A 288,358-nucleotide genomic window follows, 5' to 3' on the forward strand; every position below is an offset into this window, starting at 1 on the left:
CAATATGTAATGCGGACTTCAACAATCCAACCAGCAATTAAAATTCCACAGCTGACCCCTCATCAGGGGAACACAAATAAAATTACACCACAGAACATACAGTCCTGCCTAGGTAAAGTACCAGCTAAAAGGGAACAAATACCATTCTGGTTAGCACAAAAAATCACCCAAATAGAGGCGGTGTTTCCAGACACCACCCCTGTGGATAAACACAGGATTCTGACTATCTGTCTTCCAATGGGAATCGCACCACACGTGGAGGACTGTGACACTTGGGGTACAGTCTTTGCTTCCATCTACACAAAAACGCATGGTGTTCGATCCATCTCGGTAATACCAGATGAGCTAAAACAAATTCAAGACGAATACGGTCCAGAACATGCTTTAACTCTTGGTATGAAATTACTAAACGACTTCAAGCAGGTCTCGGCAATACTATTAGCCAACATAAAGGGAGAAGCAGCAAACGTGGCGATCCGCCAAAGGTTAAAAGAAACAGATATAGCAGACCAACCAGCTGAAATTGCCAGAATTATAGAAAAATCCTATGAGGAACTAGGTAGAGATAGTTTAGGTGGAATACCAGTAAAACCCCAACTGATTGAAAGTCCTGAAAACATATTTATTAAAAATAATCTAAACAGTCAAAAAAAGAACTGGGATGGAAACAAACAATCCAATCCAAAAGAAAAGAGATTCCAGTCCAGAGGAAGGTCTCCTCGGCGGAGAGAAGGATCTCCGGACCAAGGACCCAAGTCTCCCCAAAGTGAGCCCTCTGGGAAAAAATACAACCTTAGAAATAGGGATAATATAAAGAAACCGGATAGATATCAAGATTTTGATACACGTCCCTCTCAATCTTTTCAGACTTCCTCGCAGAAATCGGAAAGAAGAGGACGATCGGAACCCAGGGAAGGGCACGTCAAGTCCAAAGACAAGGAACCTGTTCCTCCAAATAAGAAATTACAATTTCCAAAAAAGAAGGTAGCCCGTATTAAAGTAGTTAACAATGCCGAGAATACTGAGGACACAACTGAAAAACGGAGAATGGGCTCAGACAATGCTAGACAGCGCAGCAGAAGTGAGCATAGCTCGCAAAGTCCTTATGAATCATCTGGAGACAGTGGACACGAATGAATACCTTCAAGTGGAAACTGCAGACACCAGAGTTAGCAAACCTCACAAAATATATGAAATAACTTTACGTATAGAAGGGGATAAGACTAGAAAAATAAGAGGACTATTTTGGGATAATCTCTCCAAGGGCTATGACATCCTTCTAGCTGAAAAAGACTGGCCACCAGAGTTTGTCAGGGAATGCCATCATGGCGAAGAAATAATTATGCCTGCCTTCTCAAATCATATCCCAATTCATAAAAAATACACACTTGCTAGAAAGTGGGCAGTAGCTCAAGCTCCTGCTTTATATAAAAATCACGCAGGATGGGATGAGGACTCTCCTCCTCACAAAATCCAGTTAAAATCACAACCTACTGCACAAAGACAGTACCCAATTAAGCAAGAAGCTAAAAAACAGGTAAAAGAAATCCTAGATCAACTAGAATACCAGGGGGTGATTGAAACTTGCACCTCACAAATGAACAACCCTTTGTTTCCTGTCTCCAAACCAGACAATTCATATCGTCTAGTTTTGGATTACAGACACCTTAACTCATGTTGCATAACTTTTGCAGTGCAAAACTTGCATAGTGCAGCGCTAATGAATAACATAGTGCGCAAAAAATACAAAACAACATTAGACATCTCTAATGGATTTTTTTGTCAAAATATAGCACCAGAGAGCAGATATTTGTCTGCGTTCTCAATAAATGGCGCTCAAAAACAATTCTGTCGGTTACCCCAAGGGTTCAAAAACAGCCCAGGATTATTCTCAGCGAGAGTAACAGAGTTACTACAAACATATGATGACGAAGCATTATCTTATGTCGACGACATATACCTAACAGATGATGACTTGGATACTCACTTGAAGAGAGTGAACACCATAATACTTGGGTTCACAGCAGAGGGTTACAAATTCAACTTTAAAAAATCTCGAATTGCCCATCTAACAGTCCTGTTCTTAGGATATGAATTATAAAGTGAAGGCAAAAGCCTGGCTGACAATTTCCTAGAGAAATGTGCCGTACTCCAAGCACCTAGAACACTAAAAAACCTACAGTCAATTCTAGGCTTCCTAAATTTCGGAAGAACATACATTGCAAATTACGCAGAAAGGGTCAAGCCCCTTTATGATCTAATAAAACCAGATTTTAAAAGAACCAATTGGACTCAAACACACACAGACATTTTGAGATCCTTACAAACAGACATGTTAATAAAAACAAAATTAGAAACACGTGATAACACACGCAATCTTGTGATTCGAGTCATCCCAGGAAGATGCGGATTCACATACCTGACCTCTAATGAGGGAGAAAAGGTACCAATTGCATTCAAATCACACTTGTACACAGAAGCTGAAAAGAAATTCAGCATTAAAGAAAACATTATTCGTGCAGTTCAAACCGCAATAGCTAGAGAAAAAGATAAAGCTGACGGTAGACACATCGCAGTCAGAACAGCAGAATCAGCCTTTGAGGCATTAACAACACCGTGTAATTTACCAACAACAGCATTGAATCCGGAATGGATACAATGGGTGAACTCAATTACAACGGACAAAGTAAAATACTACTTTGATCCAGAATTAAAAGAATTGAAAAATCTAGAAAATGAAAGAACATTCCCTCTGCCAATCGACATTCTGCCCTTACGACAGTACGCATGTGTAATCTATACAGACGGACATACTCAACCCTCCGTTTGGGGAGAACAAGCATACAACCCCACATGTGAGATTACAAAGAAAGTGTGGCGCGGAGGTAAACTAAGACCTCTATTAACAAGAACACACTCAGTAGAAACTAATTCAGAACAACAGACTGAAATAATAGCATTGAAAATGGCGCTAGATAATGCAGATCGCGAATTCCCGACACTCATAGTGTCCGATTCATATTACTGCGTCAAATCATATAACAACGATTTGCAGACATGGATTCAAAACGGTTACAAAGATGACACAGATGCAACAATAAAGCAAAAATTGCTTTGGGAACAAATAGTTCTGTTACAAAAAGAACTACCAAAGACTCACGTGATACATACACTGAGTCATCAGCGTGATGGCGTTCACGTTGCAGGGAATTCATTGGCTAAGACAGCCACAGCGGTAGCAACTAAATCGGCTTCCGTAGCTAGAAAAAAGCGTACAATGAAATACATTGACGGTGAAACAGTGCTGGCGGTAAAAACGTCATCAAAAGGCGACTGCTCAGCGCTACCGATCAACTATCCACTCAATTATACATACATAATCGATGCAAACTCCGTCCCTTTTGCTCGAATCCCTGGAGTGGGGGATAGAGTAATTCCAAACATGGACAGGAGAACTTTGTTAATTACAGACGCACATATGGGCGAGGGTCTCAGACACCTCAAACTAAAAGATTCTCTGGAAGAACTACAATCAGTGTACTGGTGGCCAGGCATGAGCCTGCAGCATCACATTTTTGTAAAAAAATGCCCGGACTGCAACAGAGATCGCAGTGGCGAGAGAAACGGTATACTCCCGTGGCGTTTGACTCCAGAAAGGATCAGCAATAAAAAGCAAAGCGTCCGATTAACATATACAGGCTAGTTTCCACTTATAATGTAGATCCCCAGCGCTCGGCTGACGTCTGGACTGTTATACAAAGATTTGCGAGTCTAAATGGCATATACGCTAGGAGCATGCTACGTTTGACCAATGTTTTCACTTTAGCCCTCAAGCTTGTGGGGAAGCACGGCCAAATGAGCATAGCGATGCGGGATTCTTCTCACTTCCTTCCTGAGGGATACGGGATGGTGTAAAGAAAAAACCAAGGCATAAAGCTATCTATAACAGAAAGGATATTAGGTTCGGGAGCTGGGTGGGTCAAACATCTAATAAGTGTCCAACGTAGTCTAAATAACCTGCCAAGAAATTCTCTGAAGGGATTCAGTCCGTACGAATTATTGTTTGGAACTAGGATGTTAGTCTTAGATCTTGACAGTCAGACTTCAGTGGTAAAGGAAAAAAGCTTTGATATCAAAGATCGTTTGGCTATTTTGCAGGACTTAAACAAAACAAGAAAAGACCTGAGCAACATAAAGTTGAAACAACAGCCAACAACCACTGAAGAACCACCACCTGTCCCAGCAAGACCTGTCTGGATTCCAAAAGTCGGGATCTAGTCAGAGAAAAGATCGCGGTAAAGAAGGAATTTGGGCCTTCTTACAGAAAAGCAGTTCCTGTCTTGTCTATCAACGGGACAAGATCAGTTGTACTACCGCCGCTTGCTGGTAAAAAGGAGAACCGAGTTGTATCCATCGACCTGGTAAAACCACAATCATGTGGCCGATAACAAACAGTAGGCCAAGTGGACTCCCAATAAGTAGTAGAACACCAAGATTTGCTACCAATACAGAGGTCCAAACTAAAAGGCTAATCACATTCGAAACGCCTACAGAAGAACAACAAGGACTATGCAACAATGCATTGGAACTTAAACCTCTGAAAGCCCAAATAAAAACATTTAGTAGAGACACACCAACCTACAACGAAGTAACAAACGAATATGCAAGAAACAGTAATCCTGAAGCAATTGGAACAATTGACAGAACTGTATCCGGCTACTTCATAAACTTCGATGATTCCTCTGAAGACCTCAGTGAATCAAAAACACAGCCATCAACAAAAACCTTTAAAGATAAAGCTAAAGAACTTTTGAAACAACTGAAAGAAACCTATCTGATTTCTCCATGGATTGAATTTTGGGTGGGCTTTGGTGTATTTATCCTCATACTTTGGCTCATCATGGTACTAACTTTGGGACGCTTCATTGAGGGAAAATATGCTAAAATGGACACAGCAAGTCAGAAAATCAACTTGATCCTCAAACCACACACATCTTCACACGTCGAGAAAAGAGAACTTTCTTCAGTCAACTTCACAGCCAATCCTATACCGGGTGGGGTAGCATGGGACAATACTGACTACGAAATTTATGGTCCGGTTGAGATCCTGAAATATCCACACCAAATTAAGATCTCGTTGAGTGACTTTGTAAAAACAAGCTCATTTGCTGATGATTGGGACTTTGAAAGTATAAATAATATGATGTCTGACTTAGTGATGTCTGCTAAATTTACCAAACATGATTATTTGCAGGGTTCGACTAATTATGATAGTATGTACTGTTACAACCACTATGGTAACCATTTTCTACATAAATCTGCACAACCTAGAAATGTTTTAAATTATAATCAATGGGAACATGGTGCAACCCCTCCAAAAGGAAGCTCAAGAACATTTTACGACAAATATTCATACTTTTCAGGGTTCAACACAAGTAATGCTGAAACATTTTATTTTAAATTGTCAAATAAGACAGGGACTAAGACCATGCTAACAAACACGAAATTGATATATTCAGACTCATTTTTTGAACAAATGAATACTTTTGGTTTTGATTATTGGGACAAAAATGTTGAAGTTCAAAGTGTTTGGGGTACAAAAGAATGGCAAGTACAAGGTATAGAATCATTGTTTAGAGCCTGCATGATCCCAGAACAAATTATATTTTTAAATGACACTGTTCAACAAACTACCTGTCTTGGCCTAGCTAAAATCAAAGACTTAAATAAACCGTCTATTCCAAAGCCAACAATGAACAGCAATAGCTCTACAGATGAAGAGATAGACGTAAACTATATATTAAACCAAAACAGAACACATCCTGATTGGAAACAGTGGTTGATCTGGCCCACAGATACTAATAACTGTCAAGACAGATTCCTGAACAAAAAACAGGGGTTCAAATTGACCAGGCCAGACCCTAGATATTCCCAAAGACAACACCCAGGGATAATAACCACCTACAGTGTGGGCAAATTATGCCTTCAATGGCTACAAACTTCCACACTGACAGAAATTAAACAACACCTAACTTTACTTACTGATGGTGCTGACTTGCGTGATTTCATTATGGGACCGCGCAAACAGCGTCAAAAACGCTTCATAGCAGCCTCTGTATATGCAGCTTACAATGAGGCCTGGAAGGTTACTCAAATTGAGACAGCAGAAAGTATACGGGAAATTGACCGTATTAATTTGGAAAAATCACTTTCTGTAGTGGACAATGGGTTAATTACTCTGTCCTCCAGAATTTTTTCTTTGGACAGCATTGTGTCTTCAGCAATCGACATAATATCGCAAGACTTACTGCTGTTACAACACGGTCAGTCTCAATTGCGTTCTATTGTACAGCTTGGCTGGACGTTACAAAATCTGCGTTCAGGCTATGTGCCTTGGCGTTTAATCAACACAACGTCACTTTTCAATATCTTTAACCTTACTGATAAACAAATCAGTATGGCACAAAAGGGTGCTGATTATACAATCCTGAGCATTGAGAAACTCGAGAGATTACCAGTGACAATGTCAGAACGACCTGTCAGTGAATGGATAATACATGGGATAATTAATATTCCAATATCAACCTTCAGGTTTCAATACTGCCAAAAATATATACAGGCTGGCATGTACGAAAAATTGGGAAAAGGGTACATTAAGACAACATGGAACTTGCCCTATTCACATGCATGTGTCAGTAATAAAGGACAGAAAGTGTTTCTTAGTGGCAATAATTGTGCGATGTCACTAAGCGGTACACTTCTGTGTAATGGAATTAGTTTGCATGGAGCCTGTGAAGGGAACTCAAATAACCTTTCATGTCACCAGCTAGGCGCACCTGCAACAGAGATAGAACCATTCCTTAAAAGATTCTATAACGGGAGTTACATTCTAATTGTGGATCGCAGATGTTGTAGTCTTATGCCCGGGACTCCTTATCTCGTAACTACGACTGCGAAGGTCATGTGCTGTGGACACTCATTGTTCCCCAGCTCCTTTCCAGACAGGGAGGCAAGGGCATGGCCTAACTTGAAAATTACTTCTATTCGAATAGATACTTTAAGCAGAATGAAAACAGTGCTTCTTCAGACGCCGACCAGACTCACGTCATCAAAAGAAACGTATGATCTCCTAGTCGCAAGGACGACTGCAGAGATTCACTCATTGTTATCAACTAATTCCCCCATACATTTCGCAGAAATCCTGAATGAAATCTTAAATATTTCTGATACCAGTGGAGTCTCAAAGGTATTTAAGACAGCATTTTCGATGGCATTAACACCATTCAAAGCCATACTGGGTATTTTTCCAGATTTCGTCCATTCGATTTTTGGCGGACTTCCCCTCATTTTAGGACTAATTGCAGGAATCCTATTCTTGGTCCTTATATTTCGTTATGGCAAACCGTGTCACAGACAAAACACCTGCGACAAGTGAAGAAACAATCCGAGCCATTGGATACCGGGACCGGATATCAAAAATCCTGGGACTATCCCGGCTTAGAGACCTGAACATGACTTGGTTTCTTTCATTTCGACCAATGTGGCATCGATGTGTTTTACCTGTATTAAGGTGCCTGCTGTGCGGAGAAGAATGCGTGTTGGACACCTGTCTGACGCTACAATCAGATGCGCCAATGGATGCAGAAACATTGTTGAGTCCAATAAAGGCTCATGCTTTGTGCTGCCCTCAACGGCTGCCAATCCTGATGACGGCATTCGTGGAAACTTCACCACTACGATTAAGGGGTAGTGGAGTTCAAGATGAAAGCAGCATCGATCAGGTACGACCTTCTGTCAGCAATACTAATCAAAACGTCAATGGAGACAATCATGCGCACGAATGCATGGTTAGACCTTTTTCCGAGTTAGTGGAACTCTCCCAGGAAGCTGTTGACAGCTTTTTCGACAGTCGAAATGATATGATGTTCTCACCAGAGCAGAAATAGAGACTTTTAAGCAAGCTAGCACACGGCGTTCCCAACACCCTGAATTTGGCCTTCAACTTTAATAGCAAAATAACATGAACAATTTTCCCTCCAGTTCACGGACAGCAATTTTTTCAGCAGCCCCAAAATATTTTTACGATTTTTCGGGACACTTATCTTCTGCTTAAAGTAAGAACTATTCTTAGAGAACTAAAATTTCTATTTTTAGAAACTTTATAGACATTAGCTGCCCGCTGGTATGTTCATAATTATTTTTATTCTGTGATGAAATGGTCTCGAACCTTTTTCTTCTGTATTAAGAGCCATTTCATGTGTAAATTCTCATATACCAATTAGCAATAATGTATACATATGCGTGATCACTTTAGCATTATTCTACAGCTTGAGTGCATATAGTACATGTGAATGTTTTTTTCCATATATTACATTATTCGAAATGCATTATATGTATTTTGGGGTGGTAAGGTATACACGATACTCTACAGTATGTTTTACTATGCCTAGATTCGTAAACATGGCCATAGTTAGCGTGGAGTGGGTGTGATGTATTCTTATAGGTTCTGTATCGATCCCCCTATTCCTGACCCTGTTCTGGTTAACAAGTTAACTAGCAGCCATCCCATGATGCAGAAACCGTTATCTGATTAAGCCACACTATGGCACAGGAACGTGTTATCTGATTAGGTCATAACGCTTGCCATCTAATTAGACAAGCGATATTCCTCCAGCCCCCGATAAGGCATACGGAGTTCTCAAAACAAATCAAACCTATGACAACCTGGGAAAAACCCTGCGGCCATTGTTTTGATTTCATCGAGAACTTCAGCAAAAGAATGTGCTAATGACCAAGTCGTATGACATCCTTATTGACGTATCTATGTCCATCCTTACGTCAATCTCGGCACCTTACAGGTATAAATATTACCGGTATTGCCTTAAGCAAACACACGCGGTGGTGACGAGATCGGAGCAGCCAGACTTGCCGAAGCCCAGAGCAGAGCAGACCCTGCTGGCGCAGCCCCGCCTTCCTGACGCGCTGAGAACGAGACGCTGCTTTCTCCTGCCGAGAAATCCAGCTCCGGCGCTTCCGGGTAGCCCTCGCAGGCAGCCTGGAATATCGAGACCAGAGACGAGAGATACCATCCCTCATTCATCCTAGATTCAAGGTACAGAACTGAATAACTCCTTGCAGAGAATTCTTGAGTCAGTCACTTGGCAAAACAAACTTAACTTAAACTGCTACTTTCTATTCCCGCCCACGTATTAGGCTTAGGTCAGGTACACCGGGGTAGGCGTAGTTAGAAACACCAGTTGAGTACGATTAGTCAAATGTATATGTGTATGTAGCTATTTTATCCATTTTAAACCACCTTATGGCTTAGAAACCATATAAATGTTTTTACAGTATTATTTTATACTTCTGCTTTTATTGTATGCACTTTACTTAACCATAAGTATTGCGATAATATCGATCCATTTCTCTTGTATGAGAAAAGAGACTGATCAATAAATAACATCTTTTATTGAACACGCCCGTCTCTTCCTTTTCTCTACAATCTGGTGAGACTAAGAATGCACGTACTGACTGAGTAAAATAAGTTGTCTTTTGTTTTCACACGACTCTAGAGACACACTCTTGATTAGGGGAGAGCAAAGTTGTCATGTTCTATGGTTGTCAGTAACTAAATCCCTTCTTGTCTATCCAGGGAGGTTCAACTCCTCCTTGTCTATTCGAGAAAGTTTCTAGTGAACTCTGAGCTAGCTTGCAAACCCAAAACTTTAAGTCTAATATCGATAGTAGAAGACCTAGTTAACGTCTGGTCTAGGTCTATACTATTGGAGGTATTATTCCAATGCGCAGAGCCTATTGGGATAATAGGAACTACACTACAGGGTGCCTGGTTCGCCATACGTCGTGCATCCCCAGGCGGGTCATTTCGGCCTCTAGCACACGGGCAGAGGCCGAAGGCCGTCTGTCAGGTCCATCTGAGCGGTCTAGCGCCGGATGTCATGTCATGTTGAAGTCCCACCCCATAGGGCGTGACCCCCACCAAGCTCTCTGACATTGCCGGCCAGCGTTAAATAGAAGGAGGGACAGTCAAAGTTGGGTCCATATGTGTTAATCACGTGGAAGGTCATGCCTTTACCAGTGCATTTCGTGATAGTATATCTACCCTCCGTGTCTGTAACCAAAGGAGTCATGGAGATGGAGGACTTAGGATTAACCCAGGTAAAGACTCCCCTGGCATTAGAGGTGAAGCCGGCCACGTGTGTGTTGTTATGTATTCCCCTATAAGTCAGCATGGGGCTGTCCAGCCTCAAGTGTGTTTCCTGTATTAAGGCTATGTCAATCGCATGTCTTGAGAAGTATTGTAATACTCGTCTAACCTTTCGGTGGTGATTTAGTCCCCTTATATTCCATGTCATGAGCGTTATGGTGTCATCGTGTGTACTTTGTGTCATTGCGGAGGGAGTAGTGCGCATATGTAAGGAAACATGTGTCCATGTGCCATTCTCCAACGTGTCCGCCTATATATTTGCTCATCAGTGTATGTCCATTCAAAACATTCTGCAACAATATATGTCCTCTCCTTTTCAAACAACCAATAGAAGAGGTCAGAAAACTTTACCTCTGCCCCCTCCCACGCTTGCCCATCCCCAACATGGCCACGCCCTAACCCATCCCACTCCTCACCCCACCCCTCCCTACTCAATCGAACTCCAAACACTCTCGCCCCCCTCCCCCTCCCACCATCACACTCACCCAGTACAAAATACTCAACACATAGCCTAAACAGCTGCTACTTGAGGAAATGTGGTACACACACAGGGGCGCAGGTAGCTCGCACATGGTGAGTCTATATCAGTGTTTGTCCAACGTTCCTGCCACCCCGCCCCACTCCTCCACCTCCATATTGTAATAGGTGAGCAAAAGCCAGTTCTCATAAAGGAATTTCAAACAGGTTTCCCGTGGCAATCCGAAGTAGTACGGTCCAACTTTGGGTATGTACATCTCTCTACCCTCCCTGTCTTGTCGCACACCCTCTATGTCTCATCTGTAATAGGCTTTACAAAATGTGTGCATCAGCATGACTTCCCTGGAATAGATGTGATATTACTTTATGCCCAAAGGTTCTCAGGCGCCATGCACATACAACATTCAATAGCTTGAAACCTCAAAGGTTGCGCCACAGCTAAGTCACTCATGGGGCCCTGCTCCCTCCCCCAGTATCGCCAAATGACTCATTTTCCCTTTTTCTGCCCTTTAAGTTCCAGTTTTGCTCAGTCCATGCTTAGGGCACCATGTCTATCCTGTTCCGTTCTATTATTAAAATAGAGACAATCTCTTCCCCCGGCGCCTAATGTTGGATTACAAATACCTTATATTATCGTATAGGCCAGATTAGTCCTGTTCTTCCATGGATCCCCCAGCGGCTTCCTCAAGACCTCCGTCGTGGGTTGCATTTCGGGTTTCCTTGCGCCAGTCCTTCATGGCATTCTGTAGGGCTCTCGGGTGAGTAAAGATAGTGGATCTGCCCTGTCTGTTAACCCTCAATTTAGCAGGGTACAGCATTGCGTAACCGACTCCCAGGTCCCGTAGTTGTCGTTCCATGGGAACAAACTGGCGTCTCGCTTCCTGTACTTTGGTAGTGAAGTCCGGGAACAAGGACAGCGTGCTGCCCTCGTAGTGTAGCGGTTGCTTCTCTCGGGCCAGTCGTAGAGCAGTATCCTGATCCCTGTAGTTAAGTAACTTGACCACAATGGGCCGTGGTGGGGCGTCAGGTTTCGGTCTCGGGCCAAGTGTGCGGTGTGCACGTTCTATGACAAACATACCAGAGAAGGCGGTGTCTCCTAGCAGTTTTTTAAGCAGTGATTCCACAAACACTTCCATGTTGCCCGTTTGGGTATTTTCCGGAAGGCCTGTAATACGTATGTTGCATCTGCGCGACCGCGCCTCCAAATCTTCGGCTTTATCTTGCAATAATTGGATCACCTTACCCAACTGTTTATGGTCCGAGTCCAAAGTCGTCTGTGCTTCTTCTACCTCTCCAATTCTGCGTTCCGATATGTCCAGGCACTCGGCATGTTTGTCCAGCCGCTCCGCCATCCGATCCATGTGGTACGTGAGGGCATCCATTTTAGTTCCCAGGGACGCAATTCCGCCCTGCAAGTTCTTCTCCAAGGCCATTAAAATGCAGCGTATGTCCTGCCCAGTTGCATCTTCTTCACCAGTTTTCCCATCTCCTTCAGCCGTTTCACTTGGCGGGGGCTCCGCTGTTTTGGTTTTCTTGTTGTTGCTATCGAACGATAACTTAGGCTGCATGCGATCTGGGCGGCCCATGGCGACGTTAATTATTCCGGCGTAGTTCAGATCCACACACCTAAGTCTCTTATGTTCTTAGCGATTCCGGGTGTTCTTTTGGGTCATAAATATTAGGGCCGGCGACAGCTGCAAGTCCTCAGCGGAGGGGCCGCTCCAATCCGCCGGTTCTCTCCCCCTGACCCGCCTGGTCAATAGAAGAGCGGAGACTACTGTCTCTTGCTCGTTAGTGTTCACAGCCGCTCTCTTGCAGTGTATGCCCCCCAGGTTGACGCCGCACTAGGTGGTGGATAGAAGCTCCAACTAGGCCAACAGAAGCTCTCTCAGCCAAGCTGTTGCTCGCTTCTTCCAAGCGGTCGCGGGGGCTGCAGCACAGGGCCTTGCGGAGCGACTCTAATTTCGCTGCGTCACTTAGTAGGAACCCCCGTGCGGCAGCTAGTAGCCACAACTCTAGGGGCTATCTTAATTTGAACATCCAAACTGCTCTGCACCACTTGTTAGTGGTACCGTGACTCCTCTCAGGGCCTGTAGCGGCAACAGGGCAGTTCTGCTCCCACAGTGCAGAGAGGTGTCTTGTCAGAGGATCTCTGCACTTTCCTCGCCTCACTCTTTGTTGCCAGCATGCATCTGTGTCACGCACTGCCTCTCTCCGCCTCTCTGCAGCCCTGGGCGGATGAATGTATTCCGCCCCTCCTCACAGCTTGGGCGGTCGTCGAGGGTCTGCTAATGCCGGCGTGGTAATTGTCGAGCAGCTTCCCGGGAGCCCCTTCCCACCGGCGCCTCCGTGTTGCTGGCGGCCTGTAGGCCCAGATGAGGCCGGGGGCTAAATTAATAGCCGCGCCCGGGATGGGTCGCTGGGTCTTCGTGGTCTGTTTTGTCTGGCCCCCCGTCCCGAAATTGCTCACCGGGGGCGCCGCTTGCTCTCTTTCCAGCTCCACAGCAGCTATCTCGGCATTCGGGCACCCTCAGGCGATGACAGCCGTAGGATGTCGCACCGGTGTCCTATCTCCGGCTTTGAATACCGGGGAGCCGCACAGCAGTCAGCCCCAGTTCGGAGCGTGATCCGGCCCTCAGGAACACTTCTGGTCTTCGGCCTTGGTAGCGGAACGGTTCACATGTGCCCCCAGTGTTCCGACTCAATTTGCTGGTAGTTTGTCCTCGGTTTGGCACTGTTTGCTCAGGATAATTGAGAGGATGGTTAAAGCGGTGGTAAAGCGGGATAAGCAGCCATCTTTGCTGCATAACCTTCTCCCTTTTGCGTCGGGCTACTAACTGTCCCACCCTTTCAATATTTTCCTATAATTTACTATGCCAGACCATGTATTTCCCAGCTGCCTTTCTGGCCAAGAGAACAGTTATTGTAGATTTCCCCACTGCAACTCTGGCTTATGCTTTATTGAGGTCCCCTCCCTCTAAAATTGTCCCAATTAATTGGCTTTCGGCGGTTAATTCCTGATACTAATCCTGTTCTTACTCCTTGTTCTTCCTCTGCTCTGCCCAGTCATATCTAGATGTCTCCCCCCTTATCGCTGCATTAAGGGAATCCCACAAGATATCTTGTCGGGCACTCCCTTTATTTTCCATGAGAAATCTGGGAATCCAAATCTTCATGCGCTAGAGATATCCTTTAACAGAGAGCAAACCCCTATCAAAAGTCCAGCGTGTGACAGGTGAAGGATTAGCCTGTATGATTACTTCAAGAACAAGTGGGTTGTGGTCGGACATGACTCTGGGATACATGTAAATCTGACCATTCTGTGCACTGGCCGGGGAAACAAAAAAGTAATCAAGTATGACGTGAACTTGATATGGGGCAGAAAAAAAGTATAGCCGGGGTCTCCAAGTTTATGTGTAGCCCAAATATCCAATAGTCCATGTAGCGCACATAAATGAGCTACAGACTTACACACCTTAGGCTTACAACCTTGGTATGATCTTTCTCCAAGATTACCCCCTTGAGATTTAATAATTATTTTAAAATCTCCACAGATTATTAGGGGTAATGGCCATCCTACTAGCTCTGTATTCAACCATTCAAACAGAGCTGTCTGGTACTGAGCCATACACAGAGCATAGAGTAAATGAACATTCATTCATACAACATTGGGTAATAACCCATCTCCCTATTTTGTCCAAGCTTGAATGTCGAAACTTAGCTCTCCCTTTCCGGGCCATAATAGCCACCCCCGATATTCATGTCCCTTGGGAAGTGCTGGCAATTAGTTGATAACCAGCCAATTCTGCAACCTTCCGACAACTTGCTTCTCTTTGGGTCTCCTGGAGACACACAATATCTGCCTTTAAATATTGGATATCCTCAATAATTCTGAATTTTTTCTGGGGATTATTTAAACTGCAGATATTGACAGAAGCAATCCTTACTTTACCCATTTACCCTTGTATCCATTTCCATAGCACCCATTATTTCCATTCCCTGTGTCTAACAATACCATTGCTTCTAAGAAAAAATATATAATTTTGGATACAACCCTTCCCTTCCGCCACCCACTCACCTGAACTGGGCAAAATAGGTCAGGTGACCCTTGTGATGCCTCCTGCATCCTGCTGTCGCCCATTGTCGCCCCCACCCCCTTAGAGAGGAACAAAAAAGAAACAAACCTAGAAAACTACAGGAAATACTAACAATCGTGGATTGGTGCAGATATTATAAATTCTTCAGATCTCGTGCTCTATTTCCTTCCACCCTTTAATTCCTGCAGGTACTCTTGAGCCTGGATTTCTGAGGTGATCACCCTGATCATCCCCTTGTGTATAATCTTCAAGTAAGCAGGGCTCATTAAGTACAGCCTAGTTTCTGGAAGGGAGTAATTAACTGTCTTAAATGCCACCTTCTCTCCACTGTTGTGTGACAGAAATCTGGTCTGACAAAAAAGTATGCCCTTCAGCTCACTGTCTGGCTTCAGTCTGGCCTCATCAAAAACTGCCTGTCTCAAAAGAAATTTTCCAAAAAAGATCAATATGGGCCTAGGTTTTTCATTTTGATCACTCTGTCCCCTTTTTTCTTCAACGTAAGTGGGAATCGGTGCACTCTCTGCACTTTCGAGTATCAATCCCAATGTATCCGTTCCGGGTTGGCCCCGTTCAGCAGCCGCAGGAAGAACCCTCAAATGCCTTCTCCTTCTGCATTTTCTGCTATGCCTTGTAGCCTTAAGTTATTCGCTGCTGGCTGTTCTCGAAATCCTCGAGCTTCGACATGACGACTGTCATTCTGGCCTCATTCTCAGTTGCTTGTTGTCCGCTAGAATTAGCTCCCACCTCCAGCACCACTACCTGTTCTTCCAGTGCTGTGGTCCGTTCTGTAATCTCAGTACATGCTTTATTAACTTTCCTTGTGGCTCCTTGCAATTTCTTTGTCACCATGTGAGCTCTTTTATGCTCTTGTCGTGCTTCAATTTGTATCTGTTTGAGGGTGGAGTAGATTAATCCCATTGAGGGGGAGGATTCCGAGGAGGGATTTGATCCTGAGAATAATTTGACTGCTTTAAGCTTAGTTCCGTGTTCCCCTAGCTCTTTAGCCTCTAACTCCAGAAGGATCTCTGAATAGTCCCATTTCATCTGGCCTAATCTACCAAAATCTGTATCATACCCCCTCGCTTGAGGGGCTTCCCCACCATTACTCCTCCGTTTTTTCAGAGCAGAAGCCAGTTTCTGAGTAGCGGGTTCAGTCTTAGAGCTGTCTGTGTCCTCTCAAGAATTATCAAGATCCGTATCACCCAATTCACTGTCATTAGAAATTTCAGGGGATCCCACTGTTTTCAGATCTGTCATGAAAGTGTTAGAATCCAAAAGTGCAATTGGAACCCCTAAACCCAACTTCCCTTCTTGTCTCTCTGGAGTCACTTGTTGTAAACACATTTTATCTACCCCCGGCCCCACAGTCACCCATCAGCAAGCTATGAGCACTCATCCTATCGCCAGAATGTTTGGAAAATGTCTGAGGCTGTATCTCATTACACACACTTTGGAGCATATTGTCTTCACCAGCACGGATTTGTTCTTTCTGCATCTTGATGATAGCCCCTTCTTTGGCGGTTGCTTTTTTGCTGCAGGGTGGACCGCATCCAGAGAAGATCCTTGGAACCGTTAGCTGCTTATATTTCCCCTCTTCCTCCGCAGGACGCTGCTCGCGTGTTTGACGTCTGGCACTGGTCTCCTCCTCCTTCTCGCTGCTCGCGGGGGAAGTAGAGTCTTCGCCTTTGCGGCCAGCCAGCAGCTTCTGGGAAGGAAGCGAACCTCGTAGCTCCCCGGCCACAGTCAGCGCTCCGCTCTCCCTCTGGTCCTTGGGGAGCTTAGCTGGTTTCGGAGGCATCCTTTACCGATGCGTGCGACTACTCAGGCGGACACCAAAGAGTTTGCGGAGAATATGTGTCAACAGGAATGTGGTGTCTCTCCTAAATTGTCCATATACTGCTCCGAAATCTCATTTTGTTGTCTGGCGTTTAGAGCTCTGAGTCAATTTTCCCGATTCATGCCCTTATTTAGGTACAATTCACATTGCCCTTATACAGGCATAGAAATCAATCCCTTATTTAGGCATAGCCCGTGCACACCAAATACAGGCATGGCTACTTCCACCTGTACTAAACGTCACAACGATTTCTTGGAAAATTGGCTTAAGCAGTTAGGGAACTTCCCATTGTTTGAATATTGATTTGTCCAAGAACTCATGTACTTTGCAAAGAACAACTATTCCCTAGGGGTTCTTTCCTGACATTATTATGCCCAACTTACGTCAATCTATGGCAAGTGCTGATGGAAGCCGACCCTCCAGCTGACGCACTGATCAAGAGGCTGCCTCTCTCTCGCCGAGAATCCAGCTCCAGTGTTTCCAAGCTCCCCTTGCGAGGTGTTTCGAAATCGAGTCCTGATACCAGATCTCCTTCATTCAAAACCAATGTATGGAGCTGATTAGAACCTAGAGAAACCTTTGGTAGATTCTTGGCAAAAAAAACTAAAACCTATGGTACACAATACTTACTTCTTCCCATGTACTAGACTTAGGTTAGGTACATTGGGGTAGGCATATTTAGAATCACCAGTTGAGTATTTTAGTCAATGTTATTTATGTATGTATTTTTATATGGCTTTGAAACCATACAATGCTTTTACAGTATTATTTTATAATACTTTTCTCGCTGTACGCATTATACTTTACAGTCTGCTTAACGATTGTAGCAGTTCGCTTCTCTTGCATGAGAAAGAAGACTGTTCAATTAACTTTTTTATTGAAAACTCCCATCTCTCTATTTCTCTGCAAACTCTGTTGAAACAAAGCATGCACAATTGACTGAGCGAAATACTTATCTATTGTTTCCCCGACTCTAGAGATATATTTCGTATTCTTGGGAAACAAAGTTGTCATGTTTATGTGGTTGTCAAAAACTAATCCCTTCTTGTGAATTCGAGAAAGTTTCTAGTGACCTCTGAGCTAGCTGGCACTCACTATTAAGTTTAGTATATTCGATAGAGACCTTGTCGACCTCAGTCCTACATCTAATCTATAGCATATATTATTCCAATGCGCAGTAGCTATTGGGAATACAGGAACAACACTACATTGTGCCCAACGTTTGGTAAGGCACTAATTTAACGCTAGATACTAAAGTAACTCAGTCGTGCTTTTCTCAGAGACCCTTTTTTTCCCGTAAATACTCCAATAGACGTCTGGAGTGGGTAAAAGGATCAAATATCCGCCATAACTAAGTAGGACGAAAATCCTATATATTAGTTGCTGTGTTTTTCAACGTTGAAGATACAGTGTTCCAAAATATTGTGCTCCTTATCTTTTTTTTCCTTGAAATTTGCTCTGCAAAATTTCATTAAACAAAAATGTCACTCGATGACAACACCGAGAACGGTGGAGCTACAGGCAACAATGCCGTACAAGCTTTAAACTTTACAGGTTTCAAGAGACCGACGCGGATGCTATAAGCATTCCAGAAACTTTAACGAAAGCCATCACTATGAAACCTATAGGAAATGGCCTGTCATCTAGAGGTGGTAGGGTCGTTTTTGTGATAGAGGCACATAAATATCACCAGACAGAGCTATTCTATACATGGATAGTCTTCCCTGAAGAAAATCCAGGAACAAAAGTGTTTCACTTCTACAAAGAAGATGAAGCTCCAGAGGAATACATTCCGTTCGGGGATGTTGAAATTCCACTAACATACCAAGAGCATGCGCTCTGGTTTCAAGGCACCCTAAAACATACACATCACATTACCAGGCTCGGTCCACTAGGTAGACTAGGAGCAACATGGCCGGTATTAGCCAGCTATACACCACATCCTGCCGTTGAAAATATGACAGATACGGAACTATTAGTTCAAATAAAATAACTAATTAAAATTCACAGACAATTGGTTCAATATGTCATGCGGACCTTTACTGTCCAAACAGCAATAAGGATTCTGCAACACACCCCTTACCAGGGGAACACAAATAAAACTATACCACAGACTATACAATCGGTCATTGGCAAATTACCTGCAACACAGGAACAAATTCCATTCTGGATAGCTAAATAAATTACTCAAATCGAGGCAGTATTTCCTGATACTACCCCTCATGAGAAACATAGGATTCTAACAATCTGTTTACCAATGGGGATCGCACCCCACCTGCAGGACAGCGACACTTGGGGTACAGTCTTTGCTGCAATCTACACCAAAACACATGGTGTTCCGTCTATGGGGGTAATACCAGACGTCCTGAAACAGATTCAAAATGAATACGGGGCAGAACCTGCTTTAAATATGGGTTGAAACTACTGAAAGATTTCAAACAGGTCTCAACAATAATATTAGCTGATATTAAAGTTGAAGCAGCATCCGTGCCGATCCGCCAAAAGTTAAGAGAATTTGATGTAACTGAGCAACCATATGAATTGGCCAGAATAATTGAAAAATCATATGAAGAACTAGGTAGAGACAGTTTGGGTGGTAAACCAGTGAAACCCCAACTGACTGACAAGATACTGATACACGTTCCTCTCATACCTTTCAGGCTTCCTCACAGAAATCCGAAAGAAGAGGACGATCATAACAAAAGGAAGAACGCGTGAAGTCCAAAGACGACCAGCACGTTCCAAAAAATAAGAAAACTCAATTCACCAAAAAGAAGGTAGCAGGTCTAAAGATCAGACATGCCGAGGATCTTGAGGACACAACACAAGAACGGGGAATGGGCTCAAACGATGTTGGACAGCGCAGCAGAAGTCACCATAGCTCGCAAGAACTTGAAGGATCATCTGGAGACAGTGGACTTGAATGAGTACATCCAAGTTGAAACTGCAGATACCAGGGTTAGTGTCCCACATGAGTTATATGACGTAACACTCCGGATGGAGGGGGACATAACTAAAAAGATAAGAGCACTCTTTTGGGAGAAGCTCTCACGGGGTTATGACATTCATTTAACTGATTAAGTCTGTCCACCTGAATTTGTCAGGGAGTGCCCACATGGCGAAAACATCATTATGCCAGCTTTCTCCAATCATATTCCAATTCATAAAAAATATCCCTATGCCAGGAAGTGGGCAGTAGCCCAGGCTCCTGCATAATATAAAATCATGTAGGATGGGATGAGGATTCTCCTCAGCATAAAATCCAGTTAAAAAATCAACCTACTCCACAAAGGCAGGACCCAGTTAAGCAAGAAGCTACAAAACAGGTCAGGGAGAAATTAGATCAACTTGAATACCAAGGGGTGATTGAAAAATGCACCTCGTCCATGAACAATTGTTTGTTTCCTGTCTCCAAACCAGACAATACATATTGTCTAGTTTTAGATTACAGACATTTAAACTACTATTGCAAAACTTTTGCAGTACAAAATGCACATAGTGCAGCACTAATGAATAACATTGTGCGTAAAAAATACAAAACCACATTACATATTTTTAACGGTTTCTTCTGTCAAAACATTGCACATGAGAGTAGGTATTTGACCGCTTTCTCAATCATGGGGACACATATCAATTCTGTCTTCTCCCCCAGGGATTCAAGAATAGTCCAGAATTTTTTTCAGCCAGAGTACCAGAGTTACTACAAACCTATGATGATAAGGCATTATCAGATGTCGATAACATCCATCTAACAGACGATGACTTGGATAGTCACTTGAACAGGGTGAACACCATCATATTGGATTAGCCTCTGAAGGGTACAAATTCAATTTTAAGAAATCACAAATTTCCCATTTAAACGTCCTTTTTCTAGGATATGAACTTTCAAGTGAAGGCAAAAGCCTGGCAGCAAACTTTCTAGAGAAATGTGCTTTACTCCAACCTCCAAAAACGCAGAAAAACTTACAGTTGATTCTAGGTTTCCTAAATTTCAGAAGAACTTACATTCTAAATTACGCCGAAAGGGTTAAACCTTTCTACGAATTAATCAAACCAGATTTCAAACCACTTAATTGAGCTCAAAAACACGCAGAAATTTTGCATTCAGTCCAAACGGATATGTTAGCAACAAAACATTCGCAAACACGCGTAAACGTACGCAACTTAGTGAACCAAATCATCCTAGGAAGACGCGGATTCATGTACTTAACCTTTAATGAAGGAGAAAAAGTACCAATAGCTTACAAAGCTCACTTGTACACACAAGCTGAAATGAAATTTACTTCAACAGAAAAAATTCTGACAGCGGTTGAAACTGCGGTAGCAAAAGAGAGAGCCCTCGCATACGGTAAGCGCATAATGGTCGTTACTCCTGTACCTGCCTTAGAGGCAATGACAAAAGCGAGCATTCCAAATGCTAAGGCTTTACATCCGAGATGGATACAATGGGTTAGCTCTCTTGCTGCAACAGAGGTTGAATACGTTTTTGACCCTTATTTGAAAACACAAGAATTTCTACAATATGAACAAAAATGTCCTCTGCCTACTGAAATTCTGCCACTAGAACAGTATGAATGTATCATTTATACTGTCGGATCAGCACAGCTCACTATTGGGGGCAAGCTTATGTGCTGCGTGTCCGATCGTTGAAGGTCGCTGGTGAGATGGCAAATTCCGACCTATGGTCACTAAAACTCAAACTCTAGGAGACTGTACAGCTCAGCGAGCTGAACTACAAGCATTCAAGATGGCGCTTGAAAATATTGATCGCCAATTCCTCACACTTTTAAGTGTACGATTCGTATTATTGCGTTCAATCTTACAATGAATACTTGCAGAACTGTAGTTCAGTTACGACAAGAACTACAAAAAGCTCACGTGATCCATACACTGAGTCATCAACGTGGTGGCGTTCACATTACAGGGAATTCATTGGCTGATGAAGCCGCAAAGTCAGCTGTGAAAACGGCTTCCGTAGCTGCAATCACTTGTTCAAAAACGAAAATAGATGGCAAAATATTGCTACCTGTCAATACTTCAAGCAAAGGCAGCTGTGCAGCTTTACCTCAAAACTATCCACTCAAATCTTCATACTTAATTGAGGCAAACTCCGTTCCTTTTGCTCGAATCCCTGGAGTGGGGTATAGAGTAATTCCAAAAAGGAAGCGTAGAGTAGCTTTGATACACGAAGCACACTTGGGAGATGGTCTGATACATCAACGGATCTCTAAATCTATACTAGAATTAAAAGAGACGTACTGGTGGCCAGGGATGAATGGTCACATTCACACATTTACAAATAATTGCCAAGACTGCAACATAGATCGCAGCAGAGAACGCCGTCAGATACCTGACTACAGTGTAGCCAGCCCAGTACAGACACCATTGTTAGACAGCATTAGACTTTCTACACGCAGAGGTCCCCATGGACAAATGCGGTCCCACAAATATTAAGACAAGATTCATTTGGATGTGTCCAGAGCGCTCGCCTGACGCTCAAACTGTTATAAAAGATTTGCGAGTCTTTATCGGCACATACGCAGTTGGCACGCTACATTTTGACCAGGGTCCTGCGTTTAGCTCTCAAGCTTACAAGGAGGCCTTGGCCAACATGGGCGTTACATTGTAGTATTCTTGTCAATTCCATACTGAGGGAAATTCGGTAGTGGAGAGAAAAAAGGGACATAAAGCAATCTATAATGTAAATAACGTGGGACGCCAGCAGAGAAACATTCCGCGGCTCCTCAGGATTCTATACACGGACCGGAATATCTTCCCGGCGGTAAGAGGCTCATTTTCCGGCTGATTATTGAAATTAAAATCGACTCTCCCACGATCTAATGTGACGAAATATACCGATTATTTACAAACTAATCGGCTTTTTCATCTTTTTCATTTCCCATCTTCGACTTGAATAGTACTGACGTGGCGTGTGATATATCTTTTCATGCGTCCACGGTAACGACTAACTTCGATCACTCCCGTGTCATCATAAGAATGTTTCCTATCGACAGCTACACCACTTTCGGTAAGACTATACTGTTGATCTGCAGATGCCAGATTACCCGATTTTAGCTACTATTTGATCGTTATTTTCCTCATTTGGGGTTTTACTTTATTTACAGAACTATAACTGTGACGTGGGGACATATCTTATAGAGCTTGACTACGACGGCAAACTTCTAACTCGCCCTCTAATACAGCAACAGTTATCTTTTTCTGTTCCTGGTAAGACAATCTGTTCGTTCATTAAGTGCTTGAATATTTGTATTTCATGTGACAACTAAGTAGTTTCTGGTGTGAGCAACACAAAATGTTTTGACTCTGCTTGAGGCAGCTACGATCAACGATCTCCGGTGTTGCCTGCCATAAATTGTAGCCCTATTTAAGACACTCCGGAATATTGGTGTGAAAGTGAACTTTTCAGTGTTTTACATCCGTCTCGTGCCATTTACATCTGGCTAGTGTTTATTAGGACCGGGCCCCTTGAGTAAGATTTATCGACTGGTCTATTGTTAGTACAATAGATTCTCACATTAGACAGATGCTAGCAAGCATTGTGAATCTATGGCTGCACATTTAGATATTGCTCATGGAAACTGCCATCTCTGAATGCTCCTGTGACATTTTTTGACGATTGAAACTTTATAATAACTACAGGATGTCGTGTATTATATATCTTTTCTGAATATCACTTTTCTTCCAATTTACAGATCTGGTAGTTTGAAACACAACCTTTAAGAATGTCGAGCAACTTGGTTGAACGCATATACTAGCGTTATATTTTTATAGGTGCACTGTGAGGCGACTAGACAACCAATCATCTAGGTAAAAACTAGTTGCAACACAGGTTATATAGCATTTTAGTCCGTTATATTGATTTGGGACTTGCAACTGCATTATTGGACCTTGCCCATATCAGAGATATGTATTCCATCCTAAATACAATAGATAGAAAGTTTAAAGGTTAGATCCTACCTCTTTTCTTTCTTCATTAAAAATAATGTTTTTAATTATCCTTGAATATATTAGCAAGATAATACCATTACAGGTTTGATTCAATCATTATTGAAAATTATACAGAACACAGTCCTGAGGTTGAGCACACCATCCAGTATGGCTGCCAGAAATCCAATAGGAACCCCTATAAATAAACCCTTTGTCCTTCTCCACCCTCCCTTCCCCTCCCCCGTTTCTAATTCATTTCCCCAATTCCACCTTGGTCCTTACCTCTGGGTCTTGGATGGGTTTCTCATTAGTTTGCTTGTTTGCTGCTCAAATGTTCAATAATACTAGTCTGTAGCTTGTCTCAGCTGTATTCATCAGTTGCACAAGCAGGGAGTATTTGGCACTAAGACACTATGTATTTCTTTTGGAAATGAACTATTTACAGATTTGATTAGCATATCGGAATGTACCATTTTGAATGTGACCGTTGAGTAAAAATCATGGTCTATTGATCAAAATTATGATGCATGTTTGTGGATAGCTTTCTGATTATAATTTTAATATGTTTTTCAGATAATATTTGTGGCTCCTGAAGAAGGCGTTCCTCATAAATGCCGAAACGCGCGTCGAATTATACACATTGCCACTGTGATGATATATTTTTAACTTATCTGTTGTATGTTGCATATGAGTGTTTTTGATTTTTTTGAGTATTATTGACTTATACTTATGTTGTTTTTTAAGTGTTTTTAAAGTGATCACCATGATACCTATTAAATGATATGGGTTTTTATAATCATTGTGTCTTATTGTTTCCCTGCCACTTCTCCCTCCCATTGTGTTGATAATATGCCAAAAAGTTTTTTACACTGCATAAAGCAATCTATAACAGCTGGGGTACTAGGCTCGGGTGACTGGTGGGTCAAACACCTAATAAGTGTCAAACGTAGTCTTAACAATCTGCCAAGAAGTTCTCTGGGGGTATCACTCCAAATGAAATCCTTTTTGGAACTAGAATGATAGTGCAGGACCTCGATTGTTACACTTCAGTGGTGGAACAGAGGGGCATATTATCAAGAAATGGCTTTAAAATGATCGCCGCTTTAGCGGCAGGAAACAGACGCTAAAATGGCGAATAATGGGCTTGATAATATGCCCTGGAGAATTCCAATAGAAGTCCATGTTCTGGTGTTAACATGGTCTTCCATTGGAATTCTCTTAGGCATATTATCAAGCCCATTATCGCCGTTTTAGCGCCAGTTTCCTGCAGCTAAATCGGCGATAATTTTAAAGCCGTTCCTTGATAATATACCCCTCAATCCCTGTGATATCAAAGATCGTTAGGCTGTTTTGCAGGACTTAAATGAAATATGATCCAGACAAAGCAACGTACTCCTGAAGCCAACAACCACCGAAGAGAAACCATCCGTCCCAGCAAGACCGGTCTGGATTCCAAAGATTGGGGATCTAGTCAGAGAAAAGATCGCGGACAAGAAGAAATTTAGGGCTTCTTACAGACAACCAGTACCTGTCCTAGCCATCCACGGATCAAGAACAGTATTACTGCCACCCCTTGCTGGTAAAAAAAAGAACATCGACCTGGTCAAACCACATCATGTGGCTGATCATAAGTAGTAGGCCAAGTGGACTCCAAAGATGTAGCAGACGCCCGAATCTGGCTACTATCCAAGAGGTCCAAACTTAGAGACTCATCACCTTTGAAGAATCTGCAGTGCGAAAAGAAGGACTATGCAACAAAGCCATGGAACTTGTACTTCTTGAGATCCAAATAACATTTTGTCAAGAAACGCCTGTCTACAATGAAATACCAACTGACTATACAAATGTAACAAGTAATCAAGTGGTTCCAGCGATTTCACCAAATCCTGATGCAATCACTACAATTGACAGAACTGCCTCTCGGTATTTCATCAACTTTGATATGTTTTCCGAGGATCCCAGCAAACCCGAGATGATGCCAGTAAAAATAACTTTCAAAGAACAAGCGACAGAACTTTTTCATCAATTGGAAAAGACTTATCTGGTTCCACCATGGATTGAACTTTGTATTGTGTTGGGTGTACTTTTTCTTCTACTTTGGTTGACCCTTGTATTTACTTTGGGTATGCTGATAAATGGAAGATATGTTAAAAAGGACACAGCAAGTAAGAACATCAACTTACTCCTCAAGCCACACAAATCATCTCATCGTGAACAAAGAGACTTGTCATCAGTAAACATCACAGCCGTTTCTATACCAGGTGGTATAGCTTGGGACAGAACTGTATATGACACCAATTCTAAATTTCGCCGAGTGACTTTGTTTCATCTAGTTCCTTTTCTGATGATTGGCACTTCGAGACTGTTAATAATATGATGTCAGACTTAGAAATGTCTGCAAAGTTTACAGATCATGAATACTTAGAAGGTTCATCAGATTACGAACAAATGTATTGTTTTAATCCCTATGGTCAACATTTCTTGCATAAATAAGCAAATCCTAGACATGTACTTACATGGAACATTGTCCCACGCCACCAAAGGGTAGCTCAAAAACATTTTATGGCACATTTCCATACTTTTCAGGGTATAATGTTTCAAATCCAGAATAATTTTATTTTAAAAATGTTAATAGGACAGGAATGAAAAGTATGTTGACAAATACAAAGTACATTTATTCTGCAGCCTTTTTTATGCTCAGCTGTCCACATTAGGTTTTGTCTTTTGGAAAGACAGCATTGAGACAAAAACCTTCTGGGGCACAAAAGACTAGCAAGTGCAGGGATTAGAAGCTTTATTTAGAGCCTGCATCTTCCCAGAACAAATAATGTTTTTGAATGACACTGTTCAGCAGACATCTTGTCTTGGGTTAGCCAAGATAAAACCGTCCATACCTACACCTACACCTGATAATAATAACACTTCAGAGGGGGTGGTCGACGTAAATACTATTTTGCTTCACAACAGAACAGATCCTAATTGGAAAAAAATGGTTAATCTGGCCCACAGACACAAACACCTGTCAAGATAGGTTCCTGAACAAGACACAAGGGTTCACATTCACTAGGCCAGCTCTGAGATATGTTCAAAGACAGCATCCAGGTAGAGTAACATTATACAGTGTAGGGAAACTGTGCCTTGAGTGGATACATATGTCTACACTGAAGGAAGTAAAACAACACTTATCTTTACTTAAAGATGGCGCTGACCTGGGGGACTTCCTACAAGGACCTAAACAATCGCGTCATAAACGTTTTATATACGCCGGTATCTATGCCATGTATAATGAAGCATGGAAGATTACGCAAGCAGAGACTGCAGAACGAAGATGAGAAATTGATCGTATTAATTTAGAGAAATGTCTCTCTGTAGTTGACAACGGATTAACGACTCTGTCATCCAGGATGTATTCTTTAGACAGCATAGACATTATGCCATAGACATAATGGAACAGGACTTAGTCATGTTGCAACATGGTCATTCGCAATTACGTTATATCATGCTATTAGGCTGGACGTTACAAAACCTTAGATCAAGCTATGTGCCTTGGCGTTTTATCAACACAACGTCATTATTTTCTGAATTTAATCTCACGGATAAACAAATCAAATTGGCACAGAGGGGAGCAGACTATACGGTGCTGAGCATTGAAAAACTGGAAAGATTGCCATTTACAGTCGCTGAAAAACCAGCCATTGAATGGATAATACACGGTAAAATCACTCTGCCTGTTACAATTTTTCATTTTCAGTATTGCTTAAAACATATACCAGCAGGCCTATATGAAAGGTTGTTACAAAAAGAGGGGTCAAAAAGAGCACAATCCTAAAAACAAGTAAGATTAAGTGACTTGTTAATCGCTGTAATTAGAACAACAAATAATAGCGTGAGTCCAATTTTGAGTGTCATGGAGTCTTCATACTTGGACAGGATAACACGGTAAAAAGTTCATGTTGTAATTTCATTTATTTGAAGTTCCATCATGAAAATAATTATAGCATCAACAGAAACGGCCAACATGTGTTTCGTCGGTACCGCCAATCAGTACCATGACTTTCTCAAGGCTGTGAAAATGGAAACAAAAAATACTACATAAGTGACTGAACATATATAATCATAATACAGATTAGTTCAAACAACTATATGGGTCTAAAACAAAAAGTTAGCAAAGAGATCAGAAAGAAGAATTCAAGAAGAAGAAGTCAAAGCAGGAACAATAGATACGAATCCCAAGTGTGAGAATATATACAAAGAGCAAGGAGCAAAGAATAAGGTATCACCTCCATATGTGATCAAGAATCAAAAAAGAAGATCCGTGCAAAAGAGGTAATGAAGATAATGAAGATAAAATATACACATGCCCACCGTGGAAAGCGGTCCTTTGACCCAAGTTAAAAAGATTACAAGGGTTTGAAGGTGGAACGCTACTTGATTCAAGATAGCTAGAGCATTGAAAATACAAGAAGCAAACTGACCTACGCAAATGATAATGACTGTGATAAGTCGAGGCCTTCTGTATAAGATAAAATTATGGCTCTGGTGTCAAAAACCTAATGCCAAAGAGTAAAATATTATCAGTGTGATGAAAACACAAGAATATAGATTATACAAACACACAATGCAGGTGGGAGTCGGATTTAAATACATGCATGCGACCAGAGATATAGTGGTAAATATGAAAATATAAAAAGGGTAATACAACCAAATATATTATTGCGGTTACCCCTGATGACAACCTGAATCAGTCGAGGTGGGGGAATGTGTATACACAAAAAGATGCTCACCACAAATGTGTACAATGAAGGTGAGCACCGGAACACTGTCTTCCAAGAATAGTCGGACATCCGACACACTAGTCTTGAAAGAAGAGAAGTCCCACCCCGGCCGGTGTACCGGATTATAATGAAGATTAGAATTGGTGATCATCCACTATGAACAAAAGTGGATACAATTAGAACATCATACATGGTTGCCATTGGCCCTGATCAAGTAAATTCATTATTATCAGTTGCAAAACCACTAAATATATCGTAATGTTAACTGGAGCAAAAAAAACGATATATGCGGCCATATGTGAAAATAAGAGTCCCCTATCATCACACAACCGTGAACTGGAGAGACATAGTCACTTTGCAGTTGTATCAAATATAGTGGCAAAACCAAATAAAATTCCAAGATTTGTCTAGAATAGAACGCAACTGGTGTAACAGGCGATCTCAGTATATCAAACCATAATGGTCACTAATTGATCAGAATACACAGGTCGAAACTGTCAGCTAAAGAACATGTGTTAAGATTTATGCATACTAAATGTTACTCGACTCCATTTAAACAATATGAAAGGTTGGGTAAAGAATACAACAAGACATCCTGGGAATGACCTTATACACACTGATGTTGGAGTGGGGGGAAAGAACTGTTTCTTAGTGGCAATAATTGTGAAAACGCACTAAGAGGTTCTCTCCTATGTCAGGGTATAAACTTACACTGGGCCTGCGATGGTTCCTCTAAAATGTATCCTGCCACCTGCAAGGTTCACTAGCTGCAGTGATTGATCCAATTTTTAGGCAGCTTTCTAATGGAAGTTACATTATGTTGAATGATCACAGCTGCTGTGGCATGTTGCCAGGTTTAGCCTATCTCGTAACTGTGCCGGGAGTTGCAGTTATGGCCTTCACTGAACATCTCTTCTATACAAATTGATACTTTGAGCAGAATGAAAGCCATTCTTTTACAAAAAACTGTGCCATTGACCTCGGCCAAAGAAACCTATGATCTGCAAGTCGCAAGGACGTCTGCAGAGAAACACACCCTATTAACTACAAACTGCCCTGTACATTTCTCAGAAATGTTAGGTCGTATCTTAAACATGTCTGATACAAGTGGTATTGTACATGTATTTAAGACAATATTTTTGGGACTGTTGGCACCTTTTAAAGCAGTCTTAGGAATATTTCCAAACTTTGTGCACTCTGTGTTTGGCGGACTGCCTCTCGTTTTGAGACTCACAGCAGGGATACTATTTTTACTCCTTTTGCTTCGATATGGCAAGCCAAATCACCAGTGATACCTAGTTCACCATGGAGAACACTCTTCTGGCAATGAAGTGTCAAGAGCGCATAGTCCACATTTTGAGATTAACTTGTTTAAGAGAATTAAATACCACATGGTTTATGTCATTCAGTCCAATCTGGGAAGATTGCATCTTACCTGTTCTACAATGCCTGCTGTGTAGAGAAGAATGCGTGTTAGACATCTGTCTCACACTCCCATCAGTCATGCCAACGGATGTTGATGCTTTGCTGGACCCGGTAAAGGCCCATGAGCAGTGTTGTCCCCAGCGGCTACCAATTCTGATGACATCATTCATTGAGATCTTACAGACGCAAAATGCTGATGGTGAGGTACGAGAGGAAAGAGGCACACAGGTACCATCCAATTCGAACATTGCTAATGCAACCAACGGTGACGGTGATGTTTCGCATCTTTGTGCAATTAATCTTCTTAACGAGGTAATCCAATTTTCACCTACAATGGTATACACATTATTTTCAGACTTAGAGGACTTGATGTTTTCTTCAAACAATAACACTGACTTTTGAATTGGCACACAGTGTTCTGAGAGACTCTGAATTTGACCTTCATTTTTCAAAACTAGTTTCTAACTTTGGAACTCTTTTTTTCTATGATCAAGCTTTTGTTTTTCCGAATTTGGATTTTTATTTTTTGGCAAAAAGTAATCTGCACATAGTAGAACTATTCATAGAGAACTAGAATTCTTTGAAAACAATCCCAGAGACCTTCTCCACATCCAAACAGTTTATATAATCTGCCATGGAATGGTCTCAACTTTTTCTTCTGTACTTAAGAGCCATTTCATAAATCTATTTTCATGATTCATTCGGATAGCATTTTCAAAATGTCATCTATATGCTTTGAATGAAACATTGCTTTAAATGCGTACAGCACAAATGCTTTTTGTGTACAACCAGTACCAATGTATTTTTATGTATTTTGGGTGGGTTTTAACACATCATGTTTAGATATGTTTTAATGTGTTTAGAACTTAGTAATGTTGCAAAGAACAACTATTCTCTAGGTGTTCTTTCCTGACGTTATTATGCCCAACTTTACTTCAATATATGGCATTTCTAAACACCTTCAAGGTATAGATATACCTTTACTTGCAATGGCAAACTACGGTGGTTCGGAGCAGTTCAACTATCTACTTGCTCGACGCAGCTCGCTACAGCAAGTGCCGAAGGAAGCCGACCCTCCAGCTGATGCACTGATCAAGAGGCTGCCTCTCTCTCGCTGAGAATCCAGCTCCAGTGTTTCCAAGCTCCCCTTGCGGGGGGTTGGGAAATCGAGACCTGAGACAGAGATACCAGACCTCCTTCATTCTAAACCAAGGTATGGAGCTGATTACAACCTAGAGAAACCTTTGGTAGATTCTTGGCAAAAATAACTAAAACCTATGCTACACAATACTTACTTCTTCCTGCGAACTAGACATAGGTTAGGTACATTGGGGTAAGCATATTTAGAAGCACCAGTTGAGTATTTTAGTCAATGTTATTTATGTTTGTATTTTTATATGGCTTAGAAACCATACGATGCTTTTACAGTATTATTTTATAATACTATTCTCGCTGTACGCATTATACTTTGCAGTCTGCTTAACGATTGAAATACTAATCTATTGTTTCCGCGACTCTAGAGATATATTTCTTATTATTGGGAAACAAAGTTGTCATGTTTATGCGGTTGTCTGAAACTAATCCCTTCTTGTGAATTTGAGAAAGTTTCTAGTGACCTCTGAGCTAGCTGGCACTCACTATTAAGTTTAGCATATTCAATAGAGACCTAGTCGACTTCAGTCCTACGTCTAATCTATAGGATATATTATTCCAATGCGTAGAGGCTATTGGGAATATAGGAACTACACTACAATTTCATTATGTAGTTTTCCTTACATCTTTAAACTTCGAGGGGGAAGTGGCAAACACAGCAGTCACACAGCCGCCATTTTGCCTCCTGAGGAACAATGCAGTTAAGCGGACAGGGTTAGAAGTGGATAGAGATGAATCTGCCACAACCACACCAGAATGAATTAAGCCAATTAAGAGCTGTACCTTTTGTGCCTAGCAGTTCAAGCCTGGTGATAATTATTGAGTGGTTAATAGAGCTGCCAGGGTGGACTCTAGATGGGCGTGGATTGAGATGGGAGACTGTTAGAGTCTTTTGTGTCTAAGCAGGAATAGGTATTTCTCTCATTTCTATGTAGCTTACATCTGAGCAGGGGTAATTAATACTGTTTTATGTGTGGATGTGGATTCAATCGTGTTCCTGATAGTCAAGATTTTGTTTTTGAAAAAGGATGCTTGATCTTAACTAAATGTGACAGAAGGAGATACTGATATTTGCAAGAATGACTGTGCTTTTAATTATTTTTGTAGCCAAATTGGGAGTGTTAACTACGCGCTGAGATAAATATATATTTTCTGCCATCTTGATTTGATTCTTATAGTCTTTGGCTTTTCAGTGTTATGGTCTTGGTAATAGGGTTTTATACCATTATATTTCAAGATGGTGGATTTCAAGTTTACTACTAGCAAGCTCTGAAGTAACACATACCAAAGACAGAGAGGTAGAAGGGTACTAAATGCTACCATATGCCCTCCGCACACATATCAACACAGTAGTAATAGATGCACTTTTTCACTAGTAACGTGCCACTGTCCTAGGGAGACAAAATCAAAGGGATTGGGCAAAATAGCCTTCTGTACATCATTGTTGAATGTATCATCATTGACTTTATAATGTGAAGATCTCTGCCCCAACTGTGGATTTCCCCTATTATAAAGCATAACGAATATTTTAAAAAAGTTATTAAATTCAAAAATAAATAGGAACATATCGTTTATATTAAATATTAATATAAATTCAACTTGTATATCTATTTGGAATGTCAAAAAAATTGAAAAATGCTCCACCTTTATAAACCTAATTTTGAAATATTTCTTTAATCAATGAAAATATATTTCATCATGATCATATCAACCAGGTGATGCTTTACACTTTTCCGGGTACATGTATATTGCCTTCAAACAAGGAACATTTTCATAATAGTATGATGATGACAGATTGCAAACATGGAGGATGAGGTTTCAAACTGCAGGGAAGTGCTGCCTAAATCAAAAATATGTTGCAGGCTTTCTCCCTCCACCCAACAGAGACCACTGGTTATGGGGATCGGGATAAGCAAATAGGTATCTGCAGTTTCCGATGTCACAAGCACAAGAGCAACCACCTTCTGGTGCAGCACCCCATTTGGAATCTAATCAATTCCAGCTTGTACTCATTGAGCACACTTGTGAATAGCACACACACACATGAGCGTGCACACACACACAACTTCAACACATGTCCCAGACATCATGAAGGCAGAGGTCCCAGTTAATTGCAGATTATTCAGGAATATACACAGTGTGGGGAGGAATCCAGGAGGCACCTCCACCTCAGAGGTACGGATAAAAAGTCATGTGCCTCTGACTTTCTCCTAAAGCTACCACCACTGTCACACTGTCATGTACTGGCGGACAGCATGGCTCTGGGGTGACGGGGCGAGTGTGGGGGGGGTCGGAGTGGGCAAACCACTCCTCCCCTGCTCCATGAGCAGAGTATCCCTGCCCACCCACCCGCCCGCAAAGGAAGGAAGGAAACATAAAATGATAATAACTAAAAGTTATTATCATTTTATGTTTCCTCTTCTCGCACTGCTTGAAAGCAGTGGGGTGACGCTCCTCCAAAATTGTAGGGGAGCTGCCAATGTGTTCCTGGAGGGGACTTGTGAAAGTGGAGTGCTCTTTGAGTGACCTTTGAATGGAAAAGCCAGGCTCTGGAGTCTCTCAGTCTTAAAATGGGAAACTCTTTAGGGCCTGATTATGAGTCTGGCGGTCCTCGGACCATCATACTTGTGGTACGGCAGCAGTGGCGGTCACCGACTTCCACATTATGACCTTAGCAGTAATGCCACTTTGGGGACGCCAACTCTCCAGGGAACCTCCATTCCCTGGCGGTGCGCGGCGGTCTTGAGGCAGTAATATGCTTGGCAGGACCGCCAAGCATATTACGAATTTCCTGACCGCCATTGATTCCATGGAAGTCTTTCCTCCATGAAAACAGTGGCAGGGAGGAAAGAAAGGGGGCCCTATAGGGCCCTTTTGTGCCTCACTCCATGTAGACGCACCGGTGGGGCCACAACATGATGCTCCCTGTACGGATGCACCCCCAGTTCCAGCACAGCATGAACCTAACAGTCCATGTCGTGCTGGAACTTCCTTTGACGTTCTCATTGCGGTGCCTATTTTATAAGCCAGTGGCTAACAATTTCCTAGTTCGGTGGGCAGTTCATACATCTGAATAGTGAATGTTCTGCGAAACCATTTGGTTTTGTATTATTAATATTTTTCTAAAAACACTGGTACTGCAAAGCTGTTTCTAAAAGTAGTATTCCTAACACTTTTGTTTCAAGTTGCCAGACAAAACCAAAGGCTGTGTGAGGATTGAAATAAACCACAGGCCAATGGCAATGCTGCGAAAAAAATCAATATTACATGAAATTAGGGCGAATTGGACTGTTAGGAATATTTGGAGCGTGCATGTTTTTTTAACTTCGTACATTTGCCAAGTAGCCTCCATAGAGATGTCCTGGTGCAGGAGAGCCAAACAATTTTTATTAGAAGCTAATGTGTATTCCGGGTGCATCTGGATGATGTCTCAAAGAAAAGGGGTGTATTATCTTGCATAACAGTCTGTTTAAAGCTAACATTTCATAGAAAATACCATAAAAATGATGCATTGCAGAGGGCATAAGTTGACAGAGAACAGTAAAATGATTAAGCTTGCTTGATCAGGACTGTTTATAGGAAACATTCCTTAATTGTTTTTCAGCTATTTCATGCACATGAATAGGCCGCAGAAGCGATTTCACTTATCTTGGTTCAGAGGAATCACAAGTGGGCCTTGAGCGCCCATCAATTTTAATAATGTTCTCTCCTTCCTCTTGAATGCTGCCTCTGGAAGCACCAGGTGAAAGGTGTGAGGTCGGTACCATTTGTCAGTATCAGGTCAAGGGAAATGATTTAAAATATCTAGCACACAGTGCAATGTTAAACACAGCTGTTGAGATGATTGTGACAAGCAGCATGATATTTAAGTGTACTTCCCAGATGTAAATTAGTCCACCACAAATGCCAAAGGGAGCACTCCCTGAAGGGCAGAATGATGAACCAAATATACAGCAGCCAACCCGTCCATTCTTGGGGGTGCAACCAAAGCCCCCAAGGTATATTTTAAAAAAATGCTAGGAATAATATGTCACATAGACAGTTGCACTGGCAGGCTGGGCACTATTCACCTCCCTTAGAAAGCATACTATAAGAACTCAATTGTTTCTTGGAGCTGATACCAGGTATATTAAAACAATAATTTTGTCAAATTTATCGCAAAATGTTGACCTGTAGTGCTTCTGAATTTACATTTCCCAAAACATTGATCAATTGTGATATTAAAATTAGGAACACTTTTCATTTTATTGGCTAACTTCTTTTCTCACATCAAGAACCTTGACCGGCCTTAAACTGTACTTTAAATATCTGATAAGTGTCTGCTTAAACATACCTGGCCCTATTTGTAAAAATATTAGCTTATCTGCTTCCATATAAGGTATATCTACATATGTCTGTAAATTTACTACGTTTTGTTATTCACTAATCTTCCCAGTACTACTCCTGGAAAGAGTGTCAGGCGCAGGTTTCCAAGCACACTACTGGGGCTGTCATGCGTCGTGCCCAATGGGGTCCAATTCTTTCTACACAGCATATAATTCTGCAGAAGGAAAATGGAGCCTCCTCTATAAATGTATTTTTTCTCCTTGGGGTAAATAATATTGCCTGCTGAAGAAGCCATAAGTGGACGTATTTTCTGTTGTAAAGATGCACAGACAGCACAAAATAGCACTCCAAGTTCCAAGTCTAGAATAGATTCAGATATCAAATTGTATTACAATGTCAGCATTTGGAGTGAAATAGGCTGTTGGCCATTTCAAGGAACAATTAACGATCAAGGTGGATGTTAGGAGTAGTAGCCCAGACCCCCCTTTGCAAGAATATGTTCAGACTTTGAATCTCATTTAGGATCATGTGCTAATCCTGTTTTGGGCACAACCAATAGTTTACACATAAGGTGGAATTCGAAGTCATTCACAACTGACCACCTGCAGGAGTTTGCCTATAAGATTTTTGCTAGGTAAAACCGGGCATACATGTGCACAAAAGAGCAAGTGTTGTCTTTACGCTCCACAGACTGGGTAAGGCATGTGCATTTAGTGTGTTGTCTCATATTACAAGGACTGAACCTCAAAATGCTGCAGTGGCTTTTCATTCACTAATTATTGCCCCCCTCAGTTTCACAAAATCAATTCAGCAATTACTGTACTAAATTTGTGCCCCATCCAGGATGAGGGTCTTTGGCTCTGTTCTGGAACATGGCCACATTAGTATAAGGATGTGGATGAGGTATCAACTAGGTAAGAAACACTGATCAGATCAGCACGGTGACTACAAACAGACCTTGTAAAGGGGAAATCAAGCATTTAGCAGGCTATCCCCCTATCTGAGTTCTGAATTTTGGAATTGTGAAGTAACTATGCGCCTACTAATTACTGCGTCTACTGTCTTACAAATTATCAGTACACAGTCACAGCACCAAATTTAGCACCAACTTTTTTACTGACCTAAATTAATGGGAATTTTACTCTTTCATGACAAAAATATTGTGTCAGTGGAATTAATCTCACAACTATACTGATTTAGAGGTCTGCAAGCTTCACTGATCAGGTCACGACAGTGAAAGAAACCTTGAAGAAAGCAGCTGTGAAGGAAGGTGCCCCACAATTACTGACCACTGTTTTCAGATTGTTAGGCTTGGCCCACTCTGCAGGGTCACCCGTAGTTTCTTTTCCTTCACCCCTCCTGTTTCCCAAAATTATTTTTCTGCATTTTGACTCTTTACCTCTGCTAACCAGTGCTAGAATGTCTGTGCTGTCTCTCTAAAATATGGTAAAATTGGCCTACAGCTGATTGGCCCATTTAATTTACATCTAATTCCCTAATATATGGTACTGAATGTACCTAAATGCTACTAGTGGCCCTGCAACATTCAAGGTGCCATCCACTAAAGTAGTACCCTGACATGTCTCAGTCCTGCCATTGCAGATTAAGTGTGCAGTTTTAAACTGCCAATTGGATATGGCAAAATGAACCTTTTACCAGGCCTAAGCCTTCCTTTTCAATACATATGTCACCCCTACGGTAGGCCCTGAAGAGCCCAGAAGGCACAGTGCATTGTATTTAAAAAGTGGTATATGTGTTTTTACGTTTTATATGTCCTGATAGTGAAAGCCCTCCTAACTTCATTTTCCACTACTGTAAGGCCCACCTCTTCTATAGGATAACACTGTGTTACCTTATTACATTTAATAATTGCTAACTTCTGAAGAGGTCAAAATGTTATGAATGGGCTCAAATTAATTGTAATTTAAAATCTTCTTTAATAGAAATGTCTGACTCGCTGGGTTCTGCTGGTGAGGAATGAGCATGGCTAGGGTGCTGTGGGAGATGGTGTCAAATAGAGCCGAGAGGTCCAGGAGGATGAGGGCTGCCATTGAGCCTTGGTCGAGTAGGGAGCATTTGTCGTCCATGGCAGTGAGTAGGGCAGTATCGGTGCTGTGGTTGCTTCGGAACCCAAATTGGGAGATGTCCAGGACATTGTTGGCTTCAATGAAGTTCACTAGCTGGGTGTTGACGGCCTTTTTGATGATTTTGGTTGTGAAGGGAAGCAGGGAGATGGGCCTGAAGTTCTGGAGGTCTGCCGGGTCTGTGGAGGGTTTCTTCAGGACGGGGTTGACTTGAGCATGTTTCCAGACATTGGGGAAGGTGGCAGTCTTGAAGGAGCAGTTGATTGTCCAACTTGCGATAGTGGAAGATGTGGTGTGGGCAGGGGTCTGATGGTGCTCCAGAGCGGATGCTCTTCATGGTCTTCAAGGTGTTTTCTGTGGTGAGTGGGATCCATCTGGGCAGGGTCTGTTGGGTGATTTCACATGAGGCAGGAGCTTGAGAGGTAAGGTGGTCTTGGATGTTGAAGTTGTCATATATCATCTTAATCTTGTGGCGGAAGAAGGTGCAGAGGTCTTGGGAGGGTGGGATGTCTGTTTTTCTGCTGCATAGTTTGGCAAATTCCTTAATGATGGAGAAGAGCTCTTTGGTTTTGTGTGTGCTGGTGAGGATTCTGTCTTGGTGGGATTGCTTCCTTGTGGATTTGATGAGTTGGTGGTGTGCTGTGGTGGCTGCTTTGTAGGCGGCACGTGTTTTTGGGGTTTTGTTGTTCCTCCATGTCTTTTCGAGTCGTCTACAGGAGCGTCTGGACTCTTGGAGTGTAGAGGTGAGCCAGCTTGTTTTCTTGATATGACTTCCGGTGGCTTTCCTGAGGGGGGCGAGGGTGTCAGGGCAGCTTGTGAACCAGCAGTGGAGGTTGCGTGCTACGGGGTTTTCATCAGATAAAGTTGGTGGTGGGGTGCTGATGAGGGCGGCAGTGAGCTGGTCTTCAGTGACTATCATCCAGCTTCTACGGGGGAGGTGGTGGGCGTGCTTGTGTGCGATGGGCTTTTTGAAGGAGAAGTGGATGCAGTGGTGATCTGTCCAAAGGAGTTCCATGGTGTGGCTGTAGAAAACACTCTTTCCTCCGGCAAATGCAGGGCAGAGTGTGTGTCTCGCTGTGTGCGTGGGGGCGATGACTAGTTGATTCAGTCATATGTTGGTGATGTTCTCTAGGAGGGAGGCTATGTTTGAGTTATCGTGGTAATCCAGGTGGATATTTTGGTCTCCGTCTAGCATGTAGTCCGTGTTTGTGAGGACATGGGGTGCAATGAGGTTGGTGATGGCATCGGTAAAGGGAGCATGGGGGCTGGGCTGCCTGTAGATGTGGGTTCTGCAGGGGGTTGGCCTTGATCTGGAAGTGAAGGTGCTCCATGAGGGTCGTTGTGCCATCTGGGAGGATGGTCATGCGGAGGGTGCTTTTGTGAACGACTGCGATGCCTTCTTCTGGATGGATGGGGTGGTCCTTGCACAAGATCTTGTATCAATTGGGAATAGCTGTGATGATGTTGAGTGCAGAGTTGCCATTGGTCCAGGTTGCCACCAGTAAGGCGACATTGGGCAAATAGGTCCTAGATTTTTATTCCGTGCTTGTGTAGGGAACATATGTTGAGGAGGATGCAGTTGAGCAGTTTGTGAGTTGTGATGCCCGATAGGCTGGGATATGTTGCTGGTGTATGGAGGTGGTTAAAGGTGCGGCGGCAGTGTAGACAGGAGAGAGGGCCGTGTTGGTCAGCATTCAGAGCTGGCGTTTGTTGTTGCTTCCGGGGTTGAGATCGTGGAGGGTGCTTGAGTTGTAGCAGAGGCAGGTCGGGAGAACGTGGTCCCTGGCGCTGGTCACGGCCGGGTCACATTCGGGTGCAGACAGGCACAGGCAGGCACAGACAGGCTTACTTTGTTGTGCTTTTGGTGCACAAACAGCTTGCCACTATGTGCACCTGCACAGTGCCTGCCATTAGCTAGGGATTGGGGGAGGGTAGGCCAGCTGGGAGGCGGGAGTGGGAATGACACACTGGAGTGGGGAAGGGCCGCTGGGGCAGCAGGGACAAATGAGGTAAAGAGTGAAAACGAAGGAAAGAGTGAAAAAGAAAGAAAGAGTGAGAAAGTGAAGAGGAGCAGAGTAACAGAAGGGCAGAACAATGGAAAGAGTAAAAGGAGCAGAAAAGAAAGAGGCAAGAGCGGAAGAGCAGTGGAAGAGCAGAGTGCTCTCCCACGGGACCACCACGGATGAGGCACAGGCAGGTGCCTGTGGCTGGAGGAGGGCTCGAACACCCAGCAACAGAGCTCAGGGGCTCAAGGGGCAACACTTAGCGATGCAGCTGCATTGGGGTAAAACAATTATTTGTCAAGGGCACTACATAACCGCGAAGGTCTCAAGGCGCTGGGAGGGCGCTACTGATCGAACAGCCAGGTCTTGAGTATCCGCCTGAAAGTCAGCAGGTCTTGGGTCTGTCGTAGACTCAGTGGGAGGGTGTTCCATGTCTTGGCGGCGAGGTGGGAGAAGGATCTCCCACCGGTGGTTGTTCTTCAGATGCGCGGGACGGTGGGGAGTGAGAGGTCGGCAGAGCGTAGCTGGCGGTTGGGGATGTAGAAGGAGAGACGTCTGTTGAGGTAGGCTGGGCCAGTCTTGTGGAGTGCCTTGTGTGCGAGGGTGAGGAGCTTGAAGGATATCCTCTTGTTGACGGGGAGCGAGTCCATGTTTCTCAGGGGGGAGTGATATGGCCGTGGCCCGTCGAGAATCAGTCGAGAATCAGTCGTGCCGAGGCGTTTTGGATGCGATGTAGTCGTTTGATGAGCTTGGTCGGGGCTCCCGCGTAGAGGGCGTTTCCGTAGTCGAGTCTGCTCCTGACGAGGGCCTGGGTGACTGTCTTTCTTGTATCTGTCTGGATCCATCTGTAGATCTTGCGGAGCATGCGGAGGGTGTTGAAGCAGGAGGAGGAGATGGCGTTGACTTGATTGGTCATTGAGAGTGTTGAGTTGAGGATGATTCCCAGGTTGAGTGCGTGGTCGGCGGGTGTCGGGGCTGCCCCCAGTGCCGTCAGCCACCAGGAGTCGTCCCACGATGGATCGTCCCAGAGTGTTTCATTTGGATCACAGGATCCAAATGAAACACTCACATCACTCCTGAACTGAAATCTTTAAACTGGCTCACATATAACGAAAGGATTTACTTAAAAATCGCTTGAATGAATCACAAAGCCTTACACTTCAACACCCTAAGATACCTGGCACCTGGAGGCAATAGCAACCTACTGCTGAAAACACCAAAATTCAATAAAAAGAAAACATATACCAAGCATTCTCAGGTATTGCACCAAGAATCTGGAACGCTCTACCCCCTAAAATTAGACCGAACCCCACAACTGCTTTATTCTAGAAAGAAGTTAAAGTGATAATGATGAACACATTTCTGCCATAGAATCCACAATCTCCACTCCTGAACACTAGGAATCCACTTACTCTTGTATGCATGCTTATCCCTCAATTTTTTTAAAATTGTTTTTGGATTCTGGGTTTTTGGATGCTTTTTGCCCTGTGGTGGCCTCTCTTGGAAGCTTCTTTCATAACTTGTTCCACCCTTGATAATAATGTTCTTTATACTCCCTATCTCATTAAAAGCTGTAAAGTGCTTTGAGACCTGAAAGGGTCATGGTCACGCTAAATAAAACTTTGTAAAAACAATTATATAAATACCCTCTTTTTCTGAGGTGCAGCAATTCCTTATATTACTTATACAATTATTTATGTTTTGCTTCTGTTTGCTCGTATTGAAGTAATTAAACTCCTGTGCTCAATTCTATCCATGCACTGCGATAACATACACAACAGTCTCCCACATTCATCTAAGATACCTCTGTGTGTATATTGAGATGTCCATATAGTTTATGCCTACACAAAGATGAAAGAATTACATCAGCAGGCACATTTTTAAACTGAAAGAAAGAAATGAAGATCATGACTATTCTCTGGGAGAATTTGTATTTCAGAGAAGTATAGAAGCCTTAAAATGAGCTGTAGTAGCTGGTTGTTCAAAATTCATAAATATTTTACAATATACCTAGATGGAGATGAATCAACTAAAAAAACAAACTGTAAGGATTATAGCTAGTTGAATAGCTTTAGATCATACAATTCATAATATAGATTCCAACCTATTCTTTTCACCATTTAAATTCGAAGTACTTTTTCTCACACAGGCAGTAGAGTAGCTAGGCCTGCGTTTTCCACCCGAGGTGGCTGAACGTAAGAGGGGTGGGGGGTTGCTAACGATTCCTGTGGCCATCACCCTGTGACGGCCACTGGTAAAAGCGGGGAGGGAGACTCGTGCTGCCCTTGGTACTCCGCTGCACACACGTGAGTCTTTCTTTTTTGGTCCTGCTTTGGTCAACTTAGTTTCGGGGAGACCTCATGTTACTAAATGTAAATGTAAATGTAGTATACTTGTAAAGCGCACAGCTGCCCCAGCAACGGGGCGTCCCGGCGCTGTATAACTCTGGGGAACCCGTCCTGGCTTTCCCTGTGGGATGGTCCCTTGCTGGGAGTCCCCAAGGTGGAGCCAGGCATCCCCGGAATTGGTGGGGCCGTTGTGGAGATTAGGCAAGCTAATGCCCAGAGTTGCCGAGTGTGCTCCTTGATTAGAGTAAGCACCGAAGCGAGAATTATCGAGTCCGCTGACCCTGGTCCACGACCCTGCCGCGTCGGGAATTGAACCCTGGTCCCGGGCTGACTTCTGCTCTCAGGCCTGCCGCCTCTAACCAGTGAGCCACACTACTCCACTAATCCTTTAAAAGGGTACATGTAAGATGTAGAACAGAGTGGGTGTTGGCTCATCCCACTTCATCCTTTAGCTTTCATGGTATTTTCTTAGTTTGCCATTGCTAGAATTGGCTTTCTTTAAAGGCCATAGCAATTTAAGGATGATCACATGGTCTCATTTATATTCCCATTGGTAGTAGTGCTCAAGCAGTCTTTTTATTAGACTAGAGAATTCAAAGTCAATGTATGTCCTGTGACTTATTTACTTTATTGCCAGGTTGACATTTTAATGGCTGGGGTATGGCTTATTTTTTATAAAGTGCATCCTGCCAATGCACGTAAAAAAAAAAAGTAAAACCACTTTGCCAACGCTTATTTATATTGCATATGCATAGATACTCCGTTTTGAAATATTTATATGAAACAGAAACATTCGTATGTGTGTCTACAATAGAATAATGGCGAGGACATAGTTATCAATAGTACAGCACGAGCAGTGGCACTAGGGAGTCATGTAAGGGGATCATTCCACACCAATTAGTGGCTGCTTTTGCACTACAAAAATAGGGGAACTTGGCCCAGTTTCGTTGCTTTTTTAGGCAGAGACACACTTGCTACTCTACAAGGTGTCCTTATTATGGTACCATGGAAGAGTTGATTTTTATTTCAATCTCGTTACTAAAGGGAAATATGATTCAAATATGTATCAAATTGTAATACAATGAGGGCTGATAGAAGTGTGCTCTCATAATATATAGGTGACTTTCAGCATTCTTCATGGTGGGCACAGAACTATACATGTGTGGTGTTAGACCCGGCTTCCTGGGCACCAGGGCACTCAGTGGTTACTTCACTCCAAACGCATCAACTGGAGTGTTCCCCACTGGTGTCCTAGGGCCTCTGTACTAGTGGACCCAAAACTGGATTACCAAGTTCTCCTCTCCAGCACTTGACTCTCTCAGTGTAGGGAGACAGAGGAGTCTAAGGCTTACTCAAGGAGGTGAGGTGGAGTGGGGTTAGACATTCAGAATACAATGTGCACTGTACTGACATTGATAAATGTCAGTGGACATTTATCAATGTCCACTGACTGGAGTGCTTTACTTTTCATGAATGAAAAGTACTTTAATACACACAAGAGAATTATACTACACATTAAACTAGGATAAACAGTGAAAACCAGGTGATGTGAAGTTAAAGGTTCTTGATCAGCCCCATAACACTCACCCAAAGCAACAGAAGTGCCCTCCCGTCCTGAGTGAGAACACTGTTCTAGTGGTGTCAAGAATCTGATCATAGGTGCCTGATGTCTTGGCACAGTGTACTGAAGTCCCACTAGACCAGTAGCCACTGGCTAGCTGTTGGAGGGTAGTGGCTGGACAGAGAGTCAGTTCACACTGATACCCCAAGATATCACAAAAAGAAAGGTGGGGGCCTGTTTCACTGGCCTCTATTCCCAGCTATTGCTCGTACATGCTCCCACAGTGCAGGGGAGGAGTTTCGAGGGGATTTGACCTTACCTTCAAAGACTAGAATCAAACTTTCAGTTCTCTGGCTCCCTGGATGTTCTGCAAGCTTCCTTTCTACACCAGCTCCCTTGATGTACTGCAAGCTTCTTTTCTACACCAGCTCCCTTGATATGCTGTAAGCTTCCTTTTCACACCAGATCACTTAATGTGATGCACACCTGCTCCCCAAATTTCAGATGAAATGAGCAAGTGTCTTTATCTTGCCTTCACACCGCGGTTCTCACTTGGCTTCCTTTGGATGCACCTGGTGTGGCCGCCTCCTCAGTCAAAAACAGTCTTTAACAACAACTGACCTCTCAGGCCACACTGTTATCGCCCCTGATCGATAGGCTGATCTAATCAGAGGGTCTGCTACTTTTGCAACTTGCCAATCACAAACTATTCATAGCGTGTTCAATGCCTGACCAAAGCATTCACAGATGACCTACTGTCTTTCCTGGTGCCAGCCTGTGCTATTCCCTAAAGAGGAATTTTAATTAACTCCAGACCAGGAGACACTGACTAAGGGGGAGGAGGGTCCTCTAAGCAGAAGTAGTGCAGCTAAACTCAGATAAGAGGTAAGTCTCTAACCCAACCCACCAGGCCTCTCCAAGTAAAGGGGAGGGTCCTGTGGGAGATGGGATGTCCAGCAGAACAGCACACATTCCATACAATGGCTTGACTCACCATTCTTCTCCAGTACACCCATTGGCTCTCAAACGCACATCAGGTAGACAAAGGCAACAGGACCACAGGCAAGGAATAGACTGCACAGAATTCATCAGGAGGGTGGACTGTGGCTCACCCTCCTGACTATAGATGTATTGCAGCCACCACTGTCAGTCTACCACAGCCTGGGCAGAGAGGGCAGTAGACACAAACTGAAAAATAGGGTGCCCTAGGCATACCCCTCAACCTCAGAGCAAAGCTCTAGGATCTCAATCCAGGTAATCAGGGAGACCCTCATTAGAAATGTATGATTGTCATGCTCACTGAGGTAGGGATCTAGAAACCATACAGAAACGTTTGAGTGACTTGCCTGGAGATTAGCATAAGGCAGGGGAAACACTCTCTCCAGAGACATGCAGAAGACTTCCTATCCCAACAAATACCCTGCCCAGATCAAAATGGCCAGTACTTACTTCCCAGTGGAAGAAGACCGATCATCTGATTGGGTCAACCGGCGGGAAAGTCCATCTATATTAACGTGCTGTAAGCCTGCTTTATGTTCCACAGTGAAATCTAGTCCCTGCAGAGATATAGACCACCTGAGCAACTTTGGGTTCTCCCCATTCATTGCCATGAGCCACTTGAGGGGCTTGTGATCGGTCTGTACCACAAATCTTGTGCCAAACAAGTAAGGCCTGAATCTTCAAAGGGCCCACACTTTGCCATAGCATTATTTTCAACAGCAGACCAGTTCTTCTCCCTAGGGAGTAGTCGGCAGCTGATGAAGGCCACCCAATGCTCCCTTCCCTTCTCATTGAGCTGGGCAAGAACTGCCCCAACTCCCTTGTCTGAAGCATCTGTCTAAACAATAAAGGTCTGACTGTAGTAAGGTACCTTTAACACAGGTGCATTGCCTAGTGCTGTCTTCAATTTATCAATTCTTTCTGACACTCTTCAGTCCAGATAACATTCCTGGGCTGTTTTTAGAGGTCAGGGCTCTCAATGGAGCAACAATGGTCCCATAGTTTGCTACAAAGTTCCTGTGTCTGAGTAGTGGGAATCTCCTAGTCCAGCACCGCCAGGACTTTAGCCTTCAGTGGGCAACCTTCCCATTACCCATCTGATGCCCAAGATAAACAACAGAGGACTGCCCAATTTGACACTTGGTTGCCTTAATGGTCAGTATGGCCCCCTGCAGCCTCACCAACACCTGCTCGAGGTGCCTTATGTGGTCCTCCCAGGAGGAGCTGAATACAGCAATGTCATCCAGGTACCCCACACAGAACTCTTCCAGACCTGACAATACATGGTTGACTAGGCGCTAGAAAGTGGAGGAATCATTCTTCAATCCAAAAGCAATAACTTTAAACTGGTAGAGGCCCCCTGGGGATGAAAATGCTGTTTTCTTCTTTGCACCTGGTGTCAATGCAATCTGCCAGTAATCGCTGGTTACATTAAAAGTACTAATGACCATTGCGGCACCCAACCTATCCACCAGCTCATCATCTCGGGAAATAGGATGGACATCAGTTTTTGTCACAGCATTTAGACCGCGATAGTCCACACAAAAGCGCAGGTCAGCTGACCCTTACTTAGGCCCCAAACCCCCTAGACTGGTCCAGGGACAATGGGAGTGTTCAAAAACTCCCAGATCCAGCTTCTTGGCCACTTCAGTCTTGATGAACTCTTGAACCCAGTCTGACTTCCTGTATGTCTTTGCTCTTAACAGGCAGGGTGTACCCTGTGTCTATGTCATGCACACAGACAGGCCTCAGCCCAGGGGTAAGTGAAAAGAGATAGGGAAATCTCCCCCAGCTGCTCTTTACGCTCCACTTGCTGTTCAGGTGTCAGTTCAGAGGCAAGCTTTACTCGCTCAACTGAACCATCCTTCTCATCACCTTGCAATGAGTCAGGGAGGGTCTCACTCTCCTCTTCAAACTCTTCAGCCATTGCAAGTAAAGGAACAGTGTCATTCCTGCAAAGACACGCCACCCTCTCTAAGGGTACCTCCAGGACAGGTAGGGGAACCAAGCGTGCGTTCATCGGGCCTCCAGACATGCTGATGGCCTGACAGACCAGACAGGCATGGCAAAACTTCTCCACATGCTGAACAACACATGTCCAGTAAACAGAGGTGCTAACCTGTCCTTTATCTTTTTTTGGCCAAGTGACCAGCCAGGGGTACTTCATGAGCTATCTGCAACAGGAAAGTCATGTGCACCTGAGGAACCACCACCCTTTTGCTGGCTCCTAACTCTGGGTTAGCAGGCTTACTTAAAATGAGTCACTCTTCCCAAGCCACCTTGTGCTTTCTGACCATTCCAGTAGAGACCTGTTCCTGAGTAGTCGACCTCAGGCAAACAAGTGTAGGACACTCAGCCTGTGCCATACAAAACTCCTCACAAGATGGTCCTCCTGCCACTAGCAGCTCCTGCAACACTGGCAGGGACCCAGACTCCAATACCTTATCTGCCTTTGGATGCCCACCGCCCTCTCCAGCTGAAGCAGGAGGTGCAGACACCAGGACAGGTACCTTCTCAGAATATGCCCTAAGTTCTTGTTTTGGCCTTTTTCCCTCTAGTGTCTCTTCCGCTAGAGTGGTCCCCGCTTCACTAGGAAGCAATTTTTCAGTCTGTACGCTAGTGAGCACAGCTGATGAGATCCAGGTCATATAGGCCTAAGGGCCTGGTACTAACCCGGGTTCAACTAAATCATTCCCCAGAAAGCACCCAGCACCCTGGTTCTTTCGCACCCCCTCGTTAACCATGGCCTTCTTACCATTCACCTTTACCTCCACTCTAGCAAGAGGGAACTCCTGTCATCACCACTAGCTACAAGTCCATAACCCTTGGAACCAGGGATGATCTCTTCAGGTTTAATATATTTGCTTTCCACCATAGTCCTGTGGGCACCAGTATCCTTCATGGCAGGAACCTTCCTTCCATTGATACTTGTCACACTCATATACCCAGTTCAGTTAGGGTGACTGTGCTTAAGGGCTTCTGGGTCGAGGTCCCAGATGTTCCTGGTGACTAAGTTAAACTCACATGAGCCTCCCTTCTTTTCTGCCAACACTGAAAGCACACTTGCTATCACAGGTGCCACTGGCACCACGTCCTTAACTGGACAGTCTGGCTTTAAGTATCGTTCTCGGTGGCACTTACAGCATTTAATCACCTTGGGAGCGAAAGGACCCATACCTCCTTTCCCCTTCTGGTACTGACTGGAGGCCCTGTTTCCCTTAGACTCTGGTCCTGGTTGAGAGCCTAGGGAACTGTTCTGGCCCATCCCCTCTGGTTCAGGGCCTGCCTACTGGGTGTTCTCCTCCCCCTTGGGCTTGGAATTGGGTTGGGCTTGGAACTGGATTGCCCCAGCCACTGTTCACTCTGTTGGCAAGCCACTTATCTGCCAACACTGCACGTCTCTCAGGATCCCTCTCACGAAGTGAAATAGAGCACTCCTCCCGGAGAGAGAGCTTGGCCCTCTATCAGCTGCTAACTTGAGCTTCTCTTTCTCCAGGGCTATCTGGTTTTTCTCCAGTATCCTATCCTGCTCTTTCTCCTGCCTCTCCCTTTCCCTTTCCTTTTCCCTCTCCTACTCCTTCTCCTTCCAGGCCTACTCCTCCTGTCTAACCCTTCACTGCTCCTCTTCTGCCAGGAGGGCCATCCTTAGTTTCTCCCTCTGAAAATCCCTTGCTTTCTCTTCTGCTAAATCCTTAGCTTCTTGGAGCTACAGCTGAAGCTTAAGAGTCTCTGCTAGTTCAGTACCTACTAAGGAGGTGAATTCTTGAATAGGGGAAAAGATAGTCCTTGAGATAGGTGAAGGTGAAGGTCTATGGGGAAACCTATTGGAAAGCATAGGTGAAAGCCTAGGGGCTGGTATTGGGGAAGCCTCCTCTGACTGACTTGGCAGGCTTGTGATAACAGTGCTCTCCAACTCTTGCACAACAGTGACCTCTTGCTCAAAGCTTTTTTCTCATGTGGCTAATCAAGTGCTTCCTGTCCTTGGAACATGGGACTTTCCACCCCCTGTCAGCACACATTTGCTTTAATGTTTAGTCAGTTTCTGCAGTTCCAACTCCACTACAATGTTATCTGACATTTTACATGTTGCTTATGGGTATCTGCTGGACCTATCAACTGGCCTCAGTGTCCACTGAGCCTGAAATCTAGTGATTCAGCTACCTTGCCACCAATATTAGACCAGGCTTCCAGGGCACCAGTGCACTCAGGGTTTATTGCGCTGCAATCGCATCAACTGGAGTCACTGACCATTTGGGGGGGTCCTCTTAGCAGAGGTAGTGCAGCTAAATGCAGATACTAGCTGAGTGTCTACCCCAGCCCACCAGGCCCCTCCAAGGAAATGGGGAGGGGTCTGGTGGGGAGTTGGGATGTCCAGCAGAACAGCTCACATTCCACACAGTGGCTCAACTCACCATTCTTCCCCAGGAAGCTCTCAAACACACATCAGGAAGACAAAGGCAATAGGACCCCAGACAAGGGATAGACTTCACAGAATTCATCAGGAGGGTGGCTAGTGACTCACCCCTCCTGACTATAGATGTATTGATGCCACCATAAGCCTGGGTAAAGAGGGCAGTATCCACTCACTGAAAAATAGGGGTGCCCGAGGCATACCCCCTCGACCTCAGAGCCAAGCTCTAGGTTCTCAATCCAGGTAAACTGGGAGACCCTCAGTGGACATGTATGATTGTCATGCTCGCTGATGTAGGGATCTAGAAACCATACAGTAGCTTTTGAGTAACTTGCCTGCAGATTAGCATTGGGCAGGGGAAGCACTCTCTGCAGACACGTGCAGAAGACTTCCCGTTCAAATATGTGGGTTTGCATACAAGGTGGTGGTGGTGGTAAAACAAAGGTCATAAATACATTCATACCAGAAGGTATCACCATGGATATCAATTTACCAAAACGCAGGTGAAGGTGAAGTGGTTTTACCTCATCTTGTGTCAATACTTTCTACCATCAGATTACCAATATAAACCCTGAGTCAGACTTACCCAACTCCAGTTTCTTTTGATCTGTCATTGCCCGACTCAATGCTGTTCCATTATCGGAGAGCCAGCAGCTGTTATTTCCCTTTCTTTGTGTCTTGTGCTGGGCATGGGACTTCCTGTTCTGGATTAGGCTGCTCTGACGTAGCATGGGTGATGCACTGAGCTTTGCTTCTGCATAAATATAAGATTTGCCTTGTTGTATTGGTTAGCCTGCCTCTTTGCTTGCCTCCTCCTCCTACAGCCTCATGTTAGCAGAGCCCAAGCCTTTCGTGTTGTATGGGGTGAGTGCCAGTGAGTGTGTCTTCTACACTTGTGCGGGAGGGAGGATTCTAATTCAACTTAGTGTCTGCAGCCCTGATTTAATAGGGACAGGGTTGTGTCAGTATTATTCATCCTTTCTTAAATGGAAATTGGCGAGTGAACCTACAATGACCTGCTCAGGGCCTTGCAGATAGGGTATCTCAATTGGTCCCTTGTAGTCCCTCCCTCATTATTGATCATTAATTTTGTGGAATGGCTGTTTCTGGTTTCATAATTTTAAGGGAGTGAGCAAGTAAGATATTTATAATACACAATCATACGTCATGAGTTTTCATGGCACTCATTAATTGAAGTCACACCCACAGTACTCCAAATGGCTCAAAAATATTAACAAAAAAAAGTAACTCTTTTCTAAAGGAGAGCAAGCTACTTTGTGGACAAATAACATTACGTAGAATAATCTACATTGAATTAACCAAGACAGGGAAAGCTCTGCTGCCACCCATGCTGTTAGAAATGCGTCACTTTTACGCCTCCACTGCGTCACTTTTTATGACGCACCAGCAGCGTAAAAAATGTGCATTGTTGCACCATATTTACAAAATGACGCATCTAGGTAGATGCGTCACTTTGTAAACCCCTGCGCCATATTATTCCTGCGCCAGGTATAATGTATGCAGGGGGGCGTTTTGACGCTAGAAAAGGTCATAGAAGTGACGCAGTGAAATCTATACCAATTCACTGCGCCCTTCTAGGATGCAAATGCGTCAATATCTTACGCCTGCCTCATGGCAGGCCTAAGACGGATGCAGGCACATTTCACATGGGACTTGCCCATGTGTAATGACCCATTGCTAGAGTTGCGTCACTTTTGTGATGCACTGTAGCAATGCGTCATTTTTGCGCCTACAGATAAGTCAAAAATACTGACGTATCTGTAACTTCTCGCAACATGATGCGTCATACTGTAAATATGACGCATCATTGGTGTCGCAAGGTGGGCGCAATGAAAAGTGACGCATCGATGTTTTCTCGCAAGGATGCGTCACTTTTCATAAATGAGGTCCGGAGTCTCTAGTTGGCAGAGGTATACACCTTGTCCAAGTAGGCAGGCACCACCGCTCTGGTCAGGGTAAGCTAGATACACAATAAATGATGACCTGTGTTTACCCTGTGTTTACCCTTTGGCAGCTTGGCACAGAGCAGTCAAGCTTATCTAAAGAAGCAATGTGTAAAGTAAAGTACCACAACCAATAAAACAATGGAAACACCAAAGAAATACTCTACATAGGATTAGAAAAACAGATATTAGTTTAATGAGTAAAACAAGACCAAAATACCAAAATGAGAAACATCCAATGAGAAGATTCGTAGTTACACATTTTTAAAGACAAACTATAGTGCTTAGAGTCGTAAAGGGCCATCTGGGGACATCTGGTTGCGCTAGACCGGGGTAAATCCAAAGTTCAGACCGACCGCGATGTAGGGCAGGCTGGCTACAGGGCTCATACAGGTCCTGCTGGAAAAGTACCTTAAGATGGAGTGTCGACGTAAAGGACCTGATGCGTGGTGCATAGAATACGATCCGTCGCCGATCCTATGGATTCAGGCGGCTTGCCGGTTCCGATTTGCACAGTCAGTGAAGACCTTTTGCAATGAAGGCGATGTGTAGTCGTTGAGCTGCGCAGTCTGTCATTGTCAAGCCATGCAGTCTGTCGAAGCGATGTCATTGTGCAGTAGATGCTCCAGCATCAAAGGGTGATGAGTCGGTTCCGATCAGCGCAAAGTTGTTGATGCGTAGCTTGTGCTGGGTCAGCACAGAAGAAAGCACTACCAAGACCTCATTCCTGAACAGGCTTTACTTGCCAGGTGCTGTTGCAGGCTTGGTAGGGAGTCTTTAACGGCCTTGAGACTTCAGAACAGGGGGCGAGCCAGGAAGCCCTTGGAGTCACTCTAGGTTCAAGTGAGATGGGTCCAGTCCTTTTCCTCAGCAGGACAGATGGTAGCAAGCACCTGGCAACATGCAGCACATCAGAGCAGAAAAGTCGTTCTTTCAGAACAGTAGTCCAGCAGTGTGGTAGTCCTTGTAGCAGCACAGCAGTCCTTTTTCCTGACAGGGTTCTTCACATGTCCAGTAGTGCACTGTCTTGGTAGGGTCAGAGACCCAGTAATCATACCCAGTTGTGCTTTGAAGTGAGGGGGGACTCAAAGAAGGGTCTTTGAAGTGCACACAGGTATTTTCTTCCCAGCCCTCAGTCCAAACTATCAGTAGGGGGTAATCAGCCCTTTATGTGGGAACGGGACACTTCGTATTCAGGTGTAAGTATCATCTGCCACCTCCCTTCCTTCTCCAGAAGAGCCATCAGAATGCAGATGAGAATTCAGGCACACCTAACCATATTGTGTTTGTGGCTGTGTAGAGGGAATACACAAAGTGTTGCTGTCACCCACCCCAGACGTGTATTCGAGACAGGCTGCAGGCACACAGAGCAGTTAGAGCAGAGAAATGTCCACTTTCAAAAAATTGTATTTCTAAAATAGCAATGTCAAATCCAACTTTACCAGTAAAGATGATTTATCAATACCAAAGATATAAAACATGATGCAGCTATTCCTTTCTAACCAGGAGTTACAGCTTAAAAGTGTATTGGGGAATTCCCAATGTTAACCTACGATAGGAGTAGTCCTCACAGTACTGAAACATAATTTTGGGTGTTTCTCACTACCAGGACATGCAAAACTTTACATTATGCGTCCTACCTTTTACATACACAGTAACCTGTCCTATCGGCAACCTAGGGCCTACCATAGGGGTGATGTAGGTGTAATTAAAGGGGAGTTTGAGGCTTAGCAAATAGTTGTATATGCCAAGTTGAAGTGGCAGTAAACTGCACACACAGGCCCTGCCATGGCAAGCCTGAGACCAGTATGAAAGGCTACTTGTGTGTGTGGCACAATCAGTGCTGCAGTCTCATTAGTGGCATTTAGTTTACGGACCCTGAATATATGGTAAAACCACTTTGCAGGGACGTCAAGTAAACTAAATGTAAATTGTGTATACACCAATGTTACCATGTTTACGGGAGAAGCACATGCACTTTAACATTGGTTAGCAGTGGTAAAGTGCTCTGAGTCCTAAAGCTGGAAAAAAGAAGTTCAGAAAATGTGGAGGAGGGAGGCAAAAAGTTTGGAGTGACCCTTCACAGCGGACCATTTTCCATGCATGCCAAGCTAGAAAGGGACAAAGTGTGTTGCCATTTATGCAGCAAAGTCTTTAAGCATAATATTAGCTAGTGCCATCTATGCTGAACTGTAAAATGACAAAAGCCTTTTACCAGTCCAGGCACAGTATTACAGCTTTGGATTAGTAGAATACCATTGAAACTAAACTGGAAGGAATAAAAGCAACACCTGAGACATGTTTTGCTGTCATTACATCTCTTCAGAGGGTTTAGCTTTGTCCAGGCAGAAGGGAGCACCCAGTATAAGTCGAACCAATACCCTTTCAGGCATAGAGTGCCGCAAAAATTATGCAAAAAAGAAGATGGATGGCTGTATAAATCGCAAAATACTTTTCCCTTTTCTAGGTCAATGTGGATGGCATTGTGCTAATCGTATGCTCAAAAACTATGCACGAAAATCAGACATTTGAAATTAGCAGATTTAGAGTGTCGCTGGTGTTGTAGGAACTGCTCTCCACCTAAACTTGGGAACTACTCAGAGTTCTTGGCTCCTTTTCTTATCAATAATTTCACTGCATATGTTGCCAACTAACGCTAGTGAGCTTCCTCCATTTACTCTTACTCCCCAAGAGCTTAGCAGCAAAGGAAATAGACTCACAAAAGTTTCAAAAGGAAAGTTAGGGATTGTTTTACTGTAAATTATTATTTACTGAACAAATGGACTCTAACTGTGATGGCCGGGGGCAGCATGGTTGTGTTTAGGAGAGGGAAGGTGATTTAACTATGTGAGAGTCAATATTTGGAAGCTTTGGAAATCTATGTTTATATAATAAAAACTTTTGCATACCTGCCCGTATGGTTCAGAGTTCTAGGCACAGAAGATGTTTATGGATAAAAACTAAATTTGGCTTGAACTGCAGGTTGTTCCTATATGTGAGACTACCTCATAAAGATACATAAATGGGGCCTCATTTTATGACGTACATATAGTAAGACAATTTCTGGAAACCTTTCAGTACAACTTTGAAGGATAATTTGCTTGAATGTGCTCATATGCTACTTGGGGTCCGATTACTTGTTGCAGGTAAATGTGACAGCCGAGGGGTATTTCCTCACCTGTAATTACGATTTTTGTGCAGGGTTTCCACTTTATTACCATGTAATTATGAGTTATTGGCATGGAATTGATGCAATTTAGCGGATGTGAAATTACATCACCTGTTCAGTATATTTTTCTCCATTATTGCGCCATTTATCAGGCCAATACTTCACTTGCTTTTGGCAGGTAGATCTGTGCGTTGGCATTTCCGCACTACTAAGCCCGTGTTTGGTAAAACAGCACCACGTGTATTCTCTTGTTGAATGAAAAAGAGTGTTTCAGACAAAATATGATTGCAGTGTAACTTGAATTCAGGGCCGGCTCTAGGGCAGTACGACTGGTGCAGATGCACCTGTTGCTGACCTGGGGGGTTTTGTGGAATGGTGGTGCCGTGTTTAGAAATAACATGGATTTAAAACGCTCCTGCTGCAGAGTTCCTTGTGTGTCGACTGTGCAGCAGTTTTCAGGCCACAATAACAGTGTCGAGATAACTTTGATGAATAATATTCCTGCTGGAAAGAGATCAGAGTATTTTCTAGTGGCAGTTTCCTCTCATGATACAGTGGCACAGAAGGTTAATTTACCTGCTTCAAAGAACGTGGACCATACAGATGAGGGAACTGTATTTTATGCTGATCGTTCAGTTGGTCAATGCTTTTGTCACAGACATCCTTTTGTTACTTTGAGTTCATAAATTGCAACCCTAATGTAACACAGTGACCTATGAACTGCGAACAAAGAGCTACATGGAAACTCCATGGTATTGGTTAAGAAGTTTATATTTTTTAACGTAATGTTGCTAAAAAGGGTTAATTTGGGTAGAAATGCATTCTTCTTAGTAACCCTGGGCGTAGGACTATGCGGAGCGTGCGTAGTTTGCGCTACTACGCGTTATGCGAATTGCACGTAGCACTGTGCAAAAACACATGGCGGGCATTTTTTGCTTGCTCTTGGTTCTCAATGTCAAGTTGGCGACCGCGAGCGAGCAAAATCAACATCCGGGCGAGACTTTTTCCTCGTTCGCGATCAGCAACATCAAGTTGCCGATCGCGAGTGTGGAAAATATACCTCCCGGGGAGATTCTGAATGCGGGGAGGTCAGGTTTTTCATTGTGAGTGGTCGCGTATGCTTACGACCACTTGCAATGAGAAACTACCAGTCCGCGTTGAGAAAGCTGCTGCTCGAATACAAATCAACTTGAGCAGCAGAAAACGAATGCTTGCAATGTGCAAGAAGCCTTTTGCAATGATTGCCCAGTGCGGGCAAGCATCAGGCACTGTGCAATCTGTGTGAACAGCATTTTCCCTTCTGCACCACGCAGTTCAGTAGCTACGTGTAGTTTGCGTAGTGCGAAGTGCACTTCACGTAGCTATGCTTAGCGCTACTACGCGAACTACGCCCAGGGTTACTTATTAGTAATGCATGAAAAAAAGAAGAGGGACGCAATGTTGAACATTGTCAAACATTCACCCCCAGTCACAGATCTGGTTTAATCCATTGTGATTTTGCTCACCACGCCACTCCAGTTCAGACATAGCCATATGCAAATCAGTCTTGACCCTGTGCCTCATGGGAACAGTCCAGACCGAACTGCCAGGCATGTCTTCCCTGGACCTGAATCAAGCATCCGAGGACAGGTTTCCGGCTTTCAGCTTTCATCAGCCAGGATAGCTTGACTCCAGTGGCGTAGTGAGCACGGGACCCACATCTGGGCATAACCTTCCCACTCAGGGTGAAAATGCAACACAAAAAGATGATGGACGGAATGTTGAACATTGCCAAACATTCACCCCCAGTCACAGATCTGGGTTTAATCCAACGTTATTTTGCTCACCACTTTTTAAAATGTGTTGCATTTACTTATTAGTAACCCAATCACTGTTGTACTTTTTAATCCTGAGTTTTTGCTTCTCCAGACCAAGCACTCATAAAATATACTGCCTACTAGTAGATATGGCATGGGATTCCTACACTTTGTAATCCTCATTGTTCTATGTAACATTTCCTATAGATTGATTTGAATTTGAATTTGAATTTTAAAATATTTGTAAAGCGCTCTTATACCGAAATCGGTTCCATGGCGCTAGATAGCCGAGAGTCAGTGGGGAGACGAGCTAAGCTGCAACAGACCTGGAGAACAGAAGAGTCTTCAACTGCTTACGGAACTCCAGATAGGAGGGAGACATTCTGAGGGAAAGTGGGAGTGAGTTCCAAAACGATTTATACACGATTTATACACCTATGATTCATTGGCTCTGTATAACGCATGTGTGATGTAAAGTGCTCTGACATCCTACACTGGTATGAGTAGTACTGTGAAATAAATTGAATGCATGTGAGAGAGGGGCAATGGAGAGATGAGGGGCACTGGTAGAGCGTGGTAGTGAGGGAATTCGTAGAGAAGGAGTTTTTTTGTGGAGGGAGCACCAACATAATTTGTCGATCTGGGCACCTGCTTGCATACTAGCCCCAACACTACTGTTTGAAGCATTGACCTTATAATGTGACTCTCTTACAAGGCCATTGCAGTTTCAACCCTTTATTGCAACCCACAAAGAAGAAGTTATTTCCAAATACAATAGTTGGGAATGTGTTTTTAAAGAAAGCTGCTAATTTTTGGTGCTTTGGGGTTAAAGTTAATGTTATTGTCTTATGCTTACATGTTATTCCTTTACTAATATAAATCCATGAGTTTTATTAGGGGCAATATCCCAAAGTTTGCTTTAATTCCAATCTATCGTTTATACTGTGCATTTCAAGTGTATTTTGATTAAAGTGAGTGAAGTGAACAGTCACGGTAACTGATGACTTTCCTAAGGGTACACGGTGCGCGCCAATGCCAAGTGCTAGTCGCAACAATAAAAGAGGATGTGACTAATGAAATACACTTAAAAAAGAACCAGATAAGGCCGTGTCCTGTCTCCACCGTACTTATAAATGACATTCAAAACAATTCTGTGTAAATTAGCGGATGCACCAACATTTATCACAATTAAGTTTATGTCTTCCTTTAGTTTTATTGTTCAGCATGAACACAAAAAGAGGCCTGGAAACTAAGCTTGAAGTTTTAAATACATCTTTAGTAGCAACCAAAGAAGAGTACAAATATAAAACAGGCCCATGAGGGTTGAAAGGTCGCACATGAATGCAAGGCAAATCATGTCCGATCTCAGCAGCAAGTAAACAAGGAGCTAGAAAGCACTTTACAGGGATTAATATGAAGGCTGCCAAAGAGCGGTAAAGTGGCTAGTGCTTTGTTGCTGCAAGTGATCACAAGGGCAAGTAAGAAGTTGGTCAAACCAGATACCGCGAGATGGAAAAGCGACCAACGAATGCAGGGTATTTAATCTAAAACAAATGAGATCAAACCGGTACTGTGAGTTAGAAATTTCTGTACTGTAAATGTCTTCTTTATTTTTCTTAATAAAAACTTGTGATATAAAAAAAAAGAAATGAACATAAAACAGCCTGTGATACAGCGAGCGGAGTGAGCAGTAACAGTCTGCATTGATAACACCTTATGTTTTCGTAATATATAAATATATAAATATATATATATATATATATATATATATTACCTACTGGCGGTCGCCAGTAGGTATATATAGTTAGGATTTTTTCCCTATGGGTTTTTTGAAAATTCTATGTCTAATAACTTTGGCGTTTGTGGACGGAATTGGCTGAAATTTTCTGGAAAATGGAACATTTTGTTTCTGAGCAGCCCCTGGAAATTTGGGGGGGTTCGTCCAGGGGGGGCCGAGAAAAAAGGGGGGTCCCAAAACGTGTTTTTAACATTGAGTTTTCCATAGGGCGGTCTGTCGCACTTTTAGCCCGAACGGCTGAATGGATTTGCACGAAACTTGGCAAAATTGTAGAGACTGGTAGCCCGATGTGCCTTTTGTAGGTCTCAATATATGTGCTCCAGTGGATTTTGAGAAATTAACATTTAAAAAAAGATATATATCTGTAACAGCGGACTGGGCAGCTCCCGGTTCGCGGACCGGGGAGCGTACCAAAACTTCGCGTAGCGAAGCTGATTGGCTCTCCGGCGTCTGTAAACATTCCAAACAGTCCGGAGCGGCCGCCATCTTGTCTCTCGGTAGGATTGAGAGACAAGAGGAGGCCAAAACAAAAGGGGAAATAACCATAAGGGGGCATAGTAGATCCTCCCTGACCCCTTAGGTTTAATGTGGAGGCTTTAAAAGGGCCCCGCGGGGCAAAAAAAATAAAAAAAAATGTTTTGTTTTTTTGCGTGGGTAGCGCCCGGTACGCGAACCGGGAAGCGTTCTGGGCAGCGTACTGCAATGAAAAATGAATGATAGACTTTTCAAATGCTGTATGTTAATTGATTGTTGTTTTTGTTGATTATTTTTTATTTTTTTTTATTTTTTAAGCATTTTTTATTGTGTTTCATATTTTATTAAACTTTCTAACATTTCATTGTCAGAAATTTCAAAATTATCATGGAATATACATTGTAGTCTCTGAGGTTGTAAAATGTCCTCATTTGCAAGGAGGTTATCTACTGCTTGTACACATTGCAGTAGTTCTTGGTCCCAAGTTTCATCCATAAATTCAATCTCATTTGGATCAATGATTTCTGTGTTGGACTCTGGAAGGACAATTTCAAATGAAATTTTTTGTTCGCTTTCCATTTTCCCTGAAATTTGCATAAAAAAAATATATATTAGTAGAGGTAGGGCAATGTTGGGATTAATTTTAGATAGGCAGTTTTTAACAGTGAATTTATCTTTGGGCAGTGTATAGTATCAGAGTGATTGTATCTAAATGTATAAGTACTACAGAGGGATAGTATATAACTAACAGAAAAAGTTTGCCATATTAACTTAAAGTGCACAATATACTTCAGTTTTAAAAATAACAACTTACCTTTAAAAATAAGTTGAAGTTATTAATGAAAATCCTATTGAAATGTACACCAGGAAGTAGTAGTCAAAATGGCTGTGTTTCCTTCTCTTCCTTTATATATATTCGGGTACATAACCAATCAAATGTCAGGTAAAAAAAGTAGAAAATGAAAGTAACTTTTTAATTGGTTGTGAATTCCAACACTTCAGATGTGTTTTGTGAAGTAATTTACCTCATGGTATTTAGAGAGGTCTACAGGCTAAATGGCTAAATGGAATTCCAATCAAATTTGTGAAAATGGTAGGGATTGGTATGTAGTATGAGCTAATCTATATTTGGTGAAATTATCTCAAGTGGCTTTTGTGTGAACTACTTTCCCACCTTTTTTGATGGTGCGCTTCCCAGGGAGCGACCCGGTACGCGAACCGTTGAGCGCCCCGGTTCGCGGACCTTAAGCGTTCCAGGAGTCCACCATTTTGTGTTTCGGTCGAATTAAGATACAAGATGGAGGGCAAATAATGTTCAGAATGGGTAGAAGGGGGCACGGTAGAGTTATCTTGACCCCCTAGGTTTTCTGAGGGTGGCTGAGGAGGCTTATATGTGCGAAAAAAAAAAAATTTCAAAAAAAATTTCGCGAGGTTAGCTCCCGGTTCGCGTACCGGGTAGCGGCCCCGGTAGCGTATTTTGTTGAAAATTAGTGAAAAATGTTAGAGTTAAATAATAATTGTGAGTGATCAGATGTAGGGTAGCTCTGAGAAGAGCTTTTGGGTTTATGGTACATTTAGGTACTTATAAGTAGGTACCAATGCACATTCTTAAATTCAGAGTGAAAATTCTGTTGCCCTCATCTGAGAAGTGTACTCCATCTCCTCTGTAGATATCTTGCATGTAGTAACGCAAGTTATTGTTGTACAGGGAGCCCATTCCATGGTCTCTCATGTAAGCTGAAACAGATTTGTTTACATGCTTCCTCGATTTCTCAATTTGTGGACAAAATTGGTTGGACCACCTCCATTTCTGTCTTTGGCATATATTTGAATATACCAAGGCAGTCTGAGGAAAAAGTGCCATCAATTGCTCAAAGGTGTCCTTTAAAAGCATTTCCAGACCTACCCCAGTCAAAGTGCCCAAGTCATTACCTCCACAGTGCACAATTAACAGGTCAGGTTTGGGCAAATGCATAAAGGTTTTCACCAATGGTATCAATTGGTGACATTTTAATCCTCTGTGGCCAAACCACTTAATTTCCACATCTTGTAAATTGAGGTTAGGTAAATTCCTGCTTTCAACGTACCTTTGAGCCCAGTGAATATAACTATGACCAACAATCCAGACAGAAAACATGGTGAGAGAAGGTTCTCCTGCAGTCAGATGAAGTGTGGCAATGAAATGGCAGTTGAAAAAATGAGAGTTTGAAATGAAAAAAACTATGGAGTTTCTGTGTTCATGAAGCAGTAACAGTGATTGGTGGATTTTGATTGATGAAAACAGAAAGTTAGGGTGTACAGATGTGTTGTTTGAGAGATGTATTTTGAGTGGTCAATAAAAAATCATTAAATGAAAGAAAGCACTGGATATGCAGGTGCACTGAGAGTTCAGAGTTCAATTGCAACATTGTTGTGTGAACTTGCAAACACCAGAGTTTCTCCAAGAGGTGGTTGCTATGGAAAATAGCCAGAAATGGCAGAGGGGGGAAGGGTTTTCATTTGAAAAAAAGTGAGGGAAGAGTTTTGATTGGGTGACATGAGAAATATGTGTGAAGAATTACAGCATTTCTGTGCTTTTGATAGCTGCAGACTCTGGAGTGCATACCTTTTGCTCTGCTGAAGACAAATTGGTGTGTTTCTTAGACTGTTTTCAAACTCAAAGTATTTGCTAAGGTGAGAAAATATTTCTTTATTTTAGATAGAGAATAGTGTGCTTTAAGGAGAAAATTATGATTTATGTGGCGCAAATTGCTTGTAAATATGCTCTCACATGTGCATGGAAAAATTTGATTTTGAATGTTAGTGTTATATAGCCATGTTAAAAGTGACTCAACCATGCTGGAAAGTCAATCAAAAAATGATTTCATGTGTTTTAATGACATTTTAAGTCATTTTCTCATGTGCAGTGTTTAGAAATTATGATTTGAAAATCGTTTTTGGGGAAAAGGAATTGTTTATAAATTCATGACAAGGATATAATGGTGTATGGTTCTTTATAAGGCAATTGACTGTCCCTGATGTTATTTTTTTCATTTTAGTGTAAGACCTTTTCTCTGTGGCGCAAATTGCTTGTAAATATGCTCTCACATGTGCATGGAAAATTTAGATTTTGAATGTTTGTGTTAAATAGCCATGTTAAAAGTGACCCAACCATGCTGGGAAGGCAATCAAAAAACGCTTTCATGTGTTTTAATGACATTTTAAGTCATTTTCCCATGTGCAGTGTTTAGAAATTATGATTTGAAAATCGTTTTTGGGGAAAAGGAATTGTTTATAAAATCATGACAAGGACATAATGGTGTATGGTTCTTTATAAGGCAATTGACTGTCCCTGATGTTATTTTTCTCATTTTAGTGTAAGACCTTTCTCTGTGGCGCAAATTGTGTGTAAATATGCTCTCACATGTGCATGGAAAGTTTTAATTTTGAATGTTTGTGTTACATAGCCATGTTAAAAGTGACCCAACCATGCAGGAAAGCCAATCAAAAAACGCTTTCATGTGTTTCAATGACATTTCAAGTCATTTTCTCATGTGCAGTGTTTAGAAATTATGATTTGAAAATCGTTTTTGGGAAAAAGGAATTGTTTTTAAATTCATGAGAAGGACATAATGGTGTATGGTTCTTTATAAGGCAATTAACTGTCCCTGATGTTATTTTTCCCATTTTAATGTAAGACCTTTCTCTGTGGCGCAAATTGCTTGTAAATATGCTCCCACCTGTGCATGGAAAGTTTTAATTTTGAATGTTTGTGTTACATAGCCATGTTAAAAGTGACCCTACCATGCAGGAAAGCCAATCAAAAAACGCTTTTATGTGTCTTAAGGACAATTTAAGTAATTTTCCCATGTGTAGTGTTTTGAAGTTATGATTTGAAAATCGTTGTTGAGGTAAAGGAATGTTGTTAAAATTTATGTGCGCCATATGCCCCCAAATTTCTTTTTTAGGGTTGCAGCAGGGTGTTCTTGAGACACCCCTGCACCTTTGGAATAAATTCCTAATTTGTGATGAGCAAATTGTTAATCGCAAATTGCACCTTCATTTATATGAGCCTCCTAGCTCATGGAAATGAAGGGGTAATTTGCAATTAGCAATTTTCTCATCGCAAATTTGGAATGGTAAAGAATCGCTATTTATTCCTTAAAATTCGCTTTTTTGGAAATGCAAAATAGTTATATGATACATATGGCGGTTGATGTCTAACAAGATAAGAAGCTTAGGGATACATTTATGATGACTGGCGCAATGAAGTAGAAATCACTTACTTCATTGGTAGGCCTTTACATGAATTATCTCCTCTGTATTCTTCATCAAGCGTAACTTTAATCTGCAATCCTGAGTAGGCCTCACCTTAAACAAACCTCTGGATAGGCCACATCCTATTGTCATCCTGAATTAATCATTTAAAATGCTAGGGACAGATTTATGATAGGTGTATACCTCTTTTGTGCCACTTAGAAAACATTGTCCATGGGGAAATGACTTAAAATGTCCTTAAGACACATGAATGTGTTATTTTAAAACGTTTGCAATTTTTTTGGGTCACTTTCAACATGGCTATGTGACTGAAACAGTCAAAATCTAAATTTGCAATGCACAGGTGGGAGCATATTTACAAGGAATGTGCTTCATGGGGAAAGGTCTTATAATGTAATATGGGAAAAATGACATTAGAGACACTGAAATGCCTTATAGAGAAGCATACACCATTATGTCCTTGTCATAAATTTGCAAACCATTACTTTTCCCCAAAAACGATTTTCAAATTATATTTTGAAAACACTGCACATGTGGAAATTACTTAAAATGTCAATAATTCAAAATTTGCGATTCCTTAAATGCAATGTATCAAAAAAAAAATATGTAAAAAATGATATTAAGGATTTGGAAACTACCACCAACTTCTAGTTTGTGGTAATTTGCGAATTCTTTTCAAAAAGCATTTTTTTCAACAAAAAAAAAAGGTCCCATATGACGCCCATACATGCCATTAGGGCATGTAGGTGTGCCATGTGCTCTCAAATTTCTTTTTCAGGGGTGCAGCAGGGTGTTCTTGAGATACCCCTGCACGCTTGAAAAAAATCCTATTTTGTGATGAGCTAATTGCTAATCACAAATTGCAACCTTAATTCCTATGAGCCTCCTAGCCCATGGAAATGAATGGGTAATTTGCAATTAGCAATTTGCTCATTGCAAATTAGGAATAGTAAAGAATTGCTATTTATTCCTTAAAATTTGCTATTTAGGAAATGGAAAATAGTTTGATGGTACATATGGTGGTTCATCTGTAACAAGATAAGAAGCTTAAGGATACATTTATGATGACTGGTGCAATAAAGTGCACATTACTTACTTCATTGGTAGTCCTTTAGATGTATTATCTCCTCTGTATTCTTCATCAAGCGTAACTTTGATCTGCAATCCTGAGTAGGCCTCACCTTAAACAAACCTCTGGATAGGACACACTTTATTGTCATCCTGGATTAATCATTTAAAATGCTAGGGATAGATTTATGATAGGTGTATGCCTTTTTTCTGCCACTGTGCGTCACTTTTATGATGCAGCGGTGGTGCAAAATATTTGCTATGAGGTGACAACATTAAAAATTGATGCATTTAGGCAGATATGTCATGGTGTAAAAAAAAAACGTACCACATAAAACCCAATCAGCAGTAATGCAAAAGATGCACCATGTCGCAAGACAGGCCTCACTTGGGGCCATATGTATCAAGCTAATTAGCATTTGCAAAGATCAAAATTCTATGAATTTCGGCCTTTGCGAATGTTAATTAGACAAATGGTATGTATCAAACAACTTTGATGCAAAATAAGGAGTAGCAAAATTTGCTATTCCTTATTTTGCGATTGCACTGAAGCATTTGTAAATTTTGTGACTACTTAAATGCAATGTATCAAACAAAAACTATGTAAAAAATGACATTAAGGATTTGGAAACTATTGTGGTAAATTAGTGGTAATTTGTGAATTCTTTTCAAAAAGCTTTTTTTCAAAAAAACAAAAGGTGCCATATGACGCCAACACATGCCCTTAGGGCATGTATGTGTGCCATATGCCCCCAAATTTGTTTTTCAGGGGTGCAGCAGGTGTTCTTGAGACACCCCTGCACCCTTGGAAAAATTCCTACTTTGTGATGAGCAAATTGCTAATCGCAAATTAAACCTTCATTCATATTAGCCTCCTAGGCCATGGAAATGAATGGGTAACTTGCAATTAGCAATTTGCTCATCGCAAATTAGGAATGGTAAAGAATCGCTATTTATTCCTTAAAATTCGCTATTTAGAAAATGTAAAATATTTTGATGATACATATGGCAGTTCATCTGTAACAAGATAAGAAGCTTAGGGATAGATTTATGATGACTGGCGCATCACCAGGGATGTGACAGTCATCCTGCGCCACTGTTCCGCCACCCATGTTGTGCTGCATTTACAATGTGGCGCAGCATGGGGCAAAAACGGCACAGATGCGTGACGCATCTGTGCCGTAAAGGTGGTGCATTGCTGGAGTTGTATCGCAAGTGCGATGCAGCTCCAGCAAGGCTCAGGGGTGCCCCATCTCCACAATGCTGCGTCAAGACCTATGCCAGCTTCAATCAGGCGCAGGGTTTTGACGCAGCTTTCTCCTATCTGATTGTAAATGCGGCACACCATGGGTGGTAAAGCAGTGGTGCACATTAACTGGTGCATGCCTGGGGATGTGCCATTTAATATAAATCTGCACTTTAACATTTGAGTATGTGCAGGGGACACAGAGTCGTTGAGGCTTATCCAAGGTTAAGAAGAGATGAGTCCTGTTCAGTGAAAAATTAGACATAGGCTTCACCTGCTCAGCATTGCTGGACATGGCTAAATAATAGCTGCAAAATGTTAATCTTGTTAAACAATTTTACTATTATAATCTCTGAGATTTGTTTCTTACTCTGCAACATCTCATTGTTGTTATCTTTCTTTAAAGATAAAGACAACATCAACATGAGCGACAATCAGCAATCAGTTGATTTTGACCTCATCATTGAACTCGTAATTGAAACATCAGTGGATGTTGATCCCTTGGATGATTTAAATCCTGAGGATGAAGAAGAGCGTGATGAGGATGCAGATTTGTCCGAATTATATGATATAGGATGGGAAGCTGACCTGCTTGAGCCTTTGGAATTATAAACATTTATTTTTAAAATTTATAATCAATAAAAAGTAAAAAGGTAAACCGTTTAATTTAAAAATAAAGACACCTTCAAAAACAGGTTATGTGTAGTGTCTTCAATAAAATATTAAAATATGCTCATAAAATTAGATCAGATTCACATATAAAATAGCATAGGTAACATAAATATAAATGTCATTTCTTTTCTGGTATTTCTGTATTGTAAAAATGGCAATGACTAAAAAATCTTCAAATTAAAATGTCAAGTAGTGTGTTATGTTTTTGATCACTATTACTGATTTACTGTTTGATAATAATGTTTATTAACATTTTTTATTATATTTTTCCTCAGATTCAACTGCAGATCATTTCAAGATTTTAATATGCCTACAACACAAAGACAGATAAAGGCTGCAAAACGTCAAAGACAGCAGGAGAAAAAAAAAACGCAGCAGTCCTCTAACAAAAAGATTTCTCAAGCCACGAAGAAAGCACCGGGTAAGAGCTCTAAATATTTCATAAGAAATATTTGTAATAAAAAAAATATTACTACAGAAAATGTTTCAGTCCATAACATGAGGAGTAAATCAAATGGAAAGAAAAGGACAATGGAAAATGTTACTGCTAGAGCAAGAGATAAATCTGTGCATGATAGTAGAAGGAAACAACAGTTTAGGGAGATTCGTAAACGAATGTTCCGCAACAGGATAATTGGCAATTTGTTAAAAAATATTAAGAAAGGTCAACAGAAACTAGTTTTTTATAAGAGAAAAAAAAAAGTTGAGAAAGTTATTGATCAGGCATTTGAAATTAAACGTAAGTTATTTATTTTGATAATCAATAGAATTAGGAAACTAAACAAGGCAATTTTTGATTTCAAAAGAAATAGTAGATGGAAGAGAATAGTTAATCGTAGTAATTTTTGTGAAGTTTTTTCTGGAGAATGGATGCATAGTTCAAGCTGTGAGGCATTTTTTAATGAAGAGAGTTATTTCCAGGATAATGATTTGGTGCATGCAGTTGACATCAGTGGTCGTGCTTATGAAGTGAAAGAGGGTTGTCCAGTTGAAAAAGAAAAACTTGTGACAACAGAGGCAGAAGAGTTGTTAGGTAATGAGGTTTTAGGAAGACGTGCTAAGGGTCCTGTGTACACCTGGAAGTGTAGTAGTATTTGCAGTGTGCGACAGGATTCCATCAATTTGCTTTGTGATTTTGTACGGTCATTTAACAAAAAAAGTTTGAAGCAGAAAATGAGGTTGTTGCAAGAATTAGATCCTTGCAGAGTAAGAGAAGTGACAGGTTTGCATGGTCATTCACTGGCTTGTCTTTCCAGGAGAGTATGCCAGAGTGTTTTTCATCATTTCAGGATGCTAGCAGTGCATCATAACAAAGTGAGGAAATTAGTTAGAATGTTGTATTATGCTAAGAGTCCAGCAATTATGCTGAAACAATTATGCGCTGCTCTTTTGCATGGTTCTGAAATAGATGTGAAGAACATATGTGAAGAAATTGAGTTTTGTTACTTTGGAAGTAAAGAGGAGAATGTTGAAATTGAGCAAGAAGTAGAGGGTCATTTGGAAGATAGTGTACATGTTTCCAGTACAGATAATTTCCAGAGGGAAATTGCGACGTTTGACATGAAATCAAGTGAGAGGCCTAATTTCACTTGTGTGTGTTGTAGACGCACTTATTATAAGAATCAGACTAAGTTAGTGGATTTATATGCAAAAAGTGAAAGGGAAAATAATAGTGAATGGAAGGATTTTGCAACATACTTGATGGTAGAAAATTGTTTTGATTTGGGATTGGATCAACGTGTGTGTACTTATTGTTGTAACAAATTAAAACAAAACCAGATGCCTGCTAGAGCAGTTCATAATAATCTGGAATTGGTTGAGATTCCTTCTGAATTGAAGGACTTAAATACTTATGAATCTATTTTGATTCAAAGTATCCATCCCTTTCAGGCTATTGTAAGAATGGAGCCAAAGACAGGGAAATTGCCTCCATCAGATTTACAGAGAGGATTAAAGGGAAGAGTTGTTTATTTGCCTCTAGATTTGAAGAAAAACATTAACACAATTGGAGTAGAAAAAGTGGAAGAGGAACCTCTGGTTATCTTAGTTAATGGGGTTCCGACAAAGAATAAGAAAATATGGCAAGATTTAGTAGATGTTAGGAAAGTTAAAAAGGCAACATTGTATTTGAAAAAAAATAATAAATACTATAAGAATGTATATGTTGCAGAAGAGGAAGTAAGTGAGGAAGAGGATAGCGATTTGTGTGCTGGTCAAATTGAGAAAGTAGAACCCTCTACTAGTGAGGAAATATATGAACATTATAGTGTTCATCCTTTGCATTCCAAGGAAGTCATGGGGAATGCTATTGAGTTGTTTCAAATGAAACAAGCCAAAGGGAGTCCCATTAGTGTTTGGGAGGAAAGTTTGGAAGCTCGGTGTTTCCCACAGCTTTTTCCAACAGGTCAGGGAGGAAGATATGATGAGCGACCTCATCAAATTCCTGCTTCTGAATACCGGACTTTGCGATTGTATGCAGGAGATGCTAGGTTTCGACAATGCATTCCTTATTTGTTTCATCTCCTGTTTGAAAGCGATCTGTCTGGACTGTCATATGCAGTGAACCACATCTTGAAAAGTGGTATACACATGCAAAACATCTCGGCAAGTGATTTTATGGATAAAGTGAATGTCCAAGATAGTATTTTGGATTCTCACCTGATTAATCTCATGGCGTGTCAGCGTGGTACTAATGAGTACTGGTACCGTCGTCATGGTGATTTAAAATGTATGCTGAGGAACTTAGGTACTCCCACATGGTTCCTCACTCTGAGTTGTGCCGAGTATGGCTGGGAAGACTTACTTCAATTTCTACGAGAGGCAAATGCTAACGTAGATAACATTGAATTCAAGACACCCGGAGAACTGTGCTCTTTGGATCCAGTCAATGTATGTAGGTACTTCAATCATAGATTTGAAGCTATGATGTCTTTCATCATGAATAAGAAGAATCCACCTCTTGGAGAGGTGTTGGATTTCTTCTGGAGAAAGGAGTACCAAGCAAGAGGTGCTCCTCATATACATATGTTGTTGTGGATCAAGGATGCACCTAAATTTGGAACGGATCCAGAAGACTCAGTGATGAGTTTCATCCAACAGTATTCTACGTGTGCTGTTCCAAACGCAAAGGAGAAGAAAAGCCTAAGAGAAAAAGTTCTGCGTTTCCAAAGCCATCGATGTGGAAAGTACTGCCGTCGTAAATTCCGAAACAAGGACAAGTTCTACACCAAATGTCGTTTCGGCTTTCCACGACCGGTGATTTCTAAAGGAAGAGTAAACAGTTTGATGTCTTCGCTGCGACATAATGTGATGAAGAAATCACCTAAAAACACATACAATTTGAAGAGGAATGAAGAGTCCAAGTACATCAACGACTACAACCCGGTGATTTTGTCCATGTGGAATGCTAACATGGATATACAGTTTGTGGCTGATAACTGTATGGCTGTGGCTCGGTATATGACGTCTTACATCACCAAAAAAGAGAAGACAGAATTGAAGGATATGTGGGAGGACATTTCCCATGAAAAGAGCCTCAGCAAGAAGTTGTACAGTTTCAGTCTGAAGATGTTGTCGCATCGAGAAATCGGAGCGTACGAATGTTCTGACCGGTTGTCTTCAGCAAGTCTCTATGCCAAGTCCAGGAGTATCATTTGGGCGAGTCTTGGTCTTGCTGCAACGCGTAATCGAGTTCTCAAACCTGTGCGGGAAATTGAGTATTTGGCGGAAAAGGAGCCAAACAGTACCGACATTTTGAAGACAAACATGTTGGATACATATTATCCAAATCGAAGCAGTCACCTAGAGAATGTTTGTCTGTATGAGGTTCTGCAAAATTACATATTCAAGAGGAACATCAAAGAAGATACTGAGAAAGGAGTGTATGCTGTAATAGGAAGTGAGGGATGTCTGGTCAAGCATAGAAAATGCCACTTGATAAACCATCGAAAATTGAGTGGCGAATCTCCTGAAAAAAAGGAGTTTTTCTATTTAGCACTTTTGCAACTTTTCAAGCCTTGGCGTGCAGAAGAGGAACTGCTTGGAGATTTCCTCTGTTACGAAGACTCTCTCAATGCCGCCAAGGAGACCATAGAATGTCCTGCTTTTCCCAAATATGTAGAAATGTTGAATGCGGAAATTGAGCAGGAAGCAACGATTGCAGCCGAGATTGCCAGAGACAGTTCTCAGGACAGTCAGAGTTCTGCTTCATTGAGTCAGGATCCACTAGGAGGACCTCTTATTGAAAATGAAGCTGCCACTGCTATGAATGAAGTGGAAAGAGCCATGGCACATGCTCAGGAGGATGCGGTTAACTTAGAAGAGTTGGAAAGGCAACTCAACGTTGAGCAGAGGAAAATATATGACGAAGTTACCATGCAAATTGATCATGGATTAAGTCATGATAAGAAAGAGTGCTCATGTACGTCGTTGAAGCCTGTCCGACTGTACGTGAGTGGAGAAGCGGGAACTGGAAAAAGTTTCCTCATTAAAGCAATTTCATGCTATTTGCAGGAAAGGACAGAGTCATCGCTGTCTTGTGTTGTCACTGCTCCAACTGGACTGGCAGCACATAATATTAAAGGGATTACTTTACATCGTTTACTGATGCTGCCAGTGGAGCATGACAACAAATTAGAATATCACAAGCTATCTGGAGATGCTTGTTTTGAAGTTTCAAGAATCTTGAGGAAAATGAAACTTCTTATCATTGACGAAGTAAGCATGGTTTCCAATGTCATGCTTGCCTTTGTGCATTTGAGGATGCAAGAAGTTCTCAAAACAGAGTATGATGTGTTATTTGGTGGCAAACACATCATTGTTTTCGGAGATCTTCTGCAGCTGACACCAGTGAAAGGGCAACCTGTGTTCAAAATGCTCACGCATGAAGATACCAGGAAGTGCCTAGGCAGCATTGGCAACGTCAATATATGGTTAAACTTCAATTATGCTGAACTGCATGAAAATATGCGTCAGGCGAAGGATGAAGTTTACAAGACTATTCTACAAGATGTTAGAATTGGAAAAGTGACTGAGCATGGGAAAGAAGTTTTAAATGCACGATTACTGTCAAATTTATATCCAGAACAAGATGTTGTGCCTGAGAATATTTTTCAGAAAATTACTGAAAAGAAATCTGGAATATGTTTGATGCCAACTCTTGCAGAATGTGCCAAATTTAACAACAAAATGTTGCATTTAGAAAAGCAAGAGATTGTGAAACTGGAAGCTATTGATAGAGTAGAGCATATGGGATCAACAATTATTTTGTCTGAGAATCTGAAAACTAAATTGGATTCATTAGAGAAGAGTATATCTAAAACTGCAGGTTTTGAAAAGACTCTGAATGTGTGCTTGAACTGCCGTATAATTTTAAGAAGGAATTTACATGTTGAAAGAGGTCTGGTAAATGGATCAATGGGTAATGTTGTTGATTTTGTGAAATACAGAAATAGAGATGGAATTGAATTTTTAAAAATTAAATTTGATGGCATTGAGGAAGTACAGCTAATTGCTCGTTGTTCTGCTAGATTTTTGCTTGTAAAAGACTTATATGTTCGCCGTAAACAGTTCCCTGTTTGCTTGGCATATGCGGTGACAATCCATAAATCGCAAGGTTTAAGTGTAGACAGTGCATTGGTGAATATTGGCAGTTCTGTGTTCAAGGAGGGTATGGCATATGTGGCATTGTCACGAGTTAGAACTTTATCGGGATTGTACTTGATTGAGTGTGATGTCAGAAACATTTGTGCAGATCTAGATTGTGTTAAGGAATACAATAGATTAAGAAGAGAGTATGCGCCACATTTGCCTCAGTTTCCTTTGTTTGAGAAACGTCTGGTAGGCCGGAAACGAAGAAATGAGAACAATACTGGGGAGGTTGTAGCAAAAAGACAAAAAGTGAATGAACCTAAAATTACAAGCAGAAACAAAGAGGATTCTGTTGAAGATGATGTTGGTTTTCAGTTTGAAAACAGTTCTGGTGTCAACTGCTATGCTAATGTAGTAATTAATGTTTTGTTTTCTCTAAAAAATGTAAAAGAAGAGATTGTGGTCAATTCTGATCAAAGATTTTGCGGTTTGTTAAATTCTGTGTTAGAGAAATGTACCACTGATAGAAGAAACATAGAAAGTGTGTCTGAAATTCGAAATCTGTTAGACAGATGTTCAGGCCAAACACAATTCTCTCAAAATATTCAGCAAGATTGTCAGGAGTTTTTAATGTATATGCTTGATGTATTACATGCTGAAGGTGTAGATGTAGATCAGCTGTTTGGGCTTTCTTATCAATGGCAGCATGACTGCGAGAACTGTATGATATCAAGTACTACTAGTGTAGACTCAGAAAGATTTATATATTTAACTTTGCCAGACAGTAAATCAGTCTCCTTTAATAAGCTAGTAAAAGCTGCTAATCACAACATGGAGTGTAGCCAATGTAAATCTGAAATGATGTCCACATTATTTATACGAACATATGGCCAGTACGTCATTTTAATGTTCCAACGATGTAGGCCTGATGGAACAAAATTGACAACTTTAATAAAAAATTTTGTAGCTTCGCAGTTGTCAATATCAGGAAGGACTTTTGTAACTATAGCAATTATATATCATGACGGCCCTTCAATATCATCAGGACATTACACAGCTTATTTAAAGTCTAGAAATGGCTGGTCATTCTGCAATGATTCTGTTTTAATTTTCAAAAAAAAATTGCCGTATGACCTTAAAAACTCTTACCTGGTGTTTTTAAAACCAAAATTTTAGGGAAATAATCTCGGGTTGTGCTCTGTGGAATTTCAAGAAGTTCTAATGGCTCCTACACAATTTGGCCTTGAGGATAAGTGTAGTTCAGAGACATAACTTCTAATCATAGGACTCGACATCATGGAGATATATGTGCACTTTTAATGAGTTCAGAAAAACTGTTTCTTTTTATAAGCTAATTGAAGCAGCCAATCAAAACATGGAGTAGAGGGAATGTAAGTCTGCAATGCTGTCTACTGTTTTACATTGCTTTGTGATTAAAAGTGATGTAGAGAATTAAATAATTGTTGTAGTCATAGAGGTAGTGTAAGTCTGCTTCATATTAAGCAGTATCAGTGTCATAGGAAATGTAGAACATGACTGAGCAAGAAGGGGAAGATATTACTATTCCAGGATTGTGAAAATGATCTTCAACATTTTAATTCTGAAAGTTGCGGGAATGCCAAATGATGGGATTGGCTAACAAGAAATCCAAGAGTTATACATGGCTCTGACAAGATTTGGCCTTGTGGAATCTTGTGGTAGAGAGCAAGAAGTCATTTATTGTATGTAACATGTTTTTAAAAACGATGGAGATTTTCTTTCAGAAAGTGGTGGGCTGAAAGTAATAACAGCACAAAAGAGTGTAAGCTATTCATAGGACATCCTTGGACGTCATGGAAAGTAAGTTAACTTTAAGGAGTTCTGATTTTTGATTTCTGATGTTGTATGGGTTTTTTAAACACAATCATTTTGATTGTGTTTTTTTTTCCCCGCTGTTACATGATGAATACCTTCAAGTCACTGTTTTTAGTGAATTTTGATACATTCTGAGAACAGCAAAAAATAAACCATTTAACATGTATAATTAATTCTGTACTGTTTGCATTTATGATGTATATGTAGAACTGTGTAGAAGGCATGGAGAAGGTGAGGCTTCTGTAAGTGTCAAAGTTGTTGCATGCAGTGCTGCACTTCTGCGTATTCTTTGATATGCTAGACTACATCTGCACAATGAGATACCTAAGCAAAGGAAACACAAGTGATGTGATTGTGAAATGAGCAAAATAAATTGCATGTATTTCAATTACATCACCTGTGTTTCCTATCATTACGAATCACATTGTGCAGATCAAGTTTAGGTCTGTCCAGGGAAACATAGGAGGTTTGGACTTTGTTGAAGATTGCAGTGGACATGACTCACTTCATTGGTAGACCTTCACATGTATTATGTCTTCTATTCTCTTCAACAACTCGAAATTTCATCTGCAACCCTGAGTAGGCCTCACCTGAAACAAAACTCTGGATAGTAGACATCTTATTGGCATCCTGAAGCAATTATTTTAAATTTTAGTGTCTTGCGACACTTTTCTGAGACAACAGCAATGCAAAAGATGCACCATGTTTTAAGATAGGCCTCACTTCATCTGCATCAAGATAGTGTTAGTTTAAAATGTATATCTTTAGGACTGTGTAGCTTCTGTAAGTGTCAAAGTTATTGAAAAACTGTTTGTCCTTCAATCTTTGCCCTTGTCTTTTGTAATTTTTTAATACATGTTTTTATATTTTTCAAATGTTTGTTCTCTCTTTCACAGATTGAAAGTATAAAAATAAAAAGTGAGGAATTTAACGACAATTATAAGGTAAGTATTTTGTACTCTTTTCGTTATATTTCTATCACATTGAACTACTATTAGTTCCACTGCTTCATTTCTTTAATCCTCAGTTTCCTGCCTTTGCTACTTCCCTCATTCCTTTATCTATTAACTACTTACTCAACTCCTTCCACTCTTTTTCTCAGTCCCTCTCTTCTCATAGTTCCTCACTCTTGTTCACTCACTCCGTCTCTATTACTCTTAGTGTCTTTGACTGATCACTGTATCACTATTTGTTCATAATGCTTTCTCTGTGTAGTTGAAGCACACTAAGGGGCATATTATGAATGCAGCCAATAAAATTATTGCTCTTTTTATTGGCAGAAAACTGGTGCAAAAGCGGCTTTAGCGGCAGTTTTCTGCCGCAAAAGCAGCTTTAGCGACACATTTCTGCCGATAAAAGCTGCAAAACTTTTATTGCCTATGTTGATAATATGCCCCTATGTTATTTACATTAGGGCTATATTGTCCAGTATAACAATCAAAATTGCTCTCCAAAGACACCAGGCAAAGCAGACGCTCCCTCAAACAGATCACCAAGCGCAATTTACCCTACTTACAATCTAGCCTGTTCTCTGTCGAGACTTTAGCAATCTTTAGAGCACAAGATAAGATTTTTTTACATGGAAGAGCCATACGTATTGCAATTCTACTTAAGAAACAAGCATTGGCATAGACAATAGGTCTCGCCTTTGGGACTTTATACGTGTTTAGCCATGCAACAGTTGATGTTGCTGCACCAAGGATATTATGCTGCATAACTAAAGACTTAAAAGGTCCCAAAGTCGATACCTATTGGCTATGCCAATGCTTGTTTTTCTTTCACTTCGTTATCTATTTTGTTTTTCACAATTATACCCTCTTCTGTCTGTTCTTTGGTAAATAGATCTATTAAATAGTATCTCTTCTTTACTCCCTATAGCTGTCTTTCTTGAAACATCACTCTCAGTTTACTTTCCTTATACTTACTCTTTTTTTTAAAAAAAAAATTTTTTTTTGGTTAGCTCCCGGTACGCGTACCGGGAAGCTAAACCGGAAGCGAACCAAAAGAAATAGAGCTTGCCAGAGTGCTAAACATTCTAGCAATTTTTTTGGAAAGGGAAGGTAGTTCTGAAAAGAACTTTTTTTTAAATATTTTTGTTGTTTTATATTTTTTTTGTATTTTTTGAACATTTTTTGTTTTTTTTGTATTTTTTGAACGATTTTATATTTCTTTTGGTTTTTTTGGGGGGGGGGAAACAACAAAAAACAGGCGTTGAAAAGGGATCAACAGGAGCAAAAAAAAATTACTGGGGGCGGTTAGGGCAATCATGGTGTTCATACGCCAGGTTCAGTGCATTGATGCTCATGTTGCCACAAGCTAATAATCCACGACAGCGCATACATAAGTGTATCATGTTCCCAAAATTGGGCTGGATATTTGGCACAGTTTCCCGTGCCTCCTCTGGTGATAAAGAAACCGATGTTGCTGGTCTCGTCACAGGAGTTGGTCGAGGATTGTCCATCATATCCCTTAATTCCGCCCGGCTGTAATTTAAGGGATGTTTCCTTGTCATATGCCTATGCATGGTATGATTACCGTAGCTGTATTTTTTGTCCGTCCCTCTGGACAATTGTTCCTTGCATATGAGGCATGTTGCATACCTGGCATTGACCTTTTTTTGGCCACGAGGGATGGAAAAAAACTGCCAGATGAAACTGGGTTTCTTTCTTGAAACCCGGGGCAACTCTTCAAGAAATTGTGGTTGTTCTCCCTCCTCATCCATCTCTTCATCTTCCTCCTCAGTGTTGATAACCACCTGGGGAGGTGGTCCTCTCTTCCCATGAGGAGGTGGAGGTGGTGGTGGGGGTGCACCAGCTGAAGCAATCAGTGAAGCCATTTTCATAAAATCAAAATAGGTCTTCCAAGAAGCAAAATAGGTCTTCCTCTCACAATAATGAAAGTCAGAGTGAGGAAAGAAGGAGTGGTTTTCATCATTTGGAAAAAACAATACTTCTCAACCAATGAAAAGTGTTATTTTTAGGTCACCTGACCTAGCCTTCCATAATTATGAAACTAAAAGTGAAATGAACCAATGAAAAGCTTTATTAACAAGTCACATGACCTCTAACTTTCATGTTACGCGCTGCGGAACGCTCCCCGGTTAGCTTCCGGTTCGCTGCGCTTCGCGCCTCGGTCCGCGCCCCGGGACACTTCCGGGTGCGCTAACGCGATACGTCACAAGACGCATTTCGCGGCAACGCGATACGTCGCGCTTTCGCGCCGCGGATCGCTTCCGGGAAATTGCGTTTCGCGCCTCGGTCCGCGCCCCGGGGCACTTCCGGGTGCGCTAACGCAGTACGTCATAAGACGCATTACGCGGCAACGCAATACCGTCATTATGTTGATTTGTTACCGGTTCGCGGACGGGATCGCGGAATCGAATTGAGCTAACTGGAAGCTTCCCGGTTAGCGGACCGGGAGCGAAACAAAAAAAATATTTAAAAAAAAATTATTAATAAACATATAAAATATATTTTTGGATTTAAAGAATAATACATTTTACTTCTGTAGATATTAGCTTTTAAAAAACCAATGAAATTCACAGAAAAAACCATAGGTTATAGACCATATATAGTTAGGAATTAGCATTTACAAAACCTTGAAAATTCACTGAAAAAACCATAGGTTATAGACCATATATAGTTAGGAATTAGCATTTAGAAAACCTTATTTTACTCACACAAAACCATTGAAATTCCATATATAGTTAGTTGCACTAACTATATATCGCGCACCCGCAATCCACTGCTGATGATGTCACATATTACATCATTCATGACATGGTCAGTGACATCACTGATGACATCACTGATGACATCACTGATGACATCTCAAATGACATCACTGATGACAACATCCAGTGATTATGTGTTTCTGTAAAGTTTAAATATGGTTTTCATATTGAAGAATGAGTGGATGTATAAGTGTCTGAATGAAGGTTTTAGTAGGTGCGTGATTGACTGTATGAGTGAGTGATTAAATGCGTCTTACTAAATGCACGGGTTAGTGACTAAACTGTCTGAAAGTGTGCATCAGCATGTCTGTTGTTGTGCAAGCTGCTGCATGTGTTGATCAGTAGCTATATAAGTAGCTATATGGGTTATTGATTGGTTGCACAAGTATTTGTATGGGAGACTGAGTGTGTGTATGGCTGGCTGGGAGGTGTGTGACTCTGTGCAGATCAATGTGTACTTGTATCAGTGATTCTATAAGAGAGTAAGTATGTGTTAGTATATGTTTGAAAATGTAAGGTACTCTATGTTTAACTGTGTAGATTAGAAAATGGAACTGTGATTGATTCTTTACAGGACTGACTAGGTGTGTGAGTAACTCCATGGATGAGTGGCAGAGTGTGAGTGTCTGTATAGGTGTATGAGTGCATATGATAGTGTTGTAAAGATGAGTGATTGTATGTATGAATGATTGTATGGGTGAATGAGTGAATGTGTGTGTAGACGTAGGAATCAGTGAGTGCGTATGTAGTAACTAGTATTGGTGTGTCAATGGTTTCAAAAATTATACTCTGTATTTAACACTGGGTGTAACAGAGGTTATATTAAAGTGTGAGGAGATGCATTGTATTGTCACATTAATGATATCATCATTGATGTGACCATTGATGTCAAATGAGATATCATCAGTGATGTCATTTGAGATGTCATCAGTGATGTCATCAGTGATGTCACTGACCATGTCATGAATGATGTAATATGTGACATCATCAGCAGTGGATTGCGGGTGCGCGATATATAGTTAGTGCAACTAACTATATATGGAATTTCAATGGTTTTGTGTGAGTAAAATAAGGTTTTCTAAATGCTAATTCCTAACTATATATGGTCTATAACCTATGGTTTTTTCAGTGAATTTTCAAGGTTTTGTAAATGCTAATTCCTAACTATATATGGTCTATAACCTATGGTTTTTTCTGTGAATATATATATATATATATATATATATATATATATATTTTTTTTTTTTAAAGCACTAGAGAAGAGAAGGCAGAGCCTCAGATGTATTTTCTAACCACGTATAGTAGCCAGAACAAGGAATTTAGAGATCTGCTTAATAAAAACTGGCCTATCCTTCAGACCGACCTAGTGATTGGACAGTTTATCCCCAATTACCCGCCACTCACATATCGCAGGGCACCGTCACTGAGAGATGCCATGGTCAAGGCGGTATGCAGACAAAATATCGACATTTAAATATCGATATACAATAATATTGATGTTTAAATATCGAAGGGACATAATATAGAAGGTAAGTAATATCGATAGATATTAATATCGAAATTATTAATATTGAAGTTTTAAATATCAATGTTAGTAATATCGATGTTAATAATTTCGATGTTACTAATATCGATTTTTATATTATTTTTTGTATATTATTATGTGTTTATTATGTTTTTAATGTATTTTTATGTAATTTAATTAATTTATGTATTTTAGTACTATAGCGGGTTTCGGTTTATAGGGGAGTAGGGTGGGAAGTAATTTAATTATATTATAATAATTAATAATTAATATGAATTATACATTAATTCTAATTAATTTGTAATTAATTTAAATTAATTGGTAATTAATTTTTATTAATTGATTACATGATAATTATGTTCTGTAGCGGGTTGTGGGTTTATAGGGGAATAGGGTGGGAAGTAATTTAATTATACTAAATTAATTATTAATTAGTAGGACTTATAAATAGATTTTAATTAATTGGTAAATTATTTTAATTAATTGGTAATTAAATTGTATTAATTGATTAATTGATAAATATGTTCTGTAGCGGGTTGTGGGTTTATAGGGGAATAGGGTGGGAAGTATTTAAATTATACAAAATTAATTATTAATTATTAGGAAATATAAATTAATTTTAAATAATTGGTAATTAATTTTAATTAGTTGGTAATTAAATTTTATTAATTGATTAATTGATAATTATGTTCTGTAGTGGGTTGTGGCTTTATAGGAGAATAGGGCGGAAGTAATTTAAATGCAATTAAGTAATAATGTTTTTCAATTCATTATTTTGTTAATTATATAATTGTTTATTAATTATTAATTGGTAATTAAATATTATTAAATGGTATTATTTAATAATATTTTTTGTTAAATATTTATTGCTAATCATGTTTTTAATAAGTAGGTATTGGTATTTGTAAATTGTTTATATTTATTTAATAGTTACATTTTTTATTATTTAAAAATAGTTTTTTATTTATAAGTATGTTATTTTTACCTCTACGCTGTCCAACACTTTCCCTACTGTTGCACTCTTTGGAGTGGGAATAGTAATTTTTACCCCTTCGCTATCCAACACTTTCCCTACTATTGCACTCTCTGGAGTGGGAATAGTAATTTTTACCCCTACGCTATCCAACACTTTCCCTACTGTTGCACTCTCTGGAGTTGGAATAGTAATTGTTACCCCTACGCTATCCAACACTTTCCCTACTGTTGCACTCTCTGGAGTTGGAATAGTAATTGTTACCCCTACGCTATCCAACACTTTCCTTACTGTTGCCCTCTCTGGAGTGGGAATAGTAATTGTTACCTCTACGCTATCCAACACTTTCCCTACTGTTGCACTCTCTGGAGTTGGAATAGTAATTGTTATCCCTACTCTATCCAACACTTTCCCTACTGTTGCACCCTCTGGAGTTGGAATAGTAATTGTTACCCCTACGCTATCCAACACTTTCCTTACTGTTGCACTCTCTGGAGTTGGAATAGTAATTTTTACCCCTACGGTTTCCAACACTTTCCCTACTGTTGCTCTCTCTGGAGTTGGAATAGTAATTGTTCCCACTACGCTATCCAACACTTTCCCTACTGTTGCACTCTCTGGAGTCGGAATAGTAATTGTTACCCCTACGCTATCCAACACTTTCCCTACTGTTGCACTCTCTGGAGTTGGAATAGTTATTGTTACCCCTACGCTATCCAACGCTTTCCCTACTGTTGCACTCTCTGGAGTTGGAATAGTAATTGTGACCACTACGCTATCCAACACTTTCCCTACTGTTGCACTCTCTGGAGTTGGAATAGCAATTGTTACCCCTACACTATCCAACACTTTCCCTACTGTTGCACTCTCTGGAGTGGGAATAGTAATTGTTACCCCTACGCTATCCAACACTTTCCCTACTGTTGCACTCTTTGGAGTGGGAATAATAATTTTTACCCCTACGCCATCCAACATTTACTTACTTTTTTTAATTTGTTGTACATTTTTATTAATAGTTATTTATATTAATATTTTATGTTTATACATTTATTTGTAATTTCTTATATTTTCATTTATTTACAAGTTATTAAAATAATTTTTTAGAGTTATTATTGATGAAGTATATACTATGTATTACATCTTTATTATTATTTGTTTTTATTACATAATTTATTAATTTAAAATATTATAATATATTTTAACTATGTTTATTATATTTATAAGTATTATTTTATTAATATTACATTTTTATTTTAATTTTAAAAAACGATATTTTTCAAAAAACGCTATTTTTGACATCTATATTATTGTAATCGATATTTTTGTTGCGATATTTTTGCATGTAGATATTTTTGTGTTCGATATTTTGTCATAGATTCGGTCAAGGCAAGCCCAGAAAGTGATAAGGACCCGGGATGGCTAAGACCTTCCCCTGCATTCAAAAAGTGCAGAGCTTGTAGTGTAGGTAAAAACACAACAGCATATTCCACCCCCTTCAACAGCAGGGAGATAAAGATTAGAGGCACATACAATTGCAAGACAGAATTAGCAGTGTATGTTCTTACATGCACCTATAATCTTCAGTATGTAAGCAGTACTACGCTGCAAGTACATAAGATCTTACAGCACATGAGAGCTATAACAAATGCAAATAGTTCATATCCCGTAGCCCGCCACTGTGAAAATGTACATCAAAAAGACCCCACACAAGTCACCTATTTTGTATTAGATGCGATTGCACCAAACCGAAGATGGGGAGACGGAGTCAGGGCGCTTTATGAACTCGAGACAAGGTATATCCTTTTGCTCTTCAGTAAAACACCCCAAGGGCTTAACCAGGACAAAGAACTTCACTCATGACTGTGAATTTACGCTGGTTAGTGAGCAAAATTGAGAACTGGCTCGTAGCAGGAAGAAGAAACAGAAATATACTATGGGCCTGTAATGATTTTAAAAATCAACTTAAAATGAGAGAGAAATGACTCCTTGTATACTTGGCATATATCATGTAGCATTTGGGCAACTGTTATTATTTAGGTACTTGCCGATTCATGTGATGGGTGGAGGGTTTCTACAAAAAAAAAGTAGGGTGATTCAATAGGCACTTTATTATCGCACTGATTTGAAATAGAGATGCGCCATTACTCAGGAAAAGGTAATGCTTGGACACTTGTCTAAAAACAATTATGAGGTTTTAAGTTTGTACTGTACCCTTACTGCGCATGGGAAATGTATATCCCTGAAAAAGCAATGACACTAGTCTGAAGGATAACAGTATCAGCGCAATGTCAAACAATAGCATGCATTGCCTGCGGAAAAAGGGTAACAAGCGTGACTCCTTTACAGTTTAATCACAAAATTTCAAACCTCCCTTCACACTTACGAGTGATTATTTAACTCGTTAGGACACATTGTTACATTTAATGTAATGTAAGTAGTGTAACACTTACACAAGTCTGTCCTCGATGCCATTCAAGCACATGATGTAAAAGAGCCATTAACATTGATGCTGCAAAACTGTGTGAACAAGGCCGCTGTGTTGGCTGAAACGCATCATGACTGATGTACTCAGGGCATGGCTTAGCAAGCCACGATGGCGGCTGCGGTCAGCTGAGTCTCTGCAGATGGGCGGCCCAGAAGTCCGGTTATCCTCGTCACCTTGGGGGGACAAACACCCTCCCAGACAGCAGAGCCCCAGCGGCACCGGGGGAAGTTGGTAAACAGCGGGGGCAGCAAACAGCGACGACTTCAGCCCGCGGACCCGGGCTCAAAATGGCAGCGACCCGCGCCTGATCGGGACGGGCATCGGAAACGCAGACCACCCACACGGGGCATCAAGGCGCCTTGATGCCCCTGCGGCTTAGTAGCGCGTTATACAAATTTATATAATAATAATAACACATCCACACACTGCGGGTGCACCCGGCGGGTGCACAAGGCTGGAACCGGCCATTCAGCGGTCCCCCTCATCCTCTACCGCCGCGACCGGCGACATCGCCCTGTGCCAGCGAGGGGCCGGAGACGCTCTGGAGCCGGCGGAGGAGGCCGGGCAGCGGGGGGTGCCACCGCGAGGCTATGGATTATTGCTGGGGTCGGAGGTGGCCCCCTACCCAGTACGGACATTGGGCCCAGTGGAATCAGCGGTGCAACCTTTCCCCGGAGGCCTGGCGCTCGGCGGGGGTTCTGACTCCAGAACCAGCCTGACCCTGACATGGCGACCGCGGAGCGGTGACGCCGGAGCGGCCAGTTCTCCCAGCTGACCTGAAAGACAGACACCTGTGGGTGAGTGCCATGCGTCGCTGGCTGCCCCGCGGCCCCCCCAAAACTCCAGCTGACCTTGATGCAACAACTGAGGGCCGGCCATCACATCCCCACTGCCTAACGGCAAGATGGTGGCCGTGGCCCAGTGACCAGGACGGAGCTTGGGCCTGCCTTCTGTCGTGCCATAGTGAGTGAGCACCCCAGGTGGCCCCCTTCAGGTCGAAAACCAGCACGTCATGATTTTACCTGACTACGCCAAGGCGGTGCAAAAACTCAGGGCATCCTTCCTGGAGGTGAAACGTTGCCTACGGGTGAATGACATTCAGTACTCCCTGCTGTTTCCAGCCCGCCTGAAAGTCATCCATGCCGGTTCCACACACTTCTTTCTCACGGCGGCGGAGGCCTGCGACTGGGCGGATGGCCACAGCGCGCAGGGATCGGCTACGGCAACGCTACAAAAACGCACCCACAGGTCACCACATAACAGGAGACAGGCCTCACAGCAACCACAACCGCAAGGACAACAGAACTGGAGGGACCCCGCAAGGCGTCATGAGGTTGATTCCCAGACCTGGAACAGCTCATGCAGGAGCGCCGGAAGGCCCTTCAGGCCGTTGCAGATCTTGGGGCTCCCCAATCGGAGGAGGACATCGAGGGGATCCCTCATCTCTTTTCCTTGAGCAGTGAAGAGGACAGTAACATGGCCCATCCCACTGTTGACTCTAATACCATACCCCGGTGACACCACTGATCGCTGATGCCGCCCACTAGGGGTACTACCGGTTGTAGCCCGGCAACGCGCTTCGCTGAAGAGCTCCTGTAGGTGGGGACTCCCAGCTGGGAGCCACTCACCATTCGCGTCAGGACACACTGGACGCACTACACCCCGTATTGACGATCATTTCTCCTGCTAATGCCCCGAAAGGTACACGCCTCACAGACTCGGCCATCCACCCCTACGAATTGACTGTTCGCTCCCTGGTTCTAGGAGCGCTGGTTTGGCGTATCGGACCCGCCAATGAGTCCCAGGTATTGGGACAGTTCTCCCACCCAGTTGCATGTTCTGTTTACCCTGTTTTCTCACCCCTTATACCCCACAGGAGACATGAGTATCCGGGCAGCCGACACATATGGAGGGGCGCATACGAGGGCTCTTTCCACGCGCAGTGCAACCACATCATCGTCTGCACCTGTGTACCCCACAGCCGAGAACACGCACCAGGGCACAGGTGGTCTCTCACCCACTTCCCCATGCAGCACGCAGATGTTAGGATACTTACCCTGAATGCACGAGGCCTTCACACGCCGCGCAAGAGATATACAACGTATGCATACATAAAGCGCCAACATGCCCACATCGCGTTCCTGCAAGAAACACATCTAACAGCGCCTGAGACGGATAAATTGCGATCCCGCTGGCGAGGAATCTTATGCCCCACATCATACTTTGTGTTCACACGCCACGCACTTATTTGGGTTCGCCCCGGCACTCCCTTTCAGGAAACGCGCAGAGTAGTGGATAAGGAGGGGAGGTATGCCCTGATGGAAGAAATACTGGATGGACAGCCAGCCTGTTAGGCAGCATTTACGTGCCCAATGTCGAGCAGGATAGTTCTGGGACTCCCTCTCGGGCGTGCTAGCCCAGTTCGCTTCTCTCCCATGGATTCTAGGGGGCGACTATAACTGTGAACTCGATGCTACACTCAACAGGTCCCACCCACCACCACAACACTATCCTGCCCTTGCACGGTCAGACCGATTCTGCCGCTGGGTCAGTCACTGGACATTGGTGGACGCGTGGAGAGCTCACCATCCCCACACACGGTTATACTTATTCCACTCCATCCCACACAACCTGCGAACTCGGTTAGACAGATTTTTATGCACCCCATCACTAATACCTAAGATCCAACACACTGACTACCTAGGCCGGGTAGTCTCAGACCACGATGCACACATACTATGTATCCGATGGAAACCGCCCCACCCACCGGTGCCCACATGGCCCCTTCCGCGGGAGTGCCTCACGGACCAGGTATTCTGGCACGATCATGCGCAGACAGTCCAAGATTATTTCACTCACTACACAGTGCCCAACCCTGCTACAATACACTCGGCTTCTATACACCAATCTCACGTCTTGGGTCAGGCTGGGTCGATACATTTCGTCCCCGCTGCAGGTCAAGAGGGGTACCAGACAGGGCTGCCCCCTTTCGCCCCTGATCTTTGCCTTGGCAGTAGAGCCACTGGCGATCCGCTTGCACCAGGAGGAAACCGCCTGGGGCATTCCTATAGCGGATACTGTCCACTCCGTCTCCATGTACGCGAATGACCTCCTGTTGTACATCGGGAATATCACCAAAGACCTGACCCCCATATGCACAGTGCTGTCCGAATTTGCGGAGGCATCAGGCCTCCAGGTGAACTGGGAGAAATCCATAGTGTACCCCCTGCATCATTCTCTCGCTCCTCGGATACGGATTGGCACGCAGAGCCTACGTTGGAACACGGGCGTACCCCGTTATCTAGGTGTCCGCCTCTACCGTTCTCCCACCAACATCTACGAGGGCAATCACTGCAAGGTACTCGCCAGCATTCGTTCCTCGTGGGCTTCTGGAAAAACCTCCCACTAGCCCCAATCGTTTGGGTAGCCCTAGCAAAAGTGGTCATCGTCCCCCTACTATTGTATTACTTCACCAACTAACGGTCGTACCACCCGGAAGTTTCTGCCACGTATTGGACATGCTCCATCGCGCACTCATGTGGGAAGATGGCCGACATCGAATAGCCCATATCAAACTGCAGCTACCCACCACACAGGGGCGTCTGGGTGCCCCCGCCTTTGAGTCGTACTTTCTCGTGGCGCAACTTCAGTGGCTATCGTATTGGACGGCCGGCAGGCACACCGGGGAGACGAGCACAATGCACGGCCCAATCCCCATACCCGAGCTCTGTCGTCTACTACTCCCGGGCACCAAACCCCGCCGGACCTACCCCTTGCAAGTGTCGGTGGCTCGCCAATGCATGCAACAAATTCATCGCATTGCAGCAAAGACCCCATGCTATTCCCCACGGCTACCGCTGGTGAGGTGGCTACGAGGGGACACCTATTTTACAAGCACCATGTTGCGTGCGTGGATGGAATCTGAGGTCACGGAGGCGGAAGCTCTGTTTGCGAAGGGACAGCTTCGCCCGTATGAGCAACTTATGGAGGACCACGACCTGAAGAACCGGGTTTTAAGACCCAGCGGTGCCAGGGGCACGCCCAAAGTCTTCGGGTATCACCTGTCTTAGAACATAGAGACACGGGACTCATCTTGGTGGCGTCAAAGATCAAATTTATTGGCTGCAGCCAGTAACAGAAGTCCTAGAAGTCATCACGGTATGAGTTCTCAGGAGACTGCTCAATTTTACAAAGCAGGTCAACCCTTTTTATGCCAAAAATCACATTCCAGACAAATACCTAGCATTTACAAACTGTCCAATCACATGTATCCACACCCAAAGTATCGCATGACGGTAAAACCCACTTTTCAGTTACCCGGCCCATGATCAATCATTGGTCAAACCCAACATTCTTCTTAAGACAGGTCGAACAAACCCATAATAAAAAAGGGCACATCCCCATCGTAAATAGACCATAAAGGAAGGAGCAGAAACAGGTGCGAGTAGGATAAGGCATATTTGGGTGCAATAAAGTTTTACGATGTCCTGTGCTCTGATCCTTAATCTTGATCAGCTAAAGGGCAGGAACTGGTTTAACAAGGTCAGCTTCAGGCAACAGGGTCAGTTCACTCAGGTCAAACAGGAGTCAGCACGAACTGGAGGTACATGTACTTAAAGGACAGTCATCGGCCTAGGTGACGGCAACCACAAAATGGCAGCCATACACAAAATGGAACCCAAGGGTTCAGAACAAAATCCCTAAATACATAGTGAATCCATCAGTCTAACATCACGAAAACACTCATACTTGTTGTACTAACTAGTTACGGTTCGCTAATATCAAATTCGTAACAAAACCATGACCTTTATGGAACAGGTTCAGAATTCACGGAACCTCAGACCCTCCTTTTGCTCTTACATAGGCAATAACCTACACTCACTTCAATCTGAGTCCAGGTCTATATTCATCAGATCATCAAGATGTTGCTGGAGCATAATCCTATTACTTAGTACCTCTCTTGGGACAGGTCTCCTTTCACACGTAGTAGCACAGAGGCCACATATAGCAGGAGCGCACTGCACACAAAGACAGAACAGGAAAAGAATCGCTAAAGCCATCCCAATGATCATCGGAATCTTCCATCCCCAGGTCGATAACAGTTCCCAAAACCATCCAATCAATGACCAATCTCCTTTGTCCACATGTATAGACTCGGAGATCTTATGTAACCTGGAAATGGCCTCGTAAACTGTCGGAGCATTATCTGGGATAAAAACGCAGCAACTCCATTGGATCACTTTACATACTCCACCTCGATCTGTGAGTATGATGTCTAAAACCATACGATTTTGTAACGTCATAAGGCGATCCGCTTGAAGCTCAGCTGTCAGATTACTAAGGGCACCAGCAGTTTCGTTTATGGTGGATTCAACCACTCTCGTCAACTGTCGTAAACCTCTACTGTTAGCCATAGGTCCCCAAAACGGTAAGAAACCCTTAAAGAAGTCTCCCACTTCTTGTCCAGCAGTATCTTCCAGATCGAAGACACCTCTAACAACTCTCGTCTTGTGGTAATCTGAAGCAACAGTATACGAAGGAGGCAACAAGTATCCAACATAACACGTTCCCGAAAAATCAGGGGGCAACCATGTATATGCTCTGTTGTAACAAACAAAATATGTGCCCTTAGCTGCCAAAAACGGCGGGAAGATTGAGACGTAAAAACGTACGTCTGAGTACAAACACTCTTCCCCAGCTGAGCTTTCGGATTTTTGCCAATACCTTGCAGACAAAATTGACCTCGGTGGGGTACGACCCAAATCGGAGGTGACCTCTTTCGTTTCTGCATTTCACTCAGACTAACACTGTAACCAGTCGTGTTCCATCCAACATAAGCCGCTAACTCTTCCTTAGGAATAGTCCTATACGTGTTGATATCTCTGCTCATATTCATAACTCCCTTCACCAAAGCTTGATTACTTAAGTTATCTCTCATGGAATGTAGAGGATAAACTTCCAGGGCGTAAATGAACATAGTCTGAAAAGACCATATCGACCCATTCTGACTAAACGGTAAAATCAGATAAGGAACAACTCTACCTGTAGTATGTGGCATAAGACCACACACCCAGCAATTAGTAATGTTCACTACCAACTGATGCTGGTGTAGTAGCTGTATGAATGTGTTATGTACAAATTCTGACCTTCTAATCTGCTCGTGTTCAGGTAGGACATGAAAAGAATGCACAGAAGTAGCAGTAGAAAAAGACATAGGCTGGGAGGTGGGTGCAGAAGTCAATTGGGTAGCGAAAACAGTCCCACCCGCCAATGCTAACGTCATGCTTAAAAACATCAGGACACATGTTATCAGAAAACATTTGCTGTACATTAATTTACACAGTTTCATTTTAGAGTTCCCTCTCTCAGCAGCTCTCTCTGTCCCAGGAAACTCCATCCTCTAACCGTGCTGTTCGCGGCAGTTGGTTCTTCCGTGCTAAGGAATGCGTCTGCCAGTCCAGGGAACTCCCTTAGACCAACCAGAACCGTTGACCTTGTGTCTTCAGCTTGCACTCTCTAGTCTTTATACCGCGACACTACAGCTGCGCTCGGATTGGCAGCTCGAAAAACAAAAATCCGTCAAAACAGTTTCTCAGATGGGAGAGCTGAATTAAAAAAAATAGCAAAGAAAATCATTTTTACTTTATTAGTCCCACGATTCATGGTCGCAAATTATAACGGCCTTTAACAGGCACTGTCTGATCACGAAACAAAAGTTCAGGCTCAGTAGTGTCCAGTTGAACTGACGGTGGCACAGCTTCTTGCAGAAGATCGTCGCTTTCACGCTCAGAACTCGTCCCAATTAAACGTGCATCGCTAAAAGGCAGAAAACGAACCACAGTGTCAGTTTCTGAATCAGGAATACCCTTCTGGACCCACCGGTCGTACGGCAGAGGAAAAGGAGCCCTCTTACAATGTACGCCGTGAATCCAATTTTTCTTCCCGAAGACCTTCACCGAAGATCTTGTGGACAGGAGCACTTGGTGGGGGCCGGTCCAGCGGGGCTGCTCGTTTTTGGTCCGCTGAAAAATCCTCACTAGGACCCAGTCACCGGGATTGATGGTGTGACCTGGATCCACAGATGCTGGTGGCAAGTTATCATGAACCTGTTGATGCAAGACACGCAATTTAGCCGTCAAATCATACAAATAGTCCACCAACACAGGATATTTGATGTCACTAAACTTCACTGGCCTCGGCACTCCCCACACATTCGCCGGATGGCCAAAAACAATTTCATAGGGACTAAGGCCAATCCGGGAATGTACTGTAGTTCTAGTTGACAAAAGTGCCAACGGCAAAGCATCTGGCCATTGGAGACCAGAACTCGCCTGAATTTTGGCTAACTTTAGCTTCAAAGTGCCATTGCAACATTCCACTAGTCCAGCTGATTGGGGGTGATTTGCAGCATGGAACTTCTGTCGCATTCCCAAACCCTCCAACACTCTCTACATGATCTTCCCCACAAACTCACTTCCATTATCACTCTACATCATCCTTGGCAAACCAAACCTCGGGAAATATTCTTTGAGCAAGACTCTAGCTGTGGACAAGGCAGTATTGTCTTTTAGGGGGTATGCCTCTACCCATCTACAAAAGGCACAAACAACTACAAGGACGTATTTCAGGTTGTTACACCTTTCCATGTGGATAAAATCTAATTGCAGAACCTCGAACGGATACGTCGGAGGCGCAAAGTGACCAGCTGGAGTTGGAGTTCCCTTGCCAGGATTATACATCAAACACACCATGCAATTCTTGACCACATTCTCCGCACATTTGGGAATTCCAGCATTCTGCCATACTGGAGCCAACAACTTACAAATCCCTTTCACACTGATGTGAGACAAACCATGTGCCATAGTAACCACTGCAAGCACGTACGCATCTGGCAACATCCATCTTTGGTGTTCTGACAATTCAACCCAACAACCAGTCGAATCCAATCTACCCGTAGTTTCTCCCCAAACATTCTTCTCACTTTCAGTAGCTTCAGCCTGTATCGATTTCACACTCTCAATCGTATCTTCGCACATTCCAACATCACCAATCCATCTCGCAGGGCCTGCCACATACATTCGACTCATCAGATTTCTTGCTGTGTCTTTCGCAACTTCATTTGCAAACGCATTACCACGGCCAACATCATCCGTAACCTTCCGATGAGCACTACACTTCACAATCGCAACTTGCTTCGGCAAAGTAAGTGATTCGAGAAGCTCATTCACCAACTGTCCATGCTGGATTTTAGTTCCATGGGAAGTAAGGAACCCACGCTCTCTCCACAAATGCCCAAAACTGTGAGCAACACCAAACGCATACTGACTATCGGTATAAACATTCACTCGTTTTCCTTCCGACAACACACACGCTCTAGTCAGTGCAATCAACTCTGCTGCTTGCGCAGAATTCTGTGGTATACGTGCAGCTTCAACAATCGTATGCAAAGTCGTAACAGCATATGCCGCAGTCGTATCACCATTCGGAAGCTTGAAGCATGAACCATCCACCCATAAGGTACCATCACACTTCACAAGAGGAGTGTCCCTAAGGTCTATTCTTCCTTTCGTTTCCTCTTCTGTCCTAAGAAAACAATCATGCTGTTCAGAAACATCTGTGTCTACTGAAATCGGCAACAACGTAGCTGGATACAACGTATTGCATCTCTTTATGTGCACATGACTCGCTAAAAGTGTCAACTCATAACCTGACAATCTTGCACTAGTAAGGTGCTGTGTCTTTGTCCTGTTTAACAAGGTATCCACTGCATGTGGAACCATCACAATCAGCGTAATATCCATCACCAAGCCAGCAGACTGTCGAATGGAAACAGCTGCTGCCGGTGTGGCTCTCAAACAACTCGGCAACGCTCTAGCTACCGGATCCAAAGTCGACGAGAAATACGCACATGGACGTTGCCTATCGCCGAACTGCTGTGTCAATACTGACAATGCACATCCCTCTCTCTCGTGCACATGCAACGTAAAAGGCTTGCTATAGTCTGGAGTACCCAACACAGGAGCCGAACACAATGCATCATGTAATTCCGAAAAACTTTTCTGACAATCGTCAGACCACGGAAGAGGATTCGGTGTATCTTTACAAGTCAAAGCCAACAGAGGTTTCGCTAATAGAGAGAAATTTGGAATCCACTGTCTACAATACGACGTGATACCCAAGAGAGCACGCACTTCTCTCTGTGTACTTGGCACAGTCATTCGAGCAATCGCTTGAATTCGTTCTGGGGTCAACCTTCTTCCCTCCTTTGACAAGAGATGACCTAAGTAGGTCACTTCTTGGCAACAATACTGCAACTTAGAAGGTGACACTTTATGATGCAAGTCCGACAAATGTCGCAACAAAGAAAGAGTAGCTTCTTTACAAGTTTCCTTATCCTCAGCAGCTACTAACAGATCATCCACATACTGAATAAGAGCAGCACCAGCAGGCAACACAAGAGTATCAAGCTGAGTCTTCAAAGCTTGGCTATACTTAGAAGGACTTTCGCAATAGCCTTGGGGAGCTCTCTTAAACCGGAAGCTTCGGCCTCCTAAAGAGAAGCCAAAAATATCTCTACTTTCCTCGGCAATTGGAATGCTGAAGAAAGCATTCTTCAGATCTATAACCTTAAACCAAGCAGCTGAAGCAGGAATCAAAGTCAACAAAGCAGTAATATCCGGAACAACTGGAAACTGTGGCACAACAATTTTGTTAACCTCTCTAAGATCGATCACAAACCTGTAAACAGGTGGCTGAGAAGAGTCAGTGCGCTTTAGGACAGGCAAAACCGGACTGTTACACACATTACCTCTCGTTTCTTCAATCACATCTTTCTCAATCAAATCATAGATGATCGCTAAAAGCGCTCTTTCACCATCGCTAGAAATCCTATACTGGGGAATGCGTGGCAATTTAACATTCACTTTAAGCGTTACAACGTAAGGTGGAATCTCCAAAAGACCCACATCATTAGGACCAGTAGCCCAAAGAGTATCAGGGAGAGAACGCAATTCCGGTGGAAGCCGATCTTTAGACAAATACATCGGAGAGATCACTTTCTTAACCAATGTAAGCTGTACTCCCGCAGGAGAACAACGTAATGTTGCATGCAACCTTTTCAACAAATCCAAGCCTAACAAATTCTCACCACAACCTGTCGTTAAAATGAGAGGTGCTTCCAATTCACAAGGCCCTATAGAAAGAGACAAAGGACTAGAAACTGGGTTACGAACTGGGGCACCAGAGAATCCTACCGAAACATTCATTAAGCCAGACAAAGGTACGCCAGGGAGTTTAGAGTGCATGATAGAACTCTTCGCTGCACCAGTATCCAAAAGAAAAGGCTCTACCACACCCGATGTGGCTACTGCAACATAAGGCCCACTTGATCTACTGGAACCGACACTACTCCCTCTCTTTGTCCATGGCTGTCCTAGCAATCATTATAGTCAGCATTCTCACTCTCAACATAATAGTCATCAGCATAGTACTGAGTCGACCGACCAGATGTCATTTTCTGTTGATCAAAGCAATTCATAGAATTTTGTGGGGGAAAGGAACGTTCGTTCTGAGGAAATGCACCAGGTCCTCTACCCCTTGACACTTGTTGAAAACCACCACAACCTCTCGGGGCCGGGGCCGGCATACCACTCGCACGTTGCCAAAAAAAAACAAGGCACTCATTTTTATAATGACCTTCCTCCTTACAATACGCACACTGATTCAACCCCAAGGGGGGTCTTGGAGGAAAATACCCAGCGTTCTGTTGCGGTCTATGAAACTGTGGAGGTTGCTGAAACTGTGGGCGTTGCTGTGACTCTTGCTGATTCGAGCGAGGCGGATACGCCTACTGCAAAAGAACCTTTGTCTTTAAGTCTTTTGTCTTTTTCTCTGCTTTTTCTTTCTCGTCCTTATCCCTATTCTCATAGTACTGTGCAGTCGCCAATATCTGGGCTGACTATGAAACAGCCCAAGAACTTTCAGAATCTTTCAACTTATTAGAAAGTTCAGGGAGCAAATTAAAGACAAATTTGTCCACAAATAATCTGTGCCCACCTTCCGTACTCATGTCCTGACCACTATGATCTATAAATGTTTCTTCAAACCTAGTGAAGAAATCAGATACACTTTCGTCCTTCTTTTGCTTACATGCTGCTAACTTGTCCCAATTTACTCGTAACGCTGGCATCATTGTTTTCATTAAATTAATAATTCTACCTGGCAATTCCGTAACCAAAGGTTCAGGTTTAGCACCTCCCTGTTGTCTACCATCCGCAGCAATAATATTTGCCCAAGTATCTCCTAATTCTACTGCATGATTCTCATGACGAATCTTCGCCCACAAAGGTTGCGGAACTACATTACCCATCAACATGTCGATGTCGGCTAAATTCATAATACATGCATCTACTGTCTGGGACAACTCTTTGTAATAACCAGCAGGATTCTTACGAGGATCAGGTAAGGTCTGCTTAAGAGCCAAGACCTCTGCTCTCTTCCAAGGGACATGTACCCATACTCGCTGAAAATGAGCAGGTGCTGCAACAATACCCTGATTTACATTAGCCTGAACTGCTTCCTTCCATACAGGAGGAACTTCTCTCATGGGATACTGTCTCGCTTTTCTTCTAACAGAGGAATCAGGTTCAAACAGTCGCTGAGAAGGGAAATCGCTCCTTAACGCAAGTACCATCGCAACTGCATTCTAAATTCCGGGACCCACTATCGTCCCTTTCGCAAACTCAGACTGGACATTTAGCAATTCTACAGGGACTGAACCCAAATCATTATCTTCCAATTCCTCACGAAGAAAAGTACACATAACTTCAAAAACGTACTTTTGTTTCGGTGCCTCCCACTGTTGGAAGAAATCCATAACTGACTCTAAGTTATACCTCGAAACATTTGAAACCCATCTGCGAGACAAGAGATCTAACACTGCCCGTTCTTCGGGATCAGGTAGCTGACTACGCATTTGTTTACGTGCAGAAACAGGGGTCATACTCAATGAAAGGAGACAAAAGACCAGTAACAGTATCAGTCATTCGTTGTCGAGCAGAAGGAGAAGCTGTCATAAGGACAGGAGACAAAGTATTTTGAGGTGATAGAAGCGTAGGGTTAGTAGCAAGAGAAGTTGAAGGTACAGGAGAATAAGGCAAAGTAGTTCCAGACAAAACCGATAGGAAAGTCGGCAGCCCCAGAGGAGGCTGCGCCGTAGGAGGAAGAACCAGCTGAGGAGGAGCCGGTGGCGGAACGGCAACAAGAGGTTGTGCAACTGGAGGTTGCGGAGGTGCCGTAGCACTCTGTGCATAAGGGAGTGGCAATCTCAACAAATGTGACATCAAAGGATCCTTCTCAGGGTCCTTCGTTGCATTCTCAAGAAGAGATGGCAATGCTGGATAACATTTATCAATAGCCATATTATGTTGCCTATCTGACACCTCAATTGCTTTATCTTCTTCGTTTTCTTTAAACTGCCTAGCAGCTTGCATTATTGATACATCCTTTTCTCTTTTATCTCTTTTAGCTTGTTTAATTTCTCGTTGTCTGGCTTCTTTACGCCAAAGGCGAAAGGAGTCAAACATTGCCGGCCGGGCTTTCTTCCTAAATAATTTAGTTTCTAAATTGTCTAAAATCTCTGCATTAAAGCTACCATGTTGTGGCCATTTTAAAACACTGTCTTTCCTAGTCTATCGGACCCCTACTTCATTAAACATAATGGGGCCCATGCCGTGTTTAGAGTAGAGCTCATAAGTCGGAGTTCCAACCGGAGGTATCGGACATGAATCCTCCAATCGGGAATCCCTGTTACAACCACAACCAAACCAAGTACCAAATTTGCTACGATTAGGTATCTTCGCTCACTAATCGAGCTTCAAACTTCAAGGGATTATCTCTACCGATACACTCGTAAATATGCAAGACCCTTGGCTTTTGAAATTGCAATTTTCAAATCATAACTAAGGACCAAACAAACTAAGAACCAAAGGACCAAAAACTAAGGACTGGGAGCGACCCACTTATACTTAACTGAGGTATCAGTCACGCCACCAGAAGACCCGTCTATCGTCTCGCCCTACAAAGCATCACAAATGGGTCCAAGACAAGGCGACAGTCAGGGCAGCAGTCCTTCGTAGCCGTCAGGAAAGCGGGAAGCCTCGCAGAAAAGACCTTCAGTCCACGTTCGACATGCCGGGTTCGATGAAGTGGTGGCCGTCCTCCAGAATTTCCTCACGAAGCTCCTCACGATCTTCAGGCTTGGAACGGTACCGCTGAAGTCGCCCCACGCTGGGCGCCAACTGAAGAACCGGGTTTTAAGACCCAGCGGCGCCAGGGGCACGCCCAAAGTCTTCGGGTATCACCTGTCTTAGAACACAGAGACACGAGACTCTCCTTGGTGGCGTCAAAGATCAAATTTATTGGCTGCAGCCAGTAACAGAAGTCCTAGAAGTCATCACGGTATGAGTTCTCAGGAGACTGCTCAATTTTACAAAGCAGGTCATCCCTTTTTATGCCAAAAATCACATTCCAGACAAATACCTAACATTTACAAACTGTCCAATCACATGTATCCACACCCAAAGTATCTCATGACGGTAAAACCCACTTTTTAGTTACCCGGCCCATGATCAATCATTGGTCAAACCCAACATTCTTCTTAAGACAGGTCGAACGAACCCATAATACAAAAGGGCACATCCCCATCGTAAATAGACCATAAAGGAAGGAGCAGAAACAGGTGCGAGTAGGATAAGGCATATTTGGGTGCAATAAAGTTTTACGATGTCCTGTGCTCTGATCCTTAATCTTGATCAGCTAAAGGGCAGGAACTGGTTTAACAAGGTCAGCTTCAGGCAACAGGGTCAGTTCACTCAGGTCAAACAGGAGTCAGCACGAACTGGAGGTACATGTACTTAAAGGACTTGTTCAGCCACAGTCATCGGCCTATGTGAGGACAACCACAAAATGGCTGCCATACACAAAATGGAACCCAAGGGTTCAGAATGAAATCCCTAAATACATAGTGAATCCATCAGTCTAACATGACGAAAACACTCATACTTGTTGTACTAACTAGTTACGGTTCGCTAATATCAAATTCGTAACGAAACCTTGACCTTTATGAAACAGGTTCACGGAACCTCAGACCTCCCCCCGGGGCAGTTTCTGACACATTGCCAACTCATCGACTGCTTTCGCCCACACAGCGACCTTACAACTCGCGAGCCCGCAACACACTCTGTAGTACAAACTATCCTTTACATGGGCATTGGCCGATACCTTGTCACATGGCTGTATAAGTCAATTAGAGAACTCACACACAAGCCCCTGCTCACCCTGAGAGCCACATGGGAGGACGAGTTTGGAGGCAACTGCACGACTGGGAATGGGACAGAGCGCTGGAACTTCCGAAGAAAGAGTCTAGAAACGCAAGGTTCAAAAATATACAGTACTATGTCTTACACAGGGCATATCAGACTCCGGCGCATCTCCAACGGTTCTACCCCGACACACTGTTCTTATGTCCCAGATGTCGCTCCCCGATGCACACTTTCAACACATGTTTTGGAGCTGCCCAGCAGCCATACTCAACTCCATCTGCACATTGGGACATGACGGCAACCTGTAAGCACCAGTAAATACCCACAGTAATTATACACAGGTGTAACACCTGAAGCAATGCTTTCTGGGACTGGTCGTTTAGTAGAACTCAAGTGGGTTGCCGCCGCCATTCACATGCAAAAAAGTATTAAAAGGATTGCTAATGTCCCCGCAAGCACCCCGCAAGTAAAAGGCACCTCCCGTACCACAGTAAGCTGCCCAAATGAGGTAGCTGTGGACCCGCAGTTTTCCCACGGTAGTGCAAACCCGCGACCGGGCTGGCCGCTAACAAATGGAAGAAAGAGTTGCCCCTGGGTGGGATGCACTTACAGGTAGGAATTAATGCCAATGCAAGGGCACGAGCCGCGAACAAAGTCCTTTTCCTGCCAGACGCATTTCGGGCCAACGCCCTCTTCAGTGGCAGACCGTGTGACATGATGGCAAGCTGCAAGCACCAGTAAATACCCACAGTAATTATACATAGGTGTAACACCTGAAACAATGCTTTCTGGGACTGGTGGTTTAGTAGAACCCAAGTGGGTCGCCGCCGCCATTCACATGCAAAAAAGTATTAAAAGGATTGCCAATGTCCCCGCAAGCACCCCGCAAGTAAAAGGCACCTCCCGTACCACAGTAAGCTGCCCAAATGAGGTAGCTGTGGACCCGCAGTTTTTACGCGGAAGTGCAAACCCGCGACTGGGCTGGCCGCTAACAAATGGAAGAAAGAGTTGCCCCTGGGTGGGATGCACTTACAGGTAGGAATTAATGCCAACGCAAGGGCACGAGCCGCGAACAAAGTCCTTTTCCTGCCAGACGCGTTTCGGGCCAACGCCCTCTTCAGTGGCAGACCATGTGACATGAAGGCAAGCTGCAAGCACCAGTAAATACCCATATTAATTATACACAGGTGTAACACCGGAAGCAATGCTTTCTGGGACTGGTGGTTTAGTAGAACCCAAGTGGTTCGCCGCCGCCATTCACATGCAAAAAAGTATTAAACGGATTGCCAATGTCCCCGCAAGCACCACGCAGGTAAAAGAGACCTCCCGTACCACAGTAAGCTGCCCAAATGAGGTAGCTGTGGACCCGCAGTTTTTCCGCGGTAGCGCAAACCCGCGACCGGGCTGGCCGCTAACAAATGGAAGAAAGAGTTGCCCCTGGGTGGGATGCACTTACAGGTAGGAATTAATGCCAACGCAAGGACGCGAGCCGCGAACAAAGTCCTTTTCCTGCCAGACGCGTTTCGGGCCAACGCCCTCTTCAGTGGCAGACCATGTGACATGATGGCAATCTGCAAGCACCAGTAGATACCCACAGTAATTATACACAGGTGTAACACCTGAAGCAATGCTTTCTGGGACTGGTGGTTTAGTAGAACCCAAGTGGGTCGCCGCCGCCATTCACATGCAAAAAAGTATTAAAAGGATTGCCAATGTCCCCACAAGCACCCCGCAAGTAAAAAGGCACCTCCCATACCACAGTAAGCTGCCCAAATGAGGTAGCTGTGGACCCACAGTTTGTCCGCGGTAGTTCAATCCCACGACCGGGCTGGCCGCTGACAAATGGAAAAAAGAGTTGCCCCTGGGTGGGATGCACTTACAGGTAGGAATTAATGCCAACGCAAGGGCGCTAGCCGTGAACAAAGTCCTTTTCCTGCCAGACGCATTTCGGGCCAACGCCTTCTTCAGTGGCAGACCATGTGACATGACGGCAAGCTGCAAGCACCAGTACATACCCACAGTAATTATACACAGGTGTAACACCTGAAGCAATGCTTTCTGGGACTGGTGGTTTAGTAGAACACAAGTGGGTCGCCGCCACCATTCACATGCAAAAAAGTATTAAAAGAATTGCCAATGTCCCCGCAAGCACCCCGCAAGTAAAAGGCACCTCCCGTACCACAGTAAGCTGCCCACATGAGGTAGCTGTGCACCCGCAGGTTTTCCGCGGTAGTGCAAACCCGCGACTGGGCTGGCCACTAACAAATGTATATATGTATACGTATTGTTTCCTCACTCACCTCGCTTTTTGATGGATATTCGGTGCTTCTTTGTGGTGTAAACTCCACGGCAGAGCCACGCCGTCTCACATCTCCACAACCTCCCCAAGGGGGAAAAAACAGAGCGCACTCACGGGAAAAGTTGAAATGCTTTAATCTAGCTTTCAATTTTACACAGGCATTTACCACAAATGAACCAACACGTTTCGGTCTCCCTGAGACTTTGGCCACGGTTCAATTCAGCGGTTCACTGGATTCATTAAATTTCAAACTTGTGTCATGTGACTTCCTGTTTCACTACTGCTAAGCAATGTGGAACATATTTTTTTTTCAAAAACAAATTACACAAAGTGAATAAAAATAAACACGCTAAGCTAGTAACTATTCCACGATTTATTTTGGGTTACATAGTTTGCGCCTTGGGTTATATTTATTAACAATTTTTAGCCTAGTCATTCCTTCTGTAATTGGAACTTAATTACAATCACTCCCTCTAGTGGGAATATATAACAAACTTTTCTTGTATTAGTTACAATTTCAAAGTTTACAGTTCATTTCCAATATCTCTTTGGTAATATTTCGACCGGTCTTCTTTGCCTCTACCCCTCCAGTGGGGTCTATCGTCTTGATTACAACCCTACTCCATTCATAGATTTTGTACTGCTAAATATCACAACAAATTTTAGTGAAAAGTGAAAAAAATAAGTGAAACCGGAAGAAAAATTAATTTCTTTTTTTAACAATATCAGTTAAAAACAAATTGTTTTTTGGAAGCCTCCTGATGGAACTAGCTCATTATAAATGTAAACATAATTCCTCATCTTGATTTAAGCCGTACGGTGTAGATGCACGTAATGCCAATATTTGGCATGATTCTCTCTGTTGAAGCTTTTGTTCTCTGTTTCCGCCTCGTTTGTGTTGATCCACGGTTTTAATTCCATAAAATTTCAACAATTTCCAGTCGCTATTGTATTGTTATTCCATGTGTTTTTCGCTACTGCATTTGTGTGATCTTTATTAATGGTAGTCCGTACATGTTCTAGGATTAATGTTTTTAAATTGCAGATGGTACTTCCGACATATTTGAGAGTACACGGATGCTCTATGATGCACACCACATATTGGTTTTACATGTGATTAGTTTTTGAATTTTCCACACTTTATTGTTTGCCCATATCACTTCCTTTGTATTTTTTGCTATTTGGCAAACTTTGCAACTGGGCACTTCATGAATCCTGTTGTGCAAAGCCATTGTGTTGGTTTATTCATTCCTTTCCAAAAATGGTTTTGCACTAATGTGTCCTTCAGGTTTTTGGCCCTCCTAAATGTTACATTAGGATGATTTCCCATAATCGTTGCTACTGTTGGATCCAGTGGTAATATTTTCCAGTTCTTTTTCAAAATACCCTTGATTTTTTTAGATTCCTTTGAGTATGTTGTTATCAGCCGGATAGTCTCAGGTTGCTCCACTGGTGTCTACACTTTGATGATTTCCTCTGTTTCCATTTGTTTAGATCTTACCCTACCTTTCTTTATCATTCCCACTGAGTATCCTCTACGTTTGAATCTTTGAGTTGTCCACTTACTATGTGTGTTCCAATCTTCCTTCTCTGAGCAGATTTTTCTGCTTCTCAAGAATTTGCCATACAGGATATTTTTAATCAGGGTAATTTGATGAAAGCTCTTTGCATGCAGTACTGCATTTGTTGCTGTTTGTTTCTGATGTAATGTTGTTTGGATCTTGTTTTCATTCATGTATATTTCCATGTCTAGAAATGTCACTCTTGGCGAGTTCGGAAATTTTAAGTATTTCTTGAAATCCGCCTAAGATTATCAGAAGGTCGTCAATGAACCTCAGCAAGATAATCATCTTTTTAACAAATTCATTGTTATTTCTTTATTTTTTTAAATATTCACATGTTGTTAGCCCAATTCAGTACTCAATATTGGCATAAAGGGAAATCATGTCCATTGTAATAAATGTATATGATTCCTGCCACTGTGTTCCTTGCAGGTGTCTGAGTAGGTCACTCATGTCTTTGATGTAGGACGTTAAGTTTTCGATGAGAAAAAAATCCACATAATTTGCCACTGGTTCAAATCGACCTGGTGGTTTTGTTGGATGCTTAAGGATTTTCGGTAATAGTTGCCATTATTGTATACTCAGTAGTTAGATTTATATGTGTGTATATATATATATATTCACTGAAAAAACCATAGGTTATAGACCATATATAGTTAGGAATTAGCATTTAGAAAACCTTATTTTACTCACACAAAACCATTGAAATTCCATATATAGTTAGTTGCACTAACTATATATCGCGCACCCGCAATCCACTGCTGATGATGTCACATATTACATCATTCATGACATGGTCAGTGACATCACTGATGACATCACTGATGACATCTCAAATGACATCACTGATGACATCACTGATGACATCTCGAATGACATCACTGATGACATCACTGATGACATCATCCAGTGACTGTGTGTTTCTGTAAAGTTTAAATATGTTTGATATATTGAAGAATGAGTGGATGTATAAGTGTCTGGATGAAGGATTTAGTAGGTGCGTGACTGACTGTATGAGTGAGTGAATAAATGTGTCGTACTAAATGCATGGGTTAGTGACTAAACTGTCTGAATGTGTGCTTCAGTATGTCTGTTGTTCTGTAAACTGCTGTATGTGTGGATCATTAGCTATACGAGAGGCTACATATGTTATTGATTGGTTGCCCAAGTATTTGTATGGGAGATTGAGTTTGTGTGGGGGTGGCTGGGAGGTTTGTGACTCTGTGCATAGATGTGTGAGCAGTTGATTCACTAGGTGTATGAGTTCAAGAGTGCATGTGGAAACAGCTACATGGGCGGTTGACTGTGTGCATGAGTGTATTGATGAGTGAATGGATATCTCAATGCTACATGTCATAGTAAGTACATATGTAAAACACAGTACATGTGAGAGTTGGCATATATAAATAACTGTGCATGAGAGCCACTGAATGTGTGAGTGGCTGTATGGATCATTGTGAACTTGTATCAGGGATTGTATAAGAGAGTAAATATGTGTTAGTATATGTTTGAATAAGTAAGGTGTGTATAACTGTATAGTTGAGGAAATGGAGGTGTGATTGATTCTTTGCATGACTGACTAGGTGTGTGAGTAACTCCATGGATGAGTGACAGTGTGTGAGTGTCTGTATACACTGAGTGTATCTAAGGTTATATTAGAGTCTGAAGAGGTTTATCGTATTAGCACAAGAATGATGTCAAATGAGATGTCATCAGTGATGTCATCAGTGATGTCATTTGAGATGTCATCAGTGATGTCATCAGTGATGTCACTGACCATGTCATGAATGATGTAATATGTGACATCATCAGCAGTGGATTGCGGGTGCGCGATATATAGTTAGTGCAACTAACTATATATGGAATTTCAATGGTTTTGTGTGAGTAAAATAAGGTTTTCTAAATGCTAATTCCTAACTATATATGGTCTATAACCTATGGTTTTTTCAGTGAATTTTCAAGGTTTTGTAAATGCTAATTCCTAACTATATATGGTCTATAACCTATGGTTTTTTCTGTGAATTTCATTGGTTTTTTAACAGCTAATATCTGTAGCTGTAAAATGTATTCTTCTTTAAATTCAAAAATATATTTTATATGTTTATGAATAATTTTTTTTTTAAATATTTTTTTTTCTTCGTTCCCGCTTCGCGAATCGGGAAGCTTCCCGTTAGCTGACCTTGATGCCGCGAAATAGACCGCGAGCCGGTAAACGTTCCTTTACCGCAAGTGCCGCGTTAGAAAACAACATCGTGACGCCTCCCGTCCGCATGACGTTTCACGTTGTCGCGTGATACGTCATATGACGTGCTACGTTAGCGAACTGGTACGCGAAGCGAGTCGCAAAGCGCAGGTTTCTGGAAGCAAACCGGGAGGCCCTGCAAAGCGCTTAACGTAAACACAGCAAGTCATGTGACTTGGTAATAACACTTTTCATTGGTTCATTTCACTTTTGGTTTCCTAATGATGTAAGACTAGGTCATATAATCTAAAATGAACACTTTTGATTGGTTGAGAACTCTTGTTTTTCCCAAATGATGAAAATCCCTCCTTCTTTCCTCACTCTGACTTTCATCATTGTGAGAGAAAGACCCTTTGTGATCACTGAGCAATGGCTTCTTTAGTAGCTTCAGCTGGTGCTTCCCCACCACCTCCACCACATCCAAGGAAGAGTGGACCACCTGCTCAAGTTGTAATTCAACAAGAAGAAGAAGAAGAGGAACAGGAGGACGAGCACGAAGAGAGGCAGTTTTTGCCTGAGCAGCCCAGGACGTCTCACCGGAAAGAAAACTTCATTTGGCAATTTTTTAAAATTCCCAAAGGTCAGAAAAAAGTAAATGCAAGATACGTAACTTGCCTTATATGTCAAGATAGACTGTCCAGAGGGACCGACAAAAAATACAGTTTCGGAAACTACACAATGCATCGCCATATGACTAGGTGGCATCCTAACAACTACAGTGCTGCACAGTTTCGGAACGACCTAGATAATCTCCCTATTATGGCCAGAAGATCTGTTGTACCGGAAGTAACGGGACCAGAGGGCAGGGAGATGGTGCCAAATATACAAATGAGATTTGGTGATGTAAAACACATCTGCGCATTTTGCGATGGATTCATTTCCTACGGAGAAAAAAGCATCACTCTGATCAACAGAGCTATTGACTATCATATGCAAGTTTGTCCGAAACGCCCAAAATAATAAATACTTCTTTTTTTTGTTTTGTTGCTCCTGTTGAGCCCTTTACAATGAATCGTTTTCATTGTCCCCTCCAAGAAAAACCCAAAAAAATATAAAACTGTTCCGAAAAATTCAAAAACAGTAAAAAAATGTTCAGAAAAATAAAAAAAAAAGTTCTTTTCAGAACTACCTCCCCGTTATTAAAAAATTGGTACAATATTTGGAACTGTGCCAACCTCTATTTCTCTTAGTTCGCTTCCTAGTTCGCTCGCTGGTACGCGAACCGGAAGCGAACCAAAAACAGTAAGTATAAGGGAAGGAAACAGACACTTATGTTAAAAGAAACACAGCTATAAGGGAGTAAACTAGAGATACCATTACCCGTAATCTACTGCTGATGATGTCACATATTACATCATTCATGACATGCTCAGTGACATCATCAGCAGAGGATTGCGGGTTTTTTGGCAACATGCCTTATCCACGGTTTAATAACGCTGCCTTTTGCTTTATATAAGTTTTCAAATTGTATGAAATATATACCAATAGGTCGTTATGAACCTTTAGGTAGTGCTTTTCTTCATGAGGTCTGGTCGCTTCCATACACATACAGATGTTTCAAAGATGATCAAGAAGTTTATCTGAATGGAGAGGAATGCACTGAGACGCCAGATCATTCACTAATGTGTAGGCACATACAGTTACACGGTTCATGCAACAAACACCGACCAAATATGGCTTGCGTGTTGCAAGGCACGCCAGTTCCTGCTATCATCCCCACGTTCAAGTTGTTGGAAAATGGTAGTTATTTGATGCTCAATAATGAAGATTGTTCTGAGTTAATTAAAAGTATTCCTTTTATCGTAACAGTAAGTGAACGGGTTATTTGCTGCAGAAATGTTCTATTTCATCCCACACATGAACATAGGGAGTTTTCAATCTGGCCACAAATACCAACCTTGGGACACGTTTCAACGGCATGGCAAGAATAAGAGCTCTTTTGTCTCAGAGAGAGGTGGCCTTGAGTTCGGCCCGTGAAACTTTCGTACTTCACATAGCGAACACCCATACAGAGGTGCACACCCTTTTCAATTAAGATTTGCCTTTCAATTTCAGCAACATGTTTCCGACTATCTTTAACGCATCCTCCACAAAGTCCCTGGCACACTTTTTTAAAGTTGTTACCAGTGGTCTCGTGACTTCATTTGAGAAAATCTTTGGAGTCATCCCTGCTTCCTTTCATTGTATTTTCTGCACTCTGGTTCGTAGATTGGCATTTTTACTTGCATTACCAGCGGACGCTCTTGTGCTTTTTTACATTTTTAAATATGGATGTCCCTCCTATGCAACCTCCGACCCTGCAGCTGCTGACACTGTTCCGCAATCGCATGCTAGAATATTATGGCACAATGCCGTTGGCGATATTAAGCACGGCATATGGATTATCTTTTCGGTTCTCCTACTTCACCTGTGTCCAGCCTGTATTTCACTGCCTGACCTGTGATTTCGATTGGGCCATTGATTTGTGTCTCTGCGGACCGGTTTCTCCTGACGTCGACTTTAATCAGCCGATGACTCCTATCATTACTCACGAGTTGGTTTGTCCTGGCGAAAGGATTATGGCTGTGGCATTGATGCATGGACTACTTGGTCCCTGGAATTTACTGGCGGCAGCACAGTCTTTCTTGGAACAGAGCTTTCTTGAAAACCCACCGAGCTGTCCTCTGATGGTGATAGAGGATCCGGTGCTGGGAGAGCACGTATGTTCTTTTCCGCTTTTAAATTGGATGGCTGAACTGTTTTCGGATGAAGACGGTGACTTCCTATTGGAGGCTGTTGCAGCTTATTTTGCATACACAGTTATGTCATAGACCTTTTTCATGTTTGATATGCTGAGTACTAGCATTTCATTGACAATTCATTGACTTATTTGTCAAGTTTTTATTATTTACCTTGCCTATTGGCTTAAGACTCGATAAAGTACTTGGCTGTTTTATTTTTCTTTAGCATTAAATTTTCCTAGTTTTTAATACTTTACCTTGCGGACCGTCCACATATAAACTTGCAATCTGCTCTCATGAGATGGCACTTCTATTATCTTATTCAGTTCGTTTCCAGATCATGAGGAGGTGTCATCTAGGTCCTGGATATCTTTACACCGTGTTAAGTTAGCATGGGCTCATTACCGGTTTAACCGCCATTTTTCCTTTTTTGCAACTTCTGCACACGACACTTAGTTGTTGCTTTAGCTTTCCACCTAGTAGTTCATCGTGGTTTACATGAGAATAATATGTTTTTTGGTCTACTATCTGCTTTACTTGTTAAACTATATCTGTACAGCGAGTGCTAAAGTTTCAAGAACAACACGATACAGAATTGTTATGAGGTCTGATCTCCACGACTTCATACTCATAACATAAGTGCAACTTCTGCCAATTCTGGGCATGAGGCGGGTTTTATATTGCTTTGCCGAACACACATACACAACAGTTGATGCGGTTCACATGAAGAGAGAGCTGGTGTATGCTGATGTGATTCCTTCAAATCTAAGACACTAAAGTATGGGCACGCCCTAAACCAACACAAAGAGACCTTCTTAGCAAATAATATAATATGTGTATTAGGGAGGGTGAGATATAAGCAGCCGCGGGCCGTGGAGGGAGTTACGATGGGGCAGGGAGGCGGGGAGGGGGAGAAGCAGGGTGGAGCCCTCTCTACCTTGCCCCTCCCCCTCCCCGCCTCCCTGCCCCACCGTAACTCCCTCCACGGCCCGCGGCTGCTTATAAGTGTTGCTAACTCTTATTCATTTACAGCATGTTAACATACTGTCACCATTCGCTTTTTATGTACTAGTAACTATGCTGGTAATTTTGCTACTGATAATATGTGTACTTGTATTCTCCACCCTGCTTCTCCCCCTCCCCGCCTCCCTGCCTCACCGTAACTCCCTCCACGGCCCGCGGCTGCTTATAAGTGTTGCTAACTCTTATTCATTTACAGCATGTTAACATACTATCACCATTCACTTTTTATGTACTAGTAACTATGCTGGTAATTTTGCTACTGATAATATGTGTACTTTTATTATCTAAGGTACTACACCTGAGAAGACGGCATTAGTAAATAAACATTTCAAATACACATCTGTTCTTCTTAACTCCATGTTCTGGTTTCTAAGAAATCTATAACGACCGACTGTTCATGAGTTCCACGTATCCTGAGGTACTATAAGTTCATATTCTGGATTGTCTAAACATTGAGAGTTTGTTATATCCAATGTGACACTGTACCTAGCTTGCTAAGGAGTTTTTGATTACTAACGTGAGTTTTGGGACACCCTAATTCGCCGAGGTTCCAATCCTCTGTCCACAGTTCTGTGTGAGAACAGAAACCCTGCGACAGGGGCACCCCCGACCCTTGCTGGAGCTTCATCACACTTGCGATACAACTCCAGCAATGCGCCACCTTTACGGCACAGATACATCACGCATCTGTGCTGTTTTTGCCCCATGATGCGCCGCATTGTAAATGCAGCACACCATAGGTGACGGAACAGCGGCACAAAATGACTAACACATCCCTGGTGATGCGCCAGTCATCATAAATGTATCCCTATGCTTCTTATCTTGTTAGAGATGAACCGCCATATGTATCATTAAAGTTATTTGCATTTCCTAAATAGCGAACTTTAAGGAATAAATAGCGATTCTTTACCATTCCTAGTTTGCGATGAGCTATTTGCTAATTAGCCGAATGTAGCCCAATGAAGCCCAATGTAGCCCAAAGATGGCCGCCAGACACACAAAAAAACAAATGTAGCCCAAATATCAGCCAGATGTAGCCCAACTATAGCCCAGTGACAGAATGACCAATCAGCTTCGCAAACCTCCGTTACGCGAAGCGGAGCGCTGTTACAGATATATATCTTTTTTTGAACGTTAATTTCTCAAAATCCACTGGAGCACATATATTGAGACCTAGCAAAGGCACATCGGGCTACCAGTCCCTAATATTTTACCAAGTTTCGTGCAAATCCATTCAGCCGTTCAATTATTATTATTATTATTTTTTTTTGCCCCGCGGGGCCCTTTTAAAACCTCCACATCAAACCTAGGGGGTCAGCGAGGATCTACTATGCCCCCTTATAGTTATTTCCCCCTTTGTTTTGACCTCCTCTTGTCTCTCGATCCTACCGAGAGACAAGATGGCGGCCGCTACGGACTGTTTGGAATGTTGACAGACGCCGGAGAACCAATCAGCTTCGCTTCACAAAGCTCCGTTGCGCGAAAAGTCCGCGAACCAGTGCGCTGCCCGGTCCGCTGTTACAGATATATATCTTTTTTTAAACGTTAATTTCTCAAAATCCACTGGAGCACATATATTGAGACCTACAAAAGGCACATCGGGCTACCAGTCCCTACAATTTTGCCAAGTTTCGTGCAAATCCATTCAGCCGTTCGGGCTAAAAGTGAGGCCAACCGCCCTATGGAAAACTCAATGTTAAAAACACGTTTTGGGACCCCCCTTTTTTCTCGGCCCCCACTGGACGAACCCCCCCCAAATTTTCAAGGGCTGCTCAGAAACAAAATGTGCCATTTTCCTGAAAATTTCAGCCAATTCCGTCCACAAACGCCAAAGTTATTAGACATAGAATTTTCAAAAAACCCATAGAGAAAAAATCCTAACTATATATACCTACTGGCGACCGCCAGTAGGTAATATATATATATGTATATATATATATATATATATATATATATATAAAGAGAGAGAGAGAGAGAGAGAGAGAGAGAGAGAGAGATAGATAGATAGATAGATATATTTACATATACATCTATATAAATGAAAATTTAACTTTTCTTTTGTTCAAAATCTCAAATCTCCGAAAGTACTTCACCGATTGCTTTGAAATTTTGACACAGAGTTGCATTCGAATATGCAAGTGTTTTTATATGCACAATGTTGGATTCCAATACGAGCGTGTCGAATACGCGTGCGTTTTTAATGGAAAGCATAAACAGACACATAAAAATGTCAATGTGCGTTTGATAAAAATCCTAAATCTACGAAAGTTCTTCACCGATTGATTTGAAATTTTGACACAACGTTGAATTCAAATAAGCGCATGTTTATATATACACAACGTTGTATTCGAATACGTGCGTGTCAAATACGCGCATGTTTTTAATCTAAAGGACAAAAAGACCCCATCGATTGGGTTGATGCGCAACAACCACAATAGACACATAGAGACAATAGTCTACATATGTTAGGATGGACAGTTGGTGTCAGGATGGCAGACCGGGAAGTGGGTGGAGGGAGGGGGGATGAGTTGGTTCACTTTGCAACCCGAACAGACGCTATCGATTTGGTTGCTGTGCAACAAATACAAGGAACGCATATAGACAATAGTCTACATATATTAGGATGGACAAAAACATATTGTATATCCAAAAGCATTGTGAAATTAAACATATCAGAAATGTGCACTTACTCTTTTCTTTCTCTTCCATTTAACCAGACTGGGCTACAGCAAGGCGTGGCCGGGTACAGCTAGTATATTTATATATATATATATTCACTGAAAAAACCATAGGTTATAGACCATATATAGTTAGGAATTAGCATTTAAAAAACCTTATTTTACTCACACAAAACCATTGAAATTCCATATATAGTTAGTTGCACTAACTATATATCGCGCACCTGCAATCCACTGCTGATGATGTCACATATTACATCATTCATGACATGGTCAGTGACATCACTGATGACATCACTGATGACATCTCAAATGACATCACTGATGACATCACTGATGACATCTCATTTGACATCAATGACCACATCACTGATGATATCATTCATGTGACAATACAATGCATCTCCTCACATTTTAATATAACCTCTGTTTCACCCAGTGTTAAATACAGAATATAATTTTTGAAACCATTGACACACCAATACTAGTTACTACATACGCACTCACTGATTCCTACGTCTACACACACCTTCACTCATTCACCCATACTATCATTCATACATACAATCACTCATCTTTACAACACTATCATATGCACTCATACACCTATACAGACACTCACAGTCTGCCACTCATCCATGGAGTTACTCACACACCTAGTCAGTCCTGTAAAGAATCAATGACACTTCCATTTTCTTGTCTATACAGTTAAACATAGAGCACCTTACATTTTCAAACATATACTAACACATACTTACCTTGTTATACAATCATTGATACAAGTACACATTGATCTGCACAGAGTCACACACCTCCCAGCCAGCCACACACACACTCAGTCTCCCATACAAATACTTGGACAATCAATCAGTAACCCATATAGTTAATCATATAGCTACTGATCAAAACATGCAGCAGTTTACAGAACAACAGACATAATGATGCACAAATTAAGACACTTTAGTCACTAACCCATGCACTCAGTGAGACACATTTAATCACTCACTCATGCATTCAGTCATGCACCTACTAAATCCTTTGTCCAGACACTTATACTTCCACTCATTCTTCAATATGTAAGACACATTTTAACTTTACAGAAACATACAGTCACTGGATGTTGTCATCAGTGATGTCATCAGTGATGTCATTTGAGATGTCATCAGTGATGTCATCAGTGATGTCACTGACCATGTCATGAATGATGTAATATGTGACATCATCAGCAGTGGATTGCAGGTGCGCGATATATAGTTAGTGCAACTAACTATATATGGAATTTCAATGGTTTTGTGTGAGTAAAATAAGGTTTTTTAAATGCTAATTCCTAACTATATATGGTCTATAACCTATGGTTTTTTCAGTGAATTTTCAAGGTTTTGTAAATGCTAATTCCTAACTATATATGGTCTATAACCTATGGTTTTTTCAGTGAATTTCAATGGTTTTTTAATAGCAAATATCATAAGCTGTCGAATGTCAAGTACGTGGTAAGTGAAAACATTTTCGTGTTTATGCACACTGATCTGCTTTGAATGGTGCCCCCCCCCCTCATTTCTATTAGGAGTACTCTCTCTTTGCAGATAGTGAAAGGTAGTTAACGCAGGTCTTTGCCCCCATTGTAATCCGTCGTGCCTGCTTCTCTCTCCATTTGATTCATTGTTATCCAAGTATTTACTGTTTTAGAATTAGTTCTCTTTGGTTCATTCTCTATTTACAAACAAACACAGAGTCGCAATACTCTGTTTAGTCTTTGCAGATAACAAAAAATCGTGTAAAAAAAAAGAAAAGGAATCGAGCAAAATCAGTAGGCCACTAATGGGATCTCTTTTTGACCTCGCTAAAATAGAAACATTAGGAACAACCCCTCATGACAAATACAAAACTAGTGAGATGAACTGAACTCCACACAATGATGGCTGCAAAACAGCTCTGCTCCGCCACCCACCCCGCCCAAAATAACGATAAAGAACGGCTGCCATGATTGGTTGCGGAATGACCACGACGGAGCTACGAAATGGTGCTGCTCTCATGCTAACCCCAGCTTCAGTCTGAAACATCCAGAAACACTGTAGACTACCAATTCGATCAGTTCCGGTAGCGCCCCAATGTAACCCGGTAGAGAAGAACTAGCCCTCCCCTCTTTGACTGATGGTTCTTGTTGCCTGTCCCTTCTGTTGTCATTTAACAGAACTATTTAGCCTGCTGAAAGGGGTTGTGTTCCGACCGCTGGTTGGTGGAGACATTTTGACTATATTCTGTACCTGCGTTGTCGCGTAATGCGTCATATGACGCGCCGCGTTAGCGCATCCGGAAGTCATCCGGGGCGCGCAGCGCGTAACGTAAGCATAACAAGTCATGTGACTTGTTAATAAAACTTTTCATTGGTTCATTTTACTTTTCTTATTGTAATGATGAAAGGCTTGGTCATATGACCTAAAAATTACGCTTTTCATTACTTCCGAACATTATTTTTTCTTAAATATATGTTATAATGTTCCAGGCTAATGTACTTTCCCGGAAATTTTACAACTGTCCTGCAAGTAAAATATATTCTTTTTTCGAGAAAAAGAGCGTTTCTTCGTCCCATGACGGAGCCGTTGAGCAAAAGAGGGTCGACCTGCTGTCTTAGTCGCCGATACGCCTGAATATGAGATTCTTATCGATCACTTTATGTTGCAGGAATAGAAAACACAACAGCCCTTGACCATTTATCTTTACTGCGTTCCTTCGTATTATACCTTTTACCCTTCATGTAATTGGTCTGCTTTATTTCACTTGCCTTTTAATGATTCTAAAACAGTGACTATTATTAAAAACTTTACCAATGTATATACTACTACCATGTTTTCTTTTAAAAACCTTTATTGTGAAAATTTCATTATACAAATACGAGCCTATAACCACGTGGGCCGGCCACGGAGCAAACTGTAATCGTATATGATGAATAGACATTTACACTGTAGAGGAACGTAACGGGCGGGCCATTAGGTTGCAAGAACTAAGGTGTCTAACAGTTACGGAATCGGTGGACGTACATTTTATAATTAAAATACGACAGGGCCAGTTACAATAAAATTATCTAGATATACATTTGCGGGCAAGTACCATGGGTGACGTTAATTCGAACTTTCAACAGTACAGTAATCAATAACACATCAGAACTTAATATCAATAGGGATGTCGAAATATTCAATCAATTCTCGTCCCCGCCCGCCATGTGCTTCAAAACTGCATACGTATCTCGTGATTTCAAGGTTCTGCAACCAGTACACAACAAGGAGTTACGAGTCCCATTTATTCTGGCGCCATTTTGGGCGAGGACGGGCAGGTCCAGGATATAGTCAAAATGTCTCTACCAACCATCGACTATGATGATGTTCATATGCTGTATTTATTAGAGTAACACTCAGATGTCCACATGAAATAAATTTGCCACAATCTAAACATGTCATTTTAATCTTTCCAAAGTTCTTCTAAATATTTGGGACCGTTTCCCTTGCCTCTGAAGCTCTCAGTGCCACTTCTTTGATGAATGTACTAGCAGGTCAGGGGTTCTCCTCCAAATCTCTCTTTTATGCAGCACTATAATTAATTGGTGCCACCTCTCCATATGACGATGCATGGTATAGTTACCACAACTATATTTTTTTTCGGTTCCTCTAGAGAGTTCATCGTGGCAGATGAAGCGTGTAACGTACCGGGCATTTACCTTTTTTTGCATGTACAGGAAAGGAAAAAAAAATCGAGCGTCCGAGTTCTAAGGTGTCCCAGGGCCATTTTAGTGGACCAGGCCCAAATCCAAAGAACAGGCCGCCATTTTGAGAGTCCTGTTGCAGCCGCCTGTCGCTGTAGCATCAAGAGCAGCCGAAACTCAGCTGAATGGCAACTGAAACGGTAAAGGGGCGCCCCACTACAGCAGACGAGCCAGGCCCAAATCCAAAGAACTGCTATCTCACAGGCTAATGGGGCGACCCACGCCGAGTTTCAGCATTGTAGGATGACCACACAAGTACAGCAACTTGCTAGACATCACCTCGGTGCCATCCGGATCTCGGCGCCCCACTGCAGATGAAGTGCCTCTCAACTATGAAACCACCACGGTGACATCCGGATCTTGGCGCGTTGTGCTGCCTTCGGCCTATTCGCACATCGGTCCGCTACTGACGCCATCTCACAGGCTAATGGGGCGACCCACGCCGAGTTTCAGCATTGTAGGATGACCACACCAGTACAGCAACTTGCTAGACATCACCTCGGTGCCATCCGGATCTCGGCGCCCCACTGCAGATGAAGTGCCTCTCAACTATGAAACCACCACGGTGACATCCGGATCTTGGCGCGTTGTGCTGCCTTCGGCCTATTCGCACATCGGTCCGCTACTGACGCCATCTCACAGGCTAATGGGGCGACCCACGCCGAGTTTCAGCATTGTAGGATGACCACACCAGTACAGCAACTTGCTAGACATCACCTCGGTGCCATCCGGATCTCGGCGCCCCACTGCAGATGAAGTGCCTCTCAACTATGAAACCACCACGGTGACATCCGGATCTTGGCGCGTTGTGCTGCCTTCGGCCTATTCGCACATCGGTCCGCTACTGACGCCATCTCACAGGCTAATGGGGTGACCCACGCCGAGTTTCAGCATTGTAGGATGACCACACCAACTTGCTAGACATCACCTCAGTGCCATCCGAATCTTGGCATCTCAACGCCTAGTGGTATCTTCCATACAAAAAATATTGTTACGCTGCCTTTGGCCCCATTCGCACATCAGTCCGCAACTTAGACATCACCTCGGTGCCATCCGGATCTTGGCATCTCAGCGCCTTGTGGTGTCAGTCAGAAAATATTGTTGTGCTGCCTTCGGCCTATTCGCACATCGGTCCGCTACTGACGCCATCTCACAGGCCAACGGGGCGCCCCACGCCGACTTTCAGCATTGTAGGATGGCCACACCAGTGCGGCAACTTGCTACACACCACCTCGGTGCCATCCGGATCTTGGCATCTCAGCGCCTTGTGGTCTCTTCTACACCGGAAATATAGTAGAAAATATTGTTGCGCTGCCTTTGGCCCCATTCACACATCAGTCCGCTACTGACACCATCTCACAGGCCAACGGGGCGCCCCACGCCGACTTTCAACATTGTAGGATGGCCACAGAAGTGCGACAACTTACTAGACACCACCTCGGTGCCATCCGGATCTTGGCGCGTTGTGCTGCCTTCGGCCTATTCGCACATCGGTCCGCTACTGACGCAAACTCACAGGCCAACGGGGCGCCCCACGCCGACTTTCAGCATTGTAGGATGGCCACACCAGTGCGGCAACTTCCTACACACCACCTCGGTGCCATCCGGATCTTGGCGCGTAGTGAAGCTGCAGCAGCTGCAAATAAGCTTCAGACAGTGTTACAACCGCTGCTCAGAACTCTCAACTATGACACCACCTCGATGCCATCCGGATCTTGGCGCGTTGTATTGCCTTCGGCCTATTCGCACATCGGTCCGCTACTGACGCCGCCTCACGTGCCAACGTATTTTCTCCGCATTTTATACCCTATGCCGCATAACAGGTCATGTGACTTGTTTATAAAACTTTTCATTGGTTCATTTTACTTTTGGTTTCCTAATGATGGAAGGCTTGATCATATGACCTAAAAACAACACTTTTCATTGGATGAAAACTTTTTTTTCCCCCCAAACGATGAAAGCCCCACCTTGTTTCTGGATGTTTCAGACTGAAGCTGGCGTCACCATGAGAGCACCACCATCTCGTAGCTCCGTCGTGGTCATTCCGCGAGCAATCATGGCAGCCGCTCCCCACCAGAAGCCTGCAGGAGTCGGGGCCCCCAAAACTTTTGATGAATTCTCAAGGCGGAGGGGACGCTTTCGAGAATGGGGTCCAAGACCTAGCAGACAAGCGTCCGATTTCCAAGGTGTCCCAGGGCCATTTCAGTGGACCAGGCCCAAAAAGGAAACAGCCTGCCGCCATTTTGAGAGTCCTGTGACAGCCGCCTATCGCTGCACCGCAAGAGTGGGCGCAACTCAGCTGAATGGCGGATTTTGACACAGTGGACCAAAAGCGGACGGAATGGCAACTGAAACGGTAAAGGGGCGCCCCACTACAACAGACGAGACTCCACCTGGAGAGGCCCGTTCACGCCGCCTCCCCCGGGGCGCTCCACGCCGTTATTCGGAGCAGCATTGTAGGATACCAAAACCAGTGCGGCAACTTACTGGACATCACCTTGGTGCCATCGTTCTGCTGCCTTGGAACTATTCGCACAACAGTTTGCTACTGATGACCCACCCCCCGCGACGCCCCACGCCGTTATTTGCTGGGTGGCAACTTACTAGACATCACTTTTGTGTCATCTAGATTTCGGCGCGTTCTGCTGCCTTGGAACTATTCGCACAACAGTTTGCTACTGATCACCCACCCCCCGCGACGCCCCACGCCGGAAATCTGGACGTTGTGCTGCGTTGAGACTATTCGCACAGCCGACCGCTACTTCGTTGTTTTTCTCTAAAAATGTTTATATGTTATTACTATTTTTGTTTTCTTGTATATATTTATAAATTATTAAAGTTTTATAATCTTACTACTTTGTCGGAGTGCTATATATTTTTAATGTGACACATAATTGTAAAAACTTTGATGTACAAAGAGTCATCCCTGGAATCTTCCGCTTCACGCTCGGTCCCCTCCCCAATCACAATACAGAATGGTTTTCAGATAATAGCAACGCTTCTGCTGTGACGGATCTCATCGAGTGTGGGCCTTGATCTACTATAACTCCTTTGAAGACGGGTGATTCTTTACAGCTGTGGCCATAAACTACATCTGCAGGGCTAGCTGATAGCCTAGGACCGGCCTGGACAATCGGACACAGAGGAAAAGGAGTGTCAGAGGGTGCGGTAGTGAATAGGGCGAAAGGGAGGTGTCGGGCGGGCACAGGGTGTGATTCTCAGGGAAGAACAGCGCAGATGGGGGGAGGTTTATTACCCATGCATAAAACAGAGAGCGGGGGTGACCACTGCCTGGGGGAGATGCTTGCGAGGGTGGGGAGCCATGCTAAGGATCGACAGCGTGCACAGAGTGGGTCTGGTCAAGGCATCTAAAATGGCTGCCGTGCACGACAAAAGTGTGGCATTTGAAAAAAGACAAGATGGCGCACACAATGTTTTTCAACAATTCCTGATTTCCTTCGAATCGAACGTTAACAGACGTTGGGGCATATTACCAAAGTTAAGCGATATTTATCCCTAACGATGCATTGCAAAGATTTTTTTACCGTCAGAAATTATCGCAGATAAACCTTGCTATTATCAAGGTTTATCGCAAATACGATAAAAAACGAGCGCAATGCATTAATGTCGCTGAAAACTCCGCGATATTCATGCATTACCGAGCTAATGCTCTTAGCCATGTTATCCACCTCCCATTGGATAACATGGCTAAGAACTGCTCAGGGCAGCTGTTACTTTTTGGAGATATTCGCGCTTATCTCGAATATTTCCAAAAGTTGATAATAGGAGATAGCGATGTTAGCGACTGTTTCCAGTCGCTAACATCTTGGCATGCCCACTTTGCATGTCATTAGTGATAAATATCACTCACATGCAAAGTGGGACCCAAGATGGTCGCTATCTCCTACTAGCCGTCGCTAACTGGTGTTAGCAACAGCTAGGTAATACACATATAATTTTATCTCCGCGAAGCGGAGCGCTGTTACAGATATATATCTTGTTTTTGAACGTTAATTTCTCAAAATGCACTGAAGCACATATATTGAGACATAGCAAAGGCACATCGGGCTACCAGTCCCTAATATTTTACCAAGTTTCGTGCAAATCCATTCAGCCGTTCGATTATTATTATTATTATTTTTTTTTGCCCCGCGGGGCCCTTTTAAAACCTCCACATCAAACCTAGGGGGTCAGCGAGGATCTACTATGCCCCCTTATGGTCATCAGCCGTTCGATTATTATTATTATTTTTTTTTTTGCCCCGCGGGGCCCTTTTAAAACCTCCACATCAAACCTAGGGGGTCAGCGAGGATCTACTATGCCCCCTTATGGTCATTTGCCCCTTCGCTTTGGCCTCCTCTTGTCTCTCGATCCTACCGAGAGACAAGATGGCGGCCGCTACGTACTGTTTGGAATGTTTACAGACACCGGAGAGCCAATCAGCTTCGCTTCGCAAAGCTCCGTAACGCGAAAAGTACGCGAAGCGGTGCGCTGTTACAGATATATATCTTTTTTTGAACGTTAATTTCTCAAAATCCACTGAAGCACATATATTGAGACCTAGCAAAGGCACATCGGGCTACCAGTCCCTACAATTTTGCCAAGTTTCGTGCAAATCCATTCAGCCGTTCGATTATTATTATTATTATTTTTTTTTGCCCCGCGGGGCCCTTTTAAAACCTCCACATCAAACCTAGGGGGTCAGCGAGGATCTACTATGCCCCCTTATAGTTATTTCCCCCTTTGTTTTGACCTCCTCTTGTCTCTCGATCCTACCGAGAGACAAGATGGCGGCCGCTACGGACTGTTTGGAATGTTGACAGACGCCGGAGAACCAATCAGCTTCGCTTCACAAAGCTCCGTTGCGCGAAAAGTCCGCGAACCAGAGCGCTAACCGGTCCGCTGTTACAGATATATATCTTTTTTTAAACGTTAATTTCTCAAAATCCACTGGAGCACATATATTGAGACCTACAAAAGGCACATCGGGCTACCAGTCCCTACAATTTTGCCAAGTTTCGTGCAAATCCATTCAGCCGTTCGGGCTAAAAGTGAGGCCAACCGCCCTATGGAAAACTCAATGTTAAAAACACGTTTTGGGACCCCCCTTTTTTCTCGGCCCCCACTGGACGAACCCCCCCCAAATTTTCAAGGGCTGCTCAGAAACAAAATGTGCCATTTTCCTGAAAATTTCAGCCGATTCCGTCCACAAACGCCAAAGTTATTAGACATAGAATTTTCAAAAAACCCATAGAGAAAAAATCCTAACTATATATACCTACTGGCGACCGCCAGTAGGTAATATATATATATATATATATATATATATATATATATATATATATATATATATATATATATATTACCTACTGGCGGACGCCAGTAGGTATATATAGTTAGGATTTTTTCTCTATGGGATTTTTGAAAATTCTATGTCTAATAACTTTGGCGTTTGTGGACGGAATTGGCTGAAATTTTAAGGAAAATTGAACATTTTGTTTCTGAGCAGCCCCTGAAAATTTGGGGGGGTTTCGTCAGGGGGGGGCCGAGAAAAAAGGGGGTCCCAAAACGCTTTTTTCCCATGTTAATTTCCATAGGGCGGTTGGCCTCACTTTTAGCCCGAACGGCTGAATGGATTTCCACCAAACTTGGCAAAATTGTAGGGACTGTTAGCCCGATGTGCCTTTGCTAGGTCTCAATATATGTGCTCCGGTAAATTTTGAGAAATTAACGTTCAAAAAAATATATATATCTGTAAGCGCGCTCCGGGCAGCGCCCCGGTTCGCGTACTTGACGTGTAACGGAACTTCGCGAAGCGAAGCTGATTGGCTCTCCGGTGTCTGTCAACATTCTAAAGAGTCTGGAGCGGCCGCCATCTTGTCTTTCGGTAGGATCGAGAGACAAGAGGAGGCCAAAACAAAGGAGGAAATGACCATAAGGGGGCATAGTAGATCCTCCCTGACCCCCTAGGTTTGATGTGGAGGCTTTAAAAGGGCCCCGCGGGGCAAAACATTTTTTTAAAAATTTGTTTTTTTTGCGTGGGTAGCGCCCGGTACGCGCACCGGGAAGCGGTCCGGGGAGCGTACTATAAGGAAAAAAGAATGATAGACTATGATATTTTGAAATATTGTATGTTTATTGATTGTTCTTTTTGTTGTTTTTTTGTTGTTTTTTTTGTTATTCAAGTAGCAGTATTTATGATTATTAAATATAAATTTATTTTTGGAATTGTGCACAGTATACTATAAGTCTGACTTTACATTATAATCAATTTGGTACTAGTTTATGAATTACATATAAAAATGATTAAAGACTCAAACAATTTTTTAATATTAAATATAATTTTATTTTTCTGATTCTTTTTCAAAATTTAATAGAACGTCTAACATTTGACTGTCCGATATGTCCTCTTGTTGAGTGAACATAACTTCCCACATTTGACCGTCATCATAATGAAGTAAATGATCCACAGATTCTACACATTGTAGAAGTTCATGGTCTCGTGATTCATCCATGAATTCCAAGTCAATGAGTTCAATTATTTCCTCATTGTTCATGTCTAGGACAATTTCAAAGGAAACGTTCTGTTCTCCTTGCATTTTTGTGCTGAAATTTGAATAAAAAATAAATATATCAGTAGAGATAGGGCACTGTTGGGTTTAAGTTCAGACAGTAACTTTTGAGGCATGAAGTAGTACTATTAAAAAGTGCCTGTGAGAAAGCCTATGTAAATTCATAATAATACCACAGAAACCTAAATCAATCCATAATTATAATAATCAAGCCTTTCTCAATGTCTAACTCTTACAGAGGGATAGTATATAACTATCTGAAAATGTTTTCAAATTTATAAAATAATATCTTACCTTTTAAAAACAAGTTTAAGTTGTGAGTGAAAATGATCTTGCAATGTAGTTCAGGAAGTAGTAGTCAAAATGGCTGTGTTTTTCTCTCTTTTTTTATATATATTCAGGTACATAACCAATCAAATGTCAGGTAAAAAAAGTAGAAAATGAAAGTAATATTTTAATTGGTTGTCAATTCCAACACTTCAGATGTGTTTTGTGAAGTAATTTACCTCAGGGTATTTAGAGAGGTCTACAGGCTAAATGGCTAAATGGAATTCCAAACAAATGTGTGAAAATGGTAGGGATTGGTATGTAGTATGAGCTAATCTATATTTGGTGAAAGTGTCTCCAGGGTTTCTTCTGTAAATTACTTTCCCACCTTTTTTAATGGAGCGCTTCCCGGTGAGCGCCCCGGTACGCGAACCGGCAGCGTTACGGGAGTCCACCATTTTGTGTTTCGGTCGAATTAAGATACAAGATGGAGGGCAAATAATGTTCAGAATGGGTAGAAGGGGGCACGGTAGACGTATTTTGACCCCCTAGGTTTTCTGAGGGTGGCTGAGGAGGACCATATGTGTGAAAAAAACATTTTTTTTAAAAAATTCGCGCGGTTAGCTTCAGGTTCGCGTACCGGGTAGCGCTCCGGGGAGCGTACTTTGTTGAAAATTAGTGAAAAAAGTTAGAGTAAAATAATAATTGTGAGTGATCAGATGTAGGGTAGCTCTGAGAAGAGCTTTTGGGTTTATGGTACATTTAGGTACTTATAAGTAGGTACCAATGCACATTTTTAAATTCAGAATGAAAATTCTGTTCCCTTCATCTGAGAAGTGAACTCCATCTCCTCTGTAGATATGTAAATGTAAATGTAAATGTAAAAAAAACGCTTTCATGTGTCTTAGGCCATTTTAAGTCATTTCCCCTTGAATGTAGGTATTTAATTGATTTAGATGATGTGTTTAAAAACGATTTATGAAATCAATTAGGTTTCTTGATATGTACTGCTAGAGCTTCATAGGTTGCTTGGGGCATATTTATAAGGCCTTTGTGTCTCTCTGATGTTATTTTTCCCATTTTAATTTAAGACCTTTCCTTGTGGTGCAAGGTCCTTGTAAATACGCCCCCATCTGTGCTTGGCAAATTTAGATCTTGATTATTTGACTTACATAGCCATGTTAAAAGTGATCTAAAAATGGAGCAAGGGCTTAAAAAAAACGCTTTCATGTGTCTTAGGGCATTTTAAGTCACTTCCCGATGAATGTAGGTATATAATTGATTTAGATGATGTGTTTAAAAACGATTTTTGAAATCAATTAGGTTTCCTAATATGTAATGCTAGAGCTTCATAGGTTGCTTGGGGCATATTTATAAGGCCTTTGTGTCTCTCTGATGTTATTTTTCCCATTTTAATTTAAGACCTTTCCCTGTGGTGCAAGGTCCTTGTAAATACGCCCCCATCTGTGTTTGGCAAATTTAGATCTTGATTATTTGACTTACATAGCCATGTTAAAAGTGATCTAAAAATGGAGCAAGGGCTTAAAAAAAACGCTTTCATGTGTCTTAGGGCATTTTAAGTCACTTCCTGATGAATGTAGGTATATAATTGATTTAGATGATGTGTTTAAAAACGATTTTTGAAATCAATTAGGTTTCTTGATATGTAATGCTAGAGCTTCATAGGTTGCTTGGGGCATATTTATAAGGCCTTTGAGTCTCTCTGATGTTATTTTTCCCATTTTAATTTAAGACCTTTCCCTGTGGTGCAAGGTCCTTGTAAATACGCCCCCATGTGTGCTTGGCAAATTTAGATTTTGATTATTTGACTTACATAGCCATGTTCCATACAGTTCTCACCTTCTGCGTAGTCTTTGATATGCTAGACTCCATCTGCACTATGAGATACCTAAGCAAAGGAAACACAGGTGATGTGATTGTGAAATGAGGAAAAGAAACTCCACATTTTTCAATTACATCACCTGTGTTTTCTAAGTTTACGAATGACATTGTGCAGATGAGGTTTAGGTCTGTCCACGGACACAGAAGAGGTCTGGCCTTTGTTCAAGAGTGTAGTGGACATGACTTACTTCATTGGTAGGCTTTCACATGTATTATCTCCTCTGTACTCTTCAACAAGCGTAAATTTCATCTGCAACCCTGAGTAGGCCTCACCTTAAACAAACCTCTGGATAGGCCACACCTTATCGTCATCCTGAATCAATCATTTAAAATGTTAGGGACAGATTTATGATAGGTGTATGACTCTTTTGCGTCACTGTGCGTCACTTTTGTGACGCAGCGACGGTGCAAAAGATTTGCTATGTGGCGACATATTTACAACTTGATGCATCTAGGTAGATGTGTCATGCTGTAAAGTCCCATGCCACATGAAACCGATGCAGCAGTGATGCAAAAGATGCACCATGTTGCAAGACAGGCCTCATTTCATCTCCAACAAGATAAGAAGCTGAATCTTCTGTAAATGTCAAAATTGTTGTATACACTGCTCAACTTATGTGTACTCTTTGATATGCTAGAGTCCATCTGCACTATGAGATACCTAAGCAAAGGAAACACAGGTGATGTGATTGTGAAATGAGGAAAAGAAACTCCACATTTTTCAATTACATAACCTGTGTTTCCTAAGTTTACGAATGACATTGTGCAGATGAGGTTTAGGCCTGTCCACGGACACTGAAGAGGTATGGCATTTGTTCAAGAGTGAAGTGGACATGACTTACTTCATTGGTAGGCCTTCACATGTATTATCTCCTCTGTACTCTTCAACAAGCGTAAATTTCATCTGCAACCCTGAGTAGGCCTCACCTTAAACAAACCTCTGGATAGGCCACACCTTATCGTCATCCTGAATCAATCATTTAAAATGTTAGGGACAGATTTATGATAGGTGTATGCCTCTTGTGCGTCACTGTGCGTCACTTTTGTGACGCAGCGGCGGTGCAAAAGATTTGCTATGTGGCGACATATTTACAACTTGATGCATCTAGGCAGATGTGTCATGCTGTAAAGTCCCGTGCCACATGAAACCAATGCAGCAGTGATGCAAAACATGCACCATGTTGCAACACAGGCCTCATTTCATCTCCAACAAGATAAGAAGCTGAATCTTCTGTAAATGTCAAAATTGTTGTATACACTGCTCAACTTATGTGTACTCTTTGATATGCTAGAGTCCATCTGCACTATGAGATACCTAAGCAAAGGAAACACAGGTGATGTGATTGTGAAATGAGGAAAAGAAACTCCACATTTTTCAATTACATCACCTGTGTTTCCTAAGTTTACGAATGACATTGTGCAGATGAGGTTTAGGTCTGTCCACGGACACAGAAAAGGTCTGGCCTTTGTTCAAGAGTGAAGTGATATGACTTACTTCATTGGTAGGCCTTCACATGTATTATCTCCTCTGTACTCTTCAACAAGCGTAAATTTCATCTCCAACCCTGAGTAGGCCTCACCTCAAACAAACCTCTGGATAGGCCACACTTTATCGTCATCTTGAATCAATCATTTAAAATGTTAGGGACAGATTTATGATAGGTGTATGTCTCTTTTGCGTCACTGTGCGTCACTTTTGTGACGCAGCGGCGGTGCAAAAGATCTGCTATGTGGCGACATATTTACAACTTGATGCATCTAGGCAGATGTGTCATGCTGTAAAGTCCTGTGCCACATGAAACCTGCGTCAGTTTTCATATAGGTGTTTTGTTGCAAGGTATGCATTAATTTGCATGAAAGCCCTGTAAAACTAACACAGTGAAATTTAGAAGATTTCACTGAGTCAGCTTTATAGCATTGCCGAATCAAATCCTTACGCCTGTTTGAAACAGGCATAAGAAGTGATGCACCATGCAATGTGAGGCTTCCTCCTGTGCATTGCAGTAGACATGTCGCGCTTATGACGTGATTCCTGCAATGTGCTGCTTTTGCGGCACAGATGCGTGACGCATCTGTGCTGTTTTTGCTCAATGGTGCTCCACATTGTAAATGCGGCACACTATGGGTGGCAGAGCAGCGGTGCACATTAACTGGTGCATCCGTGGGGATGCGCCAGTTAACATAAATCTGCCCCTTTACATTTAAGTATGAGCAGGGGACACAGATTCGGTGAGGGTTATCCAAGGTTAAGAAGAGATGAGTCCTGTTCACTGAAAACTTGGACATAGGCCTCACCTCCTCAGCATCACTGGACATGGCTAAATAATAGCTGCAAAATGTTACTCTTGTTAAACAATTTTACTATTATAGTCTCTGAGATTTGTCTCTTACTCTGCAACATCTCATTGTTGTTCTCTTTCTTTAAAGATAACGAGAACATCAAGCATGAGTGATAATGATCAATCTGTTGATCTCGACATTATCATTGAAATTGTGATTGAAACATCAGTGGAAGTAGATCCCTTGGATGATTTAAATCCTGAGGATGATGAAGAACATGATGAGGATGCCGATTTGTCAGAATTGTATGACATAGGGTGGGAAGCTGACCTGCTTGAGCCTATGGAACTATAAACATTTATTTTTAAAATTTACAATAAATGAAAAGTAAAAATGTAAACCGTTTCATTTAAAATTAAACACACCTTCAAAAACAGGTTATGTGTAGTGTCTTCAATAAAATATTAAAATATGCTCATAAAATTAGATCAGATTCACATATAAAACAGCACAGGTAAAATGTAGAAGCATTCCATTTCTTTTCTGCTATTTGTGTATTCTAAATTTGCCAAAGCACTAAAAAATATTCTATGTAAAAATTTTAAGTAGTGTGTTAAGTTTTTGATGACTGTTATTGATTTACTGTTTGGTAATAGTGGTTAATAACATTTTTTATTATATTTTACCACAGATTCAACTGCAGATCATTTCAAATTTTGAGAATGCCGTCTAAGGATAGAATCAGAAAGGCTACAAAACGTCAAAGACAGCAGGTTCATCAATTAATGCAGCAGTCCTCTACAATAAAAAATCGTCAAGTCACCAAGAAAGCACCGGGTAAGACCACGAAATCATTCATAAGAAACATTTGTAAAAAAAAAAGTAGTACTACAGAAAATGTTTTAGTCCAGAAAAAGAGAAGCAATTTAAACGGAAAGGAAAGGCCAATCAAAAATGTTACTGCTAGAGCAAGAGATAACTCTGTGCATGATCGTAGAAGGAAACAACAGTTTAGGGACATTCGTAAACGAATGTTCCGCAACAGGATAATTGGCAATTTGTTAAAAAATATTAAGAAAGGTCAACAGAAAGTGGTTTTTTATAAGAGAAAAAAAAAAGTTGAGAAAGTTATTGATCAGGCATTCGAAATTAAATGAAAGTTATTTATTTTGATAATCAATAGAATTAGGAAGCTAAACAAGGCAATTTATGATTTCAAAACAAATAGTAGATGGAAGAGAACAGTTAATCGTAGTAATTTTTGTGAAGTTTTTTCAGGAGAATGGATGCATAGTTCAAGTTGTGAGGCATTTTTTAATGAGGAGAGTTATTTCCAGGATAATGATTTGGTGCATGCAGTTGACACCAATGGTCCAGCTTATGAGGTGAAAGATGGTTGTCCAGTTGAAAAAGAAAAACTTGTGACAACAGAGACAGAAGAGGTGTTAGGTAATGAGGTTTTAGGAAGACGTCCTAAGGGACCTGTGTACACCTGGAAGTGTAGTAGTATTTGCAGTGTGCGACAGGATTCCATCAATTTGCTTTGTGATTTTGTACGGACATTTAATAAGAAAAGTTTGAAGCAGAAAATGAAGTTGTTGCAAGAATTAGATCCTTGCAGAGTGAGAGAAGTGACAGGTTTGCATGGTCATTCACTGGCTTGTCTTTCCAGGAGAGTATGCCAGAGTGTTTTTCATCATTTCAGGATGCTAGCAGTGCATCATAATAAAGTGAGGAAATTAGTTAGAATGTTGTATTATGCTAAGAGTCCAGCAGTTATGCTTAAACAATTATGCGCTGCTCTTTTGCATGGTTCTGAAATAGATGTGAAGAATATGTGTGAAGAAATTGAGTTTTGTTACTCTGGAAGTAAAGAGGAGAATGTTGAAATTGACCCAGAAGAAGAGGGTAATGTGGAAGATAGTGTACAGGTTTCCAGTACAGATAATTTTCAGAAGGAAATTGCCACGTTTCAGGTGAAATCAAGTGAGAGGCCTAATTTCACTTGTGTGTGTTGTCGACACACTTATTATAAGAATCAGACTAAGTTAGTGGATTTATATGCAAAAAGTGAAAGGGAAAATAATAGTGAATGGAAGGATTTCGCAACATACTTGATGGTAGAAAATTGTTTTGATTTGGGATCGGATCAACGTGTGTGTACTTATTGTTGTAATAAATTAAATCAAAACCAGATGCCTGCTAGAGCGGTTCATAATAATCTGGAGTTGGTTGAGATTCCTTCTGAATTGAAGGATTTAAATACTTATGAATCTATTTTGATTCAAAGTATCCATCCCTTTCAGGCTATTGTAAGAATGGAGCCAAAGACAGGGAAATTGCCTCCATCAGATTTACAGAGAGGATTAAAGGGAAGAGTTGTTTATTTGCCTCTAGATTTGAAGAAAAACATTAACAAAATTGGAGTAGAAAAAGTGGAAGAGGAACCTCTGGTTATCTTAGTTAATGGGGTTCCGACAAAGAATAAGAAAATATGGCAAGATTTAGTGGATGTTAGGAAAGTCAAAAAGGCAACATTGTATTTGAAAAAAAACAATAAGTACTATAAGAATGTATATGTTGCAGAAGAGGAAGTAAGTGAGGAAGAGGATAGCGATTTGTGTGCTGGTCAAATTGAGAAAGTAGAACCCTCTAAAAGTGAAGAAATATATGAACATTATAGTGTGTATCCTTTGCATTCCAAGGAAGTCATGGGGAATGCTATTGAGTTGTTTCAAATGAAACAAGCCAAAGGGAGTCCCATTAGTGTTTGGGAGGAAAGTTTGGAAGCTCGGTGTTTCCCACAGCTATTTCCAACAGGTCAAGGAGGAAGATATGATGAGCGACCTCATCAAATTCCTGCTTCTGAATACCGGACTTTACGATTGTATGCAGAAGATGCTAGGTTTCGACAATGCATTCCCTATTTGTTTCATCTCCTGTTTGAAAGCGATCTGTCTGGACTGTCATATGCAGTGAACCACATCTTGAAAAGTGGTATACAGATGCAAAACATCTCGGCAAGTGACTTTATGGATAAAGTCAATGTCCAAGACAGTATTTTGGATTGTCACCTGATTAATCTCATGGCGTGTCAGCGTGGTACTAATGAGTACTGGTACCGTCGTCATGGTGATTTAAAATGTATGCTGAGGAACTTAGGAACTCCCACATGGTTCCTCACTCTGAGCTGTGCCGAGTATGGCTGGGAAAACTTACTTGAATTTCTACGAGAGGCAAATGGAAACATTGATAACATCGAATTCAAGACACCCGGAGAACTGTGCTCTTTGGATCCAGTGAATATATGCAGGTACTTCAATCATAGATTTGAAGCTATCATGTCTTTCATCATGAATAAGAAGAATCCACCTCTTGGAGAGGTGTTGGATTTCTTCTGGAGAAAGGAGTACCAAGCAAGAGGTGCTCCTCATATACATATGCTGCTGTGGATCAAGGATGCACCTAAGTTTGGAACAGATCCAGAAGACTTAGTGATGAGTTTCATACAACAGTATTCTATGTATGCTGTTCCAAACGCAAAGGAGAAGAAAAGCCTGAGAGAACAAGTTCTACGTTTCCAAAGCCATCGTTGTGGAAAGTACTGTCGTCGTAAATTCAGAAACAAGGACAAGTTCTACACCAAATGTCGTTTTGGCTTTCCACGGCCGGTGATTTCTAAAGGAAGAGTAAACAGTTTGATGTCTTCGCTGCGACATAATGTGATGAAGAAATCACCTAAAAACACATACAATTTGAAAAGGAACGAAGAGTCGAAGTATATCAACGACTACAACCCAGTGATTTTGTCCATGTGGAATGCTAACATGGATATACAGTTTGTGGCTGATAACTGTATGGCTGTGGCTCGGTATGTGACATCTTACATCACCAAAAAAGAAAAGACAGAATTGAAGGATATGTGGGAGGACATTTCCCATGAAAAGAGCCTCAGTAAGAAGTTGTACAGTTTCAGTCTGAAGATGTTGTCGCATCGAGAAATCGGAGCTTACGAATGTTCTGACCGGTTGTCTTCAGCAAGTCTCTATGCCAAATCTAGGAGTATCGTTTGGGCGAGTCTTGGTCTTGCTGCAACGCGTAATCGAGTTCTGAAACCTGTGCAGGAAATTGAGTATTTGGCGGAAAAGGAGCCAAACAGTACCGATATTTTGAAGACCAACATGTTGGATACATATTATCCAAATCGAAGCAGTCACCTCGAGAATGTTTGTCTGTATGAGGTTCTACAAAATTACATATTCAAGAGGAACATCAAAGAAGATATTGATAAAGGAGTGTATGCTGTAATTGGAAGTGAGGGATGTCTGGTCAAGCAAAGAAAATGCCACTTGGTAAACCATCGAAAATTGAGTGGCGAATCTCCTGAAAAAAAGGAGTTTTTCTATTTAGCACTTTTGCAACTTTTTAAGCCTTGGCGTGCAGAAGAGGAACTGCTTGGAGATTTCCTCTGTTACGAAGACTCTTTCACTGCCGCCAAGGAGACCATAGAATGTCCTGCTTTTCCCAAATATCTTGAAATGTTGAATGCGGAAATCGAGCAGGAAGCAACGATTGCAGCCGAGATTGCCAGAGACAGTTCTCAGGACAGTCACAGTTAAGTTATATTGAGTCAGGATCCACTAGGAGGACCTGTTATCGAAAATGAAGCTGCCACTGCCATGAATGAAGTGGAAAGAGCCATGGCACATGCTCAGGAGGATGTGGTTAACTTAGAAGACTTGGAAAGACAACTCAACGTTGATCAGAGGAAAATATATGACGAAGTTACCAAGCAAATTGATCATGGATTAAGTCATGAGAAGAAAGAGTGCTCATGTACGTCGTTGAAGCCTGTCCGACTGTACGTGAGTGGAGAAGCGGGAACTGGAAAAAGTTTCCTCATTAAAGCAATTTCATGTTATTTGCAGGAAAGGACTGAGTCATCGCTGTCTTGTGTTGTCACCGCTCCAACTGGACTGGCAGCACATAACATTAAAGGTATTACTTTGCATCGTCTATTGATGCTGCCAGTGGAGCATGATAACAAATTACAATACCACAAGTTATCTGGAGATGCTTGTTGTGAAGTTTCAAGAGTCTTGAGGAAAATGAAACTTCTTATCATTGATGAAGTAAGCATAGTTTCCAATGTCATGCTTGCCTTTGTGCATTTGAGAATGCAAGAAGTTCTTAAAACAGAGTATGATGTGTTATTTGGTGGCAAACACATCATTGTTTTCGGAGATCTTCTGCAGCTGACACCAGTGAAAGGACAACCTGTGTTCAAAATGCTCACGCATGAAGATACCAGGAAGTGCCTAGGGAGCATTGGTAACGTCAATATATGGTTAAACTTCAATTATGCTGAACTGCATGAAAATATGCGTCAGGCAAAGGATGAAGATTACAAGAATATTCTACAAGATGTTAGAATTGGAAAAGTGACCGAGCATGGGAAAGAAGCTTTACATGCACGATTACTGTCAAATTTATATCCAGAACAAGACGTTGTGCCTGAGAATATTTTTCTGAAAATTACTAAGAAGAAATCTGGAATATGTTTGATGCCAACTCTTGCAGAATGTGCCATCTTCAACAACAAAATGTTGCATTTAGAAAACCAAGAGATTGTGAAACTGGAAGCTATTGACAGAGTAGAGCATATGGGATCAACAATTAAGTTGTCTGAGAATTTGAAAACAAAATTGGATTCATTAGAGAAGACTATATCTAAAACTGCAGGTTTTGAAAAGACTCTGAATGTGTGCTTAAACTGCCGTATAATTTTAAGAAGGAATTTACATGTTGAAAGAGGTCTGGTAAATGGATCAATGGGTAATGTTGTTGATTTTGTGAAATACAGAAATAGAGATGGAATTGAATTTTTAATAATTAAATTTGATGGCATTGAGGAAGTACAGCTAATTGGTCGTTGCTCTGCTAGATTTTTGCTTGTAAAAGACTTATATGTTCGTCGTAAGCAGTTTCCTGTTTGCTTGGCATATGCGGTGACAATCCATAAATCGCAAGGTTTAAGTGTAGACAGTGCATTGGTGAATATTGGCCGTTCTGTGTTCAAGGAGGGTATGGCATATGTGGCATTGTCACGAGTTAGAACTTTATCGGGATTGTACTTGATTGAGTGTGATGTCACAAACATTTGTGCGGATCTAGATTGTGTTAAGGAATACAATAGGTTAAGAAGAGAGTATGCGCCACATTTGCCTCAATATCCTTTGTTTGAGAAACGTGTGGTAGGCCGGAAACGAAGAAATGTGACCAATAGTAGGGAGGTTGTAGCAAAAAGACGAAAAGTCGATGAACCTGAAATTATAAGCAGAAAGAAAAAGGATTCTGTTGAAGATGTTGTTGGTTTTCAATTTGAAAACAGTTCTGGTGTCAACTGCTATGCTAATGTAGTGGTTAATGTTGTCTTTTCTCTAGAAAATATAAAAGAAGAGATTGTGGTCAATTTGGATCAAAGATTTTGCAGTTTGTTGAATTCTGTGTTAGAGAAATGTAGCACTGATAGAACAAAAATAGAAAGTGTGTCTGAAATTCGAAATCTGTTAGACAGATGTTCAGGGCAAACACAATTCTCTCAAAATATTCAGCAAGATTGTCAGGAGTTTTTAATGTATATGCTTGATGTATTGCATGCTGAAGGTGTAGATATAGATCACCTGTTTGGGCTTTCTTATCAATGGCAGCATGACTGCGAGAACTGTAGGGTATCAAGTACTACTAGTGTAGACTCAGAAAGATTTATATATTTAACTTTGCCAGACAGTAAATCAGTGTCCTTTAATAAGCTAGTAAAAGCAGCTGATCACAACATGGAGTGTAGCCAATGTAAGTCTGAAATGTTGTCAACATTATTTATACGAACATATGGCCAGTATGTCATTTTAATGTTCCAACGATGTAGGCCTGATGGAACAAAATTGACAACTTTAATTAAAAATTTTGTGGCTTCACAGTTGTCAATATCAGGAAGGACTTTTGTAACTGCAGCAATTATATATCATGACGGTCCTTCAATAACATCAGGACATTACACAGCGTATTTAAAGTCTAGAAATGGCTGGTCATTCTGCAATGATTCTGTTTTAACTTTCAAAAAAAAAATTGCCTTTTGACCTTAAAAATTCTTACCTGGTATTTTTAAAACCAAAATTTTAGGGAAGGAATCTCAGGATTTGCTCTGAGGAATTTCAAGAGGTTCTAATGGCTCCTACACGATTTGGCCTTGAGGATAAGTGTAGTACAGAGTCAAAAGTTATTTTTGAGTTTTAAGCAGTTCCTGGAAAAAAAGAAGATTTTCTTACAGAAAGTGGTGGGCAGAGATTAGTTGAAGGACAACAGAGTATTTCCCAAAGCAAACGGTGTTCTTACCATAACACTTGACGTCATGGAAAAATAACTGCACTTTGTATGAGTTCAGAAAAACTGTTTCTTTTTATAAGCTAATTCAAGCAGCCAATCAAAACATGGAGTAGAGGGAATGTAAGTCTGCAATGCTGTCTAGATTATTGGTCCAAACTTTTGATTATAATGTCATTTTAAAAATCCAACTATACATACCTGATGAAAGTAAGTCTTCAACTTTAATTACAAATGTTGTGGCTACACAGTCGTTGATTTTAGGAAGAACATTTGTAACTGCAGCTATTATATGGCATGATGGTCATTTGACAAGATCCGCTTATTACACAGCTTATTGAAAATGTAAAAAAAATAGTTGTTTCGGAAATTATTCCCATTTGACTACGATACAATGTTGTCTTTTTACTTAAAAATATTCTTACTTTCTGTTTTCAGAAAAGAGAATTTAGGGTAGGTAACTGGCGTGTAATGATTCTAGGGGTTGATATAATTGTATCTACTGTTTTATATTGCTTTGTGATTAAAAGTGATGTAGAGAATTAAATAATTGTTGTAGTCATAGAGGTAGTGTAAGTCTGCTTCATAGTAAGCAGTATCAGTGTCATAGGAAATGTAGAACATGAGTGAGCAAGAAGGGTAAGATATTACTAGTCCAGGATTGTGAAAGTGATCTTGAACGTTTTCTTTCTGAAAGTTGCGGAAATACAAAATGACGGGATTTGCTTACAAGAATTCCAAGAGTTATAAATGGCTCTTACATGATTTGGCCTTGTGGAAACGTGTGGTAGAGAGCGAGAAGTCATTTATTGTATGTAACATATTTTTCAAAACGATGGAGGTTTTCTTTCAGAAAGTGGCGGGCTGAAAATAAAAACAGCACAACCGAGTGTAAGCTGTTCATAGGACATCCTTCGACGTCATGGAAAGTAAGTTACTTTTGAGGAGTTCTGATTTCTGATTGGTTATGTTATATGGGTTTTTTAAACACAATCATTTTGATTGTGTTTTTTTCCCCCTGCTGTTATATGATGAATACCTTCAAGTCACTGTTTTTTGTGAAATTTGATAAATTCTGAGATCAGCAAAAATAAACCATTTAACATGTATAATTAATTCTGTACTTTTTGTACTTATGATATACATTTAGAAATGTGTAGTAGACATGGAGAAGCTGAGGCTTCTGTAAGTGTCAAAGTTGTTGCATACAGTGCTCACATTCTACATAGTCTTTCATATGATAGACTACATTTCCACAATGAGATACCTAAGCTAAGGAAACACAGGTGATGTGATTGTGGAATGAGCAAAAACAATTGCACGTTTTTCAATTATATTACCTGTGTTTCCTAACATTACACATCACATTGTGTAGATGAGGTTTAGGCCTGTTCCAGGAGACAGAGGAGGTCTGACATTTGTTCAAGAGTGCAGTGGACATGACTCACTTCGTTATTAGGCCTGCACATGTATTATCTCCTCGATACTCTTCAACAAGCCTAAATTTCATCTGCAACCCTGAGTAGGACTTACCTGAAACAAATCTGTGGATAGGTTACACCTTATCAGCATCTAGAAACAATCATTTAAAATGTTAAGGGCAGTTTTATGAAGGCTGTGTGCCTCTTTTACGCCGCTGTTCCTTCACTTTTGTGTAAAAGATGCACCATGTTGCAAGATAGGCCTCAGTTCATTTCCAGCAAGATACCGTCAGTTTAAAATGTATATAATTAGGACTGTGTATGGGGCATGGAGAAGCTGAGGCTTCAGTAAGTGTCAAAGTTGTTGCATGCAGTGCATACTCTTTCATATGCTGGACTACATCTACACAATGAGATACCTAACCAAAGGAAACACAAGTGATGTGATTGTGAAATGAGCAAATGAAATTGCACGTTTTTCAAATACATTACCTGTGTTTCCTAACATTACGAATCACATTGTGCAGATGAAGTTTAGGCCTGTTCAGGGAAACAGAGGAGGTCTGAACTTTATTGGTTGGCCTGGACATGTATTATCTCCTCTGTACTCTTGAACAAGCCTAAATTTCATCTGCAACCCTGAGTAGGCCTCACCTGAAACAAACGTCTGGATAGGACACACCTTATTGCCATCCTGAAACAATCATTTAAAATGTTAGGAACAGTTTTATGATGATTGTGCACCTCTTTTGCGCTGCCATTGCGTCACTTTTGTGAGACAACAGCAGTGCAAAAGATGCACCATGTTCCAAGATAGGCCTCACTTCATCTGCATCAAGATACTGTTAGTTTAAAATGTATATCTTTAGGACTGTGTAGGGGGCCTGGAGAAGCAGAAGCTTCTGTAAGTGTCAAAGTTGTTGAAAAACTGTTTGTCCTTCAATCTTTTCCCTTGTCTTTTCTAATTTTTAAATACATGTTTGAATATTTTTCAAATGTTTGTTCTCTCTTTCACAGATTGAAAGTATAAAAATAACAAGTGACTAAGTTAACGACAATTATAAGGTAAATGTTTTCTACTCTTTTCGTTACATTTCTATCACATTTAACTTCTATTAGTTTCACTACTTCATTTCTTTAACCCTCACTTTCCTGCCTTTGCTACTTCCCTCATTCCTTTCTCTATTACTTACTTACTCTACTCCTTCCACTCCTTTTCTCAGTCTTTCTCTTCTCATAGTTCCTCACTCTTGTTCACTCACTCCGTCTCTATTACTCTTAGTGTCTCTGACTGATCACTCTTTCACTACTTGTTCATTATGCTTTCTCTGTGTAGTTGAAGCACACTAAGGGGCATATTATGAACACAGCCAATAAAATTATTGCTGTTTTTATCAGCAGAAAACTGCTGCAAAAGCGGTTTTAGCTGCAGTTTTCTGCAGCAAAAGCGGCTTTAGCGACACATTTTTGCCGATAAAAGCTGCAAAACTTTTATTGCCTATGTTGATAATATGCCCCTATGTTATTTACTTTTCTTTGCTGTTTCAATTATTCTTTTTCTGTTACTTCTTCTTTTCTGCTTTCTGTTTTTTCTCTCTGTTATTCCACATGTTTTAATCTTATTTTGAACATTCACTCACATTCTCTAAGAAACTCTTCTTTGTTATTCTTCTACTCTCCTTTTTTTCTTTCACTTCCTTATCTATTTTGTTTTTCACAATTATATCCTCTTACATCTTTTCTTCGGTAAATAAATCTATTAAACAGTATCTCTGGTTTAGTCCCTATAGCTGTCTTTCTTTTAACATTACTCTCTGTTTACTTCCCTTATACTTACTCTTTTTTTTTTTTTTTTTTTGGTTCGCTCCCGGTTCGCGTACCGGCGAGCGAACCGGGAAGCGAACCAAAAGAAATAGAGGTTGCCAGAGTGCTAAACATTCTAGCTATTTTTTTATAAAGGGGAGGTAGTTCTGAAAAGAACTTTTTTTTTAATGTTTTTGTTGTTTTATATTTATTTATTTTTTTCTGAACATTTTTTGTTTTTTTTGTATTTTTTGAACAATTTTATGTTTTTTTTTGTTTTTTGGGGGGAAACAACGAAAAACAGGCATTGGAAAGGGCTCAACAGGAGCAAATAAAAAATTTATTTTTCTGGGGCGTTTTGAGCACTTGTGGTTTTCAAATGCTCTGTTTATCAAATTAATACTCATATTGCCACATGAGAGTAAGGTACCGCAATATAAACACACTATCTTCATGTGGACAAAGTTGTCTTGAATGTTTGGCACTGTTTCCCGTGCCTCTGGCCCCGACAGAGTTACCTGTGCCGATGTCCTGGCCACAGGAGTTGGTGGGTTGTCCTGGAGGTCACGCATCTCTGCCCTGCTGTAATTTAGTGGATGCCACCTCTGCATGTGACGGTGCATAGTATAGTTGCCGTAACTATACTTCTTATTTGTGCCTCTAGATAAGTCCTCTTTGCATATGAGGCACGTCACATAGCGAGCATTAACTTTTTTTTGTCCTTCAGGAAAAGAAAAAAACTGCCAAATTAAACTATTTTTATGGTGAGATATCCGGGGCTCCTCACGTAAAAACTGTGTTGGCTGTATTTCCTCTTCCTCTTCTTCATCCTCTTCCTCCTCTGTGTTGGGAAGGAACTGTGGAGGTGGTCCTCTCTTCCTATGAGGAGGTGGTGGTGGTGGTGGGGGTGCACCAGCTGCAGCTACTAGTGAAGCCATTTTCCACTCAGCAAAATAGGTCTTCCTTTCACAAAGTTGAAAGTCAGAGTGAGAAAAAAGGTGGGGGCTTTCATCATTTTGGAAAAAAAATAGTTCTAAACCAATGAAAAGTGTTATTTTTAGGTCACATGACCTAGCCTTACATCATTAGGAAACCAAAAGTGAAATGAACCAATGAAAAGTTTTATTAACAAGTCACATGACCTGTTACGCTTATGTTACGCGCTGCGGGACACGCCCCGGATCGCTTCCGGGGAGCTGCGCTTCGCGCCTCGGTTCGCGCTCCGTAGCACTTCCGGGTGCGCTAACGCGGCGCGTCATAAGACGCATTACGCGGCAACGCGATACGTCGCGCTTTCGTGACGCGCCCCGGATCGCTTCCGGGGAGCTGCGCTTCGCGTCTCAGTTCGCGTATCGGAGCACTTCCGGGTGCGCTAACGCGGCGCGTCATAAGACGCATTACGCGACAACGTGATACGTCGCGCTTCCGCAACGCGTCACGATGTTGATTTCTAACGCGGCAGTTGCGCAAACGGAACGTTTACCAGTTCGCGGACCGGGTCGCGGCACCAAATTGAGCTAACGGGAACCTTCCCGGTTCGCGAACCGGGAGCGAACAAAAAAAAATAATAATAAAAAAAATTATTAATAAACATATAAAATATATTTTTTGATTTAAAGAAGAATACATTTTACAGCTATAGATATTAGCTTTTAAAAAACCAATGAAATTCACTGAAAAAACCATAGGTTATAGACCATATATAGTTAGGAATTAGCATTTACAAAACCTTTAAAATTCACTGAAAAAACCATAGGTTATAGACCATATATAGTTAGGAATTAGCATTTAAAAAACCTTTTTTTACTCACACAAAACCATTGAAATTCCATATATAGTTAGTTGCACTAACTATATATCTCGCACCCGCAATCCACTGCTGATCATGTCACATATTACATCATTCATGACATGGTCAGTGACATCACTAATGACATCACTGATGACATCTCAAATGACATCACTGATGACATCACTGATGACATCTCAAATGACATCACTGATGACATCACTGATGACATCTCAAATGACATCACTGATGACATCACTGATGACATCTCATTTGACATTACTGATCACATCACTGATGACATCATTCATGTGATAATACGATGAACCTCTTCAGACTCTAATATAACCTTAGATACACTCAGTGTAAACAGACACTCACAGACTGTCACTCATCCATGGAGTTACTCACACACTTAGTCAGTCATGCAAAGAATCAATCACACCTCCATTTCCTCAACTATACAGTTATACACACCTTACTTATACAAACATATACTAACACATATTTACTCTCTTTTACAATGCCTGATACAAGTTCACAATGATCAATACAGCCACTCACACATTCACTGGCTCTTATGCACAGTTATTTATATATGTCAACTGTCACATGTACTGTGTTTTACATATGTACTTACTTTGACATGTAGCACTGAGATATCCATTCACTCACCAATGCACTCAGTCAACCGCCCATACAGGTGTTTCCACATGCACTTTTGAACCCATACATCTAGTGAATCAACTGCTCACACATCTATGCACAGAGTCATACACCTCCCAGCAACCCACACACACACACTCAGTCTCCCATACAAATACTTGGGCAACCAATCAATAACCCATATACTTACTCATATAGCTACTGATCAACACATGCAGTAGTTTACAGAACAACAGACATAATGATGCACAAATTAAGACAGTTTAGTCACTAACTCATGCACTCAGTGACACACATTTATTCACTCACTCATACAGTCAATCATGCACCTACTAAATCCTTCATCCAGACACTTATACATCCACTCATTCTTCAATATGTAAGACATATATTAACTTTACAGAAACATACAGTCACTGGATGTTGTCATCAGTGATGTCATCAGTGATGTCATTTGAGATGTCATCAGTGATGTCATTAGTGATGTCACTGACCATGTCATGAATGATGTAATATGTGACATGATCAGCAGTGGATTGCGGGTGCGCGATATATAGTTAGTGCAACTAACTATATATGGAATTTCAATGGTTTTGTGTGAGTAAAAAAATGTTTTTTAAATGCTAATTCCTAACTATATATGGTCTATCACCTATGGTTTTTTCAGTGAATATATATATATATATATATTTTAGGAAGGAGACAGCAGGCAACAGCATTCTCCATGCCCTCAGCGGCCACCCTGAACCACTCAAGTGGAGCATTCCATATGGGGAGTTGCTGAGGGCAAGGAGAAATTGCAACACTGATGCCAGCTACCAAGTGGTGGCTAGGGACATGCTAGAAAGATTTAAACAGCGTGACTACCCTGCCTGGGTGCTCAAAAAGGCTAAACAAAAAGCTGACACCGTTAAACGTTGTGACACCCTCAACAACATTGTCAAGGAGGATGTCTCACCCAGTGACGGTGTCACACGCCTTATTCTAACCTTCAATAAGGAATCCAAGCAGATCCAAAAAATCATCACCAAAAACTGGCATATTCTACAAAGTGACAGCATTATCGGTAATTTGATCCCCGATAGACCCAGCATCACATATAGAAAAAGCCGAAATCTGAGAGACATATGTGTCCGCAGTGACATCACTGATTATTCTAAGAACAAAGGCATTGGCCTCAAGGGATACTTCCCATGCGGGCACTGCAAAGCATGTAAGAACAGCGTTCTGGTCAAAAGAGTAGAATATAATGGCTTAAAGAAAGAGATCACCCAATTCCTGACATGTAACACCATGTTTGTTGTATATGTGATTGTCTGTCCATGCGAACTTTGGTATATTGGCAGTACCATCTCTCATGCCAAGAAACGCATCCTAGAGCACTACCGTGCTATCATCCACAAGGATGCGAAATACCCTGTGGCACGTCACTTCAGTGAATTTCACTTCTCTGACCCTACCCTTATGAGATTTTTCATTCTGGAACAAATAGAGAGAAATCCCAGGGGTGGGAACCGTGTCCTCAAAATGAGACAAAGTGAATCTAGATACATAATCAATTTCCAAACTAAGGCCCCGGGGGGGCTCAACCAAGATGAGGAACTGTCAATTCATCTTAAAAATGATTATGTTTGATCTCTCTGTCGATGTTTCATTTAATGTACTGTGATACTACATGCTTTCCATGTCCTTATCTTCCCTTCCTAGCGCCCACCATCATGTTTATTGACAGGATGCATACGCTGTTTTCATGTTAGATTTTAACATCTGCTATTTTAAATTCACAGGAACATCACTGGGATTGAGACCCTTCACTGCACCTGCACCAGTCAACTTCCCTGCACGTTCCTGATATAAGATAAGAGCACGCCTTCACTGGCTTCACTTCACAGATATTGACTTTTTTGACCAGGCCGCCTGTTAGAACTTTGGCGCTTCGCTGCCCACTGTATCACTCTGTAGGCACTATGAGAATCCAGGTATTTTACCTAGTAACTGGTTTAGACACTGTCATCCATTTGGACAGTTTTCTAATTTGTGCCATGCATGTTGGTTATTTCCAATATATCATTCACGATTTAAGCCGGCCATCATATACGAGCGTCAGCACAGACTATATTTGTCCCATTTGTGTGCACTGAATAATATGCATTAATCGGATTATTTATGTCATGATCATGACTATATGATTTAATTTGAATGTTCATACATGTGCATTTTCTATGTTGGTTAAGACGCATTAACAACATAATTTGACCGTTCCAAGATGGCCGACCCACATTTTGTGTCACCTGACTTGTGACCTGAGTCCTTTGTTTCTGTTGTTGTTGTTTAGTATTTACGCTGTTCATACGCGATGCACAAACTTACGTGAACAAGGCTTCTCGTAAGCCGAAACATGTCGTAAGGTGTCAATAAACACCCTTGGACCTGCTGTTTTCTGGCGTTTACTTGGTGTCTGAGAGCGTGGTGAATTGTAAGACAAAGCATTGTCAATTGAAGTTACCGGCGTGCTCTGCCGGCGTTTACGCCACTTCCCACGGGGCCGACCGCAACCCTTTGGAGCAACCCAGGAACTTTGATATATATATATATATATATATATATTCACTGAAAAAACCATAGGTTATAGACCATATATAGTTAGGAATTAGCATTTACAAAACCTTGAAAATTCACTGAAAAAACCATAGGTTATAGACCATATATAGTTAGGAATTAGCATTTAAAAAACCTTATTTTACTCACACAAAACCATTGAAATTCCATATATAGTTAGTTGCACTAACTATATATCGCGCACCCGTAATCCACTGCTGATGATGTCACATATTACATCATTCATGACATGGTCAGTGACATCACTGATGACATCACTGATGACATCTCAAATGACATCACTGATGACAACATCCAGTGATTATGTGTTTCTGTAAAGTTTAAATATGTTTTACATATTGAAGAATGAGTGGATGTATAAGTGTCTCAATGAAGGTTTTAGTAGGTGCGTGATTGACTGTATGAGTGAGTGATTAAATGCGTCTTACTAAATGCACGGGTTAGTGACTAAACTGTCTGAAAGTGTGCATCAGCATGTCTGTTGTTGTGCAAGCTGCTGCATGTGTTGATCAGTAGCTATATAAGTAGCTATATGGGTTATTGATTGGTTGCACAAGTATTTGTATAGGAGACTGAGTGTGTGTATGACTGGCTGGGAGGTGTGTGACTCTGTGCAGATCAATGTGTACTTGTATCAGTGATTCTATAAGAGAGTAAGTATGTGTTAGTATATGTTTGAAAATGTAAGGTACTCTATGTTTAACTGTGTAGATTAGAAAATGGAAGTGTGATTGATTCTTTACAGGACTGACTAGGTGTGTGAGTAACTCCATGGATGAGTGGCAGAGTGTGAGTGTCTGTATAGGTGTATGAGTGCATATGATAGTGTTGTAAAGATGACTGATTGTATGTATGAATGATTGTATGGGTGAATGAGTGAATGTGTGTGTAGACGTAGGAATCAGTGAGTGGGTATGTAGTAACTAGTATTGGTGTGTCAATGGTTTCAAAAATTATACTCTGTATTTAACACTGGGTGTAACAGAGGTTATATTAAAGTGTGAGGAGATGCATTGTATTGTCACATTAATGATATCATCATTGATGTGACCATTGATGTCAAATGAGATATCATCAGTGATGTCATTTGAGATGTCATCAGTGATGTCATCAGTGATGTCACTGACCATGTCATGAATGATGTAATATGTGACATCATCAGCAGTGGATTACGGGTGCGCGATATATAGTTAGTGCAACTAACTATATATGGAATTTCAATGGTTTTGTGTGAGTAAAATAAGGTTTTTTAAATGCTAATTCCTAACTATATATGGTCTATAACCTATGGTTTTTTCAGTGAATTTTCAAGGTTTTGTAAATGCTAATTCCTAACTATATATGGTCTATAACCTATGGTTTTTTCAGTGAATTTCATTGGTTTTTTAACAGCTAATATCTGTAGCTGTAAAATGTATTCTTCTTTAAATCCAAAAATATATTTTATATGTTTATGAATAATTTTTTTTTTTAAATATTTTTTTTTCTTCGTTCCCGCTTCGCGAATCGGGAAGCTTCCCGTTAGCTGACCTTGATGCCGCGAAATAGACCGCGAGCCGGTAAACGTTTCTTTACCGCAACTGCCGCGTTAGAAAACAACATCGTGACGCCTCCCGTCCGCATGACGTTTCGCGTTGTCGCGTGATACGTCATATGACGTGCTACGTTAGCGAACTCGTACGCTTACCGAGTCGCAAAGCACAGGTTTCTGGAAGCAAACCGGGAGGCCCTGCAAAGCGCGTAACGTAAACACAGCAGGTCATGTGACTTGGTAATAACACTTTTCATTGGTTCATTTCACTTTCGGTTTCCTAATGATGTAAGACTAGGTCATATGATCTAAAATGAACACTTTTCATTGGTTGAGAACTATTTTTTTTCCCAAATGGTGAAAATCCCTCCTTCTTTCCTCACTCAGACTTTCATCATTGTGAGAGAAAGACCCTTTGTTACCAGTGAGCAATGGCTTCTTTACTAGCTTCAGCTGGTGCTTCCCCACCACCTCCACCACATCCAAGGAAGAGTGGACCACCTGCTAAAGTTATAATTCAGCAAGAAGAGGAAGAAGAGGAACAGGACGACCTAGATAATCTCCCTATTATGGCCAGAAGATCTGTTGTACCGGAAGTAACGGGACCAGAGGGCAGGGAGATGGTGCCAAATATACAAACGAGATTTCGTGAAGTAAAACAAGTCTGCGTACATTGCAGTGGAATCATTTGCTACGCAGAAAGTAGCATCACTCTGATCAACAGAGCTATTAACAATCATGCTCATGTTTGTCCGAAACTCACCAAACAATAAATTCTTTTTTTTGTTTTCTTCCTCCTGTTGAGCCCTTTACAATGAATCGTTTTCGTTGCCCCCTCCGAAAAAAAAACAAAAAAAATATAAAACTGTTCAGAAAAATTCAAAAAAAGTAAAAAAAATGTTCAGAAAAATAATAAAAAAAATATAAAACAACAAAAACAATTTAAGAAAAAGTTCTTTTCAGAACTACCTCCCCGTTATAAAAAAATTGGTACAATATTTGCAACTGTGCCAACCTCTATTTCTCTTAGTTCGCTTCCCAGTTCGCTCCCCGGTACGCGAACCGGAAGCGAACCAAAAAAATTTTTTTATAAAAAAGAACAGTAAGTATAAGGGAAGGAAACAGACAGTTATGTTAAAAGAAAGACAGCTATAGGGGAGTAAACTAGAGATACTATTACCCGTAATCCACTGCTGATGATGTCACATATTACATCATTCATGACATGCTCAGTGACATCATCAGCAGAGGATTGCGGGTAACAGTATCCCTAGTTTATTCCCTATAGCTGTGTTTCTTTTAACATAACTGTCTGTTTCCTTCCCTTATACTTACTGTTCTTTTAAAAAAAAAATTTTTAGATCTGTCAGAAACAGTGAAAGTAATGAAATATAAAAGACTACGTAGAATATGAGCACTGTATGCAACAACTTTGACACTGACAGAAGCCTCACCTTCTCCATGCCTCCTACACAGTTCTACATGTACATCATAAATGCAAACAGAACAGAATTAATTATACATGTTAAATGGTTTATTTTTGCTGTTCTCAGAATGTATCAAATTTCACTAAAACAGTGACTTGAAGGTATTCATCATATAACAGCGGGGAAAAAAAAACACAATCAAAATGATTGTGTTTAAAAAACCCATACATTACAAATCAGAATTCAGAACTCCTTAAAGTTAACTTACTTTCCATGACGGCCAAGGATGTCCTATGAACAGCTTACACTCTGTTGTGCTGTTATTACTTTCAACCCGCCACTTTCTGAAAGAAAACCTCCATCGTTTTCAAAAACATGTTACATACAATAAATGACTTCTCGCTCTCTACCACACGATTCCACAAGGCCAAATCGTGTCAGAGCCATGTATAACTCTTGGATTTCTTGTAAGCCAATCCCGTCTTTTCGCATTTCCGCAACTTTCAGAATTAAAATGTTGAAGATCATTTACACAATCCTGGACTAGTAATATCTTCCCCTTCTTGCTCAATCATGTTCTACATTTCCTATCACACTGATACTGCTTACTATGAAGCAGACTTACACTACCTTTATGACTAGTACAATTATTTAATTCTCTACATCACTTTTAATCACAAAGCAATGTAAAACAGTAGACAGCATTGCAGACTTACATTCCCTCTACTCCATGTTTTGATTCGCTGCTTCAATTAGCTTATAAAAAGAAATAGTTTTTCTGAACTCATTCAAAGTGCAGTTATTTTTCCATGACGTCCAGTCTTATGGTTAGAAGTTATGTCTCTGTACTACACTTATCCTCAAGGCCAAATAGTGTAGGAGCCATAAGAACTTCTTGAAATTCCTCAGAGCACATCCCGAGATTCTTTCCCTAAAATGTTGGTTTTAAAAACACCAGGTAAGAGTTTTTAAGGTCATATGGCAATTTTTTTTTGAAAATTAAAACAGAATCATTGCAGAATGACCAGCCATTTCTACACTTTAAATAAGCTGTATAATGTCCTGATGTTATTGAAGGACCATCATGATATATAATTGCTACAGTTACAAAAGTCCTTCCTGATATTGACAACTGTGAAGCCACAAAATTTTTAATTAAAGTTGTCAATTTTGTTCCATCAGGCCTACATCGTTGGAACATTAAAATGACATACTGGCCATATGTTCGTATAAATAAAGTGGACATCATTTCAGATTTACATTGGCTACACTCCATGTTGTGATCAGCTGCTTTTACTAGCTTATTAAAAGAGACTGATTTACTGTCTGGCAAAGTTAAATATATAAATCTTTCTGAGTCTACACTAGTAGTAGCTGATACCCTACAGTTCTCGCAGTCATGCTGCCATTGATAAGAAAGCCCAAACAGGTGATCTACATCTACACCTTCATCATGCAATACATCAAGCATATACATTAAAAACTCCTGACAATCTTGCTGACTATTTTGAGAGAATTGTGTTTGGCCTGAACATCTGTCTAACAGATTTCGAATTTCAGACACACTTTCTATGTTTGTTCTATCAGTGCTACATTTCTCTAACACAGAATTTAACAAACTGCAAAATCTTTGATCCGAATTGACCACAATCTGTTCTTTTAAAGTTTCTAGAGAAAAGACAACATTAACCACTACATTAGCATAGCAGTTGACACCAGAACTGTTTTCAAATTGAAAACCAACAACATCTTCAACAGAATCCTTTTTGTTTCTGCTTATAATTTCAGGTTCATCAACTTTTCGTCTTTTTGCTACAACCTCCCCAGTATTGGTCACATTTCTTCGTTTCCGGCCTACCACACGTTTCTCAAACAAAGGATACTGAGGCAAATGTGGCGCATACTCTCTTCTCAACCTATTGTATTCCTTAACACAATCTAGATCCGCACAAATGTTTGTGACATCACACTCAATCAAGTACAATCCCGATAAAGTCCTAACTCGTGACAATGCCACATATGCCATACCCTCCTTGAACACAGAACTGCCAATATTCACCAATGCACAGTCTACACTTAAACCTTGCGATTTATGGATTGTCACCGCATATGCCAAGCAAACAGGAAACTGCTTACGACGAACATATAAGTCTTTTACAAGCAAAAATCTAGCAGAACAACGAGCAATTAGCTGTACTTCCTCAATGCCATCAAATTTAATTTTTAAAAATTCAATTCCATCTCTATTTCTGTATTTCACAAAATCAACAACATTACCCATTGATCCATTTACCAGACCTCTTTCAACATGTAAATTCCTTCTTAAAATTATACGGCAGTTCAAGCACACATTCAGAGTCTTTTCAAAACCCGCAGTTTTAGATATACTCTTCTCTAATGAATCCAATTTTGTTTTCAGATTCTCAGACAAAATAATTGTTGATCCCATATGCTCTACTCTGTCAATAGCTTCCAATTTCACAATCTCTTGCTTTTCTAAATGCAACATTTTGTTGTTGAATTTGGCACATTCTGCAAGAGTTGGCATCAAACATATTCCAGATTTTTTCTCAGTAACTTTCTGAAAAATATTCTCAGGCACAACATCTTCGTCTGGATATAAATTTGTCAGTAATCGTGCATGTAAAGCTTCTTTCCCATGCTCGGTCACTTTTCCAATTCTAACATCTTGTAGAATAGTCTTGTAAACTTCATCCTTCGCCTGACGCATATTTTCATGCAGTTCAGCATAATTGAAGTTTAACCATATATTGACGTTGCCAATACTCCCTAAGCACTTCCTGGTATCTTCATGCGTGAGCATTTTGAACACAGGTTGCCCTTTCACTGGTGTCAGCTGCAGAAGATCTCCAAAAACAATGATGTGTTTGCCACCAAATAACACATCATACTCTGTTTTGAGAACTTCTTGCATTCTCAAATGCACAAAGGCAAGCATAACATTGGAAACCATGCTTACTTCGTCAATGATAAGAAGTTTCATTTTCCTCAAGACTCTTGAAACTTCAAAACAAGCATCTCCAGATAGCTTGTGATATTCTAATTTGTTGTCATGCTCCACTGGCAGCATCAGTAAACGATGTAAAGTAATCCCTTTAATGTTATGTGCTGCCAGTCCAGTTGGAGCGGTGACAACACAAGACAGCGATGACTCTGTCCTTTCCTGCAAATAACATGAAATTGCTTTAATAAGGAAACTTTTTCCAGTTCCCGCTTCTCCACTCACGTACAGTCGGACAGGCTTCAACGACGTACATGAGCACTCTTTCTTATCATGACTTAATCCATGATCAATTTGCATGGTAAGTTCGTCATATATTTTCCTCTGCTCAACGTTGAGTTGTCTTTCCAACTCTTCTAAGTTAACCGCATCCTCCTGAGCATGTGCCATGGCTCTTTCCACTTCATTCATAGCAGTGGCAGCTTCATTTTCGATAAGAGGTCCTCCTAGTGGATCCTGACTCAATGAAGCAGAACTCTGACTGTCCTGAGAACTGTCTCTGGCAATCTCGGCTGCAATCGTTGCTTCCTGCTCAATTTCCACATTCAACATTTCTACATATTTGGGAAAAGCAGGACATTCTATGGTCTCCTTGGCAGCATTGAAAGAGTCTTCGTAACAGAGGAAATCTCCAAGCAGTTCCTCTTCTGCACGCCAAGGCTTAAAAAGTTGCAAAAGTGCTAAATAGAAAAACTCCTTTTTTTCAGGAGATTCGCCACTCAATTTTCGATGGTTTATCAAGTGGCATTTTCTTTGCTTGACCAGACATCCCTCACTTCCTATTACAGCATACACTCCTTTCTCAGTATCTTCTTTGATGTTCCTCTTGAATATGTAATTTTGCAGAACCTCATACAGACAAACATTCTCGAGGTGACTGCTTCGATTTGGATAATATGTATCCAACATGTTGCTCTTCAAAATGTCGGTACTGTTTGGCTCCTTTTCCGCCAAATACTCAATTTCCCGCACAGGTTTCAGAACTCGATTACGCGTTGCAGCAAGACCAACACTCGCCCAAACGATACTCCTGGACTTGGCATAGAGACTTGCTGAAGACAACCGGTCAGAACATTCGTAAGCTCCGATTTCTCGATGCGACAACATCTTCAGACTGAAACTGTACAACTTCTTGCTGAGGCTCTTTTCATGGGAAATGTCCTCCCACATATCCTTCAATTCTGTCTTCTCTTTTTTGGTGATGTAAGATGTCACATACCTAGCCACAGCCATACAGTTATCAGCCACAAACTGTATATCCATGTTAGCATTCCACATGGACAAAATCACCGGGTTGTAGTCGTTGATGTACTTAGACTCTTCGTTCCTCTTCAAATTGTATGTGTTTTTAGGTGATTTCTTCATCACATTATGTCGCAGCGAAGACATCAAACTGTTCACTCTTCCTTTAGAAATCACCGATCGTGGAAAGCCGAAACGACATTTGGTGTAGAACTTGTCTTTGTTCCGGAATTTACGACGACAGTACTTTCCACATCGATGGCTTTGGAAACGTAGAACTTTTTCTCTTAGGCTTTTTTTCTCCTTTGCGTTTGGAACAGCACACGTAGAATACTGTTCTATGAAACTCATCACTGAGTCGTCTGCATCCGTTCCAAATTTAGGTGCATCCTTGATCCACAGCAACATATGTATATGAGGAGCACCTCTTGCTTGGTACTCCTTCCTCCAGAAGAAATCCAACACCTCTCCAAGAGGTGGATTCTTCTTATTCATGATGAAAGACATCATACCTTCAAATCTATGATTGAAGTACCTACATACATTGACTGGATCCAAAGAGCACAGTTCTCCGGGTGTCTTGAATTCGATGTTTTCTACGTTAGCATTTGCCTCTCGTAGAAATTCAAGTAAGTCTTCCCAGCCATACTCAGCACAGCTCAAAGTGAGGAACCATGTGGGAGTTCCTAAGTTCCTCAGCATACATTTTAAATCACCATGACGACGGTACCAGTACTCATTAGTACCACGCTGACACGCCATGAGATTAATCAGGTGAGAATCCAAAATGCTGTCTTGGACATTGACTTTATCCATAAAGTCACTTGCCGAGATGTTTTGCATGTGTATACCACTTTTCAAGATGTGGTTCACTGCATATGACAGTCCAGACAGATCGCTTTCAAACAGGAGATGAAACAAATAAGGAATGCATTGTCGAAACCTAGGATCTCCTGCATACAATCGCAAAGTCCGGTATTCAGAAGCAGGAATTTGATGAGGTCGCTCATCATATCTTCCTCCCTGACCTGTTGGAAAAAGCTGTGGAAAACACCGAGCTTCCAAACTTTCCTCCCAAACACTAATGGGACTCCCTTTCGCTTGTTTCATTTGAAACAACTCAATAGCATTCCCCATGACTTCCTTGGAATGCAAAGGATGAACACTATAATGTTCATATATTTCTTCACTAGTACAGGGTTCTACTTTCTCAATTTGACCAGCACACAAATCGCTATCCTCTTCCTCACTTACTTCCTCTTCTGCAACATATACATTTTTATAGTATTTATTATATTTTTTCAAATACAATGTTGCCCTTTTGACTTTCCTAACATCTACTAAATCTTGCCATATTTTCTTATTCTTTGTCGGAACCCCATTAACTAAGATAACCAGAGGTTCCTCTTCCACTTTTTCTACTCCAATTGTGTTAATGTTTTTCTTCAAATCTAGAGGCAAATAAACAACTCTTCCCTTTAATCCTCTCTGTAAATCTGATGGAGGCAATTTCCCTGTCTTTGGCTCCATTCTTACAATAGCCTGAAAGGGATGGATACTTTGAATCAAAATAGATTCATAAGTATTTAAATCCTTCAATTCAGAAGGAATTTCAACCAATTCCAGATTATTATGAACTGCTCTAGCAGGCATCTGGTTTTGATTTAATTTGTTACAACAATAAGTACACACACGTTGATCCAATCCCAAATCAAAACAATTTTCTACCATCAAGTATGTTGTAAAATCCTTCCATTCACTATTATTTTCCCTTTCACTTTTTCCATATAAATCCACTAACTTAGTCTGATTCTTATAATAAGTGCGTCGACAACACACACAAGTGAAATTTGGCCTCTCACTTGATTTCACCTCAAACGTCGCAATTTCCCTCTGGAAATTATCTGTACTGGAAACCTGTACACTATCTTCCACATTACTCTCTTCTTCTTGGTCAATTTCAACATTCTCCTCTTTACTTCCAAAGTAACAAAACTCAATTTCTTCACATATATTTTTCACATCTATTTCAGAACCATGCAAAAGAGCAGCGCATAATTGTTTTAGCATAATTGCTGGACTCTTAGCATAATACAACATTCTAACTAATTTCCTCACTTTATTATGATGCACTGCTAGCATCCTGAAATGATGAAAAACACTCTGGCATACTCTCCTGGAAAGACAAGCCAGTGAATGACCATGCAAACCTATCACTTCTCTCACTCTGCAAGGATCTAATTCTTGCAACAACTTCATTTTCTGCTTCAAACTTTTCTTACTAAATGACCGTATAAAATCACAAAGCAAATTGATGGAATCCTGTCGTACACTGCAAATACTACTACACTTCCAGGTGTACACAGGACCCTTAGGACGTCTCCCTAAAACCTCATTACCTAACACCTCTTCTATCTCTGTTCTCACAAGTTTTTCTTTTTCAACTGGACAACCATCTTTCACTTCATAAGCTCGACCACTGGTGTCAACTGCATGCACCAAATCATTATCCTGGAAATAACTCTCCTCATTAAAAAATGCCTCAGAGCTTGAACTATGCATCCATTCTCCAGAAAAAACTTCACAAAAATTACTACGATTAACTATTCTCTTCCATCTACTATTTCTTTTGAAATCATAAATTACCTTGTTTAGCTTCCTAATTCTATTGATTGTCAAAATAAATAACTTACGTTTAATTTCAAAGGCCTGATCAATAACTTTCTCAACTATTTTTTTTCTCTTATAAAAAACCACTTTCTGCTGACCTTTCTTAATATTTTTTAACAAATTCCCAATTATCCTGTTGCGGAACATTCGTTTACGAATATCCCTAAACTGTTGTTTCCTTCTACTTTCATGCATAGAGTTATCTCTTACTCTAGCAGTAACATTTCTCATTGGCCTTTCCTTACCATTTGAATTCGGTCTCCTTTTCTGGAGTGAAACATTTTCTGTAGTAATATTTTTTTTACTAGACATATTTCTTATGACTGTTTTTCGACTCTTACCCGGTGCTTTCTTGGTGACTTGACAAATCTTTTTGTTAGAGGACTGCTGCAATATTCCATGCTCCTGCTGTCTTTGACGTTTTCCAGCCTTTCTTACTCTTTCTTTGCTAGGCATCCTAAAATCTTGAAATAATGTGCAGTTGAATCTGTGGTAAAATATAATAAAAAATGTTATTAACCACTATTACCCAACAGTAAATTAATAACAGTCATCAAAAACTTAACACACTACTTAAGTATATAATATACTGAAGCCTATCTTCAATTTTTCACTGAACAGGACTCATCTCTTCTTAACCTTGGATAAACCTCACCTACTCTGTGTCCCCTGCACATAATTAAATGTAAAGGGGCAGATTTATATTAACTAGCACATCCCCAGGGATGCACCAGTTAACGTGCACCGCTGCTCTGCCACCCACGGTGTGCCGCATTTACAATCAGATAGGACAAAGCTACATCAAAACCCTGCGCCTGCTTGAAGCAGGCATAGATCTTGACGCAGGTAGGCTGAAAGCTAAAGCAACAACTAAGTGTCGTGTGCAGAAGTTACAAAAAAGGAAAAATGGCGTTTAAACCAGTAATGAGACCATGCTAACGTAATACAGAGTAAAAATATCCAGGATCTACATCAGTTTGGGGTTCACGAACCTGGCAGGTACAAGGCACTGAGGCTTTCCACCGTGCATGTCTCATCCCAAAACATATGTTGTTTGTGAATGAAACAATTTCCCAGACCAAATGCTTTGGATTGGCTACTTCTAAAAAATTAAACACCCCTACTATCCCGGAGTTAGAGGAATACGATGGTTGGAGTAATTTTACTCGTTGTCTATTAAAGATTTACAGGCCCTACTCCGTAATTCTTCCTTTAACATTTCCAGTATAAATCCAAAAGGTTGACTGCTTTGGCAACGTGCCTTATCCACGGTTTAATAACGCTGCCTTTTGCTTTATATAAGTTTTCAAATTGTATGAAATATATACCAATAGGTCGTTATTAACCTTTAGGTAGTGGTTTTCTTCATCAAGTCTGGTCGCTTCCATACACATACAGATTTTCAAAGATGATCAAGAACTTTATCTGAATGGAGAGGAATGCACTGAGACGCCAGATCATTCACTAATGTGTAGGCACAGACAGTTACACGGTTCATGCAACAAACACCGACCAAATATGGCTTGCGTGTTGCAAGGCACGCCAGTTCCTGCTATCATCCCCACGTTCAAGTTCTTGGAAAATGGTAGTTATTTGATGCTCAATAATGAAGATTGTTCTGGGTTAATTAAAAGTATTCATTTTATCGTAACAGTAAATGAACGGGTTATTTGCTGCAGAAATGTTCTATTTCCTCCCACACATGAACATAGGGAGTTTTCAATCTGGCCACAAATACCAACCTTGGGAGCACATTTCAACAGCATGGCAAGAATAAGAGCTCTTTTGTCTCAGAGAGAGGTGGCCTTGAGTTCGGCCCGTGAAACTTTCGTGCTTCACATAGCGAACACCCGTACAGAGGTGCAGACCCTTTTAAATACAGATTCGACTTTGCATTTCAGCAAGATTACCCATTCATTTCCATGCAGCAGGAGGCCCATAGGAATGAAGGTGCAATTTGCGATTAGCAATTACCTCATCGCAAATTACGAATTTTTCCGACGGTGCAGGGGTATCTCAAGAACACCCTGCTGCACCCCTGAAAAAAAAATTTGGGGTCATATGGCGCACATAAATTTTGAAAACATTCCTTTACCTCAAAAACGATTTTCAACTCATAATTTGAAAACACTGCACATGGGGAAATGACTTAAAATGTCCTTAAGACACATAAAAGCATTTTTTGATTGCCTTTGCAGCATGTTTCAGTCACCTTTAACATGCCTATGTAACGGAAACATTCAAAATCTAAATTTGCCATGCACAGGTGGGAGCATATTTACAAGCAATTTGCTCCACAGACAAACTTCTTACATTGAAATGGGAAAGACTCTCAATTACCTTATAAAGAAGCAGACACCATTATGTCCTTCTCATCAATATTAAAACCATTGCTTTTTCTCAAAAACGATTTACAAGTCATAATTTGAAAACACTCCACAGCTCCTATGCACATAAAAGCCCTGTCAGTACTAATACTTCACATTTTCTCCAATTACAATTTCTCAAACAAACAAAATCTATTTGTGAAACACTTGAGACAAAGCAACATTTGAAAAACACAACTTTCTTCATAATTTTCTCCTTAAAGCACACTATTTTCTATCTAAATTAAAGAAATTTTTTCTCACCTTAGCAAGTACTTTGAGTTTCAAAACAGTCTCAGAAACACACCAATTTGTCTTCAGCAGAGCAAAAGGTATGCACTCCAGAGTCTGCAGCTATCAAAAGCACAGAAATGCTGTAATTCCTCACACAGATCTCTCATGTCACCCAATCAAAACTCTTCCCTCACTTTTTTTCAAAGCAAAACCCTTCCCCCCTCTGCCCCCTCTCTGCTTTTTCTGCATAGCAACCACCTCTTGCAAGACCTCTCACACAACAATGTTGCAATTGAACTCTGAACTCTCAGTGCACCTGCATATCCAAAGCATTCTTTCATTTAATGATTTTTTCTTCGCCACTCAAAATACATCTTTCAACGAACTCATCCATGCACACTAACTTTCTGTTTTCAGCAATCAAAATCCACCAATCACTCTTACTGCTTCATTAACACAGAAACTCCTCAGTTTTTTTCATTTTACACTCTCATTTTTTCAACTGCCATTTCATTGCCACACTTCATCTGACTGCAGGAGAACCTTCTCTCGCCATGTTTTCTGTCTGGATTGTTGGACATAGCTACATCTATTGGGCTCAAAGGTACGCTGAAAACAGGAATTTACCTAACCTCAATTTACAAGATGTGGAAATTAAGTGGTTTGGCCACAGAGGATTAAAATGTCACCAATTGATACCATTGGTGAAAACCTTTATGCATTTGCCAAAACCTGACCTGTTAATTGTGCACTGTGGAGGTAATGATTTGGGCACTTTGACTGGGGTAGGTCTGGAAATGCTTTTAAAGGACACCTTTGAGCAATTGATGGCACTTTTTCCTCAGACTGCCTTGGTATATTCAAATATATGCCAAAGACAGAAATGGAGGTGGTCGAACCAATTTTGTCCACAAATTGAGAAATCGAGGAAGCATGTAAACAAATCTGTTTCAGCTTACATGAGAGACCATGGAATGGGCTCCCTGTACAACAATAACTTGCGTTACTACATGCAAGATATCTACAGAGGAGATGGAGTTCACTTCTCAGATGAGGGCAACAGAGTTTTCACTCTGAATTTAAGAATGTGCATTGGTACCTACTTATAAGTACCTAAATGTACCATAAACCCAAAAGCTCTTCTCAGAGCTACCCTACATCTGATCACTCACAATTATTATTGTACTCTAACTTTTTTCACTAATTTTCAAGAAAGTACGCTCCCCAGAACGCTTCCCGGTTCGCGAACCGAGCGCACTCCACGCAAAAAAACTAAAAAAACGGTATATATTTTTTTGCCCTGCGAGAACCTTTCAAAGCCTCCACATCAAACCTAGGGGGTCAGGGACGATCTACTATGCCCCCTTATGGTCATTTGCCCCTTCGCTTTGGCCTCCTCTTGTCTCTCGATCCTACCGAGAGACAAGATGGCGGCCGCTACGGACTGTTTGGAATGTTTACAGACGCCGAAAAACCAATCAGCTTCGCAAACCTCCGTAACGCGAAAAGTACGCGAAGCGGAGCGCTGTTACAGATATATATCTTTTTTTGAACGTTAATTTCTCAAAATCCACTGGAGCACATATATTGAGACCTAGCAAAGGCACATCGGGCTACCAGTCCCTACAATTTTGCCAAGTTTCGTGCAAATCCATTCAGCCGTTCGATTATTATTATTATTTTTTTTTTTGCCCCGCGGGGCCCTTTTAAAACTTCCACATCAAACCTAGGGGGTCAGCGAGGATCTACTATTCCCCCTTATGGTCATTTGCCCCTTCGCTTTCGCCTCCTCTTGTCTCTCGATCCTACCGAGAGACAAGATGGCGGCCGCTACGGACTGTTTGGAATGTTGACAGACGCCGGAGAACCAATCAGCTTCGCTTCACAAAGCTCCGTTGCGCGAAAAGTCCGCGAACCAGACCGCTGCCTGGTCCGCGCTTACAGATATATATCTTTTTTTAAACGTTAATTTCTCAAAATCCACTGGAGCACATATATTGAGACCTACAAAAGGCACATCGGGCTACCAGTCCCTACAATTTTGCCAAGTTTCGTGCAAATCCATTCAGCCGTTCGGGCTAAAAGTGAGGCCAACCGCCCTATGGAAATTAACATGGGAAAAACGCGTTTTGGGACCCCCCTTTTTTCTCGGCCCCCCCTTGACGAACCCCCCCCAAATTTTCAAAGGCTGCTCAGAAACAAAATGTGCCATTTTCCTGAAAATTTCAGCCAATTCCGTCCACAAACGGCAAAGTTATTAGACATAGAATTTTCAAAAAACCCATAGAGAAAAAATCCTAACTATATATACCTACTGGCGACCGCCAGTAGGTAATACATATATATATATATATATATATATATATATATGTATATCCAAAAGAAACAGGAGACCCAATTTTGAAGAGAACCACTGGAGGTTTAATGTTTCAAAGTTAATGGCATCACGCTGACAGTGACCAACTCGGAGAGTCACAATCTCATTTTCTCCTCACCAGACGCGTTTCAGGAACCGCCTGTTCCTTTCCTCAGTGGCGTTGTGTGTGTTCTCAAGCCCAAGCGCCAAACTTTCCCAAATAGAATCGATATCACCTGCCAACCAGGGGGTGGCTAGCAGCACGGCATTCTGGATACAATAGTCCTTTAATGATTCCCAGTGGAAGCGCTGTGACTTCAGTGTACACATGAATAAGTCCCAAGTGGGTGAGTATGAACCGCGTTTGAAACATTAAACCTCCAGTGGTTCTCTTCAAAATTGGGTCTCCTGTTTCTTTTGGATTGTACTGGCCATCCCGGTCAGGAAGAGAACCCGCCGCAGAAACCGCCGCAGAGCGGCATCCATGCAAATACCCACCTGGGAGTCTTGCAATGTGGATTGGAGGGGAGACTGCGTGATTACAGGGTCACGCGCGCTCCATGCAATTTGGCATCAGAGAAGCAGGACAGCGACCGAACGGCGGTTCATACTCACCCACTTGGGACTTATTCATGTGTACACTGAAGTCACAGCGCTTCCACTGGGAATCATTAAAGGACTATCGTATCCAGAATGCTGTGCTGCTAGCCACGCCCTGGTTGGCAGGTGACATCGATTCAAATTGGGAAAGTTTGGCGCTTGGGCTTGAGAACACACACAACGCCACTGAGGAAGGGAACAGGCGGTTCCTGAAACGCGTCTGGCGAGGAGAAAATGAGATTGTGACTCTCCGAGTTGGTCACTGTCAGCGTGATGCCATTAACTTTGAAACATTAAACCTCCAGTGGTTCTCTTCAAAATTGGGTCTCCTGTTTCTTTTGGATTGTACTGGCCGTCCCGGTCAGGAAGAGAACCCGCCGCAGAACCCGCCGAAAGAGCGGCATCCATGCAAATACCCACCTGGGAGTCTTGCAATGTGGATTGGAGGGGAGAATGCGTGATTACAGGGTCACACGCGCTCCATGCAATTTGGCATCAGAGAAGCAGGACAGCGACCGAACGGCGGTTCATACTCACCCACTTGGGACTTATTCATGTGTACAATGAAGTCACAGCGCTTCCACTGGGAATCATTAAAGGACTATCGTATCCAGAATGCCGTGCTGCTAGCCACGCCCTGGTTGGCAGGTGACATCGATTCAAATTGGGAAAGTTTGGCGCTTGGGCTTGAGAACACACACAACGCCACTGAGGAAGGGAACAGGCGGTTCCTGAAACGCGTCTGGCGAGGAGAAAATGAGATTGTGACTCTCCGAGTTGGTCACTGTCAGTGTGATGCCATTAACTTTGAAACATTAAACCTCCAGTGGTTCTCTTCAAAATTGGGTCTCCTGTTTCTTTTGGATTGTACTGGCCGTCCCGGTCAGGAAGAGAACCCGCCGCAGAACCCGCCGCAGAGCGGCATCCATGCAAATACCCACCTGGGAGTCTTGCAATGTGGATTGGAGGGGAGAATGCGTGATTACAGGGTCACGCGCGCTCCATGCAATTTGGCATCAGAGAAGCAGGACAGCGACCGAACGGCGGTTCATACTCACCCACTTGGGACTTATTCATGTGTACACTGAAGTCACAGCGCTTCCACTGGGAATCATTAAAGGACTATCGTATCCAGAATGCCGTGCTGCTAGCCACGCCCTGGTTGGCAGGTGACATCGATTCAAATTGGGAAAGTTTGGCGCTTGGGCTTGAGAACACACACAACGCCACTGAGGAAGGGAACAGGCGGTTCCTGAAACGCGTCTGGCGAGGAGAAAATGAGATTGTGACTCTCCGAGTTGGTCACTGTCAGCGTGATGCCATTAACTTTGAAACATTAAACCTCCAGTGGTTCTCTTCAAAATTGGGTCTCCTGTTTCTTTTGGATTGTACTGGCCGTCCCGGTCAGGAAGAGAACCCGCCGCAGAACCCGCCGCAGAGCGGCATCCATGCAAATACCCACCTGGGAGTCTTGCAATGTGGATTGGAGGGGAGAATGCGTGATTACAGGGACACGCGCGCTCCATGCAATTTGGCATCAGAGAAGCAGGACAGCGACCGAACGGCGGTTCATACTCACCCACTTGGGATTTATTCATGTGTACACTGAAGTCACAGCGCTTCCACTGGGAATCACTAAAGGACTATCGTATCCAGAATGCCGTGCTGCTAGCCACACCCTGGTTGGCAGGTGACATCGATTCAAATTGGGAAAGTTTGGCGCTTGGGCTTGAGAACACACACAACGCCACTGAGGAAGGGAACAGGCGGTTCCTGAAATGCGTCTGGCGAGGAGAAAATGAGATTGTGACTCTTCGAGTTGGTCCCTGTCAGCGTGATGCCATTAACTTTGAAACATTAAACCTCCAGTGGTTCTCTTCAAAATTGGGTCTCCTGTTTCTTTTGGATTGTACTGGCCGTCCCGGTCAGGAAGAGAACCCGCCGCAGAACCCGCCGCAGAGCGGCATCCATGCAAATACCCACCTGGGAGTCTTGCAATGTGGATTGGAGGGGAGAATGCGTGATTACAGGGTCACGCGCGCTCCATGCAATTTGGCATCAGAGAAGCAGGACAGCGACCGAACGGCGGTTCATACTCACCCACTTGGGACTTATTCATGTGTACACTGAAGTCACAGCGCTTCCACTGGGAATCATTAAAGGACTATCGTATCCAGAATGCCGTGCTGCTAGCCACGCCCTGGTTGGCAGGTGACATCGATTCAAATTGGGAAAGTTTGGCGCTTGGGCTTGAGAACACACACAACGCCACTGAGGAAGGGAACAGGCGGTTCCTGAAATGCGTCTGGCGAGGAGAAAATGAGATTGTGACTCTCCGAGTTGGTCACTGTCAGCGTGATGCCATTAACTTTGAAACATTAAACCTCCAGTGGTTCTCTTCAAAATTGGGTCTCCTGTTTCTTTTGGATTGTACTGGCCGTCCCGGTCAGGAAGAGAACCCGCCGCAGAACCCGCCGCAGAGCGGCATCCATGCAAATACCCTCCTGGGAGTCTTGCAATGTGGATTGGAGGGGAGAATGCGTGATTACAGGGTCACGCGCGCTCCATGCAATTTGGCATCAGAGAAGCAGGACAGCGACCGAACGGCGGTTCATACTCACCCACTTGGGACTTATTCATGTGTACACTGAAGTCACAGCGCTTCCACTGGGAATCATTAAAGGACTATCGTATCCAGAATGCCGTGCTGCTAGCCACGCGCTGGTTGGCAGGTGACATCGATTCAAATTGGGAAAGTTTGGCGCTTGGGCTTGAGAACACACACAACGCCACTGAGGAAGGGAACAGGCGGTTCCTGAAACGCGTCTGGCGAGGAGAAAATGAGATTGTGACTCTCCGAGTTGGTCACTGTCAGCGTGATGCCATTAACTTTGAAACATTAAACCTCCAGTGGTTCTCTTCAAAATTGGGTCTCCTGTTTCTTTTGGATTGTACTGGCCGTCCCGGTCAGGAACAGAACCCGCCGCAGAACCCGCCGCAGAGCGGCATCCATGCAAATACCCACCTGGGAGTCTTGCAATGTGGATTGGAGGGGAGAATGCGTGATTACAGGGTCACGCGCGCTCCATGCAATTTGGCATCAGAGAAGCAGGACAGCGACCGAACGGCGGTTCATACTCACCCACTTGGGACTTATTCATGTGTACACTGAAGTCACAGCGCTTCCACTGGGAATCATTAAAGGACTATCGTATCCAGAATGCCGTGCTGCTAGCCACGCCCTGGTTGGCAGGTGACATCGATTCAAATTGGGAAAGTTTGGCGCTTGGGCTTGAGAACACACACAACGCCACTGAGGAAGGGAACAGGCGGTTCCTGAAACGCGTCTGGCGAGGAGAAAATGAGATTGTGACTCTCCGAGTTGGTCACTGTCAGCGTGATGCCATTAACTTTGACACATTAAACCTCCAGTGGTTCTCTTCAAAATTGGGTCTCCTGTTTCTTTTGGATTGTACTGGCCGTCCCGGTCAGGAAGAGAACCCGCCGCAGAACCCGCCGCAGAGCGGCATCCATGCAAATACCCACCTGGGAGTCTTGCAATGTGGATTGGAGGGGAGAATGCGTGATTACAGGGTCACGCGCGCTCCATGCAATTTGGCATCAGAGAAGCAGGACAGCGACCGAACGGCGGTTCATACTCACCCACTTGGGACTTATTCATGTGTACACTGAAGTCACAGCGCTTCCACTGGGAATCATTAAAGGACTATCGTATCCAGAATGCCGTGCTGCTAGCCACGCCCTGGTTGGCAGGTGACATCGATTCAAATTGGGAAAGTTTGGCGCTTGGGCTTGAGAACACACACAACGCCACTGAGGAAGGGAACAGGCGGTTCCTGAAACGCGTCTGGCGAGGAGAAAATGAGATTGTGACTCTCCGAGTTGGTCACTGTCAGCGTGATGCCATTAACTTTGAAACATTAAACCTCCAGTGGTTCTCTTCATAATTGGGTCTCCTGTTTCTTTTGGATATATATATATATATATATATATATATATATATATATATATATATATATATATATCAAGTCGAGCAATGCGCTCATGCGCTTCCGAAAGTCACTCTCGATCTTCCTGCCATCCAGCTCTGTAAGCCCCTCGTAGCTCCGCGCCTCTGTTCTCAACTCTTGAATGTCATGCGCCCGACGCGTTTCGAGGCTACTACGCCTCTTCTTCATGGGGTCTTGAGAAGTAAATCAGGCAAGAGACGCTCATCCTATTCAATCAACCTTTATTCGTATTGACTGTGTACCGCCCTAAGTGGGCGTGGCTTATTGACTTGTTCATCAGGAATGAGGGTATATGTAGTCCGTAGGGTGAGTCTGTATTAAAAACCTTGAGTAGGCTGCCTGTTTTCTTCAAAGTTCCACTCCTGGTCGAGGAGAATTTGTTCGACCACCTCCAAAGTACGTTTCTGAGGGATACTCGTATAAAGTGCCTCAATGTCCATAGTAATGAGGATGTCTTCTTCATAGTTGATGTTCATATCTCGGTGGTGGCAAAGCACATCTTTGGTGTCCCGGAGGTATGACCTCGATGTTTGAACTATTGGTCTGAGGAACCAATCACAAAATTGAGATAAGGGTTCTAACACCGAGTCAATGCCGGACACAATTGGTCTCCCCGGTGGTGGAAACTTGTTTTTGTGAATTTTCGGCAGCGTATAAAACCTTGGCATCCTGGGCTCATTGTTAACAGGGAAGTCAGCTTCATGGTTAGTTATCCAGTCGTTTGTTCATCCTATTCAATCAACCTTTATTCGAATTGACTGTGTACCGCCCTAAGTGGGCGTGGCTTATTGACTTGTTCATCAGGAATGATGGTATATGTAGTCCGTAGGGTGAGTCTGTATTAAAAACCTTGAGTAGGCTGCCTGTTTTCTTCAATTAGACATCTTGTGTTCATCCCTTGAGTAGGGGTGATAAGCAGGGATCGGAGCTGTCTATATCGGGGAACATCGGGCCTCAAGCAATGCGAGTTGCACTGCTGCGGCCTCTCCGCGTTGTTTCAGCTTTTCTTTCACAGCCGGAGAAGGTGCCCTTTCGCACGGCCAGGGGCAGCCGTGTATAATATCAAATCGAGCAATGCGCTCCTGCGCTTCCGAAAGTCACTCTCGATCTTCCTGCCATCCAGCTCTGTAAGCCCCTCGTAGCTCCGCGCCTCTGTTCTCAACTCTTGAATGTCATGCGCCCGACGCGTTTCGAGGCTACTACGCCTCTTCTTCATGGGGTCTTGAGAAGTAAATCAGGCAAGAGACGCTCATCCTATTCAATCAACCTTTATTCGAATTGACTGTGTACCACCCTAAGTGGGCGTGGCTTATTGACTTGTTCATCAGGAATGATGGTATATGTAGTCCGTAGGGTGAGTCTGTATTAAAAACCTTGGGTAGGCTGCCTGTTTCCTTCAATTAGACATCTTGTGTTCATCCCTTGAGTAGGGGTGATAAGCAGTGATCGGAGCTGTCTATATCGGGGAACATCGGGCCTCAAGCAATGCGAGTTGCACTGCTGCGGCCTCTCTGCGTTGTTTCAGCTTTTCTTTCACAGCCGGAGAAGGTGCCCTTTCGCACGGCCAGGGGCAGCCGTGTATAATATCAAATCGAGCAATGCGCTCCTGCGCTTCCGAAAGTCACTCTCGATCTTCCTGCCATCCAGCTCTGTAAGCCCCTCGTAGCTCCGCGCCTCTGTTCTCAACTCTTGAATGTCATGCGCCCGACGCGTTTCGAGGCTACTACGCCTCTTCTTCATGGGGTCTTGAGAAGTAAATCAGGCAAGAGGAGCTCATCCTATTCAATCAACCTTTATTGAATTGACCGTGTACCGCCCTAAGTGGGCGTGGCTTATTGACTTGTTCATCAGGAATGATGGTATACGTAGTCCGTAGGGTGAGTCTGTATTAAAAACCTTGAGTAGGCTGCCTGTTTTCTTCAATTAGACATCTTGTGTTAATCCCTTGAGTAGGGGTGATAAGCAGGGATCGGAGCTGTCTATATCGTGGAACATCGGGCCTGAAGCAATGCGAGTTGCACTGCTTCGGCCTCTCCGCGTTGTTTCAGCTTTTCTTTCACAGCCGGAGAAGGTGCCCTTTCGCACGGCCAGAGGCAGCCATGTATAATATCAAATCGAGCAATGTGCTCCTGCGCTTCTGAAAGGCACTCTCGATCTTCCTGCCATCCAGCTCTGTAAGCCCCTCGTAGTTCCGCGCCTCTGTTCTCAACTCTTGAATGTCATGCGCCCGACGCGTTTCGAGGCTACTACGCCTCTTCTTCATGGGGTCTTGAGAAGTAAATCAGGCAAGAGACGCTCATCCTATTCAATCAACCTTTATTCGAATTGACTGTGTACCGCCCTAAGTGGGCGTGGATTATTGACTTGTTCATCAGGAATGATGGTATATGTAGTCCGTAGGGTGAGTCTGTATTAAAAACCTTGAGTAGGCTGCCTGTTTTCTTCAATTAGACATCTTGTGTTCATCCCTTGAGTAGGGGTGATAAGCAGGGAACGGAGCTGTCTATATCGGGGAACATCGGGCCTCAAGCAATGCGAGTTGCACTGCTGCGGCCTCTCCGCGTTGTTTCAGCTTTTCTTTCACAGCCGGAGAAGGTGCCCTTTCGCACGGCCAGGGGCAGCCGTGTATAATATCAAATCGAGCAATGCGCTCCTGCACTTCCGAAAGTCACTCTCTGTGATGTATTCCTATAGGTTCTGTATCGATCCCCCTATTCCTGACCCTATTCTGGTTAACAAATTAACTAGCAGCCATCCCATGATGCAGAAACCGTTATCTGATTAAGCCAGACCACGGCACAGGAGCGCGTTATCTGATTAGGTCATAACGCTTGCCATCTAATTAGGCAAGCAATATTCCTCCAGCCCCTGATAAGGCATACAGAGTTCTCAAAACAAATCAAACCTATGACAACCTGGGAAAATCCCTGCGGCCATTGTTTTGATTTCTCAAAGAACTTCAGTAAAAGAATGTGCTAACGACCAGCTCGTATGACATCCTTATTGACGTATCTATGTCCATCCTTACGTCAATCTCGGCACCTTACAGGTATAAATATTACCGACATTGCCTTAAGCAAACACACGCGGTGGTGACGAGATCGGAGCAGCGAGACTTGCCGAAGCCCAGCAGAGAGCGAAGCCCACTGGCGCTGCCCTGCCTTCCTGACGCGCTGAGAACGAGACGCTGCCTTTCTCCTGCCGAGAAATCCAGCTCCGGCGCTTCCGAGCAGCCCTTGCAGGCAGCTTGGAATATCGAGACCACAGACGAGAGATACCATCCCTCAACCATCCTAGATCTCAGGTACAGAACTGAATAACCCCTTGCAGAGAATTCTTGAGTCAGTCACTTGGCAAAACAAACTTAACTCAAACTGCTACTTTCTACTCCAGCCCACGTATTAGGCTCAGGTCAGGTACACCGGGGTAGGCGTGGTTAGAAGCACCAGTTGAGTACGATTAGTCGAATGTATATGTGTATGTATATATTTTATCCATTTTAAATAGCATATGGCTTAGAAACCATATCAATGCTTTTACAGTATTATTTCATCATTCTGCTTTTATTGTATGCACTTTACTTAACCATAAGTATTGCAATAATATCGATTCATTTCTCTTGTACGAGAAAAGAGACTGATCAATAAATAACATCTTTTATTGAACACGCCCGTCTCTTCCTTTTCTCTACAATCTGGTGAAACTAAGAATGCACGTATTGACTGAGTAAAATAAGTTGTCTTTTGTTTTCACACGACTCTAGAGATACACTCTTGATTAGGGGAGAGCAAAGTTGTCATGTTCTATGGTTGTCAGAAACTAAATCCCTTCTTGTCTATCCAGGGAGGTTCAACTCCTCCTTGCCTATTCGAGAAAGTTTCTAGTGAACTCTGAGCTACCTGGCAAACCCAAAACTTTAAGTCTAATATCGACAGTAGAAGACCTAGTTAACGTCTGGTCTAGGTCTATACTATTGGAGGTATTATTCCAATGCGCAGAGCCTATTGGGATAATAGGAACTACACTACATGGCGCCCAACGTTTGGAAAGGCGATAAAACTAACGCAAGACTTTAGAGTAACTCAGTCGTGCTCTTTCACTCAGACCCTTTTTTCCCATAATACTCCAAAGACGTCTGGAGTGGGTGAGAGGTAAAATCCGCCAAACCTCGCAGGAGGGAACTCCTATGTATGGTTTTTGGTTCAATCAACGTTGAAGGATACACTGTTCCAAAATATTGTGCATCTAATCTTTGTTTCCATAAGAAACCTGATCTGCAAACAAACAGAATAACCTTCCTGACAGTAAAATGTCAGAAAGTGACGATGAAAGAGAGAGAGTTAGATTAGCAGCTGAACTAATAGAAGCTGATAATACTCTGCAGGAAAATGACCCGGATATAAAACTCATTCCGGTCAACATAAGAAGATCTATAACGTTAAAAAATGGACTGACACCAAGAGGTGGTACAGTCATATTCGTAATAGAGGCACACGAATATCGGCAGACAGAGGTATTCTATTCATGGATAAACTTTCCAGCAGCAAATGCTGTAACAAAAGACTTCCACTATTATAAAATAGAGGAACCTCCTAATGAGTACACTCCTTTCGAGGAGGTGGAAGTACCACTAAAATTTCAAGAGCACCTGCTCTTGTTTAATGGCGCCCTAAAACACAACAAACACATCACCAGGCTCGGTCCACTAGGTAGACCAGGAGCAACGTGGCCGGTCCTAGCCGGATACACACCATATCCAGACATTGAAGAAATGCCTGCACCAGAACTTTTAGTACAACTAAAACAATTAATCAAAATATATAGACAATTAGTCCAATATGTAATGCGGACTTCAACAATCCAACCAGCAATTAAAATTCCACAGCTGACCCCTCATTAGGGGAACACAAATAAAATTACACCACAGAACATACAGTCCTGCCTAGGTAAAGTACCAGCTAAACGGGAACAAATACCATTCTGGTTAGCACAAAAAATCACCCAAATAGAGGCGGTATTTCCAGATACCACCCCGGTAGAAAAACACAGGATTCTGACTATCTGTCTTCCAATGGGAATCGCACCACACGTGGAGGACTGTGACAATTGGGGTACAGTCTTTGCTTCCATTTACACAAAAACACATGGAGTTCCATCCATGTCAGTAATACCAGATGTGCTAAAACAAATTCAAGATGAATACGGTCCAGAACCCGCTTTAACTCTCGGTATGAAATTACTAAAAGACTTCAAGCAGGTCTCGGCAATATTACTAGCCAACATAAAAGGAGAAGCAGCGAATGTGGCGATCCGCCAGAGGTTAAAAGAGACAGATATAGCAGACCAACCAGCTGAAATTGCCAGAATTATAGAAAAATCCTATGAAGAGATAGTTTGGGTGGAATACCAGTGAAGCCCCAACTAATTGAAAGTCCTGAAAAAATATTTATTAAAAATAATCTAAACAGTCAAAAGAAGAACTGGGATGGAAACAAACAATCCAATCCAAAAGAAAAAAGATTCCAGTCCAGAGGAAGGTCTCCTCGGCGGAGAGAAAGATCTCCGGACCAAGGACCCAAGTCTCCCCAAAGGGAGCCCTCTGTGAAAAGATATAACCTTAGAAATAGGGATAACATAAAGAAACCTGATAGATATCAAGATTTTGATACACGTCCCTCTCAATCTTTTCAGACTTCCTCGCAGAAATCGGAAAGAAGAGGACGATCAGAACCCAGGGAAGGGCACGTCAAGTCCAAAGACAAGGAACCTGCTCATCCAAATAAAAAATTACAGTTTCCAAAGAAGAAGGTAGCCAGTATTAAAGTATTCAACAATGCGGAGAATACTGAGGACACAGCTGAAAAACGGAGAGTGGGCTCAGACAATGCTAGACAGCGCAGCAGAAGTGAGCATAGCACGCAAAGTCCTTATGAATCATCTGGAGACAGTGGACACGAATGAATAGATTCAAGTAGAAACTGCAGACACCAGAGTTAGCAAACCTCACAAATAATATATGAAATAACTTTACGTATAGAAGGGGATAAGACTAGAAAAATAAGGGGCCTTTTTTGGGATAATCTCTCCAAGGGCTATGACATCCTTCTAGCTGAAAAAGATTGGCCACCAGAGTTTGTCAGGGAGTGCCCACATGGCGAAGAAATAATTATGCCTGCCTTCTCAAATCATATTCCAATTCATAAAAAATATACACTTGCAAGAAAGTGGGCAGTAGCTCAAGCTCCTGCTTTATATAAAAATCATGTGGGGTGGGACGAGGAATCTCCTCCACACAAAATCCAGTTAAAATCACAACCTACTGCACAAAGGCAGTATCCGATTAAGCAAGAAGCTAAAAAACAGGTAAAAGAAATTCTAGATCAACTAGAATACCAGGGGGTGATTGAAACTTGCACCTCACAAATGAACAACCCTTTGTTTCCTGTCTCCAAACCAGACAATTCATATCGTCTAGTTTTGGATTACAGACACCTTAACTCATGTTGCAAAACTTTTGCAGTGCAAAACTCGCATAGTGCTGCACTAATGAATAACATAGTGCGCAAAAAATATAAAACAACAGAGAGCAGATACTTGTCAGCGTTCTCAATAATTGGCGCTCAAAAGGAATTCTGTCGGTTACCCCAGGGGTACAAGAACAGCCCAGGATTATTCTCAGCGAGAGTAACAGAGTTACTACAAACATATGATGACGAAGCATTATCTCATGTCGATGACATATACCTAACAGATGATGACTTGGATACTCACTTGAAGAGAGTGAACACCATAATACTTGGGTTCGCAGCAGAGGGTTACAAATTCAACTTTAAAAAATCTAGAATTGCCCATGCAACAGTCCTGCTCTTAGGATATGAATTATCAAGTGAAGGCAAAAGCCTGGCTGACAATTTCCTAGAGAAATGTGCCGTACTCCAAGCACCTAGAACACTAAAAAACCTACAGTCAATTCTAGGCTTCCTAAATTTCGGAAGAACATACATTGCAAATTACGCAGAAAGGGTCAAACCCCTTTATGATCTAATAAAACCTGATTTTAAAAAAACCAATTGGACTCAAATACACACAGAAATTCTGAGATCCTTACAAACAGATATGTTACTTAAAACAAAATTAGAAACACGTGATAACACACGCAACCTTGTGATTTGAGTCATCCCAGGAAGATGCGGATTCACTTACCTGACCTCTAACGAGGGAGAAAAGGTACCAATTGCATTCAAATCACACTTGTACACAGAAGCTGAAAAGAAATTCAGCATTAAAGAAAACAATGTTCATGCAGTTCAAACCGCAATAGCTAGAGAAAAAGATAAAGCTGACGGTAGACACATCACAGTCAGAACAGCAGAATCAGCCTTTGAGGCATTAACAACCCCGTGTAATTTACCAACAACAGCATTGAATCCGGAATGGATACAATGGGTGATTTCCATTACAATGGACAAAGTAAAATACTACTTTGATCCGGAACTAAAGGAACTAAAATATCTAGAATATGAAAGAACATTCCCTCTGCCAATCGACATTCTGCCATTATGACAGTACGCTTGTGTAATCTATACAGACGGACATGCTCAACCCTCCGTTTGGGGAGAACAAGCATACAACCCCACATGTGAGATTACAAAAGAAGTGTGGCGCGGAGGTATACTAAGACCTCTATTAACAAAAACACACTCAGTAGAAACTAATTCAGAACAACAGACTGAAATAATAGCATTGAAAATGGCGCTAGATAATGCAGATCGCGAATTCCCGACACTTATAGTGTCCGATTCATATTACTGCGTCAAATCATATAACAACGATTTGCAGAAATGGATTCAAAACGGTTACAAAGATGACACAGGTGCAACAATAAAGCAAAAACTGCTTTGGGAACAAATAGTTCTGTTAAAAAGAGAACTACCAAAGACTCACGTGATACACTCACTGAGTCATCAGCGTTGCAGGGAATTCATTGGCTGAGAAAGCCACAACGGTAGCAACTGAATCGGCTTCCGTAGCTAGAAAAAAGCGTGCAGTAAAATACATTGACGGTGAAACAATGCTGGCGGTGAAAACGTCATCAAAAGGCGACTGCTCAGCGTTACCGATCAGTTACCCACTCAAATATACATACATAATCGATGCAAACTCCGTTCCTTTTGCTCGAATCCCTGGAGTGGGGGATAGAGTAATTCCAAACATGGACAGGAGAGGCTTGTTAATAGCAGACGCACATATGGGCGAGGGTCTCAGACACCTCAAATTAAAAGATTCTCTGGAAGAATTACAATCAGTGTACTGGTGGCCAGGCATGGGCCTGCATCATACCATTTTTGTAAAAAACTGCCCAAACTGTAACAGAAATCGCAGTGGTGAAAGAAACGGTATATTACCTTGGCGTTTCACACCAGAAAGGATCAACAATAAAAAATAATCCCAATATGAAAAATGCGTCGTATTAACATACAGAGACTAGTTTTCACTTATAATGTAGACCCCAACTTTCGGCTGACGCCAGAACTGTTATATCAAGATTTGCAAGTCTATAATGGCATATACGCTAGAAGCATGCTACGTACTGACCAATATCTTTCCATTGCCTCTCGGGTTTGTGGGGAGTGCTTGGTCAGAATGAGCATTGCATTTGCGGGAATCTTCTCACTTCCTTCCTGAGGGATACGGGATGGTGTAAAGAAAAAACCAAAGGCAGAGAGCGATCTATAACAGCAAAGGTATTAGGTTCGGGAGCTGGGTGGGTCAAACATCTAATAAGTGTCCAACGTAGTCTAAACAACCTGCCAAGAAATTCTCTGAAGGGATTCAGTCCGTACGAATTATTGTTTGGGACTAGGATGTTAGTCTTAGATCTTGACAGTCAGACTTCAGTGGTGAAAGAAAAAAGCTTTGATATCAAAGATCGTTTGGCTATTTTGCAGGACTTAATCGAAACAAGAAAATACCTGAGTAACATAAAGTTGAAACAACAGCCAACAACCACTGAAGAAACACCACCTGTCCCAGCAAGACCTGTCTGGATTCCAAAAATCGGGGATATAGTCAGAGAAAAGATCGCGGTAAAGAAGGAATTTGGGCCTTCTTACAGAAAAGCAGTTCCTGTCTTGTCCATCAACGGGACAAGATCAGTTGTACTACCGCCGCTTGCTGGTAAAAAGGAGAACAGAGTTGTATCCATCGACCTGGTAAAACCACAATCATGTGGCCGATAACAAACAGTAGGCCAAGTGGACTCCCGATAAGTAGTAGAACACCGAGGTTTGCTACAAGTACAGAGGTGCTAACTAAAAGGCTAATCACATTCGAAATGCCTACAGAACAACAACAAGGACTATGCAACAATGCAATGGAACTCACACCTCTGAAAACCCAAATAAAAACGTTTAGTAGAGACACACCAACCTACAATGAAGTAACAAATGAATATGCAAGAAACAGTAATCCTGAAACAATTGGAACAATTGATAGAACAGCATCCGGCTACTTCATAAACTTCAATGATTCCTCTGAAGACCTCAGTGAATCAAAGACACAGCCATCAACAAAAACCCTTAAAGACAAAGCTAAGGAACTTTTGAAACAACTGAAAGAAACCTATCTGATTTCTCCATGGATTGAATTTTGGGTGTCCTTTGGTGTATTTATCCTCATACTTTGGCTCATCATGGTACTATGCTTGGGACGCTTCATTGAGGGAAAATATGCAAAAATGGACACAGCAAGCCAGAAAATCAACTTGATCCTCAAGCTACACACGTCTTCACACGTCGAGAAAAGAGAACTTTCTTCAGTCAACTTCACAGCCAATCCTATACCGGGTGGGGTAGCATGGGACAATACTGACTATGAAATTTATGGTCCGGTTGAAATCCTCAAATATCCACACCAAATCAAGATCTCGATGAGTGACTTTGTAAAACCAAACTCATTTGCTGATGATTGGGACTTTGAAAGTATTAATGACATGATGTCTGACCTAGTGATGTCTGCTAAATTTACCAAACATGATTATTTGCAGGGTTCGTCTAATTATGATAATATGTACTGCTACAACCACTATGGTAACCATTTTCTACATAAATCTGCACAACCTAGAAATGTTTTTAATTATAATCAATGGGAACATTGTGCAACCCCTCCAAAAGGAAGCTCAAGAACCTTTTATGACAAATATTCATATTTTTCAGGGTTCAATACAAGTAAAGCTGAAACATTTTATTTTAAATTGTCAAATAAGACAGGAACAAAAACCATGCTTACAAACACAAAATTGATATATTCGGACTCATTTTTCGAACAAATGAATACATTTGGTTTTGATTATTGGGACAAAAATGTGGAAGTGAAAAGTGTTTGGGGTACAAGAGAATGGCAAGTTCAGGGTGTAGAATCATTGTTTCGAGCCTGCATGATCCCAGAACAAATTATATTCTTGAATGACACTATTCAACAAACTACCTGTCTTGGATTAGCCAAAATCTAAGACTTAAATAAACCGTCTATTCCAAAACCAACAATGAACAGCAATAGCTCTGCAGATGAAGAGATAGACGTAAACTATGTATTAAACCAAAACAGAACAAATCCTGATTGGAAACAATGGTTGATCTGGCCCACAGATACTAATAACTGTCAAGACAGATTCCTGAACAAAACACAGGGGTTCACATTGACCAGGCCAGACCCTAGATATTCCCAAAGACAACACCCAGGGATAATCACCACCTACAGTGTGGGCAAACTCTGCCTTCAATGGCTACAAACTTCCACACTGACAGAAATTAAGCAACACCTAACTTCACTTACTGATGGTGCTGACTTGCGTGATTTCATTATGGGACCGCGCAAACAGCGTCAAAAACGCTTCATAGCAGCCTCTATATATGCAGCTTACAACGAGGCCTGGAAGACAACTCAAATTGAGACAGCAGAAAGTATACGGGAAATTGACCGTATTAATTTGGAAAAATCGCTTTCTGTAGTGGACAATGGGTTAATGACTCTGTCCTCCAGAATTTTTTCATTGGACAGCATTGTGTCTTCAGCAATCGACATAATATCGCAAGACTTACTGTTGTTACAACACGGCCAGTCGCAATTGCGTTCTATTGTACAGCTTGGATGGACGTTACAAAATCTGCGTTCAGGCTATGTGCCGTGGCGTTTAATCAACACAACGTCACTATTCAATATCTTTAACCTTACTGATAAACAAATCAGTATGGCACAAAGGGGTGCTGATTATACAATCCTGAGCATTGAGAAACTCGAGAGATTACCATTGACAATGTCAGAACGACCTGTCATTGAATGGATAATACATGGGATAATTAATATTCCGATATCTGCTTTCAGGTTTCAATACTGCCAAAAATATATACAGGCTGGCATGTACGAAAAATTAGGAAAAGGGTACATTAAGTCAACATGGAACTTGCCCTATTCACATGCATGTGTCAGTAATAAAGGACAGAAAGTGTTTCTTAGTGGCAATAATTGTGCAATGTCACTAAGCGGTACACTTCTGTGTAATGGAATTAGTTTGCATGGAGCCTGTGAAGGGAACTCAAATAACCTTTCATGTCACCAGCTAGGCACACCTGCATCACAGATAGAACCATTCTTTAAAAGACTCTATAACGGGAGTTACATCCTAATTGTGGATAGCAGATGTTGTAGTCTACAGCCCGGCGTTCCTTATCTCATAAGTACGACTGCGAAGGTCATGTGCTGTGGACGCTTATTGTTCCCCAGCTCCTTTCCAGACAGGGAGGCAAGGACATGGCCTAACTTGAAAATTACTTCTATTCGAGTAGATACTTTAAGCAGAATGAAAACAGTGCTTCTTCAGACGCCGACCAGGCTCACGTCATCAAAAGAAACATATGATCTCCTAGTCGCAAGGACGACTGCAGAGATTCATTCATTGTTATCAACTAATTCCCCCATACATTTCGCAGAAATCCTGAATGAAATCTTAAATATTTCTGATACCAGTGGAGTCTCAAATGTATTTAAGACATTGTTTTCAGGGGCATTAACACCATTCAAAGCCATACTGGGTATTTTTCCAGACCTCGTCCATTCGATTTTTGGAGGAGTTCCCCTCATTTTGGGACTAATTGCAGGAATCCTATTCTTGGTCCTTATATTTCGTTATGGCAAACCATGTCACAGACAAAACACCTGCGACAAGGGAAGAAACAATCCGAGCCATTGGATACCGGGACCGGATATCAAAAATCCTGGGAATAACCCGGCTTAGAGACCTGAACATGACTTGGTTTCTTTCATTTCGACCGATATGGCAAAGATGTGTTTTACCTGTATTAAGGTGCATGCTGTGCGGAGAAGAATGCGTGTTGGACACCTGTCTGACGCTACAATCGGATGCGCCAATGGATGCAGAAACATTGTTGGGTCCGGTAACGGCTCATGCATTGTGCTGCCCTCAACGGCTGCCAATCCTGATGACGGCATTCGTGGAAACTTTACCACTACGATTGAGGGGTAGTGAAGTTCAAGATGAAAGCAGCATCGATCAGGTACGACCTTCTGTCAGCAATACTAATCAAAACGTCAATGGAGACAATCATGCACATGAATGCATGGTTACATCTTATTCCGAGTTAGTGGAACTCTCACAGGAAGCTGTTGACAGCTTTTTCGGCAGTCTCAATGATATGATGTTCTCACCAGAGCAGAAATAACGACTCTTGAGCAAGCTAGCACACGGCGTTCCCGACACCTTGAATTTGGCCTTCAACTTTAATAATAAAGTAACAAGAACAATTTTTTCCTCCAGTTCACGGACAGCAATTTTTTTAGCAGCCCCCAAATATTTTTATAATTTTTTCGGGACACTTATCTTCTGTTTAAAGTAAGAACTATTCTTAGAGAACTAATTTCTATGTTTAGAAACTTCATAGACATTAGCTGCCCGCTGGTATGTTCATAAATATTTTTGAACTGTGATGAAGTGGTCTCGAACTTTTCTTCTGTATTAAGAGCCATTTTATGTGTAATTCTCATATTCAATTACTAATAATGTATACATATGCGTGATTATTTTAGCATTATTCTACTGCTTGAGTGCATATAGTACATGTGACTATTTTTTTCCCGTATGTTACATAATTTCAAAATGCATTATGTGTATTTTGGGGTGGTAAGGTATACACGATACTCTACAGTATGTTTTACTATGCCTAGATTCGTAAATATGGACATAGTTAGCGTGGAGTGGGTGTGGTGTATTCCTATAGGTTCTGTATCGATCCCCCTATTCCTGACCCTATTCTAGTTAACAAATTAACTAGCAGCCATCCCATGATGCAGAAACCGTTATCTGATTAAGCCAGACCACGGCACAGGAGCGCGTTATCTGATTAGGTCATAACGCTTGCCATCTAATTAGGCAAGCAATATTCCTCCAGCCCCTGATAAGGCATACGGAGTTCTCAAAACAAATCAAACCTATGACAACCTGGGAAAATCCCTGCGGCCATTGTTTTGATTTCTCAAAGAACTTCAGTAAAAGAATGTGCTAACGACCAGCTCGTATGACATCCTTATTGACGTATCTATGTCCATCCTTACGTCAATCTCGGCACCTTACAGGTATAAATATTACCGCCATTGCCTTAAGCAAACACACGCGGTGGTGACGAGATCGGAGCAGCGAGACTTGCCGAAGCCCAGCAGAGAGCGAAGCCCACTGGCGCTGCCCCGCCTTCCTGACGCGCTGAGAACGGGACGCTGCCTTTCTCCTGCCGAGAAATCCAGCTCCGGCGCTTCCGAGCAGCCCTTGCAGGCAGCTTGGAATATCGAGACCACAGACGAGAGATACCATCCCTCAACCATCCTAGATCTCAGGTACAGAACTGAATAACCCCTTGCAGAGAATTCTTGAGTCAGTCACTTGGCAAAACAAACTTAACTCAAACTGCTACTTTCTACTCCAGCCCATGTATTAGGCTTAGGTCAGGTACACCGGGGTAGGCGTGGTTAGAAGCACCAGTTGAGTACGATTAGTCGAATGTATATGTGTATGTATATATTTTATCCATTTTAAATAGCATATGGCTTAGAAACCATATCAATGCTTTTACAGTATTATTTCATAATTCTGCTTTTATTGTATGCACTTTACTTAACCATAAGTATTGCAATAATATCGATTCATTTCTCTTGTACGAGAAAAGAGACTGATCAATAAATAACATCTTTTATTGAACACACCCGTCTCTTCCTTTTCTCTACAATCTGGTGAAACTAAGAATGCACGTATTGACTGAGTAAAATAAGTTGTCTTTTGTTTTCACACGACTCTAGAGATACACTCTTGATTAGGGGAGAGCAAAGTTGTCATGTTCTATGGTTGTCAGAAACTAAATCCCTTCTTGTCTATCCAGGGAGGTTCAACTCCTCCTTGCCTATTCGAGAAAGTTTCTAGTGAACTCTGAGCTAGCTGGCAAACCCAAAACTTTAAGTCTAATATCGACAGTAGAAGACCTAGTTAACGTCTGGTCTAGGTCTATACTATTGGAGGTATTATTCCAATGCGCAGAGCCTATTGGGATAATAGGAACTACACTACATCTCGATCTTCCTGCCATCCAGCTCTGTAAGCCCCTCGTAGCTCCGCGCCTCTGTTCTCAACTCTTGAACGTCATGCGCCCGACGCGTTTCGAGGCTACTACGCCTCTTCTTCATGGGGTCTTGAGAAGTAAATCAGGCAAGAGACGCTCATCCTATTCAATCAACCTTTATTCGAATTGACTGTGTACCGCCCTAAGTGGGCGTGGCTTATTGACTTGTTCATCAGGAATGATGGTATATGTAGTCCGTAGGGTGAGTCTGTATTAAAAACCTTGAGTAGGCTGCCTGTTTTCTTCAATTAGACATCTTGTGTTCATCCCTTTAGTAGGGGTGATAAGCAGGGATCAGAGCTGTCTATATCGGGGAACATCGGGCCTCAAGCAATGCGAGTTGCACTGCTGCGGCCTCTCCGCGTTGTTTCAGCTTTTCTTTCACAGCCGGAGAAGGTGCCCTTTCGCACGGCCAGGGGCAGCCATGTATAATATCAAATCGAGCAATGCGCTCCTGCGCTTCCGAAAGTCACTCTCGATCTTCCTGTCATCCAGCACTGTAAGCCTCTCGTAGCTCCGCGCCTCTGTTCTCAACTCTTGAATGTCATGCGCCCGACGCGTTTCAAGGCTACTACGCCTCTTCTTCATGGGGTCTTGAGAAGTAAATCAGGCAAGAGACGCTCATCCTATTCAATCAACCTTTATTCGAATTGACTGTGTACCGCCCTAAGTGGGCGTGGCTTATTGACTTGTTCATCAGGAATGATGGTATATGTAGTCCGTAGGGTGAGTCTGTATTAAAAACCTTGAGTAGGCTGCCTGTTTTCTTCAATTAGACATCTTGTGTTAATCCCTTGAGTAGGGGTGATAAGCAGGGATCGGAGCTGTCTATATCGTGGAACATCGGGCCTGAAGCAATGCGAGTTGCACTGCTTCGGCCTCTCCGCGTTGTTTCAGCTTTTCTTTCACAGCCGGAGAAGGTGCCCTTTCGCACGGCCAGAGGCAGCCGTGTATAATATCAAATCGAGCAATGTGCTCCTGCGCTTCTGAAAGTCACTCTCAATCCTCCTGCCATCCAGCTCTGTAAGCCCCTCGTAGGTGCGCGCCTCTGTTCTCAACTCTTGAATGTCATGCGCCCGACGCGTTTCGAGGCTACTACGCCTCTTCTTCATGGGGTCTTGAGAAGTAAATCAGGCAAGAGACGCTCATCCTATTCAATCAACCTTTATTCGAATTGACTGTGTACCGCCCTAAGTGGGCATGGCTTATTGACTTGTTCATCAGGAATGATGGTATATGTAGTCCGTAGGGTGAGTCTGTATTAAAAACCTTGAGTAGGCTGCCTGTTTTCTTCAATTAGACATCTTGTGTGGACAGTTGGTGTCAGGATGGCAGACCGGGAAGTGGGTGGAGGGAGGGGGGGATGAGTTGGTTCACAACACAACACAACCTTGGATTCAAATACGCGAGTGTCCAATACACGCGTGTTTTTAATCGAAAGGCTGAACAGACCCTATCGATTTGCTTGCACGCAACAAATACAAGGGACGCATATAGACAATAGTCTCAATATATAAGGATTGAAAGTTGGTGTCAGGATGGCAGTGCGGGACGAGGGTGGAGGGAGGGGGGAGGAGTTGGTTCACTTTGCAACCCGAACAGACACTATCGATTTGGTTGCTTTGCAACAAATACAAGGGACGCATATAGACAATAGTCTACATATATTAGGATGGACAAAAACATATTGTATACCCAAAAGCATTGTGAAAATAAACATATCAGAAATGTGCACTTACTCTTTTCTTTCTCTTCAATTTAACCAGACTGGGCCACAGCAAGGCGTGGCCGGGTACAGCTAGTATATATATATATATATTCACTGAAAAAACCATAGGTTATAGACCATATATAGTTAGGAATTAGCATTTACAAAACCTTGAAAATTCACTGAAAAAACCATAGGTTATAGACCATATATAGTTAGGAATTAGCATTTAAAAAACCTTATTTTACTCACACAAAACCATTGAAATTCCATATATAGTTAGTTGTACTAACTATATATCGCGCACCCGCAATCCACTGCTGATGATGTCACATATTACATCATTCATGACATGGTCAGTGACATCACTGATGACATCACTGATGACATCTCAAATGACATCACTGATGACATCACTGATGACATCTCAAATGACATCACTGATGACATCACTGATGACGTCATCCAGTGACTGTATAATTCTGTAAAGTTAAAATATGTCTTACATATTTAAGAATGAGTGGATGTATAAATGTCTGGATGAAGGATTTAGTAGGTGCATGACTGACTGTATGAGTGAGTGGTTAAATGTGTCTCACTGAGTGCATGGGTTAGTGACTAAACTGTCTCAATTTGTGCATCATTATGTCTGTTGTTCTATAAACTGCTGCATGTGTTGATCATTAGCTATATGATTAACTATATGCGTTATTGATTGGTTGCCTACGTATTTGTATGGGAGACTGAGAGTGTGTATGGGTTGCTGGGAGGTGTATGACTCTGTGCATAGATGTGTGAGCAGTTGATTCACTAGATGTATGGGTTCAAAAGTGCATGTGGAAACAGCTGTATGGGCGGTTGACTGTGTGCATGAGTGTATTGCTGAGTGAATGGATATCTCAGTGCTACATGTAAAAGTAAGTACATATGTAAAACACAGTACATGTGAGAGTTGACATATATAAATAACTGTGCATAAGAGCCAGTGATTGTGTGAGTGGCTGTATGGATCATTGTGAACTTGTATCAGGGATTGTATAAGAGAGTAAATATGTGTTAGTATATCTTTGAATAAGTAAGGTGTGTATAACTGTATAGTTGAGAAAATGGATGTGTGATTGATTCTTTGCATGACTGACTAGGTGTGTGTGTAACTCTATGGATGAGTGACAGTCTGTGAGTGTCTGTTTACACTTACTGTATCTAAGGTTATATTAGAGTCTGAAGAGCTTCATCGTATTATCACATGAATGATGTCATCAGTGATGTCATCAGTAATGTCAAATGAGATGTCATCAGTGATGTCATCAGTGATGTCATTTGAGATGTCATCAGTGATGTCATCAGTGATGTCATTTGAGATGTCATCAGTGATGTCATCAGTGATGTCACTGACCATGTCATGAATGATGTAATATGTGACATCATCAGCAGTGGATTGCGGGTGCGCGATATATAGTTAGTACAACTAACTATATATGGAATTTCAATGGTTTTGTGTGAGTAAAATAAGGTTTTTTAAATGCTAATTCCTAACTATATATGGTCTATAACCTATGGTTTTTTCAGTGAATTTTCAAGGTTTTGTAAATGCTAATTCCTAACTATATATGGTCTATAACCTATGGTTTTTTCAGTGAATTTCATTGGTTTTTTAAAAGCTAATATCTACAGCTGTAAAATGTATTATTCTTTAAATCCAAAAATATATTTTATATGTTTATTAATAAATTTTTTTAAATATTTTTTTTGTTTCGCTCCCGGTCCGCTAACTGGGAAGCTTCCCGTTAGCTCAATTCGATTCCGCGATCCGGTCCGCGAACCGGTAACAAATCAACATAGTGACGGTATCGCGTTGCCGCGTAATGCGTCTTATGACGTACTGCGTTAGCGCACCCGGAAGTGCCCCGGGGCGCGGACCGAGGCGCGAAACGCAACTCCCCGGAAGCGATCCGCGGTGCGAAAGCGCGACGTATCGCGTTGCCGCGAAATGCGTCTTGTGACGTATCGCGTTAGCGCACCCGGAAGTGTCCCGGGGCGTGGACCGAGGCGCGAAGCGCAGCGAACCGGAAGCTAACCGGGGAGCGTTCCGCAGCGCGTAACATGAGCGTTAGAGGTCATGTGACTTGTTAATAAAGCTTTTCATTGGTTCATTTCACTTTTAGTTTCATAATTATGGAAGGCTAGGTCAGGTGACCTAAAAAAAACACTTTTCATTGGTTGAGAAGTATTGTTTTTTCCAAATGATGAAAACCACTCCTTCTTTCCTCACTCTGACTTTCATTATTGTGAGAGGAAGACCTATTTTGCTTCTTGGAAGACCTATTTTGATTGTATGAAAATGGCTTCACTGATTGCTTCAGCTGGTGCACCCCCACCACCACCTCCACCTCCTCATGGGAAGAGAGGACCACCTCCCCAGGTGGTTACCAACACTGAGGAGGAAGATGAAGAGATGGATGAGGAGGGAGAACAACCACAATTCCTGGAAGAGTTGCCCCGGGTTTCAAGAAAGAAACCCAGTTTCATCTGGCAGTTTTTTTCCATCCCTCGTGGCCAAAAAAAGGTCAATGCCAGGTACGCAACATGCCTCATATGCAAGGAACAATTGTCCAGAGGGACGGACAAAAAATACAGCTATGGTAATCATACCATGCATAGGCACATGACGAGGAAACATCCCCTAAATTACAGCCGGGCGGAATTAAGGGATATGATGGACTATCCTCGACCAACTCCTGTGGCGAGACCAACAACATCGGTTTCTTTATCACCAGAGGAGGCACGGGAAACTGTGCCAAATATCCAACCTAATTTTGGGCACATGATTCACTTATGTATGTACTGTCGTGGATTATTAGCTTGTGGCAACATGAGCATCAATGCACTGAACCTGGCGTATGAACACCATGATTGCCCTAACCGCCCCCAGTAATTTTTTTTTGCTCCTGTTGAGCCCTTTTCAACGCCTGTTTTTTGTTGTTTCCCCCCCCCCAAAAAAAACCCAAAAAAATATAAAATCGTTCAAAAAATACAAAAAAAACAAAAAATGTTCAAAAAATACAAAAAAAATATAAAACAACAAAAATATAAAAAAAAAGTTCTTTTCAGAACTACCTTCCCTTTCCAAAAAAATTGCTACAATGTTTAGCACTCTGGCAAGCTCTCTTTCTTTTGGTTCGCTCCCGGGTTAGCTTCCCGGTACGCGGACCGGGAGCTAACCAAAAAAAATTTTTTTTTTAAAAAAAAGAGTAAGTATAAGGAAAGTAAACAGAGAGTGATGTTTCAAGAAAGACAGCTATAGGGAGTAAAGAAGAGATACTGTTTAATAGATCTATTTACCAAAGAACAGACAGAAGAGGGTATAATTGTGAAAAACAAAATAGATAACGAAGTGAAAGAAAAACAAGCATTGGCATAGCCAATAGGTATCGACTTTGGGACCTTCTAAGTATTTAGTTATGCAGCATAATATCCTTGGTGCAGCAACATCAACTGTTGCATGGCTAAACACGTATAAGGTCCCAAAGGCGAGACCTATTGTCTATGCCAATGCTTGTTTCTTAAGTAGAATTGCAATACGTCTGGCTCTTCCATGTGAAAAGATCTTATCTTGTGCTCTAAAGATTGCTAAAGTCTCGACAGAGAACAGGCTAGATTGTAAGTAGGGTAAATTGCGCTTGGTGATCTGTTTGAGGGAGCGTCTGCTTTGCCTGGTGTCTTTGGAGAGCAATTTTGATTGTTATACTGGACAATATAGCCCTAATGTAAATAACATAGGGGCATATTATCAACATAGGCAATAAAAGTTTTGCAGCTTTTATCGGCAGAAATGTGTCGCTAAAGCTGCTTTTGCGGCAGAAAACTGCCGCTAAAGCCGCTTTTGCACCAGTTTTCTGCCAATAAAAAGAGCAATAATTTTATTGGCTGCATTCATAATATGCCCCTTAGTGTGCTTCAACTACACAGAGAAAGCATTATGAACAAATAGTGATACAGTGATCAGTCAAAGACACTAAGAGTAATAGAGATGGAGTGAGTGAACAAGAGTGAGGAACTATGAGAAGAGAGGGACTGAGAAAAAGAGTGGAAGGAGTTGAGTAAGTAGGTAATAGAGAAAGGAATGAGGGAAGTAGCAAAGGCAGGAAACTGAGGATTAAAGAAATGAAGCAGTGGAACTAATAGTAGTTCAATGTGATAGAAATGTAACGAAAAGAGTACAAAATATTTACCTTATAATTGTCGTTAAATTCCTCATTTTTTATTTTTATACTTTCAATCTGTGAAAGAGAGAACAAACATTTGGAAAATATAAAAACATGTATTAAAAAATTACAAAAGACAAGGGCAAAGATTGAAGGACAAACAGTTTTTCAATAACTTTGACACTTACAGAAGCTACACAGTCCTAAAGATATACATTTTAAACTAACACTATCTTGATGCAGATGAAGTGAGGCCTATCTTAAAACATGGTGCATCTTTTGCATTGCTGTTGTCTCAGAAAAGTGTCGCAAGACACTAAAATTTAAAATAATTGCTTCAGGATGCCAATAAGATGTCTACTATCCAGAGTTTTGTTTCAGGTGAGGCCTACTCAGGGTTGCAGATGAAATTTCGAGTTGTTGAAGAGAATAGAGGACATAATACATGTGAAGGTCTACCAATGAAGTGAGTCATGTCCACTGCAATCTTCAACAAAGTCCAAACCTCCTATGTTTCCCTGGACAGACCTAAACTTGATCTGCACAATGTGATTCGTAATGATAGGAAACACAGGTGATGTAATTGAAATACATGCAATTTATTTTGCTCATTTCACAATCACATCACTTGTGTTTCCTTTGCTTAGGTATCTCATTGTGCAGATGTAGTCTAGCATATGAGAGAATACGCAGAAGTGCAGCACTGCATGCAACAACTTTGACACTTACAGAAGCCTCACCTTCTCCATGCCTCCTACACAGTTCTACATATACATCATAAATGCAAACAGTACAGAATTAATTATACATGTTAAATGGTTTATTTTTGCTGTTCTCAGAATGTATCAAAATTCACTAAAAACAGTGACTTGAAGGTATTCATCATGTAACAGCGGGGAAAAAAAAACACAATCAAAATGATTGTGTTTAAAAAACCCATACAACATCAGAAATCAAAAATCAGAACTCCTTAAAGTTAACTTACTTTCCATGACGTCCAAGGATGTCCTATGAATAGCTTACACTCTTTTGTGCTGTTATTACTTTCAGCCCGCCACTTTCTGAAAGAAAATCTCCATCGTTTTTAAAAACATGTTACATACAATAAATGACTTCTTGCTCTCTACCACAAGATTCCACAAGGCCAAATCTTGTCAGAGCCATGTATAACTCTTGGATTTCTTGTTAGCCAATCCCATCATTTGGCATTTCCGCAACTTTCAGAATTAAAATGTTGAAGATCATTTTCACAATCCTGGAATAGTAATATCTTCCCCTTCTTGCTCAGTCATGTTCTACATTTCCTATGACACTGATACTGCTTAATATGAAGCAGACTTACACTACCTCTATGACTACAACAATTATTTAATTCTCTACATCACTTTTAATCACAAAGCAATGTAAAACAGTAGACAGCATTGCAGACTTACATTCCCTCTACTCCATGTTTTGATTGGCTGCTTCAATTAGCTTATAAAAAGAAACAGTTTTTCTGAACTCATTCAAAGTGCACATATATCTCCATGATGTCCAGTCCTATGATTAGAAGTTATGTCTCTGAACTACACTTATCCTCAAGGCCAAATTGTGTAGGAGCCATTAGAACTTCTTGAAATTCCACAGAGCACATCCCGAGATTATTTCCCTAAAATTTTGGTTTTAAAAACACCAGGTAAGAGTTTTTAAGGTCATACGGCAATTTTTTTTTGAAAATTAAAACAGAATCATTGCAGAATGACCAGCCATTTCTAGACTTTAAATAAGCTGTGTAATGTCCTGATGATATTGAAGGGCCGTCATGATATATAATTGCTGTAGTTACAAAAGTCCTTCCTGATATTGACAACTGCGAAGCTACAAAATTTTTTATTAAAGTTGTCAATTTTGTTCCATCAGGCCTACATCGTTGGAACATTAAAATGACGTACTGGCCATATGTTCGTATAAATAATGTGGACATCATTTCAGATTTACATTGGCTACACTCCATGTTGTGATTAGCAGCTTTTACTAGCTTATTAAAGGAGACTGATTTACTGTCTGGCAAAGTTAAATATATAAATCTTTCTGAGTCTACACTAGTAGTACTTGATATCATACAGTTCTCGCAGTCATGCTGCCATTGATAAGAAAGCCCAAACAGCTGATCTACATCTACACCTTCAGCATGTAATACATCAAGCATATACATTAAAAACTCCTGACAATCTTGCTGAATATTTTGAGAGAATTGTGTTTGGCCTGAACATCTGTCTAACAGATTTCTAATTTCAGACACACTTTCTATGTTTCTTCTATCAGTGGTACATTTCTCTAACACAGAATTTAACAAACCGCAAAATCTTTGATCAGAATTGACCACAATCTCTTCTTTTACATTTTTTAGAGAAAACAAAACATTAATTACTACATTAGCATAGCAGTTGACACCAGAACTGTTTTCAAACTGAAAACCAACAACATCTTCAACAGAATCCTTTTTGTTTCTGCTTGTAATTTTAGGTTCATTCACTTTTTGTCTTTTTGCTATAACCTCCCCAGTATTGTTCTCATTTCTTCATTTCCGGCCTACCAGACGTTTCTCAAACAAAGGAAACTGAGGCAAATGTGGCGCATACTCTCTTCTTAACCTATTGTATTCCTTAACACAATCTAGATCTGCACAAATGTTTGTGACATCACACTCAATCAAGTACAATCCCGATAAAGTTCTAACTCGTGACAATGCCACATATGCCATACCCTCCTTGAACACAGAACTGCCAATATTCACCAATGCACTGTCTACACTTAAACCTTGCGATTTATGGATTGTCACCGCATATGCCAAGCAAACAGGAAACTGCTTACGGCGAACATATAAGTCTTTTACAAGCAAAAATCTAGCAGAACAACGAGCAATTAGCTGTACTTCCTCAATGCCATCAAATTTAATTTTTAAAAATTCAATTCCATCTCTATTTCTGTATTTCACAAAATCAACAACATTACCCATTGATCCATTTACCAGACCTCTTTCAACATGTAAATTCCTTCTTAAAATTATACGGCAGTTCAAGCACACATTCAGAGTCTTTTCAAAACCTGCAGTTTTAGATATACTCTTCTCTAATGAATCCAATTTTGTTTTCAGATTCTCAGACAAAATAATTGTTGATCCCATATGCTCTACTCTATCAATAGCTTCCAGTTTCACAATCTCTTGCTTTTCTAAATGCAACATTTTGTTGTTAAATTTGGCACATTCTGCAAGAGTTGGCATCAAACATATTCCAGATTTCTTTTCAGTAATTTTCTGAAAAATATTCTCAGGCACAACATCTTGTTCTGGATATAAATTTGACAGTAATCGTGCATGTAAAGCTTCTTTCCCATGCTCGGTCACTTTTCCAATTCTAACATCTTGTAGAATAGTCTTGTAAACTTCATCCTTCGCCTGACGCATATTTTCATGCAGTTCAGCATAATTGAAGTTTAACCATATATTGACGTTGCCAATGCTGCCTAGGCACTTCCTGGTATCTTCATGCGTGAGCATTTTGAACACAGGTTGCCCTTTCACTGGTGTCAGCTGCAAAAGATCTCCGAAAACAATGATGTGTTTGCCAGCAAATAACACATCATACTCTGTTTTGAGAACTTCTTGCATCCTCAAATGCACAAAGGCAAGCATGACATTGGAAACCATGCTTACTTCGTCAATGATAAGAAGTTTCATTTTCCTCAAGATTCTTGAAACTTCAAAACAAGCATCTCCAGATAGCTTGTGATATTCTAATTTGTTGTCATGCTCCACTGGCAGCATCAGTAAACGATGTAAAGTAATCCCTTTAATATTATGTGCTGCCAGTCCAGTTGGAGCAGTGACAACACAAGACAGCGATGACTCTGTCTTTTCCTGCAAATAGCATGAAATTGCTTTAATGAGGAAACTTTTTCCAGTTCCCGCTTCTCCACTCACGTACAGTCGGACAGGCTTCAACGACGTACATGAGCACTCTTTCTTATCATGACTTAATCCATGATCAATTTGCATGGTAACTTCGTCATATATTTTCCTCTGCTCAACGTTGAGTTGCCTTTCCAACTCTTCTAAGTTAACCGCATCCTCTTGAGCATGTGCCATGGCTCTTTCCACTTCATTCATAGCAGTGGCAGCTTCATTTTCGATAACAGGTCCTCCTAGTGGATCCTGACTCAATGAAGCAGAACTCTGACTGTCCTGAGAACTGTCTCTGGCAATCTCGGCTGCAATTGTTGCTTCCTGCTCAATTTCCGCATTCAACATTTCTACATATTTGGGAAAAGCAGGACATTCTATGGTCTCCTTGGCGGCATTGAAAGAGTCTTCGTAACAGAGAAAATCTCCAAGCAGTTCCTCTTCTGCACGCCAAGGCTTGAAAAGTTGCAAAAGTGCTAAATAGAAAAACTCCTTTTTTTCAGGAGATTCGCCACTCAATTTTCGATGGTTTACCAAGTGGCATTTTCTTTGCTTGACCAGACATCCCTCACTTCCTATTACAGCATACACTCCTTTCTCAGTATCTTCTTTGATGTTCCTCTTGAATATGTAATTTTGCAGAACCTCATACAGACAAACATTCTCGAGGTGACTGCTTCGATTTGGATAATATGTATCCAACATGTTGGTCTTCAAAATGTCGGTACTGTTTGGCTCCTTTTCCGCCAAATACTCAATTTCCCGCACAGGTTTGAGAACTCGATTACGCGTTGCAGCAAGACCAAGACTCGCCCAAACGATACTCCTGGACTTGGCATAGAGACTTGCTGAAGACAACCGGTCAGAACATTCGTACGCTCCGATTTCTCGATGCGACAACATCTTCAGACTGAAACTGTACAACTTCTTGCTGAGGCTCTTTTCATGGGAAATGTCCTCCCACATATCCTTCAATTCTGTCTTCTCTTTTTTGGTGATGTAAGACGTCACATACCGTGCCACAGCCATACAGTTATCAGCCACAAACTGTATATCCATGTTAGCATTCCACATGGACAAAATCACCGGGTTGTAGTCGTTGATGTACTTGGACTCTTCGTTCCTCTTCAAATTGTAAGTGTTTTTAGGTGATTTCTTCATGACATTGTGTCGCAACGAAGACATCAAACTGTTTACTCTTCCTTTAGAAATCACCGGTCGTGGAAAGCCGAAACGACATTTAGTGTAGAACTTGTCTTTGTTTCGGAATTTACGACCGCAGTACTTTCCACATCGATGGCTTTGGAAACGCAGAACTTTTTCTCTTAGGCTTTTCTTCTCCTTTGCGTTTGGAACAGCACACGTAGAATACTGTTGGATGAAACTCATCACTGAGTCTTCTGGATCCGTTCCAAATTTAGGTGCATCCTTGATCCACAGCAACATATGTATATGAGGAGCACCTCTTGCTTGGTACTCCTTTCTCCAGAAGAAATCCAACACCTCTCCAAGAGGTGGATTCTTCTTATTCATGATGAAAGACATCATAGCTTCAAATCTATGATTGAAGTACCTACATACATTGACTGGATCCAAAGAGCACAGTTCTCCGGGTGTCTTGAATTCGATGTTATCTACGTTAGCATTTGCCTCTCGTAGAAATTCAAGTAAGTCTTCCCAGCCATACTCGGCACAGCTCAGAGTGAGGAACCATGTGGGAGTACCTAAGTTCCTCAGCATACATTTTAAATCACCATGACGACGGTACCAGTACTCATTAGTACCACGCTGACACGCCATGAGATTAATCAGGTGAGAATCCAAAATACTATCTTGGACATTGACTTTATCCATAAAGTCACTCGCCGAGATGTTTTGCATGTGTATACCACTTTTCAAGATGTGGTTCACTGCATATGACAGTCCAGACAGATCGCTTTCAAACAGGAGATGAAACAAATAAGGAATGCATTGTCGAAACCTAGCATCTCCTGCATACAATCGCAAAGTCCGGTATTCAGAAGCAGGAATTTGATGAGGTCGCTCATCATATCTTCCTCCCTGACCTGTTGGAAAAAGCTGTGGGAAACACCGAGCTTCGAAACTTTCCTCCCAAACACTAATGGGACTCCCTTTGGCTTGTTTCATTTGAAACAACTCAATAGCATTCCCCATGACTTCCTTGGAATGCAAAGGATGAACACTATAATGTTCATATATTTCTTCACTAGTACAGGGTTCTACTTTCTCAATTTGACCAGCACACAAATCGCTATCCTCTTCCTCACTTACTTCCTCTTCTGCAACATATACATTCTTGTAGTATTTATTATTTTTTTTCAAATACAATGTTGCCTTTTTGACTTTCCTAACATCTACTAAATCTTGCCATATTTTCTTATTCTTTGTCGGAACCCCATTAACTAAGATAACCAGAGGTTCCTCTTCCACTTTTTCTACTCCAATTGTGTTAATGTTTTTTTTGAAATCTAGAGGCAAATAAACAACTCTTCCCTTTAATCCTCTCTGTAAATCTGATGGAGGCAATTCCCCTGTCTTTGGCTCCATTCTTACAATAGCCTGAAAGGGATGGATACTTTGAATCAAAATAGATTCATAAGTATTTAAGTCCTTCAATTCAGAAGGAATCTCAACCAATTCCAGATTATTATGAACTGCTCTAGCAGGCATCTGGTTTTGTTTTAATTTGTTACAACAATAAGTACACACACGTTGATCCAATCCCAAATCAAAACAATTTTCTACCATCAAGTATGTTGCAAAATCCTTCCATTCACTATTATTTTCCCTTTCACTTTTTGCATATAAATCCACTAACTTAGTCTGATTCTTATAATAAGTGCGTCGACAACACACACAAGTGAAATTAGGCCTCTCACTTGATTTCACCTCAAACGTCGCAATTTCCCTCTGGAAATTATCTGTACTGGAAACCTGTACACTATCTTCCACATGACCCTCTACTTCTTGCTCAATTTCAACATTCTCCTCTTTACTTCCAAAGTAACAAAACTCAATTTCTTCACATATATTCTTCACATCTATTTCAGAACCATGCAAAAGAGCAGCGCATAATTGTTTCAGCATAATTGCTGGACTCTTAGCATAATACAACATTCTAACTAATTTCCTCACTTTGTTATGATGCACTGCTAGCATCCTGAAATGATGAAAAACACTCTGACATACTCTCCTGGAAAGACAAGCCAGTGAATGACCATGCAAACCTGTCACTTCTCTTACTCTGCAAGGATCTAATTCTTGCAACAACATCATTTTCTGCTTCAAACTTTTTTTGTTAAATGACCGTACGAAATCACAAAGCAAATTGATGGAATCCTGTCGCACACTGCAAATACTACTACACTTCCAGGTGTACACAGGACCCTTAGCACGTCTTCCTAAAACCTCATTACCTAACACCTCTTCTGCCTCTGTTGTCACAAGTTTTTCTTTTTCAACTGGACAACCATCTTTCACTTCATAAGCACGACCACTGGTGTCAACTGCATGCACCAAATCATTATCCTGGAAATAACTCTCCTCATTAAAAAATGCCTCACAGCTTGAACTATGCATCCATTCTCCAGAAAAAAACTTCACAAAAATTACTACGATTAACTATTCTCTTCCATCTACTATTTCTTTTGAAATCAAAAATTGCCTTGTTTAGCTTCCTAATTCTATTGATTATCAAAATAAATAACTTACGTTTAATTTCAAATGCCTGATCAATAACTTTCTCAACTTTTTTTTTTCTCTTATAAAAAACTAGTTTCTGTTGACCTTTCTTAATATTTTTTAACAAATTGCCAATTATCCTGTTGCGGAACATTCGTTTACGAATCTCCCTAAACTGTTGTTTCCTTCTACTATCATGCACAGATTTATCTCTTGCTCTAGCAGTAACATTTTTCATTGTCCTTTTCTTTCCATTTGATTTCCTTCTCGTGTTATGGACTGAAACATTTTCTGTAGTAATATTTTTTTTATTACAAATATTTCTTATGAAATATTTAGAGCTCTTACCCGGTGCTTTCTTCGTGGCTTGAGAAATCTTTTTGTTAGAGGACTGCTGGGTTTTTGTTTTCACCTGCTGTCTTTGACGTTTTGCAGCCTTTATCTGTCTTTGTATTGTAGGCATGGTGAAATCTTGAAATGATCTGCAGTTGAATCTGAGGAAAAATATAATAAAAAATGTTAATAAACATTATTACCAAACAGTAAATCAGTAACAGTGATCAAAAACTTAACACACTACTTGACATTTTAATTTGAAGATTTTTTAGTCATTGGCAATCTTACAATACAAAAATACCAGAAAAGAAATGACATTTATATTTATGTTACCTATGCTATTTTATATGTGAATCTGATCTAATTTTATGAACATATTTTAATATTTTATTGAAGACACTACACATAACCTGTTTTTGAAGGTGTCTTTATTTTTAAATTAAACGGTTTACCTTTTTACTTTTTATTAATTATAAAATTTAAAAATAAATGTTTATATTTCCAAAGGATCAAGCAGGTCAGCTTCCCATCCTATATCATATAGTTCGGACAAATCTGCATCCTCATCACGCTCTTCTTCATCCTCAGGATTTAAATCATCCAAAGGATCAACATCCACTGATGTTTCAATTACAAGTTCAATGATGAGGTCAAAATCAACTGATTGCAGATTGTCGCTCATGTTGAGGTTGTCTTTATCTTTAAAGAAAGATAACAACAATGAGATGTTGCAGAGTAAGAGACAAATCTCAGAGATTATAATAGTAAAATTGTTTAACAAGATTAACATTTAGCAGCTATTATTTAGCCATGTCCAGCAATGCTGAGCAGGTGAAGCCTATGTCTAATTATTCACTGAACAGGACTCATCTCTTCTTAACCTTGGATAAGCCTCACCGACTCTGTGTCCCCTGCACATACTTAAATGTAAAGGGGCAGATTTATATTAAATGGCACATCCCCAGGCATGCACCAGTTAACGTGCACCACTGCTCTGCCACCCATGGTGTGCCGCATTTACAATCAGATAGGAGAAAGCTGCGTCAAAACCCTGCGCCTGCTTGAAGCTGGCATAGGTCTTGACGCAGCATTGTGGAGATGCGGCACCCCTGAGCCTTGCTGGAGCTGCATCGCACTTGCGATACAACTCCAGCAATGCGCCACCTTTACGGCACATATGCGTCACGCATCTGTGCCATTTTTGCCCCATGCTGCGCCGCATTGTAAATGCAGCACACCATGGGTGGCGGAACAGCGGCGCAGGATGACTGTCACATCCCTGGTGATGTGCCAGTCATCATAAATGTATCCCTAAGCTTCTTATCTTGTTAGAGATGAACTGCCATATGTATCATCAAAATATTTTACATTTCCTAAATAGCGAATTTTAAGGAATAAATAGCGATTCTTTACCATTCCTAATTTGCGATGAGCAAATTGCTAATTGCAAGTTACCCATTCATTTCCATGGGCTAGGAGGCTCATAGGAATGAAGGTTTAATTTGCGATTACCAATTTGCTCATCACAAATTAGGAATTTTTCCAAGGGTGCAGGGGTGTCTCAAGAACACCCTGCTGCACCCCTGAAAAAGAAATTTGGGGGCATATGGCACACATACATGCCCTAAGGGCATGTGTTGGCGTCATATGGCACCTTTTGTTTTTTTGAAAAAAAGCTTTTTGAAAAGAATTCACAAATTACCACCAATTTACCACAATAGTTTCCAAATCCTTAATGTCATTTTTTACATAGTTTTTGTTTGATACATTGCATTCACGTAGTCACAAAATTTGCAAATCCTTCAGTGCAATTGCAAAATAAGGAATAGCAAATTTTGCTACTCCTTATTTTGCATCAAACTTGTTTGATACATACCATTTGTCTAATTAACATTCACAAAGGCCGAAATTCGTAGAATTTTGATCTTTGCAAATGCTAATTACCTTCATACATATGGCCCCAAGTGAGGCCTGTCTTGCGGCATGGTGCATCTTTTGCATCACTGCTGCTTGGGTTTTATGTGGTACGTTTTTTTTACACCATGAAATATCTGCCTAAATGCATCAATTTGTAATGTTGTCGCCTCATAGCAAATCTTTTGCACCACCGCTGCATCATAAAAGTGACGCACAGTGGCACAAAAGAGGCATACACCTATCATAAATCTGTCCCTACCATTTTAAATGATTAATCCAGGATGACAATAAAGTGTGTCCTATCCAGAGGTTTGTTTAAGGTGAGGCCTACTCAGGATTGCAGATTAAAGTTACGCTTGATGAAGAATACAGAGGAGATAATACATGTAAAGGCCTACCAATGAAGTAAGTAATGTGCACTTTATTGCGCTAGTCATCATAAATGTATCCCTAAGCTTCTTATCTTGTTACAGATGAACCACCATATGTACCATCAAACTATTTTGCATTTCCTAAATACCAAATTTTAAGGAATAAATAGCAATTCTTTACTATTCCTAATTTGCAATGAGCAAATTGCTAATTGCAAATTAACCATTCATTTCCATGGGCTAGGAGGCTCATAGGAATGAAGGTTGCAATTTGTGATTAGCAATTAGCTCATCACAAAATAGGATTTTTTTCAAGCGTGCAGGGGTATCTCAAGAACACCCTGCTGCACCCCTGAAAAAGAAATTTGGGGGCATATGGCGCACATAAATTTTAACAACATTCCTTTACCTCAACAACGATTTTCAAATCATACCTTCAAAACACTACACATGGGAAAATTACCTAAATTGTCCTTAAGACACATAAAAGCGTTTTTTGATTGGCTTTCCTGCATGGTAGGGTCACTTTTAACATGGCTATGTAACACAAACATTCAAAATCTAAATTTTCCATGCACATGTGGGAGCATATTTACAAGCAATTTGCGCCACAGAGAAAGGTCTTACACTAAAATGAGAAAAATAACATCAGGGACAGTCAATTGCCTTATAAAGAAGCATACACCATTATGTCCTTGTCATGATTTTAAAAACAATTCCTTTTCCCCAAAAACGATTTTCAAATCATAATTTCTAAAAACTGCACATGGGAAAATGACTTAAAATGTCCTTAAGACACATAAATGCGTTTTTTGATTGGCTTCCCTGCATGGTAGGGTCACTTTTAACATGGCTATGTAACACAAACATTCAAACTCTAAATTTTCCATGCACATGTGGGAGCATATTTACAAGCAATTTGCGCCACAGAGAAAGGTCTTACACTAAAATGAGAAAAATAACATCAGGGACAGTCAATAGCCTTATAAAGAAGTATACACCATTATCTCCTTGTCATGATTTTAAAAACAATTCCTTTTCCCCAAAAACGATTTTCAAATCATAATTTCTAAACACTGCACATGGGAAAATGACTTAAAATGTCAATAAAACACATGAAAGCATTTTTTGATTGCCTTTCCAGCATGGTTGGGTCACTTTTAACATGGCTATGTAACACAAACATTCAAAATCAAAATTTCCATACACATGTGAGAGCATATTTACAAGCAATTTGCGCCACATAAATCATAATTTTCTCCTTAAAGCACACTATTCTCTATCTAAAGTAAAGAAATATTTTCTCACCTTAGCAAATACTTTGAGTTTGAAAACAGTCTCAGAAACACACCAATTTGTCTGCAGCAGAGCAAAAGGTATGCACTCCAGAGTCTGCAGCTATGAAAAGCACAGAAATGCTGTAATTCTTCACACATATCTCTCATGTCACCCAATCAAAAGTCTTCCCTCACTTTTTTCAAATGAAAACCCATCCCCCCTCTGCCCTTTCTGCCTTATCTGCATGGCAACCACCTCCTAGAAGATCTCTGTTGTTTGCAAGTTCACACAACAATGTTGCAATTGAACTCTGAACTCTCAGTGCACCTGCATATCCAGTGCATTCTTTCATTTAATGATTTTTTATTGACCACTCAAAATACATCTTTCAAAGAACACATCCGTGCACCCTAACTTTTTGTTTTCAGCAATCAAAATCCACCAATCACTGTTACTGCTTCATGAACACAGAAACTCCACAGTTTTTTTCATTTCAAACTCTCATTTTTTCAACTGCCATTTCATTGCCACACTTCATCTGACTGCAGGAGAACCTTCTCTCACCATGTTTTCTGTCTGGATTGTTGGACATAGTTATATTCACTGGGCTCAAAGGTACGTTGAAAACAGGAAATTACCTAACCTCAATTTACAAGATGTGGAAATTAAGTGGTTTGGCCACAGAGGATTACAATGTCACCAATTGATACCATTGGTGAAAACCTTTATGCATTTGCCCAAACCTGACCTGTTAATTGTGCACTGTGGAGGTAATGACTTGGGCACTTTGACTGGTGTAGGTCTGGAAATGCTTTTAAAGGACACCTTTGAGCAATTAATGGCACTTTTTCCTCAGACTGCCTTGGTATATTCAAATATATGCCAAAGACAGAAATGGAGGTGGTCAAACCAATTTTGTCCACAAATTGAGAAGTCGAGGAAGCATGTAAACAAATCTGTTTCAGCTTACATGAGAGACCATGGAATGGGCTCCCTGTACAACAATAACTTGCGTTACTACATGCAAGATATCTACAGAGGAGATGGAGTTCACTTCTCAGATGAGGGCAACAGAATTTTCACTCTGAATTTAAGAATGTGCATTGGTACCTACTTATAAGTACCTAAATGTACCATAAACCCAAAAGCTCTTCTCAGAGCTACCCTACATCTGATCACTCACAATTATTATTTAACTCTAACATTTTTCACTAATTTTCAACAAAATACGCTACCGGGGCCGCTACCCGGTACGCGAACCGGGAGCTAACCTCGCGAAATTTTTTTTAAAAATGTTTTTTTTTCGCACATATAAACCTCCTCAGCCACCCTCAGAAAACCTAGGGGGTCAAGATAACTCTACCGTGCCCCCTTCTACCCATTCTGAACATTATTTGCCCTCCATCTTGTATCTTAATTCGACCGAAACACAAAATGGTGGACTCCCGGAACGCTTAAGGTTCGCGAACCGGGGCGCTCCACGGTTCGCGTACCGGGTCGCTCCCTGGGAAGCGCACCATCAAAAAAGGTGGGAAAGTAGTTCACACAAAAGCCACTTGAGACAATTTCACCAAATATAGATTAGCTCATACTACATACCAATCCCTACCATTTTCACAAATTTGATTGGAATTCCATTTAGCCATTTAGCCTGTAGACCTCTCTAAATACCGTGAGGTAAATTACTTCACAAAACACATCTGAAGTGTTGGAATTGACAACCAATTAAAATGTTACTTTCATTTTCTACTTTTTTTACCTGACATTTGATTGGTTATGTACCCGAATATATATAAAGGAAGAGAAGGAAACACAGCCATTTTGACTACTACTTCCTGGTGTACATTTCAATAGGATTTTCATTAATAACTTCAACTTCTTTTTAAAGGTAAGTTGTTATTTTTAAAACTGAAGTATATTGTGCACTTTAAGTTAATATGGCAAACTTTTTCTGTTAGTTATATACTATCCCTCTGTAGTACTTATAAATTTAGATACACTTTTTTATATTCCTACTTCCACTCTGATACTATACACTGCCCAAAGATAAATTCACTGTTAAAAACTGCCTATCTAAAATTAATCCCAACAGTGCCCTACCTCTACTAATATATATTTTTTTAATGCAAATTTCAGGGAAAATGGAAAGTGAACAAAACATTTCATTTGAAATTGTCCTTCCAGAGTCCAACACAGAAATCATTGATCCAAATGAGATTGAATTTATGGATGAAACTTGGGACCAAGAACTACTGCAATGTGTACAAGCAGTAGATAACCTCCTTGCAAATGAGGACATTTTACAACCTCAGAGACTACAATGTATATTCCATGATAATTATGAAATTTCTGACAATGAAATGTTAGAAAGTTTAATAAATTATGAAACACAATAAAAAATGCTTAAAAAATAAAAAAAAAATAAAAAATAATCAACAAAACCAACAATCAATTAACATACAGCATTTGAAAAGTCTATCATTCATTTTTCATTGCAGTACGCTGCCCAGAACGCTTCCCGGTTCGCGGACCGAGCGCTACCCACGCAAAAAAACAAAAAAAAAAAATTATTTTTTTTTGCCCCGCGGGGCCCTTTTAAAGCCTCCACATTAAACCTAAGGGGTCAGGGAGGATCTACTATGCCCCCTTATGGTTATTTCCACCTTTGTTTTGGCCTCCTTTTGTCTCTCAATCCTACCGAGAGACAAGATGGCGGCCGCTCCGGACTGTTTGGAATGTTTACAGACGCCGGATAACCAATCAGCTTCGCTACGCGAAGTTTTGGTACGCGCCCCGGTCCGCGAACCGGGAGCTGCCCAGTCCGCTGTTACAGATATATATCTTTTTTTAAATGTTAATTTCTCAAAATCCACTGGAGCACATATATTGAGACCTACAAAAGGCACATCGGGCTACCAGTCTCTACAATTTTGCCAAGTTTCGTGCAAATCCATTCAGCCGTTCGGGCTAAAAGTGCGACAGACCGCCCTATGGAAAACTCAATGTTAAAAACACGTTTTGGGACCCCCCTTTTTTCTCGGCCCCCCCCCTTGACGAACCCCCCCCAAATTTCCAGGGGCTGCTCAGAAACAAAATGTTCCATTTTCCAGAAAATTTCAGCCAATTCCGTCCACAAACGCCAAAGTTATTAGACATAGAATTTTCAAAAATCCCATAGGGAAAAAATCCTAACTATATATACCTACTGGCGACCGCCAGTAGGTAATATATATATATATATATATATATATAAAGAAAAGAGTTGCCCTCCCCGGTAGGACCACACTCGCAGGTAGGTTTAGCACATTTGCAGGATCATAGGATCATCTGTTGTTGACACACTCCTCTTAGAATACTCTTTTCTTTCTCTTCAATTTAACCAGACTGGGCCACAGCAAGGCGTGGCCGGGTACAGCTAGTATATATATATATATATATATATATATATATATATATATATATATATATTCACTGAAAAAACCATAGGTTATAGACCATATATAGTTAGGAATTAGCATTTACAAAACCTTGAAAATTCACTGAAAAAACCATAGGTTATAGACCATATATAGTTAGGAATTAGCATTTAAAAAACCTTATTTTACTCACACAAAACCATTGAAATTCCATATATAGTTAGTTGCACTAACTATATATCGCGCACCCGCAATCCACTGCTGATGATGTCACATATTACATCATTCATGACATGGTCAGTGACATCACTGATGACATCACTGATGACAACATCCAGTGAGTATGTGTTTCTGTAAAGTTTAAATATGTTTTACATATTGAAGAATGAGTGGATGTATAAGTGTCTGAATGAAGGTTTTAGTAGGTGCGTGATTGACTGTATGAGTGAGTGATTAAATGCGTCTTACTGAATGCACGGGTTAGTGACTAAACTGTCTGAAAGTGTGCATCAGTATGTCTGTTGTTGTGCAAGCTGCTGCATGTGTTGATCAGTAGCTATATAAGTAGCTATATGGGTTATTGATTGGTTGCACAAGTATTTGTATGGGAGACTGAGTGTGTGTATGGCTGGCTGGGAGGTGTGTGACTCTGTGCAGATCAATGTGTACTTGTATCAGTGATTCTATAAGAGAGTAACTATGTGTTAGTATATGTTTCAAAAATGTAAGGTGTTCTGTGTTTAACTGTATAGATGAGAAAATGGAAGTGTGATTGATTCTTTTCAGGACTGACTAGGTGTGTGAGTAACTCCATGGATGAGTGGCAGAGTGTGAGTGTCTGTATAGGTGTATGAGTGCATATGATAGTGTTGTAAAGATGAGTGATTGTATGTATGAATGATTGTATGAGTGAATGTGTGTGTAGACATAGGAATCAGTGAGTGCGTATGTAGTAACTAGTATTGGTGTGTCAATGGTTTCAAAAATGATACTCTCTATTTAACACTGGGTGTAACGGAGGTTATATTACAGTGTGAGGAGATGCATTGTATTATCACATGAATGATATCATCAGTGATGTGATCATTGATGTCAAGTGAGATGTCATCAGTGATGTCATTTGAGATGTCATCAGTGATGTCATCAGTGATGTCACTGACCATGTCATGAATGATGTAATATGTGACATCATCAGCAGTGGATTGCGGGTGCGCGATATATAGTTAGTGCAACTAACTATATATGGAATTTCAATGGTTTTGTGTGAGTAAAATAAGGTTTTTTAAATGCTAATTCCTAACTATATATGGTCTATAACCTATGGTTTTTTCAGTGAATTTTCAAGGTTTTGTAAATGCTAATTCCTAACTATATATGGTCTATAACCTATGGTTCTTTCAGTGAATTTCAATGGTTTTTTAATAGCAAATATCATAAGCTGTCGAATGTCAAGTACGTGGTAAGTAAAAACATTTTCGTGTTTATGCACACTGATCTGCTTTGAATGCTGCCCCCCACCCCTCATTTCTATTAGGAGTACTCTCTCTTTGCAGATAGTGAAGGGTAGTTAACGCAGCCCTTTGCCCCCTTTGTAATCCGTCGTGCCTGCTTCTCTCTCCATTTGATTGATTGTTCTCTTTGGTTCATTCTCTATTTACAAACAAGCACAGAGTCAAAATACTCTGTTTAGTCTTTGCAGATAGCGAAAAACCGTGTAAAAAAACAAAAGGAATCGAGCAAAATCAGTAGGCCACTAATGGGATCTCTTTTTGACCTCGCTAAAATAGAAACATTAGGAACAACCTGTTGAAAATAGCAATGCGTATGTACATAAGCGGCGTTCATTTGTGTTCACAGTACCCCTTGTTGATTGTTTGAATCGAGCATTGAATTGTTCGAAGTTGGTTCTCTTAAGGATCTTCTCTACCTGCAAACGAGGAAGAATAGGAATATTCTCTCTCCCTTTGCAGATAGTGAAGGGTAGGTAACGCAAGCCTTTAACACGTCGTACCTATTTCATTCCTCATTGATTGATTGATTGTCCGAACATTGACTGTTTGGGAATTAGTTCTTTTTGCAGGTATTCCCTGTTTGCAAATAAACGTAGGAAAATCTTTGCAAGTAGTGAAAGGGTACGTAATGCGGACCTTTCTCCCCCGTTGTAATCTGTCATGCCTATCTACTCCCCACTGATTGATGCACCTGTTTCACCCGGACCATTTACTAGACATACGTCATCTGGCCCGACCAGAGAGCACCCCTAGTGAAAAGGACATATGCAATAATAATGAAGTGATCACTGTATCCTGTTAACAGAAACTTTAGCATGAAACAACCTGGAAAGAAAAGAATAGGAAATCGAAAATCAGTAGGCCACTGATGAACATGAACTTTTATTAAACAACGAACAAAGAAACGATAACATAACGTAATGATAAAACCTATTAATGTCCTAGAAACAAGAAAACGTTAGAAATATGCCAGTGGTGAGAGACCAGAAAAACAGTAAGAGAAACCAAATCACCCCTCGCTGTCCCACCGCCTGCCACGCCAAAAAAATCGATAGACTAGGGAAAATGCAAGTCAGTAGAACATCCGCCCCCACTCTGGAAACTTCCAAGGTGGGGCAGGGATCCGACTACGCCCAGCCGGGAGCAGCCCATATAAGGCAGGTCCTGCTGCCACGCCTCGGCCAGGAGATCCTAACGTAGGGTGTAGCCGGAGGAGAGGCCGAGACCAGCGGGACCCGGCCAGGGGATTGCCTTTACAATGCTGAACAGTTGCAGGGGGGGGGGAATGTCTCCTCGACCCTCCCCTCTCTCTCCCAGTCCGGCCGCGGTGGCCCTTGAGAGTTGCAGGTAGTCCCGCCACATGCTCTTCCGGTCCGGCCACCAACGGTCGGGGGGCCGAGGCTGACGGGATCCGGCTGCAGCCAATAAACCAAGAAACCCGTCCATGGGGCCAGAGCCAGGGGCGTCCGGCCGACATCTACCGGAAGCCCGGCCCGAAGACGGACGGGACACTTCTTCTTTCTTGTATAATTGCTGCAACAACCCTGGGGGGGGATGTCTTGCACATGCCTCCGACCCCCCCCCCCTCGTCCTCATCGCCTGGTCCGGCCATAACAAATCTCAAGCGAGACGCCGTGGGGTGCACTGGGAGGGAGAGACGGTGCGAACAGGCCTCTCCCGCCTCCCCAGGTGGAGGCTTCCCAGCTGCACCCTCAGCGCTCCAGGCGCCCGGAAAAGGGTTCTTCCACTGTGGCCATGCTGCAACGTCTCGCCCGGCAGGGTGGAGCCCGTCCGCTCATTTGACCCCGCGATCGCCAGTAGCTACCGAACTCTCAAAATGGCGGTCGACCTGGCAAGAGCGGGCCCAGCATAAAGAAATGGCCCGGTCACTGGTTGACTCCACCACCGTAGTCCTCCACGACCTTGAAGATTCTAGAGGAGCCGCGGGAGTCTCCGACCCCCGATGGGGAATGACTGCCATGATCACCCGTGGAGTGACGAAACTGTATCCGCGGGACGTCGGCGCCAGCCTCACTTTGAATTACTAGAATCCTGCAGACCTCACTTCCGGTGAAAGCACAGTGTGACCCGGTAGGAAAAATTGTTGCACCCCCTCCCCTTTTTGACTGATAGTTCAAACCACCGATCCTTTCCTTTGCCCTTTTAACGGAACTTTGGACTGCCTCCCCCTCTTTTACATTTTCTAGAGAAAACAAAACATTAACCACTACAATAACATAGCAGTTGACACCAGAACTGTTTTCAAATTGAAAACCAACAACATCTTCAACAGAATCCTTTTTGTTTCTGCTGTGACCCTGCTACAGCACAGGCATTGTCCCCAGCAGTAATTCTGCAATGCCGGTAAGAATAGCTGTGGTGCCTACTGGACTCACTCACCCCCGCGGCGCCCCACGCCGTTATTTGCTGGACGGCAACTTGCTAGACATCACTTTCGTGCCATCTAGATTTCAGCGCGTTCTGCTGCCTTGGAACTATTCGCACAACAGACCGCTACTGACAAGAATATTTCATTATTGGTGCTGTCAATTTCAATAAATCTATTGGATAATTCAAAAGAAATTGCCACGGTCTCTTCGTTGTTTAAATGTTTTTACTGTTTTTGTTTTGTTGTATATATTTATATGTTATTAAAGTTTTATATTCCTACTACTTTGTTGGAGTGCTATATATTTTTAATGTGACACATAATTGTAAAAACTTTGATGTACAAAGAGTGATTCCTGGAATCTTCCGCTTCAGGCTCGGTCCCCTCCCCAATCACAATACAGGATAGTTTTCAGATAGTAGGAACACGTGTGGTGTGACGGATCTCATCGGGTGTGGGCCTTGATCTACTATAACTCCTTTGAAGAGGGGTGATTCTTTACAGCTGGGGCCATAAACTACATCTGCAGGGCTAGCTGATAGCCTGGACAATCGGACACAGAGGAAGAGGAGTGTCAGAGGGTGCGGTAGTGAATAGGGCGAAAGGGAGGTGTCGGGCGGGCACAGTGTGATTCTCAGGGAAGAGCAGCGCAGATGGGGGGAGGTTTATTGCCCATGCATAAGACAGAGAGCGGGGGTGACCAGTGCCTGGGGAAGATGCTTGCGAGGGTGAGGAGCCATGCTACGAATCGACAGCGTGCAGAGAGTGGGTCTGGTCAAGACATCTAAAATGGCTGCCGTGCACGACAAAAGTGTGGCATTTCAAAAAAGGCAAGATGGCGCAGACAATGTTTTTCAACACTTCCTCATTTCCTTCGAATCGAAGTTAACAGACGTTGGGGCATATTACCAAAGTTAAGCGATATTTATCGCTAACGATGCTTACCAACGAATTTTTTACCGCTAAGCATCATCAGAAATTATCGAAGATAAACCTTGCTATTATCAAGGTTTATCACAAATGCGATAATAAACGGCCACAATGCATGAATATCGCTAAAAACTCAGCGATATTCATACATTACCGAGCTAATGCTCTTAGCCATGTTATCCACCTCCCATTGGATAACATGGCTAAGAACTGCTCAGGGCAGGTGTTACTTTTTGGAGATATTCGCGCTTAGCGCGAATATCTCCAAAAGTTGGTAATAGGAGATAGATATCTTGCATGTTGTAATGCAAGTTATTGTGGTATATGGAACTCATACCTTAATCTCTCAGGAAAGCAGAAACTGATCCTTTTGGGACCGCCTAAAAAGGCCTAGGGTGTGAGGAGTACTCTACTTTGCCCCCTTTTCACGTTCCGAACTATTTTATTTTACTCTCTTCTGTAATTACACAAAATAGCAGCGATAAGATGCATCGGAGACACACAGTGAGAGAAAGGAGGCCGGAGATGAAGAAGAGATGTCAAATACACATTGGAGATAATATAGTGGCAGAAGGGAAGTAAATATGAGTAAACTTACCATGTAACATAAAAATGTTGCACTCTATACTATAAGTCTCATTTTATACTACAATCACTTCGCTACAACCTCATAAATTAAAAATAAAAATGAATAATGTCTCAAACAATTTTTGATTTCTAAATATAAATTTATTCTTCAGAATTTTCTAAATTTGAAAGAACTAGTAACATGTCCTCATCAGCAATGTCCTCATTAAAAGTCTCCAATGATGATTCTTGTAACTCTATGGTCTCCAAACACTCGATAAATTCGCCATCAAGAGATTGATCAAAAAAATCATTCAAGTCATCTCCTCCTTGTGACAATATTTCATTATTGGTGCTGTCAATTTCAATCAATGTAGTGGAATCATTCAAGTCATCTCCTCGTGACAATATTTCATTATTGGTGCTCTCAATTTCAATCAATGTAGTGGAATCATTCAAGTCATCTCCTCCTTGTGACAATATTTCATTATTGGTGCTGTCCATTTCAATCAATCTAATGGAATCATACAAGTCATCTCCTCCTTGTGACAATATTTCATTATTGGTGCTCTCAATTTCAATCAATGTAGTGGAATCATTCAAGTCATCTCCTTGTGACAATATTTCATTCTTGGTGCTGTCCATTTCAATCAATCTAATGGAATCATACAAGTCATGTCCTCCTTGTGACAATATTTCATTATTGGTGCTCTCAATTTCAATCAATGTAGTGGACAATTCAAAAGAAATTGCCACGGTCTCTTCATTGTGAGCCATTTTATTTTGAAATTGCTTGCTGTAAATTGCAGAAAAAAAAAAATCACTTTCATTTATCGTTTTTAGTAATACATAATATAAAACTAACTTTATCAAGTATTTAGTATAACAGAAGGACTGCAAATAAATAACAGAAAACATTTTTCAAATTATCTTCAAGTGTACAACATAGTTCCCCTTACAAATTAACAACTCACCTTTTTAAAAGTAGCAGAAGTGTTAGTACTGTGTAAATCAAACACCAGAAATTCACCACCAAAAATTCCTCACAAATGTACCTCAGACAGTAGTATCACAAAATGGCTGTGGTTTCCTCTCATTTGACATATATACATAACCAATTAACTTTCATCACACACAAATACAAAACCAAAGTAACATTTTAATTGGTTCTAAATTTCAACACTTTCAAATGTGTTTTCCCCATGCAATTTTCCATAGGACATTTACATACGTCTACAGCCTGAATGGCTGAACGGAATTACACCAAACTTGACAAAATGGTACATCAAACCTAAGAGGTCAGGAAGGATCTACTATGCCCCCTTATGGTCATTTCCCCCTTCGCTTTGGCCTCCTCTTGTCTCTCAATCCTACCGAGAGACAAGATGGCGGCCGCTACGGACTGTTTGGAATGTTGACAGACGCCGGAGAACCAATCAGCTTCGCAAAGCTCCGTAACGCGAAAAGTACGCGAAGCGGAGCGCTGTTACAGATATATATCTTTTTTTGAACGTTAATTTCTCAAAATCCACTGGAGCACATATATTGAGACCTAGCAAAGGCACATCGGGCTACCAGTCCCTAATATTTTGCCAAGTTTCGTGCAAATCCATTCAGCCGTTCGATTATTATTATTTTTTTTTTTTTTGCCCCGCGGAGCCCTTTTAAAACGTCCACATCAAACGTAGGGGGTCAGCGAGGATCTACTATTCCCCCTTATGGTCATGTGCCCCTTCGCTTTGGCCTCCTCTTGTCTCTCGATCCTACCGAGAGACAAGATGGCGGCCGCTACGGACTGTTTGGAATGTTGACAGACGCCGGAGAACCAATCAGCTTCGCAAAGCTCCGTAACGCGAAAAGTACGCGAAGCGGAGCGCTGTTACAGATATATATCTTGTTTTTGAACGTTAATTTCTCAAAATCCACTGAAGCACATATATTGAGACCTAGCAAAGGCACATCGAGCTACCAGTCCCTACAATTTTGCCAAGTTTCGTGCAAATCCATTCAGCCGTTCGATTATTATTATTATTTTTTTTTTGCCCCGCGGGGCCCTTTTAAAACCTCCACATCAAACCTAAGAGGTCAAGGAGGATCTACTATGCCCCCTTATGGTCATTTGCCCCTTCGCTTTGGCCTCCTCTTGTCTCTCGATCCTACCGAGAGACAAGATGGCGGCCGCTACGGACTGTTTGGAATGTTGACAGACGCCGGAGAACCAATCAGCTTCGCTTCACAAAGCTCCGTTGCGCGAAAAGTACGCGTAGCGGAGCGCTGCCCGGTCCGCTGTTACAGATATATATCTTTTTTTGAACGTTAATTTCTCAAAATCCACTGGAGCACATATATTGAGACCTACAAAAGGCACATCGGGCTACCAGTCCCTACAATTTTGCCAAGTTTCGTGCAAATCCATTCAGCCGTTCGAGCTAAAAGTGAGGCCAACCGCCCTATGGGAAACTCAATGTTAAAAACATGTTTTGGGACCCCCCTTTTTTCTCGGCCCCCCCTTGACGAACCCCCCCCAAATTTTCAGGGGCTGCTCAGAAACAAAATGTTCCATTTTCCTGAAAATTTCAGCCAATTCCGTCCACAAACGCCAAAGTTATTAGACATAGACTTTTAAAAAATCCCATAGAGAAAAAATCCTAACTATATATACCTACTGGCGACCGCCAGTAGGTAATATATATATATATATATATATACATATATATATAAAGAAAAGAGTTGCCCTCCCCGGTAGGACCACACTCGCAGGTAGGTTTAGCACATTTGCAGGATCATAGGATCATCTGTTGTTGACACACTCCTCTTAGAATACTCGAGGTCCGACACGTTTCGGGCCAACGCCCTTCATCATGGACCCTCCTCCGTGCACAACACAGGAAACGAACAGCGACCAGTCATAATCCCACCTTTTATTTAAATTCATCGACAACACGCTCAGGTGAGCGAACCATAGCCTGCTGGGACTGGTAGTTCCAAATATTCCCCGAGTGGGGGCTGTACCTGCTGGCACATTTAAAGAGTTATTTATGAGGCTGCCAAGTGTCCCGCAAAATTCCTCCTGCCATCACAGTGCCCCACCTGCTCCGCACTTGAAGCCGCCATCGACCTCAGCGGACCTGCTAGGATCTCGCAGCGGTGCAGTCCCGTGGCCCGGCCCGGCCACACAACATGGAAAGAAACAAGTTGCCCTCCGCGGTAGGACCACACTCGCAGGTAGGTATAGCACATTTGCAGGATCATCTGTTGTTGACACACTCCTCTTAGAATACTCGAGGTCTGACGCCTTTCGGCTCAACGCCCTTCATCATGTGAAGGGCGTTGGCGCTTCCGCAATGCACTTCTGATGACATCACATATTACATCACTCATGACATGGTCAGTGACATCAATGATGGCATCTCAAATGACATCACTGATGGCATCATTCAGTGACTGTGTGTTTCTGTAAATTTTAAATATATTTTATATACATAAAGGCCAAGGACTATTTTAGAATGAGTGGGTGTATGACTGTCTGAATGGATGATTTAGTAGGTGCCTGACTGACTGTATAAGTGAGTGATTAAACTTGTCTTACTGATTGCATGGGTTAGTGACTAAACTGTGTGAATGTCTGTATCAGTCTGTCTGTTGGTGTGTAAGCGGCTGATTGAGTTGGTGAGTAGCTAAATGAGTGTGATTGGTTGTCTGAGTATCTGTATGTATGCCTGAGTGCCTGGGTGGGTGGATGACTTTTTGCAAAGGTGTGTGAGTCGGTGATTCACTGGGTGTATGGGTTCAAGAGTGCATCTGTGAAGGGCTGTATGCATGGGTGAGGGTGTGTATGGGTATGTTGGTGAGTGTTTAGATGTTTCAGTGGTACATGTGTGAGAAATTACATATGTGAAAGGCAGTATATGTGAGTTTTGGAGTATACAAATGGCTGTATGTGAGAGTGAGTGATTGCGAGAGTGCCTGTATGGATGAGTGTGTGCTTATGTCAGTAATTGTATAAGAGAGTAAGTATGTGTTAGTTTCTGTATGAATAACTGAGGTGGTGTGTGTATAATTGTGTAGGTGAGTAAATGGAAGTGTGATTGATTCTTTGCATGACTGACTATGTGTATGAGCAACTCTATGGGTGAGTGGCGATGTGTGAGTGTCTGTATAGGTGTATGAGTGTATAGGATAGTGCTGTATTGATGAGTGACTGCATGTATGAGTGTATGGGTAAATAAGTAGATGTGTGCATAGACCTGGGAATCAGTGAGTGGGTATGTAGTAACTGGTATTAGTGTGCCTTTGGTTTCAAAAATGGTAGTCTGTATTTTAGAGTGGGTGTATTAAAGGTTATATTATGGTGTGAGGAAGTGCATCAGATTATCTCGTGATTGATGTCATGTGAGATTTCATCAGTGATGTCATGAGCGATGTCACTGACCATGTCATGAGTGATGTAATATGTGACATCATCAGCAGAGTATTGCGGGGGCTCGATTTATAGTTACCTCAACTAACTATAACGGCCGAATTTCTCTGGTTTTGCACTAATGAAATGTCCAACTAACTATAACATCGCTGAAACCTATGGTTTTTTCAGTGAATTTCTAAGGTTTTTTTAAATGCTAATTTCTAACTATAACGTCCCTGAAACCTATGGTTTTTCAGTGAATTTCAAAGGTTTTTACATGCTATTTTCTAACTATAATGTCCCTGAAACTTATGGCTTTTTTTCAATGAATTTCAAAGGTTTTTTAAATGCTAATTTCTAACTATTACGTCCCGGAAACCTATGTTTTTTTCAGCGAATTTCAAAGGTTTTATAAATGCTAACTTCTAACTATTAAACACAAAGGAAGGTCTCAGGGGAGTGTTTAAAGACCCAAAACTGCTAAACCCCTGACTAGAAATGACACCAACAAAAATTAGCAGTGAGTCAGGAAATAGCCAATCAAATCATGTACCCAATAGACAAGAAAAAAGGGAAAAGCTATCAATTAGAACGAGTTCCGATCAGTCCACCATCGAGACCGCCCTTCATCATCTGGGATCTCTTGTACATTTCAAGGTTGGGAAACCACGACCGACCTGGCGGATGAAAGTAACCAAGTCAAGGGTGTCCCAAACAAAGTACCACAGATGTGAACGAGGTGTGTCTAGTGAGGAACTGGATAGCAGTGCTTAAAAGTGTGTAAGTGAAAAAGAAAAGAGAAAAGGCTCTAAAATTAGGTAGTGGTAGGGGAAAACAACTTTAATATGCACCCTCACACTCCTAAATCAATTAAAACAGTGCAAATAGTAGTGTAACAAAGAACTACTAACAAAGATGTACGGTCGACATGTTTCTGCAGTCACTGGAGCCTATAGGTCTCCTGCTGCTTCCTCAGGACCATTAGTGCTACTGCTATGTTAAAAAGGTAAACCATATCACCTGATAAGTGTATATCTACTCGTCTTCCCGTCCTAGACAGAAACAGAGAAAGTATATGGGTACATAAAAGAAAAGACAAAACAGAAAATGCACAGTTGATAACGGTAACACTGTGTCTTCATCACAGTGTTATTTTCTTAATACACCACAGGCCGTTTATAGAATGTCGACCAGTGTTAGACAATCATGGTTTGTCACAATTATATAGTTTTTAAATTCACTCACCCATTTGCTGGGAAGGAACAGCCCCACCTCACCTGGCACCAGCTCAGGTAGTGGGTGCACCGCACTACAGTAAAACAAAAAAGGTTAATGTTTTTAGATTGGTATGTACTACTTCTCACTCCCCATAACACCAGTCTCTCACACGCCGCATGCGGCGCTGAACTCTCTTATTAATACGATCTATATTCTCCAGTTTTAGGAGCACTGCGTGATATGACAAGCGATCACGGGCTCCATTTTTAGAGGAATCGTGCTCACAGTCCGATATCCCCATCTAAAAGCTGGGTCACACTCTAGTTCCAAACAATCCTCCTTTAGTAATCAAACGGCCTGTATTCCATAACCCTGCTGTCATTTGCTCCCTACCTCTCCGTCGGTACACCGGTCGTCCCTCTGAAGCGGTTTCATGGGGAGGTACCGACTCGGTGTACCGGCGGAGGATAAATAGATTCCTTACTTCCGTGTTGGGCGGGTGCTGCGTACACGGCACATGATGACGTCGTGACGTGTTGCAGCCATTCGGGAGATGTAGTTCCCGTGTTACCAAGCGTATTAGTAAGAGAGTTCGGCGCCGCATGCGGCGTGTGAGAGACTGGTGGTATGGGGAGTGAGAGGTAGTACATACCAATCTAAAAACATTCTCTTTTTTGTTTTACTGTAGTGCGGTGCACCCACTACCTGAGCTGGTGCCAGGTGAGGTGGGGCTGTTCCTTCCCAGCAAATGGGTGAGTGAATTTAAAAACTATATAATTGTGACAAACCATGATTGTCTAACACTGGTCGACATTCTATAAACGGCCTGTGGTGTATTAAGAAAATAACACTGTGATGAAGACACAGTGTTACCGTTGTCAACTGTGCATTTTCTGTTTTGTCTTTTCTTTTATGTACCCATATACTTTCTCTTTTTCTGTCTGGGACGGGAAGACGAGTAGATATACACTTATCAGGTGATATGGTTTACCTTTTTAACATAGCAGTAGCACTAATGGTCCTGAGGAAGCAGCAGGAGACCTATAGGCTCCAGTGACTGCAGAAACATGTCGACCTTACATCTTTGTTAGTAGTTCTTTGTTACACTACTATTTGCACTGTTTTTATTGATTTAGGAGTGTGAGGGTGCATATTAAAGTTGTTTTCCGCTACCACTACCTAATTTTAGAGCCTTTTCTCTTTTCTTTTTCACTTACACACTTTTAAGCACTGCTATCCAGTTCCTCACTAGACACACCTCGTTCACATCTGTGGTACTTTGTTTGGGACACCCTTGACTTGGTTACTTTCATCCGCCAGGTCGGTCGTGGTTTCCCAACCTTGAAATGTACAAGAGATCCCAGATGATGAAGGGCGGTCTCGATGGTGGACTGGTGGGAACTCGTTCTAATTGATAGCTTTTCCCTTTTTTCTTGTCTATTGGGTACATGATTTGATTGGCTATTTCCTGACTCACTGCTAATTTTTGTTGGTGTAATTTCTAACTATGCCTATAGAGGTAGGAAATGTGCAGAAAGAGGAAGAAAGGTGCAGAAAGAAGCAGAAGAAATGCCGAAAGAGGCAACAGACGTTCAGAAAGACGAAGAAAGGTGCCGAAAGAAGCAGGAGATATGCAGAAAGAACCACAAAGTGGCAGAAAGAGGCCTTGTTGCAAAGTCACCCCGGGTCCCCAACTTTTCTCTGACTGGTACTGGGGGGTAACTGACTCTGACTAAGCAGGCGCAGAGCCAGTGCTATGCTGAAAGACAGAATACAGTGAAAACACCTGCATACACTAGGGTCCACCATGGGGTGGGGTACCCCTGTTGTTGACATGACCTCCCCTGTAAGACCATAGTACATGACAGGACAGTGGGATTAAAACTACCTCTAAGTCAGAGGTGCTGAAAGAAGCATAAGCAGTGCAGAAAGAACCAACAGAGATACAGAAAGAGGAAAAAGGGGTACAGAAAGAGACATGAAAAGCGCAGAAAGAAGCAAAAGAGGTGCAGAAAGATGTAAGAGAACTGCAGAAAATGGCAAGAGAGGTGCAGGAAGAGGCAGGAGAGGTGCACAGAGAGGCAAAGGGTGTACAGAAAGAGACAAGAGGGGTGCAGAAAGAAGCAAGAGAAGTGCAGAAAGAAGCAACATAGGTGCTTAAAGAGGCAAGAGGGGTACAGAACAGGCAAGAAAGGTAGAAAAAGAGAGAACAGGGGTGCAGAAAGAGGTAAGAGGGACACAAGAATGTACAAGAGAGGTGCAGAAAAAAGCAAGAGCAGTTGAGAAAGAAGCAAGAGAAGTGCAGAAACAAGCAAGAAAGGTCCAGAAATAAGGAAGAGGGGTACAGAAAGATGATTGAGGGATATAGGAATGTGTAAAAGAGGTGTAGAAAGAAGCAAGAGCAGTGCATAAAGACCTAACAAAGGAGCAAAAAGAGCCAAGAGGGGTGCAGAAATTGGCAAGAGAGGTACAGAAAGAGGCAGGAATGGTGCAGGAAGAAGGAACAGAGAAGTGCAGAAAGAAGCAAGAGAGGTACCGAAAGAAGCAAGAGAGGTGCAGAAACAAACAGGAAAGGTTCAGAAAGAGGGCACAAGGGTGAAAACAAGAGGCAAGAGAGGCGCAGAAAGAGGGAAGAGGGGTGCAGAAAGAGGCAAGAGGGGTGCAGAAAGAAGCAAGAGAGGTGCAGAAAGAGGCAACAGGGGTGCAGAAAGATGAAAGAGAATCGCAAAAACAAGCAAGAGAAGTGCAGAAAGAGGCAAGACAATTGCTGAAAGAAGCAACAGAGGTGTAGAAAGAAGCAAGAGAAGTGCAGAAATAGGCAAGTGGGTGCAGAAAGAAGCAAGAGCAGTGTAGAAAGAACCAACAGAGGTGTTCAAGAGGTACGAGTGGTGCAAAAAGAGGTAGGAGAAGTGCACAAAGAGGCACGAAAGGTACAGAAAGAGGCAGGAGGGATACAGCAAGAAGGAAGAGAAGTGCAGAAAGAGGCAATAAAATTGCTGAAAGAAGCAACAGAGGTATTGAAATAAGCTGGACAAGTGAAGAAAGAGACACGTAAGGTGCATAAAGAAGCAAGAGCAGTGCTGAAAGAACCAACAGAGGTATAAAAAGAGGCAAGAGTTTTGCAGAAAAAGGTAGGAGAGGTCCACAAAGATGCAAGAGAGGTACAGAAAGAGGCAGGAGGGGTGCAGAAAGAAGGAAGGGAATTACAGTAAGAAGCAACAGAGGTGCTGAAAAAGGAGCATAGGGTGCAGAAAGAGCAAAAGTAGTGCAGAAAGAAGCAACAGAGGTATGGAAAGAGGCAAGAGTGGTGTAGAAACAGGCATGAAAGGTGCAGAAAGAGGGAAAAGGGATGCAGAAAGATGCAAGAGAGGTGCAGAAAGAAAAAAGAGGGATGTAAAAAGAGGCAAGAGGGGTGCAGAAAGAAGCAAGTGAAGTGCAGAAAGAAGCAAGAGAATTGCCGAAAGAAGCAACGGAGGTGTGGAAAGAAGAAAGAGAAGTTCAGAAAAGATGCAAGTGAGGTGCAGAAAGGACAAGAGAGGTACAGAAAATGGAAAGAGAACAGCAGAGAGAGGCAAGAGGGATGCAAAAAAGTGAAGAAGGGTGCAGATAAAATCAAGAGAGGTACAGAAAGAAGCAAGAGAAGTGCATAAAGAAGCAAGAGAGGTGCAGAAAGCGGGAAGACGAGTGCCGAAAGAGACAACAGGGGTGCAGATAGAGGTACTAGAAGTGCAGAAAGAGGCAAGTGAGGTGCAGAAGGAAGCAAGACAACTGCAGAAAGAGGCAAGAGAGTTGCAGAAACAGGCAAAAGGGGTGCAGAAAAAGTGAACATGGGTGCAGACAGAGGCAAGAGAGATACAGAAAGAGGAAAGAGGGTTATAGAAAGAGGCAAGAGGGATGCACAAATTTGCAAAAGAGGTGCAGAAAGAAGCAAGAACAGTGCAGAAAGAACCAACAGAGGTGCAGGAAGAGGCAAGAGGGCCACATAAAGAGGCAGGAGAGGTACACAGAGAGGCAAGAGGGATACAAAAAGAGGCAAGAGGTGTACAGAAAGAAGGAAGAGAAGTGCAGAAAGAAAGAAGCAACAGAGTTGGAGGAAGAGGCAATGGCGGTGCAGAAAGAGTTAAGAGAGATGCAGAAAGAAGCAGGAGAGGTGCAGAAAGAGGCAAGAGAGGTGTAGAAAGAAGAGAGTGAGGTTCAGAAAGAAGCAAGAGAAGAGCATAGAGTGGCAAGTGAGGTGCAGAAAGAGGCAAGAGAGGTATAGAAAGAGGGAAGATAAGTGTAGAAAGAGGCAAGAGAATTGCAGAAACATGTACTTGAGGTGCAGCAAAAGGCAAGAAAGGTACAGAAAAAAGCTCAAGAAGAGCTGAAAGAGGCAATAGAAGTGCAGAAAGAGGCAAAACAGGGGCAGAAGGACGAGAGGGAGGTGCAGTAAGAGGCAAATGAGAAGCAGAAAGAGGCAAGAGAGGTACAGAAAAAAGCAAGGGAAGGGTGTGCAGGAAACTATTCTTAGCCCTCTGTAGGGGTGTGGGATTTTAGTAGCACCAGCCCCTTATAAGGCAGCCAACATACATTTAGATTTATAAATGTGTATACATTTCCTCACTGGTTTATGGTGAAGCTGGAAGGCAAACTTCATCAAGCTCTTAAACTGCATACATCTTAGCTTAATTACGGAAACCCAATATGAATCCTTGTCAGAGGGAACACCGAAATTCCTAGAGTGTTTGGCCCTGTTTACATTGGTGTTAGAAATGGGGGTCTCTAGTTGGCAATGGCGGGCGCCAGTATTCAAATAGGGTCCCTCCTTCCTAAGTCAGGGCAAGTGGACTACCCGTTTTGACAACCCCTGTTCAACCCTGTGGTAATGTAGCACGATCAGTTAGGCCTATCTCAGAGGCAGTGTGTAAAGCATTTATGACCATGTACAATAAGGCAGTAACGCCACCACAAAAGGACACAACTCAGGTAGGTATAGAAAAATAAAATATTTATCTAACAGTTTAACTCAAAACTCTCAAAGTGTTTCAACGAGCTACAATGCACGTAAACTAGTAGGGACTCAAAAAGGCAATAACTTATTCACCAGAACGTGACCCACTGCACACCAGGTACCTGCCATTGAAAGGGGACATAGCACACAGCTTCTCAAAGAAGTAAAAACGGTGACAGGCGGACTCCCAGTGACCACAAGTCTTGGCTGCAGTGGTCCGCAGCATGCACCCACAATGATTCAGGCACTCGAGGACAGGCGGGCTCTCAGCGACAGCAGGACGCGGCTGCGGTGGCTGGGGCTGGTGGTGGTGATGACTCTCGTCTTGCAGCTCTGTGATGGGCTCACAGCGGCAGCAGCTCTCTCTTAGCTGCTGCGGCTCACGACACTATATCGACAATCCTCAACAATGGTGAACAAGATGCGGGGACTCAGCGGCAACAGCTCTCCCTTAGCTGCGAGGGCCCGCAGGACAAATCACAATGAGGTCAAGTTAGCAAAGGTGCAGGCACTCAGCGGCCGCAGCTCTCTTAGCTGCGGCGGCCCCCAGGACGAATCATGATAATGCAACATTGGCAAAGGTTCAGCTGCAGCAGCCCACAGGACGAAGGGTGATGCAAAGTCAGCCAAGGTTCAGGCACTCAGGGCCGGCAGCTCCCTCCTAGCTGCAGCGGCCCACAGGACAAATCACTGTGATGCAAAGTTGGCAAAGGCGCGGGCAGGATCACTGACAGATTATCGACAGTCAAAATATCGAGAGGACAAAATATCGAGGTAAAAATATCGACTGCCAAAATATCGACTTCCTATCTTCAAACAGGTAAGTACAAAAATATCGACTCCAAAATATCGAGTGTAAAAAATATAGACTGTCAAAATATCGAATTTTTTAAAAGTCTTAAATGTAATTTAAAAGTAATATATTAATAAATAAAATTAATTTTAACGTATTTAAAATACTTAAATAAACGTAACATTAAAAAATAATTAATGTAACTTAAAAAAAATTAATTTATTTTTAATACATATATATATATTTACATATTATTAACAAAACATATACAATATATTTACCGTAGGATAGCAAGAGGTTTAAATTTACTGTAACGACTCCAGTGAGTGCAACAGTAGGGAAAGCATTGGATAGCGTAGGGGTAAAAATTACTATTCCCACTCCAGAGAGTGCAACAGTAGGGAAAGAGTTGGATAGCGTAGGGGTAAAAATTACTATTACCACTCCAGAGAGTGCAACAGTAGGTAAAGCGTTGCATAGCGTAGGGGTAAAAATTACGATTCCCACTCCAGAGAGTGCAACAGTATGGAAAGCGTTGGATAGCGTAGGGGTAAAAATTACTATTCCCACTCCAGAGAGTGCAACAGTAGGGAAAACGTTGGATAGCGTAGGGGTAAAAATTACTATTCCCACTCCAGAGAGTGCAACAGTAGGGAAAGCGTTGGATAGCATAGGGGTAAAAATTACTATTCCCACTCCAGAGTGTGCAACAGTAGGGAAAGCGTTGGATAGCGTAGGGGTTAAAATTACTATTCCAACTCCAGAGAGTGCAACAGTAGGGAAAGAGTTGGATAGCGTAGGGGTAAAAATTACTATTCCCACTCCAGAGAGTGCAACAGTAGGGAAAACGTTGGATAGCGTAGGGGTTAAAGTTACTATTCCCACTCCACAAAGTGCAACAGTAGGGAAAGAGTTGGATAGCGTAGAGGTAAAAATTTACTATTCCCACTCCAGCGAGTGCAACAGTAGGGAAAGCGTTGGTTAGCGTAGGGGTAAAAATTACTATTCCCACTCCATAGAGTGCAACAGTAGGGAAAGCGTTGGATAGCGTAGGGGTAAAAATTACTATTCCCACTCCATAGAGTGCAACAGTAGGGAAAGCGTTGGATAACGTAGGGGTAAAAACTTACTATTCCCACTCCAGAGAGAGCAACAGTAGGGAGAGCGTTGGATAGATTAGGGGTAAAAATTGACTATTCCCATTCCAGAGAGTGCAACATTAGGGAAAGCGTTGGATAGCGTAGGGGTAAAAATTACTATTCCCACTCCAGAGAGGGCAACCGGAGGGAAAACGTTGGATAGTGTAGAGGTAAAAATTACTATTCCCACTCCAGAGAGTGCAACAGTAGGGAAAGCGTTGGATACCGTAGGGGTTAAAATTACTATTTCCACTCCAGAGAGTGCAATAGTAGGGAAAGAGTTGGATAGCGTAGAGGTTAAAATTACTATTCCCACTCCAGAGAGTGCAACAGTAGGGAAAGCGTTGGATAGCGTAGGGGTTAAAATTACTATTCCAAGTCCAGAGAGTGCAACAGTAGGGAAAGAGTTGATAGCGTAGGGGTTAAAATTACTATTCCCACTCCAGAGGGGTGCAACAGTAGGGAAAGAGTTGGATAGCATAGGGGTTAAAATTACTATTCCCACTCCAGAGAGTGCAACAGTAGGGAAAGCGTTGGATAGCGTAGGGGTAAAAATTCACTATTCCCATTCCAGAGAGTGCAACATTAGGGAAAGTGTTGGATAGCGTAGGGGTAAAAATTACTATTCCCACTCCAGAGAGGGCAACAGGAGGGAAAGCGTTGGGTAGCGTAGAGGTAAAAATTACTATTCCCACTCCAGAGAGTGCAACAGTAGGGAAAGCGTTGGATATCGTAGGGGTTAAAATTACTATTCCCACTCCAGAGAGTGCAACAGTAGGGAAAGAGTTGGATAGCGTAGAGGTTAAAATTACTATTCCCACTCCAGAGAGTGCAACAGTAGGGAAAGCGTTGGATAGCGTAGTGGTAAAAATTACTATTCCCACTCCAGAGAATGCAACAGTAGGGAAAGCGTTGGATAGCGTAGGGGTTAAAATTACTATTCCAACTCCAGAGAGCGCAACAGTAGGGAAAGAGTTGGATAGCGTAGGGGTTAAAATTACTATTCCCACTCCAGAGGGGTGCAACAGTAGGGAAAGAGTTGGATAGCATAGGGGTTAAAATTACTATTCCCACTCCAGAGAGTGCAACAGTAGGGAAAGTGTTGGATAGCGTAGGGGTAAAAATTACTATTCCCACTCCAGAGAGTGCAACAGTAGGGAAAGCGTTGGATAGCGTAGGGGTTAAAATTACTATACCAACTCCAGAGAGTGCAACAGTAGGGAAAGAGTTGGATAGCGTACGGGTTAAAATTACTATTCCAACTCCAGAGAGTGCAACAGTAGGGAAAGAGTTGGATAGCGTAGGGGTAAAAATTACTATTCCAACTCCAGTGAGTGCAATAGTAGGGGAAGTAAATACTTAAATAGTAATACCAATTACAAATTAATTAAAATATTTTACAATTGTATAAAATATATTAAATAATTATTTATAAATACAATTATTTAATTATAAAAGTACCTACTAATACTAATTAATTACCTATCAACCATAAATTAATTTACAATTTAATAATTATTCAATTAATTTTAATTACCAATTATATTTTAATTATTTACCTATTAATAATTAATTAACAATTAATTCTAAATAAATACCAATAAATAAAATGACATATTTCATTAATTATAATTAACTTACTTCCCACCCTATTCCGCTACAAACCCACAACCCACTACAGCAAATAATTTAATGAAATTAACATATTTATCAATTAATCAATTATAATTAATAACCAATTATATTTTTATTAATTACCAATTAATAATTAATTAACAATTAATTGCAAATAAATATCAATAAATAAATTAACATATTTAATTAATTATAATTAAATTACTTCCTACACTATTCCCCTATAAACCCACAACCCGCTACAGAATTTTTAAAAATAAAATTAACATATTTATCAATTATTCAATTATAATTAATTATCAATTATATTTTAATTAATTACCAATTAATAATTAATTAAAAATTAATTGAAAATAAATATCAATAAATAAATTAACATATTTAATTAATTATATTTAAATTACTTCCCACCCTATTCCCCTATAAACCCACAACTCACTACAGAAAATAAATTACTCAAATTAACATATTTATCAATTAGTCAATTGTAATTAATTTCCAATTATATTTTAATTAATTACCAATTAATAATTAATTAACACTTAATTCTAATTAAATAACAATAAATAAATTAACATATTTAATTAATTATAATTAAATTACTTCCCACCCTATTCCCCTATAAACCCACAACCCGCTACAGAATTATATTACACAAAAAAAAAATATATATAAACTTACCTTAAATTCGATATTTTTGTTGTCTATATTATGTCTAGGCGATATTATGTCCGTTCTATATTTTTGATTCGATATTATGTCCATTCTTTTCGATATTCATTTTTTTAAGTCGATATTTTTGTTGTCTATATTATGTCTAGTCGATATTATGTCCATTCTATATTTTTTACTCGATATTGTGTCGAGTCGATATTTAAAAATCGATATTTTCACTCTACACCGCGCGGGCACTCAGGGGCAGCAGCTCTCTCTTAGCTGCTGAAGCCCACAGGACAAAGGGTGATGCAAAGTTGGCAAAAAGGCGCGGGCAGTCAGCGGCAGAAGCTCTCTCTTAGCCGCAGCGCCCCACACGGATTCAGCGAAGGGTCTGAAGTTTTGCATTCAGGCGGGCTCTCAGCGGCGGTAGCTCTCTCTTAGCTGCAGCGGCCCACTCAGGTTCAGCGAAAGTTTCAATGGTTCAAATTCAGGCGGGCTCTCAGCGGCAGCAGCTCTCTCTAGCTACAGCGGCCCACACAGATTCAGCGAAAGTTTCAAAGGTTCAAATAAATTCAGGCAGGCTCTCAGCGGTGGCAGCTCTCTCTAAGCTGCAGCAGCCCACACATATTCAGTGAAAGTTTCAAAGGTTCAATCTGCAGTCCTCACAGTAGAACCAGAGGCTTCGGATTACTCAACGCAAGCCTCACCTGCAAGCAGAATTTCTTGCACAGGAATTCCGACGGCTGACGGGGTGAAGTTTAATGTCCCTGAGACTTCTACAGGAGGTGCTCTTGCTTCAGGCCCTCTGGTAGTTTCTTCAGCAAGCTTGGTGAAAGTTTCAAAGTCCTTTCCTCTGTTCACTTGACAGAGTTTCGTCTTGACATCCAGAAGGAACACACCTCGACAAAGTTCCAGCACAGCATTTTATACCTAAAAAGTCTTTGTTCTCTAAGGTCACATATCACTGACTACAGTCAGAACCAGTTTGGTGGGGTCGGGGAGCACTTGATTTACGAGGCGACATCCTGCCCTTGCTGAATGAAGGGGTCTGCTATCAGACACACAATGGGAGATGGAGCCATAATTCACCTTGTCAGGCACGGCCCTGCTCGGATCAAAGAGTCACCTGTCCCCATGCCCTGAATACCTATCTCTCTCTCCAGCCAGGTCAGACCCAGCTGGACCTGCTGCTCCAAAACCAGACGGCCAAATCTCATACTCGCCGAGCCTACAGTAACGCTTAGGCAAGAAACGACCGTGTTTTCAGAAGAGGCATTTCCAAACATTGGATATATAAACAGTCCTTACTAAAAAGGTGTCTCTCAATGTCCTGAGCATAAACATATCAAACTCGAAGTTCCTATCAGGTTCCTGGGGGCAGATAGGATGATAGAAGGCAATCCTCAACCGGCCTATTCTGGCCCATGAGAACGGATCATTTCACAGTAGCGACAATAAAAGGGAGGGTAACTCACTATTAGAACATGCTACACAGTTCTAGGCATTATGGTTATCCTAATTCATACAGTCATCTTTACACAGGGAGCATTTGCGCTGTGCTCACTGATAAGCAGTGGCACGGCGCCCAGAGCATCGAAATCCAGCCAACATAAAAGAGAGGAAGAGAAAAGAGGAAGGGGGACCCACGCCAATGATGCCAGGTCTAACACGCATCCCCTCCAGCTGAAATGTGAGAACTAACCACCCCTCTGGAGTTCTCATCACTAAGGCGGAAACATTTGGACAGACCGTCAGCATTGACGTGTTCTGTAGCAGGAAGATGTTCCACCGTGAAGTCCATACCCTATAGGGAAATGTATTTATTTATTTTATTTATTTTGAAGCTTATAAAGCGCACGGCTACCCCCCATGGGGGTGTCCCGGCGCTGCAGACAACCAGCTAGAGAGGGACGATAGCAACTAGAGACTAGAAAACAGCCAGGTTTTCAATTTACTCCGGAACAGTGACTCTGATGGAGAGAGCCTAAGATCTAATAGAAGACTGTTCAAGCGTTTCGTGGTCCCTACTGCAAACGCTCTGCCCCCCATTCTGGACCGGCGAAAGCGCCGAGTAAAAAGGAGGCAGAGGTTATTAGATCTGAGAGCTCTTGTGGAGTGGACAGGTTTAAGCCTATTTCTCAAATAGGCAGTACCAAGGCCTTTAAGGGCTCTAAATGCAATGACTGTTGAAAATGGGAATGTATATGTACATAAGCGGCGTTCATTTGTGTTCACTGTACCCCTTGTTGTAAGCAGAACGGATATCGCTAAACACTGACTGTGTTATTCCGCCAGCATAGACCCATGCACACACGTACACGACAGCCATTTTAGACACCAACGCCTCTCTGCCCATCTGTCCCCGGCACCCCTCCCCGCGCGCACTGCTCATGCATCAGCCACGAGACCCTCTCCCTCTGCGTGACCCTGCTCTAGAAGTAGCACTCCTGCTTGACCCACACCCCCCATTTCCTCCCAAGAACACCCTTCCCCTCAGCTGACAACCCCCCCCCGGCTGCACTTGGCCTCTCGACCCGGTCCCAAGTCCTAAGACCAAGCCTCGTGGATGTACATCCCCCTTTTCCCTGCCCAGCATAACAAAACCGTGATACACCAACCGAAGTGTCCGACCTTATCACCTAACCAACCTCTGACCTGATCATCCCCTCCTGCCCTCGTGTCCTGTAGGAATGCCCGGCTGAGAGATCACAATCTCTCTTGTTACATTCAGGAGGGGAGGATGACATCTGAGCGACTGGTATGGGAATAGGCCTGAAGCTGGGATTCCAAGCATGCCTTTTTCTACTTCAAAGCGTCTTTATTGTAATAAGGAATGTTTGTGCATCATAAACATGTGTATAAAAGACGAAGCCTCAGAGAACTTGTTAGAGCACCTCCTGAAGACACTATGCGAGTGTCCAAAATGACAGGCACTCCTCATGAGAAATAAAACTCTATTCTTGTCTTCCTGCTTCCAGCGCCCGTCTCTTTATTTGGTAATTGTTCAAGATGGAAACTAAGAGGCGTCCTGCGCCAGCAGCCTGGGCATCAGGTGCGTTATGGACTGACTTTTCCTCAATTGGCGCCCCAACGCGGGGTCCATCAGCGACATAAGGTCCGGTAAGAGAGGTCCAGACGATGGGGTGAACATCTAAACGATTGGAGTATACCTGCCTTGAGAGGGCCCTCGTCCGGCTGCCGATTGAATGAACTTCACCAATTCTGAACGGACCTCTCTCAAGTGACCTACTGTCCTGACTGGAATCCCACAGGAATGCTGCGGTAAAAACATGGAGAAAGAGAACGATGGGGTGCTGGAAAAAGGAAGGCGAAGAATTGCCCACATGGTCCGGTCCGGGTAAGGTTAAGTAGGACGTCTTTACGTCCGATTGGTAGGATGGCTTTATCCATCTGATTGATTGATTGATTGATTGTTTTGGAATCAGTATTTAAAATACTGGTATTGTTCATTGATTGGTTCATTTAGCCTCGGTTGCTACTTGAAGTATTGGTTCTCTTTGAGACATTCTCTGTTTGCAAAGAGCGACGAATAGGAACGTTCCTCTCTCTTTGCAAATAGTGAAGGATAGGTAATGCGGACTTTTGTCCCCCGTTGCAATCCGTCATGCCTATTTTTCTCCCCACTGATTAATTGGTTGCTCTGTTGCTCTTTGAGACATTCGCTGTCTACAAACGGGGCAGAATAGGAATATTCTGTCTCCCTTTGCAGATAGTGAAGGGTAGGTAATGCAGGCTTTTGTCCCCGTTGTAATCCGTCATGCCTATCTTTCTCCCCATTGATTTTTTGTTATCGATTTTTATCGATTATTGCTCTTTGAGATATTCCCTGTCTACAAACAGGGAGGAATAGAAATATTCTGCCACCCCCTTTGCAGATAGTGAAGGATAGGTAATGCAGACTTTTGTCCCCGTTGTAATCCGTCATGCCTGTTTTTCTCCCCACTGATTGATTGATTGTCTGGACATTTATTGTTCAAGGAATAGTTCTTTTGAGGCATTCTCTGTTTGCAAATAACGTGGAATAGAAATGTTCTGTCTAGTCTTTGCAAGTAATGAAGGGTAGGTAATGCGGACCTTTGTCCCCTGTTGTAATCTGTCATGCCTATTTACTCCCCACTGATTGGTAAACCAGTTCCACCCGGACCATTTATTAGAGGTAGGTCATCTGGCTCGGCCAGGAGGGCACCCCTAATACAAAAGGACAAATATAAAAAAAAATGCGGATTAGCCGCTGTATCGTGCTAGCAAATAAGAGAAAAAAAAAATATATATATATATATATTCACTGAAAAAACCATAGGTTATACACCATATATAGTTAGGAATTAGCATTTAAAAAACCTTATTTTACTCACACAAAACCATTGAAATTCCATATATAGTTAGTTGTACTAACTATATATCGCGCACTCGCAATCCACTGCTGATCATGTCACATATTACATCATTCATGACATGGTCAGTGACATCACTGATGACATCTCAAATGACATCACTGATGACATCACTGATGACATCTCAAATGACATCACTGATGACAACATCCAGTGACTGTATTTTTCTGTAAAGTTAAAATATGTCTTACATATTGAAGATTGAGTGGATGTATAAGTGTCTGGATGAATGATTTAGTAGGTGCATGACTGACTGTATGAATGAGTGATTAAATGTGTCTCACTGAGTGCATGGGTTAGTGACTAAACTGTCTTAATTTGTGCATCATTATGTCTGTTGTTCTGAAAACTGCTGCATGTGTTGTTTAGTAGCTATATGAGTAACTATATGGGTTATTGATTGGTTGCCCAAGTATTTGTATGGGAGACTGAGTGTGTGTGTGGGTGGCTGGGAGGTGTATGACTCTGTGCATAGATGTGTGTGGAGTTCTGGACTTTTTGGTTCCGTCCAGAGGTGTCAGGGAAAACACCCGAAGACCCCGGAGTTCAACCTGTCTCGGTGCACAAACAAACAGAAACACGGGCTTCTCGATGGTGGCGTCAAAGACCAAAGGTTTATTACTGCAGGGACACAGAAGTCACAGAAACTGCACACGGGCAGTGTCTAGGAGCCTGTTCAATTTGTACAAAGAGGGTTACTCCTTAAATACTAAATATTCTGCTCGGGGCAAATTCTTTACATGTTACCACAGTTCTAAACATTCGTGTCTTAAACAATAAATATTTGGCGTCGTACAGGAATCGTCAACAGTATCTGATGTCAAAACATTACGAATGAGGGGTTCCCACTATTCCATCATAATCCCATGTCAATTTCTCATTCAAGACCCGGACCGCCTCATCGTAAATTTCGTTACCTCCCCCTAATAAAGGCCCAGAAGGAAAGGAGCAGAGCCAGGTGCAGAAGATAGAAAGACAGGATAAGAGATGTTTGTGGGTCGTAAATGGGCACGGTTACCAGCTTCGGCCGCCTAATCATGATCGGGCTAACGGACACAAGAACCAGTATAGCAGGACTGGCCTCAGGCTGGGGAGGCAGTTCTTGCCGAGTCATGCTGCCACAGCATTGCTGGCCTAAGGTGCACGTGTCACTAGCAAGGTGAATCGCCGGTTAAAGCCTACGTGTCCTTAAATGAAAAGAGGTCATTGCGTGTCCATTGACTATGTGAGGGCAAGGAATACAAAATGGCTTCCGTGTTCTAAGATGGATGCCACGGGTAGATCAGAAATGTGTTGCATAACAGGAGTGCTCTTGCTCGTAGCATAGCGAAAACACCAGGATATACTAAATGGATCATTTGCGGTTCACTGATACCAAAATCATGTGTTTACGACAATGATGAAAATCGTCACGGAACCTCAGACCCTCCTTTTGCCCTTACATAGGCAATTACTCAGTCTATGTCAGAATCTAACTCTATGCTCATTAGGTCAGCAACATGTTGTTGCATCATCATCCTGTCTCGTGCCTTTTCTCCTAATGCAGGTGGTTTTCTGAAACAGGTTGCAGCACAGAGACTACACAAAGCGGGACCACATTGGATAATAAGGCAGCACGAGAACAGAAATACTAGGATGACGCCAATGACCATCAGAACCTTCCATCCCCACGCTGATACCAGAGTCCAAAACCACTCCATGAAGGACCAGTTTCCCTTGTCTACGTGTATAGAGTCGGAAATCTTGTGTAGCTTAGAGATCGCTTCATAGACAGTCGGTGCATTATTGGGAATAAAAACACAGCAGCTCGATTGGATCATTCTGCATACCCCACCTCGATCTGCAAGTATTACGTCTAGAACCATTCGGTTCTGCAACGTCATGAGACGATCCGCCTGAAGCTCAGCTGTTAAGTTACTAAGGGCACCAGCCGTTTCTGTAATAGTAGATTCAACTACCCGTGTTAGTTGACGTAGATTTCTACTATTGGCCATAGGCCCCCAAAACGGAAGGAAACCTTTGAAGAAGTCTCCAGCTTCCTGACCAGCGGTATCTTCCTTGCTGAAGACACCTCTCGCTACTCTGGTCTTGTGATAATCTGAAGAAGCCGTGTATGTCGGGGGTAACAATCGAGCAATATAACATGAACCTGAAAAGTCAGCAGGCAGCCATGTATATGCTCTGTCTTGACAGATGAAGTAGGTACCCCTAGCAGTCAGAAAGGCAGGGGAGGAGTTAGACGGAAATACGTAAGTCTCAACGCACTCACTTCTCCCTAGCTGAGCTCTCAGATTTCTCCCATTTCCTTGCAAACAGACCTGACCTCGGTGAGGCACGACCCAAACTGAAGTGGAGCTTTTACGCTTGCTTTCTCCCAAACGAAGGCGATACTCTGTAGAGTTCCAACGCAAATACACCCGTAATTCATCTCTAGGGTAAGATGGAGTATTATTGACGTCTTTAATCATGTCAATAATTCCCTGGACTAAAGCTTTGTTGGCTGAGTTGTATTTAGTGGACCGTGGTGGACGCGGAGGATAGGTCTCAAGGGCATATGAAAAAATGGTCTGAAAGGCCTGAAATGATCCATTGTAGCTAAAAGGCAAGACTAGATAGGGAATGCCTTTATCCATAGTGTGAGGTATCAAGCCACACACCCAGCAGTCTGTAGTATTAACTACCAGTTGGTGTTGATGCAAGAGCTGTACAAATGTATTGTTAATAAATTCTGAGCGTCGAGCTTGTTCGTGTTCAGGAAATGAGTGAAAAGAATGCATAGAAGAAACCGTAGAAGTAGTAGGATCAAGGGGAGGTACTGTAGTTACTGGCATAAAAATCAGATGCACACCAAAGATGATTCCACCCACCAACGTTATCAAAACAATTAAAAATGTAACTGCACATTGCATTAGAAAGCATTTGCTGTGAAGTATTCTGTACAGTCTATTTCTGCGAACATAAATTACATTCTTTCTTTGCAGCTCAGGAAGCTCCATCTTCTACGACCGTTCGCGACCACTGATGATGTGTACGTAGATGAAAATGCCTCTATCAGCCCTGGGAGTTCCCAGAACTAACAGAAAGATCGACCTTGTGTCTGACCCCCGCAGATTCAACTAGGCACACAGCCACGACCCTACGGCTACCCAGACGGCAAGGCAATTTTAAAACAAAAAGAAAAAAAAATACAAAGTATTAGCAAACTTCCTGGCTGGAGGCAATGTATAGAAAATTCAAATCTGAAAATAGGCAGTTTCCTGCTTTATTTGTCCATATTGCGAGGTCGCAAGTTGTATCTCAGTTTTGCAGGAGCTGTCTGATCTGGAAACAGTGTATTTTCAGCCGACGTTGCAATGTTCACGTTTTCAGATGACAAATGTTCAGGGTTCAAAAGAGCAGTTTCAGGAGGAGAGTCAGTGTTTGATGTATCCGTGATCAGTTCTGCATCGCTGAAAGGTATGAACCTGGGGACTTGTTCCGTTTCAGAGGCACCGATTCCTTTCTTTACCCAGTTGTCGTAAGGAAGTGGCAGAGGCACACGTTTGACATGTGTCGTATGGATCCAGTTCTTCCTTCCGGCCACACGAATAGCAGTTCTCGTTGATAGTAAGACTTGGAAAGGGCCAATGAATCTGGGTTGAAGATTTTTCGTTCTTGCAAAATTTCTAATGACCACCTGGTCACCCGGTTTCAGCTGATGGCCTGGACTCTCCGGTGGCTTTGGCAATGCATCGAAAACCTGTTGGTGAATAAGACTCAATTTAGCAGTCAAGTCGAAAAGGTAATCAATTAACATTGGGTATTCCAGCTGCTTGAATTCTTTTGGTCTAGGTACCCCCCAAACATTTGCAGGACGACCAAAAACTATTTCATATGGACTAAGCCCTACTCTAGAATGTACAGTTGCTCTTGTTGATAGCAAAGCCAAAGGCAATGCGTCTGGCCAGGACAAACCCGTGGATGCTTGTATCTTAGCAAGTTTCAGTTTAAGGGTGCCATTGTAACCCTCGACTAAACCCGCGGACTGGGGATGATTCGCACTATGAAACTTCTGTCTAATCCCTAGGCCGGCACACACACTCTGCATAACTTTCCCTACGAACTCACTTCCGTTGTCTGACCATACAATCCGTGGCATTCCGTATCTGGGGAAGTATTCTTTAAGAAGAATTTTGGCAGTGGATAAGGCAGTATTGTCCTTTAGCGGGTATGCTTCGATCCATCTGGAGAAAGCACAAACTACCACTAGGACGTACTTTAGGTTATTACAACGATCCATGTGAATGAAGTCTAGCTGGATCACTTCAAAGGGGCAGGAAGGAGGAGCGAAATGACCTGCAGGTGTGGGGATTCCCTTGCCAGGATTATGCATCAAGCATACCATACAATTTCTCACCACTCTCTCTGCACACTTACTAATCCCATCATTCTTCCAGACCGGAGCCAACATCTTACAAATCCCTTTTGAACTGATGTGCGCTGTTCCATGTGCCATCGTTACTACTGCAAGCACATACGCATCAGGCAACATCCAACGCTGTTGTTCCGACAAGTCAATCCAACACCCACTCGAGTCCATTTTACCCGTGCTCTCTTTCCATGCAAGTTTTTCCTCCTCAGTCGCCTCTTTCTGAATTTCTTTCACGCTTTCCACTGTGTCTTCACACATTCCAGACTCAGAAATCCATCTTGCAGACGTTGAAACATACATTCTACTCATCATATTTCTAGCTGCCTGTTTTGCAGTCTCATCAGCAAAAGCATTCCCACGACCAACATCATCCGTGATTGCTTTATGAGCACTGCATTTCACAATCGCAACTTCAGTCGGCAAGGTTAGAGATTCCAACAAGTCATTAACTAGCTGACCATGTTGAATCTTAGTCCCATGGGACGTAATGAAACCTCTCTCTTTCCACAAACGGCCAAAACTATGGGCCACGCCGAACGCGTACTGACTATCTGTGAAAACATTCACTCTCTTTCCCTTAGCTAACACGCACGCTCTTGTTAGCGCGATCAATTCTGCAGCCTGGGCAGAATTCTGACTCACTCTTGCAGTCTCCACAATCGTACTCAAAGTCGTTACTGCATAGGCAGCAGTCACGTCACCATTCTCCAATTTAAAGCAAGACCCATCAACATACAGCGTGCCATCTGGATCTGATAACGGAGTGTCTTTTAGATCAATTCGTCCTTTTGTTTCTTCCTCAGTTTTAAAACAACAGTCGTGTGGTTCGGAATCACTCGACTCTTGGCTAGTCGGCAACAATGTTGCTGGATTCAATACATTGCATCTTTTGATCTGAATATGACTCGCTAACAATGTCAATTCGTAACCTGATAATCTAGCACTGGTAAGGTGCTGCGTCTTGGTTCGGTTCATGAGTGTATCTACAGCATGAGGAACCATAACTACTAGCATGTTGTTCATTACTAAACCAGCAGATTGTCGAATGGAGGCTGCAGCTGCGGCTGTAGCTCTCAAGCAACTAGGCTACGCTCTAGCTACTGGATCTAATGTTGATGAAAAATACGCACAAGGGCGTTGTTTATCACCAAATTTCTGTGTCAAAACACTCAACGCGCAACCTTCTCTCTCATGGACATAGAGCGTGAATGGTTTACTGTAATCGGGTGTACCCAATACAGGAGCTGAACACAGTGCATTTCGTAACTCAGAAAAACTCTCCTGGCATTCGGCAGACCATGGCACTGGACTCGGAACATTTTTCCCAGTCAAAGCTACCAACGGTTTCGCCAAAAGAGAAAAATTTGGGATCCATTGCCTACAATATGAGGTAATACCTAAAAAGGCACGTACTTCTCTCTGCGTGCTAGGAACATTCATCTGTGTAATTGCTTTTATTCTCTCTGGGGTCAACTTCCTTCCCTCCTTTGACAAGAGATGACCTAGGTAGGTCACTTCTTGGCAGCAGTATTGCATTTTTGAAGGTGACACCTTGTGATTCAAATCTGACAAGTGATGCAATAAAGAAATTGTAGCTGTTTTGCAAGTTTCCTTGTCATCGGCAGCCACTAGAAGATCATCGACATATTGTATTAAAGCAGAACCAGGAGGAAGTACGAAGGAATCTAACTGGCTTTTTAATGTTTGACTGTAAATGGATGGGCTTTCACAATAGCCTTGTGGAGCGCGTTTAAACCTGAAGCTTCGTCCTCCTAGAGAGAAACCGAAGATATCTCTGCTTTCTTCAGCTATCGGAATGCTGAAAAAGGCATTTTTCAAGTCGACAACCGAAAACCATGCTGCTGTAGCAGGAATCAACGTTAACAATGCAGTAATGTCTGGAACCACAGGAAACTGTGGAATCACAATTTTATTAACCTCTCTAAGATCAATTACAAACCTATATACTGGAGGTTTTGTTGGGTCAGTTCTTTTCAAAATAGGCAGTACAGGACTATTACAGACATTACCTCTAGTTTCTTCTATAACGTCCTTCTTGATCAGATCTTGTACTATCAGTAGGAGCGCACGCTCACCTTCACTAGAGATTCTGTATTGTGGAATTCGTGGAAGTTTGACATTTGCTTTCAAAGTTACTACATAGGGTGGAATTTCCAATAGACCTACATCATTAGGACCAGTCGCCCAAAGAGTATCAGGGAGTGAACGCAGCTCTGGTGGGAGCGCATCCATCGACAAGTACATCGGAGAGATTATTCTTTTACCCAACGTAAGCTGTACTCCTGCTGGAGAACAGTACAATGTCGCGTACAGGCGTTTTAACAAGTCTAAACCAAGCAGATTTTCGTTACAACCTGTCGTCAAAATCAGGGGTGCTTTCAATTGACAGGGTCCAACAGAATAAGACAAAGGACCAGAAACAGGGTTATGAACAGGGGCGCCCGAAAAACCTACTGAAACGTTTGTTGAGCCAGACAAAGGTGCGCCAGGGAGTTTCGCATGTATGATAGAACTTTTTGCTGCACCAGTATCCAACAGAAACGGTTCGACTATACCTGATGTTGCTACTGCGACATAAGGCCCACTCTGATCTACTGGAACTGATACTACTCCCTCTCTTTGTCCATGGCTGTCCTAGTACTCACTTTGCTGAACTTCCTCACTAGCTTCATAATAGTCTTCAACATGATACTGTGGAGACCTATTCTGTTGGGCAGATTGTCCATTTCGCTGGTCGAAATAATTAGAAGGGCGATCACTCGTCTGCGGAGGCATAGCACCTCGTCCTCGACCTCTAGAGTTTTGCATAGAACTACCACGACCTTTCTGAGCAGCCGCAGTATTATTTTGCGTTCGAACTGGACACTCACTTTTGTAATGACCTTCCATTTTGCAATAAGCACATTGATTCCATTGATATTGTGGCCTTTGAAAATTATAATCCGTTCTTTGATATGACCCTTGCTGCATGTTAGTCTGATTCGTGCGAGGCGGATATGCTTGCTGTAAAAGTACTTTAGTTTTTAAATCTTTCGTCTTTTTATCTGTTTTTTCTTTCTCCTCTTTATCCCTATTTTCATAGTACTGGGCAGTCGCAAGTATTTGCGCAGTCGTAGAGACAGCCCACGCACTTTCAGAATTCTTTAATTTACCACTAAGTTCTGGCAACAGATTGTGCACAAATTTATCAACAAATAATCTCTGGCCTCCTTCTGTGCTCATATCCTGACCACTATGATCCACGAAAGTTTCCTCGAATCTTGTGAAAAAGTCGGAGACGCTTTCGTCTTTCTTCTGTTTGCACGCGGACAATTTGTCCCAGTTAACGCGCAATGCTGGCATCAAGGTTTTCATTAAATCGATTATTCTACCAGGTAAATTAGCAATTAAGGGTTCAGGTTTAGAACCACCTATTTGTTGACCATCCGCTGCAATTATAGCTGCCCAATCACCACCTAGGGCAACTGGATGATTCTCTTTACGAATTTTAGCCCAAATTGGTTGTGGTACAACATTACCAAATAGCAGATCTATGTCAGCAAGATTCAATACACAAGCGTCAACTGTTTGAGCCAACTCTTTGTAGTACCCTGCAGGATTTTTACGAGGATCTGGCAAGGCCTGTTTCACTGCTAATACTTCAGCTCGCTTCCATGGAATATGTATCCATACTCTCTGGAATTGTGCCGGAGCGGCCGCAATACCAAGCGGTGCATTAGCTTGCACAGCTTCACGCCAAATTGGTGGAACCTCTCTCATTGGATATTGACGATTTTGTTTCGTACTACGTTTCTCTAACTCTCTTGGTGAACGAAGGGATGGGTCATTCCTATAACTTAAAATTAGTTCCATCGCTTCTTTTATATTTTGACCAACTATCATACCTGCAGCAAACTCTTTCTGAACATTAATTAATTCTCCTAGATTTGATTCAGGGTCATCCTCTTCCAATTCCTCACGTAGAAGGAAACACATTTCATCGAACACATATCGTTGTGTCGGTTCATTCCATTGCATAAATGTATCTAATACATCTTGTACATTATATCTTCCAACTTTTGAAACCCATCTAAGAGCAGTGGAATCTAGTATTCCTCTTTCTTCAGTACTGGGAAGCTGACTACGTCTCTGCACAGAGTCAGAGGTAGGAGTCTTAATCAGAGTTTTATAGAAGGGAGATAGAATATTAGAGACAGAATCAGTGATTCTCCGACGAACAGAAAGTGGAGTCATAATATTAGCAGAAGCAGTAAATAGAGTAGCAGTGGGAACAGATAGATCAGGAACAGTAGGAGTAGCAGGCAAAATAGCTTGTGAACTAGCAGGTGTGAGCGACACAGGCATAGGCAAAGAAGCCGGCAACCCTAGAAGAGGGGTTGTCACAGGAACATTAACATTGACCACAGGAGGTACAGGAACTTGATTCAGGGGAGGGGGAACAGGGACACCAGGTTGTCCAGCAACCGGTAATTGAGCATTCGGTATAGGTGGAGCCGTAGCACCCTGTGCATACGGTGGGGGTGATCGTAACAAGTAAGACAACAGGGGATCCTTTTCAGGGTCCTCTACTATCTTAGCCGTACTCGATGGCAAAGCAGGATAGCACTTGTCTATCGCTAAATTACGTTCTCTATTGGCCACCTCCATCGCTTTCTCAGACTCGTTGAGTTGCAGCTGCTTAGCAGACTGTTCTAAAGTCAACTCTTGCTCTTTCTGTTCTTTCTTCAACTTTTTGATTTCTCTCTGTTTAGATTCTTTTCGCCAATAACGGAAAGAATCAAACATTGCCGGCCGGGCTTTCTTCTTAAACAACCTTCTTTCTAGATTATCGAGAACTTCAGGTTCAAAACTACCATGTAGTGGCCAACTAAGGACACCATCTTTCTCTGTATAGTGGATCCATACCTCGTTATAAGAGATAGGGCCCACACCAAACTTGCAATATAGATCATAAAGGGGAGTTCCAATCGGAGGAACCAAACACGAGTCCTCCAACTGGGAATCACTGTTGCAACTAAAACAAGACAACATACAATTTTTCCGACTTACCATTTTATAATCCGGAACACAAAACAAACAAGACACAAACAGAAAAGATGCGCACTCGAACCAAGAACTTAGGCCTACCAGAACTGACAAATGTATCGATACCTGAACTGAACAGAATGATTATCGTAACCAGAATAACCAGTGATAATCTTACAGAACTGAACTGAACTGAGAACTAAAAGGATTATCCAAACACGAGCAACCCTCACAAAATACTTAACTGAGGCACTGAAGACGTCACCAAGGAGAAACCCGTCACGTCTCGCCGTACTAAGGACTGCACCTCGGGTCCAAGACAGGGCGACGGTCAAGGCAACGGACCACTGCAGCCGTCTGAACGGGAGCCCTCGTGGAAGAGAACGTCGGGCCACTTTTGCGATATGCCGGGATCGATGAAGTGGGGCGCCTCCCTCTGAAATCTTCACACGAAGCTCCTCGAACTCTTCAGGCTTTTGGACCGGTACCGGATGACGTCGCCCCACGTTGGGCGCCAATTGGAGTTCTGGACTGTTTGGTTCCGTCCAGAGGTGTCAGGGAAAACACCCGAAGACCCCCGGAGTTCAACCTGTCTCGGTGCACAAACAAACAGAAACACGGGCTTCTCGATGGTGGCGTCAAAGACCAAAGGTTTATTACTGCAGGGACACAGAAGTCACAGAAACTGCACACGGGCAGTGTCTAGGAGCCTGTTCAATTTGTACAAAGAGGGTTACTCCTTAAATACTAAATATTCTGCTCGGGGCAAATTCTTTACATGTTACCACAGTTCTAAACATTCGTGTCTTAAACAATAAATATTTGGCGTCGTACAGGAATCGTCAACAGTATCTGATGTCAAAACATTACGAATGAGGGGTTCCCACTATTCCATCATAATCCCATGTCAATTTCTCATTCAAGACCCGGACCGCCTCATCGTAAATTTCGTTACCTCCCCCTAATAAAGGCCCAGAAGGAAAGGAGCAGAGCCAGGTGCAGAAGATAGAAAGACAGGATAAGAGATGTTTGTGGGTCGTAAATGGGCACGGTTACCAGCTTCGGCCGCCTAATCATGATCGGGCTAACGGACACAAGAACCAGTATAGCAGGACTGGCCTCAGGCTGGGGAGGCAGTTCTTGCCGAGTCATGCTGCCACAGCATTGCTGGCCTAAGGTGCACGTGTCACTAGCAAGGTGAATCGCCGGTTAAAGCCTACGTGTCCTTAAATGAAAAGAGGTCATTGCGTGTCCATTGACTATGTGAGGGCAAGGAATACAAAATGGCTTCCGTGTTCTAAGATGGATGCCACGGGTAGATCAGAAATGTGTTGCATAACAGGAGTGCTCTTGCTCGTAGCATAGCGAAAACACCAGGATATACTAAATGGATCATTTGCGGTTCACTGATACCAAAATCATGTGTTTACGACAATGATGAAAATCGTCACGGAACCTCATGTGAGCAGTTGATTCACTAGATGTATGGGTTCAAAAGTGCATGTGGAAACAGCTGTATGGGCAGTTGACTGTGTGCATGAGTGTATTGGTGAGTGAATGGATATCTCAGTGCTACATGTCAAAGTAAGTACATATGTAAAACACAGTACATGTGAGAGTTGACATATATAAATAACTGTGCAAAAGAGCCAGTGAATGTGTGAGTGTCTGTATGGATCATTGTGAACTTGTTTCAGGGATTGTATAAGAGAGTAAATATGTGTTAGTATATGTTTGAATAAGTAAGGTGTGTATAACTGTATAGTTGAGGAAATGGAGGTGTGATTGATTCTTTGCATGACTGACTAGGTGTGTGAGTAACTCCATGGATGAGTGACAGTCTGTGAGTGTCTGTTTACACTGAGTGTATCTAAGGTTATATTAGAGTCTGAAGAGCTTCATCGTATTATCCTATGAATGATGTCATCAGTGATGTGATCAGTAATGTCAAATGAGATGTCATCAGTGATGTCATTTGAGATGTTATCAGTGATGTCATTTGAGATGTCATCAGTGATGTCATTTGAGATGTCATCAGTGATGTCATCAGTGATGTCATTTGAGATGTCATCAGTGATGTCATCAGTGATGTCACTGACCATGTCATGAATGATGTAATATGTGACATGATCAGCAGTGGATTGCGGGTGCGCGATATATAGTTAGTACAACTAACTATATATGGAATTTCAATGGTTTTGTGTGAGTAAAATAAGGTTTTTTAAATGCTAATTCCTAACTATATATGGTGTATAACCTATGGTTTTTTCAGTGAATTTTCAAGGTTTTGTAAATGCTAATTCCCAACTATATATGGTCTATAACCTATGGTTTTTTCAGTGAATTTCATTGTTTTTTTAAAAGCTAATATCTATAGCTGTAAAATGTATTCTTCTTTAAATCCAAAAATATATTTTATATGTTTATTAATAATTTTTTTTAAAATATTTTTTTTGTTTCGCTCCCGATCCGCGAACCGGAAAGCTTTCCGTTAGCTCAAATTGATGCCGCGACCCGGTCCGCGAACCGGTAAGAAATCAACATCGTGACGCGTCGCGAAAGTGCGACGTATCGCGTTGCCGCGTAATGCGTCTTGTGACGTACTGCGTTAGCGCACCCGGAAGTGCCCCGGGGCGCGGACCGAGGCGCGAAACGCAGCTCCCCGGAAGCGATCCGCGGCGCGTCGCGAAAGAGCGACGTATCGCGTTTCCGCGTAATGCGTCTTGTGACGTACCGCGTTAGCGCACCCGGAAGTGCTCCGGGGCGCGGACCGAGGCGCGAAGCGCAGCGACCCGGAAGCTAACCGGGGCGCGTTCCGCAGCGCGTAACATGAGCGTGAGAGGTCATGTGACTTGTTAATAAAACTTTTCATTGGTTCATTTCACTTTTGGTTTCATAATCATGTAAGGCTAGGTCAGGTGACCTAAAAATAACACTTTTCATTGGTTGAGAACTATTGTTTTTCCCAAATGATGAAAAACCCTCCTTCTTTCCTCACTCTGACTTTCATCATTGTGAGAGGAAGACCTTTATTAATACTTCAGAAATGGCTTCAGTAGTTGCTTCAGCTGGTGCACCCCCACCACCACCTCCACCTCCTCATGGGAAGAGAGGACCACCTCCCCAGGTCATGACCAACACAGAGGAGGAAGAGGAAGAAATGGAGGAAGAGGAGGGAGAGGTGCCCCGGGTTTCCCATAAGAAAGCCAGTTTCATCTGGCAGTTTTATTCAATCCCTCCTGGCCAAAAAAAAGTGAATGCGAGGTATGTCACCTGCCTCATCTGCAAAGATAAATTATCAAGAGGGACGGATAAGAAGTATAGTTATGGGAACTATACTATGCATAGGCACATGACCAGGAAGCATCCACTTAATTACAGCCAGGCGGAAATACGGGATTTGGAGGAAAATCCAACATCAACTCCTGTGGCCAGATCAAGATCGTCAATTTCATTGACACCAGCAGAGGCACGGGAAACTGTGCCAAAATACAAGAGAATTTTGGCCACATGAAACATACTTGTATGCACTGTGGCGTTGATAGCATGTGGTAATATGAGTATAAATGCTATCAACCTGGCTTATGAACATCATAATTGCCCTAACCGCCCCCAGTAATTTTTTTTTTTTGCTCCTGTTGAGCCCTTTTCAATGCCTGTTTTTTGTTGTCCCCCCCCCAAAAAAAACCCAAAAATATATAAAATCGTTCAAAAAATACAAAAAATACAAAAAAAATTCAAAAAATAAAAAAAAAATATAAAACAACAAAAATATTTAAAAAAAAAGTTCTTTTCAGAACTACCTCCCCTTTCAAAAAAAATTGCTAGAATGTTTAGCACTCTGGCAATCTCTATTTCTTTTGGTTCGCTTCCCGGTTAGCTTCCCGGTACGCGGACCGGGAGCTAACCAAAAAAATTTAAAAAAATAAAAAGAGTAAGTATAAGGAAAGTAAACAGAGAGTGATGTTAAAAGAAAGACAGCTATAGGGAGTAAAGAAGAGATACTGTTTAATAGATCTATTTACCGAAGAAAAGACGGAAGAGGGTATAATTGTGAAAAACAAAATAGATAAGGAAGTGAAAGAAAAAAAAAGAGAGTATAACATTAACAAAGAAGAGTTTCTTGGAGAATGTGAGTGAATGTTCAAAATAAGATTAAAACATGGGGAATAACAGAGAGAGAAAATAGAAAACAGAAAACAAAAAATAACAGAAAAAGATTAATTGAAACAGCAAAGAAATGTAAGTAACATAGAGCCATATCATCAACATAGGCAATAAAAGTTTTGCAGCTTTTATTGGCAGAAATGTGTCGCTAAAGCCGCTTTTGCGGCAGAAAACTGCCGCTAAAACCACTTTTGCACCAGTTTTCTGCCAATAAAAACAGCAATAATTTTATTGGCTGTGTTCATAATATGCCCCTTAGTGTGCTTCAACAACACAGAGAAAGCATTATGAACAAATAGTGATAGAGTGATCAGTCAAAGACACTAAGAGTAATAGAGACGGAGTGAGTGAACAAGAGTGAGGAACTATGAGAAGAGAGGGACTGAGAAAAAGAGTGGAAGGAGTTGAGTAAGTAGGTAATAGAGAAAGGAATGAGGGAAGTAGCAAAGGCAGGAAACTGAGGGTTAAAGAAATGAAGCAGTGGAACTAATAGAAGTTAAATGTGATAGAAATGTAACGAAAAGAGTACAAAACATTTACCTTATAATTGTCGTTAAATTACTCACTTTTTGTTTTTATACTTTCAATCTGTGAAAGAGAGAACAAACATTTGAAAAATATTAAAACATGTATTTAAAAATTACAAAAGACAAGGGAAAAGATTGAAGGACAAACAGTTTTTCAACAACTTTGACACTTACAGAAGTTTCTGCTTCTCCAGGCCCCCTACACAGTCCTAAAGATATACATTTTAAACTAACAGTATCTTGATGCAGATGAAGTGAGGCCTATCTTAAAACATGGTGCATCTTTTGCATTGCTGTTGTCTCAGAAAAGTGTCGCAAGACACTAAAATTTTAAATGATTGCTTCAGGATGCCAATAAGATGTGTCCTATCCAGAGGTTTGTTTGAGGTGAGGCCTACTCAGGGTTGCAGATGAAATTTCGAGTTGTTGAAGAGAATAGAGGACATAATACATTTGAAGGTCTACCAATGAAGTGAGTCATGTCCACTGCACTCTTGAACAAAGTCCAAACCTCCTATGTTTCCCTGGACAGACCTAAACTTGATCTGCACAATGTGATTCGTAATGATAGGAAACACAGGTGATGTAATTGAAATACGTGCAATTTCTTTTGCTCATTTCACAATCACATCACTTGTGTTTCCTTTGCTTAGGTATCTCATTGTGCAGATGTAGTCCAGCATATGAAAGAGTACGCAGAAGTGCAGCACTGCATGCAACAACTTTGACACTTACAGAAGCCTCACCTTCTCCATGCCTCCTACACAGTTCTACATATACATCATAAATGCAAACAGTACAGAATTAATTATACATGTTAAATGGTTTATTTTTGCTGTTCTCAGAATGTATCAAAATTCACTAAAAACAGTGACTTGAAGGTATTCATCATATAACAGCGGGGAAAAAAAAACACAATCAAAATGATTGTGTTTAAAAAACCCATACAACATAACAAATCAGAATTCAGAACTCCTTAAAGTTAACTTACTTTCCATGACGTCAAAGGATGTCCTATGAACAGCTTACACTCTGTTGTGCTGTTATTACTTTCAGCCCGCCACTTTCTGAAAGAAAACCTCCATCGTTTTTAAAAACATGTTACATGCAATAAATGACTTCTTGCTCTCTACCACAAGTTTCCACAAAGCCAAATCTTGTCAGAGCCATTTATAACTCTTGGATTTCTTGTAAGCCAATCCCGTCATTTGGCATTTCTGCAACTTTCAGAATTAAAATGTTGAAGATCATTTTCACAATCCTGGAATAGTAATATCTTCCCCTTCTTGCTCAGTCATGTTCTACATTTCCTATGACACTGATACTGCTTACTATGAAGCAGACTTACACTACCTCTATGACTACTACAATTATTTAATTCTCTACATCACTTTTAATCACAAAGCAATGTAAAACAGTAGACAGCATTGCAGACTTACATTCCCTCTACTCTATGTTTTGATTGGCTGCTTCAATTAGCTTATAAAAAGAAATAGTTTTTCTGAACTCATTCAAAGTGCACTTATTTCTCCATGACGTCCAGTCTTATGGTTAGAAGTTATGTCTCTGAACTACACTTATCCTCAAGGCCAAATTGTGTAGGAGCCATTAGAACTTCTTGAAATTCCACAGAGCACATCTCGAGATTCTTTCCCTAAAATTTTGGTTTTAAAAACACCAGGTAAGAGTTTTTAAGGTCATACGGCAACTTTTTTTTTGAAAATTAAAACAGAATCATTGCAAAATGATCAGCCATTTCTAGACTTTAAATAAGCTATGTAATGTCCAGATGTTATTGAAGGACCGTCATGATATATAATTGCTGCAGTTACAAAAGTCCTTCCTGATATTGACAACTGCGAAGCCACACAATTTTTAATTAAAGTTGTCAATTTTGTTCCATCAGGCCTACATCGTTGGAACATTACAATGACATACTGGCCATATGTTCGTATAAATAATGTGGACATCATTTCAGATTTACATTGGCTACACTCCATGTTGTGATCAGCTGCTTTTACTAGCTTATTAAAGGAGACTGATTTACTGTCTGGCAAAGTTAAATATATAAATCTTTCTGAGTCTACACTAGTAGTACTTGATACCATACAGTTCTCGCAGTCATGCTGCCATTGATAAGAAAGCCCAAACAGCTGATCTACATCTACACCTTCAGCATGCAATACATCAAGCATATACATTAAAAACTCCTGACAATCTTGCTGAATATTTTGAGAGAATTGTGTTTGGCCTGAACATCTGTCTAACAGATTTCGAATTTCAGACACACTTTCTATGTTTGTTCTATCAGTGCTACATTTCTCTAACACAGAATTTAACAAACTGCAAAATCTTTGATCAGAATTGACCACAATCTCTTCTTTTACATTTTCTAGAGAAAACAAAACATTAACCACTACATTAGCATAGCAGTTGACACCAGAACTGTTTTCAAATTGAAAACCAACAACATCTTCAACAGAATTCTTTTTGTTTCTGCTTATAATTTCAGGTTCATCGACTTTTCGTCTTTTTGCTACAACCTCCCCAGTATTGGTTACATTTCTTCGTTTCCGGCCTACCACACGTTTCTCAAACAAAGGATATTGAGGCAAATGTGGCGCATACTCTCTTCTTAACCTATTGTATTCCTTAACACAATCTAGATCCGCACAAATGCTTGTGACATCACACTCAATCAAGTACAATCCCGATAAAGTTCTAACTCGTGACAATGCCACATATGCCATACCCTCCTTGAACACAGAACTGCCAATATTAACCAATGCACTGTCTACACTTAAACCTTGCGATTTATGGATTGTCACCGCATATGCCAAGCAAACAGGAAACTGCTTACGGCGCACATATAAGTCTTTTACAAGCAAAAATCTAGCAGAGCAACGACCAATTAGCTGTACTTCCTCAATGCCATCAAATTTAATTTTTAAAAATTCAATTCCATCTCTATTTCTGTATTTTACAAAATCAACAACATTACCCATTGATCCATTTACCAGACCTCTTTCAACATGTAAATTCCTTCTTAAAATTAAACGGCAGTTCAAGCACACATTCAGAGTCTTTTCAAAACCTGCAGTTTTAGATATACTCTTCTCTAATGAATCCAATTTTGTTTTCAGATTCTCAGACAAAATAATTGTTGATCCCATATGCTCTACTCTGTCAATAGCTTCCAGTTTCACAATCTCTTGCTTTTCTAAATGCAACATTTTGTTGTTGAATTTGGCACATTCTGCAAGAGTTGGCATCAAACATATTCCAGATTTCTTCTCAGTAATTTTCTGAAAAATATTCTCAGGCACAACATCTTGTTCTGGATATAAATTTGACAGTAATCGTGCATGTAAAGCTTCTTTCCCATGCTCGGTCACTTTTCCAATTCTAACATCTTGTAGAATAGTCTTGTAAACTTCATCCTTCGCCTGACGCATATTTTCATGCAGTTCAGCATAATTGAAGTTTAACCATATATTGACGTTGCCAATGCTGCCTAGGCACTTCCTGGTATCTTCATGCGTGAGCATTTTGAACACAGGTTGCCCTTTCACTGGTGTCAGTTGCAGAAGCTCTCCGAAAACAATGATGTGTTTGCCACCAAATAACACATCATACTCTGTTTTGAGAACTTCTTGCATTCTCAAATGCACAAAGGCAAGCATGACATTGGAAACCATGCTTACTTCGTCAATGATAAGAAGTTTCATTTTCCTCAAGATTCTTGAAACTTCAAAACAAGCATCTCCAGATAGCTTGTGATATTGTAATTTGTTGTCATGCTCCACTGGCAGCATCAGTAAACGATGTAAAGTAATCCCTTTAATGTTATGTGCTGCCAGTCCAGTTGGAGCGGTGACAACACAAGACAGCGATGACTCTGTCCTTTCCTGCAAATAGCATGAAATTGCTTTAATGAGGAAACTTTTTCCAGTTCCCGCTTCTCCACTCACGTACAGTCGGACAGGCTTCAACGACGTACATGAGCACTCTTTCTTGTCATGAGTTAATCCATGATCAATTTGCATGGTAACTTCGTCATATATTTTCCTCTGCTCAACGTTGAGTTGTCTTTCCAACTCTTCTAAGTTAACCGCATCCTCCTGAGCATGTGCCATGGCTCTTTCCACTTCATTCATAGCAGTGGCAGCTTCATTTTCGATAACAGGTCCTCCTAGTGGATCCTGACTCAATGAAGCAGAACTCTGACTGTCCTGAGAACTGTCTCTGGCAATCTCGGCTGCAATCATTGCTTCCTGCTCAATTTCCGCATTCAACATTTGTACATATTTGGGAAAAGCAGGACATTCTATGGTCTCCTTGGCGGCATTGAAAGAGTCTTCGTAACAGAGAAAATCTCCAAGCAGTTCCTCTTCTGCACGCCAAGGCTTGAAAATTTGCAAAAGTGCTAAATAGAAAAACTCCTTTTTTTCAGGAGATTCGCCACTCAATTTTCGATGGTTTACCAAGTGGCATTTTCTTTGCTTGACCAGACATCCCTCACTTCCTATTACAGCATACACTCCTTTCTCAGTATCTTCTTTGATGTTCCTCTTGAATATGTAATTTTGAAGAACCTCATACAGACAAACATTCTCGAGGTGAATGCTTCGATTTGGATAATATGTATCCAACATGTTGGTCTTCAAAATGTCGGTACTGTTTGGCTCCTTTTCCGCCAAATACTCAATTTCCCGCACAGGTTTGAGAACTCGATTACGCGTTGCAGCAAGACCAAGACTCGCCCAAATGATACTCCTGGACTTGGCATAGAGACTTGCTGAAGACAACCGGTCAGAACATTCGTACGCTCCGATTTCTCGATGCAACAACATCTTCAGACTGAAACTGTACAACTTCTTGCTGAGGCTCTTTTCATGGGAAATGTCCTCCCACATATCCTTCAATTCTGTCTTCTCTTTTTTGGTGATGTAAGACGTCACATACCGAGCCACAGCCATACAGTTATCAGCCACAAACTGTATATCCATGTTAGCATTCCACATGGACAAAATCACCGGGTTGTAGTCGTTGATGTACTTGGACTCTTCGTTCCTCTTCAAATTGTATGTGTTTTTAGGTGATTTCTTCATCACATTATGTCGCAGCGAAGACATCAAACTGTTTACTCTTCCTTTAGAAATCACCGGTCGTGGAAAACCGAAACGACATTTGGTGTAGAACTTGTCCTTGTTTCGGAATTTACGACGACAGTACTTTCCACATCGATGGCTTTGGAAACGCAGAACTTTTTCTCTTAGGCTTTTCTTCTCCTTTGCGTTTGGAACAGCACACGTAGAATACTGTTGTATAAAACTCATCACTGAGTCTTCTGGATCCGTTCCAAATTTAGGTGCATCCTTGATCCACAGCAACATATGTATATGAGGAGCACCTCTTGCTTGGTACTCCTTTCTCCAGAAGAAATCCAACACCTCTCCAAGAGGTGGATTCTTCTTATTCATGATGAAAGACATCATAGCTTCAAATCTATGATTGAAGTACCTACATACATTGACTGGATCCAAAGAGCACAGTTCTCCGGGTGTCTTGAATTCGATGTTTTCTACGTTAGCATTTGCCTCTCGTAGAAATTCAAGTAAGTCTTCCCAGCCATACTCGGCACAGCTCAGAGTGAGGAACCATGTGGGAGTACCTAAGTTCCTCAGCATACATTTTAAATCACCATGACGACGGTACCAGTACTCATTAGTACCACGCTGACACGCCATGAGATTAATCAGGTGAGAATCCAAAATACTGTCTTGGACATTGACTTTATCCATAAAGTCACTTGCCGAGATGTTTTGCATGTGTATACCACTTTTCAAGATGTGGTTCACTGCATATGACAGTCCAGACAGATCGCTTTCAAACAGGAGATGAAACAAATAAGGAATGCATTGTCGAAACCTAGCATCTCCTGCATACAATCGCAAAGTCCGGTATTCAGAAGCAGGAATTTGATGAGGTCGCTCATCATATCTTCCTCCCTGACCTGTTGGAAAAAGCTGTGGGAAACACCGAGCTTCCAAACTTTCCTCCCAAACACTAATGGGACTCCCTTTGGCTTGTTTCATTTGAAACAACTCAATAGCATTCCCCATGACTTCCTTGGAATGCAAAGGATGAACACTATAATGTTCATATATTTCTTCACTAGTAGAAGTTTCTACTTTCTCAATTTGACCAGCACACAAATCGCTATCCTCTTCCTCACTTACTTCCTCTTCTGCAACATATACATTCTTATAGTATTTATTATTTTTTTTCAAATACAATGTTGCCTTTTTAACTTTCCTAACATCTACTAAATCTTGCCATATTTTCTTATTCTTTGTCGGAACCCCATTAACTAAGATAACCAGAGGTTCCTCGTCCACTTTTTCTACTCCAATTGTGTTAATGTTTTTCTTCAAATCTAGAGGCAAATAAACAACTCTTCCCTTTAATCCTCTCTGTAAATCTGATGGAGGCAATTTCCCTGTCTTTGGCTCCGTTCTTACAATAGCCTGAAAGGGATGGATACTTTGAATCAAAATAGATTCAAAAGTATTTAAATCCTTCAATTCAGAAGGAATCTCAACCAATTCCAGATTATTATGAACTGCTCTAGCAGGCATCTGGTTTTGATTTAATTTGCAACAACAATAAGTACACACACGTTGATCCAATCCCAAATCAAAACAATTTTCTACCATCAAGTATGTTGCGAAATCCTTCCATTCACTATTATTTTCCCTTTCACTTTTTGCATATAAATCCACTAACTTAGTCTGATTCTTATAATAAGTGCGTCGACAACACACACAAGTGAAATTTGGCCTCTCACTTGATTTGACCTGAAACGTGGCAATTTCCCTCTGGAAATTATCTGTACTGGAAACCTGTACACTATCTTCCACATTACCCGCTTCTTCTTGGTCAATTTCAACATTCTCCTCTTTACTTCCAAAGTAACAAAACTCAATTTCTTCACATATATTCTTCACATCTATTTCAGAACCATGCAAAAGAGTAGCACATAATTTTTTAAGCATAATTGCTGGACTCTTAGCATAATACAACATTCTAACTAATTTCCTCACTTTATTATGATGCACTGCTAGCATCCTGAAATGATGAAAAACACTCTGGCATACTCTCCTGGAAAGACAAGCCAGTGAATGACCATGCAAACCTGTCACTTCTCTCACTCTGCAAGGATCTAATTCTTGCAACAACCTTATTTTCTGCTTCAAACTTTTCTTATTAAATGACCGTACAAAATCACAAACCAAATTGATGGAATCCTGTCGCACACTGCAAATACTACTACACTTCCAGGTGTACACAGGACCCTTAGCACGTCTTCCTAAAACCTCATTACCTAACACCTCTTCTGCCTCTGTTGTCACAAGTTTTTCTTTTTCAACTAGACAACCATCTTTCACTTCATAAGCACGACCACTGGTGTCAACTGCATGCACCAAATCATTATCCTGGAAATAACTCTCCTCATTAAAAAATGCCTCACAGCTTGAACTATGCATCCATTCTCCAGAAAAAACTTCACAAAAATTACTACGATTAACTATTCTCTTCCATCTACTATTTCTTTTGAAATCATAAATTGCCTTGTTTAGCTTCCTAATTCTATTGATTATCAAAATAAATAACTTACGTTTAATTTCAAATGCCTGATCAATAACTTTCTCAACTTTTTTTTTTTTCTTATAAAAAACCACTTTCTGTTGACCTTTCTTAATATTTTTTAACAAATTGCCAATTATCCTGTTGCGGAACATTCGTTTACGAATGTCCCTAAACTGTTGTTTCCTTTCACTATCATGCACAGAGTTATCTCTTGCTCTAGCAGTAACATTTTTGATTGGCCTTTCCTTTCCATTTGAATTGCTTCTCTTTTTCTGGACTGAAACATTTTCTGTAGTAATATTTTTTTTACTGCAAATATTTCTTATGAATGTTTTTGTACTCTTACCCGGTGCTTTCTTGTTGACTTGACAAATCTTTTTGTTAGAGGACTGCTGCTTTTTTTCAATCACCTGCTGTCTTTGACGTTTTGCAGCCTTTCTCAGTCTTTCTTTCGTTGGCATGGTGAAATGTTGAAATGATCTGCAGTTGAATCTGTGGTAAAATATATTAAAAAATTGTATTAACCACTATTACCCAACAGTACATCAATAACAGTAATCAAAAACTTAAAACACTACTTTACATTTTTACATATAAGATTTTTTAGTGCATGGCAATTTTAGAATACAGAAATAGCAGAAAAGAAATGGAATTTATATTCATGTTACCTGTGCTATCTTATATGTGAATCTGATCTAATTTTATGAGCATATTTTAATATTTTATTGAAGACACTACACATAACCTGTTTTTGAAGGTGTCTTTATTTTTAAATTAAACGGTTTACATTTTTACTTTTTATTTATTATAAATTTTAAAAATAAATGTTTATAGTTCCATAGGATCAAGCAGGTCAGCTTCCCACCCTATGTCATATAATTCGGACAAATCTGCATCCTCATCACGTTCTTCTTCATCCTCAGGATTTAAATCATCCAAGGGATGCTAAGGGCATGTATTGGCGTCATATGGCACCTTCTGTTTTTTGGAAAAAAAGCTTTTTGAAAAGAATTCGCAAATTACCACCAACTAGAAGTTGGTGGTAATTTGCAAATCCTTAATGGCATTTTTTGCATATTTTTTGTTTGATACATTGCATTTAAGGAATCGCAAAATTTGCAAATCCTTCAGTGCAATCGCAAAATAAGGAATAGCAAATATTGCTATTCCTTATTTTGCATCAAACTTGTTTGATACATACCATTTGTTTGCAGAATTTTGATCTTTGCGAATGCTAATTATCTTGATACATATGGCCCCAAGTGAGGCCTGTCTTGCAACATGGTGCATCTTTTGCATCACTGCTGCATCGGTTTCATGTGGCACGTTTTTTTTACACCATGACACATCTGCCTAAATGCATCAATTTGTAATTTTGTCGCCTCATAGCAAATCTTTTGCACCGCCGCTGCATCATAAAAGTGACGCACAGTGGCGCAAAAGAGGCATACACCTATCATAAATCTGTCCCTAGCATTTTAAATGATTAATCCAGGATGACGATAAGGTGTGGCCTATCCAGAGGTTTGTTTAAGGTGAGGCCTACTCAGGATTGCAGATTAAAGTTACGCTTGATGAAGAATACAGAGGAGATAATACATGTAAAGGCCTACCAATGAAGTAAGTAATGTCCACTTTATTGCGCCAGTCATCATAAATGTATCCCTAAGCTTCTTATATTGTTACAGATGAACCGCCATATGTATCATCAAACTATTTTGCATTTCCTAAATAGCGAATTTTAAGGAATAAATAGCGATTCTTTACCATTCCTAATTTGCAATGAACAAATTGCTAATTGCAAATTACCCATTCATTTCCATGGGCTAGGAGGCTCATAGGAATGAAGGTGCAATTTGCGATTAGCAATTAGCTCATCGCAAATTAGGAATTTTTTCAAGGGTGCAGGGGTGTCTCAAGAACACCCTGCTGCACCCCTGAAAAAGAAATTTGGGGGCATATGGCGCACATAAATGCCCTAAGGGCATGTATTGGCGTCATATGGCACCTTTTGTTTTTTGGAAAAAAAGCTTTTTGAAAAGAATTCGCAAATTACCACAAACTAGAAGTTGGTGGTAGTTTCCAAATCCTTAATGTCATTTTTTACATATTTTTTGTTTGATACATTGCATTTAAGGAATCGCAAAATTTGCAAATCCTTCAGTGCAATCGCAAAATAAGGAATAGCAAATTTTGAATTAAGGACATTTTAAGTCATTTCCACATGTGCAGTGTTTTCAAATTTTGATTTGAAAATCGTTTTTAGGGAAAAGGAATGGTTTGTAAATTTATGACAAGGACATAATGGTGTATGCTTCTTTATAAGGCATTTCACTGTCTCTGATGTCATTTTTCCCATATTACATTATAAGACCTTTCCCCATGGAGCACATTCCTTGTAAATATGCTCCCACCTGTGCATGGTGAATTTAGATTTTGACTGTTTGAGTCACATAGCCATGTCAAAAGTGACCCAAAAAAATTGCAAAGGCTTTAAAAAAACACTTTCATGTGTCTTAAGGACATTTTAAGTCATTTCCCCATGGGCAGTGTTTTGTAAGTGGCGCAAAAGAGGCATACACCTATCATAAATCTGTCCCTAGCATTTTAAATGATTAATTCATGATGACGATAAGGTGTGGCCTATCCAGAGGTTTGTTTAAGGTGAGGCCTACTCAGGATTGCAGATTTAAGTTACGCTTGATGAAGAATACAGAGGAGATAATACATGTAAAGCTCTACCAATGAAGTAAGTGATGTCCACTTCATTGCGCCAGTCATCATAAATGTATCCCTAAGCTTCTTATCTTGTTAGAGATCAACCGCCATATGTATCATCAAACTATTTTGCATTTCCAAAATAGCGAATTTTAAGGAATAAATAGCGATTCTTTACCATTCCTAATTTGCGATGAGCAAATTGCTAATTGCAAATTACCCATTCATTTCCATGGGCCAGGATGCCCATAGGAATGAAGGTGCAATTTGCGATTAGCAATTAGCTCATCGCAAATTAGGAATTTTTCCAAAGGTGCAGGGGTGTCTCAAGAACACCCTGCTGCACCCCTGAAAAAGAAATTTGGGGGCATATGGTGCACATAAAATTTAACAACATTCCTTTACCTCAAAAACGATTTTCAAGTCATAATTTGAAAACACTGCCCACAGGGAAATGACTTAAAATGTCCTTAAGACACATGAAAGTGTTTTTTGAAAGCCTTTGCAATTTTTTTGGGTCACTTTTAACATGGTTATGTAACTCAAACAGTCAAAATCTAAATTTACCATGCACAAGTGTAACCATATTTACAAGGAATGTGCCCCACGGAGAAAGGTCTTTTAATGTAATATGGGAAAAATGACATCAAATGTCCTTAAGACACATAAAAGCGTTTTTTGATTGCCTTTGCAGCATGTTTGTATCACTTTTAACATGGCTATGTAACACAAACATTCAAAATCTAAATTTGCCATGCACAGGTGGGAGCATATTTACAAGCAATTTGCGCCACAGAGAAAGGTCTTACATTGAAATGGGAAAAATAACATCAGAGACAGTCAATTGCCTTATAAAGAAGCATACACCATTATGTCCTTGTCATAAATTTAAAAACAATTCCTTTTCCCCAAAAACGATTTTCAAATCATAATTTCAAAACACTGCACATGGGAAAATTACTTAAAATGTCCTTAAGACACATAAAAGCGTTTTTGATTGCCTTTGCAGCATGTTTGTATCACTTTTAACATGGCTATGTAACACAAACATTCAAAATCTAAATTTGCCATGCACAGGTGGGAGCATATTTACAAGCAATTTGCGCCACAGAGAAAGGTCTTACATTAAAATGGGAAAAATAACATCAGAGACAGTCAATTGCATTATAAAGAAGCATACACCATTATGTCATTGTCAGAAATATTATAACCATTCATTTTCCTCAAAAACGATTTTCAAGTCATAATTTGAAAAGACTCCACAGCTCCTATGCAGAAAAACACCCTGTCAGTACTAATACTTCACATTTTCTCCAATTACATTTTCTCAAAGAAACAAAATCTATTTGTAAAACACTTGAGACAAAGCAACATTTGAAAAACACAACTTTCTTCATAATTTTCTCCTTAAAGCACACTATTCTCTATCTAAATTAAAGAAATATTTTCTCACCTTAGCAAATACTTTGAGTTTGAAAACAGTCTCAGAAACACACCAATTTGTCTTCAGCAGAGCAAAAGGTATGCACTCCAGAGTCTGCAGCTATCAAAAGCACAGAAATGCTGTAATTCTTCACACATATCTCTCATGTCACCCAATCAAAACTCTTCCCTCACTTTTTTTCAAATGAAAACCCTTCCCCCCTCTGCCATTTCATGCCTTTTCTGCATGGCAACCACCTCTTGGAAGACCTCTGGTGTTTGCAAGTTCACAGAACAATGTTGCAATTGAACTCTGAACTCTCAGTACACCTGCGTATCCACTGCAATCTTTCATTTAATGACTTTTTATTGACCATTCAAAATACATCTTTCAAAGAACTCATCCATGCACCCTAACTTTCTGTTTTCAGCAATCAAAATCCACCAATCACTGTTACTGCTTCATTAACACAGAAACTCCACCGTTTTTTTCATTTTAAACTCTCATTTTTTCAACTGCCATTTCATTGCCACACTTCATCTGACTGCAGCAGAACCTTCTCTCACCATGTTTTCTGTCTGGATTGTTGGACATAGTTATATCCACTGGGCTCACAGGTATGCTGAGAACAGAAATTTACCTAACCTTAATTTACAAGATGTGGAAATTAAGTGGTTTGGCCACAGAGGATTAAAATGTCACCAATTGATACCATTGGTGAAAACCTTTATGCATTTGCAAAAACCTGACCTGTTAATTGTGCACTGTGGAGGTAATGATTTGGGCACTTTGACTGGGGTAGGTCTGGAAATGCTTTTAAAGGACACCTTTGAGCAATTGATGGCACTTTTTCCTCAAACTGCCTTGGTATATTCAAATATATGCCAAAGACAGAAATGGAGGTGGTCAAACCAATTTTGTCCACAAATTGAGAAGTCGAGGAAGCATGTAAACAAATCTGTTTCAGCTTACATGAGAGACCATGGAATGGGCTCCCTGTACAACAATAACTTGCGTTACTACATGCAAGATATTCTGAATTTAAGACTGTGCATTGGTACCTACTTATAAGTACCTAAATGTACCATAAACCCAAAAGCTCTTCTCAGAGCTACCCTACATCTGATCACTCACAATTATTATTTTACTCTAACATTTTTCACTAATTTTCAACAAAGTACGCTCCCTGGGGCGCTTCCCGGTACGCGAACCGGGAGCTAACCTCGCGAAATTTAAAAAAAAAATGTTTTTTTTTCGCACATATAAGCCTCCTCAGCCACCCTCAGAAAACCTAGGGGGTCAAAATAAGTCTACCGTGCCCCCTTCTACCCATTCTGAACATTATTTGCCCTCCATCTTGTATCTTAATTCGACCGAAACACAAAATGGTGGACTCCCGTAACGCTTAAGGTTCGCGAACCGGGGCGCTCACCAGTTCGCGTACCGGGTCGCTCCCTGGGAAGCGCACCATCAAAAAAGGTGGGAAAGTAGTTTACAGAAAAGCAACTGGAGACAATTTCACCAAATATAGATTAGCTCATACTACATACCAATCCCTACCATTTTCACAAATTTGATTGGAATTCCATTTAGCCATTTAGCCTGTAGACCTCTCTAAATACCCTGAGGTAAATTACTTCTCAAAACACATCTGAAGTGTTGGAATTGACAACCAATTAAAATGTTACTTTCATTTTCTACTTTTTTTACCTGACATTTGATTGGTTATGTACCTGAATATATAAAAAAGAAAGAGAAACACAGCCATTTTGACTACTACTTCCTGAATTACATTGCAAGATCATTTTCACTCACAACTTAAACTTGTTTTTAGAAGGTGAGATATTATTTTATAAATTTGAAAACATTTTCAGATAGTTATATACTATCCCTCTGTAAGAGTTAGACATTGAGAAAGGCTTCTTTATTATAATTATGGATTGATTTATGTTTCTGTGGTATAATTATGAATTTACTTAGGCTTCTTCACAGGCACTTTTTAATAGTACTACTTCACGCCCGAAACCATACAGTGCCCATAGATTACTTCGCTGTTATAAACTCACAAGTACCTGTCTGAACTTAAACCCAACAGTGCCCTATCACTACTGATATATTTATTTTTTATGCAAATTACAGCAATAAAATGGAAGGTGAGCAGAATGTTTCCTTCGAAATTGTTCTGGACAGCAACAATGAACAAGTTATGGAACCCATTGATGACTTAGAATTCATGGATGAGTCACGGGACTATGAATTACTTCAATGTGTAGAATCTGTCGATCATTTACTCCATTATGATGACGGTCAAATGTGGGAACTTATGTTCACTCAACAAGAGGACATATCGGACAGTCAAATGCTAGACGTTCTATTAAATTTTGAAAAACAATCTGAAAAATAAAATTGTATGTAATATTAAAAAATTGTTTGAGTCTTTAATCATTTTTATATGTAATTCATAAACTAGTTAAATGTTAGAAATGTTATTAAATTTTGAAACACAATCACAATAATAAATAATTGCTTAAAAAATAAAAAAATTAAAAAATAATCAACAAAACCAACAATCAATTAACATACAGTATTTGAAAAGTCTATCATTCATTTTTCATTATAGTACGCTGCCCAGAACGCTTCCCGGTTCGCGAACCGGGCGCTACCCACGCAAAAAAACAAAAAAAAAATTTTTTTTTTTTTGCCCCGCGGGGCCCTTTTAAAGCCTCCACATTAAACCTAGGGGGTCAGGGAGGATATACTATGCCCCCTTATGGTCATTTCCCCCTTTGTTTTGGCCTCCTCTTGTCTCTCAATCCTACCGAGAGACAAGATGGCGGCCGCTCCGGACTGTTTAGAATGTTGACAGACACCGGAGAGCCAATCAGCTTCGCTACGCGAAGTTCCGGTACGCGTAAAGTCCGCGAACCGGAGCGCTGCCCTGAGCGCGCTTACAGATATATATCTTTTTTTAAACGTTAATTTCTCAAAATCCACTGAAGCACATATATTGAGACCTAGCAAAGGCACATCGGGCTACCAGTCCCTACAATTTTGCCAAGTTTCGTGCAAATCCATTCAGCCGTTCGGGCTAAAAGTGAGGCCAACCGCCCTATGGAAAACCTCAATGTTAAAAACATGTTTTGGGACCCCCTTTTTTTCTCGGCCCCCCTTGACGAACCCCCCCCAAATTTCCAGGGGCTGCTCAGAAACAAAATGTTCCATTTTCCAGAAAATTTCAGCCAATTCCGTCCACAAACGCCAAAGTTATTAGACATAGAATTTTCAAAAATCCCATAGGGAAAAAATCCTAACTATATATACCTACTGGCGACCGCCAGTAGGTAATAAAAATCGTTAGTGAAAAGAAAAGGAATCGAGTGAAATCAGTAGGCCGCTGACGAGATCTCTTTTTCAACCTCGCTGAAATAGAAACATAGGGAACAACCCCTCAGGAGATATGAAACTGGTGAGGAAAGCCGAACTCAACGCTATGACTTCGACACAGCTTGGCTCCACCACCCACCCCACCCAATTAACGACAAACCTTAGGCGAATAATAGAAAAAATACAGCACTATAGCGAAGTAACAGGTGAACACGTTTTATTTTTTTAACAAAAAAAAAACATTCAAAGCAACTATTTACATGACACACGGCTGCATCGACAAACGAAACCCACAATGCATTTCGCCGTCTGCCTGACGCCGTTCCAGTCCTTCCTTCCCCAAAGTAGCAATGTTGGGCTACTTTGGGCTACTTTCTAGTATTTTTTGGGCGTTTTAAAATCTACAAAAACCGTCAGGGGCGGCCTGGGGTGGAAGGACCACTACGCGAATAGCCCGAAGGCGGCACCACGTGCCAAGGCCTGTCCCCCGGATGAACCAAGGGACCCGTTCCTGGGGCCGGGGCGAAGAAGCGTCCGGCCGCCATCGGCTGTAGGCCCGGCCCGAAACGTGCCAGGCGTCCCCACTTCTTCAATAATGGCTGCGACAACACGGGGGGGATGTCTTGCACATGCCTCCGACCCCCCCCTCGTCCTCATCGCCTGGTCCGGCCATAACAAATGTCAAGCGAGACGCCGTGGGGTGCACCGGGAGGGAGAGGCGGCGCGAACGAGCCTCTCCCACCTCCCCAGGTGAAGGCTCCCCAGCTGCACCCCCAACGCTCCTCGCACCCGGCAAAGGGTTCGTCCACTCTTGCGGTGCAGCGACGCTCCACTCACCCAGCAGGGTCTCGTCCACTGTGGCGGTGCTGCGACGCCTCGCCCGACAGGTTGAAGCCCGTCTGCTCATTTGACCCCGCGATTGCCGGTAGCTGCCGAACTCTCAAAATGGCGGTCGACCCTGCAAGAGCGGGCCCAGCATGAAGGAATGGCCTGGTTGCTTGTTGATTAAGAAACGAGTCCCACCATCATAAAAGTTCTCCTCGACCTTGAAGATTCTATAGGAGCCGCGGGGGTCCCCGACTCCCGCAGATACCCCCGATGGGGAATGACTGCCATGATTGCCCGCGGAACGATGAAAATGTAGCCGCGGGACGTCGGCGCTCCCATGCTGACGCCAGCCTCAATTTGAATGACTAAAATCCTGCAGACTACAGTTCTGATCAGTTCCGGTGAAAAACCCAGTATGACCCGGTAGGGAAAAATGTTGCCTCCCTCCCCCCTCTTTTGACTGATGGTTCATACTGCCGATTCTTTCTGTTGCCCTTTAACGGAACCTTTTTGACTGCCGAAAGAGGCTCTGGGCCAACCACGAGTTGGTAGAGGTTTTGACTATGCCTGGATCTGACTGGCTGCACCCAAAATGGCGCTGGTACAAATGAAACTTTCAACTCTTTGTTGTACCCCGATTGCTCAGCCTTGATGTCATGAAATATGTATACAGTTTTTAAACACAATGAATTGATATGGGATGGGTACTGATTATGTGTTTGGACAATGAATTGAAGTGAGATGGGTGCTGATTGAACCTTCGGACAATGAATTGTTGTTAAGTTTGGCGCATCATGATTATTGAAAGTTCAAATTTCAACACTTATGATACTTGCTCACACTGAAGTTTCGATATGATTTTTTTGCACTTGTCGCACTTTTAGTATGAAATCAACGACCACCGACACCATTAGGTTTTCCACTAATAAGTATTCCCACATGTACAGTTCTGGCCGGCCCACGGGGTTGTAGGCCCGTATTTATGCACCGACATTTTTTTATTAAAGATTTTTGGAGAAAAACGTACGTAGTTGTCACGTGTAAATTGGTAAGCTTCTAATAAATGACCACTGTTTCCGATATAACTGAATTACAGGTGAAATGGCTCAGCTCGATGAGTTAAGGCTTAAAAAGTATAGTACGCAGAAATATTGCAAATATGAATGGTCCAGGTTTTTGTTGTATGTACTTTGCACATTTTTGTACAGCCTAAAGCAACCGCTAAAAGACCCTGGAATTCAGCCTATACTTTATATGCTACCTGTATCAGGAAAATTGTGCTAAAAATACCCCTAAGTCGCACCGAAGGAGTGCCACCTGGCCTCCCTACATACGGTCCGTAATACCACACTTGGGTGACCTATGCTATCCATCGGCTTCCGATAATCATCTCTCCTACACTAAAAGGTCCATCTGGGCTTAAATGCCGAGTTGGCAAGGACTGCGTTCCGTGGAGATAGGCCGAGTATGTAGTAAGTAAAAGCCTTTTCGGGTTTATGCGCGCTGATGTGTTTTTTTAAAATGCTGCCCCCGCTCCCTTCTTTTCCCTCTTTCTGCAGGTCACATTGAAACGTCGATTAAAATACGAAAAAGAAAATGGTGATCTAGCGGACGAAGAGACGGGAAAAAGGCGTTCGATTATGGTACCTACACACGATGAGCGAACAATACCCTGAACTTAGCGCTTGAGAGGACAGCCTGAAGCGGAAAATACAAAATGTGATTTCGCTTTGCACCCCGAATAATACAACGAAAAATGACGTGCACTTATGATTAAGCATTCTACACTTAACTAAATAGGGAAAGTTTAAAAGAATATTCTGAGGTGAGGTTTACTCTAGTTCCCTCCGTTTGGAGGACTAGGAATGTTGTCAGTGTTTAGAAATTACTACATCCTTTCCACACCCTCATGGACCGGAAACTCAGAGCTGCCCTATTGTTCTCCCAAACTGACACCCACTGTTGCCTCAGCCTGGAAACACATTAGCCCGACCAGGTTAGTTCTTGACCGGTTGCCAAAGGCGTAAGTGTGTAAAACCACAAAGACCAGTAAAGGCAGCCGACAATAAAAGGGAAGAAAATGGTAAAAAGAGCTTAGGATGCTAAGGATGCGCAGCATACAGGAAGAGATCATTATGGCCAATAACGGTTATATGTCTTGTCTTGGATTTTTGTATATAATACATGTACTGTCTCCCTCACCTGAGTATGTGTGTACGTAATGTATGGATCTACGTCATCCCTCTGCCTGTGTTTCCGTATTACTTAACCCCTGTTGTTCTGTGTTGTGCACGCACTGAATGACCCATTATTGTACACGTCTCTCTCTCTCTCTCTCTCTCTTTCTCTCTCCATGTCATACGTGTACCAAATGGACCATTTAGAGTGCGGTCTCTCTCTCTCTCTCTCTCTCTCTCTCTCTCTCTCTCTCTCTCTCTCTCTCTCTCACTCTCTCTCACTCTCTCTCTCACTCTCTCTCTCTCTCTCTAAAAAGCCCCCCTGGTCCCTCCTCCCTTGTATGGTAGCGTTGTGCCCCCCCGGCACCAACGTAATTGGGTCTCCTCGAACACAAAGGTGTTCGGCAAAATCGATAGGAACTAAAACGATTGTAACTTGCCATATTACTACCTCTCCTTTCTGCCAAACGATAGAACCCGAGTTGGTAATGAAGGAAGGGACAGGTAAGACGACTGATGTCCCCTAATCCGGCCTTTTATAGGGGGACTATAATGTCAATGGCCTTCTGTTTTTCAGTTTGCTAGAAATACAATTCCCAATGCACAGATTACCTCGCCCCTCTGCACTTAAGTGCGGATGTCCAAAGTGCCCCCCCGATTCTCCCGATTGACCCCAGCTCCCTGTCCAAAGCGTCCCCGCTTCCCCCGATTAACTCCAGCTTCATGTCAGCTACCCTCGAAGCGTAATTGATGACCTTGATTAACGGTCATTCCCCAAGAAAGGCATGTTTAACATCTGCCCCCCCTCCTCCTTCTTCCTGATGATAGCGCACCTGTTTGCAAGAGTTAGCCGACCCTGAAGGGAAATGTAAGATTGTCGATACTTGGGTTAAAAAGAAAAAGGGCGAGTCTCTACATAAGGACTCAATTTTGAGTTTGATATAATACACTGTGTATAAAGGTCCAATTTCTCTCCACATACGTCACGAATGAACGCCAAACAGGTTTATGAATTCAATGGTAATGCCCTCCTACATACTCCATAAGTGATGACTTCTGACTGTGACCGTTGAACTTATCACCCACCCACATAGGATTGGGGACGGAATTGAGATGTATAAATGTCTTCTCCTGCCAGTTTTTCTAAAACTTTTTTTGTACCCATTCAAAGATACAATCACTGGAGGAGAGGAGCTGGACATGACGCACAGCCTGGCCACAGATCATGGAGCACGTGTGACCTCAGCCAAAGGTGGAGCCACAGAGCAACGAGACGCGGGACGAGGCACCACTCTCAAACTCGGCAGATGAAGGAATAAAGGGCCGCCTTGAAGCCCTCGATTTGCTGACCCACTCGTGCCTGAAGTCCCCGTCCCTCTTAGCCCGACTGATGGGCCTGCCTGCTCGCTATCCTTTGCTCCTTGTGGTCCCTTGGTGTGCTCAAAGATATGATCCCACTCCGCCCTCTCTTCCCTTGATTATTCAACAACATCACCCTTTTCGCATAACTTTTGACTATAGAATAAGGTTTTTGCCACAAAAAAAGAAAGACTCGCAGGTGCCCAGCATGAGGCACCCCTAAGAAGATCAGTTAGGAAACAGGACTGTGATCTAACAGCAGAGGACTGATCGCACCCTGCAACGCGTAAGGATGAATACGAGCTGGACCTATAGCTCCACCGCCGGTGCTCAACAGCGCCAACAAAAGAAGACGGACTCTGTTAAAAAGACATTGTGACGAAAACCCCCTTCCTGAACTTTCTACCCACCCCTTGACTAAGTGCTTGTATCGAATTGAATCCCTCCTTCAACAATTTTGTATTTCTTTCAAAAATGCTTCATCGGTCACTCATGTATTTAGTTTTCCAAAAGTCTCTTATTGCACTGATAAGACCCGAAGGTATCAGAGTACTTTTACTGTATGTTGATGTCACCGGAGAGAAAGTCTGGACTTGATTCTATAATGTTTCGGAACATTTTTTCTGATTGACTCCAACTAAGTATTATGCCGATCTCTAGACTTGTATGAATAACCCAACAAATGAAAAATCATATGTACCGCATTCCGCCAATCGTATCGACTGTTTAGAACTGAACTAGCTTATGTAAAAAAAGCGGCGGCTGTTGAAAATGGCAATGTATATGTACATAAGCGGCGTTCATTTGTGTTCACTCTACCCCTTGTTGTAAGCAGAACGGATATCGCTAAACACTGACTGTGTTATCCCGCCAGCATAGACCCATGCACACACGTACACGACAGCCATTTTAGACACCATGGCCTCTCTGCCCATCTGTCCCCGGCACCCCTCCCCGCGCGCACTGCTCATGCATCAGCCACGAGACCCTCTCCCTCTGCGTGACCCTGCTCTAGAAGTAGCACTCCTGCTTGACCCACACTCCCCATTTCCTCCCAAGAACACCCTTCCCCTCAGCTGACAACCCCCCCCGGCTGCACTTGGCCTCTCGACCCGGTCCCAAGTCCTAAGACCAAGCCTCGTGGATGTACATCCCCCTTTTCCCTGCCCAGCATAACAAAACCGTGATACACCAACCGAAGTGTCCGACCTTATCACCTGACCAACCTCTGACCTGATCATCCCCTCCTGCCCTCGTGTCCTGTAGGAATGCCCGGCTGAGAGATCACAATCTCTCTTGTTACATTCAGGAGGGGAGGATGACATCTGAGCGACTGGTATGGGAATAGGCCTGAAGCTGGGATTCCAAGCATGCCTTTTTCTACTTCAAAGCGTCTTTATTGTAATAAGGAATGTTTGTGCATCATAAACATGTGTATAAAAGACGAAGCCTCAGAGAACTTGTTAGAGCACCTCCTGAAGACACTATGCGAGTGTCCGAAATGACAGGCTCTCCTCATGAGAAATAAAACTCTATTCTTGTCTTCCTGCTTCCAGCGCCCGTCTCTTTATTTGGTAATTGTTCAAGATGGAAACTAAGAGGCGTCCTGCGCCAGCAGCCTGGGCATCAGGTGCGTTATGGACTGACTTTTCCTCATGACCAGTGCTTTAAATTGAATCCGCCGAGTCACTGGCAGCCAGTGCAGCTTCCTCAGGTATGGAGTGATCGAATGACGGTAAGGAATGTTACCAATCAGCCTAGCAGCCGCATTCTGCACAATCTGCAGTCGATTGATCAGGTAAGCAGGAGCACCGACATACAGACTATTTGAATAGTCAAGATGCGAGGTGATTAATGCATGTATGACGGTCCTGCGTGAGTCAAGAGGCAGATAAGGAAACATTTTCCTGATCATGCGCAGTTTGCCGAAGCAGGTTGCGGTGCCTTTATTAATTTGGGTTTTGCACGATAGAGTATTGTCAAATTGAAAACCCAAATTACGAGCTGCTTGGACCGGTATTGGAGGAGGATTTAACTCTGAGGGACACCATAATGTGGTAGCTAATGGGGACTTCTGATTGAAAAACAGGACTTCCGTCTTGTCCGTATTAAGTTTAAGTTTATTAGAAGTCATCCAGGAGGACATGTTAGTAAGGCAGTGACGGAAATTGGTTAAACTGCCGTCAGAGTGGTCTCTGAAAGAAAAAACAAGCTGAGTGTCATCAGCGTAAGAGATCACTCTGACCCCCCAGGATTCAACCACTTTTGCCAACGGGGTAAGACATATATTAAAGAACAATGGGCTGAGTGCGGAGCCCTGCGGGACACCGCAAAGCAATGTTTTTTCCTCAGAAATAAAAGGGCGAAGAAAGACCTGCTGGGATCTATCCGTTAGAAAGGATCTGACCCAGGCCCATACAGTTCCCCCAATTCCAATATTGCGCAGGCGGTCCAGCAGTATGTCATGCGATACAGTGTCGAAAGCCGCAGATAGGGCGAGGAGAACCAGCATGGCCTCCTCGCCCGCATCCACATGCTCTCGGATGGACTCAGACACTTCAAGCAGAGCCGTCTCGGTGCTGAAGCCTGGTCTAAAACCTGACTGAGAATCATGCAACAATTGTTTAGATTCTAAATAACCAGTAATAATAATATATATATTTACCATTATATTATATACCATTATATTATAAACCACCTCAACAACTTGGGATTCTATCCCCTCGTCTGCATCAACCATCTAAGGGACCTCGCGCTCAATGGCACTCCACCTCTGTTCCTGGCGAAGTAACCTCCTGCTTAGGAAGGCTACTGGTTGGTCTAGTCCCTTCACGCAGAACCGAAGTTGTGGGGTGGCACCAGGCGCTGCAGCTTTCGGGACCAGGACCACTGAGCTGGACCACGGGCTGCTAGAGGACTCAATCACCCCAAGGGCAAACATTTTGGTAACCTCATCCTTAATGTAGGCCCTTGACTGGTCAGTCACTCGGTAAGCCTTGTGCTTAATGGGAAGACTAGACAGGCCCCGGTGTCCACGTCATGGACACACACCAATCAGTGACACTGGGCACCAGGGAGAACAAGTCACTGAATTGTCCGAACAGTTGGCGACAATCACCCGGCTGCTCAGGAGTCCTCGTGGTGGAGAGGACCATACTCTCTACTGACCCTTCTCGCTCCCCTGCACACAGGAGGTCAGGTAGGGGCTCACTCTCCTCCTCCAGCCCAGCATCTGTGGCTAGAAGCATGCCCATTTCAGACCTCTCAAAGTGGGGCTTCAGGCGGTTAACATTAACATGCAGGACCCGCAAGGGGTTCCTGGGAGACTGCAAGTCGACCATGTAGGTAACAGGACTCTTGCGCTCCATCACCTATCCTGGAGGGCACAGGGCTCCACTGGGGCCATGACCCAAACCTTTTGTCCAGGCTGAAACTCGGTCAGAGTGGCTTTCTGATCGTGCCAGCGTTTCATCTCCTCCTGGCTGGCTTCTAGTTTTGCCTCAGCAAGTTTCCTGAAACGCCGAGTCTGGTCTCTGAGAGCCAGCATGTAACTAAACACATCCTGGGGAGGTTTCCTGGGAGATTGCTCCCAGAATTCCTTGACCAGAATCAGAGGCCCTCTTACCCGGTGACCATAGAGCAGATCAAAGGGACTAAACCCAAAGGAATTCTGTGGCACCTCACGGTAAGCAAACAACAGGCATGGCAAGAGGAATCCCACTTACGCCTCATGGGCTCACCTCAGCCCATAATCATGCCCTTAAGGGTCTGGTTGAATCGCTCAAACAGCCCATTACCCCAGGGGTGGTAAGGAGTGGTGAACTTATACGGTAACCCACACTCCCCCAACAGAGACTTCATGTACATGGAGATGGAATTAGTTCCCCTTGGACACCACCTCTCGGGGGAATCCCAAGTGGGAGAAAATCCCCATCAGTGCCCATCCCACCACGTTAGCCGTCACTGTCCTGATCGGGATGGCCTCAGGGTACCTGGTGGCATGGTCCACCAAGACCAGGATGAACCTATTGCCCATGACTGTCTTGGGATCCAGAGACCCCACAATATCAGTGCCCACTCTCTCGAATGGGGTACTCACAATGGGAAAAGGGTTGTAGTGGGGCTTTAATCTCCCCCCCATTCTTCCCACTTGCCTGGCAAGTCTCACATGTCCTACAGTGAGCATCTGAGCTCCTGCGCATCTGGGGCCAATAGAAGTGGGTGAACAGCCTCTCGAAAGTCTTGGTCTGCCCCATATGTCCAGCCAGTGGCCAGTAGGTATCTAATCTTTCCTCCTCAAAGGCAAGATCCTCCGAAGCATTGGAGGTTGGCCTTCCCATATTAGCAGTACTCGTGGCTTCGATCAACAATTCAATCCTAGAGAAAAAATGTGGGGCTACGCTTTGGTCTACGCTCGCCAATGGTTTCTACCAGTTATTGTACGTGGATCATAAATGTAAGTCCTGATCCTCACTGCTGACTGCCAATGTTAGAAATGGGGGTCTCTACTTGGCAATAGCTGGCACCAATGTCCAAACAGGGACCCTTCTTCCTAATTCAGGGCAAGTGGGCTATCCCTTTTGAAAACCCCTGCTCAACCCTGTGGTAATGTAGCACGAGCAGTTAGGCCTATCTCAGAGGCAGTGTGTGAAGCATTTATGACCATGTATAAAAAGGCAGTAACGCCACCACAAAAAGACACAACTCAGGTAGGTATAGAAAAATAATATCTTTGTCTAACAGTTTAACTCAAAACTCTCAACGCGTTTCAACAAGCTACAATGCACGTAAACTAGTAGGGACTCAAAACGGCAACAAAGTATTCACCAGAACGTGGAAAGGACTGAGTTTAAGGCCGGGGCCTATGTGACCCGTTGCAAACAGGTCCCTGCCATTGAAAGGGGACACCGCACACAGCTTCTCGTAGAAGCGGAGACGGTGACAGGCGAACTCCCAGCAACCACAAGTCTTGGCTGCAGAGGTCCGCAGCCTGCACCCACAATGATTCAGGCACTCGGGGACAGGTGGGCTCTCAGCGGCAGCAGCACGTGGCTGCTGTGGCCCGGGCTGGTGGGGGCAATGACTCTCATCTTGCAGCTCCGTGGTGGGCTTACAGCCGCAGCAGCTCTCTCTTAGCTGCGGTGGCACACAAGACGATTGCGACAATCCTCAACAATGGTGAACCAGATGCGGGCACTCAACGGCAGCAGCTCTCCCATAGCTGCGAGGGCCCGCAGGACAAATCACAATGAGGTACAGTTAGCAAAGATGCGGGCACTCAGCGGCAGCAGCTTTCTCTTAGCTGTGGCGGCCCACAGGACAATTCACAATGAGGCCAAGTTAGCAATGGTGCGGGCCCACATCGGCAGCAGCTCTCTCTTAGCTACGGTGGCCCCCAGTTCGAATCACGATAATGAAAAGTTGGCAAAGGTGCGGGCACTCAGCAGCAGCAGCTCTCTCATAGCTGTGGCGGCCCATAGGACGAAGGGTGATGCAAAGCTGGCCAAGGTGCGGGCACTCAGCGGCGGCAGCTCCCTCTTAGCTGCAGCAGCCCACAAGACGAATCACTGTGATGCAAAGTTGGCAAAAGCATGGGCACTCAGCGGCAGCAGCTCTCTCTTAGCTGCAGCGGTCCACACGGATTTAGGGAAGGGTCCGAAGGTTCACATTCAGGTGGGCTCTCAGCGGCGGCAGCTCTGTCTTAGCTGCAACTGCCCACACAGGTTCAGCGGAAGTTTAGAAGGTTCAAATTTAGGTGGGCTCTCAGCGGTGGCAGCTCTCTCATAGCTGCAGCGCTCACACAGATTCAGCGAAGGTTTCAAAGGTTCAAATTTAGGTGGGCTCTCAGGGGCGGCAGCACTCTCTTAGCTGCAGCAGCCCACACAGATTCAGCAAAAGTTTTAAGCGTTCAATACGCAGTCCTCACAGTAGAATTAGAAGCTCCGGATTACTCGACAGAGGCCTCACCTGCCAGCAGAATTCCTCGCACAGGAATTCCGATGGCTGACGGGGTAAAGTCTAATGTCCCTGAGACTTCTTCAGGAGGCGCTCTCGATTCAGGCCCTCGGGTAGTTTCTTCGGCAAGCTTGGCGAAAGTTTCAAAGTCCTTTCCTCTGTTCACTCGGGCAGAGTTTCGTCTTGACATCCAAAAGCAACACACCTCGACAAAGTTCCAGCGCAGCGTTTCATATCTAAAAACTCTTTGTTCTCTAAGGTCACAAATCACTGACTCCAGTCAGAACCAGTTTGGAGGGGTCGGGGAGCACTTGGTTTACGAAGCGACATCCTACCCTTTCAAAATGAGGGGGTCAGCTATAAGACACCCAGTGGGAGGTGGAGCCATCAGTCACCTTGCCAGGCATGGCCCTGCTAGGATCAAAGAGTCACCCGTCCCCATGCCTTGAATACCGATCTCTCTCTCCAGCCAGGTCTGACCCAGCTGGCCCTGCTACTCCAAAACCAGACGGCCAATACACATACTCGCCAAGCCTACAGTAACGCTTAGGCAAGAAACCACTGCGTTTTCAGAAGACACATTTTCCAAACATGGGATATATAAGGGTTCTTACTAAAAGGTGTCTCTCAATGTCCTGAGCATAAACATATCAGACTCGAAATTTCTATGAGGTTCCTGGGGTCACATAGGATGATAGAAGGTAATCCTCAACCGGCCCATTCTGGCCTCACAGTAGCGGCAGTGAAAGGGAGGGGAACTCACTATTAGAACATGCTACACAGATCCAGGCATTATGGTTATCCTAATTCATACATTCATCTTTACACAGGGAGCATTCACGCTGTGGCAATGATTGCAGTGGCACGGTGCCCAGAGCATCTAAATCCAGCCAACATAAAAGAGAGGAAGAGGAAGGGGGACCCACACCAATGATTCCAGGTCTATCACTGACCACCTCAATCTTATGTGTTAGCCTATGGTGGACCACAAACCATAGTGAAAGACATAGATATGTCAACATTTATGTCCAAATCAGCCATAAGGAGGACAAAGAAGTCCAACAGTAGTGTAATTCGTTAGTTGGTCTTCCGATGAGAACACCATCATCCGCGTGCCGGACTGGAATTGCACGTGACACTGTTTACAAAATATTTTTTCCATTGAGGGCTAAAAAGGGCTCCAATGCAAATTAGAAGAAGGAAATGGGCCAGAATGGAACCTAAGGAACACCCATATCCTCCTGAAGTGCAGTGCTGTCCATTGAACTTTCAGGTGAAATTAGCACTAACATTATTTACCTATGATCAGGGAGAAGAAGACACTTTAAGGTTTGCTAATGGCAGGGACTATGAGGCACATGCATTAACCTTTTTACAGGTCACAACCAGTAAAAAGAAATTTCCAATGCATCAGACCTAAATAAATTCGCAAAATAGGTAATCACAATTTTTGCTATTACCTATTTTGTGAATGTATTTATGGAATCGCAATTTGCAATTTCCTAAATGCAATGCATGAAGCATTTTACAAATGCGACTTTGCATTAAGGATTCACAAATTACCATCATCTAGAAGTTGATGGTAATTTGCAAATCCTTAGAAAATGCACAAAGTTGCATATTTCAGAGTGCCACGTGGGGCATACACATGCCCTTAGGACATGTGTGTGCGCCACGTGTGAACACTTACCTTTTTTGGGGGTGCATCGGGGGGCCGTAGGCCTCATAGCACCATTGCAATTGTATTCGCAATTTGCGATTACCTATTTGGTAATCACACATTGCAATTGCTTTCCCATTCATTCCAATGGGCCTCTAGGCCAGTAGGAGTGAATGAAATGCATTCCCTAATAGCTAATCGCAATTTTTGATTCGCTATTAGGGAAAGCACAGGAATTTCTATATATTTTGTGATTGCTACATGTATAGGGAATTACGACTCCTAAATAGCGATTCCTTAGCAATCGCTATTATGGAATCGTAATTCCTTATCTTGATGCATGTGACCTAATATTTCTCCTTTTCCTACTGTAAATAGTAAAAAGTGGTCAACCATTATCCAGCGCACATAACACCATGTTTACCCTGAGACCACTTTTCACTTCTTAGGAGCCCACATTTCTGTAACAATATAGTGGTTCTTAGGAATGGCAGACCATTAATAATGAAGGATTTAGAAAATTTTTGAATTCCACACAGGTTCCAAACATTGTGACCCTTGTGACGTATTTGTCTTGCTGCAGAGTAAGTTCAAATGGATACTTGAAAAAGACGTCTTAATCAGAATGTGATGTGTGGATGCAGAGAGTAATAATGTAAAGTGAATGGCTACTCAGAAAAGATATAGAAATATAAGGCATGCACTCAGTTCTTAATGTGAGCCGGTAGATTCCAGTACTTATGGCAGTTTACCACATTGTGGTGCAATTTGACTAAATTTTAGATGAACACAACAACAGTTTGTTAATTCAGTATACATTAAAATGACTACTTCCTGTGCCCAACTACTTTTTATAGAGTTGTGGAGCCTGGAATAGTCTGAATTGTCACACTTGTAAAGTGTGATGGTTTAGTAGTTGCGTTGGTACTGTCATTGGCGGCGCTGGTAGGAGCAATGGGTGATGCAACCTGCAGTGGCATGCTGCTGAGGGCCCTGGCACTCACTTTTTCTTTTTTACAAATTAGGCACTATAGTCATTGAAACCAGAAAAAGCAGGGCCATATCTTGAACAACGGCACTTGCTCACTGCACCTGTTTTTATGCGCCTGCATGGTCTAAAGTCAAATGAATTGCCTCGAGTTAGAGCTTGATTTTCATGCAGTAAAACCAAGAAACAGTAAACAGGTTTTGCCCATTTCTGTTTCTGAGTTGTGTTGTCTAAAATAATACATTAACCCAGATAAACAGCTGGTGAAATTAATGCTCTTTAGATAGTCCAAGCACATAAAGACAGGTGTTCAGCTCTGCGCTGAACCAAATCACATGTTCATGATAGTGGTGCAGGTCTAAACTGGAAACTAAGGGCCATATTGTCAAGAAAGGGCGCTACATTATCGCCGCTTTTATCGGCAGGAAACTACAGCAAAAGCGGCGATAATGGGCTTGATAATATGCCCTTGTGAATTCCCATAGAAGCCATGGTTGTGGTGTTAACCTGGGCTTATATGGGAATTCACAAGGGCATATTATCAAGCCCATTATCGCCGCTTTAGCGGCAGTTTCCTGCCAATAAAAACGGCGATAATGTAGCTCTCTTTCTTGATAAAATGGGTGGCCCCAAAATCCGCATTGGAAAACATGTTCGAACCATACACACACTGCAGGAATCCATGGTTCAAGTGGGGCTACAGGGGCAGGCTGGAGTCAGGGTCTGCCCATCCTGCTCTGAAAGTGGTCCCTTAGCCCACAGCCCACCGGGGACATGTCAGAGTGGCACGGTGCCAAGCCCAGCCCTGAAAAGGAAGTATACTAAACCAAGATAAACGGGCAAGGAACGGTCTAAACCCATTAATTCCCAACTCTTGAGCCAGTGCACTTCTAAAGTATGTTTATGCGGCAATCTTTTCTACAAAATATACACAAACACTTTGTCAAGGGGCCAGGCCCAGAGTTTCAGTTTATGAACACCAGGTTTGTTTGCAATCCAACATGTCCAAAGTTGTGCACACGAGTCTCCTTCGTGTTTCTCCACATTAATCATGTTCCTCACTTGGAGTACATCTGGAGAGTGTTACTGAACTTCACCTTCCTGTAACTATTGCTGTGAGAGCAGGAATTCATGACAGATAAGATGTCAAGGCGAGGGTTGGATGGTTCTGCTAATAGGTGTTGTTAAACAAGACCTGATGTTAATGGGTTTTTAAGTAGCAGCTTAATCCAGGTTGTAGATGATCGCCTCCAAATCTCCAGTTTTAGGAATTCTCCATGGAAAGAGTATTGAGAGGAGAAACCAGATCCCACAAACGCAAACAAACTGTAATAGTCAGCTATTTGCTATACGGCATAATAAGACAATATCAAACATTGCAGCTTATTTCCTAGAGGCCGGTGCCACTGGAACGTCACTGTTATTGACACTCCAGTGGTGCAGGTCTCTCAGTCAGATTTATGAGTCAACACAAAGCCACCCTGTGCATAGATATGAAGTAAGGCAAGCCAGCGCAACAAAACTGATTTGCCTTAACCTGCATCAAGGAGGCGTTCCATGGGCATTGCAGTGGGTGTTCGCGTGCAACACCCTTGGATTTTGACACTGCTGGAGATTTACAAAATCACATAAACCTGGGGCAGCACCAAAAACGTACGCCTCCCCACAGCAGGCGTAACTAGGAGAAATGATTTAATTTCTCCTCGTTTTTTATCTATTTGAATGAGGAAAACATGTCTGTTGATTGTTTTTGTGCAAAAAGTGCATCTTTCTGCACAAAACCAATCCTTTCAACAATGCAAACACCGTCTCACCATGGTACAAGGGTGGCTGTGTTGGCACTAGGCACCCTATTGTGCTCTGGCTGAAAGGACAGGAATGCACTGTATCTCGTAAATATGGTGCATTCCTGCCCTTTCAAATTGGCGCAGGGCAGCGCATCTAAAAGACTTGTGGCACTGCCCTATGCCATTTTTCTGTAAATGAGACCCATTGTATTTTTGGTTTTGGTGCTGTGATTCCTGTTTCTTTGAGATGAGGGAGCAGATTTCTAATACTTTGCACTCCAATTGTTTCAGAAAAGTAATATAAACGTGTGTAAAGTGTTTATTTTGAGATTTATTTTGCCAGAGCAAAAGTTCATATGCACTAGAAAGTAACCCTCAAGTAATACAAAATACCACGGGGCTTATTTATGAAGGCCTTGCGCCGCCGGTGCGTCACTTTTAAAATGGGAAAAAGTGACGTACCGGCGGCACAAGGCCTTCATAAATAAGGCCCCACGAGTGCTGCTTTGCTTTTCGTAAAGGGTGAGTACTATTGGTGGTACATAAGTATCAGAATTAGCCATCCTTGGGTTTTGGGGAAAAGCCCTATCTACTAATAATGGAAGACGTGGCTTCATACCAAAAAATAATGCTGCCTTATGGCAGGCGGTAATAAAGAGAAATGCTTCTCGTTGTCCTAACTTTTATAGCTCTGTGCATCAACGCTAGGGAAGAGAGCAACAGTGCCATATCTACAAAGATATGGCACTGTCCTGCTGTCTCCATTTCACTCAAAGCGGCACAGCAACTCTGATTTCTGAGCTGTATTGCATTATTTATTAGTAAATCTAACTGGAGCTAAATAAGCTGGAAGAGCTGGCATTTAGTATTTTGGCGGATTGATTAAAAAATAAGTACCATCAGGAGCCTAGGGCCCGATTCACAGAACGAACTTAAGACAAAATCCTAAACTTACTACTTTTGGCATTCACAGAAGTTAGGATTTTGTCTTAAGTTTGTCTTAAGACAGACTTAAGACAAACTTAAGACAGACTTAAGTTAGGATTTTGTCTTAAGTCTGTCTTAAGTCTGTCTTAAGACAAACTTAAGACAAAATCCTAACTTCTGTGAATACCAAAAGTAGTAAGTTTAGGATTTTGTCTTAAGTTCGTTCTGTGAATCGGGCCCATTGTGTTTTACTTAGTAGCCCATGCTCCTGAGTGTGTGTGTTGCCCAATTCCTTACTGCAAATTTATGATTCTACATTATGCCTCTTTTTTCCAACCTCTCTACATTCTCTGTCACTCCTGCAGATTCTTTCTCCTTTATGCACGCTCCCTTTTTCACTGTTTTCCTATCTATCTCTTCCTTCATTATTTCCTTCTTTTCTGCCTTTTTCTCTTCCTCTAGGTTAAATGATGAAAACTAAGTCCTGCTGTTCAAAATGAATGGTGGGGTCTATCTCATACAAACATATGCACACATTTAGCACTAACCTTTCCATAACAAAGTATGACATATATTGGCTCATTAGTAAACCATATTAGGTAAATATGTACTCATATAGAAAGAGGTAATTTAATCTTTATAAGATGAATACCAGTCTTGGTCATGATGGAAAGGCTTTTTTGTATTTGTGTTAATGCAGTTAACAATGTAGCAATTTTTGCTCAATCTAGCTAAATAGAATATGTCAAGTGCGGAGGGACAAGATGTGCTGGTTCTGCTTTATGCAAATGATGCCGTACTTATATCGAGAACACCTATAGGTCTACAGATGTTAATAGATAACTTTGTTGATTTTATTAAGGGTAGAAAGTTACAGATCAATAAGACTAAAACTTATACTATGATTTGTGGCCCGAGGCCCGGGAGACCTAAATCCTTTTTTGTAGAAGGACAGAAAGTACAAACAGTAGACAAGTTTTGTTACCTAGGGATAACTTTTTCAGGTAACGGCAAATGGTCGCAGGAAACGATGAACGTTAGGTCCACATTGGTAAAAAGTGTACACGGGGTCTTTAGGTTTGCTGCCAAACTAGGGGACCGCCGAATTAAAGATATGCTAAAGATTTATCAATCAAGATGCACCTCAATCGCACTTTATGGTGCGGGGGTATGGGGCCATCACTACCATGAAGATCTGCAAACACAGGAAAATAAGTTTCTTAAAAAGTTGCTCTGTTTACCCACCTCTGCATCTTCTGATTTAATACATAGCAATTGAATTGAAAAATACGTTTTTGTGGGAGAAAAACATGAACGTCAAAAAAGTAATGTGCATTTAACAACTTGCCAGTTCTATTACTCACATCTGGAAACTGAGGGATTCCAAGCATATTTATGCCAGGTAACTAGATCATCACATCGATTTGTTCTCACAAGAATGAGATTTGGCCTCGTCCATCACCTGGTAGCATTTTCCTGTGTAAAAAAGTATCCCGCTTCCCCCTGCCCATGTGACGGACAGACAAAACAAAGCACTTTCTCCTCATATGTGATTTGTATTTTGTACCTTTTGTAAAATATCGCACTTTAACTACGAATGCTGCTATGAGTCTGCTGTTTACAATGCGAGAGCCCGATATCTGTTTTTATAATGCAACATATATTTTAAAATCAATTGATATAAGGAAAAGTATGTTGTTTTAAACTGTATTAATAGATTCGATTGTATTCCATTGATTTAATGAATTGTATAGGTTTTAACAATGTTTTAACATGTGTTTTTATGGTTGTTTTATCTGAACTGAATAAAGCTTATTGAATTGAATTAAATATGTCAAGTGCTTGAGAAATACTACACACTAAACACTTAGGATTTAAAGTTCTACAGAACCATATTTTCAAAGTTTATTACCCACATGTGTGTCTTTCTTTTCATTCCAGAAAATACCTAATCATCCTATGAATGATAAATCGATCTTTCCTTTTCCAAATTTGTTTCTATTTTTAATGGTGCTCATTTAGGAGAGAAATGTGTCCACCATCTCCTAAAAACCGAGCTTCAGCTGCAAGGTAGTCCAAAGAAAGGGTTTTTTACATGTGTAAGCAGCCATTTCATGTAACACACTCCTAAATTTGTCAACAACCAAAATATCTTAAAAGTAAGTATATACAAGGAGGCATACATTTACTACACTTAAATTGACGTACATATACCTTTGGCAATATATATAGATATACACAAGGTAGGTAGATGTGATGATAAGAGTAGTTCATCTATACTGTAAGAAATGTGGTTATTTGTGGTGGTGGGGTACCCCCACTCAGGCAACAACCACAATCCTTGTCAGGGTGCACCACAAAAATTCCTAAATTAACCTGTGCTTAACACTCTGGTAGCTTGGCACAAAATAAATCAGGCTTAACTTAGAAGCTCTGTGTAAAGTATTTATGTAGTACATAAACACTAATGAAGTGAAAACGCAGCAGAAGAAAAATCCCAAATCAATTCAGAAAAAAAGGAGTATATTTTATTAAAACCAAATCTAATAAATAGAACCATAGTCGTGACTTTTTAAGTGTTTTAGTGAAATCTAGCGCCTGAAAGATCAAAGCGTCATCTGTGGGTATCTTGTGCCACAAGACCAGGTCAAAGTCAAAGGGCATGGCCGACCGCGATAGAGACCAAGTTGGGTACAAGGCCTTGGCTTACCATCAGACTTAGAAACATTTCTGAAGAAACGTCTTTGCAGAAGATAGACTTCAGCGAGGCAAGGCAGCAGGCTATGTCTGAGGAGTAGTCATTAACACTGCGGAGCTGCTGGAAGAAATTCTGGAGCAGCTGTCAACGATGGTGGGAAAACGTTCTGAGAGGGAAAAGCTGGATTTCCCTGCCTACGCTGTCATTGGTGTCAATAGGAGACAGTTATCGTCGTGACTGGTCAAGATTCTAACCTTCTGACTTAGATAACATTTTGGTAGTCAAAAATCTCCAGCGGGAGGATGCTGCAGGCTGTAGCCAAAAAGGGATTCATAAGACCAGATGCCTTTGCCGAAAAGTCCTGCTGTACAGGTCTGATGCTGAGAAGAACGTAGCGGGAGCTACCGCAAAGTCAGGTCGACTGGTGATGCATCTTGGGCAGATCAGCTGGCAAGTAAGTCCCGGTCTTTTGTCAGTTCTCCAGGAATGTTTTGTAGTCCCAATACCTAGGGATAGGGTTGAAGGGGGCACCACTAGGGGGTTAGGACTCACTCTAGCACAGACTAGTAGCATGTTTCAATGTCACAGGAGCTTGTTATGTCCCTTTAGCTCACAAGTTATTCATCCTGCTAGCCCTTGGATTCTCTTTTGGTGGTCCTAGTTTAAAGGAGATAGTCTAGTCCTTCAAGCAGCAACACATTCCTACAAGCAGCATGACAATTCTCAGGATGGCGCAGGTGAGTCCTCTTGTGGCAGAACAGTCCTTCTGAAGTCATCTACACGTCAAGGTGTACTCAAGAGTTGCTCTGTGGGTCTAATCTTTATAACTGGTGCCAGCTTTTGTATGTGGGGGAATACCCAAGCCTACCCCAACATCTGGTTCTGGAAAGTTCTTCCCTTTCCCTCCAAGGGACCAAGAAGTCTGGCATGAGAAAAGGCTGGTGTCTGGGTGCTTTGTGTGTACTGGAGACAAGCCCTCTGAAGTGTATGTGGGGCAGGAAACAGCTCAGCCACCAGCCATCCTGGCAGGGTGGTCCATCCTGCTCATACCCTTATTGTGTTACTGACTGGTTGACTGGGAGGAATAAACACAGTGTTGTTCACAGTCATATTACCCAGGACACTGATAGAAGGCACAAAATGGTTAGGACAAGAAAATGCCACATTTCTAAAAGTGAAAATCACAATGGAGCGTTGATGCGTTCCAGACTTCCGCACTGCGAAATTGGGAACTTTTCCCTTACAAGTATCTTACTTTCTTCCGTATTTCATCAACAGTTTAACCTTTTCCACAGACATTTTTTACTCCATTAATTGCTTGAAAGCATCACGGAGACAACGAAATCTCGTTAGGATGTTTATTAACCATTTTCATATGCGGAAACATAAACACCCACGTAGGTCCTGTTTAATTTACCCAATGCATTTCGAGCCAACGGCTCTTCGTCAGGGGTCTCTGAAAAATACAGTAGAATAAGCTGTACCAATTGTGTAAACAAATATGTTGATTATGACATTAAAAATGATCAAATATGAAATATCAATCATCCTGCTATTCTTGAATCCTCTACAATTGTGCTGAAATATATTGTGCCCTAACCGACTCTTGTCATTACCACCCTCCTATTGCTACCCCCCACATAAGTGCAAGCGTCTCACTAAATGACCAAAAAAATCACAAATATTCACAAACAATCAACAAACGCTGATAAATGAAATAACGCCCTGAAGTAAAATAAGCATTAATCTACTATGTGACCTGGTGTTTTACCTTGTTAAACTTAAGCCTTCATATTCCCACCAACATGCAACCAACATTCTTCTCAGTAACTCCCCCAACCTCACTCTCACAAGCATGTTCCCAAATGAACCGTTATAATGCATAATGCTCACACTCACATGTCCTCAATCTCCCTTAATTAACAAACCACACTTCACTCCTCGCATACTCTTAAAACTTCACTCCCCATAATGCACTACCGTAATCACAAGCAAACACATACTGAACTTCGAGCTCCCCTTTCATGCAATCCATACATAATCATGACACACCATCATCAACAATTCAAAATACTTCCTATCCAAGCACGCTTCTAACATTATCGATATCATCAAGACTAACACACGTTGCACTCTCCCCAAATCCTACCCCGAAACCCCGATTACGTGACTACCTCACAAACTACAAACAGGTGCCTGTCATTGTAATAAACATAATTCACCTCAATGAAACTACTTGAAAAATAATCATAATACAAAATCAACGAAGTGAAACAAAATGATTGAACCGAGCGCTCAGTGAATCAAATTGGTATACCGCAGTCTCTTATAGTAAAAGATGTAAGGTCCAGGTTCTTATCCATTTAATATCAAGGCACTTTCAGATGTTGCTTGTTTCGATGTATCCGTTTATCAAAATGTTTACTTTATTCAATATGACTCAATGGGGTGCACCCTTCGTCGGGAGGTACGAATTGTGTACAACAAAGTTATTGGATCAGAGTGCACTCCTTCCCTTTGAAATAATCCATAGGTTTGCTTAATTGTAACTTGCGTGCGTCCGTTCAGAGGCCCGTCCCGGGTCTCTCGTTCAAAAGTGAAAATCACAATGGAGTTTCGATGCGTTCCAGACTTCCGCACTGCGAAATTGGGAACTTTTCCCTTACAAGTATCTTACTTTCTTCCGTATTTCATCAACAGTTTAACCTTTTCCACAGACATTTTTTACTCCATCACTTGCTTCAAAACATCACGGAGACAACAAAATCTCGTTAGAGTGTTTCAAGTTCTGCGAGGGGTTTGTGAGTATTCAGAAATGAAATGGTGCACAACAGGTAGTGGTTGGCTGGTTTCATGTTCCAACTATATGCATTCCAATAAAACGACACAATAAGAACACATTTGTGCGACTCCATCCTTGCTACTTGTTTGTGATCAATCATATCACACATACTTGTTGTGTGCATCGGACCTTGCTCGTTATAGTGTTTATTAACCATTTTCATATGCGGCAGCATACCATTTCAGGCCTTTGAACAACAGCATGTGCAATTTCATAAACACCTACGTAGGCCCTGTTCAAATCACCCAATGTATTTCGAGCCAAAGGCTCTTCGTCAGGGGTCTCTGAAAAATACAATAGAATAAGCTGTACCAATTGTGTAAACAAATATATTGATTATCGGGGGCGCTATGTACTGGACTTGCTCTGGTTAGGCATAGCAAGGGTTTTCCGAGGGGAGGGTGGGGTGGGGAAAGGGGGCACAGGGATAGGAGGGGGGTAGGGTTGTGGTTAAAATTAAAAAAATTCCTCATTTTCCAAGTCAGTTTTATTGGGTTTGGTATTAAGCAGGTATTGTCCAATAAATTATTCTCACAGTTAGGGCAGGGCGATTTCATCTCTTTTCTATTCGTGTTGTTTGGTGGAGAATGGGTTCGCTTGTATGGGCAACCTAAAATGTATGAGCAGATAAAATTATGCAGTATTTACGTGATTCGGATGCGCATGTCATTATACTACAGGAGACCCATTTGATTCCGATTGAAATGCTTGCCTTAGTTAAGAAGAATAGATGGATTGACTTTTCGGTATCCTCATCACAAGCTATGAATAATAGAGGTGTGTCTGTCATCTTTAAGAAACAACTAAAAGCAAGGCTAGCCTCTCAGTTGGTCGACCCAGGTGGCAGATGGGTTACTACCACGGTGATCATTGCTGGGGCTCAAATTACGATCTTGCATTACTACGGGCCCAATCAAGATGACCATCTTTGCGGGAGACTTTAACATAGTATTGGATCTACTCTTGGATAAAATGCCTAATAGTCGCCCTCTAGCCCTTTCTAAAACTAGGGCCTTCTTGCTTAACTCTATGAAACAATATAGGTAAGTAGATATCTGGAGAGTTAGATCGGGACAGCAACAGGGTATCTCTTTTCGCAACTATAAATATCACCATCAGTCGAGAATAGATTTTGTATTAATCAGTCAGAAAATGGCTGATTCCGTTAAGAGCATTAGTTACCTTCCCTCACATCTTTCTGACCACTCAGCAGTGTTTACGGAACTTGTGGGGTTCCCTAAAGCTTCTCTTAGAACTTGGTCATTTGACCGTTCTCTACTCTCTACTCTCACAGTAGACAAAATTGTGTCTCTTAAAACTGAAGCCCAAAATGTTACGAATATTAACATTGGGTCGGCCGCATCAGTGGTTTGGACTCCTTTAAGGCCTTTTTGAGGGGTCTCATCACTTGTAAGGTGTCATTCCGAAGGAAACAGTATAAAGAGGAAGTTGCTTCCATTGAGATGGATATAGCTAAAGCTCAGGCTGATATAGATGTGAATGTTGCTTCCCCCGATATTGTCTTAACGCCGCTAATTAATAACTTACTCTCTCTGAAGGATCATTTAAGTTCTGTCTTAAATCAGAGAATTTTGCAGAAATGGGAGGCTAGTAAATTACCCCATTTCGAGTATGGGGAAGGCGCGGGAAAACTATTGTCCTGGAAGTCCAAAACAGACCAAGTCCATTACAACATTGAGTCTATTACCGTTAGTAATGTTATATACTCCTCAGATGACGATATCAGATGAGCCTTTAGAGAGTTCTTCCAGACCATCTATCATGAGGATAATAAGATCGATCCAGAGCTTATTGAGAGTTGGTTGAGTGGAACTTCTCTCCCGGCACTTTCTGTGGAACAGCGAACATTCCCCTAAGAAGGGGAAAGCTGCAGGACTCGATGGGCTCCCAGACGAAATTTACAGGACCTTGGAGTTAGAAATAGTATCCCTTCTCACCATCTTATTTAATCAAATCTTACAGGATGGCCTTCAACCCCCTGCTTCATGGGATAGCGCATCAATCACCCTGATTCTGAAACCAGGGAAGCCAGCCTCGTGTTGTGGGTCTTATAGGCCTATTTTAATACTAAACGTAGATTATAAAATCTTTGCTACGGTTCTTGCAAACAGGCTGGCGTTGGTGGCCCCTGACATTTTACATCATGATCAGAAGGGGTTTGTTAAGGGCCGCCAACTTTATGAGCTGACATATGACATGATAGGGGCTATCGACATGGCAAAAGCTGAGGCCCTTCCCCTGGCGGTTCTCATGCTTGATGCCACCAAGGTCTTTGACAGGGTTAATTGGCTATACCTGCCGAGGGCCTTGGCCAAGTTTAACATCGGGAGGGCTTCCGTCGGGTTGTCGGTCTTCTGTATCAGAGCCCCACAGCTCGTGTCTTGGTCAATGGAGAGCCATCGGACCCCTTTAACATCTCAAGGGGGACGCGGCAGGGCTGCCCACTCTCCCCTCTCCTATTTGATTTATACATTGAACCCTTCGCTCAGCGGTTGAGGGCGGATATAAACATCAAGTCCTTTATCTATAGGGGATGGGAGGGGAAAGTGGCCCTGTACGCGGACGATGTTCTTATTTTTTCATCAGAGGCACATACTGCACTTCCCGCAGTACTCAAGGCGGCTCAGGAATTTGGGGAAATCTCGGGTATGAGGTTAATGCCTCAAAAACTGAGATGATGGTCTGGAATAATGATGATTGTGACACTAGGGTACAGCCTGGCTCTAGTATGCGTTATCTAGGTCTCAAGATTGTGAAAGACATTAACCAAATCGCTATAATTAACTTTGCGGCTGTTGCAAAGGATTGCCGCAAACTTATGCGATCATGGGCACAACTTCCATTATCTTTATTAGGGAGAGTTAATTTGATCAAAATAACCATCTTACCCAAAGTTTCCTTTTTATTTAATACCATTCCTTTGTATATTGATCCATCTTTATTAGTAAAATTACAGGGGGAAATTACTTCTTTTATTTGGGATAAGCATCTATCAAGGATTGCTTGGAAAAAACTTAAGCGACGCAGGGAGAAAGGTGGTCTGGCAGCTCCGGACCTGCAAATGTATGCATGGGCTTTCCAGCTTTCCCATGCCCAGATGCCGCTAAAGATGCCGACAGACTTTGGAATTAGGAGCTTGTTCTCAGCTCTGCTTAAAGGGGAAGGATTGACTCAGTCAGGTTTCCTGTTTAAATTTGGTGACCCCAAGTTCTTTAAAAAGATCAAATTGAAGGTCCTGCCGGGGATGGCAAGAACATGGGCTAAATTGAGGATGACAATAAAGCTGGGGTACTTCTTTAGTAGGTCACCTCTTTGGGGTCTTCCTGAGAGCCCTGGGAGGTGGGAGACAGTTTAGCGGTTCCGTTAAAGGAAGCAGGGTTGGAGGAGTGGGTGATCTATTCGTGGAAGGGTGCCTACTCCTATGGGATTGTTTAAAGAATGAAACCGGTCCAAACCTTTCAAGGTTTAGATATATGCAAATTGCTACTTGGGCCCACTCTTACATCTCTCAGCCCTCCCGTGGGAGCAGATTCCCACTCGGCGCTTATAGTCAGTTAGTATCCCTACTATTAGATAAACCTCCTGCCAAAAAGGAGATCTCCCTATGGTACAATCTGATCCTGGAAGAAGTAGATGGTGATTTTCGGCTACCAGAGTTGTTGTGGGGTTCCTTATTTGTCGGTCGTAATGTGCAAGGTATGTGGACTACATCGTGTAAGGTTTTGTGGGACATCGTTAAGCCTGCATGGTTACGTAGGAACCATCTTTTTACTCTTCATAGAGCATATTATTCCCCACATAGTCTGTCAAAATTTTCTCAAGAGAACCCAGTGGCTTGTGCCAGGTGTGGCTTGGTAGCTGCTACGGACGCCCATATGTTTTTTGATTGCCCCCGCTTGGCTCCTTTCTGGGCTGCTATATGCAACACACTTACCTCTTTGTTGGGCTTTCAAGTGGTGGTAGAGCTCCCTCTTGTGATCTTTGGGGTCATGGATGGGGTCCAGAGTCCGGCCAAAAGCTTGATGTTTTACTCTATCTTACTTGCAGAAGGGAAATCTGTAAAAAATGGAAAGATCCTACACCAATTTCTCTTGATGATTGGTACGCTTCAGTCTTGCAGGTGTCTAGACATGACCTCGCTAGGGCCGGGAACCAAGATAAAAGAGCATTCTGGCATTTGCTGGACTGGGAGCATTGAGTTGGCAGGGGGGTCCCCCCCCCCCAGGTCCGATGATTACGCAGCTGTGGTTCAACGTCCCTGCAATGCCTATGTCCGGATCGAATCCCGGTACTTAATTGGCAGCAATAGTCACCTTGCGTCATATTTTCATCTTACTAGGTTTCTTTGGTGTTTGCCTCTGTAGGATGCGACAATGCTGAGGGATACTGGTACCCCACGTAAGATAATCCCTGCCAGTTTTTATACTGTGACAGCCTGTCATACTTCTACCTGCGTCTACACCTGAAACCATGGTGGTAAATGAGGACCAAAAAAATATATATATATATATATATATATGTTGATTATGACATTAAAAATGATCAAATATGAAATATCAACCATCCTGCTATTCTTGAATCCTCTACAATTGTGCTGAAATGTACTGTGCCCTAACCGACTCTTGTCATTACCACCCTCCTATTGCTACCCCCCACATAAGTGCAAGCATCTCACTAAATGACCAAAAAAATCACAAATATTCACAAATAATCACAAAACGCTGATAAATGAAATAACGCCCTGAAGTAAAATAGCATTAATCTACTATGTAACCTGGTGTTTTACCTTGTTAAACGTACGCCTTCATATTCCCACCAACGTGCAACCAACATTCTTCTCAGTAACTCACCCAACCTTACTCTCACAAGCGTGTTCCCAAATGAACCATTATAAAGCATAATGCTCACACTCACATGTCCTCAATCTCCCTTAATTAGCAAACCACACTTCACTCCTCGCATACTCTTAAAACTTCACTCGTAATCACAAGCAAACACATACTGAACTTCGAGCTCCCCGCTTATGAAAATGAAAATGGTTAATAAACACTCTAACGAGATTTCGTTGTCTCCGTAATGTTTTCAAGCAAGTGATGGAGTAAAAAATGTCTCTGGGAAAGGTTAAACTGTTGATGAAATAAGGAAGAAAGTAAGATACTTGTAAGGGAAAAGTTCCCAATTTCGCAGTCCGGAAGTCTGGAACGCATCGGAGCTCCATTGTGATTTTCACTTTTGAACGAGAGACCTGGGACGGGCCTCTGAACGGACGCACGCAAGTTACAATTAAGCAAACCTATGGATTATTTGAAAGAGAAGGAGTGCACTCTGATCCAATAACTTTGTTGTTCACATTTCTAAAAGTGGCACTTTCATAATTGGGACTTACAATTTGACATAAATCATTAAAGAGGATTTTATAGTACAATATACTTGAGTCTAAACATGACTTCTATTCTTGCTCCCAATCTAAAGTTAGTACCTACTAAATGCAATAAGGCAATCCAGTGTTAGTCAATGTGAAAGATATGCCTTACAGTAGTGAAAAACAACTTTAGGATTTTTTTCACTACCAGGACATGTAAAACCTAAACCCACATGTCCCACCTTTTTAAATACAAGAAATCCCGCCCAATGAGCTTTCAGGGAACACCTTAAGGGTGATTTATTTGTATTAAAAGGAAGGTTTCAGGCAAAATAGCAATATAAAACTGCACTACTGGCTACATTGGCAGGACTTAGATAAGTTTTTAAGTGCTACTTTAGTGTGGGGGTGAGTGCTGCAGGACCACTATTAGCATTTAATTTACAGGGCCCTGTGTTCATATTATATGATATACTAGGGACACATAAGCAAACTAAATGTGCTAATTAGGGGTATGACAATTTTACAAGGTCAGTGGGAGAGAGCAAAAGCACTTTGGCACTGGTTAGCAGAGATAAAGTGCACAGAGTCCTAAAGCCTACAAAAAGAATTCACTAAAAGTAGGCAAGTGAAGGAAACATTTTTGACGAATACCGCAGAAAGCATGTCGGTCTAACATGTGTCCCTACCCAGGAGACAGTAGGGAGACATATCCATCCCCATGGGAGTTCTCATCGCTAAGGAGGAAAAACATGGCAAAAACCATCAGCATTGACATGGTCAGCCCCAGGACAATGTTCTATCATCAAGTGTGTTCTCTGTAAGGAGATGGACCACCTCCACATTTTGGGATTCTCACTCCTCATCCACATCAGCCACCTGAGGGGTTTGTGGTCTATGTGAACCCGTAAGTGAGTCCCAAACAAGTATCGTCTCAACTACTTCAAAGCCCAGATCAATGTGTGTGAAGGCAGTCCTTCACAGTGAACAGTCCCAATGCCAGGCTCTCATGCATCAGCCTGCACTTTGAATTATTTGCAGAAGTCAGGTGTCTTGAGGACTGGTGTAGTGCGCATAGCCTCCTTCAAAGTGTTGAATGCTTTCTGGCACACCTATGTCTATATCACCTTTTTCGACTGTTAACAGAGCATTAACAGTGCCATAGCCCTTAACAAATATCCTGTAATATCAGGTGAGGTCAAGAAAGCCTCTCTCCTCAGTCTGGGTTTTGGGGGCTACTGGGCTCCCAAGCCAGGATGATTTGTATCTTGGGCTGCAGGGGCTAGACTTTGCACCCACTGACTCGGTGGCCCAAATGCATAATGGATTCCTACCCTATCTACCACGTACTGGCCATGAGAATCAGGCCTGCTCTCTACAGGGCATGACGCACTGCCTAGAGGTGGTGCAGGTGCTCATCCGAGCTGGAGCTGCAGACAGAAAAATAATTTAGGTAAGCAGCACAGAAGGTCTCAAACCCATCAAGGACCTGGTTGAACAACCTCTGGAAGTTGGCGGGCATTTTTTAAACCTAAAAGGCATCACCCTAAATAGAAAGTGGCCCTCTGGTTGGATAATGGAGACCTCTCTTTGGTCATCTCCATTAAGACAATCTGTCAGTAGAACAATGTCAGATCAAATGCTCTCAGGAACTTTGCCGCCTTAACTGGTTAATGAGTTCATCGGCTTAGAGGCTGAGGTGAGTGTCCATCTTAGTGACTGAGTTGAGAACTATGTACTCCACACTGAACCAGAGTTCTGGGATGGCACTCAGTGGGGCAGCCTTGTGTGCCAGAACCACTGGACTGCACCGTAGGCTGTTCTCAATCACCCCATATCTCCAACATCTTGGACACTTCCTCCTTGATACTAGCTCTCAGTTTATCAGACAGCCTGTAGATTTTATTCTGACAGACATGTTATCCCTTGTATGATTGTCATGGGTACACTGAGTGGTAAGCCCGGTGGTAAGTGAGAACAAGGAGGAGAACTGCTCCAGCAACTGGCAGCATTCTCTCTCCTGCCAGTAAGTCAGGGAGGGGGAGAGGGTTACACCATCTACTAAACCATCTTGCTATTTGGCGAAGAGGAGGTCGTGAAAAGGTTTTCTCTCCCCCTCCTCCTCACTTCCATCTGTCACCAAATGCATGTTTAGTTTGGACCTCTCAAAATAGGGCTTGAGGTAGTTGACATGCAGGACCCTCAAAGGGCTCCTGGGGTTCTGGAGGTCCACCAGGTAGGTGACCTCCCCCTTCCGGTCCTTGACCTAATAGGGCCCGGTCCACAGGTCTTGCAAGGTCCGAGACTTCACTGGCCCCATTATCCACTCTTTCTGACTATGTTGAATTGCTACCAGAGTGACCTTCTGGTCATGCCAGAGTTTCATGTCTTTCTGATTAGCATGCAGATTCTCAGTGGCCTTTTTACAAAATATCTTCATCTGAGTCTGGAGAGCCAACCTGTAGCTTACTACATTTTAGGGAGTTTATTGGCAGCTTGTACCTACTCTTCCTTGAGAAGGCTGTCTGGATCTCTAACAATGCGGCAATACAGAAGTTTAAACGGGCTGAAGTGTACCCTCTTCAGAATAACTTCCTTTTAAACAAACAACAGGGATGGCAAGAGGACGGTAAACAGTTAAAATATCGAGTAAAAAATATTGAATGGACATAATATCGAGTTCAAAATATAGAATGGACAAAATATCGAATGGACAGAATATAGTCATCAAAAATATCGTTTTTAAGGTTAGTAATGTAATATCAAATGTTAAAAATATAGAAAGTCAAAATATCGAAGTATATAATATAGGTTATTAAAATTATCGAATTTTTAATAATATCGAATTTTTATAGTGTTTTTTATGTTATTATATGTTTTAAAAGTGTGTATTTATGTTATAATTTATTTTAATTAATGAATTTTATGTTTTTTAATTTTTGCGTAATTTAATTCTGTAGCGGGTTGTGGGTTTATAGGGGAATAGGGTGGGAAGCAATTTAATTATAATTAATTAAAGATGTACATTTATTTATTGGTATTTATCTTTAATTAATTATTAATTAATTTCTATTTGGTAATTAATTAAATTTTAATTGGCAATTATTTTAATTAATTGATTAATTGATAATTATGTTAATTTTACTAATTTATTTTATGTAGCGGGTTGTGGGTTTATAGGGGAATTGGGTGGGAAGTAATTTATTTCTAATTAATTAAATATGTAAATTTATTTATTGGTATTTATTTTGAATTACTTGTTAATTAATTTTTTGGGGTAATTAATTACATTTTAATTGCCAATTAATTTTATTTAATTGATTAATTGCTAATTATGTTAATTGTACTCATTTATTTTCTGTAGCGGGTTGTGGGTTTATAGGGCAATAGGGTGGGAAGTAATTTAATTATAATTAATTAAATAATGTAATTGATTTATTTGTATTTAATTTGAATTAATTGTTAATTAATTTTTAATTGTTAATTAATTAATTGTTAATTTGTAATTAATTTGTATTAATAGTAAACTAATTGTAATAATTATTTTATTTTGTAATGTTAATTGATTAATTATTATATTATATTAAATCGGTAATTACTTTTAATTAATTTTTTATAGATATTAATATATATAAGTTTTTTAAATAATATATGAAGTATTTACTTTCCCTACTGTTGCACTCTCTGGAGTGGGAGTAGTAATTTTTACCCCTACGCTATCCAGCGCTTTCCCTACTGTTGCACTCACTGGAGTGGGAATAGTAATTTTTACCCCTACGCTATCCAGCGCTTTCCCTACTGTTGCACTCACTGGAGTGGGAATAGTAATTTTTACCCCTACGCTATCCAACGCTTTCCCTTCTGCTGCACTCTCTGGAGTGGGAATAGTAATTTTTACCCCTACGCTATCCAGCACTTTCCCTACTGTTGCACTCACTGGAGTGGTAATAGTAATTGTTACCCCTACGCTATCCAGTGCTTTCCCTACTGTTGCACTCACTGGAGTGGGAATAGTAATTTTTACCCCTACGCTATCCAACGCTTTCCCTACTGTTGCACTCTCTGGAGTGGGAATAGTAATTTTGACCCCTACGCTATCTAACGCTTTCCCCACTGTTGCACTAACTGGAGTGGGAATAGTAATTTCTACCCCTACGCTATCCAACGCTTTCCCTTCTGTTGCACTCTCTGGAGTGGGAATAGTAATTTTTACACCCTACGCTATCCAGCGCTTTCCCTACTGTTGCACTCACTGGAGTGGGAATAGTAATTGTTACCCCTATGTTATCCAGCGCTTTCCCTACTGTTGCACTGACTGGAGTGGGAATAGTAATTTTTACCCCTACGCTATCCAACGCTTTCCCTACTGTTGCACTCACTGGAGTGGGAATAGTAATTTTTACTCCTACGCTATCCAACGCTTTCCCTACTGTTGCACTCACTGGAGTGGGAATAGTAATTTTTACCCCTACGCTATCCAACGCCTTCCCTACTGTTGCACTCACTGGAGTGGGAATAGTAATTTTTACCCCTATGCTATCCTGCGCTTTCCCTACTGTTGCACTCACTGGAGTGGGAATAGTAATTTTTACCCCTACGCTATCCAACGCTTTCCCTACTGTTGCACTCTTTGGATTGGGAATAGTAATTTTTACCCCTACGCTATCCAACGCTTTCCCTACTGTTGCACTATTTGGAGTGGGAATAGTAATTTTTACCGCTACGCTATCCAACGCTTTCCCTACTGTTGCACTCTCTGGAGTGGGAATAGTAATTTTTACCGCTACTCTATCCAACGCTTTCCCTACTGTTGCACTCACTGGAGTGGGAATAGTAATTTTTACCCCTACGCTATCCAACGCTTTCCCTTCTGTTGCACTCTCTGGAGTGGGAATAGTCATTTTTACCCCTACGTTATCCAGCGCTTTCCCTACTGTTGCACTCACTGGAGTGGGAATAGTAATTGTTACCCCTACGCTATCCAGCGCTTACCCTACTGTTGCACTCACTGGAGTTGGAATAGTAATTTTTACCCCTACGCTATCCAACGGTTTCCCTACTGTTGCACTCACTGGAGTGGGAATAGTAATTTTTAATTCTACGCTATCCAACGCTTTCCCTACTGTTGCACTCACTGGAGTGGGAATAGTAATTTGTACCCCTACGCTATCCAACGCTTTCCCTCCTGTTGCACTCACTTGAGTGGGAATAGTAATTTTTACCCCTGCGCTATCCAACGCTTTCCCTACTGTTGCACACACTGGAGTGGGAATAGTAATTTTTTCCCCTACGCTTTCCAGCGCTTTCACTACTGTTGCACCCACTGGAGTCGGAATAGTCATTTTTACCCCTACGCTATCCAACGCTTTCCCTACTGTTGCACTCTTTGGAGTGGGAATAGTAATTTTTACTCTACGCTATCCAGCGCTTTCCCTACTGTTGCACTCACTGGAGTGGGAATAGTAATTTTTACCCCTACGCTATCCAGCGCTTTCCCTACTGTTGCACTCACTGGAGTGGGAATAGTAATTTTTACCCCTACGCTATCCAACGCTTTCCCTTCTGCTGCACTCTCTGGAGTGGGAATAGTAATTTTTACCCCTACGCTATCCAGCACTTTCCCTACTGTTGCACTCACTGGAGTGGTAATAGTAATTGTTACCCCTACGCTATCCAGTGCTTTCCCTACTGTTGCACTCACTGGAGTGGGAATAGTAATTTTTACCCCTACGCTATCCAACGCTTTCCCTACTGTTGTACTCTCTGGAGTGGGAATAGTAATTTTGACCCCTACGCTATCTAACGCTTTCCCCACTGTTGCACTAACTGGAGTGGGAATAGTAATTTCTACCCCTACGCTATCCAACGCTTTCCCTTCTGTTGCACTCTCTGGAGTGGGAATAGTAATTTTTACACCCTACGCTATCCAGCGCTTTCCCTACTGTTGCACTCACTGGAGTGGGAATAGTAATTGTTACCCCTATGTTATCCAGCGCTTTCCCTACTGTTGCACTGACTGGAGTGGGAATAGTAATTTTTACCCCTACGCTATCCAACGCTTTCCCTACTGTTGCACTCACTGGAATGGGAATAGTAATTTTTACTCCTACGCTATCCAACGCTTTCCCTACTGTTGCACTCACCGGAGTGGGAATAGTAATTTTTACCCCTACGCTATCCAACGCCTTCCCTACTGTTGCACTCACTGGAGTGGGAATAGTAATTTTTACCCCTATGCTATCCTGTGCTTTCCCTACTGTTGCACTCACTGGAGTGGGAATAGTAATTTTTACCCCTACGCTATCCAACGCTTTCCCTACTGTTGCACTCTTTGGAGTGGGAATAGTAATTTTTACCCCTACACTATCCAACGCTTTCCCTACTGTTGCACTATTTGGAGTGGGAATAGTAATTTTTACCGCTACGCTATCCAACGCTTTCCCTACTGTTGCACTCTCTGGAGTGGGAATAGTAATTTTTACCGCTACTCTATCCAACGCTTTCCCTACTGTTGCACTCACTGGAGTGGGAATAGTAATTTTTACCCCTACGCTATCCGACGCTTTCCCTTCTGTTGCACTCTCTGGAGTGGGAATAGTCATTTTTACCCCTACGCTATCCAGCGCTTTCCCTACTGTTGCACTCACTGGAGTGGGAATAGTAATTGTTACCCCTACGCTATCCAGCGCTTACCCTACTGTTGCACTCACTGGAGATGGAATAGTAATTTTTACCCCTACGCTATCCAACGGTTTCCCTACTGTTGCACTCACTGGAGTGGGAATAGTAATTTTTAATTCTACGCTATCCAACGCTTTCCCTACTGTTGCACTCAGTGGAGTGGGAAAAGTAATTTTTACCCCTAAGCTATCCAGCACTTTCCCTCCTGTTGCACTCACTTGAGTGGGAATAGTAATTTTTACCCCTGCGCTATCCAACGCTTTCCCTACTGTTGCACACACTGGAGTGGGAATAGTAATTTTTACCCCTACGCTATCCAGCGCTTTCACTACTGTTGCACCCACTGGAGTCGGAATAGTCATTTTTACCCCTACGCTATCCAACGCTTTCCCTACTGTTGCACTCTTTGGAGTGGGAATAGTAATTTTTACCCCTACGCTATCTAGCGTTTTCACTACTGTTGCACCCACTAGAGTGGGAATAGTAATTTTTACCCCTACGCTATCCAACGCTTTTCCTACTGTTGCACTCTTTGGAGTGGGAATAGTAATTTTTACCACTACTCTACCCAACGCTTTCCCTTCTGTTGCACTCTCTGGAGTGGGAATAGTAACATTTTACCGCTACGCTATCCAACGCTTTCCCTACTGTTGCACTCATTGGAGTGGGAATAGTAATTGTAACACTCCCGCTATCCTACGGTAATAATATTGTATATTTTTTAATAATATTATGTTTATATATATATATATATATATATATATATATATATATATATATATATATATATATATATATATATATATATATATTCACTGAAAAAACCATAGGTTATAGACCATATATAGTTAGGAATTAGCATTTACAAAACCTTGAAAATTCACTGAAAAAACCATAGGTTATAGACCATATATAGTTAGGAATTAGCATTTAAAAAACCTTATTTTACTCACACAAAACCATTGAAATTCCATATATAGTTAGTTGCACTAACTATATATCGCGCACCCGCAATCCACTGCTGATGATGTCACATATTACATCATTCATGACATGGTCAGTGACATCACTGATGACATCACTGATGACATCTCAAATGACATCACTGATGACATCACTGATGACATCATCCAGTGACTGTGTGTTTCTGTAAAGTTTAAATATGTTTTACATATTGAAGAATGAGTAGATGTAGAAGTGTCTGGATGAAGGATTTAGTAGGTGCGTGACTGACTGTATGAGTGAGTGATTAAATGTGTCTCACTGAGTGCATGGGTTAGTGACTAAACTGTCTTAATTTGTGCATCATTATGTCTGTTGTTCTGTAAACTGCTGCATGTGTTGATCAGTAGCTATATGAGTAACTATATGGGTTATTGATTGATTGCCCAAATATTTGTATGGGAGACTGAGTGTGTGTGTGGCTGGCTGGGAGGTGTGTGACTCTGTGCAGATCAATGTGTACTTGTATCAATGATTGTATAAGAGAGTAATTATGTGTTAGTATATGTTTCAAAATGTAAGGTGCTCTATGTTTAACTGTATAGATTAGAAAATGGAAGTGTGATTGATTCTTTACAGGACTGACTAGGTGTGTGAGTAACTCCATGGATGAGTGACAGAGTGTGAGAGTCTGTATAGGTGTATGAGTGCATATGATAGTGTTGTAAAGATGAGTGATTGTATGTATGAATGATTGTATGGGTAAATGAGTGAATGTGTGTGTAAACATAGGAATCACTGAGTGCGTATGTAGTAACTAGTATTGGTGTGTCAATGGTTTCAAAAATTATACTCTGTATTTAACACTGGGTGTAACAGAGGTTATATTAAAGTGTGAAGAGATGCATTGTATTGTCACATGAATGATATCATCAGTGATGTGGTCATTGATGTCAAATGAGATGTCATCAGTGATGTCATCAGTGATGTCATTTGAGATGTCATCAGTGATGTCATCAGTGATGTCACTGACCATGTCATGAATGATGTAATATGTGACATCATCAGCAGTGGATTGCGGGTGCGCGATATATAGTTAGTGCAACTAACTATATATGGAATTTCAATGGTTTTGTGTGAGTAAAATAAGGTTTTTTAAATGCTAATTCCTAACTATATATGGTCTATAACCTATGGTTTTTTCAGTGAATTTTCAAGGTTTTGTAAATGCTAATTCCTAACTATATATGGTCTATAACCTATGGTTTTTTCAGTGAATTTTCAAGGTTTTGTAAATGCTAATTCCTAACTATATATGGTCTATAACCTATGGTTTTTTCAGTGAATTTCAATGGTTTTTTAATAGCAAATATCATAAGCTGTCGAATGTCAAGTACGTGGTAAGAATTTTTTTTTTCGTGTTTATGCACACTGATCTGCTTTGATTGCTGCCCCCCACCCCTCATTTCTATTAGGAGTACTCTCTCTTTGCAGATAGTGAAGGGTAGTTAACGCAGCCCTTTCCCCCTTTGTAATCCGTCGTGCCTGCTTCTCTCTCCATTTGATTGATTGTTCTCTTTGGTTCATTCTCTATTTACAAACAAGCACAGAGTCGCAATACTCTGTTTAGTCTTTGCAGATAGCGAAAAATCGTGTAAAAAAACAAAAGGAATCGAGCAAAATCAGTAGACCACTAATGGGATCTCTTTTGACCTCGCTAAAATAGAAACATTAGGAACAACCTGTTGAAAATAGCAATGCGTATGTATATAAGCGGCGTTCATTTGTGTTCACAGTACCCCTTGTTGATTGTTTCAATCGAGCATTGAATTGTTCGAAGTTAATTCTCTTAACGATCTTCTCTACCTGCAAACGAGGAAGAATAGGAATATTCTATCTCCCTTTGCAGATAGTGAAGGGTAGGTAACGCAAGCCTTTAACACGTCGTACCTATTTCATTCCTCATTGATTGATTGATTGTCCGAACATTGACTGTTTGGGAATTAGTTCTTTTTGGAGGTATTCCCTGTTTGCAAATAAACGTAGGAAAATCTTTGCAAGTAGTGAAAGGGTACGTAATGCGGACCGTTCTCCCCCGTTGTAATCTGTCATGCCTATCTACTCCCCACTGATTGATGCACCTTTTTCACCCGGACCATTTACTAGAGATACGTCATCTGGCCCGACCAGAGAGCACCCCTAGTGAAAAGGACATATGCAATAATAACGAAGTGATCACTGTATCCTGTTAACAGAAACTTTACCATGAAACAACCTGGAAAGAAAAAAATAGGAAAACGAAAATCAGTAGGCCACTGATGAACATGAACTTTTATTAAACAACGAACAAAGAAACGATAACATAACGTAATGATAAAACCTATTAATGTCCTAGAAACAAGAAAACGTTAAAATATGCCAGTGGTGAGAGACCACAAAAACAGTAAGAGAAACCAAATCACCCCTCGCTGTCCCACCGCCTGCCACGCCCAAAAAATCGATAGACTAGGGAAAATGCAAGTCAGTAGAACATCCACCCCCACTCTGGAAACTTCCAAGGTGGGGCAGGGTTCCGGCTACGCCCAGCCGGGAGCAGCCCATATAAGGCAGGTCCTGCTGCCACGCCTCGGCCAGGAGATCCTAACGTAGGGTGTAGCCGGAGGAGAGGCCGAGACCAGCGGGACCCGGCCAGGGGATTGCCTTTACAACGCTGAACAGTTGCAGGGGGGGGGAATGTCTCCTCGACCCTCCCCTCTCTCTCCCAGTCCGGCCGCGGTGGCCCTTGAGAGTTGCAGGTAGTCCCGCCACATGCTCTTCCGGTCCGACCACCAACGGTCGGGGGGCCGAGGCCGACGGGATCCGGCTGCAGCCGATAAACCAAGAAACCCGTTCATGGGGCCAGAGCCAGGGGCGTCCGGCCGACATCCACCGGAAGCCCGGCCCGAAGACGGACGGGACACTTCTTTCTTTTATAATGGCTGCGACAACACTGGGGGGGGATGTCTTGCACATGCCTCCGACCCCCCCCTCGTCCTCATCGCCTGGTCCGGCCATAACAAATCTCAAGCGAGACGCCGTGGGGTGCACTGGGAGGGAGAGACGGTGCGAACAGGCCTCTCCCGCCTCCCCAGGTGGAGACTTCCCAGCTGCACCCTCAGCGCTCCAGGCGGTGGCATCCTAACAACTACAGTGCTGCACAGTTTCGGAACGACCTAGATAACGGTTCTTCCACTGTGGCCATGCTGCAACGTCTCGCCCAGCAGGGTGGAGCCCGTCCGCTCATGTGACCCCGCGATCGCCGGTAGCTGCCGAACTCTCAAAATGGCGGTCGACCTGGCAAGAGCGGGCCCAACATAAAGAAATGGCCCGGTCACTGGTTGACTCCACCACCGTAGTCCTCCACGACCTTGAAGATTCTGGAGGAGCCGCGGGAGTCTCCGACCCCCGATGGGGAATGACTGCCATGATCGCCCGTGGAGTGACGAAACTGTATCCGCGGGACGTCGGCGCTCCCATGCTGGCGCCAGCCTCACTTTGAATTACTACAATCCTGCAGACCTCACTTCCGGTGAAAGCACAGTGTGACCCGGTAGGAAAAATTATTGCACCCCCTCCCCTTTTTGACTGATAGTTCAAACCACCGATCCTTTCCTTTGCCCTTTTAACGGAACTTTGGACTGCCTCCCCCTCTTTTACATTTTCTAGAGAAAACAAAACATTAACCACTACATTAGCATAGCAGTTGACACCAGAACTGTTTTCAAATTGAAAACCAACAACATCTTCAACAGAATCCTTTTTGTTTCTGCTGTGACCCTGCTACAGCACAGGCATTGTCCCCAGCAGTAATTCTGCAATGCCGGTAAGAATAGCTGTGGTGCCTACTGGACTCACTCACCCCCGCGGCGCCCCACGCCGTTTTTTGCTGGGCGGCAACTTACTAGACATCACTTTCGTGCCATCTAGATTTCAGCGCGTTCTGCTGCCTTGGAACTATTCGCACAACAGACCGCTACTGACAAGAATATTTCATTATTGGTGCTGTCAATTTCAATAAATCTATTGGATAATTAAAAAGAAATTGCCACGGTCTCTTCGTTGTTTAAATGTTTTTACTGTTTTTGTTTTGTTGTATATATTTATATGTTATTAAAGTTTTATATTCCTACTACTTTGTTGGAGTGCTATATATTTTTAATGTGACACATAATTGTAAAAACTTTGATGTACAAAGAGTCATTCCTGGAATCTTCCGCTTCAGGCTCGGTCCCCTCCCCAATCACAATACAGGATGGTTTTCAGATAGTAGGAACACGTGTGGTGTGACGGATCTCATCGGGTGTGGGCCTTGATCTACTATAACTCCTTTGAAGAGGGGTGATTCTTTACAGCTGGGGCCATAAACTACATCTGCAGGGCTAGCTGATAGCCTGGACAATCGGACACAGAGAAAGAGGAGTGTCAGAGGGTGCGGTAGTGAATAGGGCGAAAGGGAGGTGTCGGGCGGGCACAGAGTGTGATTCTCAGGGAAGAGCAGCGCAGATGGGGGGAGGTTTATTGCCCATGCATAAGACAGAGAGCGGTGGTGACCAGTGCCTGGGGGAGATGCTTACGAGGGTGAGGAGCCATGCTACGAATCGACAGCGTGCAGAGAGTGGGTCTGGTCAAGACATCTAAAATGGCTGCCGTGCACGACAAAAGTGTGGCATTTCAAAAAAGGCAAGATGGCGCAGACAATGTTTTTTAACACTTCCTCATTTCCTTCGAATCGAACGTTAACAGACGTTGGGGCATATTACCAAAGTTAAGCGATATTTATCGCTAACGATGCTTACCAACCAATTTTTTACCACTAAGCATCGTCAGAAATTATCGAAGATAAACCTTACTATTATCAAGGTTTATCGCAAATGCGATAATAAACGGCCGCAATGCATGAATATCGCTAAAAACTCAGCGATATTCATACATTACCGAGCTAATACTCTTAGCCATGTTATCCACCTCCCATTGGATAACATGGCTAAGAACTGCTCAGGGCAGGTGTTACTTTTTGGAGATATTCGCGCTTAGCGCGAATATCTCCAAAAGTTGGTAATAGGAGATAGATATCTTGCATGTTGTAATGCAAGTTATTGTGGTATATGGAACTCATACCATAATCTCTCAGGAAAGCAGAAACTGATCCTTTTGGGACCGCCTAAAAAGGCCTAGGGGGTGAGGAGTACTCTACTTTGCCCCCTTTTCACGTTCCGAACTATTTTATTTTACTCTCTTCTGTAATTACACAAAATACCAGCGATAAGATGCATCGGAGACACACAGTGAGAGAAAGGAGGCCGGAGATGAAGAAGACATGTCAAATACACATTGGAGATAATATAGTGGCAGAAGGGAAGTAAATATGAGTAAACTTACCATGTAACATAAAAATGTTGCACTCTATACTATAAGTCTCATTTTATACTACAATCACTTCGCTACAACCTCATAAATTAAAAATGAATAATGTCTCAAACAATTTTTGATTTCTAAATATAAATTTATTCTTCAGAATTTTCTAAATTTGAAAGAACTAGTAACATGTCCTCATCAGCAATGTCCTCATTAAAAGTCTCCAATGATGATTCTTGTAACTCTATGGTCTCCAAACACTCGATAAATTCGCCATCAAGAGATTGATCAAAAAAATCATTCAAGTCATCTCCTCCTTCTGACAATATTTCATTATTGGTGCTGTCAATTTCAATCAATGTAGTGAAATCATTCAAGTCATCTCCTCGTGACAATATTTCATTATTGGTGCTCTCAATTTCAATCAATGAAGTGGAATCATTCAAGTCATCTCCTCCTTGTGACAATATTTCATTATTGGTGCTGTCCATTTCAATCAATCTTATGGAATCATACAAGCCATCTCCTCCTTGTGACAATATTTCATTATTGGTGCTCTCAATTTCAATCAATGTAGTGGAATCATTCAAGTCATCTCCTTGTGACAATATTTCATTCTTGGTGCTGTCCATTTCAATCAATCTAATGGAATCATACAAGTCATGTCCTCCTTGTGACAATATTTCATTATTGGTGCTCTCAATTTCAATCAATGTGTTGGACAATTCAAAAGAAATTGCCACGGTCTCTTCATTGTGAGCCATTTTATTTTGAAATTGCTTGCTGTAAATTGCAGAAAAAAATAATCACTTTCATTTATCGTCTTTAGTAATACATAATATAAAACTAACTTTATCAAGTATTTAGTATAACAGAAGGACTGCAAATAAATAACAGAAAACATTTTTCAAATTATCTTCAAGTGTACAACATAGTTCCCCATACAAATTAACAACTCACCTTTTTAAAAGTAGCAGAAGTGTTAGTACTGTGTAAATCAAACACCAGAAATTCACCACCAAAAATTCCTCACAAATGTACCTCAGACAGTAGTATCACAAAATGGCTGTGGTTTCCTCTCATTTGACATATATACATAACCAATTAACTTTCATCACACACAAATACAAAACCAAAGTAACATTTTAATTGGT

Source organism: Lissotriton helveticus, chromosome 6 (genome assembly GCF_964261635.1).
Source record: "Lissotriton helveticus chromosome 6, aLisHel1.1, whole genome shotgun sequence".
Taxonomy (NCBI): Eukaryota; Metazoa; Chordata; class Amphibia; order Caudata; family Salamandridae; genus Lissotriton; species Lissotriton helveticus.